General features: G+C 39.6%; 1 long non-coding RNA gene across 1 annotated transcript; it reads right to left on the bottom strand.

Annotated features, from left to right (window-relative positions):
- Positions 1-149,256: 149,256 nt before the first annotated feature.
- LOC124162429 lies at positions 149,257-154,091 on the bottom strand. Its single transcript, XR_006865557.1, has 4 exons — positions 153,959-154,091; positions 152,375-152,538; positions 152,057-152,299; positions 149,257-149,700 (listed from the first exon to the last, which is right to left on the bottom strand). It is a non-coding gene; the product is annotated as an uncharacterized LOC124162429 (long non-coding RNA).
- Between the last annotated feature and the right edge of the window lie 134,267 nt (positions 154,092-288,358).

Here is a 288,358-nt window from a genome sequence, read left to right on the forward strand (position 1 = left end):
TAGTACATCTTAAAATAACGTTCTAAGGTGTTCTGAGACTTTTTCTATGTTTTTTTTTTGCTATTTTGTCAATTTGGAGGTGGGGAAGAGGGGTTGCAACCCCAAAATCCCCCTGTTTGCGCCTATAATTGGAATGAATGGTCTACGAATGCTTTTGCCACCTAGGGAGGATCCATAGGGTTGCCTTTTTTTGTTTGATATGTCAATGATGTGAGTACTCGATAGGTGCAGTAAAATTCATGAAACGAGCTATACCTTTGTTGTGAGTCAAGGGATGCGAAATTATTTTTAAAATTATTTAAAATATTTAAATAATTTTTATAATTTAAATTAATTAAATAATTTTAATAATTTAAAATTACATTTAAAATTATTTAAAATGCACTGCATATTTTCCATTTTAATTCTTCAAATTGTTTAAACCATTCCTTTCTGATGAATATTCTCCATCTTTCACGAGTCAGCGAAATGAGTTTGGTGTTTAGTGAATGTATGCAAGGTTGTTCAAGTCAAGTATCCCTCGGAAGATATATTACTATATTTGTAGGACGTCACTCGGATGGAACTCGATGCTTACTCTTCTACTCTCCAATCGCGGATGGAACGCTTGAGGGGGGGCGGGAGTGCGATGGGCGTGTCAGTGGAGGAGGGGCCGGGCGTCGGATTGGAGATCGAGGTTCGTTCGTCATGTGTTGTTTCTCTAACCTCACCTCCCTTTTTTTGTCTCCCCTCCCCCACCCCCGTGCCATTTTACCGATTTCTTTTATAGATGTATCAATATCGATAGAATTCCGTGCAAGGCACGCGTGATCGTATTGAATACTTTTAAGTTTGAGTGACAGATTGCTTGTTTTTTTACAGTCGACTGCCATTGTTGGATATCCATTAGGTTAGGTGGGTAAAGTTGCAATGAATTCACAAATCATTTAATCGTCCTACTCTCAACAGAGGTTTTCTTTAATTACAAGCAGTTTGACTGATATGTAAATGTAAAGATGTTGATTAAATTTACATTCAGCTCGCTGAATATTTCTAGCCTACACCACAGATATTTTATTTTTATAAGAGACCGATGGATGGGTATAGTAGTCGAAAGGATGCTCTTCGTTTAAAAGATGTCAAGTTTTCCATAAAGGAGAGGTAATTAATAGTTACTCGTTAAGCGATTAATTTGAACTCCCCTTAGTACTCTTCATACTCTCATTTAGTTCCATCTATTTTAATTTTTGTTTTGCTGATGCAAATCATATCGAATGATATGTACTTTTTCTCAATCCATTATTCAATTCTATTGAAATTCTATGTATCTCTCTATATTTGATTAAGCATAAACTAATTTCTGAGATTGTATTCCTTGAGAAAACTATAGTTACCCCTGCCTAGATTGAACTCACTTTGAGAGAAACTTAGTTGATTCTAATGTAAATGCTAAAAAATGCTAAAAGCTGTAGTTCTACCTTCACTCTGTGTACGCTATTCCCCAGTATAATGCCTGTTAAGGGGGTAATTTTTTCACCTTTACGGGGGCGCCCTAGCACGGTCGCGGAAGGCGATGCAGACCCTTTCTATTAACCAGTTTGTGCTTCGCTCGTTATAGGTACATAGCGGTTTCTTGACTTAGAATATTTATAAAGCTTAAATCTGTGCCTTGAGACAAAGACGGGTCTTTTACCAGGTTTCCTAATGGAGATACTTGACGCTTAATTTCAAGAATTTCGATTTTTTTCAATGACTTTCACCACGGCGCAAAATCACGTAAAGAAAATCCAACCAGCCAAAGCATAATATAATCCTTCAACTACAAGCAAAGGGTATGCCACACGTCGTAGATCAAAGCTACAATTTGGGAAATTGTGAGACCTTGCAGCCAGTTTTTCGATAACGCGCAGTCGTTTCGAGTCATCCTAAACACCTTTCCTCCTTCCGCGAGTCATCCTTCACTTCTTTGCCTCCCCTCCTGGTCCTCCCTTCCGAAGCGAGCAGGCCCTCCTCTCAAGAGCAACACCGGCAGCCGGCCGGTCACGCGTTTTCTAAGCTGCTTGATTTTGAGGTCGCATCGTCGTTCTTTCGTTTTGCGTATTTCTCTTTGTGGTGCGATGTAAGTGTCTAGCAAGCCCCAAGGGAAACGACGCCGTTAAAAAGGAATGGAAGCCTTGGAAAAGGAAGACGTGCAACAAACATAGATTTCTGTCAAATTAACATAAAATGATCTCAATAATGGTTACTTATCTTTTGATAAAATTGTCAGAAGTATATGTCTACAGTTGCGTTTTGTTTTAAAATGAGTAATTTTTAAGGATGCCATAGAAAGAATGAATATGGTTAGATTCCGTTGTAGTGAAAATTTCTTTCTATTGATAGTTTCTATTATTTTTTGAAACGATGAAAATGTTTTATTTTTCACGTCTTGATAACATAGTGAGAGAAAAATTTCATGTTTATTCACATTGCTACGCATAAGATCATACACCGCATAACAAAAACATTATCAACTTTAATTCTCAAAAGAGAAATCTTGCACCAACCTGACACCCCACCTCTCCTATCAAGTTATTTGCCTGAGTGTCCAACCACCCAACGCGATGATTAGATGCGGAAATTTGTTCGGCATTACTTAGTTATAGTAGAGGATATTTCGCTAAAGATGAGACGACATAACAGTTTTCTACACTTGCATACATTACAAATTTCATTTGTGTTATTTTATGATTTTTTAATGTGCAAATTACGATTTTATTCATGAGATTTATGTTACGGACTCAACGATTGCGCTGGCAAGTCAGAATCTTGTCTCGGAAAGGGAATAGTTTCTTATTCTTGCAATAGTGCAAGGAAATAGTTTCTTATTCTTGGAGAACCCATATCTTACCGCAATACACCCGCATTTTGCTTCCCACATTATCCTAGGTCTTTCATAGCACCCATCAGCTCAAACATTGGAAAGGGCTCAAGAGTGGCGGCGGGCCCACCGCGGTAACCCCTATTGTGACCGTAAACCCCACCTCAGTCTTACGATTTTTATCTAGCGTTTAAAAAGTTTTCTACTAAAAGCATAGCTGTCCATTAGTAGAAATGCCGCTAACTGCTTCAGTGCCTCGTTATATGAAGGGTTTTTGCCATTTTGAGGATCGCTTATCTTCGATACAGATGATTTCTACGAGGTGGCTAGCACGCAGTTTTCCACTAATGCTTCTTCCCAATTGATTGAAAAACGTTCCTTCACGATTTTACCGAGCAAATTAGTCAACTTTTACTAGTGAGTGTTTAAGGATCTCAGTGCTTGTGCTTCGGAAGCGAGGAACCAAGGTCTATTTTCCCTAGAGCGTGAGATTTCAGCATTGAGGACGAACTACCAGTACTGGAGGATATCTCTCAACGATATAAAGGTTCCTATGTTTTCCAAGATAAATATCTCACTGATTTCGTGTGTTGCATTATGAAGGGCATTACATTCTAATTTAGATTTTCATCTTAGATGATTCAGATTGTTGATATTTCGGATAAGAAAAATTGAGCGAATGAAAGTAACACGAAAAGAAATACATGATGTTATTGTTAATGGAAGTGGAAACTCGTTGTCCCCAAAACGTAAATTTGCCGTTCAATATCTTCTCAATAATTTTAACTGGAAGCAGGAAGTGAAGACGAAGGAAATAATGCAGAATGTCATGAACAAATACTTTTTCAATACGTATTTCCAGAAATGGGACGAATGCAAGAGAACCAGCGACAGGTTTGAAATAAAACGTCTATGTTGGTGAGAAAAGGGTATAACCACATGACATGCATAATAATCACCTTGAGAGTCCTTGCACAGTTTGTAATCAATTATTGTTTAACATATTTTTATTGGCTTTGCTTTTCTCCTAGGCGATTTTATATCACTATTGCTATCTAATTACTGGTTTTTCTGGGTAAAGCAGCAAAGAAAGGCATAAGAATGGCTTTAAGAGGTCTAGTGATAGGTCTAACAGTAAGAGCAGAAAAGCGACTGGTTTGAGAAAGCAACAGCAGCTGAGCTATCGCTAGCCACATCTGTGACACTGCGCTCGCAAGGGAATGATGCGGCAGCGAAGATAATCACGGAAATGACCACGACCGCCCCCACCCGAGGGAAACGGATATTACAGAAATGGAGGAAAATACCCACAATTCAAAATGAACAAACGCCAGAAGAAGCTATTTCGCTGATTGCTGATGGCAATTTAAAAAAATTTCTATCCAAAATTATTCGTAAGACTGCCAAGATCCGTGAGTATCAGCTTTATCCTAGTTATGAAAGGGCTAGGCGAAAAAAAAATCTTCATACCCAGAGGGGACATCAGTGGATGAAAAAAATTTAAAGTGGACCTTCAAAGGCTTCTGAACCACATAGCCTCGCGCATCATAGCATCAGTGCCAAGATTCATTGATGGTCACGGGGTCTATTTTTCCCTTGAATGCAAATGAAAACTAGTTGTAGAGCTGGTGAACTTATTCTTTATGTTTCCTTATGATTTAAATACTTTTGTTAATTTATAATGGTTCATATATAATTTAATGTTTTCCATTGCATTTTTTAAAATATAAAATGCTTGCGAGGTGATTTCTGATGAGTGTTATATCAGATAAAATGATGACACAAAGTTCAAATATTAATTAAGTACTTACTACTTTTGTCTTGGAATGCAGGTTTCGGCTCTTCCACAGTTTTTTTTTTCATCGTGTTCTGTTTTACTGCTTCCTTTCATCGGTGTTAATAAAAAATATTTCTAGCTGTAGTAACCTAGTAACCAATACTTTTCGCATCCAAGTGTGATTTTCAATCGAGCTAGCTGACATATATTGTTACATTTTATTAATAATTAATTATGTTAGTTGAATATATTTCACATAAGTATATATCAAATGAGAAACCTCTCCATTTTTCGTTTGCCACCCGTTTTACCTTTCCGTTTCGAAAACTGCGAGCGATGATATCTTCATTACCTAAAAAGACTCTACATTCCGTTTAAATAACATCATAAACCACAATTCAATGCTGAAATTTTATTTTTTAAATTCTGTTTTAATCCCAAACCACCGAATACAGCTCAAATTGACCCATTTTATATTGAGTATTCAAAAAGTTAAACAATTATTTACACGAACAACCAACCCCTGGATAGGGGAAACCTACCCGGGCGGGACTCCAACCCGCGATTTCTTGTATGGCAGGCGAGGACTTCACCCGGCCGCCACCGAGGTCGGCGTCGTGGTGTCGACGAAATGCCTGTTTACATAATGAAGAAATCATCGCCAAATATTTCGGAAAAGGTGTAAACTCAAAAGGACCTTCGCATACACAGCCCTATTTTTTCAGCGCATGAGAGAGGAAGTTGGCTTTTACTATTATTAATTGGCTCGCCGCCACTTAGGTGTCACATATCACCTCCGACTACGACCCCTGTTCCAGCGACCCGTATCAAATTTATCCTGAGTATCAAATATCTCCTTGGAGTCGTCGAGGGTGAAGTTGGGAGGGGAGTTGCCTTTCCCCCCCCCCCTTTCTCTCCCTCGAGGCGCTTCGGCTTCCGTCTCCATATCCCGGCGCTGCGGCTAGAGGCCTTCGTGAACCGTTAAATTGGGAAATTCAAACTCTAGGGCGCCCCCTTAATCGTCGTCTAGGTCGCAATATTGTCTGCTCGGTCATAATCAGCGCTGAAGACGAAATGCAGTTGAATAATTACCGGAAGGTGCGTTCGTGGATTCCCCTCTTGAAAAACCGGGTTCTCGTGCCCTTCATTGCCACCTCATGTTAGCTCTGGCTAATGGTCTCAGCAGAGCGAGGAAACAAGCGTTTGGAGATCTTAAAAAACATCCATTGAGTTGACTAGTTTCTTCGAATTGTTTGAGGCGATTGCATATCTTATATCTTCTTAATTTAAAGTTTTTTTTTCATAAGATTTCCCTAATTTAATTTTTAATCCTTCGTTTTTTAAATTTTTTTCATACCGAGTGCTCTTCTTTCCTCTTGAAGCTTAAAACTGCCACTAGCGGCGTCTTGCGGCTCGAAACGTTTTCCGGTACCTGAGATGACACAGTTGTCGCTGGTTGTGATAATTTAGAAAGCGGTCGTTCAGAATTTTACGTCGCCCAGACAGCGTCAGGGGGTGCACGTAATGTCAGGTCATTCCGGCGTTTATTTTCCTCCCGCGGTCTTGGGAAGAAATTCTCCCTCCTGGTCAATTAACCCTCATATGGATTATCTGCGCCTTAGCGGCGCTCGTGGTTTTAAAAGTGGTGTAAAAATTTTCCATTCCAATGGATGATTTTGAAATTTTCATTAGTCTATTTTTTCCGCTTTCTTTGTCTACACGTAAAATTTTGTTTGCATGGTGTCGATAGTTTACATTTTATTGGCCTCTAATGAAAAAAGTTACGTCGTTGGATTTACGGCGCCGCTGCGGCGCTCAGTATTTCCTCGTCGCTACGTCGGGGACTGCACTCTCAATGTTAGTGTCAAAGCAATTATGTTTCGTATGAAATGCTATAATCTATTTATAATATTATTATTTAATTTTCTAAACTTTATAAACAAAATTAAATTGTTAAACAAAAGGAAAATACAACTATACCAATTTTGCTATTTTCCCTAAGAATCATAATGTTTGCCTCGATATAATTTTCATTGACAAAACTTCATCTTTTCACAAGAATAATTCATAGAATCTCATGGCTAGCCAAAGTTGTTTTTTCCTGGGCCTCATACTTATTTTTGCTTGGGCCGAGAATTTCCTCGTCGCTACGTCAGGGACTGCACTCTAAACGCTAATGTCAAAGCAATCATGTTTCGTATGAAATGCTATAATCTATTTATAATCCTATTATTTAATTTTTTTAACTTATAAACCAAGTGAAATTGTTTAACAAAAGGAAAATGTTACAATGTCAATTGTGCTTTCTCTTTTAGCTAAGAATCATTATGTTTGCCTCGTTATAATGTTCATTGACAAAACTTCATCTTTTTACAAGAATTATTCATAAAAACTCATGGCTGGTCAAAGTTGTTTTTTCATGGGCCTCCGACTTAGTTTTGCTTGGGCACCTTCTCCGCTCCGCGTCCACGTACCTGCCGTGGTGATAGTCACCTTTGAGTAAATCCCAGTGTCACTCTGTTTAGAATTACACCAAGCAGCAATTCTAAGAAATTTTAACACAATGCATTATCCAAATTCGTGGAATAATGCCTCCTAACCGTCCTGTGAATATTTCTCGTTGAATGAGCATCTGTAACTTGCCAGGAGATTCAGAGGTTTCACCGACTACCGTGAAGAACACATTTCACGGTTACTGTTATATGTCTTGTACCTCTAATTCGAAAATATTCCTTTGCGGATACGATAGTCAATGCAAAATTGCTGACGTTTATATAATTACCGATGACGCGACAGTTTACCATTGGGGTGAAATCAAGATTATTACCCAACTAATTGAGTGATAGAATATAATTTCTTTTTCCTTCCATAAGTTCAGTATTTACATGGTAAAAATCGTTTTATGATGTATAGGAGAATAGACAATTTACTGTGAAGTGAACATTTGTAAATATATTTCTCGTTTCTTTGTGTACTCAATGCACAGATATTTTACTCATTGGGGGTTTTACTAACGTGAAGGGATGAGTGAGGAGGAGAAAGGAGAAGGAATGCCAGGTAGGTTGTTTTGAGGTGAAGGGGTGGTAGTGTGTCGACTGCCAAGTATCAGGGAATACCCAGATCGTTAGGCCAGGTAAGAGTAGAAAACCCTTATCGCGAATAAGGTTGGGAGTGCAAGGAGACAATTAGATACAATAGCCTGCTTTTTCTTTATCTTTCCATCGCTGCATGAGGGACAGGGAACAAAAGCTTTGTCAAAACGCCTCGCGGTGGCCCTCCCTTCATTCCAAGAAGGTCCAGCTCGGGTGGGTCATTAGGGCGGAGAGAAGTTCAATCAACTTTTGTGGGCGGGGTAAGAAGGCGGTGAATGACGAATAAGGAAGCTTAGTGGGAAGGTATGGATAGTCTCAATGGTCTCAATGTTTGGGTCAGTGAAACGCTACGGAAAGAAAAGGTGAGGGAAGTCCTTTCAGCTTGAAGGTATTTTTGTCACCCCAGAACATTCTTCCTTCAGTCCCTCACGTAGAGCTGGACGTAAGAAAATAGGCGCCTGTTCCTTCTTCCCTACCACCTATAACCCATACTTCTAAGAAGTTATTTTCTTGGATTTCCCACCAATCCAGGAGTAAAACCTCATCTGGTACACTCCCATGCATCACATTTACTCGTCCATTTCTAAGGAAACGTCCTCAGTGAGGGAATGGGGCTCCGCGGTCGGAAAAAAATACCGGCTCTTCTAGCTCCACCTTCGAAGTGGCGTTGGGTTGTTGGACACGTCGCTAATTATCCCATATTCGTTATATTACAAAACCTATAGGACTGTATTTTTTTAATTGCAGGTTATGAGCTCCCAGAATATTCGTAAGATTTGCCTTGATCGCCAGAATCCTGTAAAAATCATGAAAGTAGCACTCGTCTCTTCTCACTTCACCTACAGCTGTTTCATTATTAACGTTTAAAAACCTATCCTTCAGCATACACAACAAAGATAAAACATATGGGTGGACGCAGTGAAGCAAAATTATGCTATATGGGCATAAACGAATTTTATTCGATACTCATTTTTAGTATTTAGATACATAAAAATATAAACAATATAAACATAAAAAGCGGAGTTAGTCTAGCACTGCATATCAGAAAAAATATTTCAAACAACCATTACACACGAAATTAAAACTTTCATTCGAAAATAACAGATAAAGGGAGCAGAAATAGAAAGCATTACGGCAAAAAATGGAAAAGAATGCAGCGTTCAAGATTTTTTGCTATAACTTCCCCAAGAATGGGTTAAATCCAGCAAAATACGGTAAGAAATAAAGATAATAGATGTATTTACCATTATCAATCACAAAACTTGTAAATTCAGGCTAAATTTGAAAGATAATAGCAAAAAATGACGCGGCGCCGCTGCGGCGCCGAAAATCCAACGACGTAACTAAATTTGTAAATCCATATGAGGGTTAAATTGCATGTGGAAATAGGCTGATGAAATATACGTTTTTTCCGATACAGGGTCCAGTTGATCTCTCTCTGAAACTTAATTACTACTCGTCCAAGGAATATTTTTGGAGACATTTTGTCCGTATGAATTGGGACGCAGTTTATTTTTCAAATGACTGCAGAGACAAATTGGCTGTGATGCGGGTTCCCAGTTTGAAAAATTAATGTGGCGCCTCGAAATATTGGGCATTACTGGTTGTAACGTATTTCATGCCAAAACGTATGTGGCTGAAGGTACATAAAAATTCCTCCTGAATTATATTTTAAGAGAAAAATTATTTTATGGTGAGTGTGCTCTCATCGTTAGACGTTTGCAGTATCGCAGCGTATATTTTCTTCTCGAGGGAAGAAACATTCATTGCTCGTGACTGTTCATCCTTGTATTAATTTTCGATTGATAGCTGTAATTTTGTCTTCCAGTGTATCATTTGCAATCTCACCCCATGTATCCTTCCTGCCGAATGAAGTTTATAGTGAGCGAACACTCATAAAGAGGTGATTCACTGTCAGATTTTATGTTATGACGCGCACGAGACCATTGATTGCAAAGTGGAGTTTCCGCGAGTGGCATCATATTATACCAAGCGGCGTGTGTGTGTAACTCTCGGAGTGCCGCGACACTCATGGAGATTTTTATCGCCCGCCCGAGCGAGACCCGATCTCTGAACACGGAGATTCATCTAGCCATTCCGAGAGCGGTCGCTCTTTCCCGCATACCTATCCCCGCTATCGCTTTATCCCGAATGCTGCGGGAAAATCGATTTCATCTCCCCGTATCACATTACTTGCGTGAGCTTCGGGAATGAATCATCTCGATGGAATCGCAGCTTGTGTGTGGGGGGAGGGTAAATCTCATTTACAGATAACCTGGATAATGTCGCCCGATCGGGTAGTACGAGGTTTTTTTTCATTAGAGGTAGCTCTTCTTTCCCTTTGGGACCCAAACCTGCTCTCGACCGTATATGCGGGCGTTAACGACAGATACGAGCCCTCCTGCCATCCTCCCTACCGCAGTCGTTTTAAATTGGATTAACTTCCATCCCACTCCTCCGAGGCGTGACCGGCGCCAATTAATGTTTCTTTTCTATCGATGGCTCTCTCTCATAGGTGATTCGACCGCTGCGGAAATGGCACCCTCGTAGCGCCATCGCTGCTATACCACTCCAAGTTGATTCGTTTTGTTTTATTCTCCCACTGCGTTTTTTTACACGATCTCTTCTGATTACGTTGTTAAGTACCGGATCGTTTACCAGGCATCGTTATAACGTGAAAAATCAGTTTGATGACACCCTCAACGTTTTGAAAGCATAGGTGTCAGAGGCTTTAGCCAGTATTTTGTTTGCGTCATCACGAGTTCTATCCTCCCTCCGTTAGCGCTATAATCGCATGGTTCATTGTTCTTCATTGCAACAGTTTTTTTGAGTTTCTTTCCTGACACAGGCTGTATATGCCCGCATTTGTGCGTAAATATGAGGTTTTAGAGCGGTAAGGATATCCGGAATTGAAGTGTATCCGGATTATGGGACCATATGCTTTTAGACTCTGATGGATTTCTTTCCCCTGTCTGCATTAAATTGTTTATCGTGCGATTTTAACCTTTCGTTTGTGCATAAAATAGGTTCATGTTCAAGAAAATCCTCTTTTGAGTGTACACAGGAGTGCTGATTTGAGCCTGTGAAATATTGAAAAACTTTCCAATTATTAAATCGCACGGACGCTTTGAAGGGTATGTTGAGGATATATGTCTTAGCGCTGTATATTAATCCGAAAGGATGGTGACGTCACATGGTGGGCTCAATTGAGACAATGAGTATTCAGGTCAAATGTGAACTCAGGCACGTGTGTTGCGAAAGGCCGCCATCACCCTCCCCCTGTTTCGTTCACACTAGAGTGGAAACGGCTCGCAGGCAGACCCATTGAGCACTAGCGTCTTCGCTTGCGGCCAAGATGAAAATGAAAAGCTCAAAACTCATGCGATCATCAGCTCCTTTAACTCGAGCTTTCTGCGGCAGTAGAGACAGCTAATTGGCGATACCGTCGATACCATGGTTTGAGTTTATGCGATGAGTTTATTTCGAGCTGTAATTGGTTTTTCATTCAATTCTGGACTCATTGGAGAAGGAAAATGCTATGGTTTGGCTTCTGTGTTCGTGGGTGTAGGGATGTCAGAGTGCATTTATGCAAGAGCGCTAGAGGTGCCAATAGCAGAGCATTTCAACACCATCAGTGTTCTTGAAAACTGGAAAATTATGGGTGATAGAAAAATGTTGCAAATGAATAGCTTATATATATGATAAATTACTTAATTATAAATATAATTAAACTTAAAAATAAATAGAATCCTTTCAAACCCTGATAATTTTCCGCCGAGAGCAATATTTTTATTGGAAATAAAATTTCGAATGGAAAGTAACTATAAGAAAACTTACGCTAATCGTTGAAGTGAGTCAGTCAATCCCATCTCGTGATCTCAGGTTTCGCCATTTCAAGTTTTGCCCGTGCATAGTGGCTGAAAATCACACGTGTAAATATTTACCCTGGGGTGAAAAAGCATTGCTCAGGTGATGGTTTCGGGCAAGGGGACTGTAGAGAGGAATCCCGATTCCATTCCATAGAGGGTTTTTTTCTATACTACGGTCGCATTTTAGTCAGTTCCCAAAAATTTCTGCTTGTGCGGTGACGAGTGCGATTCGATCCTCTTTTTTTTTCAATATTTTGCAGCCACATGTTTTCAATTGAACCTAGGAATATCATTGACGCAGTGGCGTAACTATGGATGGGGGGGACGAGGGATCCCCCCCCCCCCCCGCAAAATCTTAGAGAAATAAAAAAAGGGTGGCCACCAAGGTCATCCCTTCCCTCCTCCCAAAGCATATTCCTACTTACGCCACTGAATTGACGAGTTGTTAATTTCATAAAGCACATCATCATGAATGTAAATTTCGGTTGAAACCCCTAATTACACCTTATTTCCCCGTGAAATTCGGATCAATTTGTCCGTCAGCTACGCGGGTGGCGACTTTAGTAAACAGATTTAAATGCGCGGTGGGTGACAACACATTTTAGAGGATTTGTAATATTTGTCCAAGGAAGCATGGCTCGGGTGATGTGCCGATTCGGTGCGTGTTTGAGCCTTCCCCCGTGGCGAGGCCGTGCATTGGGAGGGTCGGAGGGGGAGAAAGAGAGGGAGAGTGGGGCCGTGACGTACGATAGGCGTGCAACCCGTGGCCTCGCCCCTCTCTCTCTCTCTCCCCACACACTCACACACACACCTCGGCCTTTCTATCGGCCGATTCATCGGTTGACGCTCTCGCCCTGTTGCAGTTCGTTTGTTTCTGCATCGGATAATATTCTCACCCTCCTCAAGAGCACTAACGTTTCGTCATGTGTGCACGGGGACATTCTATGCTCAATTTTCCTCCCCTAGCGCTTCTCGAGAGGGTTTTTTTTATGCTGCACTGTGTGGAGGTTAAACTCCCTCCTTCGCCGTCAGGTCAGTTTTGAGTTATTTACATTTCGCTGGTGATGTTAGAAGAAAGCTTTGCGAGCGAAATTTATGGAGCAATCTCGAAATTGTCTTTTTCTAAGGTGGAACTTGTTCGCTAATAGCCACGCCTATAAGTGATCCAGGAAAGGTTAGCTTACAGCTCCGTATCTTTTACTAACTTTTCCTTTGACAATAGGGTGGTTTCCTATTATTTTTTTATTGCCTCAATCGAAAGATTATTACTCCTGGAGTGCGCATTTCACGATCTTAGATTTTCGTATGACGATATCTATTTTTCGCAATTAAATGAATAGTGAAAAATTTTCAAGTGCGCGAAAACCCGACGGCTAAGTATGAATGTTGGGAAAACTCCGTGTGACGTCGTTCTGGTTCCCGCTGCCGCAAGTGAGGTGACCTTGGGGCGAGGCTTTTAGCGCTGATACGACGCAGGAGCAGGTGGGTGTTTCAGTCGCCCTTTCCGAGCGGATCGGGAGACTTGACGCGGATTCTACGTCACTTACGATATCGGCCAGGCTTACGTTGGTACCCTCCCCCTACCCAACATCTCCCTCCGCCAGTGGGACGCTCCGGAAGTGATGACGAATTATTTTCCAGCCGCATAAACGCATTCGGTTGAATTTTTTAAGTTTCTTACCAATCACTTCTGCTCCAATCCTCCTCCTACCCTATCTCCTCCAATGGAACTTCCCTCTCTTTTTATCGTGTACTTCCCAATATATATACGTTCATCTCGTCTTTTCCATTCTCTCCTGATCTTTAGCCTTCTTTTTTGTCCATTCCTATCTCTCTCTCTCTATCATTTCCACTTTTGTTTTAGTCCAAACTTCCGTTCTTCTCTCCGCCCATCGTAAAAATGCCAGCCGAAGTTATTTGTCATTTGATTTCAAATTTTTAATCTTTGAATGCCACGATTTCTTGCGGATATAAATCAAGTGGTATGCTGACAACTTAGCGCAATTTTGGATTTTTAGGATTATATCCTGCTTTTAAGTATATTGGAGTGGTAGGTTTTTATTTGAGTTGTAAGGGTTTTGTTTGCTCTTAAACTCTTTATTTTCGTGTTCATCTCTGTTCATGAAAGCGTTAACTCGTTTAAATTGCAATTATTTCGTGATATTTGGGTTTAAAGACATAGTTTAGCATTACTCTATCTCTCTTTTTGGGAGTATTATATTATTTCTTATCAATTCTTATTCAGTCTTATCAAGGTTTGTCTATATTACCATTGTAAGAGATTGCCTTCTTCTTTTCCATTGTTATCTAACATTCTTCCATCGTTGAAGTCGGCATACCCTCATCAGTACCTCATCCAGCGTCTGCCTGTATTTCAATCTCTTTCGGAATTTAACCTTTTGAGAATTTTTTATTATCGCTACAGTGAAAGCCACCATTTAATTCTACTCTATAAAGTCGCATCAGTTAGATTACTTTCATGACAGCTCGATCGAAATGTTCAGCCTTTGTAACATATATTTTATCGTATTTTCTTGTTCTTCGTCCCTAGAATTGTACAAGCGCTTTGTAAGGAATTTTAACCAAATGATATATTCTTCCTCGCGGAATCGAAATTTCTTTATTTCTTCGTAAAGGCCACCGGTGACGCGCGTAATATATTAAAATTTTTAGTCAGCATTTTAAGAGCTGAGGAAATACCAGGATTCATTGTGTCGCGTATTGATATATTTCCTCGGTACTCACCACAATCTGCATGGTAAAATTCAGTCACCGCACCACCACACGGGTGGAGCAACGAGTGGCTATTAAATTTGTAATGTAAATGCAAAATAAAGAAGAAGAGGTGAGGCTCTTTATCATTGCAGAGCATACGAACAGAGCCGAAAATGGAACCTTGCCCCATCTTTATTCTCGAAAACAATGGAGAGACTATTACATTAATTATTTCTTTAAGAGTTTGTGAAGGACTTTGGGGAAAATACACAGGGAGATATCTAAAATTATGAAGGAAAGGCTATAAGTCAGTGAAAATAAGGCGTTACTTTCTCAATAAAACGATAACATGTTTTATGGAGAGGTATAGTTGGCAATTTTGGCCCCTACTTTAGTGTGTTCTCGCTGTTTGGTTCGTAACGCTGCACCAACTTTTTCTTTGCTTTCCTCCCTCAGAATCGTATTTCAAACTCCATTTGTTCGCGTCAAAACGACGTGCAAGGATGGATGTCCAGGGAAAACACTCGTTTTCGGGAACGGGACATTCCCTTGCCGACGTCATTTTCGAGTTTGGCTATGCATTTTTTTTTCGTCGCAGACCCCCCACCCCATCCCCTCCTCCTAGCAAATCTACTGTTCCTGTAAATCAATGCCTATCTTTCACGCTGCTTTCACCGCCGCCGTTGTCACCAGGCGACCACTTTGTACGGGACTTCCCCCTTCGAAATGTAAATCCCGTGTCGATATTCGTCGGGACTCGCATTTCGTTTGACCAACCCCACTCCAGCCCAGGTCTCGGTCTTCGTCACCCCCTTTTTCGTTGTGGATACATCAAGGAGGGGACGGGAGACATAATTTTGGCCGCGCCTGTCCTTCCAGCCGTGCGAGGATTCCCCCGAAAAGTAAAAAGGAAAACAAATGAATGAATAAATAAATGTTATTTATATATTATACACGTTATATACGTTTGACAAGGCCGATCATGAGCCCGGAGTTGATTTGAAAAATTTACGACAACAAAATTTCATAGACTTACAATTAGTCATCATGCTTACAGTCTCATTTTTCTTTGTTCCTGTGCCTAATGCAACGGACCTAGATTTTCATCAACAAACAGGGCTCCATGTCAATTTTGTCAGAAAATCACCCTTTGTAACTAAGTCTATAAAATTTTATTGTCGTAAAATTTTCAAATCAACTCCGGGCTCATGATCGGCCTTGTCATAGAAGTGATTTTGTTAATTGGCTTAATTCATCCCCTTAATAGGTGTGTGCCTCTATTTTCTTCCTCGTCACAATGAGTTGACGCGTAATCCCCGATTCTGGGTCAAATATCTGCTCCGCAGGCGAGCGCGCACGGAGTCGCGAAAGTAAACACGTTATAAAATTGCTAATTTCGTCATAAAACGCTTTCAGGACATGAGGCAACTTATATACAGTCATTAAATGTGGTGCGGAATGCATGAGCCGCTTATCGTAATGTGCATTCACCTGATGCGATGACGGCAAACCGAGTTGTCTGCCGGCGGTGGCATCACTTCAATTTTTTTTTCGCGCGCGTAATTGTGTCAGTGAGCCTCGCCTTTGAGATGGCATTTCATAGGTTTCGTGGCGGGCGGCGTTATACCCTCCTCTCTTCCTTCCCCCTCCAATTACCCCCGCGATACGATGAGGAAAGCGGCCTGAGTGCGAAAAGGGTAACTTGATCCCTTCGCCCCGGCGCGCGCATTTGATAAAGCCATTCCGGAGCCGCCGTACCTGGAATCCGTCGCGGTCGGAGCGTCGCGGAGACGCATTTTTCTGCCCCGTGAATTGTTTATTGCCTCGCTCTCTTTGTCTCGGAGGTGTTCCTTTCCTCCCGACACAACCACGTGCCGGTCGCTTTGTCAGGTGCTTCTTCTCCTTGTCTCTTGTCATGTCTTTTTTTTGTGGCTTGCCCACATAACCTCATGCACTACCGCGGGGAGTAGTAAAAGACTGGTTGCATTTGGAAAGAGGTGAAGGTATAGCTGTTGATGTCGACTTCAGTACGGAGGAGTATTTCGTATTGTTGAAATAGAGTAGTACTCATGTATTTTTTTAGATTTGAGGCAGGTTAGGGATAGAAAAGCTATTAAATTCGGATATCCGTAATTCGAAAGATCTGGCTGAATTACCTGCCGTGAGTACTCCGTTATGAAGGGTGTTTGTAATCTGATATGGGATCACTGTTCCACCACTCAAAAACTAGTGGTGGTGAAATCATGGTGACTTTTCATAATTAGATTCCTGCAGTGTACGTACCTGCTAGTTCATGGTTAACTGGCATGAATTCGTCAACGGTTCTGTTCTAGGATTTTCTAATATTTAGTGCTACCTGGCTTACCACTTAAAGACTAGAGGTATTATAGAATTCAATTATATACGAAAGCAACGCGTCACTTTGTTTTGACTTAGAAGTAATCATAAGTATTTTCATCGTTTTATATATACATTTTATTCGTATTCGTACATCGTATTATATAAACATGGCTTTGCGACGAGGAAGGAGCCTTATACGGCTTGCGAAAAAAATGTCTACTCAATTGGGTAACCAAATTATTTACGTGACGCCTGTTTAGAATCTTATTCTTAATAGCTTCAATTCCTAATTGTAATCCTCCGCCTTCCCGTAATCTTTTTTCCTTGCCCCAACCTCCCTTAATTCGCGACTCAAGGAACGGCGAATCAATTGCCTTGCGACCGCGTGCCCTCCACAAGTTCCTTGCTTCGGCCCCTTCCACCGCAGGTCTTCTTTCCCTCTCTCTCCACCGCTAGCAACCTCCTCCCACCTCCCCTTGTGCGAAGTAATCTTTGCAATAAAGCACGGGTTTGCACGCCCCACTAGCACGGAGTCACCGCCCCTTCCGCGGCGCGCGGAGCAGATGGGCGGGCGGAGAAATGTCACGGAGGGCGTAGTCCAGTACAAGCTCCCAGTGCTCCGAAGCACTGGAAGCGAGTCTTTTCGTGGTCCAGTAGAAGCTACAAAAGCTCCCGTGGCGCTCTCGTACGTCACGCATGACGTCACTATATTCGCTTCTCTCTCGCTACAAACGCTCCCAAGAAATGGCTGGAGCGAACCGGTTTTCAGCGCGAATTTGAACGGGAAGGAAGGCTAAAGAAAATGGTGTTCATAACAATTGTGGACCTGGCCGGCAATAATATGACCATTTGGAGTTGATGGAAGAAGTCGCTAAGATAGCCTGGATAGTAAATGCTAAAACCAAATGGTTAAAGAACTATTCGGGGGATATTACGGTGAGGCAAATGGCTGTAACTCAATGGTTTCACAATTCAGAGTCGCCACGGGCCAGATCGGGGAAGAAATTGAGCGGCAAGACCAAGATATCTTATAAAATTTGTTGTGATAATTAATTATATATAATATTATTTAATTATTAGTGGTTTAAGCTTGAGCTAGCGAGAAGGGGAGATAGAAAATGGCTATTCGAAATTAATAAGACATGTAGTGAGTGAACTTTCCGGTCGAAGCATTCCGTCCGTTACATAAGAATTATGTTAATTTTGTAAGTTATATTGATTTATTTGTTATTTAGATCAATTATTAGTTATTTGAACTTGATATTGCGTGAAATTGAGATAGAATATGACTTCTTAGGTTAGGGTACGTGAACTTCTAGTTAAAGCATTCCGTTTGTTGCTTTTTGGCGGCCAACCTAGGTTTTCTTCAAGCTTTCCCCATGAAGATTGTATTCTCTGTTAAATGATGATATCTTCCTCTAATCTTCAACTGAAGTTTAATCAATTATTGATGTTCGGTTGTATTTTACTTATGTAATTTTCTTAAGGTCAGGTTGATACGCATTGCATTTATGCTTAAGGCTCGTTGTTGACGAGATTGGTTCAAGTGTAGGACTGCTTTTGAGACTGTCATACAATGTCATGAGTGCAATTGATAAATCGCATAAAGGACACTCCACTTAAGGCCTTTTTACACCTACGTAAATCCGCACAAGTCTAAATGTATGAACGCGAGAAAGAACACGAAATGTACCGTACGGTTGCGTTGTTGCACGTTAAGTGGTTACACGTGTAACCACTCAACTTGTGCAAATGCATGATCGGCAAATTTAACCTATTTTAGCTAGGTTCAAACATTCGTACATGTTCCGTTTCGGTCCACAAAAATAATTCACGCAAACAGGCATTAACTTGTACGTGTATCGTTTAAACGCAGGCTTTTAGGTGAGTTAAGTTAATTAGGCTTATTTTTGGTTTCATTGAAATTTCTATAATAAGGTATTTAATCGGTCTTATCTTCTTTTATATGTATCATATGATCTGCTCTTTATAGTTTAAGTTTATCACCTTGTTGTTAGAGGATTTGCAAACCAGTGGGTAAAATCTTCAGGACAAGCATCGGTCTGCTGTGGTGCCCGATCATGGTATCCAATGAAGATCTAATATTAAATAGGTTTCTTGTGGTGTACCCCATGGTCATATTCTTTTTGTCATTTATATTACTGACCTCTCTAACACGCTAAGTAAAGTACAAGGGGCTATAACAATCCCTAATTCAGACGATCTAATATCCGAGCAGACGATACTAGTAGAACAAACGACTAACAAATGCTACAATCGCTCCAGCCGTGATCCAGTAGGGTAGCACTGGGAGCGATAGGAGCGAAAGTGGACCACGAATCTGTAGCGTCTGAAGCGGGAGCACTCGGGAGCATTGGGAGCGTGTACTGGATTACGCCCGGAGTCGGTGGGGCGCTGATTCCTTCGAAGAAGGGCTTCCATGAGTAATTTTGCATCGGTGGGACGTGGCCACAGAAGTTCTCGATGCCCATTCGTCTCGAGTCGTAATAAATCACGGCTTATTCTTAAAATCAGAGTGCAGGAAACTACTTATTTTCTCGATTCTTCCAGAGTAATGGAACTAATATTAAGTTCTCTTGATGATGCCGCCAGCTTCTTAAGAGTTCAGGGCCAGGGCTCAGTCTTTTCTGTCATATTTCCTTGCAGAGTTCTGATACGTCTCGAAGTTTAAGTATGGTCGGAAAACAATGTGAACGTATGTTATGGGAAATAATCATGGCATTAAGAAATCTACCAAATCAAATATGAGACCGAGGAGAACGTTCGATGATTTTTTTAGTTGAACTTGTCGATAGATGTCAATTTAAATTATTCTTCATGAGAATGGCTGAAAATAATGTGATTTTGTACGTGTTTGTATTAAGTTCAGCTGGTGTTAAGATTATTCTCCTAAAAATTAATTTTTCGAGTGGAGTTCTTTTCTAGCTTATCTCTAATTGTGTTTGAAATTCATAGTAACTTATTATTTCACCAAGTGTTAAACATTCGATAGCTAAATTTGTCCGCGTGGTTTCTATTGCATATTAGTATAACTAAAGTAGTGCATTTGTAATCAAAGTAGCACATTTTGTCTGGAGTAAAACGAAAGATAAATGTTTTAAAACCGAGCACGGAAATGGGAAACGATAAGTCCTTGACGTAATAGAAGCAGATAGAATGCCTATTGAGGATTCGTCAGTATTCTGTCGTCAACGCTCGGAGGACTCGAATGAAGGATGCTGTTGTATGATCGCTTGGGTTTCTTTTGATTCCATCCCATCTAGAGTGCGCCAATGAGACGAGGCGTGGCCGCAGTAGATTCGCGAAACGAGCAATATCCTCATTGGCTGAGGTGTTTCCCCTCCTCCCCCATCCCCACACTCTCTCACCACCCGCGTCCCTCACTCCGTGACAGCAACGGAAGGCGACTCGTGCACAATTCCTCCCGTGAAAAGGCATATCCGCCCTTTGTAAAAACATCACGTTTGATACGTTTTTCCACGAGGGAGCAGGCGCTAAGAGATCGGGCCGCGAATATTACTATGGAGGATCCTCAAGTCGGCCTGATAATGTGTTGTCGCCCAAAGCACATTCAAATGGTTATGCAGAAATCGCCACTGGCGTCGCTGACTCACAAATTGATCCGAGTTTCACGGGGAAATAAGGCATACCGTGTCAACCGAAATTTACTCTCATGATGATGTTATTTATAAAATTAATAACACTTTAATGCTATATCCCGCAATTACAAAAATTTTACCGGAAAATGTAGAAAATTGGGTCGCATTGCTCTCATCACCACGCTCCGTAAAATATTGCTAGCCGATTAAAATTAGACTGAACTGGCGACAGAAATCAGCCTTGTATGGGATGGAATTGGGCCTCTTCTGCGGAGTCACCTTGGATCGGCCGTCGAGTCGCACGTGTGTTGGGAGGTGATGGTTCCATGATGTTCTGCCGATTTCGCGTCTTTCCCGATCCCCGAAAATTGATATTCTTTCATTTCTCGCCATTCCATTCCTCTCCCTCACATTTTTTCACTCATCGCATTCATTTGTGCTTCATTTCCATTCGCCTCTGTCGTCGGAGATAGCCTCTTCCAACTCCTTCCCTTTTTGCTCTCACGTCTCACGCCCTACCCTTCTAGTCCCTCCTCCACACTTTTGCAGAATATTGACTAAAGTTAAAAAAAATATTTACCTCTGAATGTATGGTAAGGACACAAGGGAATTATGCATGAGATTAGAAAAATTTGCTATTCAACTGTCAGTTCGAGGAGAAAGTTTGATCTGAAAATAAAATAAAAATACTTTGTTCTATTCCACACTTTATTTTCAATAGTACGACCCGGGTTTCTGCATCTCATGCTATCATCAGCTGATAGCTGATGGCTGATGATAGCATGAGGTGCAGAAACCCGGGTCGTACTATTAAAAATATACATTTTGGAATAGAAAAAAGTATTTTTATTTTATTTTATGATGAAGCAGTTCCATAAAGTAACGCCTGAGACCGTGTATTATATTAAAAGTTTGATCTCTTTTTTGGGGAATAACTTGTCGATTGATGTCAGTAAGAGAATACGGATAGCAGTCATTTAAGCCGATGACGGAGTTGTTGATTAATACATGCGGAAAAGTAGAGGGGAAGATGTCTCTCGTTCTTTATTTTACTTTTTACATTTATCTCATTTTACGTGATTTTTTGTAGCATTTTTTTGTTTACGTTCCGCCTATCCTCCCGCCTGTTGTGCGTGTGTGTGGAGATGTTAAGGGAGTGAAGTAGTCGGGACGAGTTTTCCACGTGTTGGTGTGTGATGAGGAAATAAAAACGGTGGGAGATGGGCGGGGAAGGGGTTATAGGGTGAACTAGTCCACAGGAGTTGGGGGTGGGGGTATTATGGTGGGGTTTGGATGTAGGATTAAGTGTGGAATGTGAAGAGAGTGTGGTGGGAGAAAAGGCTTTAGGATGGTCGCGCCATGGTCCGGAGACAAAAAGAGTTATGTGACGTCCGCGGATATAATTTCTCTAGTGCGTTAAAAATGCGTTATGTTTATTTCTCGGTCGGATTCTCATTTTTACGTGTGTGTCCCCGAATGTTTGTGTGCCTGCGAGAGATAGGTTTTTTTCCTTTAATGTCTGTGTATTATTTTAAAATCCTTTTGAGTCTTTTGTGACTCCATGGGATTGGACGAGGCGGGTTGCTGTGGCAACATGTCTCCGTAGGGGGCCTTTCTCTAGCCCCATGCACTCATGGTCCCTCCTGCCATGACTGACCCTTATTTCTTTGTCGAGATGGCCCTCCTGATGGTTTAACAGTGGCCATAGATTCGCGCGAATGTATAACATGTAATTCAGATCCCTCCATAGCGTTCGTGATGAATTTAATTTCGCGATTTTTTTCATCTCTGAATCTCCTCGGATATGTTATAAATAGTAGTCATTCTGCCATTTTTAATGCTTGTCCCATCCGTTCGTGTTCCCTGATGGATGATATCCGAGAGGTGTTGCGTCTTTGTCGTCGACAGGTCCAACGGGAAACACTTCGTGAAGTGTCTTGCTCCGAGACAGTTAGCAGAGGCTTAGGCAATCTTGGTATTATTTAGAAGTAGCCAGGCTAGCCGTTGTGGGTAATACTTGCATTCCCGCGAAGTACTACCCATCTTCTCCTTGACTACCAGTTTTTCTCGTCTCCTTGAGGTTGCGTTTTAAATAGTTACGCGCACATTGCTTTTCCAATTCCTTTTTTATATTTTCCGTAATTGCAAGCCTCCTGAATTTATTATAAAATTAGGTTTCCCCATAGTTTCCCAATACTTATAAGAGAAACGTACGACCGAAGATGTGCGGCTAAAGGAAGAGGCAAAAAATATCATTATTTCCTCCAATTCGCCGCGTGTTTTTTTAATTTTTAATGGGACGAAATGTATATGTATAACTTTGATTTAATAAAAATATCCATCTTTAGGATGGTAATTCGTCGAAATCAAGGTCAATTAATTCGCACAGACATTACTGAAAGTCAGCTCATCATCATTGTGTTGCGTTCAAAATTTCAGCATTGCTCTGCCGCATGTATTTATAAAGTTAATTCTATCGGATGAACTCTTTTGAAAACATATGAGGTAATTCACAAAAATTTATTCGGATGCACGGAGCGTGCTCCGTCCCGCTTGAATTTCTGTAAAGTTTATCGCCAACGTGACAAATCCTTTACTGCTCGTGTGACTTAATTGAAAGCAATTGAAATTCACAGCGGACTTGGGTGCCGGATTAACCCCAGCCATTTCGGGATCGTTAAATAAAAACAGAAATAAAAGGACCGATCTGTCGCTCAACAAAGGTTCGGTGGTAAAATTAAATGAAAAAAAAGAGAGGCGGAATGAAATGTGTGCCGCTGCCGGAGTCAGGCCGTGCGTTTGATTCGGGCCCCAGGCCTTGCGCGTCCGCTAAACTAACCGGCAGATGCTCTGTACCGCTCTGGGCTGGTTCAGCTTCGGTGGTGCGTGCCTCAGAGGAAATATATGCTATCCTATCCTTATCTTATGCTATGCTATCCTATCCTTACTCTGAGGTGCGTGCCACCGGGCCATCAGCTCCTATACCACAATTTTTTCCAGCTGACGGAATTGGGCGGTCGAGAATCCAGTTGGTCGTCCAAGTGTTGTGTCGAAATAAGGCGGGGTTTGCGGTTGCGATGATAGAACTAAAGTTGTTAGGGTCTGATGAAAGTGGCGACGGGCCGTCAGTGAAGGAAGTGTTGCATAGTTAGTAGACCATTGGAGCGTTAACAATAATTTGTTTCCATGTGAAGAATCTGAGGATTTATCTCTTTAGGGATGTTTTTGTGTATGTTTCATGGTCTCCTACGTAGTCTAAATGTATTCTGGAAGCTAAATTTTCTTAGTTGTAGTATGATTCCTTTTTTATTGTTGCTCACAGTCTCACAATCAGATGATGGGGTGAGAAGCCAAGTCATTTTCTTTCCAAGCAGAATAAGGCACAGAAATTGATAAAATAAATGGACAAATCTTGGTAGTCAGATGTTAGTGAGTCTCTGTTCTGTGCTGACATAGAGTGAAAACTCAAATGCACTACATATTAAAAATCTAGTAGATCACACTTGTTTTCTTTACCTAATATTTGTACCTAACTCTGCTTACGATAAGAAATGACTTTACAGTAAGAAATCACTTGTAGCTATCGGCTTCTTACCACCCTCAATTAAGATTGCAGGTCCAACATTCGAAATATTGAATGTCTAATTTCCTTTTGGGCCAATAATAGGCGAAGAATTCTTCCCTATGTATGTTTTGACCTCTTCGTTTTTCCTATCCGTAGTTACCTTTGTTGAAATCACAGCTTTTGATTTAAAAAAGTATCATGTAATAATTATTTCTTTCTAAATTCCCTGTCATCGGTTTTTCCTTGCCTTACATCGGCGTACCCTTGGTAAGGGCCTAGAAAAAATGGCTGCAAACCGCTGAGATTTCCTCCATTACAAGAATCCATTTATCGCAACATGGTTACCGTCTCAGTTTAGTTCTTCGTTGCTCTGACTTCTATGTCAGCTGTAAAATTGAAGAGGTATCGAAGCTCTAGCTGAAAAATGTATATAGTTGGTCCAAGTTTCTGCGAAAATTAAACTTTAATAAGTGAATGAATATTGTTTTTACAGATTTTGACGCATGTGTTGTAATCACTAGCTACCATCGGGAGGAATGACGAGCTGTGGATACGTATAATTTCAATAGTGGACAGGCTTACTTTTTGGAATACTTCAATTGTTTGGAGTGAAATGTTTTCAAAAGTTAATATAACCTTTCGAGGTTATCATAAAGTTGCCTTTTCGAAGTTATGATAAATATCTTACCTCTTGAAAATAACGGTGTTGCGTCGATATCGGTGAAGGACAGTAAAACAGTATGAAAAAATCACTACCTTATTTCGTACGCAGGTTTCCGCGGTGATTACTTGAGTTCAGCATTCTTTCGGGCTGCATCCGCGTCCGTTGTCGAAGAACCACAACAGTTTCGCCAGCTCTCCTGTTGTGGTTCTTCGACAACGGACGCGGATGCAGCCCGAAAGAATGCTGAACACTACCTTATTTCATTCAAAACTTGAAGGTACGCATTGGACACCGATATGACCGTATCTTGAAAGTTTGTATCTTTGGCTTTACTTTTCGCGAGCAGGTTTCTTAGCGAGGTGAGTACTTTATTGCGTGCTGTGGTATCTCTATGTGTGGCGTAAGGTTGGGGGAAGGAAGTGGTGCAGAAAAGCTAGTGGCGCTGGAAGAGGAAATATATATATTGGGCGTAGTGGAGGAGGAAGGTTAGAGCGGGGCCGCGGCTGGGTCGGAGGATGAGTAGGACTTATAATTAAATTTTTATAATGAAAGAGGAGCTCGTTCACTGAGTAACATAATTCAACGCTGAGCAAAGAATAAATGAATTTCCTTTTTCCATCGTTTTTTTATTTTTAACTCGATTTTCGAGCCAGCCAAATGAAGTATTCAACGGTGTTCGGCGAGATGTTGTGGAACATAATGATACAATGGTAAATGAAGAGCAAACTTAGTGCATGTCCACAGTAATTTTTATTTGGTACGACGCGTTTCCAGAAGAAGAAGGACACCATCAACCGCAAGCTGAGCCGCCTCATCCAGGACCGAAAGCCATCCATCCCGTTCGCGGCACCGGTCTTGCCAAGGGGTACCACCCTCCAGTTTCATCCCAGAACCATCAACCTTTCTTCGCACAAGTTCTCACCACAGGAACAAGGAGTACTAGACAAAGGTCTGAAGTTTTCCCCCACCCCAAAACCTTTTGATTCTTTTAAACAGCTCTCGATAGATTGTGAAGTGGCCCTTTGTAGAGAGCCATTGGGCACCAAACAATTATGTGCTAACAATCTCATAGACTCCTTCAACAACAAATCTCGATGTAAATCAGATAAACGAAATAACAATAATGTAATTAAGTCTATTTGCCGGACAATTAACAGTGAAGACCTAGTAGTGATCAAATCAGATAAAGGCAATAGTACTGTGATCCTCAATAGGAAAGATTACGTGGACAAGTGCCTCTCCTTCATCCGTGAGAATTCATTCTCAGTTCTTCGCAGTGACCCCACCAAAGTGCTACAAAAGGAAGTAAAAGAAGCAATCAAAGCGTGCCCTGGTGTACTCACACAGTGTTACAAACATCACTTGTTACAAATGAATCCCCTTCCTCCTAGGTTATATGGAGTCCCAAAAATCCATAAATCAAATATTCCCATACGACCAGTGGTTTCCGGTGTTGGATCTCCAACACACAAACTTTCGCATAGAATTAATCACCTATTCCGTCAGCTCACTAAGTTTACCCCTAAATTCAGTATAAAAAACTCTACAGTACTTGCCGAAAAACTTAAACCCATCAAGTTACCCCGGAACGCCAAACTAATTTCCTTTGACGTTAAGAACCTTTTCACTTCCATACCCGTGAAAGAAGCCTTAGAAATGGCCAAAAATATCCTCAACAATTCACAAGCAAACCCAGTTGCCATACAAGAATTGACCATTCTTTTGGAGGTATGTGTTAAACAAAATTACTTTCTTTTTAATAGTATATTTTATCAACAAGACGAAGGCTTATCAATGGGGTCCCCCCTTTCCCCATTGCTAGCCGAAATTTTTATGGACAATTTTGAAAGAAAGATTTTTAACTCTAATGACTCACTTGTAAAGAACGTATTTTATTGGTTTCGATATGTCGACGATATTTTATGTTGTTGGACCGGAAGCTTACGGCAAGCCAATAATTTTTTAAACCTTTTAAACTCATGCCATAAAAACATTAATTTCACGATGGAGAAAGATACAGATGGAAGTTTAAGTTTTTTAGATTTGCAAATATCTATATTCGGGGATAAACATATATTTGACATCTTTAGAAAGCCGACATCTACAGACATGGTCATTCCATCTGATTCGTGCCATGCCCTCAGTCACAAAATGGCAGCATTCCACTCTATGATTAACAGACTCTTGAATATTCCACTTTCACGGGAGTCCTTTGCCAAAGAACTAAACCACATTCATCACATTGCTTCTGTTAACGGCTACGATGGGTATCTAATTGAAAGGATATTGCAGAATTCACGGAGGAAAAAAGCCATTAAAGAAATCACAGACCTTAAGCAGAACTCAAACACAAAGAAGTGGGTGAAGCTACCATACGTAGGTAAAGAGTCATACAAAGTCTCCAAGTGCTTCCCGAGAGACCGTTTTAAATTCTGTTTTTATTCCCTAGTGACGCTTAAAAAATTATTTGACAAATCATTAGATAAATTGGACTCTCTTTTAAAATCCGGGATTTATGCAATCAGCTGCGACTCATGTGATTCAACATATGTAGGACAAACTGGTCGGAATTTCAAAGTAAGGACAGCAGAGCACAAAAGATGTTTTGATAAGAAAGACACCAAATCCCAGCTAGCCACTCACCTTATCAACGAGAACCATTCATGCAGTTTCCAACCTAAAATACTGGCCTTCGAAGGAAAAGGACGTCGGCTCGACGCACTCGAGCAATGGGAAATTACCAGGAGGAGAAAACGCAAGGAAAATCTTTTGAATGACATTGAGTTCCTGAGTCATTCCCCGTTGTTAGCCCTCCCCCCTCTCAAAACCTTCAACCGAGCCCCAAATCCTTACGTATCCCAACCACCTCCCCACCCCCTTCCCCCATCCTTTACCCCCCCCAAACCCTCTCCCACTTCCGCCGACTCATAAATATACCCCTCCCATTTGCATGATTGTATATATATATGACTTCTTGACGAAAATATGGCATTTTGTACCTGATGATAGCGAAGTAAGGTCGCTGAAACGCGTCGTACCAAATAAAAATTACTGTGGACATGCACTAAGTTTGCTCTTCATTTACCAGCCAAATGAAAATATATTCCTTCTGCTCTGCGGAATAACTTCCGAATCCTCTCTTGTGTGTACCCCCTCTCCCCTCGTCAGTGTTCCCCCTTCCACTCCCCCCCCCCCACGCCACACATATCGTCCTGCAAATTTCACCTCTTCTCTCTCCCCTCCAATTCGCGCTCTCAATTCGAACGGTTCCCATCCCCACCCCATATCTATGCACGTGTTATCCTCATCTCCCGAAAAAAGGATAATTTTTATCCCCTGTTCTCTTACTTCGTCTCTTCCCCCCTATTTTCATCCCTCCCTTACGCCGATGTTATTTTTTTCGGCAATTTCCTACTTGAAACCTCATTGAAAGCGGTCGAGTAGGAATCCGGCTAATACGGTTTGATATCGACTTATTTTGACCGTTGCGGAGGCCTTCTGCCTACGGACACCTCATGGCTTCTTTCGCCTTCCCCCTACCCCTGTCTCGAAGGTCCTTCCGTCGTCGGGGGTGAGATACGTTTCGATCGATGTAAGTATTCGATAGCGACATCCTCTAGCTGAACGGCGATCGTATTCTTACATTCGGCGCGACGTTCAGCATTGTATCTATTGTCAAATATATAGTAGTCCTACGATTTCATTTATTGATTGATTTCCGACGGTTTAACTATGCGATGACCAATTCAGTGGTCTCATAGCTTATTAAGTCCATGATAGTTCAATTCTTCTTACCGACTGAATGCACACTGTAGAGAGTATCAATGGTGGAAAATTCATTGCAAACATTTCTATTATATTCCATCGCCAGTAGACGACTGCCGTTGATCGATAACCATGGATTCCATTTTTCGATGCCGACTTTTGATATCGAATTTCTCAGGAAAATTATTGAGATTTTAAAGTCTCTCTGTTTATCTTTGGATTCCATACCGATGGTATTTCGGTAGATTTCTAATTCTGCGTAGTTGTCTCTACCTTTTAACTGTTTCATATCTTCCTCGTTTTCCTATCTTTACCTGTAATCAAGAATACTGTGTTATATTGCGCTACAGAATAAAGTTCGTGGCCAAATTACGCATTGCTCATTCACCTTGGGCTTGATTTAGCAGCCTTCTATCGGTTTGGTAAGGTCTTTACCTTCGCAATTTATATAGTTCGTGCCATAGACTTGATTTCTTGCCAGATATATGTTTCTTACGAATGAATCAACGATATCGGCGTTTTCCTTCTTTTGTTTTTTTCCAATTTGTGCCGGTTTTTTAAATACGCCGTGCATTTATGGGGCCCGCGAAGTTGTTCCCGGGCCTATCTTGCTGTATCACTCTTATTTTACACTGAGGAATAAAAAATCCTGTGGCTTTCAGAAATATATTTCCCTCTGAATATTCTGTTCCATCGAGTAGAATAACATTTAGAATATGAGCCTTGATTCTATTCCTGTATCGAGAGCAGATGTATAAAGTGACGTGCAGGAATGCTTGAATACTTGTGGAATAAATTTTTTTATACGATGAAAAATTAATTTGAAGGAAAACTGAGTTTTTGGTGCGTAAAACGGAATCGTAACGTGCATATTTTTTATTCGCTCGTGCGCCCATCCCCGCAAGGCAGTGGATCCTCGTTGCGCCTCACTGGCTCTGACTTGGAATTTCGCTAATTGTAAGCTTCGTCCGCGAGTGAATCCATCGGGTGCACGGAGTGGAAATGACTCGGATAAGTGTAAATGGAAGATATGGTCAAGAGATATTGTAGCGCTCGGCGCGTGTAATCGAATACAAATCTCCAAGCTATAATTTATATTTCCACGGTTCGTGGTTGATTTGTCGTTCACATACGCTTGAATACTGGCATATATTTTACTATGAGTTCTCTCTCGACTCTGCGTCGTTCATCGTCTGCGTCGTTGGGAATTGTTTATAGCATTTTTTTGGTTGGTGCAAATAAACAACTATGTTCTCAATATCCTCGGACACATTGAATACGCCTTAGTTATTCGTCATGTACTAAGTGCGGTATTGTTAAGTTTGAGACTTCCGTGGTCTCGATTGAGAATTTAGCCTGCTTACCAATTCCGTACTGGAAATGTCATTATTTTATTCAACTTATTTCTATTAGGCATAGTAAAGGAATTTAAGGATTCTCTTTTGTAAATTACGCGTTTTGTTTTATTTATCTTATCTTGGCTTGAAATCTATATCATATATCAAGGCTTGAAAATATTTTTTCTTCCTACTAACTACTTTGCAGCAAATGTTAAAACTCATTTATCGCGGTGTTTCTGCTTGGAGTACGCCGTTTGTCTAATTATCAGAAGGGCAGAAGTATTTACAGTATTTTAAATATTTACCAACATATCTGATTGACAGGTGAGTTCTTCATGCTCCGTCACTCTATTTTACCACTGAACGGCGTCATCTAGAATGCACACTATGTAGCTTTTATTAAAGTTCGCTAAGTCTCGAAAACTACGGCTGCAGTAAACATTTTACATTAGCCAGTTACTCAGAACATTTTCTTTTACTCCCTGCCGTGTTAGAAGCACTGCGTCACACTCTCCGCCGTCAGTGAATCACATTTACCTGTCTTGAGCGACCAGCTTCTATGGTTGATGGAGGCCACTGGGTGCCTCGCCGGAGTTTTCCTTGCACCTGGCTTCTCATTGCCCTTTGTGCCTCGCTTAATGGAGCTATGAGGAGGGGCCGCTGTAGTGGGGAGTGGTGGGTGGGGGAGTTGAATTGGGCGGCGGGGGAGGACGGCAGAGGCGGTGTAGTCGAATGTGGCCTGTGCTCTGGAGATTGGACCGGAAGGGGCTAATGGGAATGCTGCTGATGGAGGAGGAGCGGAGGCCAAGGGGCGAAATCGGACAGCGTCAAAACCAAAGTCGATACTCCCGAAAGAATTGAAAGGGGGTTCAAGGGGTTTGGGTGGACCAGTGCGCGTGTGTTAGTGGTAAGATTATCTTCCGACGTGGGGAAGGGGTCAGCTGGGCAGCCGCCTCTGTTGGTTGGCGCGTTGTGTAAGGGGTGTCGCTGGGGGAACCATGTCCTCAATCTCCCCCTATTCCAATTGTTTGTGCCCCGTGTCCTAGGGTTCTTTATTCTATTTTTCCCCTCAAGCTGGTAATCTTCCTCGCTGATTGTGAATTATAAAGTATTTAAAATGGCATGTTTTTGTTTTTCTATCGATAAATTAAGATCCGTAATTTCTCAATGATAGGCTCACGATCAGTTGTATCTCAAATTTTTTCCCTTACTCACGAAAATAATTAAATAATGAATTTGTATGCCTTTTTTTAGTCAAATAGATATTCTGTATAATATAAATTTATTAAATCAATCTAGTATCCATTATAGATCCTACGTTTTAGATATTTTTACGTAAGTACCATTCTGTGCTTCCTTATCATTTATTGAGGATTTTAATATCATCTTGGGTGATTCTTGTAACCTTATACGCAGTATTTTTGCGTGAGTTCACTCTTCTAATATGCTCCAAGAGGAGGAACAATTTCCTTTGGTCGCCATGGGTATTGGGAAGGGTGGACAAGTGTGTGGTCAGAGGTCAAGGGGCCGGGACTTACCTGAACTGAAGTTAAAAATGGAAAAGTGAATTGCAAGGGAGAGCTATGGGGTGTGTGAGGATGGAATGAGTGTGTAGATATCTATTGGGATGGGAACAAGGAGACAAGATAAAGAGAAGAATTGAATGACGTTGAGTAAGGAGAGGATATAGCATTGGGGGTGGTGGGTTTGGGGGTATGAGGAGGAAGGAGGTGGGGGTATAAATGAATGGGCCGAACGAAAATTCCGAAGGCTTAAGGAAAAAAAGGAGAATTTTTTTTAAATTGGGAACAGCCAAAACGTAACGATTGGGGAAATTGAAAGAGAAATCGGGGGAGGGGTGGGGTGGTATTCATCGCTTGGACCAGGCTACCTTCTGCCCCCGTGGAAAGGTGGTATTAGGGTGATGGCATTCGTGCAATCGAGTGAGGAGAATAGTGGGAAAGATAGTCGCGGATAGCTAAGGCTTTACGGGTAATGTGTGGAGCAGGAGAGGAAAGGAGATACCGTGGGGCGGGTCGGGGCATCTGCCGAAGACAATTTGCATAGATTGGTGCGAAATTGCTCCGCCCGGAGTCGTCGCTCTACTCGCGTCAGGAGTCACTCTATCCTTGTGCATCTGCTCAGGAGTACACGTCTTTAGACTCTGTCCTGTTCTCCCTGGGCGCTCATCACCTCGGAAATAATGGCGGTACGGTTTCATAGATTTTAAGGGGATGATAATCTTCCGATGGTTTTGGTATTTGTTTGTGACATATGACTCGCTTAGGACTTGAACGAACAATCAACACAACGAACAACACGCTTGAGCCTTCCGATCTGAAACCTTGGGCAGAAGCAACCCCAGAAGAAGCCGCACCATCAACTGCTCCGGCCGCGGACTTCACGCAACCTCCTGTGGGAAGAAGACAACGCAATCGGCTAAACGCCTACTCCCTAGTCGCCAAAAGAACGCCCGAAGGGCTGCGGCTGGCTGCGCCTGTACCTAAATTTGGGCGTAGCCGTCGCGGTTCTCACCTTCGGGTGGCGTCTTTTCACCTGCGGCAAATTCCCTTGGTCTTCCTGGCCGTTAGTACCCGGGCTTCTGGGCCGTTAGAATCGCCCATTGCACCCCCGGAGAAAGCGGCCGGGTCCACTCATTAGGGACCCCAAACAGTCCTCCCTGCCCTCCCCAATGCTACCATCAGGCCGCCATGGAGTCCATGGCGGCCCCAATGAGCTCTGCGTCATCAGCCGCTGAGGACACCAATGCCCTGCTGCGGAGAATAATTGAATTGATCGCTAAACTGCCGGCTGACGCCAAACAGGACCTTAAGGGGACCATTTTCTACTCGGAACCAGCGGAAAACCCGAATTCCACCACTCCGGCCATCCCAGTTCCGGCCGCGTCACCATCTGTTCCTCCACCAACCACTCTAAACCCACCAGCAAACCCGGCCAGCCAGAGAAGGTCCGCGCAGGCCCCATGTCAGAGTCTGGACTCTACCTTTCAGTCGGCTTCCGCACGTAACCGCGGAAAGCAAATCACAATCACACCCATATTTGCTGACAAAAACAAATTTGCCCCTCTGGCACAAGTCAATGGCGACAGCTCCAAAACTAAAGACGTCAACAACAAAACGACGATCAAAAAATCCAACTCTAAGTCAAAAGCGACCACCAACCATGAACCTAAACCCCAAAGACAAAAAACTCCCACCACTGTGCCAAACCAAGCCATAAGTGACACGGCCCTTAAGGGGACCAATTACCAGATTGTTATTGAAACTGAACCCCCACACAATGACAATTCCAACGATACCACTCCCGAGGTCCTAGGACAAGCCATTCCAGTAGAGGCCCTTAAGAGGGCCAATTACCAGATTGTTATTGAAACTGAACCCCCACACAATGACAATTCCAACGATACCACTCCCGAGGTCCTAGGACAAGCCGTTCCAGTAGAGGCCCTTAAGAGGGCCAAAATCACAAAGTCAACAAAAACGCCCTCTGGTAGCCAATCTAAACCTGCCAATCACATGCTTACACCTCCTAACACGGTAAACACCACAATGGCCGCTAAAAGCACCAATGTCAACCCCACAACAGGCGAGCTAATGGATTGCAATGCATCCACCCCACAAGATGAGCTTCACTCAACGATGGCAGTCAATAAAAAACAGAAAATACCTCCCATTCAAGTAGCAGATACTTCCAAATGGCCAGCCCTACATGCCCAATTAATTAAAAATTGCCAATTTCCTCCAATCTCTCACGCAACATCGAACTCTTCTGCAATTATCAAGTGCTCTAACGTAGCCGACTTCATTGCAGCCAAAGCAACATTGAACAACCTAAATATCCCCTACAGCACATACTGCCTGCAAGAAAACAGGCGCAGAGAATTCTCTCTGCGAGGTACTTTTGCCTCAGTTGATGACAATGAAATACTAACAGATCTGCAAAATCTAGGATTCCCTGTAATCTCATGCTCCAGAATCTTCTCCACCCGACCGTCTCAAAGGCAGCGAGACCAAGGCCATACCTCAGTCCCCAAATACCCAACACAGGTTGTCCATGTAATAACAGAACACACAATAGACGCAGCTAAATTCATGGCAATCAATCACCTCGTCGGTCTCGGCGTTAAAATAGATACCTTCAAAAAACCAGCTATTCCCGTTCAATGTCATAGGTGTCAGGCCATAGGTCACACCAAGAACCACTGCTGCCTTCCCCCCAAATGTGTGAAATGCGCAGGCGACCACGCGTCGTCAGATTGCACAAAAACTGATAAGGAACCAGCTAAATGCGCTCTCTGCTCTTCTGATCACACCGCCAGCTACAGAGGCTGCGAAAAACATCGAGCGGCAAAAGCTGCAATGGCAGCCCGTCGTCTTGCAAACTCAACCAACCAAGCCACTCCCCTTCCTCCCTCACTACCTCGTTCATACGCCGCCGCCACCAATCACGGATTCCCTCCACTTGATCCATCCGCTATTCCCCAACCTGCTGACAACGAACTATTCACGTGGTTCAGTAACATTAGCACACACCTCTCCTCTCTCCACTCAAAAGTGGAAAAGAAACAATTCCTCCTGAATCAACTGCTACTCCTACAGGACCAACCATAAACAAGTCCAGACTCGGGGCAACCCACAATACACTTCTCCAATACACCTGGGATTATAACCCAAAAATCCCTACTACATACAAACTGCCTCAATTCATACTCGCCTATGAGTCTTTCCTATGTCTTTCTTCTAGAAAATTAGTCATTCATTCACTCTAATTAAAGGTATATAAAATGTCATATCTAATCTAACAATTGATGATGACAATATAATATGAAAAGAAAAGAAAAAAAATATATATATAAAGAAAAGAAAACATAAAAAAAATGATAAAAATCATAAAAAAATGGAAAACAAAAATAAAAAAAAATTAAAATCATAAAAGATTATAAAAATCAAAAGAAAAAAAAAATATTTATATATGTATAAAAAGAGAGTAAAGTAACTCCACCCTCATCATCCATAGCAAAATGTAACAAACTCCTTATCATCAAGGTAAAGATAACCTGTTATTATGTAATATTGTATTAAATTAATCCCAATGTAAATATCTACCTCCTCAATAGTTTTAAGTTTCTGCTCACACAAACAAATCACTACCCTCACAACACAAACAACTGCGCACAAAAATTGTTCTAATGTAACCTGGCTGGTTAGGGTGAATTGGGTTCACCGGTACAGCTATAATCGCGCCTTCGGCGCATCAATTAATGTGTTAGTCGCTTAGGACTTAATATATCTTGAATCTAAATTTTGAATCTTAAAATATCCTGAATTTATAATGGAACATACATTAGACCATTTCCAACATTTTCTTTATCTCAAATTTGAAAATTTTACCACGTAGCTTAAAATTGTAGTGTCGCACGTAGTTTCTTCATAATCACGGCAATTTGTGTGAATTTCACCGCCGTTCGTGCGGTAGGCTTGAAATGAACCGTATTTACCACCAAGTACAGTGTTAACGCTAGAATGGTGTTCACCTTTCGTTATTTGTTTCTTGGAAGCCCATATTCTCTTGGGTTGCCATGGATAGGAGGCCCCAGTCCATCCCGTAGAAGCTTCATTCTATAAGTCGACGAGGGAAGTTTAAACTCGGTAAAAGACCCGGTTACATAATGTCAATTTATGAATAAAGTGAGTTCATATGCATCGTGTTTTGCGTGAATAATATTCTTTTAAATCGGCATAATTTTCAGATGCATATATATTCGTATAAACCTGAAATACATACCTTCAAGCGTTCCTGAAGCTCCAATATACATTCTTGGTTACTTATCCGTTTCGGTGGCGTTGGTGTATGTTACTTCTCCGTGACTTACGGGAGACTGGTAAATCAACGGTTGCTAAAGGCGTTATTAAAGTTCTTTTTTTTTACCCTTACGTCCACCGGAAGCTCCCTCAACGCTTCGGGGTAGCGGAACTTAGATGACTTCGAATGTATTCACCCTGCGTCACCCGTATTCATTCCTGCTGCTCAACTTACTTCCTCGAACTTTTTAGAGTATAGAGGAAGTACGATGCGTCTTTTATCTCATTCCCTCGCTGTATTTTTTCCTTCGCCACCTCTACTCCCCTTTTTTTTTACGTATTCTATGGCAAATTGGTCTGGCGGAGACACGGGGAGCGTGGGGAATGGAGGGGGAAGGACTCGGGAATCCAATAGCGGGGCAGGAAACCTCTTTTAATGAAACATTTTGATTCCATCGATTGGAACAAAGGCATTCCACTCGCATCCTCTCTCGGAATATTAATTAATCGAGCATCCTGCTCTAAGGCCAATGCAAATTAGTTCCCATGCCTACCTTGAGTACAGTTATCGAACCATCTTTTCTAATTTTGTACATAGTCAAATCAAATGTATGTTTTCAATGGTTGTCTGGGTCATCTCCGTTTCTCTTTTTGAATATCGGTGTAACGCTAAAAATTTTCCAGTCTAGCGGTAACTTTCATTCAGACAGTGACTTCTTGGGTATTTTCTCTGAGAACGGTGCGATCTGTGGTGACAACACCTTGAGGACATACGCGGGTATACTTTCCGGACCTGGAGATTAACTATTCTTTATTGATTGTAGCTGCTCATCGCGTTTAAGAGAGATTTCTCTCATCGGTTCCTCTGTGAATGGGATGTCTAATCGTTCGTTACGTCTGTATAGTAACGTCCGTAGTGAATTCACATTCGAAGTGGGAATTTAACGTGTTAGCTTCGTCGATATTTTTGGTGTCAAGGCTACCATCTTTATCAAATAACGAATCTACCGTTGAAGATTTTCCCTGAAGCCCTCTCGCATATGGCCAAAAATATTTCGGGTTTTCTTGGAGTAATTCGCCGAGTACATTTTTCTTGAAATTTCTCAGTACGGTTTGCATTAATTTATTGGTTATTGAGCGTTGTGCATCATAAATTTCCTATGCTTCCAGTTCCTTCGATATTTTATCTAGTGCGATGGACTTTTTGTACAGGTTGTACAGTTTTCTCTGTTTCCTAAGGTTCTTCCTTACATCGTTGTTTACCAGCGAGGTTATATATTATTACATTTCAGTTTTTGCGGAAAATAGTCGTTAATTCCTTGGCGCAGAACTTCTGAGGAGTGTTCCCATCATACATCTCAACTTCTGTCCTCTGTTTAAGCTACGAATTTTTGTGTAGGAGTCGTTCGGCATCTCGTCAAATTTAATGAAGTGGCATTTATCGAATAAGTTAATATTGCTTTTAGGTATTACAGTGACTATGCACCCGTGTGTCATTTCATTCCTTTTAGGCGTGAAGTTGGAAAAAACTGATGCCCTAACATAATATTAAATACATAAGCATTATGCAGTTGAAAAAATTACACACATAAACTCATGTCGTAGACGTTTCTGCGATGAAGAGCTTAGCTTTTATATTTTTACTTAATCGCTGTGCAAGCCGCTTTGATTCTTTCTAACGCAATAAATATTATTCTATCATCATTTGGACCGCGGTATTTGAGATGAACAGTTACGACTATGTTTTTTGCCGTATTAGCTTATAATAGGTAGTGGGATACATTGTGTTGCAAATTGAATATTTTAATAAAATTAGGCATATATTTGGGGAATAAAAATACTCTTCATGTTAAAGTATTGCGACATGAATCAATTTCAAACAGTTATTGTATTATCTGTACCCCTTCAAAAGATGACATAAGGAGTTAGACTCAATAATGATCTATAGTGGAGTAAACATATTCGGGAAATGGCTGGTCAAGATAATCGTATATTAGGTTTTTTAAAGGGATACTAGGAGAGTGTGACGACTAAGTGGGAGAAATAAGCCACTTATGCGCTTAGTTAGATCCCATTCGGAATACATCTTAATGTAATTGATACCCTGCGAGCCACCACTAGGCTGTTTGGCAGTGGGGGATGAATAACTACCAATGTTGTCATCCTCATACAATAGGCTTTAAGCATAGGAGTTATAACGCGTAGAGAGAAGAGCTGCCAGGTTCTTAGTGTAACTAACCACGATTTGTTCTAAGAACCTGCCAGGTTCTTAGAACAACTCGAGAGGAATCTCTGTCTGACCCTTGACTAGAAACTAGATTAAACCTAATATGTTAATCCAAGGGCAGTTTATTTTCCGACGAAAGTAGCCAGAAGGTAGCCTCTTGCTTACTGGATGCGTGTGATTGATCACCCCCTGCCAAACACCTCTGTAGTACGCCTGCAGAGTAATATGTAGCAGTAGATATTGGCTTCATTCTGTTGTCTCCCTAGGCCATAGAAGAGCCTCGATAATAGCGTCAATGATATAAATCTACTTTTGCTACGAATGAATGTGCACATATAAAAATTATGTAGATTGGATGCTTTCATTTATCCATTGCTCCATTGGAGAGCGCGCTAGTGGAGATTCTTTTACATGCTGCATGCTGGTGGGTGGTCACTAGGGTGGTGCGAAAAAAGTCAAGTTGCAAATTCAGTGTCGTAATAGCGCTGAAAAGTTGCGATACGTTAGTACAAGTAAAATAAAAAAAGAATTATTAAAATCGGACGTCATCTTCCGATCCCGCAAAGCACCTGAAAATATGACAAAAATGAAAAAAAAATTTTTTTTGGTTGTACAAAAAATTAAATAAACGTTATATTTTTTAACGCTTTAGCTAAAAATGATTAAAAATAGTATAGGTTATTAGTAATATATACATATTCATGGCTTTAAACAATTATATCCAATCGCGAAAAATCATTAAAAATGTATAAAAATTGCAAATTAGGCGATTTTTCAGTGTTGTGTAATACTTACTTGAGGTAATATTTTAGTCTAATATACATGTTTGATTATGCAGCTCTTCCTTTATGATATGATTTAATAATATTTAAACATCCCAGAACTCTCCGGGGGGAGGTGGCCTTACTTCGGGTTCAACCCTTTCCCTTCCCTCAATCCAACCAATGAGGGTTAGTGCTACTTACAATATTTACATTTTTTGTCCTACTGTTAGCTTTTAGTTTTTGAACGCTACTTTATACTACGATTTGGTGGTGAAGTCTGACATAATGGACCTTGATTTGAATATAGCCCGAATAAATCCATCTCTGGATAGATAACCACAAAGCTTAAGGGATGCCTCTGTTACCGATTTCACTCACGGCTCCACTGCTTGCGTGTGACATGGGAAGATTTAATATCCCAATCTGTTTTATCGCCTGATTCAATGAAGGAAGCTATTTCTTCATTGGTCATTCTCCGAAGAAGAGGTGGAGTAGATAGTTTTACTATATTCCGGTCAATCAATTCTATATTTTCAGTTGCTTTGAAGTCCATGGTAGGAGTAATTAAGTTTCCAATGGGTTTGCCTTTTGGTTAAGTCTGTGGCTTTTAATACTCTTTTAAGCCCTTGCTCTCTAATGTGCCTTCTATAATAAAAAAAACATCGCCATCAATACGTTCTCTGGGTGAGCAAAGTAAGAGTTCCGTTCAATAACCGGGAAAACTACTTTATTTTAATCTTAAGTCAAGAATCAAGAGGTTTCTATTGCTCTGTACACACGAACAGGCATGTAAGATTTAAAATAAAAGTAACTACGTCTTTAAAAGCATCTGAGGGGTTTTCGGTACTTACATAAAGTCGGAGAAGTCGATTTGGATAGGTAAGCCATCTAGCATGTGAAAATGGTCCTGGATCACGGTTTGCTAAGTCATTTGGAGAGCCACCACAAATAATTGCTTGACTTATGTTAATAAGGTATCTTTGGCCCTTGCTCAAAATTTATCCATCCACTTGTAGAATTTCATATTCAATTGTTTGGAAATGCAGTATTGGAAGCTTTCCATAATCATTCAGTTTTAGAATTCCCACTTAAATATTTTTGGCCAGTTAATTCACCATCCAAATACTGAAAAAGATGGCGGAAAAGTAATTCAATGAAATGAAGTAAACAAACTGCCCACTGCAGCGGATGTCCAATGTGTTCTTCGATCTCTCTCATAGTGCCACCTTTCTATCCAATGTTGGTGTTGTGCCATCACAGAAAACTAAATCTAAGTACTTCAACGATACTCCTTGATCAGAGAAATGAGATAATATGAAGGCCAAATGTCTTTAGCAGACCCGGAGCTTAGATAAACATGACTTAGATACACAGAGAACGGTTCTTTTATTTGGGAATGGTGTTCCTCTTTAACTGTCCAGCGGTACTCCTTCGAATCAATAATTTCTATTACTAGGGTATCGTCTATCCTTCCGCCAAAGTATTACCCGTCTAGTTCACCTAAATCAATGGATTTGCTGTAAATCGCTTATAGTATTTCTCCTTTCCCTTCTCATTTCACATCAGTCAATGAACTTAGAAGTATCTCCTTCAATTATAACACCAATGTCTTCAAGTGTACTTGATGCTATAACAGCAGCTCCACGGTCACACTCACTATGCAACTGTAGTTTGTAATTTTACCTTCATTTTCCATGGTGATTAATTTTTCTTGGATGTACTAGACGTGTTATCTTCATAGTCATGAAATTGCTCCTTGATTGTTGAACTTTGCGTGTCGTCATTTAAAACCTCAGGATCTTCACTCTCGATTTCAACAGGGTTAGCATGCTGCCATTATAAAGCACAATTTTGCCTTTCAAGTCTAGTGGTCGGCTATATTGTCTCTTTTTGATCTACTGGGCTAGCTAAAACTTCACTAAAATTTGCCTTACGTTATTATTATACACAACTCTCAAAGATCGGCTAATTTGCAATATTTATACATTTTTAATGATCTTGCGCGATCAGAAATAACTGTTTAAAGCCATGTATGTGTATATATTAATAATCACGTATACTATTTGTTATCATTTTTAGCTATAGCGTTTAAAAATTTAACGTTTATTTAATTTTTTTTTACAAAAATTTTTTGCAACAAAAAACCCTCATTAGAGGGACTGACCGTCGGTAGTCCCCACGAGAGCGACATTAAACCCATTTTCAGTAGCGACAAGGGAAGAAACAACAATCTGTGTCAGCTTATTGGAGCCCCTGAACTTTATGCGCGTTCTAAAGAAACATTATCCTCGCAGAATATCATTGGAGAGTAAATATTTATATGGAGAGAGGTATACTGTAGCTTACTAAAGGCTAACTCATGCATCTTCGCGTTTGAATCGTGTCTTCTTCGATTTCATATTCAAGCCTACCTAATGCGTAACGGTGGAGTTAAAGGAGCTGTATTCATATCGTAAATATTCAACGTAAAAAGAGTAATCTTTTTCAAGAGTTCATTTTTTTATTATTGCATGGATATATTCCAAACCAGCGTTATTCAAGGTTCGGTTGAAGGTATTTTGACGTAAGATGGTAATTGCGGAAGAAGTTAAGTTTTGAGTTAGTTAGTGGCAAGTAAATGCTTAACATATTCAAATCCATTTTTATTATCTTTCCAAATTTCAAACGTATACATTTATAATTTTTTCGGGATTCCATTATTTATTGAAATATATACTCCAAATATTTTTTGAAAATTTTTCAGATTTTGAAGATAAATGTTTGGTGAGGGTTGGATGAGCTCTATTCTAATAGACACACATGGGGAAACAGTTTATATGCCAAAAATAGATACAGTATTTCCCTTTGATCGCCTGAAGTGTACGCAATTCAGTTTTGAGATATTATCCTTGAATTTTAATTCTTTATAGTAACTTCTACGGTATGGCATTATTGTAATCGTTATTGCGTATGCTGCGCATATATAAAGTGGGAAAGTAATTCATTGATTGTGTGATTGACACAAATTAGTAGCCCAAACTGTGATATTTATGGGTATATGGAATATTGGACGTAAAAGTAAAAAAATATTCATCGGAAGGAAAAATCTGAAAACTTGAAAAAGTCGATTAGTTTTCGAGATATATCGACTTGGATTAACATGGGAGCCTTATGGGACTACAACTTTTTCGCTTTGATTTTGTACTTTTAAACGTCCGAGGAACGTGATATTCAATGGACATGGATAAGATTTTTAGGTCGATTTTTTGGTGTGGTTGCCATAGCGACGAATTGATATTTAGTATTTTTTATTACTGTTTGAATGCTCTCAATGCTTTTCTTATGGGAAAACTTTAGGAATTTTTTTGACCAACTTGCAATAATCGCACGACAAATTCCTTTGCCAAAAAGTTAGATAATTCTTTGGTTAATTTTTTGGCTATCTTAAAATTTTCGTACGTCGAAGCAATTCCGAGGAATAAACGATTTCGATTTAACATTGTCGTGATGGGCGAATTTTCAAACTCGGATTTCAGCCTTGAGACATGTGCCATATGAAAATTTGGAATCTCCAAGAAAAACCGTTAGAGGGTTCTCCGAACCCTCACGTTTGAGCTTACTTTCGCCGTAACCCTCTTGGTTAATTCATAATTAACTTCCGAAAAATGTCCTGCACGCGAAAAATCATTGTCGCCATTTTTTTGTGGATCATGCAATCTTGAATATCTTAGCAACCGTTTAAGCTAGAGAAATGAAATTTTCAGAGTAATACTTTTATCACAATGGCCAACTTTTGCAATGATGACCATTTCGCTCGATCGATACATGTGCGAGTTATATCGATACCAATCTCCTTGGTTACGCTTAAATCGCTAATAACTTTCTTCTAAATCAAGGCATGAATGTGAAAGTCATATATAATACTACTGTTAATGTCTTTTCTTCGACAAAAGTTAAATCAAGCGAATCGAGCGATTACAGTCGAAGTTATGATCGATAAAAGGTTGCATTCGATTGAGCCATTTTTCAGACCTATTTACATAGTTACGGGGATAAAAATTATGGCAATATGTAAAGGAAGAAATGAGTTATGCGTACACATTAATTGTTTAGATGAGTATTGTTTCCTAACGAAGATATATCAATATGAATTTATATCTTTTTGTATTAGGTCCCCATAAGAAATACACGCATCGCCCTATATACGTCACCAATATAAGAATATAGGCGAAATTTTGAAAGCGGGGATAGTAGAGAAGAGAGGGATAAGGGAATGGCCATAGAATGGAGGGGTTATCAATAGGATGCGAATTTTTAAATACAGGTGGCAGTATAGTCGAATGTACGATTCGATTTTTATAGCAAATACGCAAATTGGCATAAAATGATAAGTGTATACGTTGGACCAATGAAATTTAGTGAATTGGTACATCATGGTATTCCTCACAATGTGCAATGGAAACATGTTTTGTATATAGTCTCACGCTCGATATATATCGAATCTACTTTTTCTTAAAATATATCGAATTGCTATAGCATATAGGATTTTACATCTAAGGACATAGTAGACCAGGAAATATATAGTAGATACCCATAGACCAGAAATTAAACCAAAAACATTGCGAATTTTTAAGTACAGATGTCAGTATGATCGAAAAATCGATTCGATTATTATAGCAAATACGCAAATTGGCATAACTGGATTAGTAAATACGTTGGACCAATGAAAATTGGTGAATGGGTACATCTTGGTATTCCTCACATTGCCAAATGGAAATATTGTTTATGTTTAGTCTCACGTTCGATATATATCGAATCTACTTTTTCTTAAAATATATCGAATTGCTATAACATATAGGATTTTACTCCCACGGGCATTGTTGACCAGCAATTATATAGAAGATGACCATAGACTGGATATTAAAAAAATGTCATTGCGGATTTTACATTACAGATGTCAGTATAATCGAAAGATCGAATCGATTATTTTAGCAAATACGCAAATTGGCATAACTGGATTAGTAAATACGTTGGACCAATGAAAATTGGTGAATGGGTACATCTTGGTATTCCTCACATTGCCCCATGGAAATATGTTTTGCATGTAGTCTCACATTCGATACATATCGAATCTGTTTTTTCACAAATTATACCGAATAGCTATAACATTTAGGATTTTACACCCACGGGCATTGTTGACCAGCAATTATATAGAAGATGACCATATCGTGGAAATAAAATCGATATTTTTGCGGATTTTACAGTACAGATGTCAGTATAATCGAAAGATCGATTCGATAGTTATAGCAAATGCTGAAATTATCATATTTTGAATAGTATATACGTTGCACCAATGAAATTTTGTGAATGGGTACATCTTGGGATTCCTCACAATGCCCAATTGAAATATTGTTTATGTTTTGTCTCACGTTCGATATATATCGAATCTACTTTTTCTTAAAATATATCGAATTGCTATAACATATAGGATTTTACATCCAAGGACATAGTTGACCAGGAAATATAGAGAAGATTTCTATTAACTGGAATTAAAATCCACGGCTTTGCGGATATTACAGTGCAGATTGCAGTTTTATCGAAAGATCGATTCCATAATTGTAGCAAATACGCGAATTGGCATAACATGATTAGTATTTACGTTGGACCAATGACACTTGGTAAATGCGTACATCTTGGTATTCCTCACAATGCCCAATGGAAATATTTTTTGTTTATAGTCTCACGTTCGATATAAATCGAATTTACTTTTTCTTAAAATATATCGAATTGCTATTACATCTAGGATTTTACATCCGAGGACATAGTTGACCAGGAATTATGTAGTAGATACCCATACACCGGAAGTTAAACCAATAGCATCGCAGATTTAACAGTACAGATGTCAGTATAATTGAAAAATCGATTTGATTATTTTAGCAAATATTTAAATTGGCATAACTTGATTATTGTATCCGTTTGACCAATGAAATTTGGTGAATGGGTACATCTTGGTCTTCCTCACAATGCCCAATGGAAATATGCTTTGCGTGTAGTCTCACGATCTATATATATATTGAATATGCTTTTTCTTAAAATATATCGAATCGTTATTACATACAGGATTTTCTATCCACGTACATTTGACCAGGAAATTTAGGGTTGATGATCGAAGACTGGAACAGGATTGCGAATTTTCAAAACAGTATACTTGATAATTCGATACGATAATGATAGCAAATATGCCAAAGCTATTTTTTTCAAATTGGAATATCTTGAGAATAACTATTTTTTAGTACCAAAGAAATTTGGGGAATCGTTACAATTTAGTATTTTACACACTGCATTATGGACATATGTTTTGCGAGTGGTATATCTTTATATATTTATCTAACGTATCTGCGTTTCATTTTCAAGTTTCGTTTATCACAACGCTTTTGGACTTTAAGAGTTGAAAAATAACCACAAAATCATCACTGTCTTGAAATTTTAAAAACCTTATTCCAATTATGTCTCAATGCTAAACTTAGCCTATTCAAATAATGAACTATCCGTCAAATGAAATCATATTGAAAATAACAAATAATTTTAAAAGTATACAATAAGTTCCTTACCCTTTCAAAAACCGGCAGGGAAATTTTTGAATATTTTAAACACTTATGGACACAATGCTCGACAACACGTGACACAACAATGTTCCCACCCTCCTAATTACCCGCTTGAAGAATTCAAGCACCCAATCGACTCGTTAACGTCCCTATAATAGCTGCAAACTAATTCACTGATTGTGTGATTGATACAAATTAGTAGCCCAAACTGTGATAGGTGTGGATATATGGAATATTGGACGTAAAAGTAAAAAAAAATTCATCGGGAGGAAAAATCTGAAAAGTTGAAAAAGTCGATTAGTTTTCGAGATATATCGACTTGAATTAACATGGGAGCCTTATGGGACTAAAACTTTTTACGTTTTTTTCGGTATTTGCAAATGCGTCAGGAACATGAGATTCCCTGGACGAAAACTAGATTTTTTGGTTAATTTTTCAGTGTGGTTGTCATTTCGATTAAATGATATTTAGTATTTTTTATGATTTTTTGAAAGTGCCCCATGCTTTTCTTATGGCACTACGTTAGGATTTTTTTTGACCAACTTGCAATCATCACAGGACAAATTCCTTGAAACGCAAGATACTAGATTTTTTGGTTGATTTTTTGGCTATCTCGAAATTTTCATATGTCGAAACAATTCCGAGGAATAAACGATTTCGACTTTCCATTGTAGAGGTGGTCGAATTTTCAATCTTGGATTTCGGCGTTGAGACATGTGCCATATGAAAATTTGGAATCTCCAAGAAAAACCGTTAGAGGGTTCTCCGAACCCTCACGTTTGAGCTTACTTTCGCCGTATCCCTCTTGGTTAATTAATAATTAAATTCCGAAAAATGTCCTGCAAGCGAAAAATCATTGTCGCCATTTTTTTGTGGAGCATGCAATCTTGAATATCTTAGCAACCGTTTAAGCTAGAGGAATGAAATTTTCAGAGTAATAATATTATTTAAATGGTCAACTTTTGCAATGATGACCATTCCGCTCGATCGATTCATGTGCGAGTAATATCGATACGAATCTCCTTGGATACGCTTTAATCGCTAATAACTTTTTTATTAATCAAGTTTTGAACATGAATGTCATACAAAATACGACTGAAAATGTCATTCATCCGACAAAAGTTAAATCAGGCGAATCGATTGATTAGACTCGAAGTTATGATCGATACAAGGTTGTATTCGATTGAGCCATTTTTTGGGCTTATTTACATAGTTACGGAAAAAAAATTTTTAACAATATGTAGGGAAAAAAATGAATTATGCGCACACATAAATTATTTAGATGAATTATGTTTCCTAATGAAGATACATCGATTTGAATTTATATCTTTTTGTATTAGGCCCCCGTAAGAAATACACGCATCCCGTCTGTCTACGTCACCAATATAAGAACATAGGCTAAATTTTGAAAGCGGGGATATTAGAGAAGGCAGTGATAAGGGAGTGACCATAAAAGGGATATCAATAGGATTGCGGATTTTACAGTACAGATGTCAGCAGTGTCTAAAGTACGATTCCATTAGTATAGCAAATACGCAAATTGGCATAACTTGATAAGTGTGTACGTTGGACCAATGAAACTTGGTAAACAAGTACATCTTGGTATTCCTCACGATACTCTATGGTAGTATGTTTTGTATTCAGTCTCACGTTCGATATATATCGAATATACTTTTTCTTAAAATATATCGAATTGCTATAACATGTAGGATTTGACATTCAAGGACATAGTTTACTAGGGATTAAAAGTAGATACCCATTGACTGGATTTAAAACCAATAGCATTGCGGATTTTACAGTACAGATGTCAGTATGATCGAAAAATCGATTCGATTATTATAGCAAATACGTAAATGGGCATAACCGCCATATATTTACCGTTGGATCAATGAAATTTGGTGATTGGGTACATATTGGTATTCCTCACGATGCCCAATGAAAATTTGTTTTGTACGTAGTCTCACATTCGATATATATCGAATCTACTTTTTCTTAAAATGTATCGAATTGCTATAACATGTAGGATTTTACATCCAAGGACATAGTGTACTAGGGATTAAATAGTAGGTACCCATTGACTGGATTTTAAACCAATAGCCTTGCGGATTTTACAGTACAGATGTCAGTATGATCGAAAAATCGATTCGATTATTATAGCAAATATGTAAATGGGCATAACTTCAATAGATTTACCGTTGGATCAATGCAATTTGGTGATTGGGTACATATTGGTATTCCTCACGATGCCCAATGAAAATTTGTTTTGTACGTAGTCTCACATTCGATATATATCGAATCTACTTTTTCTTCAAATGTATCGAATTGCTATAACATGTAGGATTTGACATTCAAGGACATAGTTTACTAGGGATTAAATAGTAGATACCCATTGACTGGATTTAAAACCAATAGCCTTGCGGATTTTACAGTACAGATGTCAGTATGATCGAAAAATCGATTCGATTATTATAGCAAATACGTAAATGGGCATAACTTCAATAGATTTACCGTTGGATCAATGAAATTTGGTGATTGGGTACATATTGGTATTCCTCACGATGCCCAATGAAAATTTATTTTGTAAGTAGTCTCACATTCGATATTTATCGAATCTACGTTTTCTTAAAGTATATCGAATTGCTAATACATGTAGGATTTTACATCCACAGGCATAGTTGACCAGGTATTAAATAGTAGATACCCATAGACTGAAAATTAAACCAATGGGATTGCGGACTTTAGCGTACAGATGCCAGTATGATCGAAAAATCGATTCGATTATTATAGCATATACACAAATTGGTATAACTTGAAAAGTATACCCGTTGGACCAATGAAATTTGGCAAATGTGCACATCTTGGTAATCCTCACACTGCCCAACAGAAATATGCTTTGTATGTTGTCTAACGTGCGATATATATCGAATATGCTTTTTCTTCAAATATATCGAACCGCTATAACATATAGGATTTTACATCCAAGGGCATAGTTGGCCAGGTATTGTATAGTAGATACACAAACTGAAAATTAAACCAATAGCATTGCGGATTTTACAGTACAGATGGCAGTGTAATCGCAGGATCGATTCGATTATTCTATCAAATACGCAAATTAGCAAAACTTGATTAGTTTATACGTTGGACCAATGAAATTTGGCAAATGGGTACATCTTGGTATTCCTCACAATGCCCAAATGAAACATATTTTGTGTATAGTTTCACGTTCGGTATTAATCGAATCTACTTTTCTTAAAATATTTCGTATTGCTATAACATATAGGATTTTACATCCAAGGACATAGTTGACCAATATAATTATGTGGAAGATAGCCATAGACTGTTAGTTAAATCAATAGCATTGCGGATTCAACAATACAAATGCCAGTATAATCGAAGAATGGATTCGATTATTATAACAAATACATAACATTGGCACAAGTTGAATAGTGTATCCGTTGGACCAATTAAATTTGGTACTTGGTACATCTTGGTATTCCTCACAATTCCCAAAGGTAATATGTTTTGCATGTAGTCTCACGATTGATGCATATCGAGTATGCTTTTTCTTAAAATATATCGAATCGTTATAACATAGGATTTTGTATGCACGTACATAGTCGACCGGGAATTTTAGTGTTGATGATCAAAGAGTGGAAGGTAAATCAATCGGATTGCGTATTTTCAATGAACGTGTCAGTATACTTGATAATTCGATACGTTTACGATAGCAAATATGCCAAATCTTTTTTGCAAATTGGAATATCTTGAGAATAACTATTTTTTAAGACCAAAGAAATTAGAGGAATCATTACATTTCAGTATTTTACAAACTGCATTATGGACATTCGTTTTGCAAGTGGAATATCTTTATATATATTACCTAAAGAATCTGCGTTGTATTTTCAAGAGTGGCTTATCACAATGCTTATGGACTTTAACAGTTGAAAAATAACCACATACTCAACACTCTCTTGAAATTTTTAAAACCTTATTCCGATTATGTGTCAATGGTTAACTTAATGGATCAAAGAATCAATTATCCGTCAAATAAAATCATATTGAAAATAACAAATATTTCTAACAGTGAAAAATTTAGTTCCTTACCCTTTCAAAAAACGGCGGGGAAATTTTTGAATATTAAACCACTTATGGGCAAATGACTCGAAAATATGTGACACAACTATGTTTCCACCCCCCTAATTACCCGCTTGATGAATTCAAGCGCCCAATCGACTCGTTTTATTTAAAGTTCACTGAAACTTTTAATGAAATTTCCTTTTTTCTAGGTAAATACCAGAGAGATACGAAAGTGAGTGAAGTAATATATGCTCTTCATGTTGCCTTGATTTGCTGGAAAGGTGGGTTGATTCATCTAAACAATTTTGAGTGCAAATTTCAAATACCTACTTATTGCTTTGCCATTGTGTTTCAAATACTTGGTAAGATTTAAGTATTCCTTAGGTTTTTCAGTCCACTTCGCTAAAGCTGGAGTGAAATCTTCTTGCAATAAAAAATATAAGGAAACGATACAAGAGTCTTAGATGCTCAGATAACGTGATACAATGGGGCGTCAGTCCATGGTTTTTAAGGGATGCCCTCTTAATGCTTCCTAAGCGTGGAAAATTCGGAGGCTAGCGATTGACATGGCAGATTATGGCTAATGTGAGCACGATTTTTTAAAAATGGTATCATTCTGATAACTTCTGAAATCAAGGGATAACAAGGCAGGACGGTAGTTTTGAATCCATTTGGGTAGTTAAATCTAACAAATCGTTAAGGAATATTAAAAATTTTATTTTTTGTTTAGGTACACTTTCACAAAGTGCTGGCCGGAGTTCTCTTCATAATTTCATGACAATGCTGAATAACTTCAAGGTTAGTCTCGGTATTTAGTTACCGCGCTTGAGCGCTCTTGCATATTTTTGCTCACATTCATGGCAGGTGTTGGCTCTTCACCTACATGCAGCATGCATTAAGCAATTATCGTGGTGTTCCTCTACCCAACCTATTCTAATCCACACCGGACCATCATTGGGAGGCGAAGGAAGGGAGGCGCGAGGTAACGCTTTCAAAATAATTAGGTGCGTTTTTCTGGAGGAACTAGGACGGAAGTGATGAAATCATTTAGGTAGTGGAATCATTATGGAATGGTATAAAGTTTATTTTTTCTTGAGCACTTTCACGTCCGAATTTCTCCTAATTATTCCATATCAATACTAAACGAGGGGTTTCAATCTTGGTCACAGCATTTTGACTCGATGAACCTGGACATTTCTTGCATATTGTTGCTCTGAGGCATGGCAGGTGTTGGATTTTCTTCTAAATACAGCATGCAATACTCAAAAATCTACATATCTACATCTACATAATACCCTGCGAGCCACCTCTAGAGTGTTTGGCAGGGGTGATCAATCACCAGCATGCAGCATGCATTTGGACTCGATGCGATGCTCTTCTAACGAGAATGCGGCAGGGATTACCACGAAGTCGACTACTACTCCAATGTAAAACTCGTCAAGCTGGCGATTTCGGCTTGCACCACAGCATAACATTCCTTGATTCAGGCAGAGTGATTGAGTAGTGTTTGCAGCATACTTTTGGAATATTAAGAGGACGCAACGCCGATACAATGTCGCAACACACGCTCGACCGAGCTCTCAATGAGTTAAAAATGTAGTAAATTTGTAATGTAGTCTATGCACCGGCCCTTTATCGGCAGGATGTTACTTTCATGTAGTATCCCTCATTGTTATATTTCAACCTTGGATTCATCCCGTTACTCTCTCGCGGACTCGGATTCATGGGATAGCTTTACAAATTCAGGAATTTTTGATAACCTTTATCATAAAAGTCTCATTCAAACTCGAGAAAATACGACGACATCATGGACTAGATTCTACTTTTGAAATATTATGCATCTGTACAGCTCAATTATGCATGCAAGTGAACTATTCGAGGGACTCCAACGTAAAAATATCCAATTAAGGACCAGATTATGGATGAAATTTTGGCGTCCTAACGAATAATTGTTAATTTTAGATAAAGATGAAAATTTTACCTTTGATAAATGATGCATTCTTTGCAATCTACATACTTTGAATATTGATTAACCTATTGCTTCTATTGGCTTTTAATAATACAATAACGAACAATATAATGGAGATGATGATTAAATTTAGTTCTGAGTTGATATTCCTAGATTTTGTGGGTTACACTTCTGTTATTGTTGCATTCATTGAATCCTTCGCATGAAATTATTTATTATTAACTCCATTCCATAAAGGGGCAAGGGATATAATGGGACATTTAAACCAGTATGAAGAAATGAAGTAGTTTATACTCGTTCGTCCCAAGTAAAACAGTAAGAAGTGTCAAAAATATATATGGCAAAAATATAAATGCGAAGATCCACTAGCACAAATCTCCTGGACTATCGCGTCCGGAGGATGAAGGAGAGTACTTATCTACACATTTTTAAAGCAATTCATCTACATCTACATAATACCCTGCGAGCCACCTCTAGGGTGTTTGGCAGGGGGTGATCTATCACCAGCATGCAGCATGCATTTGGACTCCCACATGCACACCACACGTCCAAAAAACGTACCGTATACCTACTAACAAACTGTACAACTATATGCGGTTAGAAATGATAATTGAATTAAGAAGCATGCATACATTTTGCATAGGTTAGTAGGCTACACTACAAGTCATGCAATCTATTTACGAGTTCTATTGCTGCCGTTATAATCTCTTATTGATCGTGGAAAAAACGATATTCGGAATCTGTCTGTTCTACAATCTATCTCTCTTATTTTATTTATATGATCTGATCTTCCGTAGTATGTTGGCGTTCGTAAGATACGGTTAACTTCGTCAGACAAGACACTGCTCTTGAATTTATCTAAAAAGTTTAGTCTATTTTTCAATCTACGGTCCAACAGAGATTCCCATCCGAGTTTATTTAAGAGGTCAATTACACTAACAAGACTATCGTAACCACCTTTCACATACCTGGCAGCTCTTCTTTGCACGTGTTCTAGCTCTGTTATTATGCCTTTTTCATGAGGGTCAAAAACACTGGCAGCGTATTCCAAATGTGGTCTAACGAGGGAAAAGTAGCTAATTTCTCTCACTTTGTCGTCGCACTTTCCTAATATTCTTTTAACAAAACCCAATTTACGATTAACTTGACCGGTTATTTCTCGAATATATTTATTCCACGATAGATCATTATTGAGTCTAACCCCTAGATATTTCACGGATTCAACTACCTTTAACTGGGTGCCCCGAATGATATAGTTACGCTGTAGGGAGTTATTCTTCTTCCAGAAATTCATTACGACGCATTTTTCCAAATTTAATTCTAACTGCCAAGCATCGCACCAAGCTTGGATAGCAGCAAGGTCATTCGTTAGTTCATCTATATCTTTGCTGGAACGGATTTCTCTGTAAACTACAGCGTTGTCTGCAAATAATCGTAACTTACTGTGTACTAATTCGCCAATGTCGTATATATAAAGAAGGAATAGGAGTGGGCCTATGACACTACCCCGACGAACGCCAGAAGTGACTCTAACCTCGTGGAGACTGCACCGTCTAATGCTACTCTATGGACGCGGTCGCTCAAAAATTCTCTTATCCAGGAAATGACATCTTCGTCTAGACTAGGGGTCTCCAAACTACGGCCCTCGGGCCGGATCCGGCCCGCGGAGGGCTTTCATCCGGCCCGCACACTCGTTTCAAGTAGCGCGCAATTCTCGCTCGTTTAACTCTGTGAGACGCCGCTAGAAGCATGCAGCGCTGTACTGCACGTCGAAGTTGCCTTCAACTGTTCGTTAATAAGAAATACTCCACCTGATTCTTCAGTAGACGTTGGTATCGAATACTTCAATCATTGGCAAATTTCCTATCCGGCCCGCGGGACGACTCGGAACTTGGAATTTGGCCCTCGTGGCCTAGTTAATTGGAGACCCCTGGTCTAGACCGTAAGATTTCAGTTTTATTATTAACTTTCCGTGGGGTACTTTATCAAATGCCTTTTTGAAATCAAGAAAAATCGCGTCTACTTGAATGTTGTCTTCCCCGGAGACTAAAATATCGTGGGCGAAAAGCGCTAACTGAGTTTCGCACGATCTGCTTTTCCTGAATCCATGTTGAGTTACCATTAATAAGTTTTTCGCGTGTAGGTGTTTCATTACCGAGCTGACTATGATGTGTTCAAGGACTTTGCATGAGATGGACGTTAAAGATATCGGCTTGTAATTTGATGGCTCTTCCTTGTCTCCAATTTTAAATATTGGCGTTACATTAGCGATTTTCTAGTCATTAGGTACTTTTTGTTATTTGATGGATTTACTGAATATTAACTGCAAGTAGGGTTAAATTTCTGAGGCTAGTTCTCTATATACGCGAGAAGGGATTTCGTCTGGACCAGGTGATTTATTTGGACAGCGATTTCAATATATTTTCTATTATTCTCTACGTTTAACTTTAATACTGATCCTTGAAACTCGGGGAAAGCATTTTTCAGATGACTCTTAAACCCATCAAAATCAGCTCTTTTAAAAACGAAAACTTTGCGCTCTTTTTTAAGTTTACAGCTGTATTTAGAGAAAACTTTGCAGTTACTACCCTATGGTCACTTATTCCTTCGACAGTGCCAACGTTTATTACCTGATGTGGTATATTTGTCGCTAATAATTCCAGAATGCTTTCTCCTCTGTTTGGCGCGGATGCTATTTGAAACAAGGAATTAGATGTGAAAGTGTGTAATAAAGCCTCGCAGATCACTTTATCCCTCCCACCAGGAATGAAGCTAAAAGTCTCCCAATCTATAGAATGTACGTTGAAATCTCCACCTACATTATCCTCTCCATCTACTATCTCCACCTAGTTTCTTTCAGGATACTTGGATGCTACGCTGTTTATTTGATTTTGAAAATCCAACATTGACGTTGTGTCTGAGTAAGGTGGTCTGTAATACGAACATAATAAAATAGTTTTGAATTTTGGACATTTAATTAAACACCACACAGATTCAACGCTGGTCTCAGTTACGGTTATCGCTCCGCTGACGATTTAATTCTTTACAGCTATAAAAACTCCGCCCCCAACTCGATTGATTCTATCTTTCCGAATAACAGTGTACGATTTTGGGAAGATCTCATTGTCTGAATCATCATCTGTTAGCCAACTTTCTGTTCCTAAAATGACGTTACACTTCGTACTATGAATTAAATGGTGGTATTCGGGAATCTTATTTCTTAAACTACGGCAATTAACCACAGCCACGATTAAAACTTCGGAAGTTTTAACCACGACATGGGTACGTGCATTCGCATGGATATTGGTATTGCGATTCGGGAATAATTCTGATTTGCTTTTGTCGAATAGACTATTCACAGGCTCTATGCCGCTGATAAATGGAAATGGATGAGTTATTGTCTCACTATCAAAATGACTGGAGCCTTGACTGCCTTTGAAAGTATTGCTCGACTGACGCTTCTCGTGCTTAAATGTAATACTTGTATTAATGTAAATCGGTAATGCTGATTCTGAAACGCTGATTTTCCTTTCTACTACTCTGTTCTCATTTCTGGAAGAAGTTTTGTCTGTGAAAAGTTTTGAATTTACCCTTTTATTTTTCAACCCACTATTATATCTACAATCTGCCCTACTCTCTACTCTAAAAAAGACCTACAGTGCTCAAATATGCTACTCGCTACACGACTAGCCGACTCGGCCGTGTAATGGACTCCCGAACGGTTCAGAGGGATCCGACACGATCGGATTGCCGGCCTAAGGTCCACGAAGGAGGCTCAAATGTCCGTGCAGAAATGACGAAGCCTCTGGTTTATGTCTTCCACTCGGCTCCAAACCAGAGAAACATCCAAGTGTTTCGGAAGCACCATTTTAATTCTCCAACTTGAATTGGAAAAAAATTATAAAATGCGTACCTATTGGTATTGCTACAATTTGGCTCTCAGCCTTTTTTGAAGTACTTATGTGCAATAAGCATCCAACCAACGATTTAGTTTTTAATTCTTCCAGGAGATTCTGCCGCGTCATTATCAGTCCCTTTCAATACATATTAAAATTTCACAACACTGTGTTAGCCCTTGTAATCGGTTTCGAGATTTTCCTCGATTTCAGTTGTTCCATTCCATCTTCACGGATTTTTAAGCTGGAGAGGTAGAGAGAGAGGGAGGGAGTTTCTTGAAAGAAGATGACAAGAATATGGATGAGAGCGGGAAACCTTCCGTAATTCATTTTCTGTCGTGATGGCAAAGAAAAATGTAATATTACACTTACAGATATGATACAGATATGATACAGATATGATACAGATATGATCATTAATTTTTACACTTTAAATCACCCGGCTTTGCTTTTTTTTAAGAATCCGAGCACGTAAATAACCGGTGTTCACGACATGGGTACGTGCACGACAAGAATCAAATGTGACGTACTCGAACCAAAATTTGGGAAGAGGATACGTACTTAACAAATGGGAAAATAATTGGCGCATTTACTCGGGATATTATAATTTTTCAAAGAACTTCGAATAATTTAAGTATACCAGAACTAGCCACGGTGATAACCTAAAGGGCTTACCCGCAATTCAAAAATAGTGCAAATAATCCACAGAAAATATCATTCGCCTTGACCAGAATTCGAACCTGGATCCCGCCGATTTCCGGTAGATTGCCTTAGCATGTTAAGCTACTAAGGCGTCAAGTTTGCAAGGGAACTTCCACAGGCATTCGCATGGATATTGGGGTATCTGGGTTCGAATTCTGGTCAAGGCAAATTCTTTTTTTCTTTCCGGATTTTTCGCACAATTTCGATAAATTAGATAGAGCCACGTGAGCGTTAGTGAGAAATAGGTTAAACTCTGATTCATAGTTTCATCAAATAAATCATTAATCTTTCCAAAAAATTTGTATAGGAATATCATATCAGACCGATTTGTCAATTTATGATTCTTCTAATTTTACCGATTATAATGTCGTGCTAATGTCGCTGAGGGCTTTCATTTTTCATTTCGGACCGATATGCATATTTTTAAATATTTTTTCGTCTCTTCCGTTGGATCTCAATTTCATTTTAGCTGATAATCATGTTTTCCTCGCGCAATGCCTATATTTATTGCTTTATCTTATCTGCAGTGCAATACATTTAAATCAAGCTATGAAACTTCAACCAAAATGAAATCTGATGGTTATGAATTTTATTTTTTCTATGAAGGCTAGTTTTATGCAAAGTTTCAAACATATATGGACATTTTTTCATTAATCGTAATTTTGATAGAGTGGCATCGTCCATATTTTAGATTAGACTTGTCATTAAGTACCAGCTCGCCATATTTTTTAGTTATAAAGGTAGGTGATCTGAAAACCCTTTGGCATGGCATTATGCCTAAAATGTGTACCTTAATCGAGACATTGAGTGACTGGAAATGGTATCTGCTTTTAGTATATGCTTGTCATGCTGTAAAGCTTTGAATGTAAGTATCTCGGATAAACATCAGTGGGTCAAATCCAAGAAATAAATAAAATAAACTCTGAAAAACTCACTGCACGGAATTGCACACTGTATGTATAATAACATCATTAATCGTGATTTTTACCCTCTCTAAACTATTATAATTTTAGGATAGACTACTTGTTGGGTACTAAGCACATTTTTTATGTAATAAGAAAGGCCCCTGAGAGGATGGAATAAATTGTTCCTAAAATGTGCGACTTTAATATTTGTCATGATTTTGGCGGAATGGAAACTGTCAAGCTTCTAAGCTAGACTTTTAACGGAGCATTTTTGCATTCAGATCAGGGTAAGGTGAAGCACATTTCGATCGGCCTTGCAAAATAATGTTACGCAGAAGAAATACTCTTAAATCATGATTTTGGCGGTCTGGAATCCGCCCAGATTTTCCGCCAGACTCGTCATGCGGTAGTACTAATTGTAAGCACATTTTTCGGATTAAAAATCAACTGGGTATGGACGTAAAACCCCTGTCGCGGCATTATGTATAGTAATATGATTTTTTCTTAGAATATATTAATACAACACATTCATGTTCGCATAGGAGAACGATTTAGTGGAGCAACAGCAGCCGCGTTCATTTGAATCTTCTCCACCCGAAATTCGCCCTCATCCCATCTACCGCGACCCATGAGATATTGATGGCGTCATAAGGCGTTGTCATGCGACAGAACTGCGCCTGAAGACCGCGGCGGCGGCAGGGCTGGTCCTACCAGGCCAATGCATCACACCATGCCCCCTTCCTTCACTTGCCCGTACAACCCATCCGCCGCCAGCGGGCAGCACCGCGCGGACGCTGCGTCGGCAATGAAAGGAAACGACGGAAGTCTCTCTCTCCCTCTCTGACCATTCTTTTGCTATTCCCCTTTCCACACATAAAGGTCCCCTCTTCCCTCTAAACCTTTCCTAAGGAAATAGAATGCTTTCTTCTCATCTGGCATCTTACCCTTTTTCCTTGTTACGTGAACTTGGCCAATACAGAGGCATGCATAGTCAACTTTAAACTCTACGATATTTAGTGAACCATAGAGAAAACGACAAGCAATCACTACAAAATATTGGAATTTTCAAAATTCCAATCGTATTCTTGCTCGAATTATGGGCATTTCCTAACTGAATGTTTCCCTAAAGCTCGCAAGAATGACCATTTTTGATATTTTAAATGGGTGCAATGTAATGAAAATTGAACCTAGAGATTAAAAATTGGCTTTTTTAATCAATCATATAGGTCTAAAACGCATTTTCAGAAGAACAATCCAGATGGCGACCCGGTAACTCCCGCATGAATTTGAATGTAATATTTTCTAATTAGTTTGAAGACGAAGATGAAAAGGAATTCAATAAACATTAAATAATCCTTGCAGAGGTTTTTAATGACATTCATTATAGTAAACGTTGGTTAAGTTACGGAGGCATGGAAATTACAAGCGAAACATAAAAATACATTTATGAGAGGGTTAAAGAAACATACAACTTACACATCTATTTGTCAGAGAAACTATTGGCAGAAAATCATACTAAAATCATTTTTTAGAATCAAGAGGAACTAACATTGATAGAGAATGACATGTTTATGAAAATGACTAATTGGTTCAAATATACCAACGCCGCTAATATTAAACACTTTTGCATTGTACTACAAATTACATGTGCAAAGCTCGAGCCTTATTCGTAATGAAATGTATTTCCACAAAGTCACATCGCCAATTTTTTGCTTGCAACCAAAGTAACAATAGCATTTCCCGTAAATTTAATCCCCATTCTAATTCATAGTTCATCCCATGAAGCCAATACGTTTCCAGAATTTTTTAAAATCTTCATTTATTGATATTAATTAATAATATCTGCGATACATTTGTTCTAAATTAAGTAGCCATGATTCGGATCATAAAACCGTGTGTGCCGATGGTACCACTTTGCATATATTAGTTTTGTTATTGCTCCTGCACTATTTAAGTATATACGAGCGTGATGCGCCCGCTCACAGCGGCCTTCCCCCGCTCTTTTCAATGCAGGACCACTGAGGGATAGGCGCGTTTCTAATTTTAAAATGTAGAAATAAAGGCAAAGTCCTAGGTACAAATGTAATTGGAATGTTCATGTATAAATTGAGGCCAGTGGACTTCTTAAAACACAACATTTGAAGTAATTACACTATCCTCTGTTAATACTACTTTAGCGTTTTCCTTTATATTTACAAAAATATTTAGAAAAGATCTTACCCTAGAGAATGCTACATAAAGTTGGCCATGATTGAATACAGGGCCAGGCAGGAATAAGCCAGCTCTTTGCAAAGTCTGACCCTGAGCCTTGCTAATAGTCATCGCATAGGAAACCTTAATGGGAAATTGTCTGCGAGTCAAATTAAAAGGCATGGTGGGATCCGACGGCTGTATTCTTGGGATGAGGAAAATCTTGCCGGAATCGATTTTTTATTTCTATAAACCAATTTTAGGAAAGAATAGCAGCATTTAGGAAGTAAGTCATGCCGTCGCATGTTCTCTGATAAATTCTGTGCTTTTTGGCACCTCATTTGCAGTTTGGTTGCGTATAAGTTGGGAAGAAGGTATCTATACTGTAGAAATAATATAGAGGATCTGTGTGTCATTTATTACCGCTCCTTTGACTAGTTAGGAGACACTCCCGCCAGTTGGTTCCCCGAAAGTGCAATGGATTCTTTACCTCTCCTCACGGCCACGCTCTTCCCCGGTTAGGACTCCCATCTGCGCAATAGACTCGTAATTTACGCTCCCGAGGAACGGCTCACTCTCCTCGCGCAGAGCGAAGCTTCAAATCCCGATGGACGGAACTGGTGAGCGGAATTAAACTCCGCCACCTCGAAGTGGAACAATGGGAGTAAGGGACTGCGGAAACAATTTTCGCCCGCGCCTCTTGCACTGACCGTTTGGGGTTCCTCTATTCTTACATATATATTCCCTCTTTCAGTGTTAAACATATCTTAAAAAGCAAATAACTGGGTGCATTCGCGCCGTGGTACAAGATGTGGGTTCCTGGCTTAATTGAGAAGTTGCATGGAGGCGAGCCAAAATGTGTTTTTCATTGTTAAATGGTGTTAGGACAGGGTGTTAGCTAAGGGTTGGATATTGGCTGCTGACCTAATATTTCGTGGTTCTAATCTCGGGCGTCGGCTTTGGCCATATCTAACTATGATTTTCTTGGTGTAGGGTAGCTTCGGGAAATATTCGGCGGCCTCTGACGTGAATGTGTGAAATTCTCACTGTTGCTAGTCAGGGATGAGCTCCACTATTAACTTTCCCTATCAGCCTTCGGGTCGAAAAACAGAGCAGTCAGTGGCGGCGATAAAGGCCCCACAGTTTTCGCGCCGCTGGGGGTCCCGGCCCCAAGTGGATCCCCGTGACGAGCTGGGAACAAATTATAACCAGTAAATAATACCATAAACTATGCGACATTAATCATAAAAATCTTATATACTTTTAATAAATATACTTTACTTATACTTTACTTATATAAGAGAAATACATTTCTCTTGAAAAGGTTAGTTCGCATATCCCTGAATGGAAGTCAGCCTTATTTAGCGTTTGTATTTAAACTACATTTGGGCTGCGATTGGTATTTATTCAATCACTGATTAATTTCAACAGTTTCAGCCTGTATTTGGTGGAAGGTAGACATATTTAAATAAATAAAAGATTAAAGCACTTTTCCAGGAAAGTTTCAGTATTATACTGAAATTCTTTAGTGATGATATCGTCCACAGGAATGTTAACGAGATAGCGAGAAACGTTATGTTCCTGTTGAATTTGATTAGTGATTCTCATTTTAAAATCGTCAAATTTAATTTAAGCGAATAGGTGAGCAACTATCGCGGGAAAACGACGTCGTGATTCTACTGTCCTGAAACATTTGTTGTAATATTGCTGTTACCCGGCGTGTATTTTTTATCTCAATAGTTAAATGCGTGCATCTCAAAATGAACATTATTCACGGAATTCAAAAGAGACAAGAGCAAGTGAAAATGTGAACGGATTATAATAATGAAGTGACATGTTGCTCAGGTCGAGAGTTTCTTGATTAAGACGCCACATCTTGACCCATAGCCATGTCAACTTCCTGCTATACCTCAGTTATTTGTCATGTTGTTGATGATTTAAAACTGACGCTGGCAGAAAAAAGAATTAAAAGTGAATATAGGGTTAAACACATGAACGTTCCTATGAATGAGAGTGATGTGAAGATATTAAAGTAAACTTTGGATGAAAATGAATCGCCAAATATCACGAGTCTGCAAAATAATAGCAATACGGTAACCGTGTGGGTTCGCGCCGAATACCTCTGAAGCTCGCGATATATTTGGTTCAATTGTGTTCGTCTATATAGATTGTTCCATTCAATGCGTCCAAATCGCTAGTTTTTGGATTCTTGATGTAGTTTTTGGCTGTTTATGCCGTTGAAAGGGCAGGTATTACCAAGGTGTGTTTATGCTTTTATTTGTCAACGGCTAGTGACCTAAAACCCCCTCCGGAAGGGGGGGGGGGGGAAATAAGCAACACCCTACCCCTCCCTTACGGTTTTTATGCGGCTTGCGGGTTATTATGTAGATGTAGATATTAATTAATCGGATTGATGTGGTTAATTAATCGTTTGAATATGTCCAAGTGCACGATGAAATTAGCCCTGTCCAATCTGCTGGACCAGAAGATGGTAGCCACTAAAATATCACGGCACTAAATTCAAATGAATCGGTACGAAAAATATATCAATGCGTTCATACGTTGTTTGACGAAGTGAAAGTCACCTGTGAAAATCGTTCAAAAAGAATAAGGTGCAATGCTGAAGTTCATTCTCAGACCTTACGAAAAGAGTTGCAACAATAGGAATTAATAATTCCCATATAATAACATCTTTCATCATATAATTGATCATTGGTTTTGTAGAAACCGAAAGAATATTCCAGGTGTAGAATGAAAAGTTTGGTCAACACAGGTGGTCAGGAATGTGGGAATGTTATCTGGACAAGAACTGTAACTCTTTTTAGCGATTGAGCAGAATGTAGGCTTATCCTCTGTTTAAACTTAATATATCAATGTCAAGTCACTTGTAATTGAAATGAAGAATCTAAATGGGCATTGGATTCCAAAGTCAATGGTCAAGTCTTCGAAGAGACTATTAGAGAGGGAATTATTGTTCTCTTGCAGTTGAAACGAGGCTTTCAGATGAAACTGAGTGAACAAGGATTCGATGGAAACAAATTGGAACACGATTTTGCCAGCATTAAAATGGGATAATCCCTCTCTCTATCTTCCGTGAAAATTAAAGCATTTTGGTGATTGGCCTCCCCCTGCCAAACACCCTGGTGATATATCATTCATCCAACATCTTTCCAGTTGATTTCGAGCTATTTAACCATTTGATGCAGAAATTGAGATCTTGTGTTCATTACACGGGCTCGTTTGCATTCGTACCGATTTAAAAATAATTACGTGCTCTTTGTATTGGTGATTGAACGATCTACGGCCGTTGAATAGCTGACGGAAAATAAATTCCCCAAGGCCGTACTCTTAATTTTCGTTCGGTGGGGGGTGGGAAGTTGCAGGGCTGACAGTGGGGCAATACGCGAAAATTAAGCTAAAACACTATCGGCCGTATTCATAGATTTCCGCTGAAACACGCTAGTAGGGCGACTAACTTAGTCGGCTACTAAGACCTTTTAGTCGCCCACTAAGATATGGTATTCATGGATTGTATTACGTGAGCTACTAACTTAGTATGCTACTAGCCAGCTCGGCAGCCGATACTCGGTAGCGATTTGGGTTCAACCCGCTAGGCTACGCTTGACAACACTGCATCTGACTCCTCCGCGGCGCGGAAAATTCGTAATACTATCAAACAAAAGAAATTGATTCAGCAAAATGCATTGAAATTTTTACTTCATAATGGATAATTCGATGTGATATCGCATCTCAGACGTATTTTTTGATTGCTGTACACAAAAATTATGCAATACCTTTGGGAAAGGGTAGATTTATGAGTAATACCGAAGCATTTGTATGTTTGAGATGCAGTTATTGCTTTACAAACGGCCGTATATTTATTGATCATATACATTGCGTATTGTTTGCACTTCTGATGTTTGTTTCTATTAGTGTATGCGTTATTAGTATGGAAAAACATAACTAGCAACGTCATTACTATACATATATGTATTCGGAAAGCAGAAATACACCTCAATGTCGGAGTAGAAACGAAAACTTTTGCAATGCAGAAATGAATCGTTAAGAAAATAACGTTGAGATAAATGTGTGAATGATACACATTTATTACGTTAGAAACACCTACGTGCGAGCAATAAGTAACATATGTTTGCAACTCCTAAAATGTTAGTCAAGGAAACAACAATCTGCTTCGCTACATTAAAATATTTCAAATATTGACAGCGTGCGGAAATATACGGCATATAGTTTACTAGAGGTGGTTAATGTAAAAAACAAAGCATAATTAACGTAACTTGTTTTACTTATTTATTGCTGATCATATCACAAATAGCACTACAACACACACAACATTTCACTTCACATTTCACGAGCTGTCTTTATGACACTTATAATCCGTACATTCTGAATCAACTGGTTCAATGAAAAGCTTGACTCACACTTAATTTAAAACACTATAACGTAACTCTAGTAAACAATGATAATCAGTTTTCCAATCACTCTGCACACACCAAAAGAATTTGCACTCGTTGACGTTCGAAAGAATTCTTCACATCTCACTTCCCACTCATCACTAATGATTTAGAATCAGTTGATGTTATTTAAAATTACCATTACGTAGACAATGAAATAAATAGGCTGAAACAAATTTTTAAACCAGAAATTGTAACATCAACAAACTTCCAATCTCACTCTCCACTATCACTCGTACCGTAACCAAAACAAAAACAACAGCGCAACGAAATACGCGAAATGTAAACACTGCCGAAAGCTCACGATAAAGTGACTAGAATAAGTAATATAATCAAACACAAATTATAAGCGTACAAACGAATGAAAATTTATAAGCGTTTGCTGTATCCCTAAAGAACAACTGCTTCAAATATGAAACATATCCCCTTCGCAACAGCTAGTAGATACCTTTGATCAAAATGGTTTAACCAGTATGAAATAAATAAATAATTTTGTCGAAGCTCATACACTCACAAATCACTTCACTTGTCGCTTCACTCTTTACTTCATCGTCTATATGCAATCAATTCACTTAGGGGCGCATTGAATGTACAAATTGTGTTCACTTACACTAGAGGTACAAGCTCACTGCAAGTCGTAGCTTCCTCGCAGCTACGAAAAACTTTCAATTCCTGCCAACAATTACACTACATACGTTGCCTGCCTTACTTGAAGAATGGATTCTCGTATTCCATTTTGGCACAAATGCATAAAAACTCTATGACAGTATAGAAATAAAACCGGAGTTCGATCATCCACAACGGTCCGCCATATTTAGTAGCTCCCTTAAACAAGGCCGGAGGGCGACTAAGAACCGGCTACTAAGATAGTAGCATACTAACCTTAGTAGCCCTTACTAACGATCTATGAATACCATTTTGCTAGTATGCTACTACTTAGAACGCTACTTGGGCGTTAGTAGCTTACTAAGGAAACTATGAATACGGCCGTATGAAACAAAACAATCTCGCAGCTCACTCACTCACCTCTCAGATTTGTTTTGAGGAACAAATTTCCGCGATTGTCTCAAAAACACTCAGTTTCTCCGTTCTAGCTTAATTTTCGTGCATTACCCCACTGTCAGCCCTGCAACTTCCCACCCCCCACCTTTTTCCAGCAAAGAGTTCGGCCTTGGGGAATTTATTTTCTTTCAAATGTGCTCTTTGTGTCTGTAGATTGAAAGGGAAAGTATAGTAAGCGGTCGTCATTTCGTCCATGCTTTGGCGGAGTGAAGAGAATGATTGTCTTTATCCAGTCGGGAGATGTGACGGGAAACGAGAAGAGGTTGGTTGACGTATTGATAGTTTTTTGCCTCGTGAACGAGTGCCTTGGAGTGATTAGGGTCGGCGATCCTGGTGGCCGAGGATATTGTTCACGAGCGAAGCAGGCGGCTAGCTGATGAATTATTTATGGTCAGCGTTACTGCATTTCTATCACACGAATTTTTGTTTTAGTACACAATGTTTCATGAAATATGTTACACGGACTTTTAACTTTTTCGTAAAGTACCACTGCGACAACTTACTGATTAACACAATGAATGGGTTTAATTTCTCAGGGGCTCTTTCCCATGACAACATGGCAACAAGTCTTCCGCTCGTTTCCCCTTCCTGCAGGGCTGCGTCCTCGCCCCTACCCCTCCCCTCCACTCCACCCCTTCCTCCTCCCCTATATCATCCCGCCGTCCCGTCTCCCTCCTGCAGCTGCAGCCACAGTCGGCGATCAATTGCGCCGGTGTTCGCTTCGAACGTGTGAGTGGTGATCCCGAGAAGGGAGAGTGTGTTTTTCCCGGCTGCTTCCACTGTGTTGTTGTTGCCCTCCTGAACGGTTGTGTTCTCGTTGGCCGCGTGTGGAAGACCGCGGCACTATTCAACCACGGGTCAAAACCTTAGACACGTGCTGCCAGGTGTGAACACGGTGAGTGAAAATTCCTACGTGCCCCATTCTTCAATGGCAATAAAAACATGGGAAAAGACTTAAAGTAAACCCCATTTTTGACCACTTTGTAATCATTACGGACTCGTTTTTCCAATTCTTTTAACTCCACCAATATTGAATTGTTGACAACCCATTTTGGATTACACCCCGTCGTCATCGAACTAGCGCCAAGTCCTCGAAACCTCCCTTAGCCCTTATGCAGAATATACGTCCTGACTCTATCTTTATTTTTGGTATCCAACAACTAAATAAATGAGATACTCTGAGTAGACAGCAAATTCGGCTAGGAACTTGAGTATATTATATAAAAGTGATATTTCAGCGGAGTGTTGCGCAGAGTTGTCATTCTTAGATCGATTCTTTGCCTTGTATGGGGAATGGTGATCGCTTGACGCATTTTTGTGGCAGCTTTATTACACATTCAAATTCAATGGAGTTTTCAAACTCACTCACTCAGTTATTGAACCCGAATGTTGGTGTGGTTATGTGAGGGTAGAGCTCACCCCTGACTAGACCGAAGTCGTGCGAAATTCACATCATGGGCGGAGTTTGTAGAGTTTTATGTTAGGGGGGCCAGCAATCCTGCCGGGGGTTCATGGGCTACGGAATGCCCTCCTGTGAAACGGGAGAAACCCCAGGGCAGGGCCCTCCTCAGAACAGCAGTTTAAGTACTCTCTTAAACTAAAATTTATTTAAGCTTTTGATGTTTTTGTTTTCATGGTACTTGAATATTTAGGTTTAATATACTTTTTCCGGACAAATTACCGTGGACAAATTAAGTTTCGGGGTCCAGGCTCCTCCTTGACCCCCCTAAACTCCGGCCATGGTGTGGCGATTGAAATTTTTTAGATCGATTCGTTGATTGTTGGTGAATGGTTTGGTTAGATGAGGGTAGAGCTCACCCTCTACTGGGCTGAATGAGAGAGAATTTCGTACTATCAGGGCATCAGTTGTTTGGGGGTGTCCGAAGGTTTCACTTGAGGTTTGAACCCGGGACCCCTCGATAGCACCCAAATGCTCAATCCACTCGGCTACCACACTCCCCAATCTATACTAATCCTAAATAAATTATGTTGCCATGGTGCTTCAAGTTAAATGATATGTTCTACGTTAAGGATTGTGCGTACAGTTATAAAAATACATCAACAAAACCTTAACGTTTATCGCTATTACCCCTCCCTAGGCTTTTTGGTTTAATATCCATTACTTAAATCACTTTTTGCCATTGAATAAAACCTTCCTGTCGGGTAATATCGGACACTTTATTCGCCATGTCATACTGCTATTAAAGCTCAATGGCTTAGTAAATAAAATGTAAGAAATAATATTTTGAATGCCTGATTGCTCTTATTTTTTTCATATGATCTTAGTTACATCAAGGACATAAGTTGTCGGCGCACCCGATACCTCTTTCTCAGCGCTTGTAGCGCCGCTGGCAATCACAGAAGCTGTCCCCTTTAACTATGTTCACAAAAACCAGCCAGTTGACAATACAATAATTTTTGACACGCATTTGCCGAAGTGTTAGTATCGCGTGAATAGTGGGTTCTTTATGTTAGCGGAAGATTAAAAATTGAACATTGAGAAATGAATCGAATTTTTTAATAATTGATTTCGTAGTGCTCTTTACAATATTTTCATTTTCAATTTATTATTATTATTTTTAAAGTACAGTTTCAAGTCGACCATTCGGTCGGGTGGTAACGTAGATACAATCAGGGACGCCGACTTATAAAAAATATCGGGGGGGCCCAAACCAGAGATCATGCCCAGGGAAATTTTATAAGTACTGAGTTTTAAGTTTTGCAAGCATTTTGGAAGAGTCATGTGATAAAAATTAGAGCCGTAATAATTCGAATATCGAATCGGTAGAATACTATAATAATAATGATATATGGACAGTCCGAAGGAAATCGGCAAGCCTGACACTTTTTTCCTCTCACCCATAACAAATTTTTGAGGGGGCTCGGGCCCCCTCAAGCGCCATGGAGTCGGCGCCACTGGATACAATTATATATAAATACACATATACAAGTAATACAATATAAACGTAAATCCAAATATAATGAAATATACAAAATGAAAAGACCCTTACCATTCAACCATGTTTAACGTTATCATAATGAACTTAATATTTCGCGGAAATAGTTCCATAACTACCTTAGAAAGACCGTTCCAATCCCCTAATCTCTAAAGCAGGAAAGAACATTTCATCGAATTGGAGAGCTGTTTCGGAGGGTTTATTTTATGGAGGCTCTTTTCTTCACAAAATATATTGTTTTCATTAAAGAAATATTTAGTGCTCTTCTTTTACTTTTAGTTTCAAGGAGCAACTTTTACTGGTTAATCATTTGTTTTAGTTCTTTTGTGCCCTAAGCCTGCGTTAGCATCCATGCAGGCGGTATACTGCCCCGTAAGCCGACCCATTAGGCTTGTGTTCAAGTACCTTTCGCTGATATTGACAATGAGACATTTTTACGATACGATACATCAGGAAGAGAATTAGAAATATCATAGGGGGCGTTCTTGAAGAGGAAGGAGCTTTTGAAAAGATCGCTATGTGAACGTTTAAAGAAAAGGCGAGTCACGTGAGTGAAATGCGTGTTTTTACAGTTTTCAAACCCATTGCGCTTGATTGATTGTAGCCCGAAGAATCGAACGATTTGTCGTTTTCACCGAAGCACCCATTTTCATTTGACCCGTTTCCTTGACCAAACTCATCGCCAGCTTCTGATTTGATACGAGGTTTTCTGGTGGGTTTACTAGTGAGTAAATGTTTGTCGCTTTCTGGGTAAGTTGAAGATTTTAGACTTGAAAACACCGTAAAAGAGATGAAGCAGGTGACAAATAATTAGGGATGTCAATGTTTAAATTTCTTCAGCTTCATTGTTTTCTGAGCTCATGTATAATTCCACTCTAGGTTATCAGCACTCACGAATAATCGATGTATAGCGATTTAGGAACGTAGTATATTAGGTATGATTTACGAATGCTTTCATCTGTGTGTTATAAATAAATAAAAAAATTCACCAGTTACTCATAAATTTTGTGACTCTCATTTTATAGTTTTGGCGAAATAGAATTCATAGTATCATATCTAATGATACATTTCCGTTATATGTTATGGGGGCATAAAATCGTTTGGTCAACCCAATGGATGAATCAAAAGCCATGAAACCTCGTTCATCAAAACTATAAAGCCCCAAAAATAATGAGTTACGGGTGAAATTTCTGTTTCATGATTATTTTGAAAGTACCGCTTATTTTATTTTACGAAAGTACCATTTATTTTACGAATCTGTGAATGCAAACCATTAAAAACGTAATTTTTTTCAATTTTCAAATCTGTTGTGCTGAATTTTGTGTAACCCGTAAAAAATTTCATGATTCTTCGATTTCACCGAAGCAGCATATTTTCTTGACCAAACACATTGCCAGTTTCTTCCAATTTTTTGCGGTAGATATTTTCAATAGGTTCTTTGAGTTGGTATGTGAGAGGAGTTTTAACTTTTACTGTGGAATTTAAGGGTTTAAGGATTTAGAACACCATAAAAGAGGTTAAGGGGATGACAAAAACTCTGGGATATATATGTTTCAAAATCAAATTTTGGTATATGAAATCATGTGTAATTTCACCCTATGGTATCGACACTCACGAATAATCGATGTTTACACATTAAAGAACGAAATATATTATGACTGAGGAATGTATTTCACGCAGCTCGGCGATGAGTGTTTTCATTCCACCCAGTTTCCTATATTTTGCAGTAAAGTATCTGCAATTGCGCTGAATAGAATTTAAAAGTGATAAATTTGATAGATAACATCATCACGGCTGTCAATTTCTGTTTACACCACTAAGTGTAACTCATTTCCGCATGAAATTCGAATTGCTTTGCCCGGCAGGGACGCAAGTGGCGACTTTCGCAAAAGCCATTTGAATGCGCGGTCGGTGAAAGGACATCTATAGGCCGGCATATGATTCCTCTTTTGTAATATTCATGGTCGAAACAATGCTGGACTTGATAGCAGCATGGTAGTCTTATCTTGATATCATATAACAACTGACTCGGTCGCAGGTTCGTATTCCGCTTGGGTGGGAATTGCACTACCCTGATAATTAATCTAGATAGTCGAAAAGTCGTTAGATAGTAGAAAAGAGACAGTAATTCACATTTTTATAAAAATTCTAGAATCACATGCTTTTATGCGGGCTGTTAATAGCTATTAAAAATCGTAATACACGTAAGACTTAACGCTTTCCTGACTTACGGTATGGGTGAAGTTTTACACAACCAATTGAGATGGTTTGGCATAACTGGCGTATGATGGCTAACTAGTCATCGCATTCAGTGAGTTGAATGGCATTTTATAACGCAAATTGTAAGATTTCATGGATAAATCGAAATTTATCAATGATGTGAAAGGAAAAATTACGTGAATCAAAACTATATCGGCATGTGTTTTGGGATCTGAAGATGACGTAGAATGTGAAAACAATGGTCGCTAAGATTAGCAAAATCCGCATGGAAGGAATAGCTGTTCTTTCCCTTAATACTTAAAAAAATTGTAATGCGTATTATGAGAGAGGGTTTAGCTTAGATTTGGGGATATAATTTATGACTGAAATTTGGTCACTGAAGACAGCATGTTCGGCGCGCAAGCATATCTGAAAATCGTACCGCAACCGGCTTCTCCTATTATTATTATCATAGTATTCTACCGATTAAGGTAGGTTTCCATGGAGTACTAAAGAGGTGATCTGGGAGCCTCCCTTTCCTTCCAGCACTGCCTTCTTTAATTCACTGTAAGGCCTACTCTCTTTCAATCTTTCTAAAAATCCTATTTTCCTCCTTCCCCTCCCTCGTTTCCCCAACATTCTACCCTCCAACACCATTTTCAACATCCCCTCACCGCTAAGCACTAACTCCATCCAAACCTTCTGTCTCCTGCGTATCTCATCTAAAAGCTGCCTCTCCTCGCCAACCATATCCAGCACTTCGTCGTTCCTTTTCCTCTCCGTCCATTTCACCCTCTCCATTCTTCTCCATACCCACATCTCGAATGCCTCCAATCTTCTCTCGTCTTCTTTCCTCAGTGTCCACGTTTCCGCACCGTAGAGAGCTACACTCCAAACCAAACTCTTCACTAACCTTTTCTTTAAACTCTTACACAGCGATCCTCTCAGAAGCTCCTTCCTGCTCATGAACGCCTCCTTCGCTAATGCTATCCTCTTCCTGATGTCCTTACTACTGTATCCGTTTTCCTCTAACGTACTGCCTAAATAGTTGAATTGCTCAACCTGCTCAAGTTTTTCACCACCCACCTTAATTTGAGTCTCACATTCCTCGCTCGTGATGCTTTACAAAACCGCATTACCTTAGTTTTCTTGAGGTTAATCCTCATCCCAAACTCCTCGCAACGTTCGTATAACGCATCCACTAGGGCCTGAAGCCCCCTTGCTGACTGACTGATCAACGCCTGGTCATCCGCGTTCCAGTCCCCCATTACTACCAGATTTTTCTTACCCGGTGTTTCTCTAATTATTTCCTCGAGCTGTTCATACACCTCATCTACTTCTTCCTCCCTATGATTGCTAGTGGGCATGTAAACTTGGACCACCACAAGGTTGGTGGGCCGCGCCTCAATTTCGGCCACCAAAATCGTATCGCTTACCTGGTCTATACCTACCACACGCTTACCCATCTTCCCGTTTAGTACTAAAGCTACCCCCTGCTGGCTTTCTTCCCCTCCACTATATATAACCCTATACCCATCACTCCAATAGTCCCCGCCATCCCTCCACCTCACCTCGCATAATCCTAAGATATCTATCCTCCCTTTATCCATTTCCCTTTTGATATTTTCTAACTTCCCCGCCCTCATCATAGTCCTCACATTCCATGTCCCTATATTCATCGATGCCTTCTTCTTCCCCATCCTCTTGGTCTTCTTGTCCTGCTCCTGGGATGCTACTGCTGATGCTGAAAAAGATGATGATGATATGTCTCTGCAAGGATTTCGCATGATGCGGACCCCGAGGACCTTACCGATCTCGTTGCCACCTACGACACCCGCCCTTAAGGGCTGGGTCTCGCGATTAGACCATCCGAGGCTAGTTTGATCAAACTCCATGTTTTCAGGGAATAGATAGTTGGTAGGGTTTCCCACTTCCATTCCAACAGTGTTTTTTACGTGACACCATCACGTGGACTACCTTTCGTCTGGCTCCTACCCTTCGACCTCTCTGGCATGGGTGGCCCTACAGGGAATAATTGCGAATTAATCCCGCCAGTGCAGCTCTTAGGGTCATAGGAACGCGCAAGCCTTTCCACCGCGACAAGGTTGTAGCCCAAGGGAAAGGTTTGTAACTATCGTTACGAAAATTAAGAGCGGGTTGCTAAGCCAAAATTGTTTTCCTGTTACGAAAAAAGCTATAATATGAGTCGCCAGACGCCTGCTAGTGAAATACTTTTCTTTGAGGGAACGGAGAGGGAAATTACGATTTCAGATTACAGTTCGTTATTTCTGACTCTTGAGTTTACCCCATGAAAGTCAGAAATAGGCATGGAATTACTCCTGGGATTCATTGAAAGCCAAGGGCTCTACCCTGGAAATCTATTCCGCTTCCATCGACGGGAGTATCCATTTGGCACAGCGCGCAATCCTAAATGCATGTGCCGATATTTCTGCTTTCATCGCACTCGAAATTGAAGAAATTTACTCGTCGAGGCCTCACTTTAAATAAGCTATCAAATTTTACTTTTTTTATTCAGGTTGAAATGTTAAAATCTTAATTAGTACTGCTATTTGATTAGCACAATGGGTCAAAAACGTTTTCCTACAAATTGGAGGTACTGCTATCGCTTTCGTCGAAACTTAGGCTTCTTCTCTAGTCGTGTAATATTTTAGTCTCGTTGTTAAGTATTATTTCTATTATTGTAAAGTTGATTGCGTGAATATATTACCTTAGGCTCCCAAAATGTACGTAATTGACTCACCGACTCTCATGTAAGGGTTTGGCTACAAAATAATATCAGCAGCTTTTTAATCGATCCTTCGCGGCGAGTTTTCGATAAGGTCAATATCTTAGGATAGTAGGACGTAGAAAGAAGGGTATCTAGATAGGTGCTTGTGGTGAGTACGCCTTTTTAATCAATCGTGCTCGATAGCTCTCTTTAAAATAATAAATTGGAAAGAGTATGGAAAATATTTTTCCCCCTCGATCGTACTAAGCAATCTTGAATCTGTTACGAATCTCGGCTAAGAACGAATTATAATACGGTGACAGAGGTATGATCTTCATGATTGTTGCGTTAGAATGACATAAAAGAGTTTAGAAATTCAAATTTCATGTGAGAGCATTTGGGGGCAACTCCATTTCTTAAGGCCTTTTTGCACGGTACATTAACCCGTACAAGTTAATGTCTAAATGTATGAACGCGAAAACGAACACGAAAATGTCCTGTGTAACATTTAAATTCCACTCAACTTGCGTGAATGTATGAACGGAAAATAGAACCTGTTCTAATTTGATTCATGCATGTTCCCTCCCAGTCCATAAAAATCATTCACGCAAACAAACGTTAACTAGTATGTGTTAATGTATCGTGTAAATAGGCCAACAAGCACTTTTTTATACCCTTATGTATACCCTTATTTATACCCTACCCTTTATGTACCTCTCACTAGTGAGTGTTAAAATTTGAAACTTTCTTAACCCATTTCCACACAGAATACTTTCTGCTTGCGATTGCGAAGATATTTAGGCACGTTGATCCTGTGGTTGTCTCCAGTAATTCTGTGAAATATTTTGGCGATAGTTAAACTTTTCTCTCCAGACTGGCTTGCAGCCATCTAGCTATACTGAGAGGTAACGAGGTCTAATGTTGTTCAATTTCTCAATAGCTCATTTTCTATGAGTGACCTTGATGGAAAGGATGAATCTTCAGAGAAAGCATATTTTTGGATGAAGGAAAGCTAAAATAATCTATACCATGCCATAACCTGTTTACTTTTACAATACTTGCATGTAATTTACAGGCACAATAGGGGTACATATTGAATTTCCATTTTGCACATATCCCACTTTTTCCCTTAGTGGGCTTATTTTGATGGGCCTTAAAAGTAAAATAATAAGTGGATTAAGTTATTCTCTTACAAGCTTTAACAACACAATTGTGATAATTCGAACGAAGGGGTGCGGGTTCTCTTCAAGATCTGCTCAGATTGGTAGCATGTAGCGCCTTATGACAACGGTGGGCGGAATTGGGTGAGAGTAGAAAATTATCGTTTTTTTGTGGAATAAATGCACATTAACATATTTTGATCTAAAACAGGAATACCATGCCCATCTGGAATATTATCCAGCTCAACAGTAGGGTAGTTTCCTTCATCAAAGAAAACGAAAGGCATTGATTGCGATTGATTCGTTACCCACCATTAGTGTATTCATAATATACAAATTATTTGGTTTTAGAAATCGCAGTTTAGACGAATGGCAATGGTCAATTTTATCCTCATTTGAAATAGGCCAGATTGGCGCCCATGTGATGCCACTCCACGTGACGTCACAGGGACATAGTTTCTATACGAGTGGATATGAGTTTTACATCGTCTGAGGTTACCAATACATGCATGAGGCACAGACTTCAGGGAAACATCTCTTAATAATCACCGCCATAATTATAACTGCCTATGGTCGGAAAGTTTCCTTCGTTTGATAAGGTATTAATAATCCTTATTTAAGCCAAGCACTACCTGCTAGCAGCCTGCATCGCAGCAGCGCAAATACCCTCGCCCCAAGGTCACCTCACTTGCGGCAGCGGGAACCAGAACGACGTCACACGGGGTTTTCCCAGAATTCATACTTAGCCGCTGCGTTTTCGCGCGCTTGAAAATGTTCACTTTTCATTTTATCGTGAAAAATAGATATCGTAATTTAAAATTCTATAAGCGTGAAATGCGTACTCCTGTAGTAATAAACTTTCGATTTAGGCAATAAAAATAATAGGAGACCACCCTATTCTGCCACCGCCAGAACTCACCATCACTGCCGACTGTTTGTGAGGTGTGGCTCGCATCCCACTAACCTTCGAAAACTCAAATAACTATATTTTCCGGCTTTCCTCTGGAATTTCTCAAGAACCCTTTCAACAACCGGATCCCTTTTCCTTCTGCCCGCCTTTTTGTCTACCTTTTCCTCGGAGTGAATCCTCTTTTCAATCAACATTGGACAATCACCTTCACTCCTTCTCCCCTCGCTTCATGTTTCATCGCGATAATGCTACTTACCAGCTCCCCTCTTAAGCCCTCATTTTACTTTCGTCGTAATCATCGCTTATGAATATTGGAGAGAGATTTATCGGAACGAACCCGGTTTAATCCGGTGCCCTTTCTAATGCGAAGGATTGGAGACAGAAGTCAAGCGTTAAGAAATTGACTATTCTTTTCGAGCATGTTCCGTAGGCGTTTAAGTCAGAAACGACTCTACTATTGAGAAGAGTTTACGTAGGCGTTTAAATTAGAAAAGGCTTCGTTTTCACCTTCCCTCATATTTCTACCTCTCATAAGTCAAAAGTTGAAATAAGGATGAATATACGTGATTTCTAGACTCCGAAACCGTAAGCTGGGCATCATTTTTATTTCTACCTCCATTGTTTGAAGTGATAGGGAGGTTAACGCTGCTATTGACATCTCCACCTGTATCCATAATTAGTAATGTCTGTAATTAATAACCAATACATCATGTTCTTTATTTATAATTTTTTCTAAAGGACGAATTGCGGTGGAGACTTACGGTAAAGCTGTCTGCTGCATGATTTATCTTTCTCAAAAGCTATTACTAGAGACCTTATCGTATTATTTTCAGCTTTTTTTAGCCTGATCTTCAAGTTTAAAAAGCTGTAAGGTGATGTGACGATATCAAGTTAACCCTTTCTAACCCAGGGTTGTTTCTGGGAGAAATCAAATTTCAAGATTTTTCATTTTGAAAACTTGAAAATTTTACTCTCAATGGTAATTATCCTGGCAGCTAAATATGTCGTCATTAAAATTCACACTACAAAATAATATTTAGTGTAAATATCTCCAAAATAGAGCTGAAATTTAAAGCATTTTTGATGTTGATTAGAAGCAACATTGGGTTATAAAGGGTTTGGAAAGTAAGGGTTTAGAATTGGGCGAAAAAGATTGCGGGGAACGAAGCGTTCATTCTTATGTTTCTTTCATATTTCCGTCCATCGGTTCAAATTTCTGGCGTGACCTCAGTTGTGGCGCTTCTTTCGTTCGTATCGCACACTCTCCGGTCTTGTTTACCGCCCGAGATATTTTTATTATTATTATATTCGCCCTCCTTCAGATCTCTCATCATGGATGTTGAGGATTCGACCCTTTCACCTCCCTCTCACTCCCCATCGCTTTTTTTCTCGGATTCGACGAAAAAGGGGTCCTCCCAAGAGAAGATGCGATCACCCTCCTCCTCCCCCCCCCCCCCGAAAATTTCGTCCTTTTCATCCCATGGACGGATTTTATATTCGAACGAGAGTGGAAGGTTGGAATGGGTAAACGGGGAAGTGGTAGAAGGTGGGAGGGGATTCCATTGAGGGATGAATGGTGTCGTATCCCGCTCGTCTTCGAACGAGATATTAGCGACAATACGAACGTCTCTCGAATGGAAGGATCTGGTGCCGGAAATAAAAGGAGTCACTCTGAATAAAAAGCAGTGACTTTATTCCCCTTTCTTATGAACAAATATGTCCCCAGCCTCCTGGCCGGTCCAGCTCAGCCAGTCGCCACGCCACAACTCAGCCCCGAGCCTAGCTAGGCATACCCTTTTAATCTTCCCCACGGGAAGGTCCAAAAAACCCTCTTATCTACCCCTGGACCGGCATCCGCCGATCACGAGTGGGTCCTCTCGTAGACTTGCACTTTGGACTTATAGCATGCCTACGTGCCGACTCACGCGTAGCAATGGCTGCTGGATAGTACACCTTCCCCCTTAGAAAGAGAGAAACACGACAAGTTGTTTCTCTCGAACCCATAATATGTAAAATAACTGCAAGTACACCATACACCACAAATTATATCCTTTTAAAAAATGCGTAAAAGAACAATGACCAATAATATAAAGGTCCTTTAGAAGTTTGGATTACATCACAATTTTTAACAATGCAAAAACACTTTGGCAACTAATTGCTTTCTAAGCATTTCACTACCAATAGTTTGAATTGCTTAATTACCACTATTATTTATAAAGCATCAGATAGCAATCTGGTGTTTATCTCTTATTAAGTGAGGGCTCTCCTGACTCATAACCTTGCAGTTTTAATCCCTTTTGACTCAGGTTCATCATTTCGGCACTTTCACCACTAACACAGTCTTTAGCCCTATTTGAGGTTGTGATATGTTCCACTGACCCTCGAATGTTACTCACAATCTTGGGTTTGAAAATTATGCACAAGTCCTTGCAACTTTCACCTCTTCGTCCTCTTGCGTTTGGACAACATTTTTTTTTCATGCAACATTTACATAAACAGCAATACACAGTTAAGCAAAATATGAATCCCAAACACAGATAGCTCAGTACTGACATATTAAAGTGATATTTTACGTTACTTCTTTCACGACTCTCATTCTCAATTATTTTTTCAAGGTCCCTTACTTTAGTACTAGCATAGTCTAAATCATCCACATGTTGTACTAAATTAATAAGGGGCAAATGATCATGTATTTTATCCAAAGAATACCCGTGCTCTGGATTACAGCAATCAAATGTTAAGGAGAGTGGGGGAATGAAATCGTTCTTAGTGCGATTCATTGTAGCTATCATTTCTCCTTGAAGGACAGTCCCCGTCCCATAACCCTTGCAGTATTGAAGAAAAGTTAACCTTCCCTTTCCGTTCATCACCACGTCATACGGATCTTGTTGATTGCACAATATAGTCACACTCTCCAGCTTTGGAGCCGTGTACAACCACTCATTTGCGTCTACTTGTACCCATAAAGTTTGGTTTAACCCAACAAGTGGACGCTCACAAAGAGAAGGAATCTCATTAATAAACTGCATCATTTTAGCTTCGCAATCTTCGTGAAGCTGTAATAATTGTAATGGATATAATTGCTTGCAAACTCTCCAATTTGTTGCAACTTTCTTGCACCTAGAGAATTCCTCCCTTGAAAACTTAACATAATATCTATTCATTTTATCAATTAACAAATATTCCTTCTGGGGCTTGATATAAATAAACTTATTAGAAGTTCCATTCACCAAAGTGGGTAAGGGTAAAACACGATATACATTAAATCTCAATGAATTGCAAAAAGGTAAATACAGCACATACCCTAAAACTTCCTTGGACAAAAATACATCTAAAGTTAACAATTTTAACATAGCGTTACTGTAAGCCACACTTGGTGGGTAGGGAAGGGACAGTTCCTTGGGAAACTTCGTCTCTTCCTTCTTGAACACACTGAAGATCTCTCCTGGACTAACTATCTGTGGCTGTAACACTCCTTGTCGCGCGTTGATTATAGCGTCCAGTATAATCTCGTAATTACGGGTCACTTCCTCTATTACAAACGCAAGTTCTCTCACATGTTCCTGACCCGTTAGTGCCAGCTTTAAGTAGTTAGTCTCGTTTATTAATTCTCCAGTCGCTTCATTCACGTATCCCTTCAGTTCGTTCAAACCTTTCGATAATCTTTCTTCATTGGTCTGCACGCCTGCAAGTGTGCTATTCACAGCGCCTATAGTTGCCTTTATTAGGGTCACATGTTGCTGCGCAATAGTCAGATATCTGACTGATCCTTCTCCAATTGACTAATTTTTGTCCGTATAATCTGATGCGTCTTTAATGCCCATGCCTATTTAATATCCATCTAACGTGCCAAATAATACCTTACTCACATCACTCAAAATTGAAGAATCCTCTCCCTTTTCTCGCATTGCTCGCAGCTAACTACGAAATCAACCCCTTTAGTCTATCTAAATTTAACACTTTTATCTTTTTCTAGCGTCGACATAGCCCTAGAGTTCGTCTATATTTCTCTAGGAGATAATCTGCTGTCATCGCCCCTTCCACTACGCATAAAAAACAGGAAGGGTATAGTGGTAATCTCCTCTTGCCCTGCGAAGAGTTAGAAGAACAACTTCAGACGATTAGAATGAACCTTAACCTCCTTTCCTTTCGCCTTTTTTATGATCACATTTACTCCGTCAACACCTACTACCGAGAAGGGTCCTACCCATTGAGAGGAAAGCTTCTTCGACCGCCCCCTCCTCACCGTCTCGTCGAACAGTAAGACTTTATCACCCTCCAAAAACAGTTGAGGATTGGAATTTTTATCATACTCCGTCTTGTTCTTCTCCTTCGCTTCCATCAATAATTTTCTGACCTTAGAATGACTTTCCTGCATTCTCGATTTCAACTCCTTCACGATCTTGGATCTGGATCTTCTCAAATCATCCTGGAACGTCAAGAGATACTTGTTTTCTTGCGACGTCACTGGAAATGGCCCCACTATATCCAAATTACATTTTTCGAAGACTGTCTCTGGCGTTTGAGTAATTACCATCGGCATCTTGGTTTTTGGTTTAGTAAGTTTATTCTTTTGGCATTTATCGCACGAGCGTATGTATTTCTCCACATCGCTCTTCATCGCTGGCCACTTATGATACAATTTCACTCTTTCATAGGTTCGATTCATTCCTTGGTGGCCGCCCACGGGTGAATCATGTATTTCTCGCAGAATTTCTTCCTTCCTCTCCTTGCTGATCTGCTCACGAGTCTCGACCCCCGATGACTCGTTCTCTGAGGCTTCTATCGCCCATATGCGACTTAGTGCATCCGCGTTTGAGTTCAGCTTCCCTTTCTTGTATATGATTTCATAATCATACTCCTCCATCTTAATTCGCCATCGCATTAACCTCGAACTTGGATCCTTCAGATTAAAAATCCAAGTCAACGGCTTGTGATCAGTTATTATTGTAAACTTTCTGCCGTATAAGTATGGCCGAAAGTATTGTGTTCCCCAAACAATAGCTAGTAACTCCTTCTCAATGGTGGAGTAGTTTTTCTCTGCCTTGTTTAATGCTCTGGATGCATATGCAATCGGCAGGTCTTTTCCCGGCGTACCTTGTGATAGAATGGCTCCTAATGCCTTATTGCTAGCATCCGTAGTCAAGAGGAAAGGGCGAGAGAAATCCGGATACTGCAATATCGGTTCCGTCATCAAAATTCCCTTTAAATTCTGGAAAGCTTCTTCTTGCTCTCCTTCCCACTCAAACTCTGCGTTCTTTTTCAGCAACTCATGCAAAGGCCGCACAATTTGACTGAAATTGTGGATGAATCGCCTGTAGTAACCGGCTAATCCCAGGAAACTCTGCAACTGCTTAGTATTTTTCGGCCGTGGAAACTTATGAATCATTTCCACCTTTCCTGGATCGGGTTTCACGCCCTCTTCCGAAATTACATGCCCCAGATAATTAACTTCATTTCTTAAAAACTCACATTTCTCAGGCTGCAATTTAAGTCCATATTCCCTCAATCTCCCAAAGACTTCTTTTAACCTGTCATTATGGGAGTGAAAATCATTGCCAAAGATCACAATATCGTCCAAATACACGAAGCATCGTAAGCCTTGCAAGCCACTTAGGACGGTGTTCATTAATCTTTGAAAAGTAGCAGGCGCTCCCTTTAATCCGAACGGCATCCTCTTAAACTGATAGTGACCTTGAAACGTGCTGAAAGCCGTCTTGTGTTGATCATCTTTTGCCATAGGGATTTGGTGGTAACCACTAGCAAGGTCCAATGTACTAAAATACCTGGCCTTTCCCAATTGATCCAATATTTCCGTAATGAGGGGCAACGGAAATGCATCTCCCACCGTCACATCATTTAATTTGCGGTAATCCACCACAATTCTCCATTTCTGCTTGCCGGAGGCATCCTCCTTCTTAGGAATTACCAGAATAGGTGAATTCCAGGCGCTCTTACTGGGTTCAATTATTCCATCTCGCAGCATGCCTTGTATTTGCCGGCTAACCTCCCTTTTGTGCACTTCGGGGATGCGATAAGGGCGTGTATTAATGGCATTATTTCCTTCACGCGATGGTGTAGGAATTTCATGGGCCACTGTCGTAGTAGCGGTTAGTTTATCGCCCGGCAAGAAAAATACATCACTATAATTCTGACATAAGTCCAAAAAATCTTCCAATTCCCTTCCACAAAGGTGGCTTAATCGCAATTCTCTCTTTAAAATTTCATTTCTCCTGGCGCCTCCCTCTTTTAGCTTTGATGAAGCGTCTTGGGAAGTTATTTCAATTTTTTGCAATACCTTTGGAGACAATTTACACTCGACGTCCTTATCCGTCGTGTTCATTACGCTGGCCGTACATTCTCCGTCCACCCCAATGGTCAAAACTTCAGCCAGATACACACCATCTTCTAACTTCTCCTTTGCTAATACTCCTTCTCCTTGGGAAGTAGTAGGTACTTTTACTATGCATTCACAGCGAGCGGGGATTCTAATCCTTCGCTCCACAACGGGATCACATTCCAATTTCTTTTTCTTATCCATCTCAAGTTGCAACCCTCTCATGAAAACCTTTCTTTGCTCAACGTATATTACAGCTCCTAATTCCCTCAGTAAATCTCTTCCAATAATTCCATCAAAACTCAGAGAGAAACGGGAGCCATCAATGAGTTGAAAATCTAAAATGGCCTCTTTATTTTGGTCTTCTAGCGTTAAAGTCACTCTTCCTTCCGTGGCAATGAGATCCTCTGTGATGCCTTTCACCCTCACTTTCTCAGCGGGATAATAATTAGTCCCTCTTTTCAATACTGACGATTTTATTAAACTTACGTCAGCACCTGTGTCCAGCAAAAGACACAATTTTCCGCTTTTACTTTCAGGACAGTGCAGCGTTATCGAATCTCCATCGCCGACTCCAGATATGCTGCCGACGTGTATCTGCTTAGGCTTTTTCGGGTTGAAACCTCTCTGGCCCTCTTTTATCTCTCCTTTATCTCCTGCGGAGAAAGACACTTGCGTGCTCACTTTATAACGGCACTCTCTCGCCATATGCCCCTGTTTCCCGCACCGAAAGCATTTGATTCCCTCTATTTTCCTTATCCCCTTTTCTTCGCAGGGCTTCTTATTTTTATAATAGCACTTGCTAGCTAGGTGGCCCCGCTTTCCGCAATTATCGCAGTGTACCTGACTTCGAGCATCAGATGATTTTCCCCTCTCAATGGCAGACAGTATAGCGCTTTCTTCCTCTAGAGCTAATTCTACAGCTGTTGGAAATAGCAGCGCCTCCCCTTTACTTCGCACTATGGTTTGGATCCGCTCATTCTCCAGCCCCTGAATGAAGCAGGCCTTGGCTAAATGATTCACCAATGCTACGGCACCAGCCTCTTCGCTCTCATTCGACACTCGGCGAGCTGCATCACGCAATTCCGTTTGCATATCATCAATGCGCGAGCCCCAAGACGCAATACTCTCCCCCTTGTGCTGCTTTGCATTAAACATGGCACAAGCATAAAAGTCAAGAGTCCGCCTAACTGCATAATTCTCTTCTAAAATCGCCTTAACTTGCGCCCATGTATGAGTAAGGTCTCGCACCATTAACTTTGATCTCGCGTCACCGGTTATTCTCGCCTTCACAAATTTTAAAAGTCTATCATGCTGAGAGGGATTTACTAATTCAAATACTACATCCACATTTTCCACGAACTCCCGTAATTTACTTCTATTTCCATCAAAGGGTTGACTAACAATTTTCATCGCTTCTGCGATACTGCAATAATCGCCATTTTCAGAAGATTGCACCGCGTTGGCCATCTCAACACTCTTATTTACTTCACTTTACACAATGAGGGAATTGGGGGGAATTAGAGGACCAAGTGTGGCTTACTCACAATTTTTTCTCTTCTGGTGAGTCCGGCTCTTTCTGAAGGTCCCCTCGGTGGCACAGGCAACGCTCCCTCCTGGCTGATAGCGGGCGACTCCTGTTGATCCTTCCGTGTTCTCCAAAGACGACAGCTCTCAGGGATTGATGGAGTCCTCGACTGCGACGCCAATTAAGACTGCCAATCAATCCGCGTACCCGAACACCTGACACCAGTTTTATTATGTCGTATCCCGCTCGTCTTCGAACGAGATATTAGCGACAATACGAACGTCTCTCGAATGGAAGGATCTGGTGCCGGAAATAAAAGGAGTCACTCTGAATAAAAAGCAGTGACTTTATTCCCCTTTCTTATGAACAAATATGTCCCCAGCCTCCTGGCCGGTCCAGCTCAGCCAGTCGCCACGCCACAACTCAGCCCCGAGCCTAGCTAGGCATACCCTTTTAATCTTCCCCACGGGAAGGTCCAAAAAACCCTCTTATCTACCCCTGGACCGACATCCGCCGATCACGAGCGGGTCCTCTCGTAGACTTGCACTTTGGACTTATAGCATGCCTACGTGCCGACTCACGCGTAGCAATGGCTGCTGGATAGTACAATGGTATGTGGTATTGGGGGGGTGAGGGTCTGTCGCTCAGTTTCCACCCCCTCCTTCTTTTTTATAGAGAGGGCAGCGCTGTGTCTAGCCCATCCCACCCACAATCTTGAGATGTTCCGCTCAAGGCTTTGGCGTCGCTTTAGTTTTGAACGTATCCAGTGAAAGGCGAAGCCAAGATATTTCTTCCCTGACAGTCTTCATTACTCCTCATTTCCTTTTGCACCCGGATGACTTGCCATCCGTTCCCATTGGCATCAAACCCTTCTTCCCTTTCTTCCTCTTTGGTTAGGCCTCGTTGACCGAATCCCATCGGCTTAGTGTGGAGGTTAAGGTCGGCCCTTATCCATAACTTCAAACCGCGAGTTGATTTAGTCCTTTCGCGGTGGATGTTTGCGATTGCTGAATTGTTATCCATTATCAGCTGATGTAGTCACCAATTATGTCCTTCGCTTGGCGATGGATCATGAAGTCAGGAATCCGAGGCAGCATTAATTTATTATTCGACCAATTATAATCACCTCTATCACTTTGTAAGGTGATCACAAAATTAGATAAATTAACGCTAGCATGAGTTGTACGTTGAGATAAATAAATTAAGGACATAAATGAATGTGAGAGTGGTTTGCAATGCATATCAGGGGCCAATGTTGATGGAAAGTGGGAAGTACCTAAACCTTAAGTTTTTAAAGGCTGTATTTATGAATATAATTTGCCTAATTGGGATAAAATATTTTGATAAGTTCCGTGCAAAAACTAATATGTTTTTGGGAAACCTGCATTTATCATTCGCGGATTTTCAAGACGAAGGAATGTTAATTTTTTCAATTTTAATTGCAAAATTGTAATCATTTGAATAATGGGTGATGGTGTATAGAAATGTCCATTTTATTAGAGCTGTGACTAATAACTTCTAAGTTAGTTTTTATAAAATTATATTTCTACTTTGGAGATATCGTGTTTTTCTACAGTTAACTGAAAACTAAATTGTGAATAATAAGCTGATTGAATATTAATTTTTTATCTGGTAACACCCAATCTTCTGGTGAAAACGTTCAAACGCACAACTCCTAGATTTTTATTGCTTATTGCGTTGAAAACTCTTTGTGATAGAAAAAGGAAGCAGACTGATTTATATTTACTAAAATTTCTACTTCAAAAAGCTATTGAAACAGCTCTTCTTTGGTAGAAATCGTTACGTCTCATTCAGCTGTTTACTCGTAGATGGTTCTCATTGATTTCAAAGCAATAATTTTTCCTTGAGGATGAAATAAACCACCTCTGCCTTGGTCACGAATACAGTATTACACGGGGAAAGTAGTAATAACTATTAATTAAAATTACAGGTAATGTATTTGTGTAATTTGTTAAAACAGTCTAGCATTTTTCTACATTTCCATCGGAATACATTCTGGTTTGTGTCCCTGAATGGAATATATATGAGAGGTTGGTTTTGCATGTTAAGTGCCAGTGAAGTTGGACCGTGAATAAAACAAAAGAGGCTTATGTAAAGAGGCCTTTTTAGAGGCTTATGTAAATGGTCATCAAATGTTGACACAAGTATGGTGTCGCCCAGTAAAAATTGTCATAATGTTTTAGAAAATGGTAAAAACTTTTCTAATGTTTGGTACTTAAATCGCGCATTTTGCTGCTGTAACTATTTGAACGAATGCGGTGACGGTCTCTGTAGTACGTAAACTGCCTTTTAATGATATCCTGGGGTGACATGGAGTGGGGGAATTGTTATCAAATTGAGTGTTTGCTTGAATACGACGGACAGGAAAGTCCGTTGAATCAATGACACACAGCATACCGTATCCCTTGGCACAAATGGAATTAAACCCTCTTTCGAAAGAAAAAGTCTTAAATTTTATGTATACATCTGTCATAGGTTCCAGTGTAACTTATTTTGATGATTATGTAGCGATGGCTGTGCACTTATGTTTGGGTTATTTCACGTCTAAGTTAGGTCTTTGCTTGCTTAGGTAATGCGTCAATGTTTCACAGAATTTGATCAGTAATGCCTATTATCCAGCGTTGCTTCGAAATTGTAGATATCAATTCAAGGGCGTACCCAGGATTAAAAGAAGAGGGGGTCAAGCCTTGGTCGTTCAAGCTGATACTTAGAAAAGGTTAAGGAAACTAACATTTCTAGAAAATTTTAACAGCGCTTTATTAGTTTTCAAAATTGTTTGCCAAAAGAAATAAAATATTTTTATTTTAATTACATGTTTTATACTGATAGTACCTTTATTGGATTTAAATAAAATTTGTTCAGAATTTTCGTTTTCGACCACATTTACTTTTGCTTCTAGGGAAGGGGGGACAGCTGCCCCCTCCTGCCTCACCCTGTGTGCCCCATATGTAGTACCAATTCATACTCATCATCTCTCTTTAGAAAGAACGTTCTCCGCTTTTAACCCTTTTTCGTTTATTAATTTCTGGAAAACTTATTTTAAAATTTAAATCAAACTATAGAATATATATTTAAACTATTTTTACCACATTCAATCCCTTTTTCTCCAGCTAGCTTTTCTTTAATGTGAGTTATTTGTTATATTTTTGTACCATTAATGTTCGCTGGAATTACAGGGTACCCTAGAGATTTTTGTACACGTATAACCAATGCTGTTTATAGTATATATTTGGAGATAAAATGCATATGAGATATATGTGAGAGATAAGTGCGCCATGCAATGTCACTGGCATGTTGAATCTGTTCTCACGACATAGCGATTACAGAGTGGAAGATGCCCACATTCCTCTTTGAATGGACGATAGGAGAGGCTAGATGAAGTGCAGTTCATACATTTTCCCTTTCACATCCCCTCTCATAGACAGATCTTTTAATTTCAACATCAGCTGCCCTCACTTTGCTCCATTTCACTCGTCACTTTCTTCAGCTTTTCTCGCCTGTTGAAGCTTCTGCAGAGTGCGATAGTGCATTCAAGGGAAGCCAGCAGAAGCCTCTTGATCGAAACGTCTGTCCTAATGATCCATCGATTTTGACGCTTATGTATCAAACGAATTGTCAAGTCCGTTGTAATCCGAAGCTGCCGAATCATACAAAGGGTATGTTAAAGATCTCATCGACATAATGGCTAACGATTGCCTTTGTCAAGCAATGAAAAATACATATTAATAGTATCCAGTTATCTCTGTTCGTATACGTATTGAAGAGAGATTTACTCAGGATAGTTGCAGAATATTTTGAGCGAAAAATAATGAATCCCTTTCATTATTCCAATCTTAGATCCGTCTTCTAAGGCTAATCGCAATGAAAAATCGACGTCAACCCATTTGCAAATGATTTGATTACGTGACCCACTCTTTCCCAGCGGGTAACCGAGTCTCAGAAACGCCTCGTCCCCGCTCTTGACTTGCTTAAGTTCGTTGTTGCTTACACTCGTTGAGTGAAGTTCTCTCTTAAGGAATTGGTGAGCTGAAACTGAAGTGACATCACCAACTCATGAATAATGGACGGCAAATTTTGCGCTTTCTTGCTAACTAAAGTATGAAAGAATCGGCGGATAAAAGACTTTTTTCCATCAACCGAAATCTTAAAACGATTCCTCATTTGTTATGTTAGTGAACGACTACATTGTAAATGCCACCATTTCTTCAAAACCGGAGGAGGGCAATTAAACCGTTAGGATAATCGGTAAGTGTATGATTCCATGCAAAAGCATGTAATGATGACACGAAGAGAGTTAGTGGGTGGCGATTTATTGGGTGCGCAGACGGCGGTCGTCTCGGCAGGACGGAGGGGAGGGACGTATCTCGTGTGGGGGTGGGGGGAATTCCGATTCGGAGGGAGGGGGCGGTGGAGAGGGGGAGGGAGGGGGCGTGGTAATATCCGCTGCGCATGCCCACCTCCTCGTCCTCCCCGATTTGAATGTGGGAGAGTGGGGCGGGAGGCGTGTGAAAAGAGTGGGCCGAAATAACACCCACCCGCACGCCCAACCGCCCCTATATCTCGATGGAGGGAAAGGGGTGGGAGGCACGCACACACAAGAAGAAGCCTCGCCTCGCCGGAATTTCTGTTTATTTATGAGTCACTAGCCCCAGCCTTTTGGCTGTCTCCAGTGGGTTTCTTCAGGGTTCACGTCTACTGTTTATATTATCATTGATATTTCAGTGTTTCTACTTATTTTTGTTCATGGGGAGGGGATGTGGTCAGGGATTAGGGCAGAGAGAGGCGTGCGATGTCTAAAGTGATGATCTGGGGTATATTCCCAGAGATCAATTATTTTTTCGTTTCCTGTGCGTATGAGGGACCTTTTGAATATGGGAAGGTTTGCTTTCAATTCAGTTAATAGCGGAGTTATTTTGAGGTCTTTCCTCAGATCTTTGTTCCGTATGTACCATGGGGCACCCACGATCTTCCGTAGAAGTACATTTTCTGTTTTTTGTAGTCTTGATAGGTGGGTTTTGGAAGCCATTAGCCAGACTGGGGAAGCATAAGATAAGAGTGGTTTTAGCATGGTTTTGTACAGAAGGCATTTAGTTTTTAGCGATAATTTCGACCTCTTTTGGAGCAGTGGCCCAAGCGCTGCTGCAGCGGCTTTGGTTTTTCCGATGGCGTTGTTGATTTGGTGGTTCCAGATCAGCTTTCTGTCGAGGGTTACACCTAGGAATTTAGATGTTTCTTGCCGTCTGATTTCTTTGGTCCCGTAATATATGGGATTTCCGGTGCCCGCTTTTGGGCGCCTGCTAAAGGTCATGTGAACACATTTGGTAGGATTTGCCGTCAGCTTCCACGAGTCTGCCCAGTCTTCGTATGCGTCTATTTGTCTTTGAAGCAAGTCAGATGTTGTTCGCGGGTTTGAACCTTGAGCTATGAAGGAGGTGTCGTCTGCGTAAAGAAAAGCCTCGTTGCCGGGAATTAAGGGAAGGTCATTAACATACATGTTGAATAGGGTGGGGGATAGGATGGCGCCTTGCGGGACGCCGGAGGTAATAGGAAGGGTAATAGAAGAGGCTGTATTGAATTTAACGTAGAAGGTTCTGTCTGTGGTGAAGGATTTGATTATTTTTTGCAGGTACATTGGGATGGGGAAGGATGAGATTTTTAAGATGAGGCCCAAGGTCCAAACCCGGTCGAACGCGGCTTCTAGATCAAGAAAAACTGCCTGAGTGATGAGTCGGGCGTTGAAACCATTTGCAATCTTCTCAGTGAGTCGCAGGATCTGGTGTGTTGTGGATGTTTTTGGTTGGAAGCCTGTTTGCTCTGGCCTGATGCTATGTTCTAGGGATAGGTGGTGTTTGAGGTGGTTGTGGATTAGAGTTTCAAACAGTTTGGAAAGAGTGCAGAGGAGAGAAATAGGTCTGTAGGAGGAAGGATTCGATGCAGGTTTTTGAGGTTTAGGCAGCATGATAACTTTAGCGCGATTCCATGCTGTTGGGAAATAGGAGATGTGAAATAGGAAGTTGTAGAATGTGGCAAGAAAGGAAAAGGCAGAGGCTGGAAGGTTTTTTAGTAGCTTATTCGATATAGCATCAGGGCCAGGCGCAGATTTCCTTTTGAGTCCTTTGACTACTTCGATGATCTCGTGGTCGCAGGTGAGAGCTGGTTGGTCGTTTGGACAGTAGCTTAGGCTCATCCAATGTGCTTCTGCTTCTTCTTCAAGCTCGGATTCTAGGGTGTTTGTGAATCGCGCCTCGAGCATGTCCGAGAAGAGATTAGCTTTTCCGTAGTCTGTTGAGGCAGTTGTGTCTCCGGATTTAAGAGGTGGAGTCTGGTTGAGGGGATTTTTTAAGGCTCTGGCCATCTTCCAGATTGAGTTGTCCTCCGTGGAAAGGGAGGCGACTTTTTTATCCCAACGGTTTTGGCGGTGGTTTTTCAGGAGGCGATTGACTCTGTTTCGCTGTATCTTGAAGTGGTCGTGGTTTTCCTTTGTTCTAATTGCTTGCCACAGTTTCCTGGCTTTGTTTCTGTTTTTAATGGCTTGGAGGATTTCTAGTGGAAGAGCATCCGGATTTTTGTCTTCTGGGATGGAAAATTTGGAAGCGTCGGCGCAGTCGCGGATTGTTGCCGTGAGCTGTTCAACGCAGGCGTCGGCATCAGTGCGGGTGGAGAGCGGAAGTTTTTCGAGCTTGTAGATATTATCAGCAACCAGACGGTTGAATTTATTAAGGTTGATGCCAGTTCTCGGGATTGGAATACGGGCGGATGCGGAGCAGTTTATACAGTAGAGGAGTGGAAGGTGATCGGAGGCAGATGAGTCCAGAGTGATGGGGTTTTCTATTGCAGGGAGGTTGGTTGTGAGAGCTAGGTCGAGGATGTCAGCGGAGCCATGGACGGAATAGTGGGTAAAGGTAGATGGGGTGAGAACTTTGGCATTTCTTTCTTCGGCAATGAAATGAATTTTTCTACCAGCGGCGTTGGTGGTTGAAGCTCCCCAGCTGGTATGCTTCGCGTTTAAGTCGCCACCGGCGAAGGTTCTTCCTGTTAATGTTTCTGTTATAAATTTGAGGTCATTCATATTGATCTTTTTGGGCACAAGAAGAAGAAGGAGAGGGCGCACGCATTAATCACGCGCCACGCCCCCTGCACACGGCCAACCTCCCCAACAACAACGCTCGAACACCCAAATTGAACTTACATTGACGACAAAGGACATAGTATTTTAGTTTGGTTTCCGGTTGGTACAGCAAATTATTGTTTATAATTTTAAGCATGTTTGTAATAAGTTCAATAATTTGAATCAAAATTATATTTTGCACCTAAATAATCAAAATCATTCATTCCATATGTTTTTGAGTCGTATTGTGGCATTCGAAATTGTGTTTAAGTGTATCTATTGTGCTTATGAACGAAATCAGGTCATTATGTATTGTAATTATTTATCTTTGATAGGTGAAACTTATTATGCAAATCAAGAGTTGTACGAAACCTACTTGATTTTGTAGAGTATTCTCTTGATCAATATGTTGAGTATTTGTGTCAATGTGACCTGCACAAGTTTAAGCGAAAAATCGAATTTCTGTTGTCCTTCATGCATTGATGTTTGGCCTCGTAGTGCGATGTGTTGGAGGGACTGGGTTGTCGAAGGGGGGGGGGGTGAGAAGTGAAAGGAGGGCCCCCATAAGCCCTCCCCTCAAAGGGGTTTTAACCCCCCACCCCCATTGGGAGGGGTGAAACCCCCCCCTCGAAAATCCTCGCGTCCTCCGCCAAATCCTTGCTCCGCGAGTTTCAATTCACGCTTCACGCTTTTCCAAATCTCCCTCGATGCACACAAGGAAGGAGGGAAGGCTGGAGCGGCTCATTTGAATGCGGGCCGCACTGTCGCGCCGGGTGCCGCCGCCTCACAGGGGAGGATTTGGGGAATACGCTCACCGCTCCCTCGGTCGTCTCTCACCCACTTTCTCCACTGATATTTTGAGAGACTTTTGGGAAACGTGTGCGTGCGAATATAGCCAATGAAAGACAACATCGCCCCAACATGAAGGGAGCAACGGTGACATTGTAATCATACACACTAGGGATTATACAGTGAACCGATTTTGGCACTTGCACCTTTGAATTCGACAGCACGAAGCACATACTCGGCGAAAGAAAACGCTCCTGCAGACGAGTAATCGCTTATACCGCATTTAATTAATTAATTGATCGGAATCAAACTATTGGTTGACTTCAGTCGAAGGATGCTGGCCAACTTACTTAGACAATGTGACTCGATATGAGGATGATGACAAATTCTTAAAAACGACGCACGCACTGAGAATCAGGTTAAACTCAGTTACTTGAGGAGCAGAAAAATTAACTACGGAAGGAGCAAGAAAGAAATATTCAGTAGAATAGCACAGACGAAGATGGCATTCCACCAAAATATAAATCTACATGCAGCGGGAGTAGACGTGAGGAAACGTCTACCTTTCGAAACTCACATTTACTTCTTTACGTAGGCGAGGCAAGGATAATGACATCAGCGGAGAGATAGAGGATGGAGGCTTTCGAAATGTGGAGCTGCAGAACAATCATGAAGATGAAACGGATCGATCGAGTGGATAATTAGAAAGTTCCAAGAACAATTGGAGAGAAGAGAAGCCTAGTTTAAACCCGGATATGAAGACGAAAAAACCCAATTGGCCACGTCTTGAGACATGACGGCCTGATGAAGACAATCGTGGAGGGACAAGGAGATGGCCAGAGCGAAAAAGGAATGCAACACATAAAATATACGGAGCAGGTAAAGAGGGATTTGAAAGAGAAGGAATATGTGGGTGTGAAAAGATTAGATGGTGGGAGATGCAAGTGGAGATGTTGGCTGACGGGAGAATTGAGGGATATGTGGGTCGGAGCAAGCCAAGGGCCGCAATCCACATCCTGACTCGATGTGAAGTTCTCACTCTGCCTCAGCGGTTCGCATCTCAAACAAACAAAGTTGAATTTGACTTCTGAAGAGTTCGTATTTTAGAAACTAACCTCTTTCAACACACTTGAGTTACCTTTATTTGTAATAAATTATAAAATAATGCATTTGCCTACCAATATTATTTCATTCATGGTATTCCGCACTTGAAACACTAGCATTATTAGAGTATAATATCACTTGCGGAAGTATTGTTTGTGGAGATATTGAACATTTTGAAAACAAGAGTATATTACGGTGGATATCTTTGATCTGCGCGACTCAAATCGAGTTTTAGTCGGGTTCAAGGCTTGAGTTGCGACCTGAAATACGGCCCTTAGGATAGTCGACTAGAGATGACGATTACAACAGTGGTCCTTTATGGCGCGCATTGCAATGGATCGGATGCACACACCTCCACCCCTACTGCCCCACCCCCCCACCCTCTTCCCCCCTCCCCTTGGAAGGGGTGCACGGGTGGCGAGAGCCCTCGAGCGGACGTGATTAAAGGCGATGCGAGTGAAGCCAGTGTCCCTTTGGGAGGAGGCGAGCGACACTTGATCCAATGTGAAGACCGAATAGAGAATCATCTCAAGTCAGGACCACTCATTGGTACGGCTACCTGATTTTCTTCAATGCACATTTTCTTCATGTCATTGTTCGGGAATCTAAAGGTAGTGTCTCGCATTGTGGCTTTGGAAAGATGATCGCAGTAGTAGGTTTAGGGCCACGGGTGCGTCGACAGTTAAAGTCTTTACCACCACGCGCAATCAAAATGCGACATGTGTGTATCATCTTGAATCCTGATGGTTAATAATTCATCATAATATTAATTCAAGATAATCATATCATCTTGAATCCAGTTTTGGTTAATATTCTCAATTAAAATTACTATGGTAAATTTCCCCGTGAAAAGAGTATCACGCCACCGTCAGCGCCACGAGGGAGAATTGGAGTTTAAAGCCCATTTGAATGCGCTGCGGAAGACAGCAAATGTAGAAGCTGGCACAAGGAGACTGCTACATAGAGGGGCCCAATTCCATCCAGTAAGAAGGCTGATTCCTGTGGCCACTTCGGTCGCATTTTGATCGGTTTTCAAAAATGTCCGCGACGCGGTGATGAGTGCAATGCGATCCACTTTTTTCCAATATTTTACATCATAATGTTCGTCATAGAGGGAGAAAAAAAACCTATGAAAAGTTATAAATTTGATAGATCACACCATTATATAAATTTCAGTTAATACGCCTAATTGTACTTCATTTCCCCGTGAAACTCGTATCAATTTGCCCGTCAGCGACGCGAGTGGCGACTTTCGCAAACCCATGCAAATGCATTGTGGGTGGTGACAGCGTATTCATTCAGAGTCCGACTCGGTGATCCTCTTTTGAAATATTCGTGGGCCGACTGAAGATTCCTCTTTGCCAATATTCATGTTTGCGGGTGTGTGCTGGGCGTCCCCTGCGCACGAGTGTTGGAGGGGGAATGCCTGCTTCCGGTAAGTGAAGAGGCGTGCAGAGCGGCTTTCTGGCGCCCGACCGCACCGAGATGGGATGGACCAAGGGGGGGTAGTAGGGGGGGCACTACACCCTTCGGCGGATATAATAACGGAGGGAAACCGTTACGAAGACGAAGGGATTGGGGGGGGGGGGTAAGGGGGGGAGGGTTTCTTAACCCCCGCGAGACATCACGAGAGGAGCGAATTCTCTAGTGGTGTCGAGGCTAGGGCATGGAAATAAATGTATGTGGCTCTAAAATAAACTCCTCAGGAATCAACGCCACGCGAGAGAATTCAAAAATCCTAACTAGTCATACAATATTAGCCGATGGGGGATTTTAGAGCGAAACTTCTTGGAAAGAATAAACATTCTGCTGAGGAAGGCCAGGAGGAAAGTGCGAAGGGCAATTAAAGGAAGTAGGTTAGTAGGCTACACTACAAGTCATGCAATCTATTTACGAGTTCTATTTCTGCCGTTACAATCCCTTTTTGATCGTGGAAAAAATGACATTCTGAGTATGTTTGTGCTACAGTCTATCTCTCTTATTTTATGTACATGATCTGATCTTCCGTAGTATGTTGGCGTTCGTCAGATATTGTTAACTTTGTCACAGAAGGCACTGCTCATGAATTTATTTAAAAGGTTAGGTCTATTTTTCAATCTACTGTCTGACAGAGATTCCCATCCGAGTTTATCTAACAGGTATATTACAATAACAAGGCTATCATAACGACCTTTCACGTACCTGGCAGCTCTTCTTTGCACGCGTTCTAATTCTTTTTTAAGCCTATTTAATGAGGGTCCCAAACACTGGCAGCGTATTCCAAGTGTGGTCTAACGAGGGAGAAGTACATAATTTCTCTCACTTTGTCGTCGCACTTTCCTAATATTCTTTTAACAAAACCCATTTTACGATTAGCTTGACTTGTAATGCAAATGTAAAATGCATTAAAACCTCGAATTCTGAGATCTATAAAAAAATTAGTAAAATGAGGAAGAATAAATCAGTTGGGCCAGATGGCATATCAATAGATCTACTCAAAATGGGAGGCAGTGAAATTTCAAATATGTGAAACATTCATTCAATGCTAAGATAAATAACAAAGTCCTACCCAAGGATTGGAAAAAACATGACACTCATCTTTGAAGGAGGAGATAAGGGATTGGTCGAAAACAACAGACCGGTTAGTTTGATATTAACAGTGTGCAAATTAATAGAAAAGATAATTGCTGATTATCTTTGGGAACTATGGGAGAGCACAGACTGGTTGTTCAATTTTCAACAAGGGTATAGAAAAGGGCACTCCGGTGAAACGCAACTACTGGGTTTTGCCAAGAACTTGCGGACTCCATGGATGAAGGGATAGAAGTGGATGCAATAATTGTCGACCAGTCAAAAGCATTTGGCAAAGTAGAGCACGATATGCTTTTAGAAAAAATGAGAAAATCATCACCTCAAACAGACAGTAGACTTTATTTTTGGGTTGAAAATTTCCTGAAGGGTCGAACGCAAGAGGTTTAAGTGGGTGAAATGTGCTCCGAAGAAGCACAAGTAACGTCGGGTGTCCCACAAGGCAGCGTCCTTGGACCGTTTTTATTCTTAATTTCTATAAATGACCTCCCAAATAGCATTAACTCCCATATTAGGCTTTTCGCAGATGACTGCATTATGTACAGGAAAATAGAAAGGAAGAGCGATCGAGAAGTGCTTCAAAATGACGTAAATAAAATGACAGTTTGGGTGCCAAAAATGGAATTGATATAAATGTAAAAAAGTGTGAATTTATAACTTTTAGCAGAAACTAAATGAAATAGGAGAGAATATTTATATTCAGGGACGGTTATCCCAAAAAGCGACCGATGTAAATACTTAGGGGCGTATTTAATGAAAGATTTAGGGTGGGAGGCAAATTTTGAACAACTAGCAAAAAAGGCGTTTAAAATGTCACATTGAGGAATTCAAATATTGAGAATAAATGGATCGATCAGCATTCATCGCCGCCCTGCGGACATTTTTGAAATACCGATGAAAACGCGCCCTCATTGAGGACATTAATGAAACTTCTCCGTGAAGTAGTGAAGCCTCCCCAGTGATACGAAGTCTTCAAGGATTTAGCACTCAGAATCAAGCAAATTTCAGGCTGTCCATTTAAAATTTCTTCATACCGATCGAAGGAGATTTGCAAGGTAAATTTACTCTCTTTAGTGATTCGAGCCAAAAGATGGTTTCAATGAGTTGGAGTATCAACCCAGTGTAAGCCACGGGCCAGCGAAGTCCACGAACTAAGGGAGAAGGGGAAGGGGCAGTTTCTATCCCAATGCCACCTCGAATTACAAAGATCTTCCTAGAAATTTTCGATTAGTTTCCGGGTTAATACGGCGTCAAGTAATTTTTGGCGAACAAAATGAGTCGACGCGGTATTAACCCGAAAATTAATCATCAATTTAATCACCGCGAAAGCCTCCATAATAATCTTCCTCGAAACTTCTGGCATGTATGGCAAACATGCGCATATGACATTAGCTGAGTTTTGTTTTTTAAGTAAAAGCTATCAAAGTTGGCGCTTTGTTGGACCACTCTAATAAAGGTAATTTATTCGTTGAAATAATGAAAAATATTCACGCAATTATTCATTTCATAATAAAATTAATGGATGAAACCAGAATTCCTCATAATGGCAACGAGAGATTCTTCACTCCCAACCCCCAATACTTTTCCCTTTTTTCTAATGGTTTTTCACGACCATTTTACATTTCTGGCTTAAGTTTATTTTCCAATTTCTTCACTTAACTATAATTTTTACAGGTATAATACTCATAAAGTCAACATTTTGTTAATGAACCAAGCATGTCATCCCCACCCTCCCACTCAATTGGCAATAAGGCCTAGTTCCCCTGTTATTCTGAAGGATGCGCGAATTCCGAGCAATAAATGTGACGGCCATGAAGTGGTGTGACATCTCTCCTCCGATGCGGTGATGGAGAGGACAGGGCCGAAATGGAGGGCGCCTGCTGAATACAATATTTTTGCCTCTTTCAAAAAGAGGCATTTCGCCAATTATTAGATATAATTGTGAAAATCACAAATCTCTACTTCAATTCTGTTTGTGGAAATTATGCAAGAGATCGTGATACTAGGTAGTTGAACGAAGATAATTTACTGGCTCTTATTAGTCTCCTTTTTCTCTAAGGTGCGTATAAAATTTCGCATGTTGATATTGGGGAGATTTGGAGCTAAGAAGTCTATCAAATTTTTCCCTTACATTGAGCTGTCGGATTTTTTTCTACGGTGCATTATTTTTATGACCTAAAAAGTCATAGACTAGACTAGAAAGTAAGAAAAGTGACTAGTAAGCCATAGTTACTGAGTTCATTTATAAAATATCCTACAAATTTGAATTTGCAAATACACCATCGGAGAAATACATTACGATCCTTGAGCAACATATACCATTTCGAGGCCGATGTCCTTAGACGCAGTATCTATCCAAAAGCCAAAGAAATATGGTATTGAAGTCATTGCTGCGGTGGATGCTAGGAAATTTTACCTAAAAATTGAAATTTATCTGGGCACGTAGCCAGATGCCCTTTCAAAGAATCCAATTCACCTCATGAAATTTTCAAACGCTTAGCTGAGCACATTGAATGCAGAAATATTGCCAGAGACAATTGGTGTACCAGCATGCCTTTAACAGTAGCACTTTATCAAAAAAAAAAGATTGGCTATAGTAAGGACGATGAGTAAGAACAAAGCAGACGTTCCTCCTGAATTTCCCCCAAGAAAAATAGAACCTTACAGCATGGGCGAGGGGCAGGGGGGGGCTGCTGCCCCCCCTCTCCAGAAGCAAAAATCTCAAAAGTATTTAAGCAAAATCAATTGAATTCAGTCGAAAGTATTCAACAAATTTTCTTTAAATCCACGAAAAATCATATGCATTAGTAGGTATAAGATATGTTACTAAAATAAAAATATTTTTTTCTAGCGCTGTTGTAATTTTCTTAAAATATTTATTTCATTCACCTTTTCCATGCTAAAATGTCACAACTTGGCTCGCCCCCCCCCCCCTAGTTCTGACCCTGGGTACGCCCTTGCCTTACATCCTTCCCTTTTTGGCTTTACTCCCGACACTTCCGCGTTGTAATACCTACGTTTCAATAAAATCTATGTAGTACTTATTTCTGCCATTATCCATGACGCAAGTATTGCTGCCTCAAGTGGTAACAATATGCTTCCTGACATTATATCATTTTACAATACTATCAAGGGGGTGTGTTTTCAAATAATCAGCTTCCCTCAAATTTAAGTAAATGAAAGGTCGTAGCACTTTTCCACAAGACTTTTTTATTCGTACATCGCGTTTCGGCCTACTGAGCCATCATCTGGTACAAGACGCTTGAACACATGTGAAGATCCCTTTTATACCCTTGAGAGAGGAGAGTATTGGAGAAGGAGAGGATTTGACATCTTTGAGGATGGGGGGGGGGGGTGGGAGCGGGTGTACAGAGTATAGACAATGGGGAAAGATACAACTACGGGATGTGGAGAACCCACGTTGGAGGGAGGGTTCTGGTCATAACTGTAAAATGACGACACGTGCGGAAGACCACAGCAAAACAGGAGGAGGGGGTGTTGAGAAGAGTGAACAAAGGGGGGGCTTAGGGTAAAAAGAGGCCGCGTGTCTTTTGAAAGTGAGAGGAGTAAGTAGCGACGCAGGAAAAAAAGGCGGGGTGAGGAGTCCCTTTGGGTTAGCTGAGAAGGAGTGAAAGTTAGCGGGGGTACAAGGGGGTGGAAATTGCCAGCAATAGAAAATGGTCAAATGCGTAGAGAGGATGGGCGGACGGGAAACACCCCGTGGATGTTGGGGCACTTAAGGCGTGGGTGAGGAAAGAATTTCACCATTTGTTTTGGTGAAGGGTATCTTTAGGAGAGGGGAGTGGGTGAAAAACACTTGCTCATTTATAAGCGTATTCAAATCACTTTGTACAATTTCGAATTGCTCAAAAACATCCAGTCTTGTACCCTTACTTTCTAAATGTAGAATTTCAGGTTTAAAATTACAATAATGTAAGGTCTGAAGGTGTTTAGCGAGAAGTGACGTTTCATCCCCATTTTTCCAGCACCTTCTATGTTCTTTCATTCTGGTAATGAAACTTCAGTCTGTTTGACCGATGTAACACATGTTGCATGACTCACAATTAACCTTGTAAATGCCAGATTGATTGATTGAATCTATTTTGTCTTTGTTGCGGCACAAAACTTTACCAAGAGTGTGGGGGTTATAAAAAGAGACATAGAATTTATTTTTGGGGAATTTGCGAGCAAGCCTATTTGAAAGATCCCCTACAAACAATAGCCGGCACCATTTTTTGGATTTCTCAGTGATGAGGGGAAGGGAGCAAAGCTGTGAAATAGCTCGCGTTTTTAACTTTCTTTGAAGCATTTTGTTAATGATGTTTACACTATAGCCGTTTGAAACTGCAATTGACTTGATATTAGAAAGTTCACTATTGAAATTCACAGCACTTAACGGTAAATTCACCAATCTATGCAATCACACCTTACATTATTGTAATTTTAAACCTGAAATTCTACATTTAGAAAGTAAGGGTACAAGACTGGATGTTTTTGAGCAATTCGAAATTGTACAAAGTGATTTGAATACGCTTATGAATGAGCAAGTGTTTTTCACCCACTCCCCTCTCCTAAAGATACCCTTCACCAAAACAAATGGTGAAATTCTTTCCTCACCCACGCCTTAAGTGCCCCAACATCCACGGGGTGTTTCCCGTCCGCCCATCCTCTCTACGCATTTGACCATTTTCTATTGCTGGCAATTTCCACCCCCTTGTCCCCCTGCTAACTTTCACTCCTTCTCAGCTAACCCAAAGGGACTCCTCACCCCGCCTTTTTTTCCTGCGTCGCTACTTACTCCTCTCACTTTCAAAAGACACGCGGCCTCTTTTTACCCTAAGCCCCCCCTTTGTTCACTCTTCTCAACACCCCCTCCTCCTGTTTTGCTGTGGTCTTCCGCACGTGTCGTCATTTTACAGTTATGACCAGAACCCTCCCTCCAACGTGGGTTCTCCACATCCCGTAGTTGTATCTTTCCCCATTGTCAATACTCTGTACACCCGTTCCCACCCCCCCCCAATCCTCAAAGAGGTCAAATCCTCTCCTTCTCCAATACTCTCCTCTCTCAAGGGTATAAAAGGGATCTTCACATGTGTTCAAGCGTCTTGTACCAGATGATGGCTCAGTGAGCCGAAACGCGTTGTACGAATAAAAAAGTCTTGTGGAAAAGTGCTACGACCTTTCATTTACTTAAATATGTCTAACTTCCACCAATTGAAGCCTGAATCTGTTGAACTTATTCCCTCAAATTATTACAGTATCGGCCGAAGAACGAAAATGTGTCCCTTTCCGTGGTATTGTCTCCCTTTTCTGACGCAAAGCGACTGATAACCTTCCCGTATTATGTTTGATTTCTTTGCGATTTCCCTCCATCTCTTGCAGTAGTTGCACAATAAAGGATTAATGCAGTCTAACTACTGGGCAGTTGATACCTTAGGGCAGTACTTCAATCAATTTCTTCGTAACGCTGCTGTCGCCAACACCTACGAATGAAATGACAGTATTATAGTATCTTCCAGAACAATAGCCCTGAATTATTCCGTGCCTTTTATTATCATACCAATTATCCAATGATATTTTAATTCGCGCATCTTTATACCTGTTTTGAACCCTTCGACTAATATATCAGCTTCCATTGCTGTCGAGGATTTGCTCCAAGTTTTGTAGCATAGCTCTTTCACCTCCGATTTTGTATCTCTACTTCTCGCACAAATACTGCATTATCTGTTCCTCACTTCAATAAACAAGACCTTTTGAGTTCGAAAGCCGACAATACAGGCCTGTGAAATGAAAGAGAAAAATAATTGTAATTCTACCAAAATGTAGTTTCAATTAAAAAAATTACATCCAATATTATCCTACAGAAGAATCCCTGTCTTACTCAAATAGCAGATATTAATGCCAGTGTGTTGACAAAATTCATCCTGCTACGTTTGGGCAATAGTACACGTTGTTAGACAAGTATGCTTCTGAATATTTCTGCTCTTCTAGCTACCAAGGGGTTGTAGGTATGAAATCATAATAATTAGTCAACAATCCTAAGATTGGTTTGACGCAGCTCTCCATTCTTCTCTCCTATCCGCTAGCCTCTTCATAGCGACATGTTTCTTCCCTTTTGCATCCTTTATAACCAGTCCAATGTAACTCATTCGGGAACGTCCTATTGCCCTTCTTCCCTTCCACCTGTCCTTCTATGATTGTGTTCATCAGGCCATTAGGTCTCATAATGTGTACAAGTATGTTGTCAAGTCTTCTGCTCAAGGTTTTTAGGAGGCTTCTCTTTTCTCCCACTCTCCTTAGCACTTCCTTGTTACTCAAACGGTCAATCCATTTTATCTTCATCATTCTTCGGTAGCGCCACAATTCGAATGCTTCCACTCTTAGACTTCTCTGCTGCTATCAACATCCAAACCTCACTTCCTTAAAGAATCATACTCCATATGTAGCAAATGATGAATTTTTTCCTTACTTCTATGCTCGTATTCTCAGATGTAAGGCGATTCATCTTTCTGTAGTAAGCCCTCTTCGTCAGCGCTATTCTACTGACTATTTCTTTGTTGCTTCGTCCATCGTTGGTAATTCGGCTTCCCAAGTAAGAAAATGCATTCACGTCTTCCAGCTTTTGATTTCTTAGCTTAATGTTTGTATTAGCCTCGTCTCTTTTACAGCATACTAATATCTTAGTCTTCCTTTTGTTGATTTTCATATGATATCTGGCAATATTCCTTTCTATATTTTTCAAATTCTTCTTAAAATTCTTCTCTGTCTCGGCTATGACTGCTATGCCGTCAGCAAATAGTTGAATACTAATTTTTCTCTTTTTATATTGACACCCAAAGCCATCTCCTGGATTCCAATCACCTAAAATTATAAGGCTTTCTTCACCTCTAACATGTTTGATTAGATATGATATCTTCGTAGACGCCGTTTACTTCTTCATCCTAGTAGTCCGTCTTAGGTATGTAAACCTGTACCCCTACGGTATCTACCGGCTTAGTCTCTAGCTTTACCATAATTTTCCTTTTATTAAGGGCGGAACCTTTTCCCTGAATTTCGATCGTATGCTCCTTATCTTTTACATAATTAACTGAAGGAGGAAGATTTCTCGCAGTTGTTCAAGGTAATTTAGTAAGGGTATTAGAAATAATTTATCCCCTACGAAATTAAAGCGGGCCAAATGTTGGCAAAGTTGAATCCATTAGTTCGTAATCAGACATAGCTTAGTCGCAAGAAGATACATTGAATGAATTACACACCATTTGTGCGTTGAAGATGTTGTTATAGCATTGAAATCTAGGTCACTATAACTTTTCTTATAATCGTGGAAATTTGCAAGTGTTTCTTTCAATATAGAAAAATTCCGCTCCATCGCGTTTGAACATTCGATTTTATTTGTAAATGGAATAAAGTATATGCTTTTATATAGGGCGTTTGAAAATCAATAATCATTCTACCAAATAATGTTTGTTAAGCATGGAACGGCAACTAATTATTATCTACCGTACATAGGTTAGAGTTATTTGTGAAAGAGGATATTCCAGCGTCGCATGCAAAAGGTTTTGTGCTCTCACTCATACAAAGTACTGCATCGAACAAGCAACTTCATGCCCAGTCACGCGCCCGAGTGCATAATTAAATACACTTGTACATAGTTAAATAAGCATGATAATCGACATGAAAAAATCATTTGACTAACCTGGGATTCGAACCCGGATATCCCCGATGGCCGGTCAAATATGCTACCAATTATACCTCGAAGAAACCTTTTTCCTTGAATATGAAATTCTCCTTTTACTTGTGTCTAAGATTCGCCTAGAAAAAAATTACTTGGTAATGTAGCTGACCGGAAATCGGGAGGATCTGGGTTTGAATCGCGGCTAGCATAAGCGAAATGTTTTTTCTCGTGGCAAATAACGGTCTTGGTATATATAGTATTCTCATTCATGTTAAGTGAGAGTGGACTATAAAATATATAATTCCTTTCGAAATTAATAAAAAAATGGGAAACATACCAAGTACAAGACGTAACTTCAGTGCAGGGTGCCATCACGGGAGGGTCATACAGTGTAGTGAGGGGTAGAGGAAAATTGATCGGGTGATGTTCCTGAGAAATTTTAGTTTCTTCCCAATGACCACAACCGCGCTGCGGTGATGTTAGTATCATTCTAAACTAAAAGAAATTTTCATGAAATTACATTAAGTTGTCATAAATTTCTAGGCGTATTATTATGCCGAAGAATATCAACAGTTAAATATAATGAGTCTACATGATCCTTCGCACTAGTATTTTACATGAAGTCTCGCATAATTCTGTCGATGGATGGGTAAAATAAACTAACTACCTCGTTCAGTCATTCTTACAAAAATTAGAATTGAAAAATCGCGGAAGTTGCCGCCCACTTCCGAGAAAAGTTGCATTCATCATATGAGTTTCGGTTCATTACGACCTGTAGTGAGAACCATTCATTGAAGAAGAGTGTAAGAAGCGCGTGAAACAGGTTGTTAGTGAGAGATATAACGCTAAGTTAGTTTTCATAACTTCACTCGAGCGAAATAAATATCCCACATTCGAGTTTGATCCGTGTGTATCGTTTGTTTTCTCGTCACTGATGCTACATAAGTAAAATTCTTGTCTTATACTTGTAGAACTGGTTCGCAGGTTTATTCGATCTCGTGTATCTATTTTTTGCGTACAACAAGCATATTTACGCAAATGGGAGATAGTTAAAGATTAAATTTGGTCATCTAGACGTCATCGCTATATTACATCGAATTAACATCAACCCTTGCTTAGTGGTACGGTGGTTCAAATTTAAATTCTTTCTTTAGGGTGACTCACGTAATAATTAATCATAGTAATTTTAATAATAAGAATATTTTTATAAGAAAATAACGTATCGTAGTTTTCTCCCTCGGTTGCAAATTATCGAGAAACATATATGTCGTAAATGCGAGAAAAATAAACCAACGTGATACTTTTCATGTCGCGTTTTGATGACATAACGGTTACTTTTGAAAATATTTAGACACGAAATGAAGATATATACACATTATATTACTTATTAATATTTATTCTTGGTTAGCGTCAGCAAGAACTTAAAAGGCAATGGTGTAACCTATAACCTAACTGATAGTGTGCAGTATATTCTCAATATTAATATTATTTTCAATGCTTGGTTACAAAAACTAAATATATTATAGTCATAGCCAATACATTATCGAGAGGTACTTACTTAAAAGCAGTTTCTCCTTCTACAGTGTACATAATATCTTTTGTTGCAGGTTTGGAATTACTAAATAGTTAAAATAATTTGATAGTCTATTTGTTAGCTGTATCACGTTTTTACAGATTTTACGTGGATGAAAATACGCGTCTGAAGATATACAAACTTTTAGTAATGTAGCACACTTAAAAAGGATTTATATATTCACCATTATTCCAAGTACTTTTTTTCCGCCTTCCCACAAAAGATATGCTTCCTCTTATATTTCCTTTCACTTTCCATGCGTAAGAACAGAAAACTTGAAAACTCGCACTAGCCCCATTTCAATCATGCCGCTCGCAACAAAAGAACTCAGGGCTTCGGATAATAACGAAAAAAACTGTTGACCTGCTGGGGACCGACCTTTGGTCAGAAGGTCTTCTTATTTCGACGAAAGCATAGTGGGGAAAAAACACGGAGGGGACTCAAGAGACGTTGGAGGGGAGGTAGTGAGGGAAACTGTTGTGGGGTGGGAAGATCTTTCACCGAGAGTGGGGGATCACACAGCAGCGCCATGGAAGAAAAATCGTAAGCGCTTGACGTTGAGAAAACACTCTCGGGAATTTGAGCTAGAGCGTCGTTATTACAAAGATGACATTCATGAAACGTATCTTATTTCCGAGAAGGATGAATGTTCTCATCTACCGAAAAAAAATTCAAATCGCGTTTTCTATATGGTAGAACTACATCGAGAAAACAGGCGTTTAATGTTTTTTTGAGCGCCAATAACTAATTAACAAATGCTTTTCAAATAACTTTTATTCGCTTGCCGAGAACAATAATCTTAGCTTCATAACCATAATCATAGCAGCTAACCATATCCAAAGCATGTTCTCTCCAGAGTTTATAATAAGCGAGCAAATGGCGAGCAAACTGAAGTCTGCAAAGCCGTTTTTCGCGGAGGTATAATACACCCCTAAGCAGATGCAGTTATTATGCGTCAAAACTAGACAATAGTTTTAAATATTTTTTATTTCTCTGAGGCTCCGGGGGGGTCTCTCCCGTTATACCCCGCCACTGCCTTCAATAGTTACGCCACAATAGTTACGCCACTGCCTTCAATGTAACTACAAAAAAATAAGTATTTTGAACATAATTGTATCTATCATTGGAAGGTTTATAGCAATAGTCAACCAAAAACCTTAGGCAAACACTGCATTAAAGAAGAAACTTTTAGGTATAATATATAAATACTCTAATGGTTAAAAAATCACTTCCGCAGTCTTTTGCATTAGGTTTTGATTCTTTTTGATCCATCGCTATCACGCGACACGATTTTTTTCGGACGAGCGACCTTTTTCCCCCGTGCGTGCGCGTCTCCGACCGCAACGACAATCACGCCCGTGCATTCTTCACGCCCCCACGTCCACTGCACTCCCCACCTGTCCGACCCCTCGCGTGACGACAACACACGGCCGTGCTCTCAGCGACTACACGAGCAAACTCCCACCCCCCTCTAATGGCGACCTTTCCAACCACCTCCCTCCGTGACGAATGAGACAGCGGACTCACGGCGGAGACAGCGGCCTTTTCATTGGGCGGCAGAGCTATCCGAATTTAAGCCGAAGAAATAATGCAAGTAGTATTCGGGGCTGCTAGCCGGAATTAGTGTTCGTGATAATGCGATCCGTTGAATTCGTTACTTTTTAACCCAATTCCTCGCGAGGAGAAGTTCAAATATTGAGAATAAATGGATCGATCAGCATTCATCGCCGCCCTGCGGGCATTTTTGAAAATCCGATGAAAACCCGCCCTCATTGAGGACATAACTGAAAATTGTCCGTGAAGAACTGAAGCCTCCCCAATGATACGAAGTCTTCAAGGATTTAGCACTCAGATTCGAGCAAATTTCAGGCTGTCCATTTAAAAGAGCTTCATTTCAATCGAAGGAGATTTGCAAGGTAAATTTACTCTCTTTAGTGATTCGAGCCAAAAGATGGTTTCAGTGAGTTAGGGTGGAGAATGAACCCAGTGTAAGCCACAGGACAGCGAATTCCACGAACTAAGGGACAAGGGGAAGGGGGAGTTTCTTTCCCAATGCCACCTCGAATTACAAAGATCTTCCTAGAAATTCTTGATTAGTTTCCGGGTTAATGCCGCGTCGAATAATTTTTGGCGATAAAAATGAGTCGACGCGGTATTAACCCGGAAACTAATCATCAATTTAATCACCGCGGAAGCCTCCATAATAATCTTCCTAGAAACTTTGGGCATGTATGGCAAACATGCGCATATGACATTAGCTGAGTTTTGTTTTTTTAGAACAAGCTATCAAAGTTGGACCACTCTAATAAAGGTACTTCATTCGTTGAAATAATGAAAAATATTCACGCAATTATTCATTTCATAATAAAATTAATGAATGAAACCAGATTTCCTCATAATGGCACCGAGCGATTCTCCACTCCCAACCCCCAATACTTTTCCTATTTTCTAATGGTTTTTTCACGACCATTTTACATTACAAAAATGATACCTTCATTTATTTGACATTCCTTTAGCAACTGATATCCGCTCCGTCGAATCATCTGCTTTAATGCTATCTAGTGTGATCATGTGTATTTCAGCATCCCTCTAATTTATAACTATTTTTAACGCTAGAATTTATTTCTTTAACATTTGAAACATTTTTTCAGCTTTCTAAAATATTTGCTCTGAGTTGCCATCTCGTATTTTGCATTCCTATTTACTTATTTTCGTGTTAAGGTAAAATTTCGTTTGCGATAATAAACCTGTTTCCTTACAGTATGTGATTATTTTACAATCGCGCCAAGCTTCAAACTACTTCAAGCGCAAAACTATGCTTTCAACTCCCCAGGTTTTCAATTTTTCTGTCAACGACGTAGAGCATTAACCCGTGGTTTGAAGAAATTGATTGCCACTTGATGCTTGTGCATGACTTTTGTTGGTAGCATGGTGTAGGCAAGAAATAAGTAAATTTACTAATAAAGTATTTGATAACATTTGATTGAATTAAAGCATGATGAGCTGAGGGATCTTTTATAGCAAAGTATCACATAGAGAAAATTTTAAAATTGGAAACACTCGTAAGATTAAAGAATTGGGAACGTTTTACAAGGAATTTAATTCACAGGTAGAGTAGTATCCATTTTCAAATGAATCAAAAAGTTTTTTATGGAATAAACGATCAAACTTCAAGATTCAATGAAGAACACGCTGTCTGTTTGAATTAAACAATAAAAGAAACCAGGATCTCGAGATGGCAATTCAGTTGATTTCAGCATATCGTAGGACTACGTCCGCTAAAGAGCTGGACAATCAAGGCATCTCCTTTCTTGATTAAGGGTTCCGTTTCCATTAAATTGTACATCTTGCATTAGCGGAGCACTCGTGCGAAGATTTTATTCATACTTTCACGCTCCCTACACATTTCTTTGATTTTTTTCTCCAAAATTACTCCCGGGTAATGTGTAACACAAGGCATGAGTTTTTTACGAGATCTAAAATGCATTTAGCCTTACGAAGGGCTTTAATGACGACGCCTCGCCGTAAAAAGAAGTTCTGGCAGACTGATAGCTGCTCTAGTGACAGTAATAATTGCATGGTGTGGAGACATTTGCTAATTTAGCCATGATGGTTTTTAATATCAAGTAAAATATGTTTTGCTCCCACGCATAATCTTGTCATCGTTCAATGCACGCTGAAGCTTTTAGAGGAAATTAATCGGTCTGCTCTTTGTTCCATGCTAACATTTATTTCAAGCGAAGGGCTGGTGAATGCAATCTTTGTTCCATGATCTTGTCTGGTGCTTCCCCACAGATATCACAAGTAACTGCTGTTCGAATTCATTCAACACTTTGAGTGGATAATGCTGAGATATGTTTTAGGCGTTATTATTGATTCAAGGGCTAAGATTATATATAAATAGATCTTTAACAACTCCAGAGTTGATTCCTGCCTTCACGATGAGAAAATATAGCCTTAAAAATTCTTGGATGTTTTGTTGATTAGCTCTGAAAACCAAAAATATTGTGGTCTATCTAATGTCCATTACATTCATTTGTTATGCCTTGCTGAAGATCCTGAGTAAAATTTGAGAGCTCACGACGAGTGGAATTTTTTTTCTTTAAACATCATTCGAATAATGCACTCACAATTTTTTTACGATTATATCATTATGACAATTACGGATTATACCTGACGGTCATAGAATAATTTATGCTATGATATTTCTGATAAATAAGGGGTTTTTCTACTGTTCGTTACTGCCACACCATGCGAAATACGCGTCACATTTCTTTATCTTGCCTTGCAAACTTCCTAAGGTGCGCGAGCATTGGATCAGTTAAAAGCCGATTCCTTTGGGACCGGTCCGTTTCCATCGCGTCATCTTTGTTGCCACAAACATTGAATGACTACATGAGCTATTAATTTGAAGGTCCAAAAGCTCTCTGAATCGGATGTCATTTTCACTTGAAAACGAAGATTTATCCCCAGGCTTTAATTGAGAGTGCAAAAAATACATTGCGCTATTTTACATTAGCTCCTTATATTGCTCTCGTAACAATATGGACAGGTTGCCAACCAAATTTGGGACTATTCGATTGAGGAGCGGGCATACTCGACGACGATCTTGAATGAAAGAGGCAAGCGTAACCTCAGAGTAAGGATTGGGGTAGAGGGCGCTTTCAGGCTGCGCAGTAGCAGATTCTTGTAGTCAACATGGTTACCACGTGATCGTGGGAAGTAGTGCGGGAATCCCCTGTGGGAAGAATTGTGGGAAGTGTGGGATGTATATGCTGTATATGCGGGATCTTGACTACATGCGCAGTAGCCAAAGCGCACTCTCCCCCATCCTTACTCTGAGAGCGTAACTGTAGGCGATATTGAGAGATAGGGACGTGTTTCAGCTACATCCGGAGATTTAGGCTAAAACCTTCTTTTGTGGGCAAAATAACGACATGTCGCTCCAAGTTCTTAAGTAGGGATTGCTATTCAATTAATGACACGCTTGAAATCTTGATAGGATTTCATTTTTTTTATTTTTACTACATTTTACTATTGAGTATTTTCTACTGCATCCAGTCTGAGTATGTGGATATCTTTTTACTTTTGCGGTATAATAACGGTATTTGGAAATTTTGAAACCCTTCTTTGTACCGTAAATAAGGGTGGAAGACTACAGGGCCTCTTACTTACCTAGAGTAACTCCTACAATGCGACGACATCAACGCTTGGCTTTATCTTATACGCTCATTTCCTTGGCTCTTTTTCTTCACTTGTCGTATCGCTCCCGCTCGCTGCGTGGGTGATGAGAAGGCCTGTTTGGTGAATGACGTACTATCGTTTTCAAAAGTATGTAGACACCCAGTAGGGGCTTTCTCTAACTCGTTAACGTTTTGTTGTTAACGGGTTGTTAACGAAAGTCCTCTCTTGCAACGACACCCTCTTATCGAAAGTGTATTTCTGTATCTCACCTTAACGACAGCTCGTCGTTGCAAAACAAGACCACGGCTCGTCGATAGCAAACAATACACCGTCGGCGCCTGCGAGTGAGGCTAGAATTTTCAACCAATCACATGCCTAGATTTATTCGTTCGGTAGCATTAAGAAGCAGTGCCTAACTACGGTAACTAATAAACGATAAATAGTCACCATAAATAAACAAGAAGCTGCTAAAGAACGCACCGGTCGATTTGGAAAAGAATAATAAATGATGGAGAAAACTGATGAGTATCATTTTAGTAGTGGATTCATTTACTGTTTTTATAATGTGTCGTAATATATTTCCATGAAGAACAAAATAAAGTAAGGGGGAAATTAGTGTAAGTAAGCGTGTATATTCAAGTATTCAACAGTCGTCGATGGAAGAATATCGGCAACTTTTGGTGCATTATGTATCGTAATTTTCAAGTATAATTATCTTGAAGAGGACTTTGTCTGCTACTTACTCGTTCACCTACGCCTATAATAATTTTACTCTCGTGGTTATAGTAGTGACAAAATTATTTTTATTAGTATTATAACGATGTAAATTTCGGAGTGCATCTTCAGCCACGGCTTGTTTACATCGTTTGCCTTATTTCCGCTATAAGTCCACAACTTCCACAGTGGTAGTTATTCAATCAGAAAAACTTATTGACGCGTTCATCATATTTTGGGATGTTTGAAATCAATTCGTTGATAAAAAATACCGAGATTACGCGGATGTCATGGAAGGAATCATCGCGAGTGTTGTGATTGTGAACTCGTGTCACAAACTTAACGTTTTTTAGTGTCAATTTCTTGAATAAAGATTACGGAAGTGTTAATGTTGTTGGTGTTGTTGTTACTTATAATTATATTCTACGCAAAGCGAAGATAAACACAATAAAGTAAACATAGAAAAAAATGTGCATTTAAGGAAGTAATATAATATTTTCATAGTCACTCACCATGTTGAGGCATCGAATTATTAATTAAACTCACACAAAAGCAAAACGTAGCATAAGTTAATCGTTGGTAGCCACAATTAGGCATAGAAAATCACTGCAATCAGCAACTGCAAATGATATTAAAATAAGTGTAAGCATGTACCCATCAAAACACAGGCATATTATTCGTTGGGACTTAGTTTAACAGCATTGCAAAAGTTAAAAGTGACGACTAATGAGTTCTGAGTAAAAGAGGGAAACCGTTATTTTTTTTGCGAACGGTGGCTTTAGCCAGCCAAAAAAGGTATCAAAGATCTGTCAGTGTTAGGGCCATATCGGGGGTTATTCAAACGGTTGTTCCGAATTAAAAGTCCTTCGAAAATTAGGATTCTGAGTATTCCTAAGTCGTTCTCTCTGCACTAGATGCTTGATTATATTTGCTCTATCCTCAAGAGTGATTAGCTCCCTACCTAAAAAGTGAAGTCCCATCAATCGAGCCGAAAGAAACTACCGACTAAAAATAATCTAAGCACCAAAATTGGGATGTGTAAATATTATTTTCACACCAATTTTTACAAGGTTTTACAAACTTTCTCAAATCTACTTCAAACAGCACGTTTACGCCCCCGCAAAAACTAATGTCTCTGTTGCCACTATTTATACTAATTGATTACAGCAAAACGTTTTAAAGCTTTCCATCTCCTTCGCAAAAGTGTTCCTACAATTTTTCAAGTGAATATACCTTTATTGCTTTGTTGTAGCAGAATTAAAACTTTAAAACCGATACCGAAAAACATTATAGCGGGCGTCGATAAGCTTAAGACGTGCTCTCAAGCACCCGGATAAGGTATCGACAATTTTCGTTAGTGCTACCGAGAAAATATCGTTAAGCAAGCGTAGAGAAAACCAATTGTCGTTAGTTAAGATTTTCGATAAGCTAACGACGTAGCAACGTCGATAAGACTTGCTATCGAGTTAGAGAAAGCCCCTACAGGAGTCCCACTTAACTGATGAAGCCGTGTCGGTGAATACTTGTGAGGTTGGCGCATAAAGTGACCTGCATCCCTCTCTCGTATGCCACCAAGAGCCGACGAGGACGGAGGTGGACGCGACCTAGCCACCGAAGCTGGAGTCAAACTCCAGGAGCATAAGTCCAATTGGAAATAAGATTAGACGACGGAATCACTGAGGTAACTCACTTCTACGCTAACCTTATGCCGTGGGAGTGTTTTCTTTCGGGCTCCGTGGTGAGGTTTTTCCTATACTTAGATTCAAATTCGGACTAACCGTTTACCTCTCACCAATATGTCGCTCCGTGGCCGAGTAGGTCTATATTGTGCGCGATAATTTTGGTCAAGTTCTGGAAGTATTCGAATCCGAAGTCAAACTTTTTTTTACTTTTTAAAAGAGACATTCTGAACATCAACATAATCTATGCAGATGACTCAAGAAAAAGGTATCACTGATTTTTTTTGTAAACGACTGGATTTATGTAACTAAAAGTAGCCTCCGAAGCAATCCGCTCTACGAAACCTTTACAGTCAAATTAACTAATGGCGGTAATGCTGAAAAAACGAAAATTCCAAAACGCGTATCCAGGAAAACAATTAAATCAATGCAATAAGGATTTCCAGCGTAATTCGCCCACTTAGACTACAAGCGTGGAAAAGAATATACCGAAAGTCAATCTACAAAATATGACATCAAGTTTGCCGTAGTTAATTGTCGTAGCATCAAAAACAAGAGCGCAAACATCAAGCATAAAGCATATTACATATTAGCCCTTCTTATAGACCTCCAAACTCCGAAATTGATATTATTTACCAATTAGATAATCAAATATCTTCGTTTATTTTGAGAGGCAGCTAAGGTGTAATAATTATTAGGGGAAATTTTAATCTCCCATCCGTAAATTGGGATTCTTACCCTGCAAATCGAATTCAAATAATAGGTAAATAAATTAGCATGATGTTACAACGCACAAGAAATTCACTCACACTACTACTAGACAAGTGTATGAGAGGAAATAAAATATTAGTCTCTTTAGGATTAAGCCACCATAAGCTGATAAAACAAAACAATGTTATTGACGGTTTAAGTGACCACAGAGTAATTTTTGCTACCTTAAAAATCGGACTCATTTGTAAAACCAAAACGAAATGTTTATTTATTTCATACTTACAACTTCATTAAATTTGGCAAGAAGTTTGATAAATCGTACACGGATTTCGTAGCTAAAGAAGATAATAATATCACCGACGCATTATGCAAATGCTTCTTTGAAATTCTACGTCAACTAATATAATCCGTAAAAACTGTAATTGATATAAAAAAACTTCAGTGGTACAACAAGGATGTTAGGAGGGTCCCTAAGAAACAGAGAAAACTGTAAAACGTACTCAAAAGGTCATTTATATTCATTATTACCGGACTAGACATGATTCGTTCATTATATACATAAATATCCATGGCGCTACATTTCTTGTGAAGGTCGTATGACTATCCCCATGTATGTGCATTGGATAGTTTCAGCATAAAAGCGACAGATTAAGTAAAGATAAAGTTCTGAAGAAGTTAGAATTACTCAAGCGCAATGTGAGAAAATTGTCGGATGAGAAAGTAAAAGATAGGCTTTATTTCGCACTCAAATACTGCTCCGGGCGGACAGAAAGCGTTACACAGATGTTAAACAAATTTGGTTGGGAGCCACAAGAGACTCGGAGGCTACGCGCTAGGCTTGAGAATGGATATAATTATGAGCGACGCGGAGAACATCATATTAGGGCCTCACTACGTTTCCAGATCCGATACCATGTATACGTGAGATATTTTGTCGAACGGATATGTATGGGAATTCGTTTTTCACTCGCACAACTAAGGATCTTATTAAATTATCAGGGTAATTTTGTAAGAGCATTTCTTTTTGTGTGAACGGCAGGAGTCCTAACACCTCCGCCAAACACCTATTGAGGCGGCTTGCAAGGTAGTATGTAGATGTTTATGTATTAAAATTATGATGAAATACTATTAATAATTTTACACTTATGAACGCAAGTTATCACCCATATTTTCAAACTTATTAATCGCACTCACCCCAGAGTTTGCTGTGATGTATTTAGGTGGGGTGAGTGAACCGACTTTGGTGTTTTTCTTAAGTTGCCAAAGGTTAAATGAAATAAACCAATTTATTTCCACTTGGTCCTTACACTAATTGTTGTTCGCTCACCCACTGAAAGGAAAGCGTTGGCGCTTTTAATCACGTCATTTTCCACATTTTTTGTGACCAAGAACAAGAAATTTAAAAAATATTACTGTCGATCAGATTACAATTATTTTTTTAAATCTAGGGTCATCAAATAGATTTCAAATACGAGTGCATCTTATTATTTTTTGAGAATGTAAGTTACTGTGGAATGTCGGAATTACACGCATATTTGACAGTAATTAGCCGAAAAGACTCGAAGATGCAAGTACTCTCACCCCCTCCCCAATTATTTCTTCTCCGTAAATGAATTGGTCTAGATATGTGTTAAGGTAGATAAAGTCATCATTATAATAACTTTAGTCGTTAAAAAAATTTAGTACGAAATCTTTCTTGAGTCATCTGCATAGCTTATGCTGATTTTCAGGATGTCTCTTTTAAAAAGTAAAAAAAAGTTTGACTAAGTTTGAAAAGTTTGAAAGCTAAGTAAAGCGTCTGGCATTGATGACATTCCTGCAGAACTAATTAAAAATTCAGGAGAGAAGACGTTGAACCAGCTATACAAAATCATTAGTGAAATGTATTCGACAGGTGAGATACCAGAGGACTTTGAGAGGAACATTATAATCCCTATCCCTAAGAAGAAAAGAGCGGAGAACTGCGAAGATTTTAGGACCATAAGCCTTACTACACATGCATCAAAGATACTGACAAGGATCATCTATAGAAGAATAGAACGAAAAGCAGAAGAGTACTTGGATGAGGACCAATTTGGATTCAGAAAAAACAAAGGCACAAGAGTGTGGCGGTCCTCTTGCATGCTGTATGTTTGTGATTTGTCATTCCCTGCCAAACACCCTAGTGGTGGCTCGCTGGGTATTATGTAGATGTAGATGATGCACGATGCGAAGTGCACAATCTGCTAAATTTGTACGCATATTTTGAGTTTTGTCTCTCATCATTGAAAAATTTCGAAATGAGCTTAAGCATTTGATGTGATGCAGCCTTTCAATCATAAATGAAATAATGGACATTGTTTACATTCGACGATAATGAACGAATAACTGCAGCTATTAAGTGATATTTCTATTTTGGGGCCGAAATCACATGTATGTTTGGTGTAATTCTAGAGAAAAGCGGTTAATTTTTATTTAATTTTTCATATATGCCAATACAAAAATGAAGGAATCCCCGAAAAGATCGCACTTTTTTTTATCCCTGCCTTAGAAAATGCAGAAAATGATATCCACAATAAGCATTAGAGGTAATTCATCTAGATAGAAAGGAAAAAAAAGATTGGACGCTCTAGAGGAATATTGCATTGTACAGTCTCATGAAATTAATTTATTAAATGGTCAACTTTTTGAAAACCATCCACGTCTTCTCAGCATTCCATTCTCAAATAAATATAATATTTCCCCAGACCATTACCTTCCGTAACAGTGTCCAACATCAATTCTCATTCTTGGTTTATTTTTCGCCTTCTCCCATCTGTAGCCGCTCACTTCTCGCGTTGGAAACCCCAACCCCCAACCCCCTTCCACCTTATTTTATCCTTCCCTCGCGCTTCTCGTCTCTCCTTAAACCCCTAATATATTCTGTCTCATTATCCCCAGACGCCACAGAACCCTGACCACTTCAATTACCTCTTTAACTATGTCTTCACCCGATGCCCAAACCTTCTCAAACAATTCAAAATGCAAAAAAATGCCAAAAATGCCAAACCTTCTATAACAACTTCTTGAACCTTTCTTCATGAGTGGACAACCCCAGCATATGCCGTATAATCCCTCAATAGTGTCCCGAAAACGGACGTTCTCCCGCCCCGTCCCTTTTTCTCCCGAATTCCCCAGATTGCCACCTCATTTGAGTGGCCAATGACCTTTCCTTCTCTTTCCTAAAATTTTTATAGATAAATGTTCTCCCTCTCCAGCCCCTCTCCGCCTTTGAGTGAGTGAGATGTAAGATCCGAAACTATATTGCACTATATGGCACGAAACTATGGTGCCTTTTCGGATCGGCACTTTTTTCCGTAAAGTGCCATTAAGGGCTTGAGGAGGTTTCGTGCAATTTCGGTTTAGTGCCTTTTCGGTTTCGTGCCTTTTCGGTTTAGTGCCTTAAAGTGGCAGCGGTCCGAAACTATTGAAATTTCGTGCTTTAAAGTGCTTTTTCGTATCGGATCACATCCCTGGTCCCACCTCGTAAGGGTCTCACACGCTAGCAGCATATTCCAAGTGAGGCCTCACTAGAGTCAGGTAGCTTATTTCTTTCACCTTTTTTGGGCATTTACCGAGAATTCTTTTTACAAATCCAAGTTTACGGTTAGCTTTCCCGCATACTTCACGTATGTGCTTACCCCACCAAAGATCCCGGGCAATGGCGACCCCCAAGTATTTAACGAATTCGGTATTTGGTAGTGGAATCCCGTCAGCGGTGTAGCTCCTTCCTGAAGATATATTTCTTCCTGAAGATATATTTCTTTTCATCTGGAATTTTTCCTACTCAATGGAAAAAATCAAATGTAACCCCCATTTTGAAATCTGGCCCTAGGGACATAGTTGAGAACTATCGACCCATTTCAATATTACCAATTTTATCTATTATCTTTGAACGCATTATCCATAACCGCATACTTCATTTCACTCTCCCTTACATATCGCCTTCGCAGCATGGCTTTCTTCCTGGGGGGTCCTGCCTGACCAATCTCTCTATACTGCACCATCATATAATTTCTGCTTTCGAAAACAGGTCCCAGCTGGATGTCTGTTACATTGACTTTTCTAAAGCTTTTGATTCTGTTAATCATACCCTCCTCATCCACAAACTCCAGTCGCGTTTTAATATCCATGGCACTCTCTTATGTTTAATCTCTAATTTCCTGAGTTCCCGCAGCCAAAGAGTTCTAATAGAAGGTTTTTCGTCGAATTACTTACCCGTTTCTTCTGGCGTGCCTCAAGGCAGTGTATTAGGCCCACTTCTGTTTGCTCTTTACGTTGACGACATTGTTGATGACATTCTTCCCTCTAGTTGTGGTGTTCTCCTCTATGCCGACGATTGTATAATATTTAAAAGGGTTAACACCGCGGCTGATTCCCTGGTTTTACAAACTGCTCTTCAATCGCTAGAGAAATGGTGCAATAAATGGCAGTTGTGTGTGAATCCTGGAAAATCTACAGCGATGTCTTTCTCGCCGAAGAAGAGCACTATCACCTCCACTTATACACTAAATAATCAACCCATTCCCTCTGTCTTCTCCCCCTCCGATTTAGGCGTCACTTTTGACCAAAAGTTAACCTTTTACGAACATATAAAAATCGTTGTTAACAAGGCTATGGCAGTGGTTGGGGCCCTATATCGTCTGAGCGAGATATCCGAACCGAGTGCCTTAAAATCCGTCTTCATTGGATGTGTGCAACCCATCCTTGAATATTGCTCCCCCATTTGGTCAACTGCTTCTCCCACCACACTAAAATTAATCAACCGTCCACTCAATTTCTTCTTAGCAATAGTTCGACACCGCATACCTCACCTCAGATTCTCTTCACGTGTCGAAATACTTCTTTCACTTGGATTATTACACCCCAACCACCGCAGATTGACATTAGACATCAAATTTCTTTACCGCATCTTAAATGGGTCCTTCAGATCCAGTGATCTCCTATCCTTCTTATCACTACGCATTCCTGCTCGCAAAACCCGCAATACTGAACTTCTACACCAGCCCAACTTCCGTCTGGCAATATCTCAACGATCCCTCTTTTCCCGCCTACCTTCTATTTTCAATTCAGTCTCCAATACTTCTTCCTCTCTTGACATCTTCGCCTCCCGCTCTAATTTTAATAACCAAGTGAAAAGTCTTATCTTTCTGACACTGACCTTTTGTATCTGTTGTATAAGCTGAAAATGATTGTTACTTGTGATATTAATTTTTTACATGTTCATTATTATATTTATATAATTCATTTTGTTTATAAGCCCAATGTAAAGGCCTTAGTGCTGTTTTTGGTGTGACATAAATAAATAAATAAATATCCTTTTCCCAAAAATTCATCACCATGCACTTTTCAAGATTTAATTCTAACTCCCAAGTACTGCACCAGTCATTTACGGCAACGAGGTCCTTTTCTAATTCTAATCTATCGCTATGGTCGCTAATGCTAATCTATCGCTAATCAATCATGTGTGTAAATGCTACGTTGCCATGAATTTTCGTACAAAAGCAGGCAAACAATCGTGGTTATTACTTTTAGAGCGTCGAGATTTCCGTGAAAGGTAGTTGGTTGCCTTAACCGGTCGTCTTATCCGACGGAACACAAACCCACTCCACTTCTCTTCCGCTGCACTTACGCTGCAGAATTATGCCTCTATCTCCCTCTCTCTCTCTGTGCGAATTAGGCCGAGTTTAACATCGAACTCCTCGGCCGAACCGCACACACACACACAGCACTCCCGTCCCTCTCTATGTCTCTTCCTCTCTGTTACTCCTCGCCGTCTCATCGCAACCAACACGGGTAATCCTCGGCACGCTGAAATTTCCTGCACATGCTCCGCGCCGCGCACCGGCTTATATTTCATTGGGTGCGGCAGCCCACTCTCCGAATTTTGCCGCACGAGGGTGCCGGTGGACTGATCTAAAATTCAGGCCGCACGTGCTGCAGTGGGGGATGGAGTATTTTTGGGTTCGAGTCTACGTGCTTCGATTCGATCGTTTGCTCCACTGACGACTAAATTAATAATTTTCGAAAACGTTTTTCGAGTTTACATTGGCACGAGGAGACATCAATTCTGCTCCGACGGTCTTTTTTCTTGACTTATTGCACATTTATTGTAAACTTTTGCTCTCATCTTGAAATTTTCATGGCACACGCAACTGATTTTGATCACCATGATTGTTTCTTAAGTTATAAAATTTTACCACGGTATTTTCTAATGTGTGAGATTTTCACATTTTGTAGAAGGGGAAATATGTAGCATCAATAATATGTTTATATCGATGTGTATTTTAATAAAAATGGACTTCGCTCTTCTTTATGAATGAGCTGAATGACATTTATTGCTAACTTTTAAATACATATTTTAATAATGAAAACCTACTGATTTTGAAAAATAAAAAGTTGCAACAAATGATTTACCGCCATAAAATGCATAATTTTTTTAATACGCTCAATTTGAATTATTTAAACCATGGAAATCATACAAAAGCATCGTTCCAAGCAAATCATTCAATATCCCGGATGACAAAAAGGGTCACTGCACCCTCAACGAACGGTTCTTTCCTCCAAAGAATTTTCACACAAAGTAGGCTGAGTAAAGGGTGCCGGAAGGTACGGAGGACTTTTCGTCCTCAAGACATTGAAATAACTCTTTTTCCATCGAGCAGTTGATTTTTGAAATAACACCACTAAGCAGTAAACTGGAAAAGTAATATGGGCGAAATATTACAGCTTCACGCAAACAACGTCGATAAAATAGAAAGACGTAACATTACGTCCATGGCAATCTCCAGAAACATTAGCAGGACGTAATATCACGCCCATAGCACGCAAAGTGTTAAAAATGTCTGTTCCATATAATCTGGCAAATTCAAATAGCTTATGGGAGTTGGAATCAAGTTGTGAGACGAATAAATGGCCAAAATCCACCTGTCGAGGTAGAGTTAGGCATCACCTTAAAGGCGCCTAAAGTATGGGTTGGAGCGTAAAATAAATGATGAAAGAAGAAGACATGATTAAGTAAATAAGAGACATTTTCTTGAGTTCTGATTTGCGTCTTCACCGAAATACCTGGCCAACCTTTATTGGGATCTATCACAGGTATGAAGCTATCTGCTTCTGTTAGTGTGATGAGAATATCTTTACTAAAAATCGGAAATAACTTTTGGTTGCATAAAACGCTACTTTGCTTATATTTTTGGTATACTCAATTATATCAAACTCCCATTTTAATTTTAATTTTTTAATATTTAAAATTTTCACTAGTTAAATCCAGCCTGTTCAAATCCCGGTCGATGTGTGAGGTGGCCCAAAGGTATATGCTATTGTCGAGCTCTACCCTCACCTAACCAAACCATCTTTTGCGTTAAATTATAACTGAAGGTATTTCGGATCGAACACAGGAATGCATGCCCTTCTCACTGCGTCAGCTTCAAAAATCACCAAACGTGCAAGCTCTTCTTGACATCCACCCTTGGAGCTTTATCGCCTCGCAACGAGTCGTCCCACATAACTCTCGCCTCGCTACGATTCTCGCTCGCTCAGAAAGAAGTGCCCTCATCTCCCGAAACCTCACCCCCATATGGAGGAAGCTCTGAAAGAGATAAATGCGGCACTTGAGCGGGGGGGGGGGATGAGAAGTGGTGTGGATGGGGGAGGGGTTGAAGACGTACAGAAGGAGGGTAGGCCAACTTCATTCCAACGATTCGATTCATGCGGTTTGCATCATTCAGTCCAGAAATCTCCAAGGTCGTACAAATCTCATATAAAATATACAAATGAGTATTTGGTTTCTAAGAACTCAGCATTCTTGTTTATAACTCTTAGGAGTATCAGACGAATAACGAGACATAGTCCATTCAGTTCATCGAAATGAGTCGTTCGTCGTGAACGATTTACTCATGCGGGTCGCAGCTCTAGGGTGTTCGGAGTGGGTCACAGAGTGAGAGAGCGATAAGGAAGGTGAGTGAGTGGCCGTGGGGAGAAATAGGGTGGTTTCCTATTATTTTTTTATTGCCTATATCGGAAGATTATTACTCCTGGAGTACGTATTTCACGCTTTTAGATTTTTAAATGACGATATCTATTTTTCGCGATTAAATGAAAAGTGAAAATTTTCAAGCGCGCGAAAACGCGACGGGTAAGGAAATCTCTCCGTGTGACGTATTTCTGGTTCCCCTCCCGCCTTGTGAGGTGACCTTGATCGAGGCTCTGAGCGGTGATAGGACGCAGGATGCTAGAGGGTAGCTGAGTACCTTGCTGTCTGGTAGCGCTTGGCTTAAAAAAGGTTTATTAATACCTTATCACGAGCGGAAAAGTGCGAAGATTTTAGGACCATAAGCCTTACTACACATGCATCAAAGATACTGACAAGGATCATCTATAGAAGAATAGAACGAAAAGCGGAAGAGTACTTGGATGAGGACCAATTTGGATTCAGGAAAAGCAAAGGCACAAGGGAAGCAATATTGGCCCTAAGACTGCTCATAGAAAAGAGAATGGAAAAGAACAAGCCAACATTCGTTGCGTTTGTGGACTTAGAGAAAGCATTTGATAACGTGGATTGGAGCACAATGCTTGGAATCCTAAAGGAAATTGGGGTTCTTTATAATGACAGAAGAATCATCCACAGTTTATATAAAAACCAAATAGCCGTGATAAAATCAGGGCCCAGCTGTGAAGAAGCAAGAATTAAGAAAGGAGTGCGACAAGGCTGTACATTGTCACCCGTAATTTTCAACGTTTACATTGAAAAAGCCATTAAGGAAATCAAAGAAAAGGCATTGGGAGTGAATATCCATGGAGAAAAAATAAGCATGCTAAGATTTGCCGATGACATAGCCGTTATAGCAGAAACAGAGAAGGATTTGAAAAATATTCTGGTTAATATGGGTAGGGTAATGAGTAGATATCAACTGAAAATAAGCACGAAGAGAACCAAGATCTTAGTATGCAGCAGAAGAGAAGAAGTCAAGACCAACATTAAAATAGGGAGGCAAAAACTGATACAAGTGGATGAATTCTGTTATTTGGGAAGCAAGATAACTAGTGACGGGAGAAGCAAGAACGAAATTATCAGCAGAATAGCCCAGGCGAAGAGAGCATTCCACCAAAAGAGAGACCTGCTTACAGCGGGAAACTTAAATATGGATGTAAAGAAACAATTTATAAGAACCTACATCTGGAGTATGCTCCTATACGGAAGTGAGGCATGGACAATGACCGCAGCGGAGAAAGCAAGGATAGAGGCCTTTGAAATGTGGTGCTACAGAAGAATGATGAAAATCAAATGGATCTACCGAGTTAGTAACGAGGTAGTCCTAAGAAGAGTAGGAGAGAAGAGAAGCCTCATGAAAACCTTAATAAGAAGACGGAACAACCTAATAGGCCAAATCTTGAGACATGATGGCGTGATGAAGACAATCGTCGAAGGACAGGTGGAAGGCAAGAATGGAAAAGGAAGACCTCGAACAAAATATATGGAACAAGTAAAGAGAGATGTGAAAGAGAAGAAATACGTAGGAGTGAAAAGATTAGCTGATAGGAGAACTGAGTGGAGAGCTGCGTCAAACCAATCCTAGGATTGTTGACCAGTGATGATGAATACCTTATCAAACGAAGAAAACTTTCCGACCTTAGCCAGTTTTAATAGGTGATTATTAAGACATGTTTCCCTGAGCTCTGTGTCTCATGCATGCATTGGTAACCTCAGACGATGTATAACTCCTATCTTCTCCTATAGAAACTAGGTCCCTGTGACGTCACGTGGAGTGGCATCGCATGGGCGCTGATCTGGCCCTTTTCAAATGAGGATAAAAATGGACCAGTGCCATTTGTCTGAAGCGGTATTTCTAAAACGAAATAATTTGTACATTATGAATACACTAATGGTGGGTAACAAATCGCAATCAATGCCTTTCGGTTTCTTTGATGAAGGAAACTACCCTATTCTCATTTCGGGATGCCAGACGCCCGTGTCATGCTCAAAAAACTTCGCACCCGAACCCTGGTTCTTTTTCTTCTTGCACGCAAGAGGGCTATTCCGCGAAGAGTTCATCTGACGTTTCGCCCGGATGATGGCGGGCTTATTGTTCTGAAATTCAGAAATAATTTTAAATGCCACTACACCCCATCCCTCTTCAACGTTAAGGCTAAATAACCTTCATCTCTTCATGTTGTTTCTCCAGGCTACCGTATTTATCATTATAATGTTCACCCCAATATTTTCTCGAATGAATGTTTTTGTTTTCCAAAGATTAAGTAATTTTTACGTGGATGGTTTTGACACCTTAAAAATTTCAATGGTTTAGCATGATTTTCATAGGAGCGTACGCAGTGAAAAAAGACAGAAATCTATCGAGCGGGTGTGATGGGTCTCCTTAAACGTATATTTCACCCAGTTGTCTTATTTCTTATGCCTGACGATTATACATTAATTTTTGGCTGAAAGCATCACTTTATTACAAGTAGAAATAGAAAAAAATAACTTAGTACATAACTCTCGTCAACTCCTGTTTACAATTGTAGCCACCAGCAGCGCCGACAACAATTTCCAACACAAAATGCAACTAGCGTCTAGATTCCATTGACTATGATCGCGTAACTGAAACGTGGCATAAGCGAAGCTTTTCTAATATCCAGCTCTTTTTTTCTCTCCCTCTCTCAAATTTTCACGAATGTCAATGGCGCAAGAGGCTTTGCCAGTGCCAGCGCAGTGCCATGGAGACAATGGCGAGAGAGTGAGAATCTACGGAGGGAGAGCCGTGTGTTGGGTCTGCAATCGCAAGAGTTTGAATTCGGATCGCTTTGAGCGTGCACACCAGTTTTTGCCTCTTCCATTGCATTCTTCTTTCTTCTAAGGCACTAATACACTTTTTGACGTCAGGTATTCGAACGCCGTCGCATACCGTCGTGATTGACTATCGGTGATGTGAATTCTCCATTTATTGAATCAGTGAATGGAAAGTATGCCCACAAAACTTTCATAAATGATAGTACATATGTTTGAATTATTTAAAACGCAATTAGTTACAAACCTCAAAGGAAATATAAAAAAAGGTCGTGTATGATGTCCTAAATCCGAGGCAAACTATGAACCCCCAACTTCCGTATTACAATGGGGAATATAAAAAGTTCGCCAATGAGTAGATTATGTTATTAGTATCATTAAAAAATCTCGATTAATATTCTTGTACGTGGATATCAAAATTTGGAGGAAATATAATTTCAGAATGAAATAAGCATCGCGAAAGCAAAAGCTGTAAACGTTGTCAGTCCATCAGACTTGTAGGTATTATTTCAATCGCACGGTCGTGAACTGAGCCATTTCAGTTTCGGCACAAAAGACCTTGTCTGGTGAGCTGTCAATGATACGTTGACATAGTTAAGAAATTGGGAGACATTGAGGAGGAAGCGACTAGGGATATGGGGACAAAGAGATGTGTGGTGGAAAGAGTTACAGTAGGAGACAGTAAACTTGTTGTGTCCCCTCTTCTTCACCGCAGGGAGGAGTTTAACGGATGACTGAATGTAGCGCGACACGAGAATGATGAATGTGAGTCATCGAACTTTGAATCAAGGGCAGAAGCGGGTCGGGAATGTATGATGGGCAATGATTAATTCAACCAGAGGTGGACTATTTTGTTAGTGGTGGAGGGAGAAGAGGCAGTTAGAAGCGGTAAGTTTCAGGATAGGGGCTTAGATAGCGTATGACATTACACGTGGTTCACGAAAATAATGGGAGGTGCGAGGTAAACGTCCAAACGTTTATATTTTTCTGACGATTTTTCGATCCAGAAAGCATATCCGTAAATGATTGTAGACCCGTAAATGATTATAGATTTTTATTTAAATCCGTAAATAATTATAGGTTTATTTCAATGATAATCTTTATTTCGGGACAATTTTGGACAATAATCTATCACGAATGAAATTCTCCATAAGTTTTTAATCCTCCAAGCGGGAATCACACAGGAGAGCGGGAACTCATCCTGGCGCGGAATGTATATTGTAAATAGTTCTTAATAGAACGACGTCAAAATGCATTCCGCATTAAAATAAGTCCGTCGTAATGCATTGACTATGAACTTCATATATGATCCAAACTTTCCATTTGTATCCGAGATATTATTGATGATGCTTTCAAAAGTGAGGAGAAGAGACAGCTTGAGTTCTATTGTAAATGTAATCCTTTGCAATTAATTTTTCCGCAGTAATGATCTTAGATAGATGTATTAGGTCTTCTTATCGGATTATAACGTTTATATTGTAATAGCCAGTATCGTAATCATTCTTATCACTGTAGTGATAAGTTCATAAAATACATCGAGGAAGCAAGTCATCGAGTATTCGCGGTTTCAAAGTAATGTTGAAGAAAATAGTAAATACTTCTATAATAACAAAAACATAAAACGGAAATTTTTAATATTCCATCAACAAAATACAGAGACAATAAATCAGATAGTCTGATGAAGACAAGGAATCGAAGGAAAATGTAACAGTAAAGAAAGTATTCACATTAGATGCATTAAACCAATTGCGGGAAAGGTGTTGGTTTCAAATTATCCATAGCAATGGAGGATCACGGCCTAACGTCCACGGTCTGGCAACAGTGTGCTGAACTTAAAATCATTGTAGTAGGCATCGGCAAACTCTGAATAATATCTGCCATCCTGAATTTGAACCTGAACCCTCGAGGTGGGAGGTCAACTCTCCAAGACACCACAACAATACGATCACCTTGAGTGGAATGTTTTTTCAAACCAATCGTAAGATGCTTCAACGAATATGGCAATGCATCGTTGCTGATGTCAATGTATCTTATATTGAATCATTTTCTTCGAAAAGTATCGTCAAAAGATGGTTTTAGGCCAACGATTTCTTGCGATACGCTAAGGATTGGCGTGTCGGAAGTGGATGGGAAGTTGAATGGAATGAGAGCAGGAGTGAATTGCAAGTGAAATAGAGATAAGGGGGGTCTGATCACTGAATATTCTCCACCGAATATTCTGCTTGGCTGGATGAGCTTTGCAAAGCATCTCGAAAGAAAGGAAATATTGATAACGACTTGGCTCCCTGGAGCGTAGAAAGAAATGAAATAAATTAGCTTTTGGGAGTGTGTATGACGAGAAATGAGTTTCCGCGGTGGTTAATATTGAAAAGAAGTTTTCGAAGTTTTAAAAGGGAAGAAAATTGGAGATTTGTGGTGAGGTACGATTTGATGAAAACCTCTGTGTGTTGTCTAGTCATTTCGTGCGCTAAAAGGAATTTTATTACCTACCATTTCCTTGCTCGTGACATTATCCGAACTCTCATCAACTCTTTGTAATAGACGTATAATGAGCATTTTAATTACCCTCCCAGTATGCGCTACTCCTGTTTTCTCTTACGTATGTAACCCAAAGCTCTTTCATGCATTTGATAGGTACTTTTGATTGTTATCGCATTTGGTTTATTTATCTGCTTTGTAAGTCCAGCATTGATCTCGCCTCAGATATTTTATTTTGCTCCGCATTAAATTTTTTGTTTTACTTTGTGATTTTTTGTTAATTTTCCCGCTCTATTAATTGCGCAATTATCTCTTAAGCGAAAAGATAACTTCCTAGTAATATTTTTAAATTAATATTTTAGTTAGTTCTGGAAATAATGAAATGTTATTTATCAGGGCTAACTATCGTTGGAAATATTATTGTCGTTGTAATATAATCGTCATGTCTGTCATATAATGAAAAACCTTGCATGCGATTTACTCAGTTTCGCAGCATCAAATACATTGCTAAATGTTGGTTAAAGAACATTGGAGGACATATAAATGAGTAAGAATTCTTTAAGTACCTTAAATTTTAAAGGAGACAGGTGCACCTACTTGAATTTGTACCTAAAATGCTGTATTTGTAATGCCGAAAATAGAAAATTTAATCGCTGTCAATAATGTTTCTCACTACCTACCCTGTAAACCTTTTCGTTATTGTTGTAACTCCACATGCCTTGCACTCTATGGTAACACTTAGGTGTTACCATAGGCGCCGACTCCATGGGGCATGAGGGGTCCCGAGCCCCCTCAAAAATCCGTTATGGGTGTGAGGAAAAAATGTGCCAGGCTTGTCAATTTTCCCCGGAGTGTCCAGATATCGAGATTCGAGTTATAAGGGTTCTAATGTTGATCATAAGACTCTTCTAAAATGCTTAAAAAACTTAAAAATCACTGTTTAGAAAATTTCCCGGGGCAAGTCCCCGGTTTAGGCCCCCCCAATATTTTTTGCAAGTCGGCGTCCCTGGGTGTTACTACTCTGAAGATGCTTATAAACCCCCGCCGTTTGTTCCAAGAGCCATCTTCAGTATAAGCAATGAAAAAATTAACATTTTGGCGCACACCAACCCTTGCTAGTGTAGTCGTCGTATCTCCGTGTTTGAAATGACACTGCTTAAATACCTAAACGCCATTATGATGATAAAAAAAAGTCTCATGTCTATGTTTGTCGCAATTAAAATTAATGAAAAAGTGGACGCCGTATGAACACAATGAAGACAACAAAATATTCAGCCATCACGGAGCCCCGAACCCTGGTCCCCTGAGAGGTAGCCGTAAACGCTAACCACTACCCCAACTGACCCGCCCGCCAAGTAGTGCGACATTATGAAACTATACGCGGATTGTGAAAAGTACCGCATGAAAATTAATTAATTACAGCCAAACTAAGGCCCATTCAACGGAACCACTACTAGTTCAGGGATGTGTTCACCATTCCGAAGGCCATAAAAAATACGGCATTGAAAAAGGAGGAGCAAGTTTCGTGGTCTCCCCTTGTTAGATTTGGTTGTTATTAGCCAACTCTTGTGGTACGTTTTGATTCTTTCGGAAGCGCGTTGGCGATTTATTTTGTCCTCTTCAGTTGAAAAATTGTCAATCCCTAGAAAATATTTTTATGGATATTCGAAATTATACCTAAACTATGTCATATGAGCATTTATCCTTATATCATTTCAATTATTCTGAATCATTGAGCCCTAGTTAAAATTTCAGCCATCTATAAATCACTTACGAAATAAAAGTTTACTACCATCTGTAATTTTCAACTACTTTCTATTCAAAAAGATTCCAGAATCATCCACTCTGAGTTAAAACCTATGTCACAGTTAATGTGACTATGAGTTTAAGATTGATGAAAACGATACTGGCTTTGCTTTATACGGAATGTGGTTCTAGTACTGCTAAAGGTTAAAGTTTACTTTGACTCTGTGGATTCTATGATACACTTCATTTTAGGGAAGACTTGAAGAGTGATATAGATGATTCGCTATCACTACGTCCTTTGTATTTTATTTAAATGTCTTCAATATAATAACAATTTTTCAACTGAAGATCACGAAGAAATAGTCAAATCGAGGATGTGCAATAGATACGAGTAGAATCTCTAAAATTATCAGAATTTGTCACAAATGGGTATGGCTTTCATTGAAATTATTTCCTATCGGAGGAAGTTGTTCCTCCCGCTGTTTGCATACTTCCCTTTCTGTATTATTTTTAATTGAGACGGACATAATATTATTCGCCAAACCATTCACCAAAAGGACCTGCCCTAATTTTACTTATTGTCTGTCGTGTTTCGCCGCAAATTAATGCTCTATAATGGGTTTGCATAATAACAATAAATATAGGATATATTTTCATTTTTTTATTACCTTACATTTAATGCAACAAAAATCTGTAAGTTTCTCGTAGTTCACTGAAGTAGAATGCAAGCACGGAGCAGTTTAGTTGTGGGATAAAAAGGAGGAACAGGGAGTGGGGTGGAAATTGCGTATCAGCCGGAGTAAGGGGTGTGTGTGGGCATTTGGTCATACGCGGTTTTCCTCGGTGTCGAGGAAAATTGAGTTTCGAACGAATGTGCCGTGTGAAAGGGGCGAAGGAGAAATTGTGTGAAGCTGGGAAAGGCGAGGCGGTTGAAGGTCGTTGGACACATCCGTAATCGTCATGTGTTCAGCCAGAATTTACTGTAGGGGCGGGTAAGTTGGTACATTCTTTGATTCCTTGAATGATAAATCTATGGTTTTAACACATTGTTGGTTTTATAATGCCAATAATTCGTAGTGACGTCATTTTCATGCTACATTATTTTAGTAAAACTGGATAAGGCAAGCTTCATTATTATCGAAATATTATAAACTTTTTAGTGATTTAATCCTCTTAGTGCCGCGGGCCGATGTATCGGCTTTTGATTCTCAGCCGAAAAGTGCTATGAGCCGAAATATCGGCCTTGAGGTAATTAGTTATTCAAATTAATAATTATGCGGCAACCAAAAACTTGACTAAAAAATCGGGATTTATTATTGTGTTTAATTAATATAATAAGAGTAAAATATTAAAAACTGCATGTTAATATGCCAAAATAAGTGGCATAAAAGAAATTTTTTCTCGAAGATGTTTTATTGTATTAACATACCTTAGGTATTTCTCGCAAGTGTAACCCCAAAACTTACTGAATTAATGTACATTGTTCCCATTCGATCAGTCCAACCCCCTCCGAGGAAGGAAGAAGTAGATGCCCATTTTTTCATGTATATTCATATTAAAAAAGCAGCTTTCTACCATCTTTTAAAAAAAATATGGCAATATTCATATTAAGTAATGGTTAAATTGTTATTATAGTATTGACGTTATTTACCAATTTCAGAAAGTTTTAACCACTGATATAAACCGTTTCAGGTGCTGACCACTTTGAATAGGGTGATTCATAGTTATAATGCCGTAGACAAAGTAGTTTGGATCTTTAAGATTTAGTGGTACACTAGTTTGCATACAATTATGTGCCACAGTTTTCTTTTATGCCTATCTTAGGTACTTGTCCATACACTGTTCAAATGAGTGGGTAGGTACATTAAGTAAGCTAGTACTGTGTAGCAGGATAGGGCAAAAGTGCTGGTGATAAAAGTGAATGTGGAGGCCCGATATCCGTGTGGGAGGAAAGGCGTGTCTTTAATGAGAAGTGCTGGATTTGGGATGATGGGAGAGTCTGAATAAGGATTTCATATCCCAGGGCGATAAGACGGGAAATTGGCCCATCCCTGTTCTGGGGAGGGTGCAGATTGGAGCCTTCTGTGGGGTTGAATGGAGGTGACTTAAGCCTTCGCAGGGGAAAAGAGAGGCTAGAGCTCATCCCGAATACTTTGTACAAACCGAGAATTGGGAAAGGGATGACAGTAATTTGATCTAGAATGCCGGTCTGGTTGCTTTTTTAATTGTAGTTAATCTTTCTCTGCGTAGGTAAAATCCAATTTTGGACGTTTTTATGGCATTTGATGCATTCAAACCCTAATATAACTCCCAAAAAGTATTTGATATAAAGTTGGGGAAAAGTCGGGTTTTTTTCCTTCATGGATATGATCTATCATAATACTCCAAATTATTGAATTACGTATGCATTTATTTTTCCGGATATATTTCAAGAAACAAACAGTATTTAATCTTATATCTACCAAAAATGATTTTTTTCACGTTGGTGATCAAATTTAAGCACTCTTAATGAATCTTAGGTATTACAGCATAAATTTAGCTCAGGTTTTTTGACGCTCTCCAGAACGCAATTCTAGAATACCTTGAGAGATCCTGGAATTAATTATTTTCCTAAGGAAATATAATAACGTACCAACAACGTATTTAGTGACATTCTGAATTTTAACTCCTTTACTTGGTGAAATTTCTGTAAGTATCCCTTATAATAGTAACGGAAATCGTGCAAGGTCATTAATTACGAAGTCGTGAGCAGTTCCACATAAACCAGTGAATAGAATGAAGGCGTATCGTACACCTTAAGTTCATGCACGTTCCGTACCGTTGCGGATACAATGAGGGAATGACTGTATCGAAGACAGAAACAAGAGGTTGAATGGACGGGGAGAAGTAAAAACGGGGAAAAGTGAACGTAACTAGTTGTAGTAGGGAATTTATTTTTTTGGAGTCGAGGGAAAAGGGGGGGCTTCGATATAATATAGATTTGAGTAGATGGTAATGCGGTATTTCTGAGTTTAAAGAGGATGGGCTCTACTCAGTTTACTTGCTTACACAGGTTGTCAATTGTTGCTGACTATATATGATTAAAAAAATGTTGCTTACTATTTACACAGGTTGCCAACATCCTGCCAGTTCCCATCGGAATTTAATTTTACCGCGAGCGAAAAGAACATGATGAATTAACAAGATACTATTTGATTATTTTGGTCAATAAGGTTCGTATTATCTTTCAGGAGAAATCGATTTGAAATACATTAGTGAGTTTAAAAGGGCAAAGTTATTATTGCGTATATTATTGCGATATTCGCCATTACACCTGTTATTTTAATATTGGAAAAGTTGTCCGGATAAACTCCGTGCCTGCCTTATAACTTTTCAACGTGGTATTCTAACGCTGAAGGGTAGCATTGTTTCGAAATACCGCTGATATAATTAGTTCACTTAATATCAGTGAAAAATCATAAAAAAGATACTGGCTTGGATCTTTTATGAACTTCTTTCTGTTATGTGCTAGTAATGAAAATACTATGTTAGGTTGAGACTTAAGATTACTTAGGATTAATTGCATTCAGCAGCAGTTCATTCATCCATTTTCACCTATCGTAAAAGGATTATGCATTTATGTATACTACTTTGGGACCTGCGGAGTCACTTGTTGTTTATTGATTCATAATTCTAACGAGCAACGACCTAGCTCCGAATAAATAGAATGCATTCATGTCTGCTGAAATGATGGACGGAAGTACGGCAAATGCGAGATAAATACAAAAAGCGAATCACATGAATCGGGACTTGACAAGGATAATTATTTCCATGGAAGTTGTTGGTTCGCCATAGAGGGGTGTGCGCAGGAGAGGGAATAATTAACATCTAACTATCGACAGATCCACTCTCCTGAAATAATCCTTTCAACCTACTTCCAGTCCGATTTTAACCGTCTACGCCCAACTCTTCCTCTGTTTTTCAGAGCATTCTCCAAGTAAAGAAGATGAGGGCATCGGCAAATGTTTTCTTTTATTCTTTCATCAATACGTAGAGTTTAATTTTAGCAAACGTGTTTATATGGTAAATGATAAAAATCCATGTTAACCTGAGTGCAGGCCATATGGTAGGTGGGTTATTGGATCAATGCCCTGAAAATGGATTGAAAATGGGGTGAAACGGGTGTTGTTGTGAGGTTAAATTTGCGTTGTGTTATCTGGATGGATTGAGAGCGAGAGAATGGGGAGTGTGGGAAGTGTGCGAAGGTGCTAGTGCCGTGGATGTTATGGTTCTGCTCTTTAACCAATCTCCTACACTTTCGACGCGAGCAATCATTAAATTTTCCACGTATGGGAAATTTTCTTGGTAGAAATCGCGTAACAAGACTGAATGTCAGTTGAAGTATGTGAAAAATATCAATAAAAGAAATTTAAAAGCAAGCTATCGTTAAAATGCCGATAACTGATTGAGGAGCTATTGAATTTCTTCTTCTTTTGTCGTAGATCCGTATAATGCAGGCATGAGTACATTCCCTTCAAAGCACACAGCATTGCTCAGTGGACGATTTTGGAACTGGAGTAGTCTATTTCCGAAAAATTATACCTTCTTTTACCTTCAATCACTGCTTTTTAAAAGTGTAGTTAGCATGGCAAATAAAAAAATACGTGTGAACTTGAATGCGGACAAAGGTTTGGGGCGGTAATTGGGCGAATGAAAAGGGCTGGGAGAAATTAGAAATGCTCTCTCCAAGTACTTCTCCAACACGTGCTTTCATTCTGTCTGACATGGAATCCCTCTCTGATATCGAATTAATTATAAATTTAATGTTAATAAGTTTTATTACTCCATGCAACAAATTAAATTTCAATTAAAACTCTTTCGAAAAGTTTACAATATTTTCACTCCGCGGACTTGTTGGAGCTTAGAACGTTTTAGTCTCCTCCTTAGTGTCACATTCCGAATTCTTCCGCTCCGCGGATTCATAAAATTCCCAGTTCCCGTCGGCTCGCATGCTAAGGTTCTTCGTTTCGCGGGAAGATGGCGGTGGGGCGGGGCGCACGTGTTTCGCGACGGCTGCCGGTGGAATGGGTTTGGGGGTGCTTCACCGCTGGGGAGACTCTTGGCTTTAATGGGTATTCCATTACAGGGCGAGGAAACGAAGAAAATCCTCTACACAGCCATGATCAGACCGATCATTACCTACGGATACCCCGCCTGGGGCTCCATCGCCAAGACCCACCTAAACAGGCTCGAAGTCCTTCAGAACCGGGCTCTGAGAACAATCACAGGCGCACCATGGTTCGTCCGCAACACTTAGGCCCGTATCATAAAAGTCCCCTCGAAGTTGAAGTTGAGGATGGCCTCGTTTGAAGCCGGCCTAGCTCGACGAGGAGATCCCTCGACCGCGTCATATCATAAAAGTCTCCTCCAGCTCGGCTCATAGGAGGAGGGGATTGAGCCAGCGGAAATGACGCATTGTTGAGGACGATGTTTCTGGTTTCAGAGTTGACAGTCTTCCAGCATTGTTCCATGTTCATTTTTTCGAATCGTATTTGCGCAGACATGCGCAGTAGCGATATACCGAATGCGGCCGGGGATATACCCGCCAATATCAACAATAGAAACAGAAATGGCTAACAAGGGGAATTCACGACTTTCGAGTGGCCGATTGAGCTCAAATTTTCTGATTCGGTAGATCACGGCTATCAACTAAATATGCCGAAGCAAGGCGACGCACTTCTCAAAACTTTTCGATAAAAAAGCAATTAAAAATCGTAAAAAACGGGTCTACGGTATATATCCGGTATTTCCTTACCTTACACAAGGCAGCGGTGGCCCAGTGGTAACGGAGGTTGACTGAGGATGTAAAAGGATGGCGAGTTCGATCCTCGCTCACGGTACTTTCTTATTTTATTTTTCAAGGATTTTATTGTTTGCATTTTTAAAGATTGTTTTCTTATCTTCGTTAGCTCAATGAAAATATTTTTAATTCATTTTTTAAATAACAATAAGTGCTGAAAGGGGTAGGAAATGAAGCAAGGGCTATATAATAGCCTTTCCAAGGGCGATGTTTTTCTTTATTTGTTCTGTCTAGGTATATTAGGGTATTGCGAGTGTAAATTGTCTTCTGTAGGAGTGGGGTCAGAGTAATGACATTTAAATTATTAATTGGGAGGGAAATCCACCCTTATCGACGGATTATGCTTTCATTGGGAGTTTAATTGAGAAAATTATCCGTAAGCGTGAATGACGCGTGTATACCGTAAAAAATACAGGGCAGTCGATGCGGCGGAGGAAAGAACGCGTTCTCCGTTTGTTCGAGTAGCATCCCGAAACTTGCAAACGAAGAATTTAGTAAAATAAAAAAGTACCGTGAGTGAGAATTGAACTCGCCGTCCTTACATCCACAGTCAACCACCGTTACCACTGGGTCACCGCTGCCTTGAAGAAAAGGTAAGGAAATACCGGATATACTTTACTGTAGACCCGTGTTTTCCGATTTTTAATTGCTTTTTTCTCGAAAAGTTTTGAGAAGTGCGTCGTCTTGCTTCGGCATATTTAATTGATAGCCGTGATCTACCGAATCAGAAAATTTGAGCTCAATCGGCCACCCGAAGGTCGTGTATTCCCCTTGTAAGTCATGGCCAGGCAGGAGCAGGAAATTTTGTGCAATTTGGTGGTCAAGTACAAGGACGTAATTGAGTCCGTTTTAAGCAAAGCAAGATGTTGGCAGAAAATAACGGAAGAGTTTAATAATCGTGGACGAATAATCATCATCTTCTCGCAATGGCGAAAGTCACCTCAAACGTTTTGAGCCGACAATAATCTAACCTCAAAGTTTGAGCCGAGGCTGGCCTCAAAATTCGACGTTTTTGAGGTTGAGGTCGGTTTTATGATATCGCATCTCCTCCTCCTGACGACAATGAGGTGGAGGCCGGCTTCGAGGGGACTTTTATGATACGGGCCTCACATTCACAACAACTTACAAATCAAAACTATACCTGACTTCCTACTCGACATTGCCACAGCCTTCGAAGACTCCCTACATAGAACACAAAACGAACTTTTCACACCAATCAGGACATACCAAGACAACCCACACTTTAAGTACCACCGATCTAGAAGAGCCCTTACACAACCCACACAATAAAACACTAAATGACCATCTAAATACAGAACCGCCGAACACAAAAAACATGCCGAACACCGTATTAGCTGAACACACAGCTTTAGCTGAAGGTCGTGATATTGACTGCTCACACAGTTACCACAAATGCGATGCGATGCGGGGTGAGGGTGGGATTTCTTATGCCGCTCGCTCCCTCCGGAGGGAAGATGTAAAGAAGGTCCACGCTAAGACGAGGGGAGCAGGATGTCAGACACGGGGCAGAAATGATGCATTATGGGCCGGAAATTCCTGTGTTTGTGCGTGTGTGAGAGAGGGAGAGTTTTTCCGGTTTGCCATCTCGTGAATGGGCGTTGAACATATGCTGCATATAGATATAATTGTGCTAATAATTTTGATAAGTGCGATATCTCTGTTGCCAGAACTACGTTGCAGTGTATAAGAACGAGTATAATTCCGCTGGTGTATTTAAGGAATTATAATTACTATCCTCAGACAGTATTTATTGGTCTTACACACTGTGAAGCAACAGTGTTTGATGGGCAGGATGACGAGGAAATTATGTGGGATGATGGGAAAGCATCGTGTATGATCCGTATCCATTGGAATATTATACTATTGGAATTATATATTACTATATTGGAATATATTGGATCGTTGGTGTATATCCAACGATCCGTAACCATTGGAATACTTATTCTTTCTGGATTGAAGATTTTAAGGTGGTCGGCACTAAGAGAAGAAGAAAAGTTCGTCAGAGAAGCCATAAAGGTAGTTTATGGATTGGGATGAAGAATTCAGATATGTTTCGTTGAACTGAATTATTCCGTTAGTTTCAAAACTGACTTATTCTCAGGAAAACTATGCAGGTTTCTCTGCGCAATTTTTTTCAGACAGTATTCCTAAACGCTCGCGGCTGAGCTTTAAGCCACCGAGTGCGTCCACCGGGTTGCGGATGGTGGGTCAACCTCTAGATATAGAGGTTAGCTGCGATATAAGCTAGTTTACTTGTCGAATAAGCAGTCGTGGACAAAAAGCGGCGGTTATCCGAGGTGGTATGGGTCCAAGGTTCTTAGACTGTAAGGTTGCCTCATTCGTAACTGCGCATGCGCCAGCAAAGTCCCGTTACGTCACTGTAGACCCTGTATCCCAGCTGATCCTAGCCATTTCATTGTTTGCACGCTAGAAATTGAGAGAGAATAAGTTCCTGAGACCTTGCGCCGCCTTGTGTTTAACGCGAATCTGAACACATTTCCTGCAATTTCACTGGAAATCGGCTTTTTGATCCACTACTCATAATACGAACTTTTTGTGGGTGAAGAGCGCCTTTAATCGTCGGATATGCCAGGCTCACGTTGTACTGTGGCAACGTGCTCCAACAGATTGTCGAAAACGAAGAAAGCTGGGCGTAATGTCTCATATCACAGGCGAATGCTTAAATTGAAAAATCATTTTATTGTATATATTAACTAAGCGAATAATTGACCGTGTCTTGCCCCCCACACATGTGAAAAAAGTGGTGAAAGTGAATCAGTCAGACAAAGTGGATATGCTAAAGATTTCGTAATCAAGAACTTAGATGCCCCTATTGCATTGGAAAATCAGGAATTCTTCCTTTTGAATACAAATCGAACTTAATATTTTGCGCTTTCATTCAGGCAGGGACTATTTTGCAAATTCATCGTTTACCTCGTAGGCTATGAGTCTCACAGTGGGCTAGAATCGAAAAAAGCTGGCCAAAACCTCAAAATCGATTTTTTTGAGCTAGGAAGTTGAAACTTCGCATACACATTCTCAAATAAATTGTGCATAACTACCCTGATTATTTTGGTCCTGTGTTTTCACTTTAACAATATATGTGAGGTCAAAGTTGAGCAAATTTAGCGAAAAACGACCACCCTCGATTTTTTCTGAAAATTGCCGAATTTATCCTCGTGCAGTGGTTTTATAAATTCTTTTATCGACAAAAATGTTATACCATCTTAATTGACACTTCTTATTCTTTCATTTGAAAGGTTTTTAAAGATTTTGTTTCATCAATAACCATAGATACATAACAAAATGGCGGAGCCTGTTTTCAACCCATTTTTTACATAAACGTAGAAAAAAAGTAGACATTGTCACCGGCTTACACTAAGTAACTTATATCATGTCGTTATTTGAAGCTTCTACATTGTGAATCTAAAGTCAAACCTTGCACCAATTTGCAACCCCGAATTTTAAATCGTTTTTTCGAACGCACGGATGACTCCGGTTCTGGCCGGCGGCGGCGGAGAGTACGGCGACGCGGCAAGCGGGTGGATGCAATATGGTCTCATTCACTTTTATGTGTGGATAACAGATATATTATTGACAGAAAATAATCACCAGAAAGTAAAATTTATAAATATTGCTACGAATGACTCTCATTATGCAATCGCTGGGCACTGCAAGAGGTGCACTGGAAGGTTTCTTTCTTTGAGTGCATTCCATGGAGAATGGACTTAAATCGCGTTCTTAAAGTGGGGAAACGGACTCTTTTATTAACTAACAAGCTCTTTTTCTAGGCAAGAGCCCTCGATGATCCATGGCCTCCACTTCCTAACCTGTCATACATATTTAAAGGCCTTCGGACAACGGTCGTTTTATAGTATTGTTGTAGTGCCGAGTCCTTCGAACTTGTTTTTGGTTTGAACTCCTTTTAGCTTCATAAGCTTCGGAAGACATATTACTCTCATCGAATAATGTATTCTTTCTAAGAATAACAGTTCATTTTAATCTATGTCTTATGCTCAATATAAAGTATTGATTTAAATCTCTTACCTATATATCAACGTCATTATTCTTAATGAACTGCGCTGCTGACAAAATGGTTATTTTTCAGGAATATTTTACCATACAAACATAACATAAACAAAAGCAACACAATTTACGCTTTTCCCAACTAACATTCTGCAATTAGCACTGTCAGCAATAAAAGGTTACTGTTTTTCATTCACTATCTGACGAGTTTTTATCACTTTCACTGTCTGAGCTAAAGCATTGTTTTCCTTTTTCAAAAATAGATCCATTGCATTGTTCGGTAAGCTGTGTGTTTCCTCCAGTTTAATTGGCATAATTTTTGTCATTATCAGTTATGACATTAGGAGTTGTCTTCGAAATAAATCCCTATTTGTGGCCTCTCGTGCCATTTTTCTAGTCAAACGTTCGCGGAACTTTCTCACGTCCTTATATCGTGCCTATATTGCTTCCCCTGTCAGTTGTCGCAATTAAGAATGGACTCTGTTGCAATGTCAGCTCCTTGAATGAAGACCTTATGCACGGTTGGTGGCATACCATAATTGTATTAAAAGCGTCAGTGAGAGAGAGAGAGAAAATTAAATTATTTGGAGAGGAAATCTAGAATAATTGTGATGACTTTTGAATACTCGTGCCTGTTTCATGCTTCGCCTAACGAACAGCATTTTTTACCTAAACAAGAAGGCACAAAGGTGCTCACGAGCAATAATTCATGAGACATAGGCCCTCGTTCCCACGTGCAATTATATTTCGCATGTCCTCACTGCTATCAAAGCCGTGTTTGCAAATTAAAGTGCACTTTATATGCGACCCGAAACTAGGATCTGTGGAAATGCACGTTAAGATTCGAGTCGCAGTAAGAGAACAGAACCATTTTTGGAAACTTCTTATATAACCTCTGCTACAATAATTTCACTCGGGTAAGTGAAATCATATGCTCGCGTCACTATCTCATCGCTGGGGTTAATATTATATCCCTGGCATTTCAGATTTTCGAAGATTCTTGCACCGAAATTTGGTGAGCTGCATGGACACAATTACTTATTGAGAGGGCCTCTTAATCTGACATAACATAATATTCGGGGTTGCATTTTATCCACTTGGCAAGAGTTCTTCTTGCCTCCGAGGATGGTCACTGTATCTTCCTTTTGCACTCGTTTTCCTCCTATTCGTTCTTTCGATACAACCCTGAAAACATGAATTGACGTCCATCTGCACTGGCTAAACTAGAGCAACATGTGAATTGTGCTGCATAAGGAATAGTTATTAATTGCTTTAAATCAAGAATATAAACTAAATAAGAATAATGAACTCTTCAAGCACCAAGACAGTACTTGATTTGGCAAAATTCGGCAAAATCAAGTACTGTATTGAGCCATTTTCCATCACGTTTAAGGAATATATTAACTGTTATTTTTTAAAAGTTTATTAGTTAGTAAAAGAGTCCGTTTCCCCACTTTAAGAACGCGATTTAAGTCCATTCTCCATGGAATGCACTCAAAGAAAGAAACCTTTCAGTGCACCTCTTGTAGTGCCCAACGATTGCATAATGAGAGTCATTCGTAGCAATATTTATAAATTTTACTTTCTGGTGATTATCTTCTGTCAATAATATATCTGTTATCCACACATAAAAGTGAATGAGACCATATTGCATCCACCCGCTTGCCGCGTCGCCGTACTCTCCGCCGCCGCCGGCCAGAACCGGAGTCGTCCGTGCGTTCGAAAAAACGATTTAAAATTCGGGGTTGCAAATTGGTGCAAGGTTTGACTTTAGATTCACAATGTAAAAGCTTCAAATAACGACATGATATAAGTTACTTAGTGTAAGCCGGTGACAATGTCTACTTTTTTTCTACGTTTATGTAAAAAATGGGTTGAAAACAGGCTCCGCCATTTTGTTATGTATCTATGGTTATTGATGAAACAAAATCTTTAAAAACCTTTCAAATGAAAGAATAAGAAGTGTCAATTAAGATGGTATAACATTTTTGTCGATAAAAGAATTTATAAAACCACTGCACGAGGATAAATTCGGCAATTTTCAGAAAAAATCGAGGGTGGTCGTTTTTCGCTAAATTTGCTCAACTTTGACCTCACATATATTGTTAAAGTGAAAACACAGGACCAAAATAATCAGGGTAGTTATGCACAATTTATTTGAGAATGTGTATGCGAAGTTTCAACTTCCTAGCTCAAAAAAATCGATTTTGAGGTTTTGGCCAGCTTTTTTCGATTCTAGCCCACTGTGCATCGTGTGCCAATGGTAAGATTTCAGGTAAACAAATTTCTAGTACTAATTCTGTAAATTTGAGTCCTTTCGTATGACTTTGAGAGCTATTGAGATATTTTCGAGGCCACGGATGCGCAAAATTGTTTATTAATTTAGGGACAGAAAAGTTTAGCGTGTATAAAAATATTTATCAGGAATCAAGTGTTAAGTCGTAGTTCACATAAAAGAAAATTGCGTTAATTTCAATCATAATATTTTCTCTCGAACTAGTAAATTGGTTAAGAATAGCCTTTATAAACTTATAAATATTGATTGAGTCAAACCATATAATATTTTTATGTACTCTTTCGCGTTTATATTTACTTGCAAACTGTAATGAAGTAGACTCCACCCTCTTATTAGGACTAATTCGACAAATTACCAATGTTCTGAGCTCTCTCTCCAACTTGGTCAAAGCAATTATTAAATGTTACGCCAAGCAGAGGGTCTTCACAAGAATAAAATGTTTGAACAAAAAAATGCAACAAGGAAGATCAAATTTGGTGGTACCACTAAAAAGATTTTAAAAATTGTTCAGTAAATCCTTTTACATAAATTATTGAGTCTTATTATTTATACCCTCTTCAAAATGAACCTTGACGGTGGAGCTAAATTTCTACAACAGACTCATGATCGACCAAATAGCTGATATGCATTAGTCTAAGTTTTTGTTTCAGCAATTGTCACTGAAAATTATTGAATTTGTTTCCTGCAGTGCTTTTTGGTGCCATGAAACATTTTTCTTTTAGAATTTTTGACCAAAGGTTACAGTGGAAACTTTCTGTGGGATGTAAGATAGAGAAGAGTCCTCTGATTGGAAGGCTGTTCTCCACTAAAGCGGGCAAATATGGTGCTGTTTTGATAACGGCAATTGTTGGTGGTTCATTTTCCATTTCTAGAAATTATTTTAGCGGGGAATCCTTATTTCTCTCAGCATAATATTGAAGTTAATTCCGTTTCATATGTATGATTTTTTGCTTAACGTGTGATCACTTTGAATTCCTATTTCGAATGATTTGAAATTGGTAATAACGGTAAATTTACCACTCTTTTCATTCTATATGCTTATTTTTTTCTTCCCATTGAAGTAAAGGATTTCAATGTCCTCTTGCATAATTTTCTTTATTTTATATATTATCAAAGCCCGGCGAGGAATGAAAACGAGCACAATTTCTACTTAAAAAGTGGCGGAACTGTAATATTTTGAAGCAACTAATTCGTTTTTGGCGCATTCTCTTCCCAGTCATATTAATCTAGGTTTAAATTATATTGCAGAAGTAGCAAGGAAAACAGTGTTTTGAGAGTTACTGGAAGGAAGTGTGGACACGGAATTAACTCGCACACCTTCCCATTTCATCACTTCATCAGGAAATGAAAGCATCTGAATACACAGATTTATCTTTTTTTAAATCTAAACATCATTATTTTCATAAATCGGCATTCAATTTAAATTCGGCTTGTAGTGTTCGATAGAGGGTAACTTCAAGAACTCGCTGCGGTAAGCAGTTACGCCCGCGGAAAGGCTAGAATTTGAAATGGCGCTGAAAGTTGGGTCTACAGTGACGTCAAGCCAATGGGAGCCCGAGTCGCGAATGAGTCGTGGACAAAAAGCGGCGGTTATCCGAGGTGGTAAGGGTATATCCCTGGGTGAGATAGGCCATCTAAATGATACACTAAACCTGTGAAGATACCGTGACTTGGCGATGAGAGGCCGCCAACAATTATGCCTCACATCACCCGGAGGAGAGGGCAGCAGCTCTTCTTCATATGAGTGAAGGTGGAGATCACGATGGTCAGTACAGCGACACTCATTGCACTTCAGGCGTGGTAACATTTACTTAAACGATTGTAGTACTGCGATGTGGAAGGCAAGGGGAAACCACCACATTATTATCCCGAGGAGGCGCAGCTACTCCAACTTTAAATTGTCTGACATGATGGAATTCTCTCAGGTAAAAAATTCCGGAGGTAAACTAGTCCCCCATTCGGATCTCCGGGCGGGGACTACCCGAGAGGGTATATCGGTCAATTGTGATAAAGTTACGAGGATAGGTACATGGAACGTGAGATCACTCAGGACTTGCGGTAAGCTAGAAAACCTTAAAGTGGAAATGGAAAGATTGAATATCGACGTGCTAGGAATCAGCGAAATGAAATGGCCTGAGGAGGGAGACTTTTGGAGTGGAAGCTATAGGATTATACACACAGGATCCCTGAACGGTAATGCTGGGGTTGGGATAATGCTCAGAAAGAGCGCCGGAATGCGTGTGAAAAGCCTCCTACAGTACAATGAAAGGATAGTTATGGTGAAGATAGAGAGTAAGCCAGTAGATACCGTAGTGGTACAAGTCTACATGCCCACGATAGACTACGAGGATGAAGAAGTTGAAGACGTCTACGATGATATAAAGGAAGTAATCAAAAAGGTAAGGGGTGAAGAAAACCTAATTGTTTTAGGTGATTGGAACGCTGTCGTCGGCGAAGGCCAGGATTGAAGAATAACCGGAAAATATGGATTAGGAAATAGAAATGGAAGAGGAGAAAGGCTGTTAGAGTTCTGCACAGAACACAAATTAGTGGTTGCGAACACTCCATTTAAGAATCACGTGCGAAGAAGATACACATGGAAAATGCCAGGAGACAAAAGAAGATTTCAACTAGACTATATTTTAGTGAAGCAGAAGTTTAGAAACCACATAAAGGCCTGTAAAAGCTACCCGGGGGCAGATATTGACAGTAATCATAATCTAGTGATGATGAAATACCATCTGAAATTCAAGAAATTGAAGAAATCAGCAAAGAACACCTGGCAATTAGAGAAACTTAAGAAGCCAAAAAATCAACAGGCCTTTCAAGAAGTAGTGGAGCGCAAGATAGGACTAGATCAGTCTGAAAACTCAGTTGAGAATAACTGGACTACCTTAAGAAGTGGATTTCAGGAGGCCACTAGAGAAGTTCTAGGGATAAGAAAATGTGTTAAGAAAAAGCCATGTATCACGGATGAAATCCTAGACCTCATTGAAGAAAGGAGAAAGTATAAGAATACGAATACTGAGGAAGGACAGGCTTGCTACAAGAGAATAAGGAACGAGATTTGCCGCCATGCGAGGAAAGCCAGAGAAGCGTGGATGAGGAACATATGTGAGGACGTACAAAATAACCTCGTAAAAGGGAAAGTGGAAGCGGCCTATAGAATAGTGAGGAACCATTTCAAGGAACGAAACACAAAATGTAATAGCATAAGGGACAGGAATGGAAACATTCTAATTGAAAACGAAGACAAAGCCGAGAGATGGAAGGAATACCTGGAGAAATTATACAACGGGAGCAAACTTAGCTCAAAAGTTCTCGAAGAGGAAAGTGAAGTTGAAAAGGATGACATTGGAGCAAGCATCTTAAGATCGGAATTTGACGATGCAGTAAGAGACCTGCGAAAGAATAAGGCCCCAGGAATATATGACATTCAAGCAGAGTTAATAAAAATGCAGGAGAAAAGGTCTTAACTCAACTGTATAAAACTATCTGCGATATGTACTCAACAAGAGATTTACCTAGTGACTTCGAGAAGAACATCATCATCCCATACCCAAAAAGAAGAGAGCTGAGAATTGCGAAGAATTTAGGACCATAAGCCTGACGACACATGCGTCGAAGATTCTGACAAGAATAATTTACAGGAGAATTGAACGAAGAGCAGAAGAATTCCTGGATGAGGACCAATTCGGATTTAGGAAAAGCAGGGGCACAAGGGAAGCAATTTTGGCTCTTAGGATGATCATAGAGAAGAGAATGGAGAAAAACAAACCGACTTTCATAGCATTTGTCGATTTAGAGAGGGCATTTGATAACGTGGAATGGAATTCAATGCTTAGAATTCTGAAAGAAATCGGCGTACTCTACAATGGTCGTAGAATTATTCATAGTTTGTATAAAAACCAAGTAGCTGTGATCAAATGTGGACCAAACGGTGCAGAAGCAAGAATAAGAAAAGGGGTGAGACAAGGTTGTGCGCTTTTCCCCTTAATTTTTAATCTTTACATAGAGAAAGCCATCAACGAAATCAAGCAGAAAGCTTCCATTCCTATCCCTTATGGTATTACATTTTGTGTGTTCGTTCCTTGAAATGGTTCCTCACTATTCTATAGGCCGCTTCCACTTTCTCTTTTACGAGGTTATCTTGTACGTCCTCACATATGTTTCTCATCCACGATTCTCTGGCTTTCCTCGCTTGGCGGCAAATCTCGTTGATTATTCTCTTGTAGCAAGCCTGTCCTTCCTCAGTAATGGCCAGATATCAGCTGAAAATCAACAAAAAGAAGACTAAGCTATTAGTTTACAGTAAAAGAGAGGAGGCTAAAACAAACATCAACCTAGGACAGCATAAGCTTGAAGAGGTGAACGAGTTCTCTTACCTGGGAAACCGAATTACCAGCGATGGACGGAGCAAGAAAGAAATACACAGTAGAATAGCGCAGGCGAAGAGGGCTTCCTACAAAAAGAAGAATCTTCTTACAGCTGAAAATACCAGCATATAAGTAAGGAAACAATTCATCAGATGCTACCTATGGAGTATGTTTCTCTATGGAAGCGAGGCTTGGACGTTGACAGCAGCAGAGAAGTCAAGAGTGGAAGCATTCTAAATGTGGTGCTACCGAAGAATGATGTAGATAAAATGGATTGACCGTGTGAGTAACCATGAAGTGCTAAGGAGAGTAGGAGAAAAGAGAAGCCTCCTAGAAACATTAAGCAGAAGAAGGGACAACTTAGTTGGCCACATTTTGAGGCACGATGGTATGATGAAGACAATCGTTGAAGGACAAGTGGAAGGGAAAAAGGGCAAGGGACGGCCCCGAATGAGTTATATAGGGCAGGTTATAAAGGATTTAAAAGAGAATAAATATGTAGCTATGAAGAGATTAGTGGTTAGGAGAGAGAAATGGAGAGCTGCGTTAAACCAATCTTAGGATTGTTGACTGATGTTGATGATGAAGAAAAAAGATCAAAATTTTGTCCACGTTTGCATGATAGTCTCTCTTTTTTTATTTGTTGTTATTGCTTATATTTCCATTTTTTTTATTTGTTGTTATTGCTTATATTTCCATTTTTTTATATGTTTTATTTTTTATTTTTTTAGTTTTTTTTAAAATATCTTTTTTTGTTGTTTATGGCATTTCTTATCTCTGTTTTTATTCATATTGAAAGCAATAACTTTATTCATATTTTATAATTTTTTTATTGGGTTTTGTTTTTTTCTCTCTTTTTTTTGTGGACAATTGGCAAAAAGTAAAAGACATTGAAATACTTAAATCTAAGAGAAGGAAAGACTCATAGAAGAGTAGCTTGTTGAGGCAGTCTGTATGTTGTTGGGATAGTAGAATCATAATTCCAAATGTCTGTAAGTAAATTGTTGTTTGTTCCCCTGAGCCTGGACTTTTCACAAGTTTATTGATGAATTCATTATTGCACGGAACACCGTGAGCGCAGCGTGCGTCTTTCATTTTGGTGAGTCGGGAGAGGTTAAGGAGAAGGCGAATGGATTTATTTTGGAAGGATTCTAATTTGTTTCCGATGGATTTGTTATTTGCGAAAATTTCGCAGCCGTAGAGAAGTGAAAACGAACTATTGCAATATACAGTCGGATTCAAGGGGAGTGCGGGGAGGAAGGGGAACAAAGTGAATAAACAGCTTACCGTGCTTTGATGGCTTATTTGGAACTGTATTTCAAGTGGGGGAGGAAAGTTCGCTTATTGTCCAGATAGACGCCGAGGAATTTGTGTGATCGGGCACTTGGTATAATAGCACATGACAGATGCAGATTTTGTGCCGAACGCTCCAAGGTTTCTCGTCGTTGAGTCAACGTGTGGCATGGTATTTATATACTATGGGAACAGTGAGTTTCGGATGCCAGCGAGACAGGTCAATCCGCCATAAAGCGTTCATTTTGATGAATTTTTGATTTCTCGGACTCGGTTCATTTATTTTTGATCGGGTAAAGAGAGAATCGCTCACTGGAGAGGGAACAGTTTGGAACCACGTGACACGCATCTACATCTACATCTGCATAATACCCCGCAAGCCGCCTAAAAGGCGTGTGGCAGGGGGTGTTAGGACACCAGCCGTTCACAGCTAAAAAAAAAAAATTAAGTGCTCAAACGAAGTTGGGACTAGCGTTTATTAAAGTCCTTTATGGTTCAGGGGAAAAACGAATTCGCATATCTATCCGTTCGGCAAAACATCTCTCTTAATTTATCACTTCTATCGAACCTGGAAATATAGGGTGGCTCCAATATTATGTTCACTGTGTCGCTCTTAAAGATATCCATTCTCAATTGTTCAAGCAATCTAAGCCTAGCGCGCAGCCTCCGAGTCTCCAACGGCTCCCAGCCTAACTCGCTTAACATCTGGGTAACACTGTCTGTACGCCCGTAGCAGTTTTTGATGAAACGCGCAGCCTTCCTTTGAATTTTATTCAGTTCGCGGATTAAGTCTATCTGCACCGGATCCCATATGCTCGCTGCATATTCCAGGTGCGGTCGGACGAGAGCGAAATAGCACCTTTCCTTTACTTTCTCATCCGAAAATCTTCCCACAATACGCTTCACGAATCCTAATTTCTTCAGGGCTGTGCCGCAAATATACTTTATATGTGTTCCCCACGTGAGGTTCGAGGTTATCGTAACTCCCAGGTACTTCACTTCGTCTGTTGCCTTTACATTAATGCCATCCACTGCATAAACGTGGTTAGAGATGGACGAATTCCGCAAGAAATGTACCGCCATGCATTTGCTCAGATAAAGTTTGAGTCCCCACTCTTGGCTCCACAAATGAACGTTGTTTAAGTCAGATGATAGAATTTCATAGTCAGATTGATCACTAATTTCGCGATAGATGACACCGTCGTCAGCAAATAAATGTATTTTACTGCTAATGCGGGAGCAGAGATCATTAATGTATATAATGAACAACAGGGGGCCGATTACGCTTCCTTGTGGAACACCTGATGTAACTTTTACAACATCAGAGCTAATACCGTCGAGAACTACTTTTTGTTTACGATCTCTGAGAAAGTCGCGGATCCAGTTTACAACTGTCTCGTTTAATCCGCATGACTGTAATTTGTATAAAAGTTTTTTGTGAGGTACAGTGTCGAACGCTTTCTTAAAATCTAGAAACAGTGCGTCAACTTGTCTTTTCGATTCACCAGATTTTATAACGTCGTGAAGAAAGAGCGCGAGCTGTGTTTCGCATGATCTATCTTTTCGGAATCCGTGCTGACAGTCATGGAAGAAGTTACGTCTGTCCAAGAAAGTTATGATATTGCTAACGACGATATGCTCAAGTATCTTGCCTATAATCGATGTTAATGAATTCGGACGGTAGTTGCCTGGGTCATGTCTGTTTCCCTTTTTGAATATGGGTGTAACGCTTGCAATTTTCCAGTCTGGCGGTTACTTCCCTTCGGAGAGTGACTTCTTGAATATGATCTCTAAATAAGGTGCGATCTGTGGAGCTAACTCCCTGAGGACACGCGCGGGTATTCCCTCCGGACCCGGAGATTTACTATTCTTAATCGATTGTAGTTGTTTAGTTATCCCATCACGTTGTATAGATATTTCTTCCATCGAATCCTCAGTATATGGGATGTCTAAATTGAACTGAGTATCGTCAGTAGTGTATACACTTTCGAAGTGGAAATTTAAAGTGTTAGCTTTGTCAATATTTTCGGTGACTAGTTTACCATCTTTATCAAATAAAGAATCTACGGTTGAATGTTTTCCCTGGAGCTCTCTCGCGTACGACCAAAAGGATTTCGGATTTTCTTCGAGTAATTCACCGAGTACTTTTTTCTTAAACTTTCACATTGCCTTTCGCATTGATTTCTTGGTCATTGAGCGTTGTGCAGCGTAACTTTCTTTAGCTTCAAGTTCCTTCGATTTACTACGTGACGTGATGGATTTTCTGTACAAGTTGTATAGTTTTCTCTGTTTCCTAAGTTCCCTTCTGACATCGTTATTGTACCAGCGAGGTTCTTTATTATCACACTTCAGTTTTTGCGGAATATGTTCGTTGATTTCTTGGCGCAGAATTTCTAGGAAGTGTTTCCATGTCGCATCTGTGCTTTGGTCCTTTGATGTAACTACGAATTTTTTGTAGTAGTCATTAAGCATCTCGCCAAATTTAGTGAAGTTGCATTTATCAAATAAGTAAATTTTGCGTTTAGGTTTTACGGCTGACACTACATCAATGTTTAACGTTGCAAAGATTACTCGATGATCGCTTATACCGTCAATAATATCGAATTGTTTTATCAACATAGGATGGCTTACTGCTAAAAGGTCTAATATCTTATTTCCTCTCGTAGGTTTGTCAACTACTTGTGCTAGAGAGTGATTTGCAAGTATGTTGAGTAATACCTCGCTGATTTCTCTATTCCTTGAATTCGTTTTTACGGTGTAAGTATCCCAGTTTATGGATGGAAGATTAAAATCGCCCCCGATTACTATTACACTATTACTGTCTCTGTGAGTAAATGCAGATATTCGCATGGGCGAGGATGTGAGTTCGCGGCGTCATTAATTCACCTGCCAAAATATTTCAAGGCGAATAGATAAAGAAATAAGGGTCCCATTAAAAAATTTAATAAAGACAGATCCTTATTTTTCACTCTTATCAACAAAAGACAATGGGATGCTAATGGTGAACAAGCCTATTGCAATCTGCGACTACATTCACTCTCTCCGTTCAGATGAATCGTTCATCGTGAAAGACTCATTCATGAGCGACATGGTGGTGGAGAGAAGGTGGGTTTTGTTCGAAATCGCCCCTTCTTCCTCCCCCCCTCACCACACCCGCCAACCTCAGTCCCTCCTCGTTGGCGTGTGTACCGTTTCCCCGCCCCTCCCTTTGCCCCTCCCTTTGCCCCTCCCTTTGCCCCTCCCTTTGCCCCCACCCTATTCGCCTCCGCTCCCTTTGCCCCCCCCCTTGATTCGCCACCCCTCCGGAGAGATTCCCTGGCCAGAGACGAAGTTGTGTTTAGTTGGGTCGTGTTCGCCGTAGGGATGGGCGGTTATGAGAAAAAAACCGGTGTTAGGTTAACCGGTTATTTTGAGTGATATCAGTACCTGAGTATTATAACCGGATGAAAAAAACCGGTTTTATTCAGGTTAAATAACCTAAATCATTGCGTGTTGCATATCTTCGATTCTTAAAAAACCTACCGCATTTTTTAATTTCGTCTTCTTTCTTCGTGCTGAAGTTTAGCGTAGAGTCTTCCTTGTTTTTTCTTTGATAAGCCTATTAAAAACCGGTTGTTTTTCTGCCATTTACCTGACAATTAAATTATTTTTGGCATAACCGAAAAATAATTTGACTCCTGATTCCCGCACTCTCTCGCGAACCGTTGGAACTACCAGCACTTTTGCCGCTGCTACACGGCTGCCACTGGCTGAGGTTTTCCTGCGCCTCTACCGGCCACAGAGAACATTAAAACCGGTTATTTTTGATGCAATAGAAAAACCTAGTGGCCGATTAAAACCTAAGCGACGAGTACTCGTTGGCATAACCCACGAATATTACAATAGAGGATTCTCAAGTACGCCGCAAGAATTGTTGTCGCTCCGCGCGCATTATATTCAGTTTTCAAACATCGCCACTGGCGGCGCCACCAGGCAAAAGTGTCTATCTTTCACGACGAAATACACGGCAGCAATACGGAACCGAGCCAGTAAATCACATTAACCACACAAGTAAAGCATGTGAGGCAATTGCCAACTGAAATGAAACAATCTGATCACTCCTACCATCGACCAAAACGAAAAATCAGAGCTGACAATCAAGGGGGAATCTGTTATTAGCAATTTTTTGACGCATTCACATACACGGCAGCAATACGTAACTGAGCCAGTAAATCACATTAACCACACAAGTAAAGCATGTGAGGCGATTGCCAACTGAAATGAAACAATCCGACCACTTCTACCATCGACCAAAATGAAAAATCAGAGCTGACAAGCAAGGGGGAATCTGTTATTAGCAATTTTTTGACGCATCCACATTTAACGCACTGGCTATCTCCCTACCGTCTGACGTCTTGATCACGCCCAGAACTTTCACGTCGTACCATGGGCATTTCACCATCCCAAGGAGAAGCCACGGTGTCACGTCCTCCCCCAAACATTATTTTTTGAAGGAAAACATACTGACGTAAAAAAATTATTTTACTTAACCATTGTTCTCAAAATAGCTTCATGACAACCCACGAATTTCATAATTTAAAGGCCCAAAATAGCATAAAATATTATCATTTCCCTCAGAGGAGGGTTTCCTTCTCTCCCCCCCCTGCCCCTCCAGGTAGTCCTGGCTATGCCCATGTAAGCATCAATAATATTCCTAAGCTGGAAACATATATATTATATAACATATTTTGATATCCTTTACTGTGATCAATGGATCCATGGCCGTAGATGAACAAATCTCCTCAACAAAGAGGTGATGCCTCCCAATCATTCCAATACTAGTACCTCAAGACTGCACAACAACCAAGACGGTATGTAATAAAGACAGCTATCACATTACTTGATGCAATTCACTTATTAGGAAAGATATGTATTATGACTTCACAGAAAATTGATACCCATTTAATATAAAAACAGTACCCTTAGAACTTGATTCATAAAAGGATGAATTAAGTATAAGTGAGCAGCAGGAAGTTGATGGCAATGCGAAATAATTACTGAAGATTAGTGCAACCTATCAGAACAATTTTTAAATGAATGAATCATAGTTCTTTCACTTCAAGTGAAATGCCTCTACAACACTAAGTTGCTGAAAAAAGTTAACTCATACAGAAGAGCAGAAAAAGATAAAGTCAAATTGAAAATCATGCTCAGTATTTATTTGACATAATAAAAGGTGGTTCAAAAGACAGTTCACAAAAATGTAGCACAAAAACTTTGACTCCACGGACACAATCAAGGTTATTCTCACCACAGCATTTTCTCATGCAATAGCCCTTCCATTTCCATATTTTTGAAGTCAGCCGTAATTAATGTACACTTTCACGGTAGAACAACAATGATATATTCCAGAAGGGAGCCAAAATACTATTCCACAATGGGCATAAGTTGTAAGAAAAGTAGTCAATGTTCTTTCTTATAGATGATGTTTGGCCAATCAAAGCATATCTTTGAGCAGCTGCTGCTTGTGTAGCCTCTTGCAAAACCAGAAATGGGTGGGATGTGATTCAGTTCACCACAGCCATATGTTCAAAAAAGGTGCAGGAGTCTCACAATGCCAACGGGTGCTAGTAACATTGATCTGTAATATTGAAAATGCAAATAAGAAATGTGTACACCATGGGCATGCGTATAATGAACAGCAATTTGAAGCAATGCAAAGCAGGAGTTAGTTCACTCAAGGTAATACGAGGTAGGTTGCAAAGTTGAATAGCAATGATTAAAACCACCAAGGAGTTAAAGCACGGAAAACATAACTACCAAAGATGCATACTTCACATAATTATCACAGGTATCTATCATAGGCGGATCCAGGGGGGGGGAGGGGGCACGTGCCCTCCAGACCCTTAAATAATATACAAGATTTTTAATTGCGTTAATATTGTTGCCCATTATCATTGCATTCGTTTTGTATTACGAGGTATCCTTGTGCCCCCCAAAACAAAATCCTGGATCTGCCCCTGTCTGATATGCTAACACTTCACAAAAGGGTATATGAGAGTTAATCACCACTTGAATGCTCAGGAAAAGTTTTATTTTCACATATGACTGAAGGGACAGCGGAACCAATAACCACCGCCACCAACAGAAAATTAAAGACTCAAAAATTTGAAAAACTCTACTTACTAATGAAAACTTATGAATAAAGTCAAAACCAATACTTTCTCAACACGTCAATGGTGAGAAATTTCCCCTCTATTGTCCATTTTACATAACCATGGCCCAAGCCTGTAAGAACCATAACAATGGCCTCCAATGAAAAACCAGTACCACTGACTCACAGTTTGATGAAAGTTGGCAATTTTCATTCTTCCACGTAAGAATGAAACAGTGTAAAATATTTCTTGCCTATGTCTACTAGTTTTTTTTCAAAACATTTGAAGTTTGGGTGAAACTACAGTTTTTCAATGAATGCGGTCACCAGAGGCACTTGTACTTCCAGAGGGAAATAATTTGTCTCAGCCATACTTTTCATCAAATTCTTATGAAAATTTGCACATTTACTATAGAAGTCATGAGGATTTCAAATTCTAATTAAAAGTAATGCTAAGTGATATTGAAAAACTCTCTAAACTGTTATTTTTCACAAGAATTTAGAAAATTTATCGTCAAAAACATGGTCCTATAAAACATCAAGTTTTGACCTGAGGCAATATGTGAATCAAGCCAAATTATTTTTTCTAGTATTCCTTATGGTATGACCCACCACCTTAAAAATAAAATACATACTAGAGATTCTTTTCTCTTTGTTGCTAAAAAAATTCCTTTTCACGACTGTGGAGGTCAGGGTTGGGTCTTCCTTCAAGTGTGATGAATGTTTGTGTTCTATGTCCAAGTAAATATTCATGACATGACTCTAGTACATAGCAAGTGCAAAAATTAAAACATTTTTCATGTGCAGGTTGTTTTTCTACTGATATGAAAAATACATATAATTTTTAAAATAGAACAAAGAACAAACTACAGTGGACATAGTTCAGTCATTTTACCATGAAAAAAAATAATTTGGCTTGATTCACATATTGCCTCAGGTTAAAATTTGATGTTTTATGGGACCGTGTTCCAAATTCATTTAAAATTTTTGGTCCAAAAATTTTGATGCAAATTTGACCGCGGGACACCGGTTTGAGATTTGGATGAAAAGTATGACTGAGACTGCATTCATTGAAAAACTGCAGTTACACCCAAAATTCAAATGCTCAAATAATTGGATAGTTAATATAGAATAATAGAAAACTAGACCATTATGACTATTAGTTTTCCTGACACATTAAAACCTCTTTACATCATAGTGGAGGGGGCTAAAATTTATGCAATTTGATACAAAAATGGGAGATTCACTAAAGAGAGGTTTTGGTGATATGCACCATTTTTTCATATCCTTTGGAAATGAAAGGCACTACTGTCTTTTTTTATGCATTTAATTAAACATGCATGCATTAGTAAACATATATTTATTGGTTTAATGATAACGCAAAGTGAGCGCCATCACGTTATTTTTACCATGATTAGAAAGAAAACTATGTGATCTCTCTCAATTCAACAGTCACTTAAAATGATTAGGATAGTTGGATATCTTTTTTCTTATATTTACTGCTAGGTATGCTCTCATATGGAACAAAATGGCTATAACTAATGGTTAACGTGAAAACTATGACATAATAAAGGTTTACAAGAAAAAAAGGGTGAAAAATGTATCCCTGAAAATGTCAATCCATATACATAATTGTAGCTGCATTAATGGTCTGTAGTTGTCTCCGTACAATTTGCGGAGATAGTTAGGCCGTATCGGGGGTGTATCCTTGGTATGAAGTATGGTGGTTTATGAAGTAAAGAGGTTCACTACATAGAGGTTTTACTGTAGTGCTATAGACTTGGTTTGATCATAATCAATTTTAAAAATCAAAAGTAGAAGTCTCAACAAAATTTCAACTTACAATCAAAGTGCAACTGATGAGGCAGCTTTAGCTGAGAAATATTTGCCTGAAGAGTGGTTTTATTAAAAATTTCACTGCTCATTTTTTCATTGAACATATTTCTTAGTTGCTACCATAACCTGCCTTGACCTCACATCTCCATGTACCTGAACAACACCGGCATAGATGGTGAATCTTTGTCCTTTGAAATGTTTCAGAGTAGTGTTTCATGAATATGCTTCATACCAAATGAAAGAAATACACCTGAAATAAAGAGAAATAGATATAAGATGGAATGACAAGATATTTAGAGCACCAAAACAAAGAATGCACACATACCATCAACCCTGACATCCAATAGCTTAAATGCCAAATAGAAGGAACAGCAGACTATTATAATCCATTATCAATTGAAACAACTAAGAGGGGCAATAGCTGATGCGTTCAAATAAATAGTAGATGTACCGCATGACTCCACTTCGTGCCAAATGAAAGAGATAAACCTGAAATAAAAAGAAATAGATACTAGACAGAACTGAATGAATGAAGAGATATTAGGAACACCAAAACAAAGAATCCTCACATATCATCAACCCTAACATGTCATAGCTTAAATGTAGTATCATATATTATATGATGACATAAAAATTCTAATTTCTACACACATTACCATGGCCTTCACAGACAACACTTGCATTCACTGTGAATGAGCTGGTTCAGTGAGACATTTAAGTCAAAGGACATAAGCCATAAGGAGCCAAAATAGAATTCCACGATGGACTTCAGCCATAAAAAAGATGGACAATGTTCATCTTTATGGCATACAGTTAGCCAATAAGAGCACATGCTGGAAAACAATGTGATCAGCGCAGTACCACACCTAACTGAACGCAGGTGGTAAGAATTTCAGTTGACTGTAGCCTTATGTCTACATAATAAACACTGAGAAAATGGTGAAGGCATAGAGTATATGAAATGCATAAAAAACAAGTGTCCATGGGAATATATGTTCAGCCTTAACGGAGGGCAATATTTCATAACTTAATGAATTTTAATGAAATTAACACATAAGAAGGAAAAATATCATCATCCTGAGCAGATAACACTGAAAATACTTGTATCATGCCACTTAAAGTGAAAAGCATTGAAACTAATAGTTGGTATGTAGTTATGAAGAGAATATAATAAGAGCATTAATAGAGTGGAATATTTACATTCACAAAAAGTAACTCTGCAAACTTCTATATCACGAAAAAAAGGCACTATGAAAACACAAGCATTCAGTGTCAGACATAATACAGGCACTCAAATTTTAACTGTTTCCCTCTTATGGTAAAGTCTGTGAATGGAGACAAGAAATGACTTACAGCTTATATCCCATTGTAGACCAGGCCTAAGTCATGATATTGATTGCTGAAATTTGTTGGAAATGTTGGAAAAAAATTCGTGAAATATGATAAGGCCAATTACCATATCATGTGCATCGCATTTCACACACCTAAGGCAAACAAAATCAAGTAATTTCGCCCCACCCATCAACAGGCTACTGAGTATTGCCTTCATCCTCCCCCATAAAAATAAATTTGACATTAGAAGGGAAGAAACATAATCTACAATAGATTATATTTCTTCTATTACAATACGAAATTTATTTCTTCGCCAGCTCCATTACTTCATGAACATTTACTAAGATGATTTAAAAGGATGTAAGAGGCAAGAAAGGAATAGGACAAATGACGCCACATTAGTAAATCCAACGTCGACTGCGTAGTAAACCAGAAGAATCAGTGAGTGTAGCATAACAAATGTAGACCAGAATTAGGACACTCCAACAGTATTAAATTCATCAAAAGTGAAAGAGTATTTTTGAAACTGTCCACTTAATTACTACACTATAGTAAAAAAATACAGTAATGTGATTACCTTTCACCATTGACGGCTTGAACAGACAGACCAGCACATATCTGTTACTCATTCACATCATCAATGAGACGAGAAACATCAGCGAGGTTAAGAATTTTGAGTCCAGGATTAGACATCTCTCTTCCATAGAATAACACTTGAAAAATCCCATAAAAATATATTGACTCAAAGCACAGCTTGCGATTGCACAGACACTACATATATATATATTGCATTAAGCACACTTCATAGGTGGAAAACCACAAATCAGCGACAAACGAGGACTTCACCTTCACTTTTAGGAGAGCGCTGCTCTCATTTATTACCACTGTTTTTTCGCACTGGATCCCGGCCACTTGACGATGGAACCGACTTAAAGTTTAATGTCGGTACACCGCTTAATTGATCCCTCTGGAAAGCGGTCCTAAAAGCCAACATCTCGTTCCGATAACTCCCAGTTCACGAGGTATCACCCGCCACCATTTCTGCATTTGGGCAACATTCTGAAAAAAATTCATCCAATAGCAGCTCCGATTAAATAATACAAGTACATAACTCCAAAGCTCACGCGCAAATTAATAGTAATCCTGCCACAACGCAAGACGACCAACGACGCCATTAGCATAATACGAATGGCAGAATTCTGAGATTAATCTAGACCCCGTGAGTTTCAACATGATAATTCCTAATAATGAGCAGTATTACACTATAATCACAGCTTTTTAACAGATAAAACCAATTTCTTTCCATTCTCTTGGTCTTTGAATGCATATTCTTAAAGGAACGTTGCAATCATGCCGGCATCCACACACAGCGACCAAGACACGCCGCTACATTGCATTTCTACCCAAAGCTTCACGGTACAATCACTTGTTGCACTCATGGAATTAACCTTGAGTCCGGTAATAAATAAAAGTTTCAAATTTTAAATAATTTCATCAAAATCTACCAAAAAAGGTGATTTACTTACCCTTGCTTGGAAGAGGCTTTCGTTGCGTATATCCAGCTCCTTCCTACGTCTCTTTTGGCAATAGTAGCCTCCTTTCCACCCAGGGACACAGCAACGCCGGTCAGGCCCCATTGCTAAAGCCGAATAAAACTGAATCTACGACTCTCACTACAAAAATTACTGCAAAAATCCGATTAAAGACGGAGCGCGTCGCCCCACTTCCATTAAGTTTAATGGCGAAAATTACACTGACACAGATCCTATTGCCTAGTGGCGCCGCTATGCGGCCAATGTTGGCGATCGAATAAAATGCGCGCCAAACGGCAACAGATGAAAGGCTTCCCATTGGCCCATCTGGAGACTCCTGTAATGGAGTCCCCTGGGCATAACCGATGGCAGGCGGGAGAGAAATAACCGGATGTGGGAGTACTCGTTGGGAAAACCTATCGCTGTGGGAAGGTTTTTATCAATGGAAAAACCTAGAGGCCGGTTAAAACCTGAGCGACGAGTACTCGTTGGCATAACTAATGGCAGGCGGTTATGGCAGGTTACAGGTACCTATAGGTTTTTTCAATGCATCTCAACTAGTAAAAACTGTAACGAGTATTTGGTTATTCTCCGGTTATTGCAAAATAACCTGAGGAAAATAAGCAAGGCGTTGGAGTAGCTGTTGCGGAAGTTAAATGGATATGAAGTACATGAAATATTATATTAGTTTGCGAAAGCATGCCTGCCATGTGACCAAATTCAATAACACAAATATGAATATTGAAAATTCGGGGGGGAGCCGGTACCCTCTTGGCTGTTTCTACAATCAGGATCGAAAGGGTCGTAGTTCCCCATAACATTCGGGGGGGGGGGGGGGTATTATGGACCCCCTAGCTTTTATTAAACTTATTTATATTCAAGCACAGTCATGGTTAGGGGGTTCTGTCACCCCCGGGAGGACCGTAGTCTCGTTAGAAAATCTGGGGGGTTGGACCCCCTTAGATCTCTGTTATAAATTTAGTTATGTTAAAGCATGTCTGCGACATCGTAGTAGCTAGGGAGTCTCAGGGGACCCGGCCGCCATAATAATTCTGGGGGGTGTATGATGACCCCCCTAATTTTTTATGAAGATTTTGTTACTTTCAAGCACGGCTGTATCTGGAGGCGTCCTGGACCCACAGAAGGGGTCGTAGTCCCTCATAAAATTTCGGGGGGCGGGAGGGTTGTGGCCCCCCTAAAGTTTTCGTTTATGACTCACAATCAGTTACATTCAAGCACTGTCATAGTTAGGAGGTCCGGCCCCCCCTGTAAGACCGTAGTCCCGCTAGAAAATATGGGGGGGCGGGACACCCCCCCCCCCCGAATTTGTATAGGCGGCCGGGTCCCCTGAGACTCCCTAGCTACTCCGATGTCGCAGACATGCTTTAGCATAACTAAAATTATAACAGAGAGCTAAGGGGGTCCCGCCCCCCAGATTTTCTAACGGTACTACGGTCCTCCAGAGGGGGGCCGGACCTCCTAACTATGACAGTGCTTGAATGTAACTGATTGTGAGTCATAAACGAAAACTTTAGGGGGGCCACAACCCCCCCGCCCCCCGAAATTTTATGAGGGACTACGACCCCTTCTGTGGGTCCAGGACGCCTCCAGATACAGCCGTGCTTGAAAGTAACAAAATCTTCATAAAAAATTAGGGGGGTCATCATACACCCCCCAGAATTATTATGGCGGCCGGGTCCCCTGAGACTCCCTAGCTACTACGATGTCGCAGACATGCTTTAACATAACTAAATTTATAACAGAGATCTAAGGGGGTCCAACCCCCCAGATTTTCTAACGAGACTACGGTCCTCCCGGGGGTGACAGAACCCCCTAACCATGACTGTGCTTGAATATAAATAAGTTTAATAAAAGCTAGGGGGTCCATAATACCCCCCCCCCCCCCGAATGTTATGGGGAACTACGACCCTTTCGATCCTGATTGTAGAAACAGCCAAGAGGGTACCGGCTCCCCCCCGAATTTTCAATATTCATATTTGTGTTATTGAATTTGGTCACATGGCAGGCATGCTTTCGCAAACTAATATAATATTTCATGTACTTCATATCCATTTAACTTCCGCAACAGCTACTCCAACGCCTTGCTTATTTTCCTCAGGTTATTTTGCAATAACCGGAGAATAACCAAATACTCGTTACAGTTTTTACTAGTTGAGATGCATTGAAAAAACCTATAGGTACCTGTAACCTGCCATAACCGCCTGCCATTAGTTATGCCAACGAGTACTCGTCGCTCAGGTTTTAACCGGCCACTAGGTTTTTCCATTGATAAAAACCTTCCCACAGCGATAGGTTTTCCCAACGAGTACTCCCACATCCGGTTATTTCTCTCCCGCCTGCCATCGGTTATGCCAACGAGTACTCGTCGCTTAGGTTTTAAGCGGCCACTAGGTTTTTCCATTGATAAAAACCTTCCCACAGCGATAGGTTTCCCCAACGAGTATTCCCTCATCCGGTTATTTCTCTCCCGCCTGCCATCGGTTATGCCAACGAGTACTCGTCGCTTAGGTTTTAACCGTCCACTAGGTTTTTCTATTGCATCAAAAATAACCGGTTTTAATGTTCTCTGTGGCCGGTAGAGGCGCAGGAAAACCTCAGCCAGTGGCAGCCGTGTAGCAGCGGCAAAAGTGCTGGTAGTTCCAACGGTTCGCGAGAGAGTGCGGGAATCAGGAGTCAAATTATTTTCCTCGGGTTATTTTTCGGTTATGCCAAAAAAAACCGAGTACTCAGGTTAACCGGCGTCGAAAAATAACCGGTTTTTACTCGGTTAACCTTCTAAAAAACCGGTTATAATTAAAACCGTTTATTTTTGCCCATCCCTAGTTCGCCGACGGTGTACTCATCTCCGCCGCCAACTCACGTTTCGCCCGCTCCCGTGGCTCTTTCGCCGTGCAACCCATTGTTGGCGCCGCGATTTTCGCAGTTGTTGTGAGTGATCTCCCGTCTTTTCATGTGACGCTGTAAATTTTTGTTCTTCTCCACACTCTTCTCTCACGAACGTACACGTTTCTGTGCTTGGAAACGTACCCGAAGGACAGCGAACCTATCCTTCAGTGACTTAGCAATAAATTCCCCAAAATATTGACCAAATAACTGGACTCGCTCTAACGGTTTTGGTCAGTGTGTGCATCGTTGACAGTTGAACTTAGATTGACCTCTCCCTTGCCTTATCTTTTTAGCCTTTACGCTCTAGTAATCCCTCTTTAAGTTGCGCTGCTGTTAATATCTTTCTGTAGCTTTACGAGAAGTGTATTGTGGCTTGAAATTATAATTTTGTATTACTTCCAGCAGATTCCTGAGTTTCGGAATCTCTCAAAACAGCCAATGCTCTGCGTCTATAGCATCTTTAAAACTATACTATAGACAATTTCTGAATAGTATCTGAGTTTTGAAGTCATCTTATGGAGGCCCTTTGTTTTTGCAGTCCCCGCACGACGTGAAGCGGCCACTCAAGTTCATCGCCTGCTCTCTGACCCATTCGCTTTTTCCGGCGGTGGCTGACTTCGGAAGTTTCGTCTCGAGAATCCACCCCTGGCTACTGCGACGTGCTCTTCTTCTTTTAGAAGTCTCCCGAAGAAATCCGTGGGATCGGAGCGGCCTCTTTAACCCCGAATTATTGATAGCGCAAACAAACTCCGTCCGTGAAGTACGCATTGCAAATCAGTGGTGGTGGTTTTAGCCCGTCCTTTCACAGCGTTGAACAGTGTTATTTGTTTGCCAAGAAAACCGACTAGTACATCACTGGAACCTACATCTTACGGAAAGGATTGGTGAGCTATGTCCTGGATGAAGAAATGGATTAACCTCGCTTCAATCCAAGCGCCTGAATCTGGAAGCTTCCCCAATATTTATCGATGATAGTTCCTCCTTCGCGTGAAGTTGAGACCATGTGTGTAGACTTGCAGTGAGTGTGTGATTGGTTTACTTTGAGTGCTCTCTTTGAGGGGTTGTTCTGTTCGCCGATCGCCGCATAAGAAGAGCGGGTTCCTCAATAGGGGCTGGGATCAGGATGAGATCCGCGGGGACCGTGTTGGGGATGGCCACCGCCCTGAGTCCCCCGACCTCGGTGGCTGCATCGGCGATATCCTGTCTCCTGTTAACGTCATTCTTCATCTCCGGACAAGGTATTTCGTTGAGAAAGCTTGCTAATTTCTATTTTAATTCACTTTCAGGGTGATATGGATTATGTCTAGCTGTTAGTTGAAACCATTCCGCGCAGTATTCAACATTATTAAAATTTGAGTTTTTTGTTGATGTCTTCATATGTTTTTGAAAGCATTATGTAGGTATATGCTTGGTCACTGAACCTGTAGAAATATTGGAAACTTGTTTTCGTGTTTTAGGTCCTATTTTTAATGAAAAATGTAATTTTGGCTGCCAAAAGTAGCTGTGAGGAATAATAATATTTGGCTGCACTCATCTAGTAAATACTTGCGGCAGCGTGACATGTGTACTTTTCAATTAATTCAATCGATTCCCGTGCCAAAGTGTTTTTTTCCCACGACTTTCTTCCGAGAATGTGTATCAGCCTATCTTTAAAACTTTCTTGGTGAAATATGCACTTAAATTAAGAAAGAAGAACTTTGTACTTTCACATTAATATTTAATCACGACCATGGTTTCAACGTTAGACGTCATCATCAGGTGAACTCTACAGAGGTCCATCACATCCTTTTATACCAGGCTAGGAGGGGGAGGGAGGAAGGTAATTAGGTTGAAAGGATTGGTTAACAGAGAAGAGGGAGGGGGGAAAAAAACCTTGGTCATGTGGTATGGAAGTTAGGGGGAGGAGGCACCCTTATGGGGGGCACGGCAAGTGGAGGGGGGGGGGTTCAGGTGAGAGAGAGAGAGAGGCCGAAGAGTTCGTCATGTCATTAGCCCAGGAATTTAGGAGTGGGAGGCTTAAAAGAGGGGAATGGTAGTCATACAAAAATTCGTTTACAATGTTGTCATTGGAACGTACGTGCTGCAAAATTTCCATTTGTTCCAAAGCGTCTAATCTAGGTCCTTTAGGTTCATAATGAAGCACTTCAAACACAAAATCACTTTGATGATTGTTATCTAACAAATGTATAGCAAATTGTGAAGTAGTCTTTTTATTTCTCTGGCAGGCTTGATGTTCTTTTACCCGCTCTTGAAATTGTCGCCCCGTTTGCCCAACATACACCGCGTTGCATTCACATTTTAGTCTATACACCCCACTCCTTTCTTCTCTTGGGATGTGATCTTTGGTGAGGGAAAGAATGTTCCTGAGGTTGGATTTATTGTAAAACGCAACTTTAATTTTATCCTTGGGCACCTTTTTGTATATCTTCGGCCCAATGTCCTTTAAAAAAAAGGATTCTACGCCACTTGGCCGTGGATTCTTGTCGCGTTCGGGATCCATAAATTTCTCCCACTGCTTGTTTTTTTAATTGTTTCCGATATAAGCTATCAATTAACTGTTCGTTGTATCCGTTATTTTTAGCAATTAGTTTAATTGTGTTTAATTCCTCATTGAACTTGGCAGGGGACATCGGAATATGCAGCAACCTATGTAACATGCTGTGAAAGGCTGATAACTTGTGGGAAAAACAATGTCTTGAACTGGAGTGGATCACTTGGTCCGTATAGGAGTTTTTCCGAAAGACTGAAAACTCGAGGTGATTGTTGACCTTAGTGACTTTAAGATCTAGGAAGTTGAGAGAGTTATTTTCTTCTATTTCGTAAGTGAAATTCAAATTGCGGTCCAAAGAATTCAAAAAAGATAGGAACATTTTTAGTTGTCTTATTGAGCCAGTCCAAATACAAAACACATCGTCCACATATCGATGCCAGGATAGCACATTTTTGGTCTGTGGATTATTGGGGGAAAACAGGTTCCTTTCGAAAAAGTCCATATATATGTCCGCCAGGAGAGGGGATAAAGGAGAGCCCATGGCCAATCCATTGGGCTGTTCATAAAATACACCGTTAAATTTGAAATAATTTTGAGACACACAAATCTTCAATAGATCACACAAGTCACTTATAATGGGAGCTGCCACACGTTTCTGGACGAGAATAGATTCTGCTATGTCTACGGCTTCTTTGGGTGGGACACAGGTGAAGAGATTGCACACATCAAAAGACACTAACAAGCACTTATTGGGGATATCAATTTTAGAGACGTGTTGGATGAAGTCAATGGCGTTAGTAACTCCATACTTAGGGGTAAACTTTGAGTGGTGTCTTAGTACACAGTTGAGTTTTTTCGCCAAGAGGTAGCTTGGAGCCATGACGTTGGAAACAACGGGTCTAATTGGACAATCACTCTTGTGAATTTTAGGAAGCCCAAAAAAACGTGGAGCTGAGGGGTTCATTTGGTGTAACCTATTCACTTCATTCCACTTAAATAACACTGAAACTGATTTTAAGGCTCTTTTGCACTCTATTTGGAACTTGGCAGTCGGATCTGTCGGCAATTCTTTGATCCCATTGTCTCGTATGAACTGTTCACATTTCTCTAAGTAATCTTCTTTATCCATAATCACAACTGCGTTCCCCTTGTCAGCTTTCTGAATAACTAGCTGTTCTGACCTAAGAGTACACTTAATCGAGTTAAGAGTTTCAAATTCTGGGTATCGTCTCTTCACCTTTGATTCATGAACTATAAACCTATTTAACTCCTGGGCAATGAAATGCTTCACATGCATATTGTCTTTCTGGAGAGCTATGTCACAATCCACTGCTAAATTCTTAACGTCCTTCACGGAAATGGGGATATTTGGCACGTATTTCAAGCCCTTTTCTAATAAGGTCACTTCATTTGGCTTAAAGGAGTGTTTAGACAGATTTACGATTCGTGGTCCGAAAGAATGGGCGTCCACCACTGGTTGATCCGCGAAGGTTTGTTTGGTACTAGACGTCTGCTTCGTCTTAAGGGCCTCCAACTTGCGCAGAATGGTGGCTCTCTTTTCAAAGGCAATTTCACTACTTTTTTGGCGAACTAAGTCATCTAAAATCAACCACTCAATCCAGTGAAGATCGCGAGTGAGCTCCACGTATAGAAGAAACAGGTAATGGGAAATAGCGTCTCTTTTCACATACCACTCATGTAACTCCCTTTTGAGCCAAGTCCTCTTGGCTGCGTTGACTGCAAAGGAGCCCGCTGAAGACCGGGGTTCCTTCCACTGGCGGTTGATGTAATTAGGGATGATGTTGTGGTTGATGCACTGGCTGTTGAAAAAGATGTTTAGGGCTGCGATCCGGTACTTTATGGAAAGTCTCCTGTAGAGGCTGGCCTTAACTGCGTTACTAGCGCACTTGATAAAATTAATTGTTTGAGGCGTAACTATGTGAAAGCGATTCATAATTAAATTAAGAAAGAAGAACTTTGTACTTTCACATTAATATTTAATCACGACCATGGTTTCAACGTTAGACGTCATCATCAGGTGAACTCTACAGAGGTCCATCACATCCTTTTATACCAGGCTAGGAGGGGGAGGGAGGAAGGTAATTAGGTTGAAAGGATTGGTTAACAGAGAAGAGGGAGGGGGGAAAAAAACCTTGGTCATGTGGTATGGAAGTTAGGGGGAGGAGGCACCCTTATGGGGGGCACGGCAAGTGGAGGGGGGGGTTGAACCCCCCCCCTCCACTTGCCGTGCCCCCCATAAGGGTGCCTCCTCCCCCTAACTTCCATACCACATGACCAAGGTTTTTTTCCCCCCTCCCTCTTCTCTGTTAACCAATCCTTTCAACCTAATTACCTTCCTCCCTCCCCCTCCTAGCCTGGTATAAAAGGATGTGATGGACCTCTGTAGAGTTCACCTGATGATGACGTCTAACGTTGAAACCATGGTCGTGATTAAATATTAATGTGAAAGTACAAAGTTCTTCTTTCTTAATTTAATTATGAATCGCTTTCACATAGTTACGCCTCAAACAATTAATTTTATCAAGTGCGCTAGTAACGCAGTTAAGGCCAGCCTCTACAGGAGACTTTCCATAAAGTACCGGATCGCAGCCCTAAACATCTTTTTCAACAGCCAGTGCATCAACCACAACATCATCCCTAATTACATCAACCGCCAGTGGAAGGAACCCCGGTCTTCAGCGGGCTCCTTTGCAGTCAACGCAGCCAAGAGGACTTGGCTCAAAAGGGAGTTACATGAGTGGTATGTGAAAAGAGACGCTATTTCCCATTACCTGTTTCTTCTATACGTGGAGCTCACTCGCGATCTTCACTGGATTGAGTGGTTGATTTTAGATGACTTAGTTCGCCAAAAAAGTAGTGAAATTGCCTTTGAAAAGAGAGCCACCATTCTGCGCAAGTTGGAGGCCCTTAAGACGAAGCAGACGTCTAGTACCAAACAAACCTTCGCGGATCAACCAGTGGTGGACGCCCATTCTTTCGGACCACGAATCGTAAATCTGTCTAAACACTCCTTTAAGCCAAATGAAGTGACCTTATTAGAAAAGGGCTTGAAATACGTGCCAAATATCCCCATTTCCGTGAAGGACGTTAAGAATTTAGCAGTGGATTGTGACATAGCTCTCCAGAAAGACAATATGCATGTGAAGCATTTCATTGCCCAGGAGTTAAATAGGTTTATAGTTCATGAATCAAAGGTGAAGAGACGATACCCAGAATTTGAAACTCTTAACTCGATTAAGTGTACTCTTAGGTCAGAACAGCTAGTTATTCAGAAAGCTGACAAGGGGAACGCAGTTGTGATTATGGATAAAGAAGATTACTTAGAGAAATGTGAACAGTTCATACGAGACAATGGGATCAAAGAATTGCCGACAGATCCGACTGCCAAGTTCCAAATAGAGTGCAAAAGAGCCTTAAAATCAGTTTCAGTGTTATTTAAGTGGAATGAAGTGAATAGGTTACACCAAATGAACCCCTCAGCTCCACGTTTTTTTGGGCTTCCTAAAATTCACAAGAGTGATTGTCCAATTAGACCCGTTGTTTCCAACGTCATGGCTCCAAGCTACCTCTTGGCGAAAAAACTCAACTGTGTACTAAGACACCACTCAAAGTTTACCCCTAAGTATGGAGTTACTAACGCCATTGACTTCATCCAACACGTCTCTAAAATTGATATCCCCAATAAGTGCTTGTTAGTGTCTTTTGATGTGTGCAATCTCTTCACCTGTGTCCCACCCAAAGAAGCCGTAGACATAGCAGAATCTATTCTCGTCCAGAAACGTGTGGCAGCTCCCATTATAAGTGACTTGTGTGATCTATTGAAGATTTGTGTGTCTCAAAATTATTTCAAATTTAACGGTGTATTTTATGAACAGCCCAATGGATTGGCCATGGGCTCTCCTTTATCCCCTCTCCTGGCGGACATATATATGGACTTTTTCGAAAGGAACCTGTTTTCCCCCAATAATCCACAGACCAAAAATGTGCTATCCTGGCATCGATATGTGGACGATGTGTTTTGTATTTGGACTGGCTCAATAAGACAACTAAAAATGTTCCTATCTTTTTTGAATTCTTTGGACCGCAATTTGAATTTCACTTACGAAATAGAAGAAAATAACTCTCTCAACTTCCTAGATCTTAAAGTCACTAAGGTCAACAATCACCTCGAGTTTTCAGTCTTTCGGAAAAACTCCTATACGGACCAAGTGATCCACTCCAGTTCAAGACATTGTTTTTCCCACAAGTTATCAGCCTTTCACAGCATGTTACATAGGTTGCTGCATATTCCGATGTCCCCTGCCAAGTTCAATGAGGAATTAAACACAATTAAACTAATTGCTAAAAATAACGGATACAACGAACAGTTAATTGATAGCTTATATCGGAAACAATTAAAAAAACAAGCAGTGGGAGAAATTTATGGATCCCGAACGCGACAAGAATCCACGGCCAAGTGGCGTAGAATCCTTTTTTTTAAAGGACATTGGGCCGAAGATATACAAAAAGGTGCCCAAGGATAAAATTAAAGTTGCGTTTTACAATAAATCCAACCTCAGGAACATTCTTTCCCTCACCAAAGATCACATCCCAAGAGAAGAAAGGAGTGGGGTGTATAGACTAAAATGTGAATGCAACGCGGTGTATGTTGGGCAAACGGGGCGACAATTTCAAGAGCGGGTAAAAGAACATCAAGCCTGCCAGAGAAATAAAAAGACTACTTCACAATTTGCTATACATTTGTTAGATAACAATCATCAAAGTGATTTTGTGTTTGAAGTGCTTCATTATGAACCTAAAGGACCTAGATTAGACGCTTTGGAACAAATGGAAATTTTGCAGCACGTACGTTCCAATGACAACATTGTAAACGAATTTTTGTATGACTACCATTCCCCTCTTTTAAGCCTCCCACTCCTAAATTCCTGGGCTAATGACATGACGAACTCTTCGGCCTCTCTCTCTCTCTCACCTGAACCCCCCCCCTCCACTTGCCGTGCCCCCCATAAGGGTGCCTCCTCCCCCTAACTTCCATACCACATGACCAAGGTTTTTTTCCCCCCTCCCTCTTCTCTGTTAACCAATCCTTTCAACCTATTTACCTTCCTCCCTCCCCCTCCTAGCCTGGTATAAAAGGATGTGATGGACCTCTGTAGAGTTCACCTGATGATGACGTCTAACGTTGAAACCATGGTCGTGATTAAATATTAATGTGAAAGTACAAAGTTCTTCTTTCTTAATTTAATTATGAATCGCTTTCACATAGTTACGCCTCAAACAATTAAATATGCACTTATAAGGTCATGTTATTTGGATGATGTCCACTCTGCTAATTGGTACGCACTTCACAAAATGCTGCTGGTCTTGGCGATGTCAAAATTTCTCCTCTTTTAAATTCCACTGCCAATTTATAACTCGTGAAATGCTTGAAAAATAATTATCCTTGTTTTATGGAATGCATGGGGATAATCTCGGGGATATTTTTTTATCAGTTTGAGAATGTTTTTTATCTCCCAGGAGAAACACCTTCAGGGCTATCCTTACAGTTTTGTGTTTAAACACCCTGCTGCATATTATTTGTGACCAATGTATGCAGTGTTTATCGGATTAAATTTTAGGCACTGATGCACTGTATCGAAAGCAGTGGTTAGTGATAGATCACTTGGTGACGAGGGAAATTTCCTGTGTTACCCAAATTATTGCAGTGCTTGCAGATTTTTAGACTCCTTTCACTCTTGAATAACAAGACAATTAATAACTATGTGTAAAATTACTTAATATGGTTTATATGAGGCATAAAATTATATTCAGTGACTAATAAGCTGCTTAATACCATTTTTACTATCGGTGGGTATGTTATCTTTTTTGAACTTATATTTCAGAAATTAAGTATTTTAGTAATGTATTTAATTTTACAAACGCTCGGGTATCGCAGCGAAACGACAGCAGCACTAGCGAATTAAACCCGGTAGTGAGCCCAAGAAAACCTTATTTTCATTTTTTTAAGTCTTAAAAACGTAAAATCTCGCTGCCTCGAACGGTTTAAAAAATAAACCGTGGTATTTTTTCAAGTTTGATTACTAAATTTATTGAAAATAAAATTGCAATCGGAAAATAACCACTTATGCAAGTCTACAATGGAAACAATAGAATAGAGCAAACAGCCACGTATCGCTTATTATCATGGTCGGTTATCAATGTTTTTCTTCATTTCTTTTCCTGTAAAAGAAATATTTGTAGCCATGATCTAAAATACAATGCTTTGTTACGCAGCAAGTATCATTATTTTGTACAAAGAACGCGTGTTCCGATATCGACTGTTATCATTTTGAAATATATTAAGTACTCAAAGAAGAGGATCTCCAATATTTGGCTCTTTTAGAATAATACAACATTTTAGTCTGAGAAAAATAAATGCACAACTTTTCAATTAGGGCATTGGAAATTATTTTCAGGTTCTATTGGCGATAGATCTATCGCGTATAACTATGTTATTACTTAGAAAAAAATTCAGAAGTAGGGTGACCCTCTTTATATTTCCCCGTATCTCAATCATGAAAAATACCCATGGGAAAAGAACTAAGGGTAAAAATATTAAAATTTGATACCTGAAAATTGCTCTCTACTTTGTGCATCCTGGATATTCCAAGATAAATTCGTTAATTTTGAGCTAGTAGCCGTAATCGTAATAAGCTGTTCCAAAGGCGGGTATGCGCACTCCTTCTCGAATGAATCTCATTCTGTTTCGCGTGAAGAATGGAAGAAAATATTTACGATCACGCCTTCCAACCTAGTTAGTACCTAATATCCAAGATTTGTGAAACCTCTATATAGAAGTGTTTAGGGGTTTGTGATCACGTGACAAAAAAATCGGGTCACAAAAATTCCACGAAAAGTGGTCATTTGGGTACTCAAAATGTTTGCAATATTATGGCAAACACAGTCATGCAAATATTTTTTAAAATCAAATGTAAAATAAGCTCATTATCACGCATTACAAACTGGAACTACTTTCTGGTACTGCACCGCGCGTAGCGATTCCTGGCTAAATCACGGTGTGCGGTCAACGGACCATGGGGGTGGGTTGGGTAGCGCACGGCGGAATACGCCTACAGCGCGGCTTCTTTCTTATTTATGTGTAGACTGACTCCGACAGACGGATTAATGGTGGCATTAGCGAAATTATTTGGACGGGTCGAAATGTCAAGAATCTACACACAAGTCCGAAATACGGTGATTTCTATGTGAAAACCTTGCCCTGACCCAACCCAAACCCACCTCGGCATATTTGCATTTCACGGTGTACGCGAGGAATCGCTGCGCGCGGTGCTGTACCAGAAAGTAGTTCCAGCTTGTCATTCGTAATAAAGAGCTTATTTTACATTTGATTTAAAAAATATTTGCATGACTGTGTTTGCCATAATATTACAAACATTTTGAGTACCCAAATGACCACTTTTCGTGGAATTTTTGTGACCCAATTTTTTCGCTTTTTATGTAATTTGCCGGCTTTTCCGCCACAAAAAATTATCATTTTCGTAATCAGGACACTGTCATGAATGTATTGGACGAAAAAAAGTCGCAAAAAGACGGGTGCCCGGAAAGTACATAAATACCCTTCATTTATTATTATTACTAGAGTATTCTACCGATTAGGGTAGGTTTGCATGGAGTACTAAAGCAGTGATCCATTAGCCGACGAAATTATGAGAGCTCTGATTTTCTCAAGTTGGAGTCATCTTTAAAGCTCTGATTTTCTAGCTCATTCAGGAAAATCAGCAGATTGAGAAGAAGAATCGCTGCCTGGAATGACGTGAGCTGCTACCCACAATTGGGCGATGCGCACGGCCGAGGAGAAGCGGGAAGACAGGAGCACTCGAAACACATCCCCCCCATTCCATCACTCTCCTCATCATTTCATCTTTCCCAGCGTAATAAAGAATGACATTTTTCTGACGATTTCAAAATAAATAAACGCGTTAATTTCAGCCAAGTTTTCTTGAATTTGTGACGTCGTCGGAGCCCTTGAACTCATTCAGGAAAGAATACTCTTGAAGGAAAGGAAAACCCACTCACTAGAGCTGACTACAATGGACCAGTTGAGTGAGGTTCATCCTGGGGGCGAGGATTAGTGGATAGGAAACATCATCAACTCATCTGTGAATAGGGTAGTTTCCTTCATCAATGAAAACGAAAGGCATTGATTGCGATTCGTTACCCACCATTAGTGTATTCATAATACACAAATTATTTGGTTTTTGAAATATAGGTTTGGACGAATGGCAAGGGTCAATTTTATCCTAATTTAAAAAAGGCCAGATTGGCGCCCATACGATGCCACTCCACGTGATGTCACAGGGACCTAGTTTCTATACGAGTAGATAGGACTTATGCATCATACAGTGCATGCGTGAGGCACAGACCTCAGGGAAACATGTCTTAATAATCACCTATCATAACTGGCTAAGGTCGGAAAGTGTTCTTCGTTTGATTACGTATTAATAATCCTTATTCAAGCCAAGCGCTACCAGCCAGCATAGTACTCTGCTACCTGCAAGCCTCGTGCGTCGTATCAGCGCTCAGAGCCTCGCCCCAAGGTCACCTCAATTGCGGCAGCGGAAACCAGAAAGTCGTCACACGGGAGTTTTACCGGCATTCATACTTACCCGTCGCGTTTTCCCGCGCTTTAAAATTTTCACTTTTCATTGAATCGCAAAAATAGATATCGTCATTTAAAAATCTAAAATCGTGAAAAACGTACTCCATGAGTAATAATCTTTCGATTTAGGCAATAAAAATAATAGGAAACCACCCTATTTCAATCAACTTATCGCGTCTGATAGAGGATCGATCGACAAACGGAGTATTAATGGCGTTTAAATTTTTTTAACTCCTCTAAAACCGATTTTCAAAACGAGCCAAGCAACTTGTTTTCCTTTGAAGTTTTTCCCCCCAATAGGGTGGTTTCCCATTATTTTTTTATTGCCTAAATCGAAATGTTATTACTCCTAGAGTACGTATTTAACGCTTTTAGATTTTTAAATGACGATATTTATTTTTCGCGATTAAATGAAAGGTGAAAATTTTCAAGCGCGCGAAAACGCGACGCGTAAGTAGGAATAATGGGGAAAAGTCCGTGCGAAACATTTCTGGTTCCCCCTCCCGCCTTGTGAGGTGACATTGATCGAGGCTCCGAGCGCTGATAGGACGCAGGATGCTAGCGGGTAGCTGAGTACCTTGCTGGCTGGTTGCGCTTTGCTTAAAAAGGTTTATTAATACCTTATCAAACGAAGAAAACTTTCCGACCTTAGCCAGTTTTAATAGGTGATTATTAAGACATGTTTCCCTGAGCTCTGTGCCTCATGCATGCATTGGTAACCTATACATTAATAGTAGTAGTATATACTAGTATATACATTCATGATCTCTGCTCCCGCATTAGCAGTAAAATACGTTTATTTGCTGACGACGCTGTCATCTATCGCGAAATTAGTGATCACTCTGACTATGAAATTCTATCATCTGACTTAAACAACGTTCATTTGTGGAGCCAAGAGTGGGGACTCAAACTTAATCTAAGCAAATGCATGGCGGTACATTTCATGCGGAATTCGTCCAACTCTAACCATTTTTATGCAGTGGATGGCATTAATGTAAAGGCAACAGACGAAGTGAAGTACCTGGGAGTTACGATAACCTCGAACCTCACGTGGGGAACACATATAAAGTATATTTGCGGCACAGCCCTGAAGAAATTAGGATTCGTCAAGCGTATTGTGGGAAGATTTTCGGATGAGAAAGTAAAGGAAAGGTGCTATTTTGCTCTCGTCCGACCGCACCTTGAATATGCTGCGAGCATATGGGATCCGGTGCAGAATGACTTAATCCGCGAACTGAATAAAATTCAAAGGAAGGCTGCGTGTTTCGTCAAAAACTGCTACGGGCGTACAGACAGTGTTACCCAGATGTTAAGCGAATTAGGCTGGGAGCCGTTGGAGACTCGGAGGCTGCGCGCTAGGCTTAGATTGCTTGAACAATTGAGAATGGATATCTTTAAGAGCGACACAGAGAACATAATATTAGAGCCACACTATATTTCCAGGTCCGATAGAAGTGATAAATTAAAAGAGAAGTTTTGCCGAACGGATAGATATGCGAATTCGTTTTTCCCCCGAACCATAAAGGACTTTAATAAACGCTAGTCCCAACTTCGTTTGAGCACTTAATTTTTTTTAGCTGTAAACGGCTGGTGTCCTAACACCCCCTGCCACACGCCTTTTAGGCGGCTTGCGGGGTATTATGTAGATGTAGATGAACCTCAGACGATGTATAACTCCTCTCCTCTCGTGTAGAAACTAGGTCACTGTGACGTCACGTGGAGTGGAATCGCATGGGCGCCAATCTGGCCTTTTTCAAATGAGGATAAAATTTGACCCTTGCCATTCGTCTAAACCGGTATTTCCAAAACCAAATAATTTGTGTATTATGAATACACTAATGGTGGGTAACGAATCGCAATCAATGCCTTTCGTTTTCTTTCATGAAGGAAGCTACCCTATTATTTTATGTACTTTATTATTTACTGAATCGGAAGGGAAAAGACCTCGGGTAGCCATTTGAAGAGTAAGTTTCCTTATGATCATGTTCAACAGCGCTCTATCTTGAAGCATATCATCGTTGCTCTGCAGCGAAAACAACTTATTATGTACTTCGTTATGGGATCACAAAACGCATGATCTAATAACGTGCTTTTCCGCTATCACTTCGTACCGTTCTAATTCTTCTCATTAATTAGTACGTCATACCCCACGGAAAGTAAAAGTAATAAAAAAGCATATCGAAGCGCACATGTGAACGAAGCATTCCGTCGTCTGCGGCTCCCAAAACAAGTAATGTGGTCAGAAGCGGTCGGAAAAATCGTTAGAATCAAGATACACTATAGATAGTCGCACCAGTGCGCATCATTTCTGCGCAGAAGATTCGCCGAAATCATTCGCCGTGTATAGCGGTACCTTGGAGCGGCACAAACTGGCTTCACTTCAGCGCTCGCTCGCTTTTCAAGTTCTTTTTTATTCTTTCGAGGAACCTGGGCCGTCCATCATCCCTCTCTCCCCTCTCTCAGCTGATACCGTCTCCCCCTCCCCTCCACCGCCTCCTATACCTTAATGTCATCATCATCATAGCCATCTATAAAATAAAAGAAATATCTTAAGGCCTGGTTACACGGTGCATTAACCCGTACGGGTTAATGTATGAATGCGTGTCTGTTTGCATGTCTGAATTCATGGACGTTTGCGTGAACAAGAAGCATGAATGAGCGGTTACACGGTACGCGCGTTCGCACAAGTTTTCACACATTTTCTCGTATCGCGAGGCGTTTACTTTTTGTTTATTCCCTTTACAGTGCGCAAAATTTAAATGTGTAAACAGTATCATTAGGTAGGAATCAGACGATACCTACCAGAAAATAATTCTCTTTTCGTTGTTTCCTGTAGGACCAGGAAACTTCACATACTGGTAATATATTTGCGCTGCCGTGTAAACAGTGGTGTTCATTGTAGTTGCCGAAGTTGTTTCATTTCGTGCCAGTAATATTTATTTATATTTAATATTTATCGTTATCACTCGCTTAATGCTATATCTCAATAGTACTCTATTTATTTCAAACCGTTATCAAAGTTAATGCTTAGGCTGAAAATTTGTAGACGCATCTTGTTTTTAAGCCGTGTTTACAAGATATTTTTCTGTCATCTGTTTCACTGAGTGTAGATGGTGTATGAGAATAGATATTTTTAATACTTTGTTCTACTTTTGTCCGGGACGGTTATAAAGTTAAGAAGATATTTCTTGTTGATGGAAAAGATGTTGGTTTAGAGATCTGGTCGATTTATGAATTTGCTAATGTAAGTCGTCTTTTTGTGGTGGTCCAGTGCATTCCCACCCCGGACGTATAAAAGGTAGAATTGTCGTTTATTCGTTTGATATAAATTATGTTTAAATGTGTTCTATTAGTCGTATGATAGCCGTTGTATTTCACAAATGTCGTGTTGAAAACTCTGTTATAACCTCATCGATTGTTTTGTTCCGGCATAATACTACCAATGAGTTACCATAGACATAATCTTGGTATGTCCGGCATACATACAGGGATATTCTGTGTGAATATTAGTGTAGATGCAAATGGTGAGTTTGTGGTAGGATTCAAGTACGTACGATACAGTACAAATACGCGAAAAGAGTTACTGAATCATACTGAATAGCCCTGCAGATGACTACTGATTGTGTCGTTTCCTTTGTTTCCCACCAGGTGGCTCTGTTATCAACTTGTGCGAATGCATGAACGAAATTAGAACAGGTTCTATTTTCCGTTCACGCGTTCATGCATTTGTACATTTTGGGGTTTTTACACGGTGAATTTTTCCGTTCATTCTCGCGTTCATACATTTAGACAGGGTTAATGCATCGTGTAACCAGGCCTTTACAAACCCCTCCCCTCCTCCCTCCCCGCCCCTCCTCAATCCCCTCCCTCTCTCACTTCTCCTGGTGTGGCGACGCACCGCCACCTACCCCAAATCCCAAATCCATTGCTCCCCGCAATCTCATAGCAACGAGTCTTGTCTGCACTTCCCAAAGCCTCCATTCCTGTAGCGAAACCAGATATCCCCGCAGGTGTTTCTGAGTAGCGAAGAACCCAATTAATTCATCGAGAAAAATATCAGATTACAATGTCGCAGTATAATCACGCATCTCTCTTGTGTGTTATTTTTTGACAGAGAGTACCGTGGGAATCAGCGCCAGGTAGTTCTCGCAGGACTGAAACTTGGGAAGGAAGCGTGGTTGGAGGGGGGAAGCTGCGCGCGCACACATATATTCTCTATTTTCCTCATATAGATCGCGAAATCCGTAGTGCACCTTAGTAGTTCAGTGAATGCTGGTTTGGTTAGTGAGAGAGTTTCATCCTCTTTGAAGTGTTAATATTTAACGTTGAATTAAAACTTTTGGGCTATGTCGCCGCGTCAGATTTTGGGTGGCCCCTAACATAGCCCAAAAGTTTTAATTCAACATGACGAGCACCCGCGAAAGTTTTAACGAAGAATATTTAACGTGTATACAGAAGCGGTGCGCAGAAAAGAAATGAGAAGAAAAAAAAACTTTTTTCATAATAATAACTCAAAAAACTTCAATGCTTGGCTGAACAAGAACAGTGGTTCCTGTATCGGTGTACTACAAAATGAGAGTTTAAGTGCAGATTCAGGTACGTTTGAATATTCGTATTTTCATGTTAACAGTTTAAAGAATACCGTCTTGTGACGCGCTTCGAGTGAACTTTTTGTGCGGTTCTTTCTTATCTCCATCATTGCGTTTGTTTTCTTAGTTCGTTTTGTACGCGTATTTTAATTTTTTGTGTGTTTTTTTCTATTTTCAATAAACGTTTAGCGCCGAACGCAAACGTAGGAAAGAAACTATCTACTATTTCTACAGTGATACGCCTGATGCAAAACGTGTATTAAACTTTGGAGCAAAGGGCGGGGGACCGGGGGTCTGGGGAATTCTCCCCTGCTTATTTGGGGTTTTTAAGACTCAAAAAGCGGTTGTTTTGGCAAATTATTTGATAAATAAAGACACCACCGTGCACATGTAGTATGCCGTTTTGTTAGTAAATGTTTTATGGTGGTCATCTACATCTGCATACTGCCCCGCTCCTCCCCGGTCACCTGAACTATTTTTCTGGCTTTTCTGCGGGCGCGTTGCTTCTGTTTATTTGACGTATGCGTTCTCCGTGTTAAAATTTAAAATCCCAGCTCATCTGCCTCTCGAAGGAGGTTTTCGGGTAGACTGTTGAGTTCAAGTTCGGCTTAGCGTCAAATATTAGCAATATTTAAAGAATTTCAATTGTGTACAGTTGACCATAACGGCTTATTTTTTATTTCTTTCCTTAAGTGTGTATAATTTGGTTGTATTAATGTTTTTCGTAATATTTTACATTTTTACTTTTGATCTTTAAAAGCGTTATTCGAAAAGGTTATTTTAAAGGTTCTTAAATTTCAGGGCATTTTAAATGAGCTAATTCAGTAAATAGATAATAAAACCATTAAACATAATTGAATTTTATATTTAGCTGTGAAGTTCCTACTTTTCATTATATTTTTCTTAGAATATTTTATCTTGTTTTTAGAGCCAGAATTGCGTTAATGTCCATTACCGGGCATGCAAATTCTAAAAAATTCTGGAGGGAGGGGGGGCGGGTGAATCCTTCGCTGAGAGGAGCTCCATCATGAGCGTCAGCCGAGGGCCCCCAATCACCCCAGACCACCCCTGGCTGTCACTACATTCGTAGCTAGTGGAAATAATCAGAAATGACATATACATCTACATAATGCCTGCGAGCCAACTCTAGGGTGTTTGGCAGAGGGTGATCAATATTCCCGCATGCAATTGTATTCCCACATACACACCACACGATCCAGTAAACGTTACGCATACTTAAAAATTATACTACCCTATGCTGTTAGAAATAATAATAAAATTCCGAAACATGCATTAAAGTATGCATAATTTAGTAGGTTACTCTACAAAATCGTGTAATCTATTTGTGAGTTCTAACGCTGCCGTTATAATCTCTTTTTGATCGTGGAATAAAGACATTCTGAGTATGTTTTTGCTAGTCTGAAACCTACCGTAATCGGTAGAATACCTTCATAATAATAATAATCTCTCTTATTTTATATACATGATCTGATCTACCGTAGTATGTTGGCGTTCGTAAGATATTGTTAACTTTGTCAGAGAAGACACTGCTCATGTATTTATCTAAAAGGTTTGGTCTATTTTTCAATCTACCGTCTGACTGAGATTCCCATCCGAGTTTGTCTAACAGGTAAATTACAATAACAAGGCTATCGTAACGATTTTTCACGTACCTGGCAGCTCTTCTTTGCACGCACTCTCATTCTTTTTTAAGCCTATTTCATGAGGGTCCCAAACACTGGCAGCGTATTCCAAATATGGTCTAACAAGGGAAAAGTAGATAATTTCTCTCTCTTTGTCGTCGCACTTTCCTAGTATTCCTTTAACAGAACCCAATTTACGATTGGCTTGACCTGTTATTTCCCGAATATGTGTATTCCACGACAGATATCTCCGAAAAGCCTATATTTGTATGCTTCTCTAAGATAGTATGACGGCTACGTTTCACCTTGAAATGGCTATGTAAGAATGAAAATAGGCTGATATTTTTTCGCTAATTCTTTGCTATTCGCGTTAGTATCCACTCCTCCTTTTCACCACATCTTTGAAATATGTTAACCTGGTGTGATGTGAAAAATTATTTACGCGCTGGTGTTTCTGTATTACGGCTTGCAGGTCTGGGCAAAAAATTTAATTTCCACTTCGTTTTTTTTGTGACTTAGAACTTTTTTCGCGCCAATATCTCTTATTTTTACATTTTAACCAGTGACCTTTGATGGTTTGTCTTCATGACGGTCTGCGCTATCACCTTTGAGAGTTTAGTGTTATATGTTCTATGCCCAATAGGTTGGTTTCCTTTTATTTTTATATTGCTTCAGTAGAATGATTATTACTCCTAGAGTACTCATTTCACGCTTTTAGATTTTTAAATCACAATGTCTATTTTTCGCGATTTAATGAAAAGTGAAAATTTTCAAGCGCGAGAAAACGCCACGTCCAAGTATAAATGCTGGGAAAAGCCCGTGTGACGTCATTCTGGTTCCGGCTGCCGCCGTGTGAGGCCACCTTATTTTGAGGCTATGAGCGCCGCTACAATGGAGGCTGCAAGCAGGTAGCGCTTGCCTTAAATAAGGATTTAATATCCTATCAAATGAAGGAAACTTTCCGACATAGTCAATTTTAAAAGGTGATTATTAAGAGATGTTTCCATGAGCTCTGTGCCTCATGCATGATTTTGTAATCTCAGACTATGAAAAAACTCCTATCTACTCGTATAGAATTTTGGTACATGTGACGTCTCGTGGACTGGCATTGAATGGGCGCCAATCTGGCCTTTTTCAAATGAGGTTAAAATTGACCATTAACATGCGTCTAAACTGGGATTTCTAAAACCAAATAAATAATTTGTATTTTATGAATACACTAATGGTGGGTAACGAATCGCAAGCAATGCCTTTCGTTTTCTTTGCCATAGGAAACCACCCTAATGACAGGCTTCAAATAACTGTAAGCGCAGATTCATGCCATCTTTAGGTTTCATTTTTTGTAATGAATCTCTTACACTGTGAGTGTTCTGCGACCTGGCCCCCAAAGGGAGTAAAATATTGTCATCCCTTTCGTGCACCCATGTTATTCTACCTTACTACTTGTTTCTCAATCGCTCTCTGCATTGACGTCAGCACCATATTTATCACCATCAGTCAGCAATCCTAGGGATGACCGTACGTTCTTCAGAGCTTGTTCACGTTACTTCATTTTGTCCCCACAGAATGAATGAGAATTCGGTCATTGAATAACCGCGAAAGACTCCGTACTGATCCTATTAAGGGTTTGACGCAGCTGGCCACTATCCACTCTCTCTTAGCCTTCTCGTGTTGACGTGTTTTTTCTCTGTGACATTCTTTAAAAAAAACCTTAGGTAAAGAGTGGACGGGAATACTTAGTTGACCTCTTTAAGAGCCGCGATGGACCGATGAAAACAATCGTAGAAGGACAAGTGAAAGGAAAGGTCGGCAAGAGACGACTCCGAGTAAGTTGCATAGAAGAGGTTATAGAGTATGTAAAACAGAAGAAATGCGTATAAAGTAAATACGCAGTCTCGATTTTGTGGACGTTTGCTATATCCATGATAGAAACACAAATGGTACTTTCCACACTATTTAACGGAACACTCAAAGACAGACCATGGTTTCAACACTTGGTGTCATTTTCAAGGTGACAATTTCCCTTCAAAACGACGCAATGTGTTGAAACCGTGGTCAGCCGTTGAGTGTTAAATTAAATAGTGTGGAAATTACTATTTTTGTTTTTATCATGGATGCGGAAGAAATACATCGCTATGAAAAGGCTATAGGGTGGAAGAGAGGAATGGGGAGCTGCGTCCAGGTGATCTTAGGATTTTTTAACAATGGCGATGACGAGGATCCATGATAAATTGGCCCGCTTAGCTCATTCGGGGCCGTCCCTTGCCTTTTTTAACGTCCACTATTACTCAGAGGTCACAGGTCCATAGCTATAATGGTTCACACGCGAACTTTATTCGCTCCCTTGCCCTCATTTGTCAGCTGCTTCCCCTGCTCTTCCATGAGTCATTTGTATCTCTCGCTGAATTTTTAAATCATTATACCGATGTGTACTCTTCCGCGATACTTCTAGTCCTGAGGTGAAAAATTACTTCCCCTATATTTTAAGCTGTTGTTAAATACATTTCATTGATACTGCGTACAGCAGTTCTGTGCACCTGTAAAAAGCTGCGTTTACATACCAAGTCGGCGTAGCCAATTGTGAGTTCACTGCCTAGCCTATAGTCTTCAGCTTTGACAGGTCATTATAGGACAAATGAGTGAGGGAAGTGAATTCATCAGAAATCTCGTAAACCTCTAATTTAATTTAAATATTGTCAGTCTCGTCGAGACTGAAAAAGAAACTGATTTTCTTCCCACATTCCCGCATCAAAGACGGCAAAAACTGAATAATTATTTTAATAACCTTCATTGCGCATCTATCATATTTACAATGAAGAAAACCCCGAAATCGATAATTGCATAACAACCTCGATAGGGCCTTCGACCCGCAGCACGGTCTTAGTCAATTTTCAAGGGGAATATTCTTGCCCTGTTGCCGTTGTTCTCTTGGCAACGGCTCCCTCTCTTTCCGTCTCTGTACTCCCTCTCACGCACTCTGCTGTGGCTTGCCTCCCCCCTCCCTTCACACCTTCCTCTATCGTCTTAGGGCATTTTTTTAAACACGCAACTCGATACAAGAGACGAAGGCAAAGGAAAGACCAAATCTTCACGTCGCGTGTCTAAATGCAAGCCTGGAAGAGTCTTGGGGTGGTCGGTGTTTCTTGTACGTTTCAGCCATGAACACATTACGACCGTAATTCATTTTACAAGGATACGATGGAAGTGTAACTTTTGTTTCTAATAATTATTATCTTACATTGATTTTCAGGGTTGATTCCAATGATAGTTTTCAGTTTCTTCCGTCGAATCAGATTTTTTTGCGTATAGCTTTCCTAAAGTAAGGCATTAAATAGTTAAAGAGAATATAATTTTCATTCGTTCGTAAATCTTTGAATTTCATATCTTAAAAAGATACCTTCCATTTTTTGTGCACGAAAAAAATACACACATCGTAAAAATATTCATGATCACCGCTTTGGCTCCAACCCTTCCACAAGTCATGACGTAACTAAGTGGAAATAGCAGTGGCTTTTGAATGATTCCCTCATAATCTAATGCTATTTACCAACAAAATTGCTTCATAGTTTGGTCCAACGTGCACCAGGCTTCGCTTACGGCACGATTCATATTTTATAGAAACGAAATTCTTAGCTTCCCCGAACGCGAGCGCGAAGTCGTCTTGCGATATTACCATTTTGCGCTCTTTCGTCGTAAAAGGAGAATTGGGTACGATGCTGTTTATCTTGCTTTTAATCAAGTTTTTACCTGTCAAACCACGGGAGTCACGTAATAGAAAACATTATTCCATGTGGCGTTAGAACCAGAAATTCCCCGAAAAGATCTGAAAGATTCAAATAAATTTCTCATTTCCATTTTTAATTTGTAAATTAAAAACCTTTATGATGCTATCGCTCAGAGAATTATTAAACGAAGAGAAATATAGGTTTATATTTTTTTAAATTTCAGCCTACATCTACATAATACCCTGCGAGCCACCTCTAGGGTGTTTGGCAGGGGGTGATCAATCACCAACATGCAGCATGCAATTGGACTCCCACATGCACACCACACCGTATAAAAACATTCCTTATACTAACAAATTATAATACTTTATGCTGTTAGAAATAATAATAAAATTAAGAAATATGCATAAATTTTTACATATATTAGTAGGGTACACTACAACTCATATAATCTATTAATGAGTTCTATCGCTGCCGTTATAATATCTTATTGATCGTGGAAAAAAAGACATTCTGAATCTGCCTGTTCTACAAAATATCTCTCTTATATTATTTACATAATCTGATCTTCCGTAGTATGTTGGAGTCCGTAAGATATGGTTAACTTCGTCAGAAAAGACACTGCTCTTGAATTTATCTAAAAGGTTTAGTCCATTTTTCAATCTACGTCCGGAAGAGATTCCCATCCGAGTTTATCTAAGAGGTCAGTTGCACTAACAAGACTATCGTAACGACCTTTCACATACCTGGCAGCACTTCTTTGTCCGCGTTCTAACTCAGTTATTATGCCTTTTTCATGAGGGTCCCAAACACTGGCAGCGTATTCTAAATGTGGTCTAACGAGGGAAAAGTAGCTAATTTCTCTCACTTTGTCGTCGCACTTTCCTAATATTCTTTCAACAAAACCCATTCTACGAATACCTTGACCAGTTATTTCTCAAATATGTTTATTCCCCGATATTTATTGAGTCTAACTCCTGGATATTTCACGGATTCAACAGTCTCTAATTGGGTACCCCGAATTATTCAGCTACGTTGTAGGAAGTAATTCTTCTTCCAGAAATTCATTACGACGCATTTTTTCAAGTTAAATTCTAACTGCCAAGCATCGCACCAAGCTTGGATGGCAGCAAGGTCATTCGTTAGTTCATCTATATCTTAGCTGGAACGGATTTCTCTGTAAACTACAGCGTCGTCTGCAAATAATCGTAACTTTCTGTGTACTACTTCGCCAATGTCGTTTATGTAAAGATGGAATAGGAGTGGGCCTATGACACTACCCTGAGGAATGTCAGAAGTGACTCTAACCTCATTGGAGACTGCACCGTCTTATACTACTCTTTGGACACGGTCGCTCAAAAGTTCTCTTATCCAGGAAATCACATCTTCATCTAGACCATAAGATTTCAATTTTATTATTAACTTTCCGTGGGGTACTTTATCAAATGCCTTTTTGACATCAAGAAAAATCGCGTCAACTGGAATATTGTCTTCTCCAGAGACTAAAATATCGTGGGAAGATTCTAATTGCCTTACAAACAACAACTCCTGAGATGGATTTTCATCTTTAATAAAGCGTACATAAGCCAGAAGTTTCATTACCTGACAAAGTGTACTCGTCCAACTGTGATGCCAATTCTTATGTTCTCAGTATGGTGCACAATATATTTTGGTTTTGTTAAAAGAATATTAGGATAGTGCGACGACAAAGTGAGAGAAATTAGCTTCTTTTCCCTCGTTAGACCACATTTGGAATACGCTGCCAGTGTTGGGCCCTCACGAAAAAGGCTTAATAACAGAGTTAGAACGCGTGCAAAGAGGAGCTGCCAGGTATGTGAAAGGTCGTTGCGATAGTCTTGTAAGTGTAACTGACCTCTTAGGTAAACTCGGATGGGAATCTCTGTCGGACCGTAGATTGAAAAGTTTGCTAAACCTTTAAGATAAGTTCAAGAGCAGTGTCTTTTCTGACGAAGTTAACCATATCTTACGGACGCCAACATACTACGGAGGATCAGATCATATAAATAAAATAAGAGAGATAGATTGTAGAGCAGACAGATTCCTAATGTCATTTTTTCCACGATCAATAAGAGATTATAACGGCGGCGAGGAAACTCGTAAATAGATTAGATGGCTTGTAGTGTAGCCAACTAACCTATGTAAAACTTAATGCATGTTTCTCAATTTTATTATTATTTCCAACATCATGTAGTAGTATAATTTGTTAGTATACGTGACGCTTTTTGGACCGTGTGGTTGCATGTGGGTGTCCAAATGCATGCTTCATGCTGGTGATTGATCACCCCCTGCCAAACACCCTATAGGTGGCTCGCAGGGTATTAATTAGATGCAGATGTAGATATATCTTCCACATTTTCAGCCATTTCATCTATTCGCCATTGAACTGAAGTATTGTAAGGGAGATTAATTTTTATCGTATCACTTCGGTTTTTAGAAATTGGATTTGCTGTAAGAATTCTGTTATAATGGCTAATTAACGCCGCACAGTGGTCCCAAATCGAAAAAAGTTGGCCAAAATTAATAACGTCGTAATTTTAGCTAAAACAGCAACAAAAGTGGATGTCTCTTACTGATTTTGATCGTCTGAATCTGATTTTGGCATTATTTTTACGATGTCTCTTCATTTTATCATTATTTGAGCTGTTATTATTTAAACAATTTTTAGAAAATCTCGATATAGATGTCATTGCGATTGGCGATAACTTGGTGTTCATGGAGAGTTTAAATTAGTATAATTTTAAGGTAAAAGATGTATAAATTGTTGTCGAAACCCATTATAGAATTTACGACATGAAATTGGTGAGATTCGAACCCGCGACCATCAGCGTAGTTGGTGAGATACCAAAATCGGAAAAAAATACACTCACTCATTTTTGGCTCCCATATATTTGATAAGTCACATAAGTTGAAATAAAATGACTGATATAAAAAACATTGAGGAAAATAATGTTCGAATTGCAATAAAATCGCTTTCATGTATCACAAAGAAAATTTTTTTAAGTTAATCGTCGTCCGATGTCACCCCATCGGACTCATTGTCGCTCTGCGAATCACTTAAAGTTAGCTAATTTTCACCTCACCTGATAGACTGACCTCGTTTTTTTGTGACTCCTGATGTAATTAAAATGTATGATTCAGATATTTAAAGGAGTCTTCGAAAGACATCTTCATAATTTAACATTATTGGGTAATTTCTTGTACAATGCTCTCGGAATTTCCTCATGTCTATGTTCCTGGCCTCCAATGCTTCCTCCATTTAAACTTCAATTGTAAGAAAGGATTCTTTGGAAATTGCTGTTCCATGTATCAGCACTTTATGTACCATGAGCAGGATATAATACCAACCATAATCGATGCACAGCTCAGCTATTTCAATGCAATACTGGCTGAAGGCTTCATTATTTATCTCATAGCCGCAGGACAGAGATTTTAATATCACTGAAAGCCTATGAATAAGTCTTTCATCGATACCTGCCAGGAAAATTACAAATCACATTAATAATTACATTTCATACACATAAAGCATTTATTCGTAGTTTCTTCAAAATTATGGAAACGGGTCCAATATTTCTTACTTATTGATTACAATTTAATATTTACACTTAATTTCATCTTGTCTGAAACTTCACTTTTAAAAATATGATGATTGAGATTAATGAGTGATTATTTTTATACACTGCATATATTCACCGACTGTGCATACACTGTAATCATTTGCACTCAATAGATGCGAGAGGGAGATATTGATATGCTTCTGGAGGGAATTTCATTTTCTTCTGCAACCAGCTTTTGAACATCTCTTTGAAATGCTCATCTGTCCTCGAGCTTTGATTCCACTTTCTCAGGTATTTCGAGAAAACATTCTTCGCACAAATCGCGTCAGAATATTTTTTGCATGCTTGATTTCATTCAGTCGAAATCTTGTTTTCAAATATTCCACGACATATTCCTTCTTCTTCGCTTATTAATATTCTTTTCTCTCTGTATTTTTATTGTACACCGCAAGGTACGAAAGCATTTGCGGCACCCATAACTCAAATTTAACAGGAGTATTTACGGCTGAAACGATGAATGTGATTTCTAAAAGTTGTCTTTTTTTATCCAATAATAAACCGGAAATTATGAGTTGACATTGAATAAAAGATATACAAGCTTATATAGACTTGCCTCTGAATTTCCGACGTATCCTGAAATTTGAATGCAAAACATCGCCAAAGCAAGTGCTTTAATTATCTGGAAAGGAGAGGTTTCTCGAGTTAGCCGTGTTAACATAGTTCGGAGCACAGCACTTTTTCACTAAGAAAATCATTGAGTAAAACTGAGTGGGAAATATTCACCACATCCATGCAATGGCTATGGTGAGGGAGGCCGTCATCCTCATTCCATTATTATTAAAAAAATTCACTTGCAAGATTCACGCTCCATTGGTGGGTTTAGACGAATTTTTCCCCCCGAATTCAATCCTATCTACGTCTATGGGCTGTTGAAATGATTCTGTGAACAAATCTTGGCATTAGGGAGCATTTATTTCTCTTAGCTCCAATACCTTATTTCGGAATAACGTGCTGACAACGCTGTACAGCATGTAAGGGATCTCTTCTCTATAAAAATATGAGGAAAGTTTTGCAGAGAAAAGCATCTTGTGGTTACTATAAGGTTCTCGCATAAGGACTTAAGTAGTCGGTTTTGATCACTAATAATGTTTCTCATTAAGAGCATGAAAACCGGCCCTCATTGGTTTCATGAATATTTGAAGGTGAGTGTACAAACGAGGAGTGTGTATACGATAGGCGTGAAGCACTTGATTAATGTAATCGTACAGGATGTAGAATTATGCTAAGTATACACCATGCAAGTTTGACCACCGATACAGGAATATTTGAGCGACAATGCCACTGTCTCCCGCCGGCCAGCCGCCCTCAGCGGAGCGGTGCACCGCTCAACTTAAAACCCTCTATATGTCGGATAGGCAAGTATAGGCAAGATTTTCTTTCTCCATCTTGTTGTACATACTCTTACTAAGGATTCAGCATAGGAATCTTCGAGGGGCACGGAGGGGCACAAAACTATATCGACACATTTGACTAAAAATAGGCCCCAAAATAGCTAACATTATAAATAATGAAATATTGTTATAATAAATTCTGAAACGAACAAAAAATACTATAATATTGTGAACAAATATGCAAAATTACCGTACTAAAATTGACAGATGAATCCTATGAAATTAAAATAGTCATTTATTAAGTTGAATTACCCTAAAGTCGAGTATTTCTATGCCTCGGGCGTTTTAGGCTGAACATGCCCATGTTTGACGGGTTACACAGATCAACATAATAATCACATAGGCCTATCAGGTACGAAGTATAATAGGCTATAGCCTGTAGAATCCGAATACATAATTCAAAGCTTCCTCGTAAAAAGTCGAAAAAATGACTTTTGGCCAGCTTTTTTCGATTTGGGACCACTGTGCGCCGTAGGCGCTCGTACTTCGAATTTATATTCTTTAGTGGCTTTACTTTATCCTAAGCTGATCAAGGCAGTATTCCTTTTGTCGACGAGTTCGATGTCTTGAATTATTTCCAATGTGTTCTTTTCATTCAAAGAATTATTGTGAATGTTACCTATTGTTTGAAAAAGCTATGCTACAAGGAAATGCACAATATTAGTAAAATCGCGATCTGGTGAATTAGACCAGAAAACCGGGAATTTATTGATGTCCATCCAGCAAATGGGAAATTTAATGTTATAAATACGAAGTATGAGAGAAAAGGTCCTCGTGTTGTATAATTTATTAACCATTTCATGAAAAACGTAAGCAATATACTAGCCGTTTATTTTTGGAATATACTTCGCCATCATAAAATTATACAATATTTTATATAATAGTGCTATAACGATATCATCTGAATAATGAAAAATCACTTGCCAAAATAGCCTCGATAATATCGCTGGAACCGACTTATTTGGAAAAAGATTACTCTGGTAAATACTTGGTGTAAAACTACCGAATCTAGTTATCAGATGACCTGATTCCTCTCTGCATTCACAGCCGCTTTATACGCACTGAACTTTACTGCCGAAGTTGTCTGTGACGTGAAGTTGTACCAACGATAGAACACATGAGACTTCAGACCCTTCAAACGTTTCCATGGTGCAAGAAAGGCTTGGGAAATTTTTCAATTGTTCTTACTTTAAAATGTAAGAAGACACATTATTTAAATTACTTCCAGATAAAGGAAACAATGTAAACTTTCGAAACGAGGCTTGTAAAAGAAGACAAAAGGAAGGTTACGGAACCTTCAAATTTGTCACATTGTCAGGACCCTCCGCCGCCCCCTTGGCACTTTTCGCCCCCATAGACTACAGCAACGCCCCCGAAGGGGCGATAGCGCCCACTTTGGGAACCACTGTACTAGTGGTAGTCGCGCAGCCCATTGTTGGTAAGCGTCGGGAGTGAAGCAAGTGAAATAGGGAGGGGGAGGAGTCGGAGATGAAGCTGCCGAGAGAGGAGGGGAGGGAGATGAAATGGATGAGGAAGCCGAGTGTATACTGGTCGAGTTCTCTCCTCGGGTGGTTACAGAGAGGATGTCTGCCGAATGGAATGGGAGGGCAGGGAGAGAGATACAAGGGGAGCGCTGCGGGGGGGTGAGGGACCGTCAAAAGGAATAAACAGGCACAAACACACGTGGCGAGGGTTTTCCCCTCTTGCGGTTGCTGACCCGTGTGCCTCTGCTCGCCCATGCACATTGACGAATGACATCGACATTCCACAGTCGAGTATCTGTCATCATGGAATCTATGCTCTTGTGCTATGAAAATAGCTGCGGTTTTTCTCGAGGTAGCCAAGCCGCTGGAGACTCGAAGACGAGATGGTAGCCGTGGATTGATGGAGCTTTAGGGTAGTTTCCTTCATCAAAGAAAAGGAAATGCAATGATGGCGATTACTTACCCACCATTAGTGTATTAATAAAATACAAATTGTTTGGGTTTAGAAATACCTGTTTAGACGAATGGAAATGTTCAATTTCAACCGCATTTGAAAAATTCCAGATTGGCGGCCATGCGATGCCACTCCAAGTGACGTCATAGGGACCCAGCTTCTATACGAGTAGATAGAAGCATAGAGTAAGTATATATAGAGAGCTCACCACACGTACAAAAATCGTATACGTTTTTGGTGTAGTTCTAGAACAATTAACCAGATGGCTATGAACAATTTTGGCAATTTTTTAAATTAGCTCGTTCCACATGTCTAAAAACATATTCTGAAGCAGAAAGGGTTGCTACGTTTAGTGAAGACATTAATTATTCGATTTTGTTTATAACAATTGTTATCAAAATATTTTCTCGAATTTCGACTAGTTTTTTTCCGAGTTTCCGAGTTTATATTCCTAATCCATTTTCCGGCAGACTGTTCTTAGTATAAAGTTGAAACTTGCAGGAAATGTTTTTAGCAGATTTTTTGCCGTATTGGTAAACTGTAATTTGTTCATAACTCAGTTTCAACGTTGTTATGTGTGTTTATATATCTTTCGGTCGAAAAATCTGGAATTTTGCAGGGTAAAAATCAATCGCCTGCTAACTTTCGTATCTTACGATATAAGTCCATATATGCTGAGTATGAAATTTGGACAAAACTATAAATTTATTTTTGGTGAAAGAATTGTAACTTCGTCTCGATTACATGGGGAGTTATGAGTTTTTAATGAACGCACCTCGTCAGGCTTTCCTTACTGGCCTGGGTTTACGTTGAAAGCTCCCGCCTCCCAAGGAGATCGTATTGCCATCAGATAGGTTGGCGAGGTGAGCTGTTGTTTTGACGAGAAAGAGATTTTCCGTGAGGGAAGATTTTTTTGCTTCAAGAGACAATATAAATCTTATCGATGTTCATCGCTTCGTTGAACGATCAAATGAAATGTATCAAATCAATGTATCAAATGAAATACATTTCGCGTAGTGTGCTTCAGAACTTCAGTTCGGAAATACCTCTTTTTGGTGGGGTGTAAATGTTATTAACAACACCAAGAGCCGGAATATTACAATAAAATAGGAATGCGAGATTGGATCTCTACACTGAAAAACAATGCACTGCTTGCCTTGCGCTAACGGTCATAGCCTCTTCACCACAGTTGGTAACTAAAGCTTAAAAGTATTTGTTAATGAATTCTTGAGCGCGCGCGAATGAGCGCGCAGCTGTAAACGAACACAAAGAGGTATGCATCAGCAGTAGCATTTTTGGGAATAGAGGTGGTCGGTGACCTTGATTTGTTTGCTTGATTGCGGGATGAGTAATGGCCCATTCTGTTTCCACGTCGAAAATGAAAAGGTTTCTTTCGGCTGTACCAGGTTTCTACTTCGGGTCTTACGTAAGGGGCCGGGATCATCTAATGTATGCTTTTGCCTTTCCTTGAGACCGTATTCTGATCATAGTTGTGGTAATCGTCGTCTCGTCAATAACAAGACGCATTGTCGTTTGAGGAAAGTTTTGTTTTTAGCGTAAGCATTCAGTTGAGGTTCTTAAAAGTAAAGCAAATAGCGGCTGCAATAGGGCCCGGGTTCACTCAAAGCTTAAATTCTTGCCTCATCATATGAATGATTCCCTTCTCCCAGGGGCCGAAAAACGAAATATCCAAAGATACATTTTACTCGGTTAGCATTTATATAGCATTATCAAATGGAGTATTTTTAGCATATTCCGATTGTAAGTTGTTGCAGCACTAGAAAAATATGGCAATTCAAAACTATCCGCCCTCCCCTTTTTCGGAATTAAACCTCCTATTATGTATGCGGTTTTGTGAATCGAAACTGAAAACAAAATTTGCTTCGTAGGCCTCATGGGGAATCCTAATCCGTAGGCTAAAATATGTTATCGAGTGAGAATCTTGAGTTATCCATTCATTAATTGTTGTAAAATATTTGATTCTATGTGTAGTAGATATTGATTGCTTTTCGTACACAATTGAACAGTCCAAAACCTATTTTTTTGCCTTTGATAACAAGTTATTCATTTAAATACTGATTTTCAACACTAATACAGGATTTGTTTCAATCATGCAACATAAAGTAGGTTCGAAGATTTTCGCGGCGTTGATCAGATTATCTCTGCATTCTCTTCGGGTTTCCACCGCGTCCGTTGGCTTCTGTCGAAACTGTTCTCGCCAAAAGGCAACGGACGCGGTGAAAACCCGAAGAGAATGCAGAGATAATGCAGCATAAAGTTTTAAGTCTAAACTTCGAACTGCAACCGACCTGTTGACGAGCCTTTCCGGAAATACTTCCTCCGAGTGGCTGAAATGTCATCTATCAATGATTTTCCCGAGGTGTAATCCTCATTTTCCTCCATTGTTGGGGACTTACGTCCCAACGAGTAAAAACTGGTGATGTGTTTTTAGAATGTTAAAAATTTTGGCACCCGTTAATGAGCAAGTTGCATTCAATCTGGCGTCCGAGTGTAATTTGGTGGCCGTATACCGGACGCCGGATTACAAACGTGTAAAAATCGCTGGAATCGACTAATTACATCATGTAGACACTATTTCCGAAAATTAGTATGGACGCCAATTTGTTAGCAATATGTGCAAATTTCGTACATTATTAGTTCGGCATAATTCCGGGCAGAGCGGCGCTGACCGCGGTGAATACCGAGCCCCCGAATATCTCCGTACAGTCTTAGCAGCAAGTGGCGTCCACTGCTTGGCAACACCGCTCTGCCTGGTTCTGCTATGAATTTATCTTGCCCAAGCGCCTTCGAGGAGTTTTGATCCCTCGGCGGACTGCGCGGCAGCCGAGTGCGCGTCATCCCGCGCTACCGCTCCAGTTTTTACTTAGTCCAAAGTCAGTTAAAAGGACTTGCGCTCTGGTAACTTCAATAACAACATTACTGCTATCACGGTATTTTAATTGGCACAAAAATAATTATTTTGGGGGATTTGAGTAAAATAAATAAGGATTAGTGTATCAGGAAAACCGTCTTTTCAGTATTAATATATTGCGCAAAAAATAAAGGGAAATAATGAATTCGACTGATTTTACTATCCCCCAAAAGTATAATTGGATACCTATGTTCTTAATCATATAACCACTCGCATATTATCTTGATTACAATAAAATAAAAGAAGGCCTAATAGCAGAGGGAGGAGGAAGGGGAGGAGAGACTTAAGATCTGAAGGTCCCCGCATGTCTCATGAATCGAAAAGCTGACGCTATATTCGTGGGAACGCAAAATAAGAGCGATTCTCAGACGAAAGGGAGGCAGGAAGCTTGAAAAAATAAATGAAAGTCAAAGAGCAAAGGAAGGGGCAGGGGAGGAGTGACTCATGATTTTGAGGTTCCCGTATGTCGTATGCATTGAAAAAGCAACGCTATATTCGTGGGAGCGTGAAATATGAGCGGTTCGCAGACTAAGGGAAGGCAGGACGATTGAAAAAATAAATGAAAGTCAAAGAGCAGAGGGATGGGGCAGTAGAGGAGAGACTCAAGAGCCCGAGGTTTCCGTAGGTCATATGCGTCGAAAAACAAACGCTATATTCGTGGGAACGTGAAATATGAGCGCTTCCCAGACGAAAAGAAGGCAGGACGATTGAATAAAACAATAAAACCAAAAAGAGAGGGAAGGTGGCAGAGGAGGAGTGACTCGGGATCTCAAATCTATTTTTACTTCGTTGGAAGGAGGCAGAGCGGGAGGACGTGGGAAAAAATGTGGGTGCGTGGAAGGGGTTCCCCTAGATTGGTACAAAATATTTATTTTATTTTATGCAATGGTTTTGAGGTTTATTGGGTAATTCATGTCCATTTTGTACAAGTACCTACGCATAATACTCACGTGTTTTGAGTGAAAAGCAAATTGGGTGAATATCAATTTAAAAATTAATGAGATACGAGATCACATTTAACACGTCGATCTTAAAAAAACATTAGTGATTCATTTTATTTATATGTCAGCGTCAGTAACATGGTCTGATTATGTAGTAATTCCATACGGCGCATCTACAGTTTTATCTACCACTCTACAGGTTTGGGTGTTAGACGATTTTCGTCAGATATTCTGGAATTATGCTCCAACGTAACCACTTGTAAGAGCTGTTTGTTCCTTAACTTACGTAGAAAAAAACACGAAACTTGAACTTACAATCCATTAATCATAGAAACTTGTACCACTGTTATTTTTGCTCCTGATACTTGGTCTGTAGAGTGATGATGATGTGATCTCGTCTCTCTCTCTCTGATCTCGTCACTAACGTCAGATTTTCTCTCTTAGCATTTGTATTTCGGTATAAAATAATTGGCGAGAATTACAAGCATTCGCTTTTCTCATTGTAACAATGGTAGTAGATCTACAAGCCAAAGGAATTCCGGGGTGGCTGTGAACCGAAGTGCTTTCTTCGTGAGGCATTGGTTCTTAGTCCTTTTACTAACTTATTATTTGGAATAGTTAAACATTTCTTCCCACGGCTCCGCAACCCTTTGGCCAAGGCTAACGCATCATATACATAAGAGAACGAAATTTATTTAGCTGGAAATAGAAATATATTTTGAAAAATAAGAGCCTCATTCCCTGAGGATCTCATCCGCATTTGATGATGCGTCTTATTTTATTATAAGAAAATGGATTATTTGGAAAATGAAGCTGGTTTTTTCTAGAGCATGGTACCCCAAAGGTTCTATTAATCTCACGTATAGCGGATTCAATTCATGGTCGAATTTAATGAATTTGTCGTATACAAAAAGAACAAATTAGCAACATTTCACTCGTAACAATGAAAGTACTCTCGAAGATGGAACTTGAATTAGTTTTTAATTGGTTTAAGATTCCAAAGGTGTACTTCAACATAGGCCTGAAAAAATCGGAAAGGATAATTTTACTACGCACGTACGGCAAATTTGAATCATTTATTTCATTTTCCCACAGAATTTCAGTTGTAACATTCATAGGAAACATAAGCAAATACTATCAATTAGACCTCACTATTCACCATCAGGTATTATCACCAAACTTAAAAATAATGTATTTTTTAACACATCGTGATTTTAATTATAATCAATGTTGAAAAATTCATACAATATAAGATAAATGGATAAGTTAAACAATAGATTGAACTGGGGGAAAATAGGATAAAATTGTCACTTTAATCCTGCTACTGGTTCTAGTTTCAAAAATTCTTATTGACCATGTTCTACGATTGAAGTTTCGATGGCATTTAAAAATTTTCTTTTGTACTCCTAGCCGGCCTACCGAACTAATTTATCTCGTCTCCTTAACAGAATGACAATAGTTAATTTAGATCATCAATTAAGCGTGAAGCTAGTGGAAATGAGTTTTTAGAAAGTAATACGGTTTGAAACGCAATTTTTTCCGTCATAGGTTATCGGGCGATTGACTCCCAGGTAGAGGGTCTACGCTAAAGCCTTCAAGGTCATCGGTATTCACGGGGGAGAAATGGAGCGGTGCCCTCGTTCCGTGTGAATAGTATCAAAACAGAGGGGTCCGCTAGTGAGTCTCAAACGCAATGGCTTCATTCCCTTCCAGCGGTCGTAGGCCCTCTGCGTCTCAGGAAGACAGTGCAGATATAGAAGGTGATTTTGATAGAGCCATACAGACTAAAAACCAAGAGAGCAATGGAAAAAATGGAATTCGGGTGGAAAAATCAAGAAGATATCAAGGAAAACCATAAACCTAGAAGATAAATTGAAAGAGGTAAATTGCTTTGAAAATGGAGAGCGTGAAAGCGATATTGCGCGGAAGGTTAAACTCGCGATGTCTTATTCTGAATAAAGACGAAGTTAAAACATTAGTGACCTCAGCCGCACCCACTTTAACCAAGCGTTCAGCACATACGGAAAGTTCATTTTGAATTAGTACGAAAAGGCAAGGTTGGTAATTTCTCCGAGACATTTAGTGAAAACTCCGGTTGGTTTCAGGGTTTTACACGGCAAGCAGGTATTTTCAGTGCGGCGATATCAGGTGAATCTGCAAGTGTTGATTGCGGAGTCGCCGCAACATTTTCTGATGAACTCCAAGCTGTGATTAAAAGTGGCTCCTTTCTTCCTCAACTAGTTTTTAGTGCTGACGAGACGATATTGTTTCGGAAAAGAATGCAATCTCGTTCATTCATTTTCAGGGAAGGAAAACTGTGTCAGATTTCAAGGCATTTAAAGACTATTTCACGTAGTTGCTAATGACTAATGGGACTTTAAATTAAAGCCAGCTCTAATTTTACATTCACAAACTCCGCGAGCAATGAAATGGTATTCAAATTAGCAATAGCCTGGTATTTGGATGAGCGAAAAAGGGGCCTAGATGAGGCAGCAATTGTTTCTAGGTTGGTTTAAAAATTGGTCAACTGCCGGCAATGCGTTATGAACCCCTGAGATTGCAGAGGTTAGCCCACCCAAACACAGGAAGGAATTCCTAAAGCTCGTACGAATTTTTTTTACGTGAACAAAAGTCTTTGAATGCATGCCTACTATCTTTAAAGCTATTTTAAATTATAAATGTTTCTATGAAAAAGGTTTTCTAAGGCTATTAATAGGAATATGCTATGAAAAATCTCCACACTAAAATTCCACAGCACCCAAAAATCACAAAATAGCTGCAAATGAGGTAAGGAATTTTTTCAAGGATCAAAAGAACAACTAAGTGTGCCAACCGGATAACTAAAAATTAGCATGAATACGCAAATAATCTACCCATGCCCCAGTTACCTCGAAGCTCCTTATATCCTGAAAAATGCATAATATTCGTACGCAGGTATCCGCGGTGATTACTTGAGTTCAGCATTCTTTCGGGCTGCATCCGCGTCCGTTGTCGAAGAACCACAACAGTTTCGCCAGCTCTCCTGCCAGCGTCCTCAGGTGAAGGATGAAGTGAAGCTAGTGATGGGTCGATCATGAACGATTCGATCAATAAGATTGAATCACTAGGTGAATCAAATGACTCGTGATTCATTTCGTTAAACAAGTCGATCATCAATCACTCCGACTTCCGGTTTCATATCAATCATCTCGGTTTCCGGTTTGTTTCAAAATTTGGAACGATCGATGCTTGATCTCTTTTCCTCAGGGCAGAAATAGTTGTGAGAAAATTAAATACTATGTTATGAAGAACTGAATACTTGTGTAATCTTTTTCTTAAATGTTTTCCAGCAGTTATCAGTATTATTAACACCAATACACGTAAAAGGAAAATATTAAGATGACTCCTGTAGGAGAACGTTAAGAAGTAGAAGTTAAAGCTGGTTATATTTTATTGTGCCGTTCATAAAATTATCCTGCAGATCAGATTCATGCATTGTGTGGTGTATTTTGTGTTATATTTTGATCAACTATAGTTAGAAATTATTTTATTAGTGTTAAGAAACTGTGGCAGTTTCGCCTTCCCAAATATTTTCATGACACTGCTTCCTTCATTTTTTCAATCTAATTTACTCATCTAGGAATTCACAATTAAAATAGTATATGAAATGATAATATGGATAGCAATCAGCGTTACCACTGCTCTTCGCAGATGAGGCAGTATTTATTCGATTATTCAAAGTGATTTATTACATCCATTGATTGAGTCTTTTCGATCTTGATTCCTTTTGAGTCTTTTCGATCATGATTCCTTTTGAGTCTTTTCAATCATGACTCCTTTGAGTCTTTTCGATCTTGATTCCTTTGAGTCTTTTCGATCTTGATTCATTTGAGTCTTTTCGATCATAATGATTGAATCAATTGATTGAATCATTTATGTGACTCGAATCAAAATGATTGAATCACTAAAATGATCGACTTTGCCCATCACTAAGTGAAACTTATAGTCGTCTCTTATATAGTCGATTTTTGGCGCCAATGCGGTGGATTTCTTTCGATCAATCAGGGAACGTCCTCGTATTTGCGTCGAATATACCTTTTCCACGCGCTGTGCAAAGGATAGCCACCCTCCCTGTTAAAGTTCGCTGGTCTTTTGACTATCTCAATGGTCTCTCTTATTATTCTCGGGAAGTACTTGTCTTCTCTCGCAATTATTTTGGCGTCGTCAAATAAAATTGAATGTCCGGATTCACTCCAGGCGTGCTCCGCGATGGCAGAGGCTTTGAACTGTTTGTTTCTGGTCGCTCTTCGGTGTTCGCTCATACGGGTGTTCAGCGCTCTGCATGTTTCACCAATGTACCATTTACCGCAAGAGCATGGCACTTGGTACACGCCTTCGGAGAGTAGTGGTGAAATTCTGTCCTTGGGCGCGGGTAGAATGTCAGCTATCTTAGTGACGCAGTTGAACCTGGTCACTACATCATGCTTCCTCAATACTCTCGCGATTTTCTCAGACGTCCCTGCGATGAAGGGGATGGTGACATAAGCCTTCGGATCCGGCCTGGTGGCATCTTCTGGGTCAGGCGTCGCGGGCACTTGTCCTCTGTTTTCTTCCTTCTCGGCCCTTTTCAGGACCATCTTGGCGCTGTATCCATTTCTTAGTAAGGCTGATGTCAGGTGCTTCTTCTCGCTGGCAATTGTCATTGTAAAGCGGTGAATTGCTAGAAGACATGCGAGAATGGTTAGAGGGCAGAATGTTAGGGAAACGAGGGAGGGGAAGGAAAAGAATAGGATTTTTAGATAGATTGAAAGAGAGTAGGCCTTACTGTGAGTTAAAGAAGGCAGTGCTGGAAGGAAAGGGAGGCTCCCAGATCACTTCTTGCGTACTCCATGGAAACCTACCTTAATCGGTAGAATACTATAATAATAATGCGAGAATGCGTGGATGCGAGACGGAAAAATAGCCCCTTTTCTAATTTCGTTCATGCATTCGCGCAATTCTACGCCATCTTAGAAATTAATGCAGCTCTAACCTGCGCAATTCCGTGTACCCTATAAAACGGCCTTTACACGACGCAATTTTGATTGCGCCTACGTACGTACGTCAGATTGCGCAATTCCGTGTACCGTGTAAAACGGCCTTTTGATAGGGTATTAATAATGCTTATTTAAGCCAAGCGCTACCTGCTAGCTGGGTACTCTGCTACCTGCTAGCTGGGTATTCTGCTACCTGCTAGCAGCCTGCGTCGTATCAGCGCTCAAGCCTCTCCTCCAGGTCACCTCACAGGGCGGCATTGGGAACCAGAAATACGTCACACGGACTTTTCCATCATTCCTACTTAGCCGTCTGGTTTTCGCGCACTTGAAAATTTTCACTTTTCGTTTAGTCGCGAAAAATAGATATCTTAATTCATAAATCTAAGGGCATGAAATGCGTACTCCAGGAATAATAATCTTTCGATTTTGGCAATAAAAAATAATAGGAAACCACCCTAGAGAGAATAACAATTCTATGAGCGACACGGAGAGTATAATCTTTTTAGAGATATGATCGTAGGCTTTCGCGGTCCACTGATAATGAGAATTCTGATCGGGTTCTCCACCGTAAGTATGTGCGAGTCGAGCATCAAGGCGTCGAGCATTGATAACCAGACTCGGTGGAGTCCCTGAAAAGAAATCCTACAATCATTTTAGAATTTTCCTATGCTTCTATTTCCCACTTAAATGACTAATTAAGTGATATATTGCCCAACGGATAGGTATAGGCATTATTTATCAGCAAAATGGACTTCAATAAATGCTGGATGGAACCTAACACGCGCATCTCATTTTTTTGCTCACGTCTTCCGTCACACTCCTGTTGAGATGACTTGCGGGACAGTGAGGAAATACAGATTTCTTTGCAACATAAGTTCTACTCAATTCAACTTGAATGTGGATGGTATTGAATGAATTCCTATTTCTCAACTCAACGGAATGATGAAATCTAAATTGCTTTTTAGCTGGATAACTTACTGTAGTCGTGCTCTCGTTTGAAGTGGTTCATTGAAAGTAGAAATATTTAAATAGCGGCATATTAAACGTGTTAAGTTGAATCAAGTGAATTTTTCTCGCAACAGTTAATATGTTGGTTGATATAAAAATTATTATATTGTTGAGGACGTCTACAGGAATATTGTTCAAATCTCCATGCTTTTCCAGTACAATGTATTTTTATTATCAATGCAATTGTTGTAAATGCTTGAAGTAAAAACCATTATTAACAGCTGACGATAATGCTAAATAGTTAAAAAAAAGTTTTTATCGAGAAAAAATGAAACTACCACGATTAATTATCTATAAGTATTATTCCATTTACTCAAGGTTTATTCGACTAATTGACTTTTCGTTATTAGCCAACGCTATTAAGTGTATTAAATGTAAGAAATATTGAGGGTCGATATCACTGATGTTTTCCAAAGGTCAAAATTATTTCAGTTATAATTCAAATTGGCTTAATATTAGTGGAATTTTCATGGAGTGGTTACGAGTGTGTGAGCATGCAATCATAAATTTAAAAACTGATAAAATTGCATCATTTAAGTTATTTGAGAGCAGTAGAATATGATCACGCGAAAATTTCTAATAAATTGGAAGTAATTGTAGGTTTCAATCAATTTCGGAGTGCTGATGCATTAGATATTCATTCCAGAAATATTATCACGATTTTACAGGTTATTTCAAGAGAATATCCCGATATGTGCCGCGCACACTACCAAGAGTTCTCAGAATGTTTTTAAAATGAATCGTATGCGGTCCTCATTACAACTTCAGCGGTCATTAACACATGTTTTTCATATCGTAGCCATTAAAGAGAAAGGATTGTTGCTCAAAAATTTGTGATGACCAGCTTTTTTTTTCAAATTTTCCTCTAAGTGTATCAAAATCCTGTGAATTATTTCCTCACTTGCCTCACAGAGTTTTTGCCGTTGAAGGATAACAAGGCAAGGGCGAGCCAGGAATTAAGTTACAAAATGTTTCAGGTGATGGAATCAAGAATAGTTTTAAAATTTTAACGCCTACAAATTCTCAACTGTGTTTGAAACCATTATGATTGGTAAGATTAAAATTCATCCAAAACTTTTACTAAAATTAAATTTGATTAATTATACGAACATCGTATTTGAAGAATACGTGACGGATCCCACGTGAGGTAGGGGGAGTGTCGGCAATTATTCCCTAATTTTTTCCACAAGAAGCAGTTTAAAATATGACTCTAGACTTCAATACAGACCTTAACTAATCTTAAATAAAAACAATTAATTTTTTAATAAATCCAACACGGTGAAGAACATAGATTAACGTATTTACAAATGAAAATACGCATTTTGAAAATTCTAACGTGAGATAAGTGAGTGACGTGAGTAATGTACTTTGGTGTAATTATAATTGTTTTCAGTTTCTCGAGTGAAATTTATTTATTTTTAATATGCTGAATGTAATTGTAATTATTCTCTTCATTAATGTCTTTGAGATCACTTTTCATTGTATGTTGTATGATATTTCTGTGAAATTACTTTCAAGTTTTTTCTTATATTTCTCATATTAAATATGTTTGTAACGATTGAAATGGGTTATTAATATCCGTCAATAAATATTATTATTATTATAAGAGGGAGGGACTTGCCAAATCTCACGATATCTCATGAAGGGGGAGGCGGGCCCAAAAATCGCCCGGATCATGTAACATAATTAATAGATCCCCCCTAATGAAGCTTCGTTCTAGCATTTGTTTAAGTTCACTATTATTTTGGGGAAAAGCGAATTCCCAAACCCCTTCGGTAAAATATCTCTCTCAGTTAAGCGGTTCCCTCGGACGTGGAAGTAGTGGGGATCTATCATGATTTTATATGTGTCGCAATGAAAGATATCTATTGTCAATTTCTCAAGCAATCTAAGCCAATCGCGGAGCCTCCCGAGTCCCCAGTGGCTCCCAGCATAATTCATTTAACAGCTGTGAAGTACTTTCTTTACGTCTGAAGTATATTTGGATGTATCACGCAGCTTGCCTTCGTAATTTTTTAAGTTCACGGATTAGGTGTCTCTACTCCGGATCCCATACGTTCGCTGCATATCGAAGGGGCGGTCGGATGAGTGCGAAGCAGCACCTTATCATTCGGAAATAGTCCTACAACACGACGAAGTCTGAACGTCCACTCCTTCTCCTTTCTTCTGAAATGTTCTCTAAGCACAGTGAACAAATAAATACCTAATTTAAGTATACCGGGACTAGCCACGGTGATAACTTTACGGGAGTCACCCGCAATGCACAATTGTGCGAAAATTCCACAGAGAAAAAATCATTCGCCTTGACCGGGATTCGAACCCGGATCCCTCGATTTCCGGCCGAGTGCTTTAGCCAGTTAAGCTACCGAGGCGTCATTCTTCCCTGTGGAAATTTGTGGACTATACCGGACACGGTATAGTCCACAAATTTCCACAGGGAAGAATGACGCCTCGGTAGCTTAACTGGCTAAAGCACTCGGCCGGAAATCGAGGGATCCGGGTTCGAATCCCGGTCAAGGCGAATGATTTTTTTCTCTGTGGAATTTTCGCACAAATAAATACCTAAAATGAAAAGGAGACTGCGTTGACATCCACTGATTTATTTCGTCCGAACGAGATGTTTCGAACCATAGTGGTCATTATCAAGTACCCTATCAAGGTACTTGATAATGACCTCTATGGTTTGAAACAGGCCGTACGGACGAAATAAAACAGTGGAAGTCAACGAAGTCTCCTTTTCATTTTCGAATAAAATCTGTCACGTAGTTGAGCCTAATACCATTGAACGAAATGAATACCTGTTGATTGATTTGAGTTAGCACATGATGAACAGTGACCTTCACTGAACTCGAGAAGTAAAGCAGACAGAAAAAATAGATAAATACCATTTAAATATAATAAAGACTATGAGCTTCTTGATAAACACTTTGCTAAATTTTTACTCATAAATAGTTAGTTAAATTGGATATTGTTCACCAATATAAACCTTATAGCCTCTCAATTTTGATGGATGTGTGTTTTTTTGTTTAGTCCTGAAAGAAGTTTGCACTCTGCATATCTTTGGCGTGGAATCAGAAAGTCGCTCCATTTGAAACTGATCAACGATTTTCGTGGTTTTTAAGGCGGTAATGCAGCAACGAGAACGAGAGAAGTCTTCTAAAAACCCAAAGTAGGAGGCGGGAGAATATGATCGGTTGAATCACGAGGCATGATGATCTGCAGAACACAATCCTATTCTTTTTATTTGGCTGACGCACTCCGCCGCTTTACGGTATGATCAAATAATAAGGATACTGTAGGAGATTGCAAGGTTTATCATAAAATTTATTGCATCAAATTTCTACGATAGAAATCGTTATCAGATAATGATATGATTAGATGGGTAGCAGAGTAAATGCGACGTATGATTTTTCATCTTTTTCATTTTTTCTGCATCGTGTCAATGAAACTTCCTCGGGGTTCACATCGGTTTAATGAGTTTACGACTGAAAACGTTTCTGTGGTATGAGTCCACCTCCGTCCGTCATCAAGACACAATCTGGCATTTTATTAACCGTAAAGTGGGTGGTTTTGTGGTGTGTTTTCCTTCAAAAATTATAGACAATCGTTGCAGTTGTGGAAAAAACGCCTTTTCGGCTTGTTCGTGGTGCCGCAAATCACTTTGCTTTGCATGTCTTTATGATGAGTTCCATCCTGAAAATTGCAAATAAAGGATTAATTGGAGTGGTGAGGCAGTGTACTGGCCTTCCACACCCAAATCTCGGAAAAGAATTAAGGGGCATTCCTAAATTCAATTCCTGCATGTAATGTGGATTACACTAGTTGTGCAGTACACCGTCCGTCGGATGGGACGTTAAGCCGTGGTCCCCTTGGCGTCTTTCGTTAAGAGCAGGCTAATGCCGACGCCGGGTTTCTATCCACCCTTCATCCTCAGTTCCTAATCCCAAGCTGATCCATTCCTGATTTAAATATAGAAAAAACTCTTTTAAAAATATATTCCATAGTAGTAACGAATATAAGAAAACGAACTTAAAAAATTTAAACAATAAAATTCTTAAAAATTAAAACAAAAAATGTTCCCTGAGCGAGTATCAATCTCGCTACCTTCACCTCTAAAGTCGGACACCGTATCCACTGGGCTGTCGCCCACTTGTTTAACGAAGGTGTTCAAAACAGCTTATATAGCGTACCTTCATTTTTTACGATTTTTAATTGCTTTTTTCTTGGAATTTTACGAGAAGTGCGTCGTCTCGCTTCGGCATATTACATTTGTACCCATAAACTACCGAATCGCAAAATTTGAGCTCGATCGGCGATGCGAAGGTCGTGTATTCCCCTTTTAAGTGAAAGAAGTCGAGGGCACTTGACGTGACGTGGCGTTAATGCCTTCCCAACATCCTCCTCTTCGCTCGTCGTGGTGAACATTTTTACTTCACGGCCCGTATGAAGATGTGTGGCGCGACAAGTATTTACCCCGACGTCCATAGCGAATAGAAGTCGGTCTTAACCTTTGGCCATTACGCTTGAATATATTTTATAACTACGTATATTAAATACGTATATTTTATAACTTATACCATCCTGATTTACTAATTCAATCACATACAATGATATTTTAGAATATGAATTACGTAGTACATCTGCATTATACCCTGCGAGCCACTTCTAGGGTGTTTGGCAGGGGGTGATCAATCACCAGCATGCAGGATGCATTTGGACTCCCACATGCACACCACACCGTCCAAAAAACGTCCCGTATGGTAGCAAATTATACTACTTATGCTGTTAGAAATAATAATTGAATTATGCATTAATTCTTACATAGGCTAGTAGTCTACATTACAAGTCATGCAATCTATTTTCGAGTTCTATCGCTGCCGTTATAATCTCTTTTTGATCGTGGAAAAAATTACATTCGGAATCGGTCTGTTCTGCGATCTATCTCTCTTATTTTATTTATATGGTCTTTAGTAGTATGTTGGCATCCGTAAGATATGGTTAACTTCGTTAGAAAAAACACTGCTATTGAATTTATCTAAAAGGTCTAGTCTATTTTTCAATCTACGGTCCGACAGAGATTCCCATCCGAGTTTATCTAAGAGGACAGTTACACTAACAAGATTATCGTAACGGCCTTTCACATACCTGGCAGCTCTTCTCTGCACGCGTTCTAACTCTGTTATTAAGCCTTTTTCATGAGGGTCCCAAACACTGGCAGCGTATTCCAAATGTCGTCTAACGAGGGAATAGTAGCTAATTTCTCTCACTTTGTCGTCGCACTTTCCTAGTATTCTTTCAACAAAACCCATTTTACGATTAGCTTGACCGGTTATTTCTCGAATATGTTTATTCCACGAAAGATTATTGTTGAGTCTAACTCCAAGATATTTCACGTATTCAGCAGTCTCCAATTGGGTACCCCGAGTAGGTACATTTTATGTATGAAATACTGCTGGACTCGAATTGAGAATTGAGCGAGGCTAACATAGCCAGCGCTTCCAATTGTAATCCATGTCTAAATCTGCGTAATACCCTGCGACCCTCCTAAAGGGTGTTTGGCAAGGGTGAGAAATCACCAGCATGCAAGAGGATTTCCACGCGTGCGCCACACGCCATAAAAATATCTCGCATTCTAAAACTATACTTCCACACTCATGCAAAGGCCAATCTTTTCAACTACTCCTTAGGTATATCTGCCTATAAAGCTAGAACCTGGAAAAAATGCTGCTTGAAGCATTAGGGAATTTCAAAAACATGCATTGAAGAATACATTTGTCAATAGGCTCGACTACACGTCAGCTAACCGACTATCAAATCCTATCGCTGCCCTTATAGTCTCCTATCGATAGTGAAAAAAATACATTCTGGATATGACCAACTACTTGTAAAGACTATTTACCAATTAAGTTAGAAAAAGCAAAATTTCCTGTTAGATGTACTGGGAAAATTCAGAAACATGCATAAAGGAATGCATCACTTAACTGGCTACTCTAAAATTCATCCAACCGGTTTCTTACTCCTCGCACTGCCGTCGTAGTCTCTTATCAATCATGGAAAAATGTGGTTCTAAATCCATCAGTTCAGCTACCTTTCTCTCTCATTATTATATTTTATGTTATCTGATCCAAAACCCTATGTTACTATATTTAATTATTTCAACCATACGTACCGCATTCGATCTATACCTTCGGAAAATATTTTACATTATTCTTGTGTTTTCTAAAATACGCTTTTGAAGGTACTGAAAAACACATGAAAAGATTAGCTCGAAATTTATCTGTGGCCTGAATTCCGTGCGGAGTTTCGTGGAATTTGAATGTGTATATGATCTTTTTTACGTGATTTACTGCTGCCTTGTGTACTTACTCGTGTGGATATTTGATTCTGTAGAAATGAGATGGACGAATGGATGACGTATCGATTAGGAAGTGGTCCAATTTTTATTCTTTCAAAAGCGTGTCTCCATTTCCTCACTATTTCCCAAGAATTCCGAATCATTCTCCATTTCTCCCTCACGAGAATAGTACATATATCCATCGTCTGAAGATGTTCTTACTCCTCCCATCCTCCTCTTTCTTCATTTCTCGACCTGCTTGCCTCTGCCCTTCTAATCATCTCCTGCTAAGGGTGCCTTCGTAATTAGGGTTCGCACTCCCCCTCGATATAATCCTCCTTCTCTATGATGGTATGCACAGCAATAATGACACTCGAATAGATTCACTGTCACGACCTCCAGCATCGTGCTTTAAACGTGACTTTCCGTGACTTTGTGTTAATGAGACATTAAGTAGTTCTCAAAAGATCATTCTTCAGTTCAACGTCATGTTAATTTTTCGTGAATAGCTATGATAAGTACCCTTAAGCATTTTATTTTAAATAAATGAGAAATTAAGGCTTCAAAATTTTTCCACGACCAGTAAGGGTTTTATTTTTATAGTAATCGTAGGATACTGACGGAAACAGGAATATTTATTTGCAAGAAGTAAGAGAAAACTGAAGTATATACGACCCTAAGATCAGAATATTTTGGTGAACTTAAACTTTAGCTTTAAATTTCATTAATAACTTTTTTGAAATTGTCATCAATTGATTCATTCTAATCCTTAGCTTTGCCATTGAGGAATAGGTCTTGATTGTTATTGCAGTTCGATCTCACTAGTAAATATGGATTAGAGAACAAATCAGTGTTGTCACACGAGTAGGTATAACCGCTTGTATCGCAGCTGACCTTTTTATTTATCTTCTTACGTGGGCCTTACCCAAGGTGATTTAGTGGTCGACCATTCATTCGAGACCCAATGGACGAATATTGTAGGCTTAAGTTTTGTGAATAGCTGGACTCGGCGGGCATCAAAGCTTTGAAATAAAGGTCGAAGGCATGAATAAAAATACGGACTAGTACTGAATGACGACATCTTCTTACCTCCGTTGAAGTATGAGAATTCTTGCTGTTATCATGGATGTGGTTTGCCTCGAAATAATTTGCAGCGACTGTTTTTGGTTCTCTCGCGACAAGCCTATGCGACTTTATTTATTTGGTGTTCGTTGCAAAAACTACTCTCATTGCATTAAGACGTGGCATTTTTATAACCGATCAAAGTTGCTCATCGCCTAATCCGCGTCCTTGCCTGTGTGTCACTGCTTTTCCGGCGTGGCAGTTAACTTGGCCTCCGCGCGAACCTCCTGAAGAATTTCAAACAAGACACAAAAAGGTAAACAGGACTAAAAAAAACAAATATATTTCCTTGAGGGATGCACGATTCACCTGCATCTCATGTTGATTAACGCAGTCTCTTTTGCGTTGTCACTCTTGGATGTGGTCTCGAGGATTGTGAACATTGATTCACTCGTAAACTTCCGATGCACTACTGTTTTCAATGATGTCATTATTTAAAAAAAAATAGTATTTAAAATAAAGCCAGCATATATTTTCCTTGTGTCAACTGTATCTACTTTTTTATATTAAGAATGCCTCTTTTAAAAAATGGAAAAAAGTATAATTACTTTCGGCACAAACCCTCCCAGAACTTCACTGCAATTACCGCGCATATAATAGACCTACTCGGCTACGTCTATGCATTACAGAAACGTCGAGTCCAAGTTTAAGGCCCGTATCATAAAAGTCCCCTCGAAGTTTGAGCTGAGGAGGGCCTCGTTTGAAGCCGGCCTAGCTCGACGAGGAGATCCCTCGATCGCATCATATCATAAAACCCTCCTCCAGCTCGGTTCATAGGAGGAGGGGTTTGAGCCAGCGGAAATGACGCATTGTTGTCGACGATGTTTCGGGTTTCAGAGTTGACAGTCTTCCAGTATTGTTCCACGTTAAATTTTTCGAATCGTAATTTCGCAGACATGCGCAGTAGCGATACACCGAATGCGACCGGGGATACACCCGCCAATATCAACAATATAAACAGAAATGGCTAAGTCGGAGCGGATGGCCAGGCAGGAGCAGGAAATTTTGTGCAATTTGGTGGTCAAGTACAAGGACGTAATTGAGTGCAAGCGCACGGATGCGGAGTCCGTTTTGAGCAAGGCAAGATGTTGGCAGAAATTAACTGAAGAATTTAATAATCACGGATGTGTAAGACAGGTAAGTCGACATCATATAGAATGATCTAATAATCAAATAGTTTTTGATATATAACGCTTTCGAGATCGGTTCTGGAATATATATGTAAATCAGTTCAACTGTGCTTATCTTATGATGTATTTCGGTTTTATTTTATTCGTGTAACTTATAATTTGTTATTACTTAGCCGTTATATCTTTCACGAAATATTTCTTTGTTTTCCATTTATTTAGCGAAACTGTAGACAATTGAGGAAGGCGTGGGATAATATCAAGATGAGGAGGAAAAGGGTACTAGCAGAGGAAGCACGACGTCGGATGGGTACAGGCGGAGGACCTTGCCCATCCACGTCGAAAGACAGCACCATCCCAGAGTTGGAAGTGGCAATTCCATCGATCGATCACCATCTGTTGTCAGTTGGGGATAGTGATCGATTGATGGAAGCACCCAGCGGCCCTGAAGACTTTGTTATCATTGATGGAGACCTCGGAGGAGAAGGTAAGTTCAACGGGTCATTGAAATGTATTCATTAATAATGTTGATTACTTATTTAATATTTTTGTCGAACAAAATACTGTCAACTGTACACCTCAAAGTTTATCAAGACATAATTAGATTGCACTAATGAGTGGAAGTAATGTTCAAGGATACCTAAATACCCATGCACTATTTTTCTTATCCCTGGCAAAAATATACAGTGACTTTTCAGTGATGTACACAGTGAATTCAGTGACTACTCAGTGAGACCGTGATTTGCCCAGTGACATTGGGCCAGTGGGCTTGACAGTGATCAATATGTAATTGATATTTTAAGTTAAAACATAGATATATTAAGTCAAAAATTGAAGAAATCAGTCAATTTAAGAATAGTTTATCTCGCCATATTTCAACATGACCAGTGATTTGTTTTAAAATCAAGAATCACTGGCTAAGTCACAGGCTGCCACTGCCTAGGTCAATAGATATTTTTGCCGGGGATCTTGGGTGTTGTGCTGTGCAATGGCCTTTAAAATAATCAGTTATTAATTTTCAAAGATTTTCCATGATACTATGAAACTTGTAACAGAACTTTCATAAGTAATAATTCCATGTAGTCATATCTGAAAGTATCCATTTTATGACAATTATTTCTCATGTTTGCAACCAGGTTAAAGCTTTTATGCAAGCCAACGTTTCGGAAGACTATTTGTCTCCCATCCTCAAGGCTGTGTTATTTAATGGAAGTCCAATTTCAAGATTTAACCTGGTTGCAAGCCCGAGAAATATTCATCAGAAGTATTCACCACTAAAAATTAAATTCGTTTATCCATTTTATTTTTCAAAATGAAGATGCCGCTGGGTCATGGAGTGAACCCCACCAGTTGGAGGAGACACCCATAGTGGAAGCTGTGGGATCCACAGCTGTTGTCTCTGGCTCTGCTTCGGAGCCAAGGCAGGCTGTGGATACCCTACAGTCCCCTATGGGACCTGGTCCCTCTCCACAGCAGCCAACAGACTGTGTGGGGGGAACCAGAAACACCACAGCACCAAGGGCTCTCACAAGAGCTGAAGCTCATCAAAGGGAGTTGGATGCAAGGTTAGCCAGAATCCAGACTGCCTCAGATGATGAAGCGAAGATGAGGCAGGCTGCCGCAGAGGATGAAGCTCTTCTGCGGCAGATAAGGATTCAGGCAGCACTCGAGGAATTGGAGCATCAAAGAACATTGCATGCAATGGAAGTAGAACATAAGCGGGTATGGTATCTCTGTTTGTAGATCCTTATATAACTTAGTCACTTTAGGAACTCTTATGTTAATGTATGCTTATTGTTTTTATATCTTACTTGCATCATTTAAATAATAGTATGTTTTTTATCTCTCCTGTCTTCCATGTGGATTTGACTGATTCCTGAGTAACTTATAATTCATAAAATGGCATTCATGTACCTACACAAATTCATGATAATACTTGAATAATATAAATAACAGGAGCTGCATTTTTAGTTACATTTAATATTGACAATTTGTACTTGCAGGGGCATAGTGGAAGAGTGCCTTGGAATTTTAGATGATTAATTGTTAATTTTCTTTTCTTTCTAGCAACAATATAGTAAGTGAAAGGTGCTGATTATATTCTACTTGCAATTCCTCGAGTGCTACAACCTTGCATCCATCTCTCCTGAGTGCCCTTGGTGCTGTTGGTTTACCTCCACTGCTGTGATTCACTCCATGTGCCTATAGCTCTGGGTGGTGCTTGTCGCTTGCTTTCCCTCCAAGCACCCTTTTCCTCACTCCAACGCCTTCCTCAATTGCTGCATGTCCATGATTATTTCTGCCAACATCTTGCATTGCTTATGACGGACTGCATACACTCAATTATGTCCTTGTACTACCAAATTGCACAAAATAATCTGCTTCTGCCTGCATGGCCTGAAATATATTTATCTGATATGGCATGAAATTGTTTTCTTTACAATGCCTGTTTATCCCTTAATATGCATGCTGGTCAATTGGTGTTGCTTCTTTTAACTGTATTTATTTAAGAAAGTTATTAATTTCGGGGGTATGGAATTTGCAGAATTTTCCTCTGGGTCATTCAATCAATTAACTTGTCATTAGTTGGTAAAAACCACAATAAACATTGTCAAGTAGTGACCTTGGAAAAAATATACATTTTCATGCAAAGCTAAATAGGAAATTTTGAATCATTATCTAACTAAATAATTGCTTGCATCACTATCTGCACTCTTTGATTTTTACAATATAGTTAGTAATAAAATTATTTTTTGGTTAGAATTTAAATTTATCTGGAAAGTAATCACCTAAGATTTTATTCAATAATATATTAGAAAAAAAAGGCATCAGTTGCTTGATATTTTTTTAATAATTGCAAGAGCAGGGATAAAATACATAAATTTTGGCAGAAACCTCAGTAATCATATACTTTAGCAGGTATAACAAGTTAACAATAACATATTATCTGGAAAAGAAAATAATGTAATATGATGTAATACACAGTTACAGGTAGTAGGAAAGCATATGATTTTAGAGAATTTTCTTTTGTTAAAATAATTACATAATCTAATCAGCTAATATCCAGTGATAATTATTATGAGCCAAGGAGTAGACGGTGCAGCATGTCCACTGATGTCAAAGGCAGCATCACCTAGTTATAATAAGAAAAGCTGTAATTAGTCACAACATTTATTTAAACAAACACTGTACTTGGGAGTATTTTAAGTAAAAACCAATTTCCAATCCAAGGGTGGGTGGTGATATTGGTGGGTGGTGGAGGTGTGTGACAGCTGAAACATAATCACTGATACACTATTTCATGTTCCACAAAACCTTTTAATAATCTGACCTAGGTTTCGACTTGGTACAATATGTCATTCTCAAAAGTTAAAATACATGTTTGGTGATCTTATACTGTTTTCTTATACCTTATACTGTTTGATCTTATACCTTCAAATGACTTGTCTTTACCCCCCCCTTCACCTTTCCAAAACAGTATAAGAACATAAAACATGTATTTTATCTTTTGAGAATGACATATTGTACCAAGTCGAAACCTAGGTCAGACTATTATAAGGTTTTGTGGAACATGATATAGTATATCAGGGATTATGCTACCAAAAGCCAATTTAATTTGAAACTGGATCTCAAAAGTTTACATGCACCACAATATAGACATGCTAATATTGTTTAACCCCTCAAAAATATCATTTACCACTATCAGCAGCCAACCATTATTTGTCATAATTTAAAACCTGATTTATCTCTGTTTTCATGTATGTATGTAACAAAATGATCATGGCGTGACATTGTGCACTCTATGCTATGCTTTTGCGGCCTCTTGATGTCTAGCATTACATACATACATTGCATTGCTTCATTACCCTCCTGACAATTTCATTTTCTATTCAGAGCCCAGACATCCCATTCTCCTATTTTCAATCATGTTGTGAGAAGTTTCCCCACCTCCCTCTTTCACCTTACAGCATGCAGTTATCCTTGGATGAAGGTAAAGTAGCGATAAGTGAAAGCCCTTCTTTCAACTATGGCACTGAGATTTCTATTTTGCACGGCAGGTATTGGAACATCAGCATGGGGATCTTGCAATTGTATGTGCTCTGGTACTGGCTCCCTCTGGCTGATGGCCATGTTGTGGAGCACAGCTAAAGCCAGTATTACTTTAGCTGATGTTTGAGTGGCTGTTCTCATTTTCATTGAGAGGCAGGGAAATCGCCTCTTCTATATCCCAAATGCCCTCTCCACTGCAGATCTGGTTGCAATGTTTGATGCATTGTACCTGAAAAAAATAAATGATATGTATACAACCGCTATCATTTCCATGAAATCATTTTGTCACTGCACATCACCCTTTTCAATAAAAGTTATACAATTTATTTCTTCCTCTAACCAACCTGTGCTCAGCTGGTGAGGCTGGGTTGCGCACTGGTGTGTAATGGTATCTTAGCTGTGGATACCCGCTATCTCCCAGCAATAAGCCATTGACTTCATCTCTGTCGAAACGGAGACACAGTCAGCTGTTGTGGAAGATCCTAGCGTCATGTGTAGACCCAGGCCATCAACAAACAATATCCAAAATCTCCAGCCTGGGACCAACAACCACCTATTAAATGCAGAGTAAAGCAAATATCACTTGTATGTGTTCTAATACTAAGGTAAATAATCATATCTTTATCAAATCAACCCCAGGAAAGTGTGCCACTCGATACAAAAGTCTTCTGGCAGTGGCTAATTCCTCGTGTGATTGAAGAATCTTCACTACCTTGGGCAGCTTCCCAGTAATTTCTGTACTAATAACCTGCAATTTAATTGGATCAAATCATCAAACCAATGTATTGTATATTTTTAAAGAAGTATTAATCATTACATTTACGAGGTAGTAACACAAGTTAAATGTAAGTAGGTTTCCAACTCTTTTGTTCTCTTTAACCAAGGCAAAAGATAAATGTAGAGAGATAATTCAGATTTGTGCACAAGGGCGTACCCAGGATTATGACTAGGGGGGCAAGCCATGGTCTAAATGGGGGGAACCAAGTTGTAATATTAGTTTATGGGATTATTTCCATGAAAAAATAGTTTTACTTTAGTTACATGTATTGTGCGTATAATTTTTCACCGGTTTAAATAAAATTTGTTGAATGCTTTCGTTTCAATTCAGAATAGATTTTGCTTAAAGACTTGCGATTTTTGCTTCTGGGGGGGGGGGGCAGCTGCCCCTCGCTGGGTACGCCCATGATTGAGCTTAAATAAACAAAACCGCATGCCTTAATTAACTTCGACATTGTCGACTGGGCCAGTTCGTGGAAATCGCCAGAGACTATCTACAACAATGACAGAAACACATGATAATTATCTATGGCGTTTCGAAGAATATAAATGATATACTATGTAAACATTTATCTGAAATTCGTAGAGAGTTGCACGTATGTAACACCTTTAGCTTATAATAAGTTAATATATAAATGCTTTCGTCAACTAATATAATTTGCGACTGGTGTTTCATGATTATTAGTTATACAGTGACCGCAAGAAGAATAAAAGCAATGATGTACGTAACAAAAAATATCAATGCACTACTATACCACTACAAATATGTTAGGAAAAGTATTTAAATCACTCACCTGAAAACTGTCCGTGGAATAAAACCTTAGGAAAGCAAGCAATTATAATAACCTTGGGTCAGGAACGCCTCTCAAGTCGGCGTTATCCCGGCCGTAACATCGGAATAAGTAACACGTCGGTTATATTTACTTTTTGAAACCTGTACCTGACGAAGAATTCCTCGTTCGTGTACCAATCTAGTGGATTGTCTCCATCCGCTAGACGGATTCTGGGTGCATATACGAAGGCATCTTCCTCAATATGACCCAAAAACTTTTCCAGATCATATTAATCCTTCACATTCGGGAAAGCATCCATCTTCTCGCAATGGCGGAAGACACCTCAAACGCTTTGAGCCGACAACAATCTAACCTCAAAGTTTGAGTCGAGGCTGGCTTCAAAATTCGACGTTTTTGAGGTTGAGGTCGGTTTTATGATATCGCATCTCCTCCTCCTGACGACAATGAGGTGGAGGCCGGCTTCGAGGGCACTTTTATGATACGGGCCTAAGTCTAAATAGAGGAAAAAACTCGCCACGGTGTATGAAAAAAAAACACTCCGACGGCCCAACGTGTGCGTGGACGCGAGTTTCCTCAGGGAATTCCGTCCGCTAATCATGAATCTGATTGTGCCTTTGCTCCAGGAATTTGACGCCAGCTTCGTCGTAGCTCATTCGCGTTCGGTAGTAAAGGATCCAGGTTGCGTCATGTGCCTACCGTCAATTTTTCACCGAGCTGGCCTCATCAGATAAGTGGGACTTGCTGGTTCCGACATGCTATCAAAAACGATAGTAATCGGCTGGCGTTATGCTAAGGTCAGCGCCAACCGATTCCTCCTGATGCCTTTGCTACCACTCTCAATTAGATAGGACAGGGGGGACTCATAGAATGCCGTTCCATGCTTCCGACAGTTTATCACCCAAACCTTGGCTCCCAGAGTCAATAGGGGCAGTTGTTTTGCTGGCGTGGTCGGTCGTGGTTCTTCCTCTGTCAACTGGCACTCCGCGTCAAACCATCACAATGGATGAGAGCTGTTTCAAACCAATATACAGAACGAGAACTCTTTCAATGAGCGTCTTACGTACCTTTCTCATGACCTTGAGGTTTCCCTGGCTTTTCCTTGTATTTTATTATATTCTTTTATTTCCTTCTCCTAAAAGGAGTAAAACTTTTTGTCCCATTGCATGACCATTCTCGTACTGAACGGTGGATGTTGTATCCTTGGACGTTAGGCAGCATTAAGTTCCGATATGTACTCCTTGTAGCTCGCATTATATTTCATATGGGGAGCAACTTCTAATCTCTTGATAATGGAAATTGAATTTTATTTCGATATTTGAGCAGAGTGAGGTACGTTTACCACTATCAGTACCCTAATGTTAATCTCTCTGCTTTATGTCCTGCATATAGAGTATATTTCTAGATATTCTAATTTTAAATCATTCATCGTTGACGACAGGCGTCAAAGGGTCTTTTGAAAGCGAGGGTCACTGGTTCCCCCGCTGTAAAGGCCGTAGATACGCTGTTTTCGGGGCGGGGAATTTAACCCTTTAACAGCGGAGTTTTTTTTCGGAGTTTTATTTTGTTTTTCCGTTTAGAACTGCTTAATTACTGCCCAAGCATTCACATAAACACAATATTTAAAAAAATTCTGTTGAGTCGTTCTTGCTAGAGGGGGTGTGCCCATATGGGCACGCTAGCCGCTCCGGCCACCGGTCTGCATTCTGTCGAAAAATCGCTCGAACCATCATAGTTCCTATTTTTATTGCGTAATACGCCATACATTGTTGCATTTACCTATAATACCTCTTATATTTGGAAATTTGAAGTGATTTCAAATCATTATACTGCATTTTTTCGGTTTAAACATTTTTTTTTTTTGGCTGTCCAAAGAACTTAACAGTATAAAACTCAGACTTGAAAACAGTTATTGAATGAAAAAAACACGTTATCAATGAGTTTATTATCAAAATTAGTCCTATATTGCTGGTAGAGTCTTTGAGTGCTATAAATTGGATTTTCAATTGCCGAGTATGATAGAATTTCATTGAAGACGAAGACCCGTGCACTTAGCATATTCTGAGCGCGCGCAAGAAGAATATTCTTCATAAGAACAGCGGCGTTTATGAAACGGGACAAATTGGTTATCACTGCCATCATACCTTCCCAGGAAAGAAAAACTGATTTCCAACCGTTTTGAACCTCATTTGAATCTGATCTGAATCGTTAAAATCTGATTTGACTCTGTCTTGACACTGATTTCCACTGGTTTCCAGCGGACAGGAAATGGAAGGAAGTGATTTGAATCTCATTTCCATTGTAACTGGTTTCCAGCCGTCTTCCACATGGACTGTATTGACACTGACTTGAATGTCATTTGAAACTCTTTTCCTTATTTATTGGCTTGAAAGTGTTTTCCACAAGTGCTTTCCAACAGAGTTGAATTGTGGAATGAATTTGAAATTCTCCTGATATGAGTGTCTTGTAGAAACCCATCTCACACAGGCTTTACTACTGCGTTGATTGGAAAATTACTTTTTCTGAGGTGTCAATGAGTATATTTAATTCAAAATCATGGTCAGAAATAAAATAATGACATAAAGGAGGAAACATGTACTTTGCCGTCTTGCAAAAATGCACGGGTGATGAAAAAATTTAATGTACATCATCCGCACTTTGTATTGCTCATCATTTCACCTGTTGGAACTCACTACCACCAATATGCAAAACGGTACATAACTTGGGAATGAAAGCACGTAAAAACCTCACTTCGCATTTAAAAAAATATAGCCGGTATAGTGCTGCCACCTAACTACGAAAGATAGCAAGACAAAGTAGCAACGCTGACACCCGATTTCGTTTTGAATGTTTACGTGCTTGTGGTTGTCTGTTTTGTGCTAAAATTATAGGGTGTGGAGAAAAAAATAATCATATCAGTATTATTTAACCAGTGCTAAATTCCCGCAGCGTTGATTTTAGCCATTCGTGCATCTCTTCAGGTTTTAAGCGACAGTGAAATTCTTGATGTGATTTGGATCTTTTGTGTTTTCATTGAATAATTTATCTTTTGTTTACAGTTTTTGAGCGATTGCTAATATTTTTGTATGCAACATGTATAATATGTACGCGCGTTTCGTCGCCGACGAAAACCTACCAGGATTTTCAGAGTATTGTGTATCTTGCAGGTGTGTTTGTGCTAAGTGAAACGACCGTGTTCATGTATAAACAGTATGGCAAGTTTCTGTAGTGAAACACACAGATGTGGTTGGCTTAATACTGAATCAGAATTATTTTCATAAGGCATGTAAAGAAGTCTTTCTTTCATAAAGGCATCTGAAATATTTTCTAGTGTTGTGGTTTTTCTGTTAATCACGGAAAAATTTGTGTTCTTCGATAATTCAAGATTGTGAAATCTGATGTAAGTTGTTGTTCTGGTGCAATGATTGTTCTTTTACTCTTGGCAAACCTTGTGCCTTTTGATGAGTGTTCAAGATTGTTAGAACTGATAAACAGTGTGGAAAAGCACTACTAGTTTGTCAAACTCTCCTTCAAATGAGATTTCATCTGTAAATTCTGTGTTTCCCAAAATTATTTCTCATGCATGACATTGAGATTTTAAGTGTATTCAGCCTCAGAAATTTACCAAATTAGATGACAATGTATTTTCAATTGAATATGTACTTGCAATGGGGTTTGTGCATACTTAATAAATACGTTAATAGAGCCTGTGTTATTTCATTGTGGTAGGAGACTTACATGAAGTTCATTTTGTTAGGCTGTATTTTGTAAACTTTTTTCTGCCGAGTCTACATCCAGGTTGATGATAGAGATGTAGTATGTGAAGTTAGAAACGTTGGTTGAGTGCAGCTCTGCGAAACTTGGAATTGGCGGAAATAACTCATGCATCAGCAGGTCATAGGAGGTGAGAATCGAGATTCAGATCGGTATGACGGTGGAAAACAGATTCGAAATAGCTAAATTGGGGGAAACCGGATTCAAATCTGTTGAACGGTGGAAACCAGAGTCAAACCACATTCATGGAAATGAGTAGGAAAACAGCCGCCATATTGGACCTTCACAACTGATTTCCAACTGTCTTCCTACTGATTTCCAGCTGTTTCAATTTTCAAAACAGATTCAAAGGAGAAGGAAATCAGTGTGTCAAACCTGTTGGATATCAGTGTCAAATCTAATGGAAATCAGTTTTTCTTTGCTGGGTTATGTCATCAGACTTTCTATGATTGGTTGCACTTGATAGGGAATGTTAAATACAACCGACAGGTCTGGGAAAGGTACATCTTCGTTACAAAAATGCTCTTGCAATTACTTGTGCAATCTCTCGCCTAAAGGCTTACTGCGGTATATTTGAACCATAACTTTCCGTACAGATCCAGGCATTTACAATGACAGCATCAAGGAGATAGCTTCATGCGGACCATCACCATTTTTTCCTCTGATAACATTCCTGTACCTGTTGATATTTTGATGCGTGAGATCAGTTCCGCCCATCTAAATATTGTAGCTAGAGGCCACTGCTGGCTGCCTAACTTGTACCATTTTTGAGGTAACACTTGGGAATCTCGTGACCTTTGTGAGTGGGTGTACACATTGGCAAGGTGACTTGACAGTCACTACCGAATAGTCATTATATCTAACAACAACAATATTCCCTTTTTTCTCCCTTGGGAAAGCATGGGAGCAGCGGGGCGGCTCAATGGTTGCTTGTTAACTTTCGCCTTGATTGTCTCCTTGCGACTTACAACCAGGGATTGGACTTAGTTGGAAAAGTTGATAACGTGTTCAATGTGGTCGATGTGATCAAGGTTCAATCTCCTTTTTATTGTTTCAAAGTTTTATATACAAAGCGCTTCCCCATGAGCTTTATCATTGTATTTATCAAACATCCTTTGCCCTTCCACCATGCCCTAGATTGTTGGGTATGTATACCACTGGTAGAAAATAGCCCTATCATTCTTCATACTAGGTAGATGAGCAAATTATAACGCAAGCACCATGAATAAAAGTGTTGAATAGCATAAAATGAATTTTTGTACTAAAAATTAATGGAAATATTACACAAAAATATACAGCAAAAAATACTGAAGTTGTTAAAATCGAGTTACATAAGAAAAAAAAGAAAGATTGACAAAAAATTAGCGTTTTACATCGACATTATTTGATAACAGACCCAATAACGACGTTTGTAGCGAAGGACACCCCCCAAAAAAGACACCCCTGGCTACCGGCTAGCGTGCCCATATGGGCTCACTCAAAAATAAATTCAAATTCCTTGTCTCATACGAAAGATAACACGATTCTGGAAAAAGAAACCGAAGTTAACAACATTCATTTTGAGGATAAGATTAAATACTTAGCCGAGTATAAAAAATAAAAAGGAAAAAAATCGCATTTACTGAAGACACTTCGCCATATTTTCTCTTTTGCCTCCTCCAACAGAGTGAGTAAGAATATCTATCATGCCACAGGCAACTGCAGGTACAAATGCTGGCCGTAAGCACACGAACCGAATAAAGTGATCATTTTTGTAATCATTTTTGGCGAAAACAGCATGCTCTATAATATTTGGGTCGGAATTTATACGAAATTCTTTAGACCACTGCAGCTGTGCCCATATGGGCACGCTAGCCGTTCAAGGGTTAATTTTAAAATATTACGAAAATAGAAGCAAACTTGAAATGTAAAATTAAATCACCTAATTTACCGTTTGGACCATTAAGTATGGGTTAATTTTTTAAGTGCTGAGGGACTGGTCCTTAATGTCAGTAATAATTCACCCGAATAAAATGAGCATAGAAGCCTTACTCTAGTCAGAGACGGAGGAATAAAAAGTGAGCAAGCGTAATCTGCCAGGACTGGTCTTCTCATTTATCCTTCTTATATAATAGTAGTCATCGCATTTTACACGACTGTTTTCTGCGCCATAAAACAACGTATTAAATTTCCGCATTCATAAATTTTAAAATAATACTGTACACTTCAAATAAATATTTTCTTTGCGTAAAAGAAAACAATTGACTCCATTAGTAATTATTACTTGCTTCGCAATCACCGAAGACCACTGAATACTATAATATTCTTTTTAATGTTGTCAATATTGCGCGGGTGCAAGAAGCAAACTTAACAGATTCGGTTACTTATTTCAAGGTAGCGTCGCAGTTCGTTTTCATTCATTGGTTTTTTTCTGGGCCTCTCGTGTTTTGTGTATTTTGAAAACACTGATTCTTAAAGTCTTGTCTCGACCATTCATTCAATCAGACCACGTGTGCATTTATAGCTCAACTCATTACATTTTTCAAAAACGCATTGTAATGTTAAATACCTGTTTTTTAAATATAGCCGTAGCCTTCTAGCTCAGATTTTCAAATGTCTCAATCGGGTGCTATTTAACCCTCTTCTCGATTGTTTTCACCCGACGAAGAAATTAATTTCGATTTATAAATTACTAGCACGTGTCACTTATGTGCCTATTTGGAGAGAAATTGGACCCCGTTCGAGTGAGAATGGTACCCTTTTTTCTGTGATTACGTGTTGATAAGATTTCAATTCTATTCAAAGTAACATTTTTGCAAGCCGTGGTAATCTCTAACTGCATCAAATAAAAAAGTCAAGGTAATATTTTTCTAGCTAAGTGTTTCAGAATATGTTATCAATCGTGGATTGAAATTTATTTTCCTGAACATTCCAATACGATGAGTTAAACTTTCTCCCGTAGTAATGACCTTCTAGGTGAATTTTTTATCAATGAACTGATTTTAATGAGATGTCGTAGTCGTAGGCGAAACTAAGCGGTGTGGCATCGCTGGTAAGTTTTGATTCGATTGCAATTAATACATTTAATTTCATGAAAGTCACTCTGAGCTAAAGCGATTACGTGGGTTTCTCTCACAGTTTTTTTTTCTTTTCCGTTGCATTTTCGCCACTTTTTCGTCCACAAAATTAAAAATATGAAAAATATTTGCGTCATTCCAATGCTAATTTCTCTTCATGCCTCATCAAAAATATCCTTGCGTTTGTTGTTACTACTCCCTAGTTGATGATTTCAGAACTAACGATGAATTTAAGAAATTAAAATGCTAGTAGCATTCAAAGGTCAATACTTAGTTCTTGACGTCACATGTCGTACTACATACTGTTTGGTAAGTAACTTTGTTTAACAGCAAATAACAAAATGTTTGTTGTGATGTTGGTGTTATTTGAGTGTTTATTGAATCATAAAAAATCAACTTGCCGTCGGTAACCTCATTAATGTAGCAATATAAACCAAATATTAAAGAAACTTCTCAATACCATGTTGTAATCCTTCTTGAGTGGTAGGCACTGAGGTAGTTAGGTATGTGGCATGTGTCAAAATATTTTTAGCGAATTTCATCCCCTAGTATGTATATGTTATGCTCATTTCCTTGCCAACCACTTTGTAGTGCCTACGCCATGTGACATCAAGAATTTTCAGTGTTTGAATGCTACGATGAAATTCAGCCTTTATTCTAATATCATCAACATAGGAACTAACTAGAATAATCATGTAAATTTAGGTGACATCTGTTTGGCATAGGTGTTTTATAGAAATTACTGACTTGGTATAATGGTACGCTTGACATAAATTTCGAAGTTCGTGATGTTTACCTCCTTCGGTAGAACAAACTGCATTTACATTTCAATGGATTTTTTTTAAGCACTGCTTGTTCTTCGTAAACTTTTTTTTGACAATTGAGGCTATCCATTATGCTCCGCGAACATAATATTCTGGTCTATATAACTTTAAACCTGAGCTCGTTAGCGGACAAAATATAGCACCTGCACTCATTAATTATTAGAATACAAAGTATAAAAATGATTCAGTGTAGTTAGCCATCTAATTTTGTATACTATGTTAATTTCTCAAGCTATGTTGACTGATGCCGTTCTACTTTGCTATTTTTTTACTTTTAATGAAGACTTAATTTTAACTTATGCTCGAACCTTGACACTTCAAACTTGCTGTGGGAAGACACATTACTCTTAAAATTTTCACAGAAATGCTATTTATCGACATAGAGCCGCGTTCTCCACCCTTAAGAGATGTAAACATTACCTATTCATTCAAATATTAGTACATTTGGATTTATTCATCATTCTCAATGCTCATGAATTAATAAAAAAGGGTAATTAATGCTTCGATAATGAACTCTGTCAGGAAATAATAATTTGGATTACCAAGAAAGTGAAGATTTGGTGTAATAAAGTAATTCATACGATTCAGTAGATTTTTTTCTTCCTTTAATAGTGCGCAGATCCACGGATGAGTTGGCTGATGCTTTCTCTCTGAATTGCGGGGAGTACACTGCCGCTAGTTATGGTGGCTCATTCCTCAGGTACTCCGGAAAGACAATGTTCAATATTTTGAACTAATTAGAGCTATTCTGTAGATTTAGCTGTATATATCCTTTCCTATATATCCTTTTGATCAGCTTTATTGATTTCCCACGCTCTTTTGACTCATGCCTTCGTTCTAAAATGCGAGATGTGTGCCTTCACCTAATAGTAATGATTTTAGTTTAGTATTAGGAGGGTACTATTTTAAAGGCAATGTGGGAGAACATAGATTATTAATTTTTTCTGAAACGTAATTCAGGGCAACGTTACGGCTTGATGTGGAAGGCTACACGGGATTTCCACCGGGTCAGGTTCTCCAACTCCATCTCGGCCGACGTTTCGATGGGCGAGTTGTCCATCGTCTTCAGGGCATGTCGAGTCTTGAAAATCGTCCTCCTTATCTACATGCCCTGAAGACGATGGACAACTCGCCCATCGAAACGTCGGCCGAGATGGAGTTGGAGAACCTGACCCGGTGGATATCCCGTGTAGCCTTCCACAATTCAATACGCCGGGAAAGCCTACGATCATTCTTTACGGCTTGTTCTTTGCTATAATGAAAAATTTAGCCATTTGAATTCTTGCATTGCTCTCTGTACACATAATATAACATATATATAATTACTCTGTGGGTGAACTATTCAATCGGGAACATAAAGTAGATTATTCATTGCATTTAGCTAATTGATGTCATTCAGTGAATTAAGCTACCGTAAACCGGGAACATTTTGCCACTTATTTTTCTTTTTCAACCACATTCTTGTAAGTTCATGTATGGAAATAATTTAAAACCATTTTAAGCCATTACTCTTGGTCTCTACTTTCAAAATTTGTGAAAAAATGACAACTTAAGTAAAAGTTTATACGTTAGAAAAATTGAAAATATAGTTGGCAAAGATTCTCTGGATCTGGGGCAACTTTGCCAACGGAGTTACATCCAGCGGAAACCTCAATAAAACAATGGAAACAATAATTTTTATTTAGAAAACTCTTAAATACAGAATGTTACACCAAGATACTCAAAACATTGAACGTGGAATTCTATGGTCATTCCCCTAAGTTTTCTTCTTTTTACGAGTCCTTCCAACAAGATTTTGTGTGGAGGTGCTTTGAAGTGACCAGGTGTGATTTGTCCATGGTTTCTCCAGAGGACGATTGTCTTCATCAGGCCATCATGTCTCAAGATGTGGCCAATAAGGTTGTTCCGCCTTCTTGTTATACTCCATGGGACTAATTTACGTTAATACGGGAGTGAAGTGATCGCTGTGTAGTCAACGCCGCGCTGAGGACATTTTTCTACACCAATTGAAATATTTTAGAGTGGCAACAGACATCAACGGAAAGGACTTGGGCTTTCTCAGTGTAGACTCATTGGACGGAGATTTGGCAATTAACAGAGCTCGTACGGTGATTGTTTTATTTATTGTTAATATGGGAGGAATATCCCTTAAACACGGATGGAAAATTCCAAAATCCTCTTGGCTAAGCATACTTGAGCTTACAGGTCCGATTAAAGCGACTTCCCTCGAGCTGGACTGTGTAACGTTTAATGGCCCATTCATGACATGGATTTTTTTATCGTCGATATTTTGTTCACTGTCTGTCTTGACCCCAAGAGATGGCCCTATTTGGCGACCGCAAAACACAAGCGGACACGTGCCCTCGTCCGGGCGCCCGCGCCGCCGCGACTCTGTTTGACCGATGACCTTTGAGCCTCGAGGAGTAGGAAGGTACTTCCGCCGCAGTTTAATGACTAAATCCCTCGTCGTAAGCCGTCGACGAGGCCTCCCGGATATATGTGCGGCCGTATATTTGTTTCTACGAGCACACGAGAGCAGCGGTGGCTGGCAGCTTAGCAGCCTCTTCACCATTCGTTTCGAGTAGAGCCACTCCACTCCGCGCACGGCTTTTAAACATTTTATGCTCGTGCATTCGCTCCGTCGCTGAGGAGTCCGCTGCGGGAAATTGCGACTAGTTTGCTGGGGACAAGCGGCGGGAGAAACAATTTCGTGTGCGGTGGACGATTTGAAAGATTGGCACGAAGAGGGTCATTTCAATCACTACGCAATAACGTGGAAGCCCTCAAACAAACTTTATTTTAATCTCGATTTTAATTGCTTACCCACTCTGTGGTTCAACCGTAAGGATGTTTTGGATTGGTGAGGGTGGAGCTGACCCTGAACTGAAGGTGTGTGAAATTTACACTTTCAGGGTGGGGTGACTGGTTCCTTTGCGGGGGTAACTTTGAACATTTATTTTGGGCGAACGAGGGATTCACCTGCCATTTGAACCTAGAACCTATCGATCAGCTGCTAAGAGACACTACTGCTAATTAGCAAATATAATAGAACACCATAACCCCACAATATCGATTTTTATAGAACCTTAGAAAATGAATTTTCCAGTATTTTCCTTTTTCCGGACCATCGCGACATCTACTTCTTGAGCAAATTCAGCAACAGCCCCACGCATTTCGAAGATTAGTTGATTATGTCACAAAATCATTCCTATAGGGTCACCGCTTCTCAGCCTTGTGCGTAGGTATCGTTTGGTTCATTGCTCTCTTTTGAGCACTTCCTTCCATCAAGAGGCTGTTCTCCTCTGAATTAGTAAATCAACCACAGCTCTAAATGCGTTCCCAATTACATGAAAACTGGGCGGAAAATTTTGCGTTTTCATCTTTTGAACTTCATTGAGAATGTCTAACAGGGAACATTTATTTTCGTGTCGCAATTTTTCCTTATTCGTTGCATAACGTACATTCATATTGCGTGTATCGGGGAGGAGAAAGTCGAGCAACGTGAAAATTTCTACTGGTGACAATGGAAGGAATTAATAATGTCAGGAATGCATCGTGCTTGGTCTCATTCTCTTTAAATACATGCATATTACTAATATTTCGATCCAATAAAGGCACTAAACCAGTTGCCGAAAGTTAAGTTTGACGCCTATGGGGCCAATAGGTGTCTCATGTAGCAGTTGGCCTCCAGAAATGGGGATAGAGAGACTCTTCTAAAGATACCACTTCAAATAGTGCTCTGGTAACTTGAAACTTTTGCTCGACTTCAGCGAACTGCGTAGCTCCGAGTTTTTTCCCTTCCACTTCCACATTCTGCTTCAATTTATGATTTTTCATGAGGTAAGCCATTTCCTTTAATTAACGTTATTTAACAGTGTCGCGAGTGAATCGACTGGTCACATTCTTTTTTCGAATTACATGAATGACACTAATATTTCAATCCAATAAAGGCTCAATATCATTTGCTGAAAGTTATTTTTGATAATTATGGGTCCAATAAGACTCATGTAGCAGTTGGCCACCTGAAACAGGGTTTCGAAGCCTGTAGACTGAAAAAGGTCGGTGGGCGAGAAAAGGGGGAGGGGTGAAACGCTTCACCACTATTCTGGTGTAACATTATATTTTCTTTCGTAGCTAATTATTTTCGGTCTTCGTAATATGAAACCCGCGCGAGCAACGATCTGGTGCGTCTGTGGTCTAGTGGGTGGTTTTGAAGAGGGGATGTGGGGATGAGAGAAGGGGGTAGCTGGATGGGAGGGGGGAGCGAATTTTGGGAAATGTGCAACGCAGCTACTGTCTCATGGCACTGACAATGAGCTTCTTCTTGTTTTAGTGCAATTTCTTGGGGAAAATTAACGATGTTTAATCGCATTAAAGCGTAGTGTGAATCGCTTTGGGATGCGATCGGTCAAAGGCAACGATTCGTGAAACTCAGCGCACGATAAAAGCCTTATTTCACGTCCCTGACTGAAATGACCCCTCCCTGCATTTCACATTAAATTTACTATTCATTCATTGTGCAACTATTCTCACTCGATCATAGTAATAGTATTACCTACACATAAAATTTAGACTACCATCCAAAGCTAAGAAGGACAAGAGAATGCAGGAATCTAATTCCTTTGCAGGAATGTATAGGAATCTAATTTACGTGCCTTTGTCCTTATGGAATTGGAGAGCTTTAAACAAAGAATTAGCAAATTAAGAGCAGTAACAACATGAATGTCGGCAGTAATGCTCAACAAAGAGTTTTAACAGTACAGTAGTTTAGCCCGAATAGCCTTTTTTGAACATATTCGCCGGGAAAGCATCAGATTTTACTTCAGTTTTAACAGTAATTTACGGTTTGACCAAGTTTTTTTTTAATGTTTGGTTTAAAGTTGTGGTTATAATGTCAATGATAGTTATAATGTCAATGTCATGATAGTTAATTAAATAAATTGGAAACCATATTATAGGCCCTTTTTAAATAGTGTAACTTTTACCTCGTGTAATATTTTATGAGCTCCCAGTCCTATCATTTTAAGTATTCCTATTGTTTTTCCCCTTCTTTTAGTTTGTCAACATGGTTGGTTGCATTTTATCGTATGTAGTCTTTTATGTATTTATTCTGTCCGTATGAGGGCACATTATATTCCCACGTGGATCACCTCCTTTCGTACTGCAAAGCAACACCACAAGACATTTCATAAAACAGGTTTTCTGATTCCCTATTTGGGCGGCACCCAGGTTTATGGGTGCCGCCCATTGATTTCAAACATCATCTTCATTTAATTTTTAATTCTAGTCAATTTATTTACTTTTGCTTTGCTTAACTGACATAAAACAACTATTGTTGGGGAAGGGAACGCATGAAACTAATTTTTTTCCTATGACGTTGCCTTTGTACTTAAGGAATTGAAGAGCTCAAATCAAAACACAGATTTTCTATTGGAATAAATTAGCATAATTTTCAAATTTTGTGGAGAATGAGGGTGGCGAGGCGATGATTCTAAAAAGTCATGGGAAAGAATGAATTAAAATTATTTTTTTAATCATGTGAGGCATGAGGGAAAGAGGGCATTGTTACAGCGTTCTGCTGCACATAGTCATCTTGAAAGCAGCAACAGAAGTAAAGGGAAGGCGTAGAATGATCACTCGCGAAGACCGAGGATGTAATGAATAATTATGTGAGATGTAAAATAAGGAAGGATACGCGATATAAGGAGGAAGCATCAGCCTTCATACACGGACTGCAGCGATGCAGCGAAGCAATCTTTAAATTGATGCATTCTCCTGTCTTTTCAGTATGCTGTGGTCTCGTGTACAATTGTAGCCATCCCTCCTTCGCGTCGAAAGAATCCACATTCATTCATTCCACTTTCCATGTTGCTCGCTTCTGCTTGTATGTTATCTTTATTGTGTTCGGCGGAAGGGATAAGTTATTTTAATATAATCAGCCACAAAAGGAGGAGCCTCGGTCTGGCTTCCCTTACTCTCCCGCTGCTTTATTCAATCTATTCATTTCGTATTGCACTACCCGAGGTAACGGATCCGAAGCTACGCTGGGAAAGTGGAACAAGCTCCTCCTTAAGGAGCTAGGTAGGCAGGTTGTGGAGCTGGGCGGGTGAAAAGGCTCGTGTGTTATAGATATAGAACAGCAGTGCATTAATGTTGGAGGGAGAGGGAACTAGTGGGGGGGGGGGAATTAAAAGAGGCTGGAAGAAGCGCGCATATAAGTATTGGTGGTAAAAAAACCAAGCTGGGAGAGATTTTTACATCTTCCACCAGGAAAATGCGAAAAAGGAGAAAAATATTAAAGACAGAGAGGGAAAAATGAAGGAATAATGGCGTGGGCTCAGTCGACTTGCTTCGCAGTGAGGGGTGTGAGTGAGGTGTTGTGGCTAGGAGCAGCCATAAGCAAGTGGGAGCTATGAGGGAGACATGTTATTTTTTCCTTGTTCCTTTCAAGTTTTCATGGAATTGGTAGTGACCATCCGGAGCTGGTTAAATGGTGAAGTTGGAACTTTGAAGGTAAGGTTCTGCGCTAAGAGTGAACAGATAGCGGCTTTCATCGACATTCCGTGGCGTCTTAATATCTGCGTACTGCAAAACACCAATTTCTTCGACAATCGCCATCTATAAGCCTTGAAAAAACGGTTTTTTTATCCTCCTCTTCTCCGATTAATTTCCATCTGACAAAATACTGTTGGAACTGTCCCTTTTTTACTTCCGTGGTTCGAGCCGTCTATTCCCTCGAAAGTGATTTTGTGAAAAAATACTCCCTCCAAGTTTATTATTATTTTTTAATTTCCTTTGATTTCCAAAGTTCTTGCGTGAATGTCAAACACTCAAAAACATATAAGAACTATGACTAAAATGCCTTAACCACTTGGAAATCGAATCTTAAGACCGATGCCCAGTTTATTATGTGACATTTAACACTCTAATTATATCATATTTCCGTCATAGAGACATTACGGTCGAATATGTTAGCTAATTGGGGGTTTATGTATTCCTTTATAATTACTTTCTACCCGTAGCATAATTCAGTGTGGCTTCATAAAGCGGAGATTTTCTTTCTGTAAATTTATTAATTTACTTCCATTCTTTCCCGGGTTGCGGTAAATTCCTGAGTAATCAGTCTGCGTTGATGCCAGAAAGCATGTATTTTCGTACGTTGCAGTAATGCCTCGTAGTAATGCGGGATAACTTCTCATCCGACAGACGGAGCGTTGCGCTTGAAATATTTTCCACAAAACATTAAAGCAGAGATCAGGCAGTGTCTGAAAATTGAACCCGAGCCCACGGGATGAGAAGCCAACTCTCCAGCCACCACACCAACACGATTCTTCTCAGGACTACAATTATTCACGTTATTCAGGATATGGTTTCCCTAAAAACATATACGTGAGGAAGGATTGCCATCAGGCTCTGTGCAATGAACATGGTATTTAAAAGTAATTTAAGAATCGATAATATATATTATTTATCTACCTGCGAGTACTTGAGTTACTAACATGTTCTCTTTCTTTTTCCAGGTGAGTGTGATTCACAAGAAATTCCCTGCGTGTCTGAGTTTGCGTCTTTTAGTGAGCACTTTGTGGTAACGGTAAGTAAAAGTTAGTAAAGCGCTAAATTTATGGATACAGTCACGTATTTGCATTCATTTTTCTCCAGTGATACCAACTTCATTGCTGAATAATTCTTGAACTACATTCGGTTTATCGATTTATTTCTTTCGTGTTTGCAGCGCGGTCAGGATACCCACTGTTGCTCGAGCTGCTCGTGTCCGCGTTGCATTATTTGGCAACAATTGGCATCTCGACGCGGCTGTAAAGTGACAGAAATGTATTGACATCATGCGCCAGTGAATCTGCAGGTTTTCGTTTGTCTGAGAATTATACAGTAATTGCATCGAAATATGTCACTCAACCACCTGCTCTAACGTTTTCATGTGTGGAGAAAAATGCGCATGAAAAAAACACTGTGAATTGGCAATGTAATCAGACACAGGAATTAGAAAATGCAATGAATGGGAAAAAATAAAGGAGAACTTCTCCGAGGAAGGCCAAGAGATAAGAACTTTGGCTATAAAAAAATGAGGCCGACACCCGTAAGGGAGATGAGGTGGTTGCAATTTAACGATAATTTAAATTTGGCAATGAAGGGCTCAGAACATCCCAAATACATGTATTTAGCATTGATAGAGTAAGTAAAATACATTGTGGAATAGATGTTTGAGATTGCATTATTTCATTGGGCTGTAGTGGACCGTGAAAGTTGTGGAATTCGTGATATAAATTTCTGAACTCGCTCGGACGATTTGATTTTCGTTCACTTTCGCGTTAATTTGAATTATTCTTCTGCTTAGTTCTGTCTTCTCTTAAACCTTTGCTAAGTATTGTTTAAATTACACATTTAAATATGAATGAAATTAACTGTGTTGAGAGCTATTGTAAAGATATATATTAAATGGCATTGCATCAATTTCAGTAGGGTAAATATGCAAGAAAATACATCCCGATTAGATAACTTTGGTACAATGTTTTCCATGAGTTGCACATTATACTGTAGTATACGAACCGTGCTTCTCAACAGGTAAAACTCTTTTGTAAACTTCAATTGGCTGAACGAACAAATGCATTTTTAGTGAGCTACGTTTCAGTAATTAGGATTCAGTTGCAACTGTTAAATTATCATGATTTACTGATATCGTTACTTTTGAAATATTCATAACCAAAGCATGACTAATGACCGTCATACCAAGAAGTCCTCAAGCCTAAAAAAAGATAAGAATGCCTATTTGTCATTTTAGGTAGACCCGCAACACCTTTTGAATATTTTCCAGCATTTTCGTCTCTGGTGTTGGAGAATTCCTAAGAGTAATGTTGATTTTTTTATCGCTGGTGTACAGATTTTTATAGAATTATAACACAGATTTGTATTGTATTATAATATAATATAATAATGATATAAATTAATATAATAAAAAATCATCGTTACTATAAGAAAGTCTCTAGCAGCGGAGATTGAATAATTGTTAGATATTTTATTAGCGAAAAAACAGGTTGTCCTTAATGGCTAACTAAAGTTACTCCATTTATGTAATTAATTCTATTCTGTGCTTTTATTTTTTGGAGTAATAAACAATTATTACTGACTATTATTATTATTACTTTTAAACTCGAACGTGGGTCTAAGCTGAGTACTTCTGTGCACTTATACCTAGTACTCATCTTAAGTGTTTCGGCCTCTCGTCGGTCTCTTTGGCGTTGGGAGAAGTACTAGGCTGACAGCGAAGTTTTCGAGTACGAATCCGGCCTGGGCAGATCGAACACTGTTTTTGTTTATGATCGTCATCGGTTGTTATTTGCTACAATTCCACGCTGTATAGGCCTTAAATGCGCTGTTTTCGGGGCGATGAAGATAAATAATATAAATAAGAACATCGATAAATAAATTTACTTAAAAGATCGCTGAACAGTACGGATTGTGAAAGTAATAACCAATAAGTGTACCCTTCTCGCAGTTATATCAACAAACCTTTCCCGCTTGCATTTCTTTTATCCTCCCTTTGTCGGAGAAAGCAGAATTTTCTGAGGTGTTGCTATGGTTGGGGGAGAGGTTTCGTCTTATGAGAAAGGAAAAGTAGGCATTTGGGGGATGGGAGGTGGGGTTTGGCAGTACGGGAAGTTCCGTCATTTCCGGGAACACGGGTTGAGACAGATGCTTTGGATTGGAACGATTGAGACTCTGTCATTGGGTGAGGACTCAAGGGGTGTGTGTGTGAAAGAGAAAGGATTCGGTGAGAAAGAGGCGAGGCGCGGCAGGTAGAATGGGAGAAGCGAAGAGAGCTCGCCCGACTTGGAAGAGACTCGGCCTGATTGATTCGTCCGCTGGCTCGTATTGATTTATAATCTATCAAGCCATTGTGCACTGATTGGGCCCTAACACTCGCATTGGAATATGTAACACTGCATTGTTAAAAAAACAATCACATCACTCTGAAGCCGCATATAAATTTTGGTAAGGGATGGTCCCCGGCACTCAGTAAGACAGGTTTTTTTTTCTGGAGGAATGTGCGATGCTTCCGATGGTGATAGGGGAGAGATTCTCGAACATTTTTTGTTTATAAATATTGGGTCGCAATTCCTTAGTTACTGAGCCATGGCAACGCAAACATTTCTTTGGATACACTTTTCAGTAACCATGGAAACTGTTTTTCTTGGGTATTCAGCCTTTTCAACATTATTTTATACACTGGATTTTTTAGGGCATTTCATAATTCAGTTTGGGCGAAAAATTGCGATTGTAATTGTCTGAAACAATCTTTGAGCATAATTGATCGAAATTTTGGAGAGTGTATCAACAAGACTATCTACCGATTCGATCGATAGATTTTTCTTCCTCGTAGGAAAATCTACTAGGATTGGTAGAATATTAATTGCGTATGCTTGGTTTCGCTAATAGTAGGGCCCGTCCGCCTTTGTGACGGTGCGGGACTCCTCGTCCCCTCCCTTCCTCCCCCGTCCTTTCCCTGGAGGTATCGTCGGGCTCTCATCGCGGCGATGCCTCCAATCCTTTTTCCTTTCTGTCCTCCCCCTTCTGGGTGCAGAGGTAAAAAGCTCGCGCTTATAGACCCTGCCCTACACGGCAGGAGTAGGAGTGTAACCCGCGAGCCCGCCCTAAGGGTTTCGTTCCATTTGTATCAACAAGAATATTGCACAGTCTCACCTCACCCATTTTGAGATTAATAGCTTCAGACAATTACAATGCACATTTTCGTCCAACCTTAATTATTTAATGCCCATAAAAATCCAGGGTTTCCATGGTAGCTGCTTAGTGCATATAAAAAAATTTGGGTGGCCGTAGCCAGGGTTTCCATGGTAACTGCGAAGTGCATCCAAACATTTTTTGCGTTGCCATGGGTAAGTAACTAAGGAGTTGCTGTCCCTTGTTTACGGACAAATAATTCTCACGATTGTCTCCCCTACCGCCTCATGAATTATTGCTGATTCTATCTGAAAATCCTCTATAAAATACACTCATTGTCAGTGATTCAGCCCGAAAGTAAATTTGTATATGTTAGGGTAGAGCTCACCCCAGAGTTGTTAGCCGCAGGTGTTTGAACACAGGAGCTAGATCCACACATCAAGTATGTTTCCCTTAATAATGTCTCCATGTTCCTGGGTTTCACCGCGTGGATTTTCTTTGTGACGACAGGTTTTCGACCTGAAGACGCCGCGCCGGTTGGAATACCGGCGAAACTGTCCTCACAAAGAAAATCTACGCGGTGAAACCCAGGAACATGGAGACATCATCTAGACAACGCCGCGGAAAACTACGCATCAACTTGTTTCCCTTAATGTTTCACACATCAAGGATTGAGAGGGTCCAGCTCCTTTCCCCTGCATTAACTCGAACTTCGAGGATGTTAATCGGGGGTTGCGAAAAAGCTTAACCTTGAGGACGTCATTCTGTCTGTCGTAGCAAATTCGTGTCAAATAGTATTCCTTCGAGGGAAAGAAGGTTAATTGATTTTTATTTAGATTTCATTTAATCATAGCATTAAACTGCGATATATACAAGCATTATACTCTACCAGCCACCAATAAATGAGAGAGAAAGACAAATAACAACCCGTGCACAAATGTGCATATTTGCATACTAGCGTGTGAGTGCATCTATTCAGTCAAAGTGATCCTCCGTCGCGCGTGAAAAAGAGGATTACACTTCAGATGAACTATGTGATTGTAAATGTTTGGAGACTTCTCGGGATTTCCACCCGTTTAATCAGCTGCGTATCTCCAACGTTTCATCGAACGAGTCATCCATCGTTATCAGGGTGAATTGACAAATTTGATTGAGCATAAGACGTTGGTACGTAACGATATACGTCTGCTACAAAGAAGGTTAAACCTGATCGGCCGGAAAGATCTGGGTATTTCGGATCAAAAGCAGGAGTTATACAATTTTTTATTTTCTATAAAGTGGAATTCCACGCAATGCTAAGTGTATTCCCCGTGTCTCAATGTAAACTATTGCGTATGATCTCAATGTCTTCCAAAAAAAGCTTGTAACAGAAGTTGTTGGAAGGGCAGATTGATTCCGACTTATCTTTTAGTCCCTATTGATGGTATGCAGTCAGTGCAGTCTTATTGGGCTGCCCTAGCCTAAAATGCCTCCCATAGTCCTTGGGGCCGGTTGGTAACGTCCTCTCCTGCGTAGATTTGGCCACATTCGCAGGAAACCTGGTAGACGCCAGGGATCGTTAGGCCTAATGGATCTGTCAATTTCAAAATTTGGCGTCTCCGTAATCTAATTGGCTTTTGCATCGCATCTACGCTGTGTCTATCGAGTACATTGGGTATAAAGAACATACGCACAGTTGGCATACGCGCTAGAACGGCCCCGGTTTAGGTTTAGAATACTGAACGCAAACTAACTCGCCGGGAAGGAATTGCTTCACATTTTGTGACCCTTAAAATTCACTAGGGGATATTATTTATGAAGATGTTAGCTCGAGATTTACAATGTTTTTGATTTACGATATTTCATGATTTCTAGTATGATTTTAGGTTAATTGGCTGGCTAATTGGATTTTAGGTCATTAGAACTTTTTTCTAGAACATTAGAAATTCATTTTTACTGCACCTTTGTTATCAGCGTATTTCTACTGTATATTTATTCACACAATTACATCAATTTATGCTTTACACATTTCACATTCTGATGATCAATATAAAAGAATGAAAATAGACTTAACTATATTCATTTATAGCAGAATGTTTTTCAAGTTTCGACGAACGAATAATCAAGTCGCTTGAATGGCTAGGAACTGGCCCTGTTTACCCTGGTGTTCCCTGTAAATTCGGAGGGTTCATGGATGAGTAATAGCTTGTTCAAGGTCTCATTCGGGAATGCGGTACCTAAACAAAAAAGAGATTAATGAAGTGCAAACATACTGAAAATGAATAATGAGCTCAGAGTTTCGTGGAAATTCGGTGGGATAATTATGTCAAGTTGATATGAATAATGCGTGTTTTTGCGAAGATGTTTCCCGCTTATTTACTTATCGCACACCCGTTGAGGTGATATTTGGCAATAAATTTTATGCAAGCGTGTCTAATTTATGGCTCCTAGGGATGCTTTGATTTTATCCGGCGGTATTTAAGGTTATGCGGTTTTGTAAAGCATCACGAGCGAGGAATGTGAGACTCAAGATAAAGGTGGGTGGTGAAAAACTTGAGCAGGTTAAGCAATTCAACTATTTAGGCAGTACGTTAGAGGAAAACGGATACAGTAGTAAGGACATCAGGAAGAGAATTGCATTAGCAAAGGAGGCGTTCATGAACAGGAAGGAGCTTCTGAGAGGATCGTTATGTAAGAGTTTAAAGAAAAGGTTAGCGAAGAATTTGATTTGGAGTGTAGCTCTCTACGTTGCGGAGACGTGGACACTGAGGAAAGAAGACGAGATAAGATTAGAGGCATTCGAGATGTGGGTATGGAGAAGAATGGAGAGGGTGAAATGGACGGAGAGGAAAAGGAACGACGAAGTGCTGGATATGGTTGGCGAGGAGAGACAGCTTTTAGATGAGATACGGGGGAGACAGAAAGTATGGATGGAGTTAGTGCTTATCGGGGAGGGGATGTTGAAAAAGGTGTTAGAGGGTAGAATGCTAGGGAAACGAGGGAGGGGAAGGAAAAGAAATGGATTTTTAGATAGATTGAAAGAGAGTAGGCCCTACAGTGAATTAAAGAAGTCAGTTCTGGAAGGAAAGGGAGGCTCCCAGATCACTTCATCAGTTCTCCATGGAAACCTACCTTAATCGGTAGAATACCATAATAATAATATTGGAATCAGTTCCATTGGAGAGGCGCGCTTGGATTCCGCCCGGATGATAGGGGTCCTTTTTAGCCAGAGAGGAACTGTCTGAAATTCTGGTTTAATATTTGGTGCATAAAAACAACCTAATTTCTATTCGACGTTGTACATTGCAATCTGATTATAAGATTCATGATATAATACTACGTTTGCATTCAGAGATGTTTACATGAGACTTGAAATATTTTTATTCTCTTATGTGATAGCCGCCGATAACCAATTACTTGCATAGTTTTCTGCACTTTTTACAGCATGTAATTGATGTATTTTACATACACTATGTACATAGGATTTAAAACTGTAATATATTTTATGAATTAATGTTGGCAGAGGCTCTCTAAATTATGGAAAAAGTACATGTTTTTATTGGCATTATTTGCTTCTGTTTTTGTAGTTAAAATTCTACGAGTAGCGTATATAGTGTTAAGAAAGGATAGGTTTTCATTGAGCTATATGTGCTGTGGAAACAATACTTTAAATTATACTTATTAAATTTTTTTTAACTTATCTAAACTTAAACCATAAAACTTTAAAAAAAATATCAAATTATAGCACAATAACTTTGGTAATTCATCTTTATCGCTTTCATGTTGTTGAGTCTGTCTTTTGAATCCATTACGCAGCCACAGTTATTTTCCGGAACGAAATTTGAAGCGACTTACTCTTTCATTTACAAATTTTTTGAAAGTTTAAAAAATATATTTTGTGAAATAAATTACCAGATTTAATTAACGGTTGTTAATGTTTACAGGTTGTGATACAAATAATAAAATACCTGTTTCATAATGATGGAAGCCTCTTAGTTCTGACGAATCAAATACTTTTCCACCATTCCTTTATTCCAGTCAGAATTTTCTACTAACGTTTTTCTTGGATTCTTTTCAATCATATTTTCAAAGAAGGTATATTTACCATGGATCCACATAGTGGCTTGTTTGAAGATATGTCTTCTCGGTAAAAAGTGATAACGACTAAAGAAGCCTAAAGAGTGGTTGAGTGATATTGAAAGCCGAGGGGAAATGGAGGAACAACATCTGAGAGTGTGACAGTTGTGGTCCACTGGCTATCGACGGAAAGTAAGAATGAAAGAGATACAGAGAAGAATATTAAAGGGATCTTTTAGCCGCTATAGGTATATTCGGTAGTTATTAAAGAGGGAGAAATTTTTGCGGTAAAAACAGTAAGGTTCGGTTTGTAACTAATGGCCCATAGAAATGAATGGAAAGGAAAGGCTTTGGCAAATAATTTTATAAGTAAAGTAAAGAATGGAGGATTACCTCCTTATAAGAAAGGAGTTGAAAAATCAATGAAGGAAATAGTTTCCTGAATTTAAAGAATGTTCTGGCGTTCAGATGCAAATTTCGGGTATGGTAGAATTGCAAAGTCGTTTCGTTTTTGTTTTGAATTCCAAACTACCATTTATCTGAGTTCGCTTTCCACAGGTAGGCTAGTTTTATTTTCTATCTCCGTAGAAGCGAACTTATGCACTTGCTTCTAATTTGTAAATCATTCATTTCGACACCTTTGCTTGCCCCCCATGACCCGGAGAAGAGTGGGGAAATGGCTTGTTATTTCGGGGCGTCCTTTGGGGCAGCCAGGTTAGAGAGAGGACCAGGGGCGCCGAGTGGCCCACGCCGCGAGACGCCGCCTTCGCGGGAAAATTACGCGCGTGTGGACAGTATGTGGGCGCGGCTGTGGATAAGCAAACACACATAACTCCAACCGATAAGGGGGCGCTTTGTTTTTTCTTAGGGTATTCGGTGGTAATAGTCCGACCACAAGACAATGATATCTGTGTGCGTATAGTGCTAGTATTGCACGCTGAATGCAACACACATGGAATTTAGGAGACTCATAGCAGCTTCAGTCCACTCAAAATTACATTCATTAAAGTTAAATGACGCTATTTATTCAATTTTCCAGGGCCTTTCATGCTGGAATGGCGCAAAAGTATTTTTAAGTTTACGATGACAGCTTTTAACATGTCATAAATTAGTTATTTGCTTTCGGGCAATATCCCATTGCTTTCCCTTTTCTCTGCACGATGTGTGCGTGCATTGGAACGCGTAATACGAGCGAATTTGTGTCGCAAATTTTTTCACTCTAAATTTTTGCACTTATGCTTAATTTTTCCACATGCACATTTTCGAATTTTTTTCTCAACGAATAAATATTTATATTTTTTTAAATTACTAGCGATACTAATATGTTTGATGGACTCTTTTGTTTGCAAATGTTCGAAAAACAACATTCTTCACAAGCATATGTAAGGAAGTAAAACGTGGAAAAAACCTGAAATTATCTCAATACGTACTTTAGCAGGGTGACTGATGATTCATGCTGCACTGAACTGCGCCCAAGGGCGACGCACAGTGGTCCCAAATCGAAAAAAGCTGGCCAAAAGTCGTTTTTTCGAAAATTTTCAAGGAATTTTTGAACCTTATTTTCGGATTCTAAAGGATATGGTCTACAAAATACACTACTAAGTTAGTATTTTTGTTCATCAGAGCGGCTGCAGTGATCCGTCAAACATGGAGCATTCACCGTAAAAATCACAGTTGCGTGAAATCGGTCGATTTTGAGGAAGTTCAGCGTCATGCAGGACAACCTTTACGCGATATATTTGGCCAAAACATTTTTAACTACAAATATAAACATTATTACAAAGTGAGACAAATTTTATTCGGATTTTACTATGTTTACTATTTTATATATATTTTGTAACTTTTAGTGTTTTTTACCCGAATTTTCAAATAAAATGTACAATATCGTTTAGAAAGGCAAGTGAATGCACGGTGTCTTTTGCACCAATACAAAGGGAAAAGTATATGCAACGCAGTAGTGAAGACAATTTTTGCTACTAGTTGCTACTCCGACCTCAGCATTGATTTAACTGTAATGATGCAATGCGCTGACGCGGGCGGCGCACAGTGGGCGGAAATCGGAAAAAGCCGGACAAAATTACAAAATGGCTTTTTTTGAGTTATAAACTTGAAACTTCGCAGGTATACTCAAAAATGATTGAAGTTTATTGATATGTACTTCATTTGACATAGATCCTACCCGTTACTGAGATACAGAGGCTCAAAAGTGAGCAAATTTCCATAAAAACGCCCGTCTTCAATTTTCTCTGAAAATCTTCCAAAGTAAGTGAATGGTGAAGTTATGGGTGGATTCTTGCCGAATAAAAAACCACATAATCTGTTAGCATGGTGTATTTTCTTTAATTTTCCGTAATCTTAAAGAAAACAGCCCATAAATTCTTACCGTGCAGTAACAAAATGGCGGATACTGTTTTTCGACGAAGTTTTACATTTAGGTAGAGTTTCAAATAGGTTTTCGGCAAGGTCGCGCAGAGTAACTTATATGAGAGCATCGTTTGAAGATTTCTTGAGGTCTTTATGCAGTTTTCTTTGAAATAAGTTTGCGTCGCCGGAAATTACATTGATTTTTCGATCGCGCGGCAGGGTTCTTCTCCGCGCGTCGGGAGTTGGATTAGCCGCGCCGCGGTAAGGTTATTGAAGCTGTACGGGTTTTAACACTCAACATTCACCGTTTTTATGTTTTGCTTCAAGACACCGATTCTCAAATGGTCTATGGTGAAGACAGTGGAGGTTTTTCATGCGATGTACTTGCACGTTTCATCGAAGTTCATTTCGTTATCTTTGGATACGATCGAAGACCATGCTTCTATTAAAAGCGTTCAAACCTCGACAAAGTGAGTTGTTTTCCTGGGACTCATACAAAAAGACCTACCAGAAAGATACCAGCTGAAACCCTATACCTTCTTCAATCACCGATCTCTGACCCTCAGGATTCTAATTTCGAAAACGGTCGTTTTATGACACCCTGGAGCGGAGCCCTTCACCGTTTTAACGGAGGTATTTCCATGGGAACGAAAAAATGAACGATTTTTGTGTCGCTTCAAAAATTGGCTCGCTGAATCCATAACATTTCCGGAATATGCTTTGCATTACTTTCTCAATACTTCTACGGGAGTTGGTATTTTTATAAAAATCTATTTCTTTCAAATTTTTTGAATAAATACTATTCCACATTTAGCTTTACGTTACAAAATTCATACTTTATTCATACGTGCCGACGGATCAATATTGACATAAATGGCGTGAATAAATTATTCTGCGACAACGTTGCGCTTGATAAAGGAAACTTACCCATGCGGGACTAGAATCCGACACTTCTTTGAAAAACGAGCATTTTACCCCGCCGCCACCCAAGTCGGCAAATTGAACAAATAACGAACTGCAAAAAGCGTCAATTAATCTAATGTTTTACTCTTGAGATGAATAGATGTTCAAGAAGATGGCTAATAATGCAGTGTTCAGTGACCTAAAATTACTAATTATGAACATAGATTACTGATGGCAACTAAATAATCAAAATTTTATGGACGAAAATTATGGATCGCGTGACAATCTCATGTTCTGCACCTACAGTAAGCACTAGAAAGTTGTTGAAGCAGATACGATGAAGACAGGGTAGTTTAGGTAGACAATTCCACGGGAACTTCTTGATATTTTAAAACGTGTGTCATACCCTCATTTCTACTTTGACTGTGGTGAAGGAAAGTTAAGTTCTCTTGAGTGCGCAGAATTTGTGAAAGTGATTTTAATTTGCTTGTGGAGCGTAGAAATTTCTAACTTCCACTTGCCTGTAAGTACGTTTTTGAACAAATCCCCGAACATCTTTTTCAAAATAGTTATTTTAATATATAATATCTATTTTAGCTGAAAATTTTCTTAGCATTCCTTTCCTGACTAAAATAAATTAAAATTTAAATTATCAAATGCCCCTGTTTAAATTCCAATCGATACGACATATCCAATATGCATTCAGAAAATCATATGGGGCAGTGCAGCGTACACAAACCAACAGAATATTTATCGATATCAGGTGAACGATATTTTTACATCCCCTAAGTTATTCATGCCCGACGCTATTGCATCAAAGATTTAGAACCCCATGATTCAGCTGTCCTTCAGTGTGTTGCAAACTTAAAACTATCGTTTTTCTTAATTTCGAAATGACTATACTTCCCTGTAGGATAATAAATTATATGGATTTTAAGATTAAGAAAAAATTAGGAAAATAAGGTAAGCAATGTAAGCATTTCTTTTCCGTTGATCATGGTCAGTAGTAAACAGAACTTAATCGTGTAAAATCCAGAGTTGAAATCATTAAGGCCATCCACCTGCCTTTCGATATAGGTAATGTCTTTCTGATTTTGTAACTTCTTTTGTCTCTTTTTTTCACCTAAAGCGGATGGGATGACAAAATCGTGTCGACATCGGCAGTGGATTTTCCCAGATAGTGGCATCTGAAATTGTAGAGCCTACATGTGAGAAGTGCCTCCGATGCAATTAAAATTCTTTATCAAAAGTTTAGAGATAAATGTAATTAACCAAGAGAAAGTGGACACTTCAGTCGTTACCTGTAGCGCCTTTGTTACCTGCTGCTTTTTAATCAAACTAAAAGATACAAGGGAACTCATGACTAGGAATTTATCTGAAGCATCCACTTGTTGCCACATTTGCTTATATTGAGAGTGGCCTGAACTTCGATCAAAACCGTACTTTGAGATTAATCTGTAGTTCACCACCCCATTTAAATCTTGAGAGGTGGAAGTGGTGGCTAAGATGGCTATTGTTCCCAATATGGTGTGGTTCAGTGGTGGTTGAAGGTTTACTTCGCACATGGTCTCAGTTATTTTAATTCCTTCGTTATTAGCTGCCTTTTTTTGCTATCGCTATTCTATCATAACTGGGATACAATTCGTGTCCATGGCTCAGAGCTGTCCTACGAAACGACCGATGTTGACGCTTGGTCAAATCAGAGGCAAACATCAATGACAGTGCCTCTTCCACTGTCATCTCAGGGTGGACCTTTTAACTCGTCCTCCACTTTGAAAGAACTCTCTTAGCCCGAGTAGGGGTCGTAGTTGTTATTTCTGCAATTAGGTGAGCTGCTGCAGTGTCTCCCCTCTCTCTCAAACTCACAGATGCCGCGAGAGCAAGCTCAGCAGTAGTGGCAGTAGTTTTTAAAGTTTGAATTTTCTTCTGCGTGATCTAACACATTAGGTGCGACATTTTTTTGGCCGCCCTGGAATGCCTGGCAAATATAATATGAATTTTTTAGCATGAAGCTACAGGGGGAATTTTATTTAGTCAATCAATTTGAGAGGAATAGATTTTTACAAAAATACAATACTCAACCGGCTGTCGTTGAAGTACCGGGAAAGTGATGCATAGCAAATTCTGGAAATGTTATAGAGTCAGCGAGCCATTTTTTGTATCGACACAAAAATCATTCATTAGATCGAGAACTCTCTACCCATTTCTTAAGGTATGGCCATAGAATGCGTTTTGTCAGGAAGTCATTGAGAAATTTCAGAGCATCAGGGCCTTGTCTTAAATTCAGCCTCCGCGATAAATAATGGAGCAAATTTTTTTTACCAATGATTGATTTGACCGAGTGAATGATTTTTTTTACCAATTCCAATATTATTTTGTAGATATCAAGTCATGTAATAATGTGAGGTGGCATTTTCTATGGAATGGCGGATGGAGCCTACGTAAAATTTAGAAATAATAAATTTGTCGAGCCTATGGTTATCCAATGCCCTAATGCGTACACGGGGAGGAACACATGGTAAACGTGTAAAGATATGAAAATCTGTATGTCAAAGTAGAGCTGAGGGTATGATGCACATCTAAAAAAGCTAGAAGTTCCCATGGAAATACCTCCGTTAAAACGGTGAAGGGCTCCGCTCCAGGGTGTCATAAAACGACCGTTTTCGAAATTAGAATCCTGAGGGTCAGAGATCGGTGATTGAAGAAGGTATAGGGTTTCAGCTGGTATCTTTCTGGTAGGTCTTTTTGTATGAGTCCCAGGAAAACAACTCACTTTGTCGAGGTTTGAACGCTTTTAATAGAAGCATGGTCTTCGATCGTATCCAAAGATAACGAAATGAACTTCGATGAAACGTGCAAGTGCATCGCATGAAAAACCTCCACTGTCTTCACCATAGACCATTTGAGAATCGGTGTCTTGAAGCAAAACATAAAAACGGTGAATGTTGAGTGTTAAAACCCGTACAGCTTCAATAACCTTACCGCGGCGCGGCTAATCCAACTCCCGACGCGCGGAGAAGAACCCTGCCGCGCGATCGAAAAATCAATGTAATTTCCGGCGACGCAAACTTATTTCAAAGAAAACTGCATAAAGACCTCAAGAAATCTTCAAACGATGCTCTCATATAAGTTACTCTGCGCGACCTTGCCGAAAACCTATTTGAAACTCTACCTAAATGTAAAACTTCGTCGAAAAACAGTATCCGCCATTTTGTTACTGCACGGTAAGAATTTATGGGCTGTTTTCTTTAAGATTACGGAAAATTAAAGAAAATACACCATGCTAACAGATTATGTGGTTTTTTATTCGGCAAGAATCCACCCATAACTTCACCATTCACTTACTTTGGAAGATTTTCAGAGAAAATTGAAGACGGGCGTTTTTATGGAAATTTGCTCACTTTTGAGCCTCTGTATCTCAGTAACGGGTAGGATCTATGTCAAATGAAGTACATATCAATAAACTTCAATCATTTTTGAGTATACCTGCGAAGTTTCAAGTTTATAACTCAAAAAAAGCCATTTTGTAATTTTGTCCGGCTTTTTCCGATTTCCGCCCACTGTGCGGCGGCCTGGCTGGCGCGTGGTAGGGCTCGAGGAAATCCAGTATTTATGGGTGTTATTCAACATTGTTGGATATTTTATTTCTACAAAAAATATTTACCCTATGAATAAACATCTCTTGTCATACGTAGAACGTTTTATCATTAATAGTTTCCATTTCACCTTACCTTTTATTTACGCGTGCCCATGCTCTCATAAAAATTGCTTAAGGACTCGAGCGGAAGGATATATTTATGGAACGAAAGTTCGCAGATGTGCTTATAGTATAGTAAGTAAAACATGAATGCATTCAAAACAAAAAAGAATCCCTCAAATGCTACTCCACCCTTTCCTTCCGTTAGACGGGTTAGTTTTCGCCCTCACGCGGCACATTGTCCCTCTGTCGCCTCCTTTGCGGCCTCCTCAACCGCATGCAGGGCAAACGACGGCCGAAAAGGCCTAGGCTATTGATTGCGCCCATCGGGAAAACACAACCACCGCTCTCTGTACACTTGTTATGAATTGCACTTTGGCCACCGGGGATGAGCGGAGTAAGCCTTTTCACCTTTCAAATGTGATATTTCCTCGAAAATGGAGATAATAGCATCGAGAACCTCACACTGTGGAACCCACAAATTACTTCTAGACATCGCTTGCCCGAAATTTTCTCGCCAAAACTCAGTTTTACTCAGATTTTGCCAAACGAAAGACGTGAAAGTTAGTTTCCTCAAGCGTGAAGATCGAGTCTTGATAAAGTCGAGTATCCTCGAACTTTTTAAAGAAGACTTGTGGGGTTGAAGAAGAGTGCCCATAGTATTTTAGTTCGATAACTCTGAAAATTTTCACGCGCCTTGAGATGCATGAAAAATTTCTTGAAAGTGGAAAAGTGGTCCGTATCGTTTAAAAACCAATACTTATTGGATTGCTGGAGCAACAAGTTAGAGTTAGATGAGGACGTTAATTCAAAAGTTATCCTAAAAAAATTGCGGAGAAGTGTTTTTTCTCTCAAATTATCTTCGCCGGTGGAAGGAAAGAAAAAGAAATGACAGGTTTTTTAGAAGAAAGTTCGCTGACTGCCTAAATGAGAAGTTGAAATTTCCTCCGCCTTTATTTAAACAATTTGAGAAGTCCAGTGAAAGGGCCTAGAGAAGGAAAACGGAGGATCTTAGAGCTAGCACATCGCCAGTAGAGCATCCATGAGTTATCGAAGCAAAGGTGATGAGTTCGTGGCGAAAATAATAAATGAGGTGACAACAACCACTCTCTCAAGAGCGCGGCGAGTGTTATCAAATTGGAGAGCCAAGGATGTGAGGCAAAGTAAAATCTCCCACGAAGAAGCCCTTTCCATGATCGTTTCTGGCAATTTCACGAAACATCAGTACTTGCTCCTCAATAAGACGGACATCTAAAGAAGCTGCCCTTCCTATTGTCCACTTGTCCGAGGAGGCAATGGAGGCGAGGAATAAGGACATAAGTAGATTCAGGGAGCACCATGCAAGGAAATTTTACTGGATAGCAACGAATGAAGACCTGTTTAAAAGATTACTCCTAACTTCAGATGCAATGATATCAAGTATTTCTATGGCTCAAAGAAGGAAATTACTTCAATTACCAGTCGAGGTTTACCAGAAGAGTTTATTAATCCTGGAAGAATTGAGTGGATGACGACTGTGATGAGGATTTGTCGGATAGTGATCATGAATGTATTTAAATTTTTTTCGTAACAATGACTGAGAAAGATAAGGAGAAATGTTAACTTATTTTTTTGATAATTAAAAAAGCCCAAATTAATGGAAAATCTCATTTAATTTTTCGTACCAAATCATGTGCTCGTTAAATTGATGCCTCACTTCGTAAAGAGCTTATTGCAAGCGTATCAATAAATTTGGCGTTTAACTTGAGTTATAGGAGTTATGAAATATTGTTTATAACATTTCAATGATTGTAATAATGCCTCCGTTGAAACTTGTGAAATACGGAACCCCGTTTAAAATTGCTTCCAAATCCATTGGCACGTTACAAGGAACTATAAAATTGTCTACTTAATTTGAATTAGATATTATAATTTTTAAACAATTATTGCAGTTCAATAATATTAATAATATACTTATAATATAAATTTCCAATTAATATTAACTTATTTTTCGTATCAAATACGATCAAACATATGAGAAAGTAGAAAATATTCTCTTGGTTCATTCAAAATAAGTTGTTCAAAATTTGTCCAAAAATAAACAATGCAGTCATTTTATATGCATTTATGTATGTTTTAAATAACTAATTCAGTTTTATGATATGTATAATTTTAATTTACTATCACCAGTATAATCTCAAATTCCAATGTTAAAAAAATTAATTGTTTAAACAAAATGTGAAATAGCAATAAAATTATTGCAAATACATAAAAAATAGTTATAAATTCAGAATAAGCGGGTCAAAAACAATAAGAATAGACCTTTAGGTCAAATATATACATAATAACAACGGCGTAATTAATTTTGGCCAGCTTTTTTCGATTTGGGACCACTGTGCGACGGGTCACACATAGCCGGGTGCGGCATAAAGCGCCACTTGCCCCACCCCTCTTGGGCGCGTGCAATTTTTCCCGCTCCCGTATCGGTGGCTTTCAAAGGATTTTCCGGCACCCTCCGGCTCCTCGAAATCCTCGCCGACACCAGTCAGTGGTGCTCACGCAGGTGAAAGCAAGGCGGGTTGCGATTTTTAAAAAGGTTCAACTTGTCGCAAAAACCCCGTTGTCCTCTCTACTTCCCCACCTAGAGAGACCATACTTGACTTGCTTTTTTTATTCACGCGCTTCCTTTTACCCTCGGGTCGGCATTGGGGTCGTGGGGAGGATGGGTATTTTGAGTATTTCAATTAATTTACGACTTATAAAGTTATTAAAGTATACGAGTTATTAAGTTATACAGCCAACTCTCTTTTTAGACGTTTTTCCGTTTTCCTCCTTCTCAACTCTTTTATATACATCCCGTCGTAATTTGACGAACCATTCGGGAGATCAAGGGAGGCTGATGACCCCTCTTAACGATTCCTAGTCGTCCCGAATTCTTCTCTTCTCTCAGCATGATCCTCAGGGCAAATATATGCATATACATGAACGATTTAAGGGTAGGTACTGCGCATGGGAGAAAGGTTGAAAGGGGCAAAATCCGAGATCAAGTGATAGGTCTGATTGGCAAGCTGCGAAGATAGTTTTCGTAGGTAGTAGCCAAAAGGCTGAGGCCATCATTATAACCCCAACATTTGTAGGACAATGAGATATGGAAATAAAGCGCTTGCTTGCATGCTATTTCTTTTCATTTCGTCCTAGATATTCCCATACTTACATTCTAGTTAGAGAGACTACGTCGGCCTCTACTTTTACTTTGAGGACATTATTATGTCCCTACTCTGAGGCATAATACATTTTCCTCCTTGTCCGCTCATCCAAACGACGAGAAACAAGATAAAAAAGCAGGTATCATTGGGTTAATGTGTGAATTTTTTGATCGAGGTGGTAGTGGTCAAATTCAGAACAAATGCATTCGCATTAACTCTTGTTTTTCAAGCCATTTATTGAATTCATGGTATGGATTTCGTTTTCAAATCAGAGTTACGCATGAAGATAATAAATTCCAATGTGTTGAATTACACCTATTTTTCCAAGTCATAGCGGCTGGACGTTTTAAAAAAGGAATACTGGAAAGTCCTGAGAAATCTGTTGGTAGCCGAAGGGTGTTGTGATAATTGAGATAAGTAATTATGCGCGCTAGTTAACTGAAATTCGGTACTTTGAGGAGGACGATGAAGTATTTAGCTATTTTTGAAGTCCGGCTGAAAAGGGGATTCAAGTTACCATAATTTGTGAAGTATGATAAGTACTTACGGGATGAGTTGCAGAAAGGAAGCTTATTGTGTCCGTGTACATCTCAGACTTGGGTTCTTATCTTCCGGTGGTACATTTTCTTCAAACGAGAACAAATAGGCAGGAAATGTTTATTATTTTTTGTGTATAGCCCCTTTTTGTGTATAGTGACTAACTTTCGTCCGCTTCTCGCTTTCACCTCTGGAACCCTTGAAGGACATCAATCAACTGGGACTATTACGTCGGCCGTAATGTGTTGCACGCTTTTTGATCGCCGGAAGACAGCTCGGAAGAAATTGGAAGGCGCGGAGTAGTATTAGAGGAAAAAAATATAAATTCTCCTTAAAAACTTCATCAATCACGAGGACGGCAGAAGCAAACCCCTTTCCTAGAAATCGTCGACCTATATAATGCAAACAGAGATCTCGCGAAGATGGGGGAGAGGGAATAAGAGCAACTGAATGGCGAAGAGTCCGCTATTTGATAAATCAACGGTGGGAATCGAGAGAAAACACAGGCATTTTGACGCATTGAGTGGAAATGATTTCCAGAAATTAATTAAGCGCTAATTAGCCATCAATCCCGTCAGTGTCTTGTGATGTTGAAAGGGCTGTGACCTCCCTGTGGACGGGTGTTTTTTTCGGCCAATAAAAGGAATCGGCCTCCGTGAAAAGGGTCGCTCTTTTCTAAGAATTGGCTCTTTCACATATTTTTAAAATTGCCCGCTGTGATTGATAGAGTGCGAAACATGAGAAGACTTCTATTTATCTATTTTTCGATCCGTCGTCTTCTTAAAAGCTATTTCTGGCGAAATACTAACTGCCACTGCCCTTTTGCCGATCAGTTGATGACGTAACTAACTTTTGCATAGCGGTTCGCATATATGTAAATCATCGGCCGCGTGAACCGAACTCTCGTGGCTCGATGTCGTTTACCCTCATGAGGAAGATTCGTTACCACAGTGATGAGCCGTTGTTAGAGAGAGATGACCTACAAAAGCTACTTTAGCAGCGCCTTCAGGCGGAATTCATAAAAACTACCTCTGGACTATGAATGTTATTAACGTAAACATTCTGATTTTAAATTGAAAATGCGAGAGAAGGCGGAGTGTTCAGAACTTGGAGGTAAATAGTCATTATTCTCACAATCTGTGTTAGAGTTCAAAAAATCATTGGCCTCAAGTGAATAGAATACGAAGTCATTATAATTAAAGGAGTAGTCATCCTCGGGTAAACATTACAAAATACAAAAAAAAACTAATTATCTCGTTCGTAATGCATGTAATTCAATTCCTTATTTATAATGTCTATGTGATTTAGCTAATATTTTTCTCAAGATTCCCTCTGGATATGCACTCACTATTAAAAATTCCTGAAATTGACGCTAATGGCTCTAGTGGACGAAACTCTTCAGGTTACCACTCCCTCAACATCTCTAAAATCCCTCGTTGAACAGTTTTTTCTATGCGAATCAATGAACCAGAACTCTAATGTCGTCGAAAATGCATTAGAAGTTCCGATTTTTGTTATTGTAGTAAACTTTAAAAGGAATGGCTGAATGGCGAAGGTTATAATACGTCTTAATTTATTTATCCTTACCATGTACCGTATTATTGGAATGAATTGTGACTTCGGCTCCGTACGAGCGATCCCCCCATCGTTCAGCTCAGGTTACACTCTCTTGCAGGCTCAGTTCCCATTTCGACTCTCCGACCGGTGCACCTGAGCAATGTGTGAGTATAAGGAAAGGAATTTTGAAAACGCCTCATTAACCCATTAATGCCCAGAAGATTTTTTTGAAAACATTTTACTTTTTTTGCATAAATTATGATTAGACATCATATCTGATGCGGAAAAAAATGTTTTAAAAATCCCTAACATTTGCATAGTACTTAATCCTATACGTATCTTAAGATACATCTGGGCACTTACGGGGTCAAAAATGTACATAATCATTTAACGGTGTTGATGCGCGTTTTTGATATATAATTAATTACTCATGCCTTCATCAGTAATTTAATAGTAATAATATAATGTTGAGTATTATTATAGCATTTTTACATGAACAATTTAAATTTGATTTTGACATTTTACAGCAGCGTGACCCTGTATCCCACTTTTTTATACCGTATCCATTAGGTTGGTGCGAAAAAACTCAAGTTCCCAATTTCGTGTCGTAATAGCGCGGAAAGGTAGCGATACGTTAGTACAAGAAAAACAAAAAAAGAATTATTAAAATCGGACGTCATCTTCCGATCCCGCAAAGCACTTGAAAAAATGACGAGAATGAAAAAAAATGTTTTTTTTTTCGTTGTAAAAAAATGAAATAAAATTAATATCTTTTAACGCCACAGCAAAAAATGGTTACAAATAGCTTAGGTTATTATTAATATATGCATATTTATGGTTTTAAACTCTTATTACCGATCGCACCAGATCATTAAAAATGTATAAATTTTGCAATTTTGCCGGTTTTTCAGAGTTGTGTAATAATCACTTAAGGTAATATTTTAGGCTAAAATACATGTTTGATTATGCAGCTCTTCCTTTGTTTATATATGATTTAATTATATTTGAACAATCCAGAACTCACCGCGGAGAGGTGCTGCACTTTGAGTTCTACCCACACCCTCCTTCCATCCAACTAATGAGGGTTACTGCTATTTATAATATTAAATTTTTTTGTCCTTCTTTTAAATTTTAGCTTGTGAAAACTACTTTGTACTGCGATTTTGTGGTGAAGTCGGGCATAATGGACCTTGATTTGAATATAGCCCTAATAAATCCATCTCTGGATCGATAGCCACAAAGCTTAAGGGATGCCTCTGTTACCAATTTCACACACGGCTCCATTGCTTGCCTGTGATGTAGGAAGTTAAAATATCCCAATCTTGTTTATCACCAGATTCAATGAAGGAAGCTATTTCTTCATTAGCAATTATTCTCATAAGAAGAAGTGGAGTAGATAGTTTGACTACATTGGGTGCTTTCCATTCATGTGACTCACGAGTCGACTTGTGTCGACTCACGGAAACTGTTTATAACTCTCCTATTCCTGTGCGTTACCGTTTGTTGACTTGTGTCACAACAGTCGGCGACACACACAGAATGGAACACGAAAACCGCGACCCAAGTCGACTTGTGTCAATGAATGGAAAGCACCTATTCAAGGCAATCAATTCTATTCAGTCATTTATTTCGAAGTTCATGGCAGGAGTAATGAAGTTTACGATAGGTTTGCTTTTAGTTAAGTCTGTTTGGTCTTAAATACTCTTTTTAGCCCTAGCTCTCTAATGTGCCTTCTGTAATCAAAAACCATCGCCATCAATACGTTCTCTGCGTGGTCAAATTTAGAGTTCCATTCAATAACAGGGAAAACTACTTTCTTTTAATATTCAGGTATGTATCGAGAGGTTTCCATTGCTCTGGTTTGGTAAGTCATTTGGAAATTCAGCACTTGTGATTGCTTGTCTAATGTCAATAAGGTATCTTTTGTCCTTGCTCAAAATTTATCTATCAACTTGTAGAATTTCACATTGAATTGCTTGGAAATGCAGAATTGGAAGCTTTCCATTACCATTCAGATTAGTCCAATTGGCCCACTAAATGATTTTTGGCCACTTGTTTCACCATCTAAATACTGAAAAATATAACAAAAGTAATTCAATGAAATGAAGTAAACCAACTGCCCACTGCAGTGAAGGTCCAATGTTTCCTACGAGCTCTCTAATAGTGCACCTTTCCATCTAATGTTGATGTTCGTGCCATCACAGCATACTAACCCTAAGTGCTCTAATGATACTCCTTGATCAGAGAGATAAGATAATATGGAGACCACTATATCTTTAGCAGACCCGGAGCTTGGAGAAACATGACTCAAATACACAAAATCCGGTTCTTTTATTAGAGACTGGTGATCCGCTTTAACTGTCCGGCAGTACTCTTTCAATTCAATCATTTCTATTACTATGGTATTGTATATCCTTCCCTCAAAGTATAGCCCGTGTACTTCACCTAGATCAAGATGGATTTTCTAAGTATATCGCTAATAATATTTCTCTTTTCCCTTCTAATTCTACATCAGTCAATGAACTTAAAAGTATATTCTTCAGTTATAACACCATTGTCTACAAATACCCTTGATGCTATTGCAGCAGCTGTACGGTGAGGTTACAATGAAAAGCTGTAGTTTATAAATTTACCCCAATTTGCCATGGTGATTTATATTTTTTAGGGTGTACTAGGCATGTGATCTTCCTGGTCAACAAATTTCTCCTTGATTGTTGAACTTTGCGTTGCGTCATTTAAAACCTCAACATCTTCACTTTCGGTTTCAATAGGGATTAACATGCTGCCTTTTTAAGGTGCAATTTTGCCTTTCAATTCTAGTGGCCAGTTTTATTGTCATTTTGATCTGAAGGACTATTTAAAACTTCGCAAAAATTATCCTCAAGTAATTATTACAAAACTCTGAAAAACCGGCAAAATTGCAAAATTTATACATTTTTAATGATCTGGTGTGATCGGTAATAACAGTTTAAAACCATAAATATGCATATATTAATAATAAACTATGATATTTGTAACCATTTTTTGCTGTTGCGTTAAAAGATATTAATTTTATTCCATTTTTTTACAACGAAAAAAAAAAGAATTTCTTTCATTTTTGTCATTTTTTCAGGTGCTTTGCGGGATCGGAAGATGACGTCCGATTTTAATAATTCTTTTTTTGTTTTTCTTGTACTAACGTATCGCAACTTTTCCGCACTATTATGACACGAAATTTGTAACTTGAGTTTTTTCGCACCACCCTAGTATCCATCCCTGTACAACTGATACATCCATTTTTTCTTTTCGGAAACAGGATAACAAACAGGAGTTTTCATTTTATTATGTATGCTATTAGTAATCATGGTATCTCTGTATTTATCATTGTTATAAACTATTCGATTAAACTAGAGCGGTCCCCCTTTGATTTTTGAAATGCAGCTTTTTCAGGAAGGTTATATACACTATTGATTCTATTTTCATGAAATGTTCCAGTGCCACACAAGCTCCTTCCAGTTAACATTTCTGAGCCGCTTTTCTGATGTGAACGAATTGCCAACAAATATGTTTGTAACTGGTGGTAATTCACACTCATCAACGAGTCCTAAAACCACATATCCTCCTTGACTAAGATCTGTTCTCTGAAGGTTGGCCACAGCATGATAAAGGTTGACTATATTCCGAAATAAACCATAATTTTAACCCATCTCTTACTCGTTTCTCTGTAATACATTACTCGGAGCCATATCTACCATAATAGGGGTTGATTGATTCATCCACCAAACAGTATCATCCAGCGCTTACAATTTTGAAAGTCAGGTTTCAAATCTCAAACAAAGGTTGAGCATTATATAGCCTATCTTTGCCATCACTCTTCCCATTATAATAATTATCTGCCAGATGCAGAAACCTTTAAATTTCTTCAAACCTGTCCCTTCGCATTGACTTAGAAACTATTTCGATGGTATAGTCTGGAGATGACCTCCGATAAAGCCATCTATTAGGTAGACGGTGATAAACTGAGAGTAGCAATATTCCAAACACTTGAAAAATCTCTTCGATTTGTACGTACGAATAACGTACTAACATTTTTTACAATTGTTCAGAAAATTGGTCTTGAATTTTTCTGCTGACAGCGTTGATGGTAAAAGTATTTCAGATTTGTTTCACCTCTGCTCCGTTACTAAGGTACGTCTTCTCTTCTCAGCGGTAAATGGGAAGCATATATAGCAAGGAGTGTGCAACAAAAGTAACAAAAAATTATTTACTAAAGAGACGGTTGAGAAGTTTTTAAAGCGTCAGTTCCTCCTAATGTCAGGTGTGTCCTTCGGAGGCTTAAACTTGAATACAAAGTATGTACAAAGTTTTGGGTGACGTAGCGTAGTACATAGTTTCATTGCCAATGTTCACCAAAGTTACTTATTTCCTACACTGATTTCCGGTTTGCAATCTGGATATCATTGCCAGCAGAAAGTTTAACGAGAAACGAAGTAATCAATCTATTCCACCGTCGGGCATACAGGATACAAATAATGCCAAGACACTGGCGGATGCATATGGGGGGCGAAGGGGGCGAGCGCGGTCTCTTTTCTCTTACGTGGCCTCCCGTATTACCTAACATTGCAGAACTACAATTGTAACTCTTTCATATCATAAGATGGCATTGCCTTGTATATTTTATTTTTCTAAATTTTATTCTCAAACCACCGGATACAGCTCATATTGGCCATTTTACACCGGGGTGTTCAACAAGTGTAACTAGTAAACGTACACAAACGACCATGTCCTGGACCGGGGAAACCTACCCAGGCTCGAACCCGCGACCTCTTGTTTGGCGGGCGAGAGCGTTACCCCGCCGCCACCGAGGCCGGCGTGAATGTATGTATAATCATTTCACATAGAAATTTCCTAAACTTTGCATGTGACTTGATTATTTTTCATTAAGATACATGCAAAGGTAGCTCAAGATATCTTTTGTGCCCCCCTTGAATTTTTTCCATTTCCGCTACTGTGCCAGGATAGGCAACTTGATATCGCGAGTATTTGCGCTTCCGGAAATCCAATACCAATTCATTTCATGCTTCGAATTACTTCATCACAACCAAGGTACTTTATCGCAATTGAAAAGAGGATACACCACATTTATGAGAAAATTCCTGTTTTTGCTGTATTTACCTAATTGTTAAATGCTATGCATTATGAAATTGCAGAAATATAAAATTGTCTTCGATGCATCACATAATTAGGTTTATAAAATAATTATTTATTTATTTATTTATTTAATCAATAAACAGAATGAACACATACCTATAAGTCAAAACTGGAATATTTAGTGCCACAAGTGCTCAGACGTATCTTTAAATACGTCAAAACTTTACTGGTTAGTATTGTCATGAGCTTGAAAGAAAAATGAATGTCTTAAAAAAGCCAATATTCCTTATACATTTAAAATAAAACAGGTAAAATCTGGATTCATAAACTCAATGCTTTATATGAAAATTTAATTTTCACATGGCCGTATCGTAGCGGTTTCTGAGTAGTTCATGACCAGCCGTATGTAAGTAAGCATAAGAATTGCAAATATAGGCTTAAATAATCTAAATCACTTGTACACCATTAGAAGATTTTCTTCTGTCATATTACGTAAAGAAATTGCATATTAATAAAATATAAATAAACAACAAACAAAAGAGTATTTAGGAGTTTTTAAAGTGTGACGTATCTAAAGATACGTCTGGGCATTAATGGGAAGATAATATTTTTATAGGTGGTTCTTAGTTTGTGTTTGTTTGTGCCTTAGGTTTGTGCCATTGGAATCCTCTTGGAATTGAATTTTAGGGTCCTGCCCGCTCGGTGGTGAAAATATCTGAAAATTGTTTGTCGTAGTTTATGCCTTTCTTCTAAAGCAAATTTATGCAACGACTAGAAACATCTTTTTTAGTGGAGACCATGACACTCCTGTTTATAAAAATAATTGAGAAAATATCGCGGTTTCTCATATGCTATACTTCAGTGATATGGCAACACAGTCGCAAATAATTCTTATCGAAAGTCAATATGGACGAGGCCATCCAATGAACATGGCATTTGGTTTTGGCATTCATGGCATTTCGTAATTTTAGTAATCATTAATTTATATTTATTGAATGTATTTGTGTTATCTGTCGTATTCTTCCCTTTTTCACAGATGTACTCGCTCACATTATCAGCGCTTATGTCAGACTCCTAACCAGTCATGCCAATAGCCGTTGTCAGTACTTTCCGATTTTTTTATTGGTATGATAGTATTTCCACATTTTCCTCTCCGTTCCTGCGTTATATTCTCCGTTATTCTCCACATCTGTATCTCAAATTTGTGTGCAGCCATGCCTATCCCACTTGTATCCAAGTATTTTTTTGCAAACGGTGGAACGGTTTTACTTTGTCCTACTACGCTGTCCAACTTTCTTGAGAGAAGTTACCAGGCTTCGCCACTTCCTCATGTTCACTCATCTATTGGAGCATGGCAACCTAACATAAACATTTGAGTATTCCTAGGGAAGAAATAATTACGCTAGACCTAATTTAATTTGCGGGAAGAAAGTTTTTATAAGTTGCGTGAAAGAAAAAGACATTGTTTTTACTGCATAATTAATGGGGCAATAATATAGAAGTACTTATCGGAATACATTAATGAAGATCATTAATTATGAATTCTTCCCTATGTGGTACTATTTACATTTAAAATGCAATCTCATTTTGATTGCTACAGCTATCGTATCGTATTATTTCCAACGCGAGTTGATGGAATGAGTGATTACTAAATATTGTTTCCATTGGAAGCTCATTTTGACTATATTTAATCTATGTTAATCATTCTTTATTTTTAACACTCGTTTTTACCTTCTATCTACTTCAAATTTGCACTGCTGCCTTCAAATTTTTAAATATATAGATGGATACACGGCAATTCGTAGACCCAAATGCTTATATTTTTTTCGAGGTCATCATGATAAAAATGTTGGGTTTTTTATTTCACGCTATAATCGAATTTATTTTCCATCACTAACAAGATAAAATTGTAAATTCAATGCGAGTGCCATATCGCTTGAATGACACCTGAGTTTTCCTGCGCTAATGGCTTTTGTTTATCGATTTAAATTTTGAGAGGTTTGATGCGTTCGCGTGCCGTGCTAGCCATGGGATCAGAGGCACGCCACACGCAGAGACAAACTCTGTCTCTTCAATGACTTTCGAATGAACATGCGATGGCTCATGTTGCAGATTCTGGGAAAGGAAAACTTTTCGTGCCGTTAATTCCTGCCCGTTAATTGCTGCAAGAGATTACAAACGGCGAACGCAGAAGCAGACGTCTGTCTAACTCTCCTGACATGGCGGCTGGTTCATTGCGTCTTTGTGCCAACTCTTGCAAAATGGAAGACTCGAAATTAAATTTAGCTCCACTCATCGTGTGCTGGTGAAACTTTTTCATTTTGAGATTATGACTTCAATTTAAAAGCTTTACTACGCACTTACCTATCTCTAAAGGTTTAAGAGTTGTTTAAAGAGTACAAAAATAATTTCTTTTAATTTCTTTTATAATGTTGGTCATACAGGAATATCATGTGGAATATTTGGCGCAGAAGATTTGGTTGGCGTATTTACACTACGGGCAGATCGTTTTGTTGTCGGAAGAATGTCTGATAGTTTAAATCCATGATATAATCTTTGGACAAATCAAACGAAAATCCTCTCGGTTAGAAGCGACTTAAAGAAGTAAACTGCCTTCTCTGGATACCATAGAATCGCACGCCTCAGGCTTACTCCAGGTTGAGCCCTATCCTCAACTATCAGATATCAGAATTCACAAGTGGAGTGAACCATTTCACTGTGGGTGTTGGCTCATTAAAAAAAGGATGAAATAATAAATAGACCCAAGGAAATTAATTTCTTTCCGATGAATGTCGTAAAATAATAGGATAGGTAGTATTATTGAGGGAAATGAGGCAGTAGCGTAGGCGGGGGGGGGGGGGGTGGTTTGGATCCCCCCTGAAATAAAGTTATTTTCTTTCTCAAAAGAAAACAAATTATTGAAAAATCATGAATTTACAAAATATTTCTTTAACAGATGAAGTTTTTCGTTGATGAAAGGTGATAAAATTAGTTTAAAACCCATTTCTTGGTACCCTGTTTTTCAACTAAGTTCCCACCTCGTTTTGGAACCCCCAACGAAATTCATGTCTACGCCACTTGAGTGTGGTAGTCTAAAGGGTAGATGGCTTGGCTGCTGATCGAGGGGGTTCCAGCTAACTTTTCAAAATCCGGAGCCCTCCGACAACTACCTAATCAAACCCAAGGGAGTCATCGTCACTCCTCCATTGTGGACTCGTGAAGCCAGGAAGCCCACGGCTCCCGCTGGTTTTGTTTATGCTGCAGGTCGTTTGGGGGGGAGGGCCTTGGAGTTCAATGGGCCACGCGTTTCCCGGGAGTTTACTCCACCGACCGCCAGTATTGGATTCGCTGTCACGGAGACAAGACTCTCGCACCGCGGTCGCCTCCGTAGCAATTTCAATCCGGTGCTTTGGTATCTCGTGCACAGCCGTACTATTTGTGCCAAGTTTTGCACGGTTCACAATAAGCGATACGCGTTCTTTGCGGTCCAACAACGGGAGAATAGTGGAACGGACAGCGTTTACTTTTAAAGCCGTTAATAAAATAGTATTCACTTAGATGTAAGATAAAAAGCTTCCCCGACGATCTCGTCCCATGAATTCTCTTCTGGTTCTCCTCCGGGTCAGGTTTTTCTTACCTCTTAGCTTTCAGTGCTCGCCTCGTGTATCTAAACGTGGGTCACGGATATTGTGACGCGATGGAGAACCTGAGAAGAATACCTGCAACTAACCTGGACATTGTTTTTTGTGGATATTTATTTTTTGCGTGGAACAAAATGCTTTCCATGTGTCGCTATGCAGATATGCTCGCTTAAGATCTTGTATCTGTTCGCGTGCAGTGATGGGCTACTTTTCAAGTTCAACATTTTGTATTTTCGTTGTCGGCCATTGATTTAGTTGCAGTATGATACTATTTTGGTGGTAGTGTTGCTTATAATTTAAATTAAACGTGAAATTACCAGGCCAGTGAATGTTTCCGGATAGTGTTACTCGGTTTAGCGAGGTTACCCTTCAACCAGCATCGCAATTCGGATTTACTTATATCCTTTGATGGTGATTCCACTGTGAACCATATTGCGGCTATCTACGTGCTTAACTTATCCACGTGAGAGTTAATGCATTTTGCCTCTTGCCGGAAGTCTGCATACCGCTGGAGTGCATGGACGATGCTGTAATTGTTGACCAGCCATTAGACACTTGGAAAACTTCAGCCAGGAAACCGGTGAGAGCATAATTTATTATTATTATTATGGTCATCTTCAGTTCCCTAGCAATATCACATGCCTCATTACCGTATTTTTATTTCGTCAAATCTTGTTTGTTGGTCACTAGATTTATGATTTTTCATTTATTCCACATTTTAAAGAATACATTTTCCACTATTTCACCTGCAACTGTTGCATCGGCGAAAGAAGCAGACGCTTCAGAGACGAAGTTGAAGGCCATAAAATGCGTTTTATAAATTGATCTCGTTTCACGAATCTTTGTGCCGCTGCTATCATTTTTACAATGTCGACGTTGCCCATTTTATCCGTTTTCCCATCCATGGAGCCGAGTTGAATTTCTTAAAGCAATGTGAAATTGATTACAGTCGGTCTTTAGTCATTTGGCGATAGCTTTTAATGAGATCTCACCGCTTCATGACCTTACGCACCCTCCTGTCTGTTAACCTCTTGCTCGTTGCCCCCACCATTGCGCTTGGAGCGCGGTGCATTGTTGGATTACTGGAATCAGGAAAAGCATTCAAGCGCGATGGGTGGACAATGGCCGACGAGCAGGAAGAGATTACGTCGGTCCGTAAAAAAGCAGAAGCAGCCGAAGCGGCAGCATCGTGGCAATTAGGAGATGGGGATTAGCTCGCGGCTTCCAGGGGAATCTGTGCAATATCCCACTCGATAATTGGCGCTGCAATCCGCATCTCTCGGATTGGAAATGAAGAGGCCGTCGTCGTTGTTGCATCAGTCGGGTGAAACGATAGCCCTGCGCGGTGTCAGTTGAGTTTTCCTTTCCAATTTTGTGATCGATACCTAGCTGTCCAGCGATTTATCGATTGCCTCTCCTCATTCTGAGTCACCATTCGACAATTAATTTCTTTTACCCTTCTACGCAAGATTAAATGCCTTTTGGGACTACTTAGTATGAAGAATAAAAAAATTTAAATTTTGTTTTTCCACAGAATATGTTCTAATATTCTGTGGAAAAACCAAGTTTAAATTTTTTTTTCAACGTGAGTAAGTTCCACTCAGTAACGCCTCAAACCATCAACTACTTAGTATTCCTGTAATATTTCCCTGATAAAAATCATCTATATTTCGGAAATTGTATAGTTGTAAAATATAAAAATATGTCCAAATGTTGTGGTCGATAGCTGTTCAGCGATGAATTTTTTGCCTCTACCAAGTCTTATTCGTCATACGACATTCTTTAATTTCTTTCCCCGTTCATCCTGAATAACTGCCTTTTGCGTCCTCTGAGTACTCCTCTAACATTTGTCTGATTAATATCATTCATACTTTCCAAATTATTTAATTTAAAACTTAAACGCCGAATGTTGCTTAGGGCATACGGCGGTGAATAAAATTGAAAATTTTCACTTATTGAATCTATTTGATGAAAGAACTACATTCAATGCACTGAATCAGCGTAGAGCCCCGGGATCAAAGTCCCTCAAAGCCGATTCGCCGCACGCGAGTCGACTTGCGAAACTTTCAAGGTGATAGCGTAAGCTTGTCGTTGGTGATCAGTCACCGAAAAAGACCGACTGAGACGGAGTGACGATTCCTTCTAAGGAAGATCACCACCTTAGCCTTACGCTCGGAGAGTTATATCAAATATACGTCTTTTAGGTGCTTGTGAATTCTGAATTTTCACAGAATAATTTAGACGTGTATTTCGAGTTTTTTTTTTCATTTTTAAATTAAATGCGGTAACTATATATTCTTAGGCAGTATAGCATGCTGTTTTTTTCTATCTCAAACTGAAAAATCTTGTCTCCACATTGCCTCAGTTAATGTTTTTTGCATTTAAATTGCAAGCAAATTTTGAAAACGGTGTTATCTCTAAGCAGTAAAAGTTTTAATTTGATAGCGGAGTTTTGAACGAATAATTTTTATAATGGTTTTATTCCGATTAAAGTATGTTTGCATAGAGCGTTCGCTAATTTTTCCGGGCGTCACCATTCCCATCATTGAGATCCCTGTTCAGTTAACAATGATACCTATTCCCTTTCATCCTATCCAAAAATTCTAGTCTCAACCTTCCTCTCCCTCGTTTACAAAGCATTCTACCCTATTGCACTGTTTTTAGCATCCCCTCCCTGCTCAGTACTTACCTACTACATACAGTACTATACATACCTTATGTCTCCTCCGTCTCTCATTTAGAAGCTGCCTCTTCTCACCCACCATTTTCAGCACTTCGTCGTACCTCCACCTCTTCGTCCACTCCCCAGTTCTCATCCAATCACGCATTTCAAACTCTCATAATCTATATTCTGAGGTTTCAGGCGAGATGGAGTGGAAACGGTACACAACGAAGTAGCAGGAGCAATTTCCACAATTTTAAATTTAAATTTTTTTAAATCTTATTTTTAATTTTAAATATTTAAAAAGTTTAAAATTTAAAATTTGTGGAAAATGCTCCTGCTTCTTCATCACTTCTAGTCTTTTCTCGTCCTCTTTCTCAACATCCATGTTTTTCGCGTCGTTAAGTGCTTCACTCTAAATGAAACTCGAGAGCCTTATCTAAAAATTTACTCGTAATGATCGTCTCATCATCTCCTTCATGTTCATGACTGTCTCCTATCACATTGCAATTCATTTCATGAATGTCCTTTCTACTGTATCCTCTCTTATACTACAGAAAGAGCAATGCATGACCATATAATCCTAACATTCTGTTTTGAGCTACCTCATTAGTGGCTGTGAACCACGTTTGGTCCTCCGCATTGTTTCATCTCTTGATCATGTTTCAAGCCTCCTCACCCACGTCTAGCACTTCCCCTCTGCTGCGATAGTAGCGGCTCTGTCAAGTGGTGAGGGAAAATTATATCAAGAATATTACTTCTGAACGTAATAAGACAATTCTAGAATTATTATCATTGTCTCGATCTATCAGACATTCTCAGCTGGTTGTCTCTAGCAGGAAACTATTCGAGTAATCCATAACAATGCGTCAAGTTTGGAGCAACACTGTTTTATTTTGCCCGAGGTTACCTATATTTGCTTTACCCCTCGAGCGGGCGCGCTGGCGTATAAAGTACGCCAGTCTTCGAAACCCAAGGATTTTGACATTTAACGCACATTCTTGTCCACAATTGCCTCATGTATTCTTAAAATGTACTTCGAATATCTATTGTGCGTGTTTTCAAAGCTCAAAGTATTGTAGCTAATTTATTTTTAGATCGGCACGTGGAACGCCGGTGGCTTACAAAGTAAGGCGCGCGACCGGCCGTGTACCTCGTGCTTCGCTTTTCTTGAATGGCCTCGTGTATTCTTACATTGTCATATTTTCAATGTCTATAGTGTGATTTTTTAAAGCATGAGGTACTGTGGCAATTTTTTTAGATCGGCAAGAGGAACCCGACACCCGTGGTTTACAAATTACGCCGCGCGACCAGCCAAGTACCGCCTGGATACTTTTATAACTGCATAACCTATAAATGTTCAAGCTTGGACTAATTTCTACAAATAAAGATAAATTTCAACAAAAATCGAGTGTTATCATATAAATGCATGTATCGTGGACAAAGTGCGCCACGTGCCCGATCGTGTAAAAATATCAGGCGCGCCCGCTCGAGGGTTAGATACCAGCTTCTTAATTGATATATTATTATTTTACCTAGTACATTGTTACTTTATCATCATAATTCTCTTATTCTAGTGAAGCATTATTTAATTACTATACCTTGTTACCCGTCGGGCGTTTAAATGGATTTGCAAAAGTTACCTCTTGTAATTCTGATGAGACAGTGATCGCAATTTCAAGGGACTTCAGTGTAAAATCATGGGTATTTATCAACATGTAATATCCATAAGAAGCATTCTCTCCAATTCGTACATTTTAAGTGCTTTTTCTCTTGGAAACAATTAGGTACTCTTTTTGAAACATATGGATAAGACAAACCCTCTCCTGAGCGCATCGGCAAAGTCAATCAAGTTTATAGGAACATAAATAATGGCTTATGAAACAAAATTTGTACATTTCACACAGTTTTGTATATTCTTCAATTACTTTTCATAAATAGACGTCATTTTCAGCCCCCTTGAATTTGATCGGAGAGAAGGCATGCAAATATGTTTGAAATGTGCAAAATTCTTTTCGTTTACCATTTTTAATGGTCCAATAAACTTAATTAACTCTGCCACGGCCCCCAGGTTATTAATTGGTTTTCAAATATGACCACAGATAGATTTTATCATTACCAGTTATGCTGTGCAGTATCTAATTGTCCCAGAAAAATATTAATAAAGACGAGGAATTGCTAAATATTCTTGCAACAAAATGTTCGCTCGAATCAATTGCAGTAAAAATATATTACAATACTCCGACCATATGACTACGAATTCATTAGGGTGGGCAGATGAAATGGTTGTAATATCCACAATGCTTTTTGCCTTCGTCCATTAATTAAACAAGTTTCAATCTGACAGAATGCGGTGTGGCTGTGATGTAGCCAGGAATTTCGTTCCGGGGGGGGTCCAAAACCAGGGGGGAAATTTTTTTAAAAACAGGATACTTATTAGTAATTAATGGGTTTTAAACTAATTTTAACACTTTTCACAATCGAAAAACATCATTTGTTAATAGAATACTTTGTAAATTCATGATTTTTCAATAATTGTTCGGGAAGTATCCTTTCCTTTTATTATGGAAAATAATTGTGCTTTTATATTTCGGGGGGGGGGGGGGGGCCGGACCCCCCCTCCCCTGGCTACGCCACTGCGGGGCCCTCTCTTGGCAATTATCTCCTTTTCCATATAAATCGCTTGTGGGAATTGGACTCCGGTCGGTCAACATGCGATGGCTATTCCTTTGGATGCGGTCATCGGTGATTCCGTTACGACGGCGATGCAATGAACTTCCTTTCGAGCACTCGGCTCCGCCTTCGTGCTGCCCGCTTCAACCGCCCACCGAATCCAAACGAACGCGTGGCCACTCGCCGCTTACCTCTCTGCAGTGAAGGGAACATGCCCCAAAGGGCAACACGGGCCGCAGTGCGCCTCTCTCTCTCTGAATGCAGTGAGTCTTCGCCGACTAGCGGGCATTAACGGAGCCATTAGAGAGCGCCCTGCTTCTCCTCCTTCAGATGGTTGTTGTATAGATATCTGCGCAGTGGCCCGAAAAACCGTAGCGGCGTTCAGTGCTTCGGTTACAGGTGCTCGCGAATTTTTCGTCGTCGTATCTCTCGAGTGTTTTCTTATCAACCTGACTCTCAACCTGACAAAGAACAGTGACGTATAACTATGGGGGGATTAGAAGGATCGATCCCCCCAAAAGCCTCAGAGAAATAAAAACAATTATTTGAAATAGTTTTGACTTATAATAACTGCATAGGTATGCTTAAAGTCAAAGATCATTTATTAACATCATGACAATGAAACTAGTCACTGAATACCGACCGTTGACTCAAAATGTTTGAAGTGAGGTGACCCCTGCCCCCGTTCCCTGGGTGGGGGGGTCGCCCCAAGGTCCCCGCGTTCCCCCTAATCATATTCCTAGTTACGTCACTGACGAAGACTCCTCAAGAAAGTCGAATTCTGGTTTGGCGGTGGGTTATTTAAAAAAATACAATTATGACGCGACAATCACCACAGTTTGGCCTAAAGGTAGTTTACAGAAAAAATGGCAAAAAATTAAACGAAGAACTTCACGAAAAATTATTTTATTATCTCTGGTCCGTTGGAAATCTGGATTATCGCGGACTGGTCGCAATTTATCATTCTTCTGAAGTGCTAATGGCAAACTGCTGCACAAACTGTTGAAATGACTTTGTCGGAGTTTAATGTTCCTCTTCATATTATCTACATGCGATTTGTCTTCAGAGATGTCTTTTACCTTGATTCACTGTTTAAGTTAACAAAACACTAAATAGTATGAGCGTGGGATACTGATAGGACTCAGACACTGCTCGTTCCGAAACATTCCCGCTATTTCAAAATCAACTTAACCACACGCTAATGAACTCGTTCTCTACGGCATATTTTTCAATTTTTTTTACTATAAAGTGGCCTTAATTTGTCATGGCGTGTAAAATAACTCTTTTTTTTCTTTCGCGGTTGCTTTCTTATATACTCACTTATCCGAGATACATTCCGCGTGCATTCATGTGAAAGGGATCAAAAGTTATCCTTCAACAGCGATCCTTCTGGCGCACTGTGGCGTGCCTTCCTTGGGAGGTTAGTTTTTCTTTCCGGCGCCGATTAACCTTTGCTATTCCGTACTCATTCGTTCCCTTTTTCTGACGTAGGAAATCCGTTCTGAAGAGACGTAATGTGAATTGAAACTACATTAGGCAGAGAATTATTCTCGAGAAAATTTATCGCACATTGAATAGGGTAGTTTCGTTCATCAAAGAAAACCAAAGGCATTGATTGCGATTCGTTACCCACCATTAGTGTATTCATAATACACAAATTGTTTGGTTTTTGAAATACCGGTTTAGACGAATGGCAAGGGTCAAATTTTATCCTCATTTGAAAAAGGCCAGATTGGCGCCCATACGATTCCACTCCGCATGACGTCACAGGGACCTAGTTTCTACACGAGAGGATAGGAGTTATACATCGTCTGAGGTTACCAATGCATGCATGAGGCACAGAGCTCAGGGAAACATGTCTTAATAAACACTTATTGAAACTGGCTAAGGTCGGAAAGTTTTCCTCGTTTGATAAGGTATTAATAAACCTTTTTTAAGCCAAGCGCTACCATCCAGCAAGGTACTCGGCTATCCGCTAGCATCCTGCGACGTATCAGCGCTAAGTCTCGCCTCAAGGTCACCACACCGGGTGGGAGGGGGAACCAGAAATACGACGTACGGAGATATTTCCCGGCATTCATACTTGAGCGTCGCGTTTTCGCGCGCTTGAAAATTTTCACTTTTCATTTAATCGCGAAAAATAGATGTTGTCATTTAAAAATCTAAAAGCGTGAAATACGTACTCCAGGAGTAATAATCTTTCGATTAAAGCAATAAAAAAATAATAGGAAACCACCCTATTATATACCAGTGGTTGATTGGTTGGTTCTCACGTCGTGCATACTCATTTTTTTCAATAATGCGTCAATGAAAATGGCTTTTTATGGGGTAGTTGTAATGGGCCTATACTGTGACAACATAAAAATGTGATCATTCGCTAAATTGGTGGAGTTTTGGAGTCTACTTGACGCCGTTTACAGCGATACATAGAATGAGACATTTGTAGTAAGGGCAAGAACCTTGGGCTTACTATAATTTATTTTGAAAAAATTCAGGAGCACAATTTACAAATTTATGATGCACAAAAATGTGAAAAGGGTTCACTTTATATGCTCCGAAAATTTTTAGATATTAGCCTAAGTTTAAAGTCAGCAATCATTCATTAACAAAATGGGTGATCGATAGGGAGGCATGCCTACTCTCGTGGTATCAATGCACAATCAATCTTTTTCAACATTTTCGCACATCTCAGTTTAGAAACTTTTACGCATCTGAGAAACAACCTAAGGAAATCTTCCATTTTGAGGTACCTGAAAATGTTGACTTTGGTCATGTCTCTGAAAATGTCAGTAGTTTCAGAATGATAGATAAAGTTTTAGACTGATAATCCATCGCGAAAAAAAACTTGTTGAGCTGGAGATGTTCTCAAGCCCTTGATTTGCTTCGTCAGCGAATTTTATTCTTCTCCAGTCTTTCTCGTATTCCTTGGGGGTGGTGTTTCGGCCATTCTGTCCTTGGAGCCTGCTCCTTTCGGCTGCTCAACGTTGCGTTGTTTACGTCTTCGTCGGGGTTCTTCCGTCGTTTTTCTTGGGAGGTCCTTCCACATTTCTACTTTTCTTTTGCGTCACGTCCGAAGAGCACGGGCGCGCTCGCTTTCACGTCGTCGGCTCCATTGCTCTTCGCTGTTCTCCTTACTTCCTCAATGGTCGGATACCTCGGCGTCTTTTAAGAAGATTCTTGATAAATATTTTCTGCAGGTCGTTGTCTACAGTGTCCATTCCCTCAAAGGCGTAGAGGATTTCGTGCGCGGGATGTTCACCCCACTGCTTTATGGAGTGGCTGATATCCCTCACGCCATCCATTTCACTCGCGACACCTGACTCATGCCTCTATCGACCTCCCATTGTGAGGTCACCCAGACAACCCCCACCGTTTCATTGCCGTATAAGTATGCAGTAAAGAAGAACTCTCTAATTACTTCGGCCTCGCAATTCTCGTGTGTCATTTTTGAATGAAATATCGCGTAGGGGTCTGCTCGTCGTCTGCAGCACTTTCCTCGTTTTCAATCGCATTTACTTTATGTGAAAGACATATTTTAGGGCATCCTCGTTGACTTGGTTTTGCAAGAGGTCTGCGCCGCAGAACGAATTTCTGCGTGTATGTCAGACAGGTTTGCAAAAGATTTCTCTCATGACAGTGACCACAATCGCACGGTAAAATACAAAAACGAAGCTAGACAATTTACGCGCGCGCTCACTAAGGAGTTCGGCCTTGGGGAACTATTTCACTCGACCGACGAGGAATGTCTGCGGCGAGTAGAGCATGGCACGAGGAATTGTTTAATGTTATTTCATCCCCAGAATATCTCACGCCTTACTCCTTGGATACCCGCTTGTGCGCGAACTCACAGCATGGCGGTTCGGGAAAAAGGGCAAGGGACGGCCCCGAATGAGTTACATAGGACAAGTTATAAAGGATGTAAAAGAAAAGAAATATGTAGCTATGAAAAGGCTAGCGGATAGGAGAGAGAAATGGAGAGCTGCGTCAAACCAATCCTAGGATTGTTGACTAATGATGTTGATGGTGAGGTATATTTTAGGAAAAAAGACTTTTTAAAAGACTACGTCCTTAATTCAATTCATGAAATACTGGACGGTGAGCTTCATTTTGTCTTCTGCCCTTACTCTGAATTTTAGTCACTACCTCAGCAGTTGAAGCCCTCTTCGTGCTGCAAAAATTTGGAAATGATGGCGTAGGTCTCAAGAGAGCAATCCGTCTCCAAAAAAGACGACAGGTCGTGAGTGAGGGATTACTTCCTGAAGAAAAGTTGGCACAATCTATGCCTTTATACTTCGTATTTATAAAATGACTATCTAGCCTTTTTTTGTCCTTTCGAACGAAATTTTGCAACCCAGATTGAATCCACTTGTTACTTGTTACAATTGATGATGTGTTATGTTTTCAGTACAGATCACCACCAAATGACAATGCATTCTTAAACTATTTCTGGGTCTGCACAGGCAGTATGAGCCACCTTTTTCCACTGTTAGCATTTGTCTCAGCTGCAGAATAAGTTTTAACGATTTAATTCTACGTTATGGAAGAAGTTGCCCTCTTGCGCAGCAGATATCGCGTATGCTTACGGAAGAGACGAATCCAGGTAACAATCCCGGCAGGGTTGGTGAAGTTTACGTATATTTTCAAAGGTTTTTTTTTTTTGCAAATTGTCTTTACCCATCTTCAATGGAGTTAAGATTATATATTTTGCACTGTGATGCCGTCATGGACCTCTATTTAATAAAATGACATTATAGGGATAATATTACAGTAGGTATATTAAAAATCAATCTCAAAACCTTTTTTTTTTGTTTGACCTGCAAATAGGAAAATAAATCTCCCTTGACTCAAGGTCCCATGTTTGAATTGTACGGATATAAAACTGTTCGAAACCGAGAACGTGGTGCACATTGATTCAACGTCTTAAATAATATTCTTTCTCTTTAAGTGTTCAATCAAAATCTGAAATATATTATGTTGAATTTATATCGCTCCAACGACTAGTGCAAAGTGAATCCCCATGTCTTATTTGTATAAATAGCCTTTTATCCACCATCTTTCAAAGTGGGACCTTGGGCCAAGGCAAGGTTGGTTTATTTTCTTCTTTTTAGTTCGAATAAAAAAATTGCTTTTAAAATATGTTTGAAATTTATTGTAATATTCACACATGGGTTCTGTTTTGAACGATCTTCAAAGCGCCATCGAGGAGGCACGTGCTTTTGTCGCCGTACATAAATTAGCCTCATCCAGGTACATCGCCTTCATCCGTGGCTACTTACAGCTCTCCGGACGTGTCGCTTTATGGACCATAATTCATTGAGGCTCCCTTCTATTGCCCGACGGTGAGAATGGAATGATGAGAAACTTCACTTAGCGCCCCCCATCACTCGTCGTTGACAATACACGATACGCCTCGCGCCCGCCACTACGCGGATATGATGGCAGATTACGACCTCGCGCCTATTAAGAAAGGTTATTCATGAGTCTTGAGTCTTTAACTGTGCTTTGACGGCGAAATGCGTCTAATTCGTGTCATGCTCAGTGGCATGGAAAGTAGTCGCTATGGTCCGTTTTTTCACTACGACACGAAATTGTGATTCATGAAAATAATTATGCAAATGCAAAAATAATTATGCAAAGTAACGAAAAAAATACATTCTCTACTGATCCATTCTCCCGTAATTTTAAAATGATAAACGAATTTTTTTTCCGCCTACCTCTCATTATTTGGGTTTCGTTAGTAGTTTCTGTTAATTAATATCTTCATAGAGAACCGCTCATTGAAGAGAAGAAACGCTTAAGAAATTGTGAACAACGACAAACTACTAACTAACTACGAAGTGGAAATAAGGTAGATGAGATGCAGTGTCGGTAAAGTCATCAACTTATCCTCGTAAGAAGGATAACTCCGTCAATATTTCGTCGCGAGTGACTCGAGAAATAGGCGATGGATTCCGAAGATAAGAAAAGTGCGGGTTGTCTTTATTTTTGTAACTATCACAATAAAAAATAATTAACATAATCGACTTAATACATTAATACGATTAAAAAATAATAATAATTGTAGAAAGAGCCTATTGATAAGAAATATGGAGGAATGCTATTTTGTGCATGGTGGTGAACGAATGCTATGAGGCTCTTGGAATTTTCTTTTATGTGTCTGATTGATTTTTTGTCGTGTCATTGTGTCTGCCGCTCCCGGAATTCATTCACAGGAGCGCCGAAAATCCTATCGGGAAGTAAGTAATGCTCGGAGACAAAAAAAGGAGTCTCGAGAATCCGTTTTAGTTGAGATGATGCATTTTTTAGTGCAAGACGAAGGTACGTTTGCTTTGTGTTTTTGTGGAAACTTATTTTCAATATGAATTGGTAGCTCGCATAGTGACATGTGTGATATTTTAAATAATAATAATAGGAAATTAGCCTATTTTTGTGTCCTACAAGTCTCGCGAAATGTGTCTCTTAAACTTCGATGTTTTTCTCAAAGAGGCGAGTTTCACTCAAGGGAAACAAAAGCGCTTATTCGTTTGTTCCAAATTCGATATCAATGTGCATCACAGGTAATATCGATCGGTTCATATTTTTATCTTTCACATCTTAAGTAATACTGATTTATGTCTGGTCTCTAGGAATCATTATGTTTGAGGTCATAAGGCATGGTATGTTGTTTATTTTGTCTTCCATCATTTCAAACTGAAGGTTTCAATTTTTTTGTGATTGCTTATTCTCATTCCATTTTTGTATCTTTTTTTGCTTTTGCTGGAAAATGTTGCCATTATTGCGTCTAGTGGAGTGAAATTCTCTAATAGTAGTCCCTCTGCAATGGTTCGCGAATCATCTTTGTGGAAAGTCGAGTTCATGGTTAAATAGTTGCAATAAACTTAGTAAATCCCGCGCAATTATTTTGTCTCTCTCGCATTCTTGTGTCACTTTCCATGTGTAATTCCCGCGGCAAATACTAAGATGGTATGGAAGTTGTGAAGTTTGCTCAAAATGTGCATTTTAAGTATTAATGCGTTAATCAATGATGGGTTTTTTCTATAATTATTTTTGTTTAAATTAGTTACGACTAGTATTTAACAGTATTGAGAACGTATTCTGGTGTCAAGTTGTGAAGATCGAGTTTAATAATATGCTTAACTGTTTCTCGCAATTTTACCATTTATAAAAAAGGTATGTCATTCGCCGCGACCATTATCCCCCACATAAGATTCTTACGATCCTCTTCCCCCCCTCCCCGCCCTAAAAACGGCTGAATTAATTAATGTGCACCCCCCTATCGAGCCACCCTCCTGTTTCCCCGCATCATGTCCTCATCCAGGTGGAAATGGGCGTGGCAGTTGCCGCCCTCCTTCATGTCGTGTGTATCGTTCGTTGGCTCATGTTTGTTTTGGCGCTCGCGTATCATATTCCCGACGGCGAGTGGTCGGATGGATCGAAATGGAAGCGCCTAACATTGCTCTAATGAGGCCGTGCGGCAAAATGGAACGGATGTCTCTGCTAATAATCTTCGCGTGGCGCCTCCCACCTCGCGTTTACGCTCCCATTGTGACGTTGAGTCCCGGTTGACAAGTTTAGGAGAGTGGGGGAGGGGGATCGTGATTACCGGCATGGTGGCCATCGGTCATCGACTGTGTGGACATAGAGTTTCAAATTACTGATAATGGGGTGAATATCGTGGGATAACTTCGCGAATTCGGGATTTAAATATAACCATGGATATAGATAAACCCTTTACCCACAACCCTTTGGGTAATAAAGTCAGTTTAAATGTATATATACCAAATACCCTATATTGAGCCGGTTTTATAGGCATTTAGCGGGGGGCGTTAGGAGACCATCCGCTTACAAATAAAGGCAATGAAGGTACGTTTTGGAAATGTTACTATTGAGTACCATCCAGAGTACGTTCAAATCTTTTATTGCTCCGTGACAAACGATTTCCTTTAATATACCTAAACTTACCTTACCCACTGGCATAACAGCCCTGAAAGAGTCTGTGCCACTTCGGTCACTTCTCTTCAGGGGTTCCTCTCGACATCATGGTAATCTCACCATCTCATCACTCCTATTTCAGTCAGGTCTTCTTCCATATCATGCAACCACCTCCTACGCTAAATCCTTATCATTAGATAGCCATTTTATCGTAATACTTGTATCATCGCGTCCGCAGTCGAAGAAAGTATCGCTTCACACCGTTTAGTAACGTATAACAATATTTTTTCATTCATTGATTTTCTGAGTATCGACTCGCCATTCATCGGACGCGTTTGAATCGTCTTTCCTGTTGCAAGAATTTTAGGTGCTCGTCATTTATACGGATCCTTTTGCTGAAATTATAATTATTCGTGCCCGATTACAGGCTACGGTGTAAGACGTCAAGGGCTAGTGATAAAGGTCAAACGCGATGCGACAACTGGAGGAAGGATAATGCCTTAAATGGCCTTTATGTATGGCCTTTAGAAAAGATTTTTATATGAGATGTAAATCAGCAGCAACATTGTATTGACTTGGCCATGTGCACTTGAAGCCACAGAAGAGGGAGGGATTAATGAAAACAGGGCTACGTCATGGGGATGAGATAATTTAATTGAGGGGAATGGAATGGCTCTTTTTGAACGGTATGCCATGTTTAATATCAAATTTAACTCATCCTTTTCTATCCTATTCCTGAGAAATTTAGTGAACTTACTCATAAGTAAATTTGTGTGAACTTACTCATACGATACTAGTGTGGAAAGAAAATATCATAATTCCTAATGGTAAGTCTTGTAATAGATGCTATACCAGGATCGACGGCTATGGATCATTTTGACCAATGACTGGTTCTCAATCAAAACCTCACATTGACGTCAGCTTTTCACTCTATTTTCTTCTTCTGCACTCCGGGGATATTTATTTGCGGGTACAATAATCATTTAGAATACATATAGAACAGTTTTAGCAACTTCTCTATTCCATTTCGATGCTACTCTTCGATATAAGCATGGGCTTCGTAGGTCGCCTAAATCGCAATAAGTGTCATAATTCTTCGGTTCAACTGAAAATTGTATTAGTACCAGAAGTATGGTTGACAGTAGGTTACATTTCCTCTGAGGCCTAATTCACTCTGCATCGCGAAAATATGCCAAAGAATTGGTCATTTTGCTAACAAGAATGAGCATCAAACATAAACGACATTGGCGAAGTAGTACACAGTAAGTTACGATTATTTGCAGACTACAATGTAGTTTACAGAGAAATCCGTTCCAGCAGAGATATAGATGAACTAACGAATGACCTTGCTGCTATGTAAGCTTGGTGCGATGCATGGAAGTTAGAATTTAATTTGAAAAAGTGCGTCGTAATGAATTTCTGGAAGAAGAATAACTCCCTACAACGTAGCTATATAATTCGGGGTACCCAATTAGAGACTGTTAAATCCAAGAAATATCTTAGAGTTCAACTCAATAATGATCTATCGTGGAATAAACATATTCGAGAGATAACCGGTCTAGCTAATCGTAAAATGGGTTTTGTTAAAAGAATATTGGGAAAGTGCGACGACAATGTGAGAGAAATTAGCTACTTTTCCCTCGTTAGACCACATTTGGAATACGCTGCCAGTGTTTGGGACCCTCATGAAAAAGGCTTAATAACAGAGTTAGAAGGCGTGCAAAGAAGAGCTGCCAGGTATGTGAAAGGTCGTTACGATAGTCTTGTTAGTGTAACTGACCTCTTATATAAACTCGGATGGGTATCTCTGTCGGACCGTAGATTGAAAAATAGACTAAACCTTTTAGATAAATTCAAAAGCAGTGTCTTTTCTGAGGAAGTTGACCATATCTTGCGGACGCCAACATACTACGGAAGATCAGATCATATAAATAAAATAAGAGAGATAGATTGTAGAACAGATAGATTCAGAATGTCATTTTTTCCACGAACAATAAGAGATTATAACGGCAGAGATAGAACTCATAAATAGATTGCATGACTTGTGGTGTAGCCAACTAACCTATGTAAAACTTAATGCATGTTTCTCAAATTTATTATTATTTCAAACTGCATATAGTAGGATAATTTGTTAGTATGCGTGCCTTTTTTGTAATGTTGGTGTGCATGTGGGAGTCCAATTGCATGCTGCATGCTGGTGATTGATCACCCCCTGCCAATCACCCTAGAGGGGGCTCGCAGGGTATTATGTAGATGTAGATACGCTATCAGAATATTTGCCGGCGGAGCGGAAGCTTGGCAACACTGTTATCCATAAGGCCCGTACTGTGAACTAAATCTGGAACGCTCTTTAGTAACGAGGAAGTCCTAAGAAGAGTAGGAGAGAAGAGAAGCCTCATGAAAACCTTAATAAGAAGACGGAACAACCTTATAGGCCACATCTTGAGACATGATGGCCTGATGAAGACAATCGTCGAAGGGCAAGTGGAAGGCAAGAATGGATAAGGAAGACCCCGAACAAAATATATGGAACAAGTAAAGAGAGATGTGAAAGAGAAGAAATACGTAGGTGTGAAATGATCAGCTGATAGGAAAACTGAGTGGAGAGCTGCGTCAAACCAATCCAAGGATTGTTGACCAGTGATGATGTTGATTAGCTTAATAAAATCTTGCAATGCAAGCAATAGCTAAACGTGATAATTATCGTAGCATTCAGTATCCTCCCTATCTTCTCTCGTCCATTTATCCTTTTTTTATTTACTTTCATAATTGAATTTGGTTTAAAAAATTTAATGTGTATATCAGAAGTTATATACTTTGTGTTCCACACGAATTCATCAGTTATTTTCAGCCTACAGCCGAAAATTAGTTGCAGTCGTCGCAAAGTTGCTTGACGTGAGTCGTATTTTTAATTTGCCGCACCGTGATTAATCATCTATTTCATCCAAAAAATGCATTTTCCGGTTTAATATTCAACAAATAATTTTCGCTCATAGGTGGGAACGGCTTTTCCCGGCTGTCAGTAGGGAAAATATTGAGTGTCCTTCGACGAATTTCCCGTAAGGAACCATGCATATCTGCTACACCCGAGGTAAAGGAATATGGAGGTTGAGGGGATATGGAAGCACGTAAAGTTGGGCAAACGGCGGAGAGGGGAAGGTTTTGCGCTGCGGGGTTATGCTGGTGGCAGGGAGGTAGAGGGTGGTAGGCGGAGGACTCGGAGGGGAAGGGCGGTGGGGGGCGGATAAGCGCGGGAGTGGAGGGCGGACCAAGAGGTTCTCGGAGGAGGTGGCTTTGACTGCGTATGGAAGGGGAGGAACTCACCGGGGACGGCTTCGCACTCCCACTAGCGCCTCAGTCTGTGCCGGCGGCTTCCAGCAAGAGCAAGCATTCGGCGTCCGCGAACGTCACGCGCCGACGTATTGTTGTTATTTTTGTTCTCGCGGCGTGGTTCTTTTTTTTCGTTGGGTCCCCGTGTTGGGCGCGGAAGTGTTAGAGGCTACTGTGCCACGTGGCAGGAGAGCACCACTACTAAGTGTTTCTAGTGTTGCTGTGTGATTCAGCGACAAGGACCCCCCACTAGCCTGAGCGGACGGAGTATCTCGGGACGAGTGGTTTTCTCGTGCTGTCATTACTGTGATTTTCCTCCTAGACCAACAGATGGAAGATTGCAGTCGAAACGACGGGGAAGAGATAGTTGAAGAGGTAGTTGGACACTGTCAGCCCCGTCGTTTGGCCCACTTGATGCTATTCCGGTGAGTTTCTTCTCTTTTTGGGGTTCTTCATGGATGACGGATCTGAAGTTGACTCTGCGGACGTTTTTGGAGTTGGGAAATTCCCATTTGGGCCGGGTGATTGAGTAACGTCCGAATCTAATGAAAGGGTCGCAACAAATGGAATACGATAGCAGCTTAAAGAAATGCGAATTTAAATAAAAATTACAGAGTGCGTTTTACGTAGATTTTGATGGGTAAAATTTTCAACTGCCCGTTAATTTACGAAATTTCGAGCTAAATTAATATTTTTAATTTCTAGAAACGTTTATTTTATGTCGCCTTAGTTGCGTGGTTTTATTGCAAGTGAAATTATTTCCCGATTTTTCTGGTTTATTACTCCGGAAGTTCACATCTATTGTCATCTTATGCCGTTATTTATTGTATTGTGATGAAGTTCCTATTAGGTAGAAGATGAAGCCTTTTAGGCAGTAGAGAATAAACTTATAACATCTTACCTTTTATCCTATTTCATTGTTTGCTCATTCATTAAATTTCCTTATGGCAGGTTCCATAGCTTTCAGGAGACCCCTATGACTAAAAAAGCGATTTTGATAGTTTTAAGAGGTAGTGAGTTGACACTTCAAATATATGTTGTTACTTAAAAGCATGCTTCCTTCTAAGTTCTAATAAATTCTATGACCTCCGTACCGTATTTACTTGAGGATCGAGGGTGGTTCACACAAATGACTGGCGTTGAATGTCCTAGCAAGCTCCATGCGGTGGAAAATAACAGGTGACCGTGGTATTAAATGTTGGTGGACCCTTTCAAGTGGAGAAAACTCGTGGAACTGCCGGACTACCTGTTTTATCCAAATTTTGGACTTGTTCCGCGAACTCGTTGAAAATGAGTTGCCATTTATAACCTTTCCACCTCTTTCAGCTCTCTTCTCGATGACTGATCTCCACTAGTCTCTCCACTAATCGATTCTCCTCTGCTCCAATAAATTGGGAGCGCCATTATCCACAAAATCATGTTTTATTCAACTTACCTTCTTCCCTATTGGAGCAACGGTTCTGTTGCCACTAATCCTTAAATAATTTTCTCTGCGTTATCTTTTTCTCTTGCTCTGTAACTCTAGGTGATCCAATAATCATCTTGGGTGGTATCTCAAGATAAGTCGAAATCTCTTGTACTGAGAGTAATTTTATCTGTAGCGCTCGAGCACTACTTGGCTGAATTGAGTAAAAAAGGTGGTTGATTTATGTTAGTTGTTTGAAAAGAAATCCACATGTTTTTGTGATGAGGACAGCGCGTGAATATTGTTGTTTTTTTTTTTGCTACAGAATACCTCATTTTTCGTCGAAATCTATAGCTCTTATTGATTTTGCCAACGTATGAATGGGTCATGATCAAGTAAATCACCTTCAGAAAATAGAGGGAGTTAAATTATATTTTGCCCAGATGGTCTTAAATGCATGTATATTCACCATCGAATACCTCCTCATGAAACTGGAGGCTATCATCCTCAAATAACGGTGAGGTCTCGAATAACTTAAGTATCTATTGTAGCTTCAATGGTAATGGAGCACATTTCGGTAAAGCGTTTTATTAAGTATCACTCAACGTGTTTCCATTATGCGTGAAATATTCGAGGAAGGAATGGAATGACTGCCTGTCAGGTAAATTCCTCATGGTGTCATTTCATCATCATCACAAGTTTAGCTGAAGTATATCTAATTTTAAGATTGACCACATTGAATTCTATAAAAATTTAACCATGGCCCTTTTTGGAAATTGAGATATTACCGTTGTCTTTTGCATCAATTTAACTGAAAATTAAATAATGCCGACAGGACTCGTACTCATCAGTGTGCGCATGCAGTCTGACAAATTTCCTACGGAGCGAGTAATTTTATGACGTACTTTTTATCTAAATTTCCTCATTTTCATGTTTTTAAATGTGGTAAGTGCCGTAATCATTAGGTGGCGTATTTTGACATTTGAAACCTACGTCCTCTTTCTTAAACCATAACAAAATGTTTTTTTCAATTAATTTTATTAAAGAGTTAATAATAGCATGACTTGCCTATTTTTGTACCTATTTTTATACAAATAAATCAGATTGCACCAGTGTAATAGGAAGGTCGGTTATTATCAATAGATTTCTTCTCTAACACAATGCAAGATAATCGTGGGTGGATATTTTCTAAACGCTTCCGATCTAAATTCTTTCTGCTCGACTGTGTTTTTTTTTCTTTCAATTCTCACTCTCCGTCACTCGCCAGAAACCCCTTCTGGTACACCCGGTTGTTTTATCTTTCAAGTGATCATGCCTCGGAGACCTTCTTGAGGGGAGAGACAAGACGTTCCCTTAATCGAAGCCGCTTTCGCGAGAGGGCGTTTTTTTGTTTATTTGCCCCGCGAGTAATGCGTTTTGAAAGTGATCTTTCGTCAATCATTGATGCTTTCTACAGTTTTGAGAGGGGCATACCTCATAAGTGGAGAGAAAAGAAGAGTTTTACTGAGGGCGCGGTAGGATTGTTAACGGAGAAGAGAGGGAATCGGGAGAAAGAAACTATTCATCCGATATCTATTTGCCTGTCGACAATCGCCACACATCCTACTTTTCATAAATTAAAAATACCCATGATGTAATATACCGTAGAAGGGATGCTTAACAGGTGTCACATGTGATTGAATGTATTCTTCTGTTGTTTATTTCACTGCATTGAACATGTTTGTAAGGAAATTTGAAATAATTTTTTGCAGCGCAACACATAATACGTAGTCATAATGCTCACATTAATGGAAGAAGATTTAGTTTCGGAAAAATAATTTGAGTTCGTATAATTGATTTTAAACATTTATCGAAAACAATGGTTCATATTATTCTACGCTTTATTGACAATAGCTCATTTTTTACAAAGAGCTGTTGACAATAGAAACACACTTGACATATTCTCCCCTATGTATGTCGTGTGTTTTCAAGTTCATCAACCCTTTTTCGTATTGTGTGTGGTTTTTATTGTGTTGTAAATATGTTTTTTAATTGAACGTATGAAAAATTCTCTCTGCTTTATCGCTCAAGACATCATCATAAATGCTTTTCCGTTCAAGAAATGAAGAACCTTCTCAGAATTTGGGAAGTGTTATGGAAATGGCAGTGTACTAACATTCTGTTGTAAAAATCCATTAAACGTCGAATTAAAATTTTTATTCAAAAATCTGTTGCAACTACTGAATGGTATCCGTTTTATTGCATCTTGAATATACTCCAAAAACTTCTTCTGCTGCTTATTTTATTTCTTCTTCAATGCAGATTCTTTGCTATTTTTCCCGAAAAAAGCCCTATTAAGTGCGTGGAGAACTGATTTTCCAACAGAATGCGATGCTCGGTACGATGACGGTACGTGGGGACATTTCGCCGGCATTGGAAAGACTCGCCTAGCCGACTACATTCATTCCCGTATTATAGTGTTTTGTCCTATGTCCGCTATCAAATTTACGACGTCAATAAAAAAAACGGATAACGAAATTAATATTCGCATGTGACCCAAGGAAATAAACGCGTGGTAGATCGTGCGTAGGGCTGAGAATTTAAGCAGAATATTTTCCATCTTATGCGAATTCTTGGTTTTTATGCGTTAATTACAGTGCGTGTTTTATAATTAGCGTTTAATGGATCCGCTGTGCTGCCAAGTGGCAAAATGGTAGCAAGAAGGCGGTATAAGCTACAAAAAAAGATTTCAGTTAGATAATAGGGGCTCTTATGGGGTTTTATGTGTAAATGAATATTAATGGTCTTCCTGGTTTCTCGGATATCGACGAGAATTCAACCATGGACATAGTTCTAAATTCTATTAATTTCCTTGATAGGTATTGGATATTTAACTGCTTTTAAATATTTTGCGGTACACTTAATATGTGTGATGAAAAATTAAGGGCTTTGATAATTTTTCAGATAGTGCAAAGAAAGGTACTACCTCCCGAGCCATATTTTTTTAGAGTTAACCTCGTAATGCTAAGTCCGGACTGAGCCCTGACATCGCCGCTGTAGTCAAGACATGCGTCCCGTCGCATAGTGGGTGAATATCTAAAAAAAACTGGCCCAAACCTCTATTGCCCTATGTTCTAGTAATAATTGCAAGCCTTGACGCAAATTGGGACTTAAATATACAAAATACTTATTTAGGGTGATATAAGGCATATATGCGAAAAAAATAAAGGTAAGTATGCGGGTCTCATGCACCCTAAGGGTCATCTAAAAACCTTTCAGTCTTGTAAGTTTATGTGTTATCACGATTAACTACATAAATTGAAGCATGGCAGCTCATAGATAAAAAGAAAATTATCGATAAATGTAAAATTTTCCATGAAGAATACTTTAATAGTATGCATTTGATGTATTTCATCGTAATACTTATATTTAAAAAAATGACAGTTTTTTTGTTTTATCCGCTCACCAAGGGAAGTAACTCTGGTATTTTTTGCTAAAAACTCCAGTTTTAGGGTGAAAATTTGCCGTCATTTTCTGAATTTTTTCATTCAATACTCATGATGGACATAAATTAAGATCGATAGCTGTGAATGAGCTTCTAGGTGTTCTAGAACAATGATGCGCTACTTTTGGATCGATTGATAAAAGTTAAATTCCAGCTTCATGCCAGCGTTTTTTCATTTTTACCCGTTGTTAATCGAGTCTATTCTTGAAATATTAAATCGGTGCGAGTGAGTGATTACTTCTTTCATGTTTCTATAAACGCACTGCCTTCATTAGAAAAAATAATTCCAGCACATGGCTCACGAATCGTGGTGCCTTATTTTATGGTGAGTGTGCTCTCTTTTTCACTTTTATTTTCTACATATATTTATGAACATCTTTTTAGTCACTTTTTTGTAGTTTTTTTGTCACTGCCGCCAACTGGCAAAAAATATTCATGGAATGAATGGTTGAGGCTGGAACTTTGTGGAAGTCCATTGTAGGACGTGCAGTAAATATACTTTTAACTTTTCCACATAAATCATTAAAAATTAGTTTGTAGGTTTCGCTGTGCTACAGAATCATCAGGATTCATGCTGAAGTGCATTGAAAGACGTTGACTCATTTTAAAATAGATATTTTAAGAAAAAGTGCACAGTATCTTTACTTCATATCCTACATATAATACCTACCTATTTAACCTACTGGAAGGTCCGCATTTTTCTGTAACTTTTCTTTTAAAAAATTCCTCATTGAACCCTCAACCCGGCATTGTTAGTCATTCAGTTTTCCATACTCGTTCCCAATTAAGTAATCGTTCGCCCATCAATGTGCTGCTTCTCTCTCGCTACCCAACCCGACCTCTCCGCTCTCCTCTCCGTCATTCCCCTTTCCGGGAACACCAACATTCCGACCCGCTCGGCGCGCTCCACATTACCTTTTCCTGCTACATTCGCTACTTTTCGCTTGGGCTATTGCACCTGTAGTTTGACTCCTGCCTCGCTATCCCGATCGCCCCCGCGTCCGTCCTCGTCGGCTCTTGTCGGCGTACTGACGAGAGGTGCAGGCTACCTCATGTGCCAACCTTCCAAGTTTTTACCGACCCTACAACATCAGTTAAGTGGAGCTCGTGGGTGTCTACATACTTTGGAAAACGATAGTACATCTTAAAATATGGTTCTAAGGTGTTCTAAAACTTTTTCTATGTTTTTTTTTGCTATTTTGTGAATTTGGAGGTGGGGAATAATAATAATAATAATAATAAAATGCCTTTATTCGGGCGAGGTTGAGACTGGGAAGTCCCCTCTTCCACCTAACCCCTCGATAACGTCAATGCAAGCATATTATAAAATATTAGACAAACGTTTAGAGTACCAAGAATATACAATATACACTGTTTGTGAAATGTCAAAAAATATAAACAACTATATGTGAAATTTTTGTGTAAAAAAGATTTAAGTTGGTGGGAAAAAAATGAGGATAGGGGTGTAATATCCTTCAGCGAAAAAACCCACGGCAGGAAAACGCCCACACAAGAAGGGGGGCGTGAAAAACCTGCGAAAACCTACTGAGTGAAAGCTAATGTCATGTTACATGCAAAATACAACATAGTTCATGAGATACATAGGATACACAAATATTACACAAGCAATTAAGATATAAAATATAACATTTATATATATACAAGCATTCAGTGATGCATATCACTTTGTCGCAGGTGCTGCTCAGTGTCATGTATACCTACTTGTTGTGAGGTGAAAAGTGCTTTGTGTAGCCTCCTCTTAAAAGATGCCAATGATGATGAGTTCCTAATTGAAAGGTTAAGATTATTCCATTCCCTACATGCAGTAACGGTAAATGATTTGTTGTAAATGACAGTTCGGTGATGAGGTATAAAAAGATTGTGATTCCCTCTTGTGTTAGTCATATGGACAGTGTCAAGACTCCTGAATTCGCATGATAGGTAAGGAGGTGTTTTTGTGTTTAGAATTTGATATAGGAGAGAAAGAGTATGCAGCCGGCGTCGAGAGTCAAGTTTCAGCCATGACAGTTTATTAATATAATCGGTTATATGGTCCGATAATTGTAAGTTAAATATGAATCTAATGCATCTGTTCATGGAACGTTGAAGCTTAAGACTAAGTTCTTGAGAAAGGTCCTGGTAGGCAATGTCATAATAGTCAAATAAAGGTAATATTAAATTAGATACTAATTGCGCTTTAAGAGATGTAGGGATGACATATTTAAATTTTAATAGGGGATAAAGTGATTGATTAACAGATTTAGTGATTTTATTTACATGTGATGCCCAAGAGAGATTTTGATCAATAATTAATCCTAAGTTTCTGACTTCATCGCAAAAAGAAATTGGGGAATCGGCGATACGTAAATTTGGCAGTTTATCCCTCTGCGCACTCGCTAAAATTCTTGGGTAACCAATTAGTATTGCTTGAGATTTATTAGGATTTATGCATAGGAAGTTATTATTGCACCATTCTTGGAGGTATGCTAAGTCATCATTGATAGACATCAAGCTATTGCTTAAATTATTGACTGTGGAATGCAAATAGATTTGTAGATCGTCTGCATAGAGGTGATACTTGCAATTTAGTCCTGATGAGCAATCATTGATGTAAAGTGAGAATAGAAGTGGACCGAGGATGGAGCCTTGTGGGGCTCCTCTAGTAAGGTGGATCCAAAAGGATTCCAAATTATTAGCGATTACTTTCTGTTTCCGATCAGAGAGATAAGAAGTAATCCATTTAACAACAGAAGGAGAAAAACCCATGCAATGGATTTTAGTTGCAAGAATGTCTTTGTCTAACGAGTCAAAGGCTTTACTAAAGTCTAGCAGTACGAGTGCTGTGATCTCTTTCTTGTCCATGGAGCGTCGCATATCATCCGTTATTTTAACTAAAGCAGTGGTGGTACTATGTCCGTGCCGAAAGCCAGATTGATAATCATTGAGTATTTTATTTTGCTTAAGAAAGGTAGTGATTTGTTCGTGAACAAGTTTTTCTAGAGCCTTAGAAATGATTGAAAGAAAAGAAATTGGGCGAAAAGTTAATTGATCTTGAGTGTTTCCTTTTTTTGGTATGGGTTTAATTAGGGCAGATTTCCATTGAATGGGAAAATGATCTTGTGATAGTGACGAGTTGAAAATGTTGGTGAGGTATTGTAGAATTAATGGGAGTAATGATTTAATGAATTCAAGGGGAATACCATCTGAGCCTTGAACTTTAGACTTGATGCACTTAAACGTAGAGTGTACTTGCATTTGAGTCACTGGTTTCCAAGTAAGCTTCTTAGTATGGTTATGTGTCGCGGCTGATTTGATGGAGTATGTTTGTATGACTCGCTCCTTGTCCTCATTTGGAATTTCATTTGGTGGCTGTGAAAATGTTTGATTTAATCTATCAAGGGATACATTCGTTGGGCTGGGAATGTTCTTGCTTTTACCTATGCCGATTGAGTTAAGTTGCTTCCAGAGAATGGTTGGTGAATTTTTAGATTTAGTAGCAGTTTGAAAAAATTTAATTTTTGCATTCGTTACTAGCTGCTTCGTTTTATTTCTGAGACATTTGTACATGTTGAATGCATTGATATCATTTGTTCTCTTAAAAATTCTAAAGGCTAAGCCTCGGGCTGACATTGATTGTTTAATTTCCGCATTCAACCAAGGTGCATTTGGTTTAGAGATACGTACCAATTTCTCCGGGGCAAATTTATCCAAAAGATACGTTAGAAGATTATTTAAAATTTCAACTTTGTCCTAAACATTTTCAACGAATTCAATAGAGGACCATGGTAGTGTACATGCTGCACTAAGCAAATCATCGTTATTTATCTCTTTTAAGTTGCGGTGAGGAATTATAGTCTGCTTTGCTTTCGGCATTTTAATAGAGTAAGCAAGAAATATTAGATCATCGGAAGAGATACCAGGGACAGGAAACTGACCGTGAGTGAGAATTTTTTCTTTATTTGCAGTTACTGCCAAATCAATCCAAGTTGAAGAAGTTTTCGTCGTATTAGTTGCATTTAATGGTAGTATTTTAAGATTGTAGCCATAGAACATTGCTTGGAGATAATTTTTATCACGGGAGTTTGCATTAAAATTAGAATTGAAGTCACCTATCAGTATTATATGTTCGAATACGGTTGTGTAATTTGATAATACATTATCCAAATCTGATAAATGCCCAGTTTTTGGTGGTCTATAGACTGAACCAATAAGAATTTTAGTTGTATTAATTTTAACTTCTAAGAAAATATATTCTGGTCTTTTAGCATAAATAGGATCACTTTTGCAAATTACCTTGCATTTCAGATCATTTCTCACGAACACTCCTACGCCTCCGCCGCCTTTATTAACACGATCATTGCGATAAAGGCTATATCCTGGGATGTCAAAGGCATTAGTGGGCATTGAAGGTTTCAGCCAGGTTTCAGGGAAGAGGGGTTGCAACCCCAAAATCCCCCTGTTTGCGCCTATGATTGGAATGAATGGTCTACAAATGCTTTTGCCACCTAGGGAGGACCCATAGAGTTGCCTTTTTTTGTTTGATATGTCTATGATGTGAGTACTCGATAGATGCAGTAAAATTCATGAAACGAGCTATACCTTTGTTGTGAGTCAAGGGATGCGAAATTATTGCATTTATTTAAAATGCACTGCATATTTTCCATTTTAATTCTTCAAATTGTTTAAACCATTCCTTTCTGATGAATATTCTCCATCTTTCACGAGTCAGCGAAATGAGTTTGGTGTTTAGTGAATGTATGCAAGGTTGTTCAAGTCAAGTATCCCTCGGAAGATATATTACTATATTTGTAGGACGTCACTCGGATGGAACTCGATGCTTACTCTTCTACTCTCGTCTCTACCACGGAAAAATGGAGCGGCAGAGAAAGATGTGGAGGGTGGGGGGGGGCGTCGACGGCCGCTTGCGTGGGGGGCAGCAGCTCGAGGTCAATCGCGGATGGAACGCTTGGGGGGGGGGGGGGAGGGGAGTGCGATGGGCGTGTCAGTGGAGGAGGGGCCGGGCGTCGGATTGGAGATCGAGGTGCGTTCGTCATGTGTTGTTTCTCTAACCTCACCTCCCTTTTTTTGTCTCCCCTCCCCCACCCCCCGTGCCATTTTACCGATTTCTTTTATAGATGTATCAATATCGATAGAATTCCGTGCAAGGCACGCATGGTCGTATTGAGTACTTTTAAGTCCGAGTGACAGATTGCTTGTTTTTTACAGTCGACTGCCAATGTTGGATATCCATTAGGTTAGGTCGGTAAAGTTGCAATAAATTCACAAATCATTTAATCGTGTTACTCTCAGCAGAGGTTTTCTTAAATTGCAAGCAGTTTGACTAATATGTAAATGTAAAGATGTTGATTAAATTTACATTCAGCTCGCTGAATATTTCTAGCCTACACCACGGATATTTTATTTTTATAAGAGACCGATGGATGGGTATAGTAGTCGAAAGGACGCTCTTCGTTTAAAAGAAGTCAAGTTTTCCATAAAGGAGAGGTAATTAGTAGTTACTCGTTAAGCGATTAATTTGAACTCCCCTTACTACTCTTCATACTCTCTTTTAGTTCCATCTATTTTAATTTTTATTTTGCCGATGCAAATCATATCGAGTGATATGTACTTTTTCTAAATCTATTATTCAATTTCCATTGAAATTCTATGTATCTCTCTATATTTGACTAAGCATCAACTTATTTGTGCGATTGTATTCCTTGAGAAATCTATAGTCACCCGGCCTAGATTAAACTCACTTTGAGAGAAACTCAGTTGATTCTAATGTTTATGCTAAAAAATGCTAAAAGATGTAGTTCTACCTTCACTGTGTGTACGCTATTCCCCAGTATAATGTCTGTTAAGGGGGTAATTTTTCACCTTTAATCGTCGTCTAGGTCGCAATATTGTCGGCTCGGTCATAATCAGTGCTGAAGACGAAATGCAGTTGAATAATTACCGGAAGGTGCGTTCGTGGATTCCCCTCTTGAAAAACCGGGTTCTCGTGCCCTTCATTGCCACCTCATGTTAGCTCTGGCTAATGGTCTCAGCAGAGCGAGGAAACAAGCGTTTGGAGATCTTAAAAAGCACCCATTGAGTTAACTAGTTTCTTCGAATTGTCTGAGGCGATTGCATATCTTATATCTTCTCAATTTAAAGTTTTTTTCATAAGATTTCCCTAATTTAATTTTTAATCCTTCGTTTTTTAAATTTTTTTCATACCGAGTGCTCTACTTTCCTCTTGAAGTTTAAAACTGCCACTAGCGGTCTCTTGCGGCTCGAAACGTTTTCCGGTACCTGTGATAACACAGTTGTCGCTGGTTGTGATAATTTAGAAAGCGGTCGTTCAGAATTTTACGTCGCCCAGACAGCGTCAGGGGGTGCAAGTAATGTCAGGTCATTCCGGTGTGTATTTTCCTTCCTCGGTCTTGGGAAGAAATTCTCCCTCTTGGTCAATTAAATTGCATGTGGAAATAGGCTGATGAAATATACGTTTTTTCCGATACAGGGTCCAGTTGATCTCTCTCTGAAACTTAATTACTACTCGTCCAAGGAATATTTTTGGAGACATTTTGTCCGTATGAATTGGGACGCAGTTTATTTTTCAAATGACTGCAGAGACAAGTGGTCTGTGATGCGGGTTCCCAGTTTGAATAATTAGCGTGGCGCCTCCAAATATTGGGCATTACTGGTTGTAACGTATTTCAGGCCAAAACGTATGTGGCTGAAGGTACATAAAAATTCCTCCTGAATTATATTTTAAAAGAAAAATTATTTTATGGTGAGTGTGCTCTCATCGTGAGACGTTTGCAGTATCGCAGCGTATATTTTCTTCTCGAGGGAAGAAACATTCATTGCTCGTGACTGTTCATCCTTGTATTAATTTTCGATTGATAGCTGTAATTTTGTCTTCTAGTGTATCATTTGCAATCTCACCCCATGTATCCTTCCTGCCGAATGAAGTTTATAGTGAGCGAACACTCATAAAGAGGTGATTCACTGTCAGATTTTATGTTATGACGCGCACGAGACCATTGATTGCAAAGTGGAGTTTCCGCGAGTGGCATCATATTATACCAAGCGGCGTGTGTGTGTAACTCTCGGAGTGCCGCGACACTCATGGAGATTTTTATCGCCCGCCCGAGCGAGACCCGATCTCTGAACACGGAGATTCATCTAGCCATTCCGAGAGCGGTCGCTCTTTCCCGCATACCTATCCCCGCTATCGCTTTATCCCGAATGCTGCGGGAAAATCGATTTCATCTCCCCGTATCACATTACTTGCGTGAGCTTCGGGAATGAATCATCTCGATGGAATCGCAGCTTGTGTGTGGGGGGAGGGTAAATCTCATTTACAGATAACCTGGATAATGTCGCCCGATCGGGTAGTACGAGGTTTTTTTTCATTAGAGGTAGCTCTTCTTTCCCTTTGGGACCCAAACCTGCTCTCGACCGTACATGCGGGCGTTAACGACAGATACGAGCCCTCCTGCCGTCCTCCCTACCGCAGTCGTTTTAAATTGGATTAACTTCCATCCCACTCCTCCGAGGCGTGACCGGCGCCAATTAATGTTTCTTTTCTATCGATGGCTCTCTCTCATAGGTGATTCGACCGCTGCGGAAATGGCACCCTCGTAGCGCCATCGCTGCTATACCACTCCAGGTTGATTCGTTTTGTTTTATTCTCCCACTGCGTTTTTTTACACGATCTCTTCTGATTACGTTGTTAAGTACCGGATCGTTTACCAGGCATCGTTATAACGTGAAAAATCAGTTTAATGACACCCTCAACGTTTTGAAAGCATAGGTGTCAGAGGCTTTAGCCAGTATTTTGTTTGCGTCATCACGAGTTCTATCCTCCCTCCGTTAGCGCTATAATCGCATGGTTCATTGTTCTTCATTGCAACAGTTTTTTTGAGTTTCTTTCCTGACACAGGCTGTATATGCCCGCATTTGTGCGTAAATATGAGGTTTTAGAGCGGTAAGGATATCCGGAATTGAAGTGTATCCGGATTATGGGACCATATGCTTTTAGACTCTGATGGATTTCTTTCCCCTGTCTGCATTAAATTGTTTATCGTGCGATTTTAACCTTTCGTTTGTGCATAAAATAGGTTCATGTTCAAGAAAATCCTCTTTTGAGTGTACACAGGAGTGCTGATTTGAGCCTGTGAAATATTGAAAAACTTTCCAATTATTAAATCGCACGGACGCTTTGAAGGGTATGTTGAGGATATATGTCTTAGCGCTGTATATTAATCCGAAAGGATGGTGACGTCACATGGTGGGCTCAATTGAGACAATGAGTATTCAGGTCAAATGTGAACTCAGGCACGTGTGTTGCGAAAGGCCGCCATCACCCTCCCCCTGTTTCGTTCACACTAGAGTGGAAACGGCTCGCAGGCAGACCCATTGAGCACTAGCGTCTTCGCTTGCGGCCAAGATGAAAATGAAAAGCTCAAAACTCATGCGATCATCAGCTCCTTTAACTCGAGCTTTCTGCGGCAGTAGAGACAGCTAATTGGCGATACCGTCGATACCATGGTTTGAGTTTATGCGATGAGTTTATTACGAGCTGTAATTGGTTTTTCATTCAATTCTGGACTCATTGGAGAAGGAAAATGCTATGGTTTGGCTTCTGTGTTCGTGGGTGTAGGGATGTCAGAGTGCATTTATGCAAGAGCGCTAGAGGTGCCAATAGCAGAGCATTTCAACACCATCAGTGTTCTTGAAAACTGGAAAATTATGGGTGATAGAAAAATGTTGCAAATGAATAGCTTATATATATGATAAATTACTTAATTATAAATATAATTAAACTTAAAAATAAATAGAATCCTTTCAAACCCTGATAATTTTCCGCCGAGAGCAATATTTTTATTGGAAATAAAATTTCGAATGGAAAGTAACTATAAGAAAACTTACGCTAATCGTTGAAGTGAGTCAGTCAATCCCATCTCGTGATCTCAGGTTTCGCCATTTCAAGTTTTGCCCGTGCATAGTGGCTGAAAATCACACGTGTAAATATTTACCCTGGGGTGAAAAAGCATTGCTCAGGTGATGGTTTCGGGCAAGGGGACTGTAGAGAGGAATCCCGATTCCATTCCATAGAGGGTTTTTTTCTATACTTCGGTCGCATTTTAGTCAGTTCCCAAAAATTTCTGCTTGTGCGGTGACGAGTGTGATTCGATCCTCTTTTTTTTTCAATATTTTGCAGCCACATGTTTTCAATTGAACCTAGGAATATCATTGACGCAGTGGCGTAACTATGGATGGGGGGGGACGAGGGATCCCCCCCCCCGCAAAGTCTTAGAGAAATAAAAAAAGGGTGGCCACCAAGGTCATCCCATCCCTCCTCCCAAAGCATATTCCTACTTACGCCACTGAATTGACGAGTTGTTAATTTCATAAAGCACATCATCATGAATGTAAATTTCGGTTGAAACCCCTAATTACACCTTATTTCCCCGTGAAATTCGGATCAATTTGTCCGTCAGCTACGCGGGTGGCGACTTTAGTAAACAGATTTAAATGCGCGGTGGGTGACAACACATTTTAGAGGATTTGTAATATTTGTCCAAGGAAGCATGGCTCGGGTGATGTGCCGATTCGGTGCGTGTTTGAGCCTTCCCCCGTGGCGAGGCCGTGCATTGGGAGGGTCGGAGGGGGAGAAAGAGAGGGAGAGTGGGGCCGTGACGTACGATAGGCGTGCAACCCGTGGCCTCGCCCCTCTCTCTCTCTCTCCCCACACACTCACACACACACCTCGGCCTTTCTATCGGCCGATTCATCGGTTGACGCTCTCGCCCTGTTGCAGTTCGTTTGTTTCTGCATCGGATAATATTCTCACCCTCCTCAAGAGCACTAACGTTTCGTCATGTGTGCACGGGGACATTCTATGCTCAATTTTCCTCCCCTAGCGCTTCTCGAGAGGGTTTTTTTTATGCTGCACTGTGTGGAGGTTAAACTCCCTCCTTCGCCGTCAGGTCAGTTTTGAGTTATTTACATTTCGCTGGTGATGTTAGAAGAAAGCTTTGCGAGCGAAATTTATGGAGCAATCTCGAAATTGTCTTTTTCTAAGGTGGAACTTGTTCGCTAATAGCCACGCCTATAAGTGATCCAGGAAAGGTTAGCTTACAGCTCCGTATCTTTTACTAACTTTTCCTTTGACAAAGGGTGGTTTCCTATTATTTTTTTATTGCCTCAATCGAAAGATTATTACTCCTGGAGTGCGCATTTCACGATCTTAGATTTTCGTATGACGATAACTATTTTTCGCAATTAAATGAAAAGTGAAAAATTTTCAAGTGCGCGAAAACCCGACGGCTAAGTATGAATGCTGGGAAAACCCCGTGTGACGTCGTTCTGGTTCCCGCTGCCGAAAGTGAGATGACCTTGGGGCGAGGCTTTTAGCGCTGATACGACGCAGGAGCAGGTGGGTGTTTCAGTCGCCCTTTCCGAGCGGATCGGGAGACTTGACGCGGATTCTACGTCACTTACGATATCGGCCAGGCTTACGTTGGTACCCTCCCCCTACCCAACATCTCCCTCCGCCAGTGGGACGCTCCGGAAGTGATGACGAATTATTTTCCAGCCGCATAAACGCATTCGGTTGAATCTTTTAAGTTTCTTACCAATCACTTCTGCTCCAATCCTCCTCCTACCCTATCTCCTCCAATGGAACTTCCCTCTCTTTTTCTCGTGTACTTCCCAATATATATACGTTCATCTCGTCTTTTCCATTCTCTCCTGATCTTTAGCCTTCTTTTTTGTCCATTCCTATCTCTCTCTCTCTATCATTTCCACTTTTGTTTTAGTCCAAACTTCCGTTCTTCTCTCCGCCCATCGTAAAAATGCCAGCCGAAGTTATTTGTCATTTGATTTCAAATTTTTAATCTTTGAATGCCACGATTTCTTGCGGATATAAAGCAAGTGGTATGCTGACAACTTAGCGCAATTTTGGATTTTTAGGATTATATCCTGCTTTTAAGTATATTGGAGTGGTAGGTTTTTATTTGAGTTGTAAGGGTTTTGTTTGCTCTTAAACTCTTTATTTTCGTGTTCATCTCTGTTCATGAAAGCGTTAACTCGTTTAAGTTGCAATTATTTCGTGATATTTGGGTTTAAAGACATAGTTTAGCATTACTCTATCTCTCTTTTTGGGAGTATTATATTATTTCTTATCAATTCTTATTCAGTCTTATCAAGGTTTGTCTATATTACCATTGTAAGAGATTGCCTTCTTCTTTTCCATTGTTATCTAACATTCTTCCATCGTTGAAGTCGGCATACCCTCACCAGTACCTCATCCAGCGTCTGCCTGTATTTCAATCTCTTTCGGAATTTAACCTTTTGAGAATTTTTTATTGTCGCTACAGTGAAAGCCACCATTTAATTCTACTCTATAAAGTCGCATCAGTTAGATTACTTTCATGACAGCTCGATCGAAATGTTCAGCCTTTGTAACATATATTTTATCGTATTTTCTTGTTCTTCGTCCCTAGAATTGTACAAGCGCTTTGTAAGGAATTTTAACCAAATGATATATTCTTCCTCGCGGAATCGAAATTTCTTTATTTCTTCGTAAAGGCCACCGGTGACGCGCGTAATATATTAAAATTTTTAGTCAGCATTTTAAGAGCTGAGGAAATACCAGGATTCATTGTGTCGCGTATTGATATATTTCCTCGGTACTCACCACAATCTGCATGGTAAAATTCAGTCACCGCACCACCACACGGGTGGAGCAACGATTGGCTATTAAATTTGTAATGTAAATGCAAAATAAAGAAGAAGAGGTGAGGCTCTTTATCATTGCAGAGCATACGAACAGAGCCGAAAATGGAACCTTGCCCCATCTTTATTCTCGAAAACAATGGAGAGACTATTACATTAATTATTTCTTTAAGAGTTTGTGAAGGACTTTTTGGGGAAAATACACAGGGAGATATCTAAAATTATGAAGGAAAGGCTATAAGTCAGTGAAAATAAGGCGTTACTTTCTCAATAAAACGATAACATGTTTTATGGAGAGGTATAGTTGGCAATTTTGGCCCCTACTTTAGTGTGTTCTCGCTGTTTGGTTCGTAACGCTGCACCAACTTTTTCTTTGCTTTCCTCCCTCAGAATCGTATTTCAAACTCCACTTGTTCGCGTCAAAACGACGTGCAAGGATGGATGTCCAGGGAAAACACTCGTTTTCGGGAACGGGACATTCCCTTGCCGACGTCATTTTCGAGTTTGGCTATGCATTTTTTTCCGGCGCAGACCACCCACCCCATCCCCTCCTCCTAGCAAATCTACTGTTCCTGTAAATCAATGCCTATCTTTCATGCTGCTTTCACCGCCGCCGTTGTCACCAGGCGACCACTTAGTACGGGACTTCCCCCTTCGAAATGTAAATCCCGTGTCGATATTCGTCGGGACTCGCATTTCGTTTGACCAACCCCACTCCAGCCCAGGTCTCGGTCTTCGTCACCCCCTTTTTCGTTGTGGATACATCAAGGAGGGGACGGGAGACATAATTTTGGCCGCGCCTGTCCTTCCAGCCGTGCGAGGATTCCCCCGAAAAGTAAAAAGGAAAACAAATGAATGAATAAATAAATGTTATTTATATATTATACACGTTATATACGTTTGACAAGGCCGATCATGAGCCCGGAGTTGATTTGAAAAATTTACGACAACAAAATTTCATAGACTTACAATTAGTCATCATGCTTACAGTCTCATTTTTCTTTGTTCCTGTGCCTAATGCAGCGGACCTAGATTTTCATCAACAAACAGGGCTCCATGTCAATTTTGTCAGAAAATCACCCTTTGTAACTAAGTCTATGAAATTTTGTTGTCGTAAATTTTTCAAATCAACTCCGGGCTCATGATCGGCCTTGTCATAGAAGTGATTTTGTTCATTGGCTTAATTCATCCCCTTAATAGGTGTGTGCCTCTATTTTCTTCCTCGTCACAATGAGTTGACGCGTAATCCCCGATTCTGGGTCAAATATCTGCTCCGCAGGCGAGCGCGCACGGAGTCGCGAAAGTAAACACGTTATAAAATTGCTAATTTCGTCATAAAACGCTTTCAGGACATGAGGCAACTTATATACAGTCATTAAATGTGGCGCGGAATGCATGAGCCGCTTATCGTAATGTGCATTCACCTGATGCGATGACGGCAAACCGAGTTGTCTGCCGGCGGTGGCATCACTTCAATTTTTTTTTCGCGCGCGTAATTGTGTCAGTGAGCCTCGCCTTTGAGATGGCATTTCATAGGTTTCGTGGCGGGCGGCGTTATACCCTCCTCTCTTCCTTCCCCCTCCAATCACCCCCGCGATACGATGAGGAATGCGGCCTGAGTGCGAAAAGGGTAACTTGATCCCTTCGCCCCGGCGCGCGCATTTGATAAAGCCATTCCGGAGCCGCCGTACCTGGAATCCGTCGCGGT

The sequence above is a fragment of the Ischnura elegans genome, chromosome 7 (assembly GCF_921293095.1).
Source record: "Ischnura elegans chromosome 7, ioIscEleg1.1, whole genome shotgun sequence".
In the NCBI taxonomy this organism is placed as follows: Eukaryota; Metazoa; Arthropoda; class Insecta; order Odonata; family Coenagrionidae; genus Ischnura; species Ischnura elegans.